General features: G+C 40.1%; 3 protein-coding genes, 1 long non-coding RNA gene and 1 pseudogene across 6 annotated transcripts in view; 1 reads left to right on the plus strand and 4 right to left on the minus strand.

The window, feature by feature from the left end:
* Positions 1–8,916: 8,916 nt before the first annotated feature.
* IGF2BP2 (insulin like growth factor 2 mRNA binding protein 2) lies at positions 8,917–167,684 on the minus strand. Of its 2 annotated transcripts, XM_047099320.1 has the most exons (16): positions 167,459–167,684; positions 165,816–165,876; positions 51,924–51,972; positions 50,771–50,822; positions 47,165–47,228; positions 44,884–45,156; positions 42,920–43,054; positions 33,582–33,704; positions 33,091–33,226; positions 30,658–30,786; positions 19,884–19,952; positions 18,916–19,032; positions 15,504–15,578; positions 13,975–14,106; positions 12,211–12,324; positions 8,917–10,575 (listed from the first exon to the last, which is right to left on the minus strand). In XM_047099320.1, exons 1-16 carry the CDS (start codon positions 167,634–167,636, stop codon positions 10,483–10,485), a joined length of 1,800 nt encoding a protein of 599 aa, XP_046955276.1. In that variant the 5' UTR covers positions 167,637–167,684; the 3' UTR covers positions 8,917–10,482. The 2 variants fall into 2 exon arrangements, with proteins under 2 accessions (XP_046955276.1, XP_046955277.1); XM_047099321.1 differs by lacking the exon at positions 30,658–30,786.
* Positions 15,027–19,738, plus strand: LOC124526359 (uncharacterized). The gene is made up of 2 exons (XR_006965652.1): positions 15,027–17,870; positions 17,988–19,738. It is a non-coding gene; the product is annotated as an uncharacterized LOC124526359 (long non-coding RNA).
* A 241-nt stretch (positions 167,685–167,925) lies between the features above and the next one.
* On the minus strand, positions 167,926–170,405 carry LOC124527203 (basic proline-rich protein-like). The gene is made up of 2 exons (XM_047100423.1): positions 170,316–170,405; positions 167,926–169,032 (listed from the first exon to the last, which is right to left on the minus strand). Exons 1-2 carry the CDS (start codon positions 170,403–170,405, stop codon positions 167,926–167,928), a joined length of 1,197 nt encoding a protein of 398 aa, XP_046956379.1.
* Positions 170,406–196,729: 26,324 nt separating this feature from the next.
* On the minus strand, positions 196,730–197,156 carry LOC124526125 (mitochondrial intermembrane space import and assembly protein 40-like; annotated as a pseudogene).
* Positions 197,157–275,932: 78,776 nt separating this feature from the next.
* Positions 275,933–288,358, minus strand: part of TRA2B (transformer 2 beta homolog) — a 19,477-nt gene continuing 7,051 nt past the window's right edge. Inside the window, exons 2-9 of one of the 2 annotated variants that reach the window (XM_047099255.1) lie at positions 283,654–283,787; positions 282,443–282,605; positions 281,617–281,805; positions 281,271–281,386; positions 280,055–280,138; positions 278,053–278,112; positions 277,413–277,483; positions 275,933–276,934 (exon numbers count right to left, since the gene is read on the minus strand). In XM_047099255.1, the coding sequence (XP_046955211.1) occupies positions 276,924–276,934; positions 277,413–277,483; positions 278,053–278,112; positions 280,055–280,138; positions 281,271–281,386; positions 281,617–281,805; positions 282,443–282,605; positions 283,654–283,787 (828 nt within the window). In that variant the 3' untranslated portion in view covers positions 275,933–276,923. Of the gene's footprint in view, positions 276,935–277,412; positions 277,487–278,052; positions 278,113–280,054; positions 280,139–281,270; positions 281,387–281,616; positions 281,806–282,442; positions 282,606–283,653; positions 283,788–288,358 lie in introns of both variants that reach the window. The other variant, XM_047099254.1, reaches the window with a different exon arrangement.

The raw sequence follows: 288,358 nt of genomic DNA on the forward strand, positions 1-288,358 counted from the left end.
GTTCTAATGAGGATATACAGTGGGCTGAATGGTGTTCCCCCAAATGATAGGCCCATATCCTAATCCTTGGAACCTATGAATATTACCTTCTGTGGCAAAAGATGACTAAGTTAAAGGACTTGAGAAAAGGAATTTATCTTGGATTATCTGGGTGGGTCCTAAGTGCAATCAGAGGGCTTATAAGAGATTGAGTTTTTTGTTTTTTGATTTTTGAATGTTTATTTTTGAGAGAGAGAACACAAGCAGGGGAGGGGCAGAGAGAGGGAGACACAGAATCTGAAGCAGGCTCCAGGCTCCGAGCTGTCAGCAAAGAGCCTGACGCAGGGCTCAAACTCACAAGAGATCATGACCTGAGCCGAAGTCAGATGCTTAACCAATTAAACTACCCAGGCGCCCCAAGAGACTGAGTTTTGAGACAGAAGAAGAGGAGGTATTAAAATGGGCCTAGGCAGTGTTTATATTTTACGCCCACTTTTGTGGGAAAAAATTGTTTACACATCTCTAAAACAAAATCTGGAAAAAGATACCAAGTGTTAATAATGGTGGTGTGGATAGGCTGTTAGTTTCTACTTTGTAAACCTGTTTTTGGAGTTTAAGGAAAAAAAAAGAGGCAATAAGACTACAGAAGCCTCTAGAGACTGAGGTGATGCTACCACAAGCCAAGGAAGCCTGGAGCCACCAAAGCTGGAAGAGCCTTCTACAGAACAATGCCCCGCTGACACCTAGCTTTTGGACTTCTGGCCCCAGAACTGTGAGAGAATAAATTTGTGGTAGTTACAGTGGTATCAGAAATCTAATGAAGGTTCCAGATAAGATGTATACATCGTCTTTGATTATGATAGCTCTTGAGACTCTTATTCAACAATAGTCTCCCTCCTTGTACTATTACTTATTACAGAAACTGGGTTTTCCTGTGGAAGATCCCACATTCCAGATTCGGCTTATAGCTCCTTGGTGGTGTTTGACAATTTCCTCCAAGCACTAGTATTTCATATAAACTGGTTAAGTTTAATCTAGAGGCCTGATTGGATTCGGGTTGAATTGGATAAGGACACTTCATCAGTGTCCTGTTGTACTGAATCTTGTGGCACAAAATGTCTGGTGCTTAGCGGTGCTAAGGTTGTGAGCTGTGAGGTCAGGCTGTAAGGGTTCCTATCCGTCTTTCTCGTCTTGGTTTTAAACTTAATTGACGACCCATTATTTCTTGAAGAGGCCCAAAACGGTACTTTTCAAATTCTATCATTGCCTCTGTGTTCACCGAATTCTTGAATTCTTCTGTAAAAGACACTTATTAACTATTTGGTTACCCTGAGATGCATTTCATACAGGAAAGAATGTATGTTTTGACTCATTATTACTCTTTGATGTTCAAATTGCCTTATTTTAGGTTTCCGTGTCCTTGTGACAGAATCCCACAAGCCTGATTGTGATGGCTTTCTTGCTTAACTGGTATGATAAAGGCTCATCTTACACATCTCCTGCTCCAGACCTGGAACTGGCCATTTATTGAAGGATTTTAGTGAGAAATGTTAGAGACCAGAATTTGGGCACTATTAATGCTGATTACTACTGGGTTAACTTGTGTTTCTAGGCCTTTACTTTTTCTTCAAAGGGAAAAAATGTTCTACTGATTTCCAATTCCAAGGTAAGAGTATCAGATTTTTCTTGATTTTATATTGTAATCTTGAAAATATTGGTTGCTAACAACATCAACATAATTGTTTTACCCCGTAGTATACTTAAATAATTTCAAAATATCAATACCAGCATAACAACTAACTAGGCCACTAAATACAGCTTAAGATTTCTTTGCAATTCTTTTATTTTTAGGCCATGTCTCACTAGAGATTCACGGTGAAAATACCCTCTTAAAATCACTTACTTTTTTCTTCCAGTAATTATGCCATCAACTTGATACACAGTTGGATTAATTCGTTCTTGGTGTTGAGAGATTGCTTTTTGCTTTGTTTTTTAATTATGTAAAACAAACATTAGTCCAAGAGCAAAACTATGTAAGATACATTCACAGTTTACTTGCTTCACCCCGTTCACTTTCCTTGTCGAGATAACTCGTAAGCTTTCTTTTAAGTAGGCCTCATGCCCAGCACAGAGCCCAACATGGGGCTTGAACTCATGACCCTGAGATCAAGATCTGAGCTGAGATCAAGAGTCAGATACTTAATTGACTGAGCCACCCAGGTGCCTTTAGATAACCTGTCATCTCTTAATCTTTGTTTTTTTGAAAATATAGCTAGACATATATGCATTCATAATTCTTTCCTTTTTTACACTAGTAAAAATACCATGTTAAAAATACTTATGCTTGGGGTGGTTAAGCGTCCAGTTCTTGATTTTGGCTCACAGTTCCCATGAGTTTGAGCCCCACAGCAGGCTCTGTGCTGACAGCACAGATCCTGCTTGGGATTCTCTCTCCCCCACCTCTCTCTGCCCTTCCCCTGCTAGCACGGTCTCTCACTCTCTCTCAAAACCAATAAAACATTAAAAAATAACCACATGCTTGATTTTTCAAAAAACTTCAATTTATTTTACAAAATAAGTTACCCCTCATTCTTCAGTTTTTTTATAGCTTCATAATAATCCATTGTTTCAGGAGGCTGTGCCTCATTACCAGTCCCCTCATGATGGATGTTTAGGCTATCAATCTTTTTTTGGTACAAATAATGCTGCAGTGCAGGTGCCTTGTGCATGTCACTTTCTGTTTTCGCTGACCTCTCTTTGGAATAGATTCCTAGAAGTGGAATTGCTGGGTCAAATACCTAGCATATGTAATTTGCCAAATTTCCCTTTTCAGGGATAGGTAGCATCGTGTGTGTCACCTTGTAGTCTTATCTACAAAGCCTCAGATATTTACTATTTACAGAAAAGGGTTGCCAACCCCCTTATTGCAATCCTTAAGGTCTGGCCAGCCAGCAGAGAGCCCATGGGGGGAGGTTGTGGAGGTAGTTTTCAATGGGCCAGGGTAGCAGTGGCCCGGATCTCGTGCTCAGTCATGTGTTCACACGGTCTGCCAGGGAAGGGCGACTAGGAGACAGTGGGGTTGGGTGCCTACGAAGAGGAAACCATGGATTTTGGTTCTGCAGCCAGCACCCTGTCACAATTATCAATTTTGTCCTGTTTATGACACTTTGACTCCCCCCCCCCCACACCCTTTCCCCATATACATATTTCATACATTTTTGGTCTTTGTTAACGTAAGTTTTGGGATTTTATTATTACTGTATTTTGCTGCCTCTTCAAGGGTAATGTTGATACTGAAATTGTTTTAAACTTAGTTATAATTGTAGATTTGCAACAATTTAAGCATTTCTAGTTTAATTGGTTTCGATGCTTTTAGTCTTTTTTAAACATGGGTTTTATTTGGCTTTAGTTGGAAACCTTTTCACATATTTTTAAAGACATAGGAATATTATCTGAGCCCCTGCAAACAGAACTTTTTTGAAGTTTTCACACTTGAAAGATGACTGGGTATTCAAATTCTCGAGTCACGGCCCTTTTTCTTCTCAAAACGTGCTTTCTGGCACTCTGTAGTGGAGCAGAGAGAGCTGAAACTAGCTTGATTTTTGCTTATTTTGTTTTGTAAATCATTCTTTTGGGGTCTGTATCCTATTAGAATTTTAGTACTATCCAAAAATATATGCCAGAATCTATCTAGGTCCAAATCTCTTTGTCTGGTTGTATAAAGATACTGCTTTGTTGCTGTAACAAAGATCATAAAATAGCAGTGGCTTAAAAACCAGTTTTCTCTCTCAGGTACCGATTTGAGCCTAAGCCCTCCAGTCTGATGTAGCAGCATCATAATGTCAAGAGCTTTCCTTCACACTTGGCTGCCACTTTGCATTTTAAGGTGGCCTTTCCTACTCCATCCCTGCTCTCACCTCCACATCTGCATTCTGCCCCACAGGAAGTGGGAAGTGGTGGGTACATCCTGGAGATGGCAGGTATGCATTGTTTTCTATCTTTTAAGAAAGTGGTTCCATGAAAACCAGACCATGGTATGCATTGAAGGTTGTACGTATAAGCTATACGGAACCACTATAGTTCTGTAGAGCTTATAATTGTCAGTTTCCCTTTGCTTTTTGTTTAGTTGGTTTCTGTTTTTGGTGCTCTTTTCATTATTTTTTATATTTAACCGATTGAGCCACCCAGGCACCCGATCATCTTGTTCGATATTTAACAAGAAGCCATGAGAAGAAACACTGATGGCTGGTAACCAGAAGGCTTTTTTTTTTTTTTTTTTTTAGTGTTTATTTTTTTTTTTAACGTTTATTTATTTTTGGGACACAGAGAGACAGAGCATGAACGGGGGAGGGGCAGAGAGAGAAGGAGACACAGAATCGGAAACAGGCTCCAGGCTCCGAGCCATCAGCCCAGAGCCTGACGCGGGGCTCGAACTCACAGACCGCGAGATCGTGACCTGGCTGAAGTCGGACGCTCAACCGACTGCGCCACCCAGGCGCCCCATAGTGTTTATTTTTGAGAGAGAGAAAGAGAGACAGAGTGTGATGGGGAGGAGCAGAGAGAGAGAGGGAGACACCGAATCCGAAGCAGGCTCCAGGCTCTGAACTGTCAGCCAAGCCTGATGCAGAGCTCAATCTCACGGTGAGATCATGACCTGGGCCGAAGTTGGATGCTTGACCAACTCAGGCACCCAGGCGCCCCATCAGAAGCCATTTTTTACTTGGAAGGACTTTGTTATGCTTAAACTTTTAAAGTGTATTTATTTTGAGAGACGAAGAGAGAGTGTGTGTGTAAGAGGGTGAGGGACAGAAAGCAGGAGAGAGAGAGAGAGAGAGAGAGAGAGAGAGAGAGAGAATCTGAAGCAGGGTCCACACTGGCAGCACAGAGCCCAACACAGGGTTTAACCCATGAACCATAAGATCATGACCTCTGAGCTGAAACCAAGAGTTGGATACTTAACCAACTGAGCCACCCAGGTGCCCCTAAACTTTTATTTTATATATAAGGAGACAGGTCTCCAAGGTTATACCGCTAGAGTACAGGCAAGCAGGGAGAAAATTTCTGGGCCGGAGCTTTCTCTGATGAAGCAGTGAGACCCCAGTAAAGGGAGCTATGGTAGGAGAGTCCCAGTCCCCCCCCTTCAGGACAGCCCTTGGTGACGCTGAGCTCTGCCCTGTCCTGCTCCCTCCACAGCCTCTTGCTGTTTCTTGAGCAAGGCCTCCCATGCCTACCACCAGTTCTGTGGCACTTGAAGGTGGATGATGCAGGGGCCGGTTGTATTTCTCCACAAGATGGTGTTGAAGAGCTGAGAGAAAGCAAGTCCTAGAGATGAGGCCTGGAGGAGCTGGGAGAAGGGAGGACCAGGCAGTTGTCTGCAGACAGTAGGAAGGTTGTTTTCAGGAAGGCAGAGCAGGCACTGTGTGTGGGTGGTCGCTGGGAGAGATTTCTGATCATGGAAGGAAGAGCTGTGAGGGGCCGAGCGAGGGCAGACCTGCCTGCCACCCCCTCCCCCCATGGTGCCTTCAGCTATTAGAGAGATTTGAGGATTTTCTATGACTCATGTTCTACATTAGTCAAGAGGACTGAGTGATCTCTAAGGTCCTTTGCCATGACTACTGTTCTGTGAATCCAGGGTTAAAGGATAGGTTTTACTGACTTCACAGAGGGTGACTGGAAGCAGTTTCGTAACTATGGGAGAAGCAGGGACATTCATGAGTCATAGAAGTCACTGAATCTTTCATATCGGAAACTGTTGAAATTACAGATAAACTGATAGGGATCAGACTGTTTAGTTTTTCATTCATAGTTTGATCACTAGAGGTTATTGGGGACAAATGAATATATTCTTCACTTTATGGTCAGCTGTATCTGAGATGAGAGGCAGTGCCCTAAAATGGAAACAAACCAAGTGCCTGGGGATGTATCACTGAATCACTGCTTTTACAAAAGACTACAGAGGGTACTGAGATCAAGGTAGAATATAATTTTGTTCTACGAGGTATCCTGCTCTTGCCTGCTGTTTCTGAGAGAGGAAGAGTTATTAAGAGCAATCCCGGCTTCTAGAAAGACAGTGACTCTGTGGCTGATGGGAGCTAGAATAGAAAATTAACCTGCATATGGGGAAAGTTTTAAATTCCGATTCAGCAGCACCTTAAGGGGAATGTAGAAAGGAAATAAAAGGCAGCAGTGACAACTGACTGGGGGATATGCTAATAGTATTACTAGACGCGTGTGCTTAGCAGACCAAAGAAACCTCCGGAGGCTTTAAGACAGACATCTGGATGCGCATACACCAGGCTAGGCTAGTCTCTCAAAATATACACTGTGGGCTTCTTTCATTAATTGCTAGCCTGGGCCCACCACTGTTGCCCGCATCTTTCCCCAGAGGTGTAGGAATAAGATGAGGCCCAATTCTTTTTCATACTCTTCGCGTCCTCATCCCACCAGTCTGCTGAGTCACTGAGTCGCTCACATCCTCACTTGGTACCAGGTTATTCCCTTAGAAGTCCGTGTTTTCTCCCCTCCTCACCTCTTGTCAGGATGCCTTCCTTCTGTCCTAGGCTAATCACTTCCTTTGATTCTTTGTCAAAACTCCTCCAAACTTTTCTTTGGGTTCTTCTTTTCCTGTTTTTAAGCTCCCCCTCCATGCCGGACCCCTCTGCTAATTTGCAACCAATCTCTGTCATCCTTTTCCAGAGCTCCATGCTGGAGGAAACAAGAACACCTAGAAGCCTAGTTAGAGGGAAATGTAACCAGGACAGAAGGGATGTTCAAGGCTACTCACCCAGTCTAGGGAGATGCTAGTACCTTCAAAACCACTATGGGTCATGGGTTTTAGAGGTTCGATTCAAGGCAATGGAGTGGGGGGAGCGCTTTTCACGTGCAGGCTAATGAAGAAACCCCTCTGTTATTGACTAAGTCTCCATTTAACAACTGTCCTTCATTTTGCATAAAATCATGCAATTAGGACTTTCTGGGATGTCAGGACATCTTGTCAAGACAGGAAGTCTGGCATTCAAAGAAATGGATACAAAGTTTGCAACAGTCTGAGCTCACGCCCATTTGGCGAGCATTTACTTCATTAGGGTCCAGTACATACCCGCAAAGCTGTTATTTACAGGAAGGTGGGACAGCATTTCATCCAGCACTGGGGTTCTCAGAAAATGGGTTGTGGGGAAAACGTTCCTGCTTCAGGCCAGCTGTCTCCTTCCCGTCTTCTGCCTCTCCATGTGACCTCCCCTTCATTTCTGTAACCCCAGGACAACTTCCGGGTGCTTTGTACAGGGGCAGGACAGGCATCACCTCAGGACTCCTTTCCCTGTCTTTCTCTCACGTGTTCGGGGATGACTGTGCAAACAGGCAGTTTAGGAACTAGAGTTAAAACTCAGATTGTGCCACCTGCAATTTTAAAGGCCAAGGAATGCAACCAGAGAAGTAGAGCTAAGAGTGCATTTTGGAGGTTCCTGTGTCTTCTCTCACCCTGATTTCTCATCTTGATGGAATGGTTACCAGGCCCGTGGGCCTATATTTAAAGCCCTTTAAATGTGCTGTTTCTCTGTTCATCTAAGAAAGACCCCTCAACCCAGGGCACAGCTTTCAGAAATAACCCTGTGGCTTCTCTCACACTGTCAACCTGTGGTTGATTTCTCCCTCTGAGAGGGCAATGGGCTGGAGTCCGAAATGGAGGAGGAGGGATGGTGGAGCCACAGGAATGGACAGTCTGTTCCTGCCTGTATGCGTGCCAGCCATAGCAGGGAGGGGATTAGCTGGCATCGTTGTGCCAGAAACTTTAAAAGTACAAACAGCATCACAGAAATTGGAATTCTGAGACAGTGAGGAATGGGGACAGGACATCAGTGAGGAACAAATTTTAAGTGATTCGAGAGCCCTCGAAGTTTGTTGCAAGGGGGACGTGGCTATTCTGCAGTCCCATCAGCTCCCCTCCACCTGTCCTTGCTGTGCCCTGATCACCCCCAAAAGCCTGACTGACCCCCACTGGCAGTCAAGTTTCACCGCAATTCCTAAGATTGCTTGGACTGCTAGCATCCATTTCTAGTAGACGCCACAGGTCTAGGAACGAAGGCTCATAAACGGAGCAGGGCCGTTGCCTCCAACCTTTTCACAACACGTTCATGTGTCCAGTACAGCGCACCCCCTGCCCTCCAATCCAACGTTACCCCTGCCTGTCTGATCTCCTGGAATACTTACAATTTAGGCTTCTGGGGAGGGATGACTACCTCTTCCCTTGAATTGTCAGCCATTTTATGCTCTTGCACTCCCCCACATAAAAATCAACTCCGTGCTGGCCAGGTTTACAGTTCCCTAAAGCTAGGGGCTGGCCTTACCTACCTTGACACGCAGCCAGTCCGTCCCTCCAGTTCCATGGCTGTCAACCTCTAGCATACACAGGAATCACCCAGAGGGCTTGCTGAAGCAGACCGAGGGGCCCCTCCGAATTCCTGATTCAAGGTGGACCCCAAGAATCTGCATTTCCAGCAAGTTCCCAGGTGATACTGATGTTGCCAGTTGGGGGCCACACTTTAAGCACCACTGACTTAGTTTAGCTTCTTCCAGAAAGTGCCCTGGAGAAGCCTGCCTCCTCAGTATGGCTGCCCATTCCCCTAAGTCCTTCAGAGCTGGAATTCTGCTGACACTTCGGGAGAGGCAATGCTTAGTAAAATAAGAGACCAAGACACCAGGATCTTGTTAGCTGGATATATTTCATTTTTTTTTTTGTTTGTTTGTTTTTGTTTTTTGTTTTTGTCACAGAACACTGTTTGCAGTAGAGGAAACTGGCATTGCAGTCTGGTGGTAAAATGGCTTGTTCACATAAACCAGTACATGTTCATCCTTTAGCGCAAAAAGCCCTAATGGCGCGTACCCTATTGAAATTCAGGACATCTCCAATATTTTCTCTCTCTGTTTTTCTTTGTCATCTTTTTTTTTTGTTTTTTTGTTTTTTAATAAACATTTTCAAGGTTTGTCCAAAAGAAGGCCATATAGGTTCTTGGCTAGCGGAAGACAATTCAGAACAGCTGTTGCACACTTGGACTGTCACCTTCTCCAGGCTGGCAGTTGATATCTTATTTTTTTTCCAACTCATTTTTATTAAAAAAATAAAAAAATGCTCCAACTATCAGTTTTACAAAATCTCTAAGGGAAACACAAGAGCAAGGTGCTGAGGTAAAAAACACCTGAGGTAGCTTTTTTTGTGTGTTTTTCTCGTTTAAAAAAATCTGTAAATTTAACGCCCTGGGCCAACGACCTCGTGTAAATTGCTATTTTCCTCCATTTTTTTTTTTTTTTAAAGAAAGAAATCATTTCGCTGAATATTGATGGCTTATACACCAAAATGTAAAAAGACAAAATACATTCTTTCTTTGTGGAATTTTTCTTTGTTTGGTTGGTTGGTTTGATGGGTTCCTGTTTTCTTCTTCCAAAATGCTAGGACAAGTACCATTGACTCTTGTTCTTTTGAGTAACCAAGTGTAAGTTGAGGCTGGTTTGTGTGTTTCGCTTTTGTTCCTTTTGTGTGATGTGATACTCAGAGCACTGCTTTGCCTGGGGGGGGGGGTGCGTAGATACTGGGAATTGAGAAAGAGGGATGAGGGAATTAAAAAGAATGGGGATGGAAAAGAAGGGGAGGGAGAGAAGGTAGGGGAGAGATAAACAGAGAGAGACAGAGAATTATATAGCAGTATGCAAAAAACCAGTTTAAAACCTGTGAAGCAAAGAGAAATGGGTGTGTGAGCTAGACAGGGATGAAGAGAGACAGAGTTTCCTCTTCAGAGAGACGGTATCCCTTCTGTTGACATACACAGGTGGTCCAGAACTGCTGTGAGTGTCCTTCCGAGATTCCCCTCGGGTGAATTTGTGTGGGTGGTCTCGAAGCTCCTTACTAAACCATTAGACCTCCCAAAGAACGACTTGATTCTTTAAAGTCTAGAAAAGCCTGCTTTCTCTTTAAAAAGAAAAAAAAAATTAATAATTGATTAAAACTTGGAGTTAGTTGAGTTATTTGATATATTATTTCTAAAATATATTAACGCTGCAGGCACCCTGTGTAACCCACAGGCCACATATCTTAACATCTTTTCCCTTCTAATATGTACACACATGTACAGAGACAATTTCCACAAAAAGAAAAGGGTGTGAATTTTGCTTTGCTTTGAACACGTTCACCTATGTTAGTTCAACTAAAAGGGATAGCGTTGTAGGAGGTAAGGAGAGATCCGAGTGGATGGTGCAGTGGATGGCTGGGAAGCCTGCAGAGGCCCTGGGGGAGGCAGGAGGCCGGGCAGGGACCCGGTCTGACCTCCCACCATCCTCCTGGCCCCTGGGATTCTCAGGGCCTCTGCAGAGTCCCCGGTGCCTCCGCAGACTTCTCATTCCTCAGGATGGTCTTTGGTTTGCTCCCGAGCTGGCTGGCTGTGTTTGGTCTCATTCTGTCAGGTGTTGGAAGGGCTACATTCATCCGTTGTTTTGCTGGTGCCTGTGGGAGCCTCACTTGCTGCGCTGTGAGGCGACTCCCTGAGGATATTTCTGCTCCTGCTGCTTCACCTGTTGTACAATTTCCCTGATCTTGCGCTGTGCAGTCTGCAGCAAGGGAGAGGAGGGGACAGGGGAGAAAAAGGAACCCGGTTCTGAGGACAAGCAGTGGGGGTCGGGGGGTGGGAGGGTGGGGTTGGGACTTGGGGAAAGGAAGTGGGAAGCTCAGAAAACTGTTGTCTACCCGCTGAGGCCCTCACTCCGGGGGCTTTTTCTGCCTAAAGTGGCAGGGTTCCCCCCACCCCTACTTCAAGGCAACTGGGTGTGGAATAAGGAGATGGGAGCCCAGAAGCTTCCAAGTGGCTGATGGACAGATAAGCCAAGCAGAGCCAGGGAACCAGTGAGGAGGGGGCCTCATGGAGGTCAGACAGCAATCCCCCTCCCACTATACACATGGCAGCTTTAACCCTTCCCTCCCCCCCACCCCCACCTTTCTGGAGTCACTAGGAAGAACATGAGTGTGATGCTGGGAAAGATGGACAAGAAATGGGACGAGGAAGAAGTGAGAAACTGGCCCAGACACTCTATCCTGCACTAGAGAAAACACGTGAGCCCAAACCTGACCCCTCACCCCACCCTAGTACTCCAGTGCAGGGAGAACCCTGAGGCTGCACGCCTGTGAGAACCTGGCAGTTAACACACATTCCCAGGGCACCTGAGGAGCTGGGACACGACGGCAGAAGAGGGAGGTGTGGCCGGGGCTCTGGCTGGAGGAAGGGGCACGGGAGAGCAGCTGAGACAAGTGCCTTGCCCACACAGGTCCCCTGGCATGGCTTTGGGAGAGCAAGTGGAGCGCTCAGACCAGGCTTCAGTGTAAGCTTTGACCGCCCTCACTGGTTTAGGGCAAGGACTGGGACTGCTCTATCCCCATACCCAAACAACAAAAAGCATCGAAAAGAGGGGCGCCTAGGTGGCTCAGTCTATTAAGCATCCGACTCTTACTTTCAGCTCAGGTCATGATCTCTTGGTTCATGGGTTCAAGCCCTTTGTTGGGCTCTGCGCCAGTGGTGTGGAGCCTGCTTGGGATTCCCTCTCTCTGCCCCTCCCCGCCCCCCACACATGGATTCTCTCTCTCTCTCAATAAATAAATGTATGTTATGTATATAATATGTATGTATATAAATGTATGTATATAAAGGCGTCAAAAATAACCAGGAGTACATGATGCCGAGTCATTGGTCCTTCTGAATGAAACAGAAGTGGCCCTGTGCTCTGACGGGGCATGTCATGGTGAGATGGAGAAGGACAGCAGAGAAATGAAGGTCTCCAGCAATGAGCATGTTTAACTCTTAACAGTAGAATTCTGGCACTCAAAGCCTGACTGGGGCACCCTGAGGCAGGGTCCTTGCCTCGTATGTAGTTCCCACCAGGGGAACGTGGTGACTGAAGCCTGAGGAGACGGCAGAGGAAGGGGAGACCTTATGCTTTAGCATTTCAGGGGGCTTGAGATGTGCTTGGCTTGACTTCAAAGTGCTAGCCTCTTCCTCAAGCTCCCCTAGAAGGCCTAGGGGAGAGCAGGGCTGAGAAGGTGTGGAACAATTTCCCCTGCCCTGTAGAGCCAGGTAGAGGTTCCATCTGTCGTGGGGTGTGGGTGCAGGGCACGGCCAACCCAACAGGCCACCAGTAGCGCTCAGAACTGAAAAGAGACTGGCACGAGAGACCAGACCCTCACAGCACAGGTACCTGGCTAGCAAAGAAGTGCCCGATAATTCTGACGATCACTTCCTCATTTTCATCCGGCGTTTGGTCACGAGGCACGATGACTTCTGCACTGGTTAAGTTCTGCAGTTCGTTCACCTGTGAAGGGAGAAAAGCGGGGTCAGGAGGCAGTGGGAGAGGGGCGTGCTGGAGGGCAAGGCAGCTAGAGGCTATTCTCCTTTCCTTCAGTCTAGAACATGTCCGGGGGCTTCCCAGTCCCTGATCACATGGGATCAATGGGAGGCCCAGGGAGGGTCCAGCCTCCGACTGCCTGGAGCTCCTTTTGGGGCTGAATTCTTATTCGGGAGTCTCCGCGGTGTGGTTCCTGCACATGCTCGCAGTGACCCAGGCTCTCCCAGCACCAAGGAAGGAAAATCACCAAAGTAAACTTTCCTTTCTAATCAGACCTTGCTCTGATGCCTGCTCTTCATTTTCATCCCTGCCTCCGAGTCCTACTTATGCTGCTTCAGCCGCTGGATTGTTACCTTTTCTCCCTGCCACTCCAGTTCCGTGCCGGTCACCTGCGGGAAGTGGCCAGCCCGTGCTGCTCTCCCTCACCTGCAGCCCACCTCCTGCACTCCAGTGCTCCTCCTCACCAGCCTCAACAAGCCAACACTGCCCGGGGTTCACCCCAGGCCCTGGCAGGGTGCTGAACACACAGGTGGGGTCTGCAAGGCCCGGTGGTGGACAGCTCACAGTCTCTGGGGGGCAGTGTTGGCTTGATGAACAGAATTCACTGACAGGTTCTAAAACGACCAAATAGGAGATCAAAGGGCTCAGGAGTCTAATCCCCCATGGGCCATTTGCTCTCTCTTGCCTAGGGCATCCCAAGCGGCCTGGAGCTGGTGTGTGCCCTCTGATACTGGTCACATTCCTGGATGTGGGGAGTAATCCGCAAACCATTCAACTTTCTTCTTTTGTATAAAGGTGACTCACTGTATGTAGAACTTGGCTTTGAGTCCTTAGTAAGAATTTCTGTGTAAAGAAAATAGCAGGCGTGTGCACGTGCACACACATACAACTCTAGAGATCCCTCAAATTCCTGCCACTCCACACTGTCACCTTGCTAGTGTGCATGGGCTCTCGGGGTCATATGCCCACCACGTAAGTCACGTTCTAGATCACTTCTGTGTCTGACAGAACTATCTGCTCATTCCTACAGGCTTCAGAATCGATCCTCTGACACTTTTCAAATTACTTTGTGTTGCTGCCACCTTCACGTTGAAAACCTTCATTGCTTTTTGTTTTTTGTTTTAAAGTATTTCCTTTTTTACCCACCACGCAGTTGCTAACCTAGCTCCCTTGTAACAGGTGGGCAGGTTTGGGAAAGAGCCAGAAGACAGAATCTGCAGGATGGAAAGTTTGAAAAGTGAGGGGAGAGTGTAGGACACCAGACCCTGCAGGCCTCTGAACGTGAATTTAGAGAAGATGACAGTCTGCTAAGTAGGTATACACTGGGTGGAGCTCTATTCCCTAGTGTTTTCCTGCTGTTCTGTGTGGGTTTAAAGGGGCCAGGAGGCAGCCTCCTCCTCTTCAGGGAGGACCTTCACTTCCCAGCATGTAGCTGAGATGTCCTATTTCTAGGCACAGAACCCTGGTGTTTTTGGTGGCCTGGCCCAGTACCACGGATTCGGGGCCCTCGGCTCTGGAAGAATGTCCTTCCAGAGCCAGTGGGGGTCTCAAGGCAATCGGGTCAGGCTGGGGCAGGGAATGGGCCCAGGAGATGAAGCCAGCTCAGAGCAAACTTACGGTTTTGCCGCCCTTGCCGATCACCCGGCCAGCTGTAGAAGAGGGCACTCTGATGTGCGCTTCCAGCTTCACCTCTTCTTTGGGGTTAAAGAAGTTTTCTTCCTTCAGTTTCCCAAAGATCCGCCCCTGGGCCTGAGAGAGCAAGGCGTGACCGCTTCGCCGTGCTGCTGCCAGAACCGGCCGGGGAGCCCAGGCCTGCACACCCCCAGCCCCGAATTCACTGGGGCCACCACGGGGGAGCTGTGTACCCTGCTTCCCTCCTTCAGAGACCTGGCTGTTCCTGCCACACTCAAGGAACGTACCTGACCGCTGCCTCTTGGAAGCTTGTGTGTGGGGCCGGGGGTGGTGGTGATGGGGCAGAACTAGGTCTTAGTTCCCTTATCCACAGCACCTACGAACGCCTGGCTGAACGAACCTGTCCAGGGGACTCTTAACTTCCTCCCATCATGGTATTTTTAGACCCCGGGTTACAAAAGGATGGAGGCGAGGTAGGTGGTGACTGGGGATGCTTTCTGATGTCTTAACTCCAGCCAGGGAAGCTGAGACATTACGGTTTAAGACAAAAAAACAAAAAAACTTTAACAATTGAGATATAATTCTTACAGCCTAAAATTCATCATTTTGAAGTATACAGTCCAGGAGTTTTCTGTGTATTCACTACATTAAGCAGCCAGTACCACTATTCAGGACATCTCCATCCCAGTCCCCCGGAGCAAAACTCCATACCTAGCAGGCAGTCCCCATTCGTCCCTTCCCCAGCCCCTACTTTCTGTCTCTGGATTTACCTTTGCTGGACATTTCATATAAAGGGACTCTCATAATATGCGGCCTTTTGTGTCTGTCTTCTTTCACTTCATGCAGTGTTTTCTAGGTTTATCCATGCTGTAGCATGCATCAGAATTTTGCTCCTTTTTGTGGCTGACTAATTTCCTACTGAGTGCATAGATCACATTTTGTTTATCCACTCATGAGCTGAAGGGCTATTCTTCTTAAATGTTTTCACATGTGTTAATGTTTTCTCAAATTTTCAGTATTTTTAATGATAAGGACTATACTTTTATAAATATGTTTCTTTTAGAAAACTCAATTTATAATTTTCCCAGGGGAGAAAAAAGGGCAAAAACAAAATGCATCCGACCAAACTCCCAACAAGCTACTGCTCTTTCCCCTTACACCCCATGGTTATGCCCCCACAGCTTGAAGGGTATAAAATACTAAAGGAGTCTGAGACACTTATCCTCAAAACTGTGGCTCAGGGGTCAGAGATAGCCCAGAGGAGTGTCATTTGAACTAGGCACTGACAATCTACATTTCCATGAGAGAGAAGGGAAGGAGTGCTCCAGGAAGCAGAGCTCCAGGGAACAACCTGGAGGTAGGCAAGACAGCATGAGTCTGAGACTAGTGAGCAGCAGCAGGAAGAAAAATCGAGGCTGGGCCTCGCAAAGCAGTCTTGAACATGCCTCTGAGATGGCCGCCACCTGCTAAAGGCCCTTAGCTACTGCAGGGCTGAGGTGGCCCCTGGCACTGACCTTGAACTGGGCTTCAGGTGGGCCGGTGATGATGACCATTCTTTCGCTGACATCTGGGCCTTCCGCCGGGGCAATCTGCAGTTTACAAGGCAAGAGGAAAATGCTGCTGCCGGGCTGTGGTCCCCAGTCCCCTCTCACATACTAGCAAGGGATTATGGTGTGGTTTCTGCCTTTGCAACTGCTGCTTTCACTCTGGGTCTTAGGAAGATACCACCATAGTGCCCAGTATCAAATTTGGGTCTTTGACCATCCAGGCAGACTTGGAAGCAGTGCAAGGAGTTCCTGCCCGTCCCTGCCCCGAGCACCTGCAATGACTGGCCTCCTTTTACCGAGCCAAGGGAGTCAAGAGCTCTAGGAGGAAGGAGGTGTAGGCTCAGCTAGCCCACCCAGGGCCCCGAGGGGGTAAGGGCTAAGTCCACAGAGGCACTACTGTGGAGCCAACTTGCAGGAAAGGTGCCCCTGGTTCTAGTTCTCAGCTCACAGAGGCAACTGGCTGCAAGGGAGAGTTGAGCTAGAGCATGAGTGGCCAGGACCAGCTCCTCCACGGCACAGGAACCAAGTGTGACAGCACCAGAGCAAGGATGAGGTCACCCTGGTCCCAGTGTCTGCTCTGCAAATCCCTCCCCTCCCCGGCCTCCATGTCCTCATCTGTGAAATTTGGAGGTGAAATCTGGCAAGCTCAATGCTGCCTTCTATTAGTGAGTCTATCTGCTCTATTTGTGATTCTGAGTTCTCTTGTAACACAACTCAATGACAAACCAAGCAAGCATGATTTTTGTTGTTGTTGTCGTTAGACTCATTTTATATTCTTTTCTGCATACCCTGCCTTATTCTGAAAATCATTAAGGTAGCTTTGAAAATGAAAACAGTGTAGCAAAACTAAAGTTAATTTAAAATGAGTTAAGGGTACACCATTTAGGAATGAGTCAAGCGTGAGGTTAGTACAACTGTCTGCCATTCACCAGCTAAGACCAGCAGTCCAAGAGCTACTCCTGTGCTCCTGCAGCTTTGGAATGACATTCCACCGGCAAACTCCCTCGAGAGCACCAGGAAGGAGAACCCTGTTTTATCACTGAAACAAACAGGACCTGGAGGGGAGGTGACTGCCGAGATCCCAGGGTGAGCAGGGGCGGGAGTAAGGCTCAGGAGATTTGTGTGGCATTCTGAAGCCTGCCGGATGCTCTGCAGGGCAGAGTGACGGGAGCCCAGCTGTTGTCTGTAACCAAGGCATCTTGGGGTGTTATCTTCCCGACCTCACCTCAACCCAGCTCCTGCCAGCACTCAGCCCCCACATATAAGTGTACAGCTCTCTCCCTGCCCTGGGAGCATCTCCCTGTGGCTGTGGTCTCTGAAGACAGGCAAAGCAGGAATGGAGGGTTCTTTAGAGTGAGATTATCCATTTTGCTTTAGAGAAAATGCTTTCAGTCCTGTTGAAAATAACAAAGCCAGGTCTGATTTTTAAAAGTAGAAAGCTTCTCTCACCAATACTTGGCTTCTGTGGTTTTCTCTCCTTTACTGCTATGGAGACAGGCAGGGATCGGGAAAGAAGGCAGCGGCTGGAGAAGCAGGATGTTGTGTGCAGCATAAAGGATGATGGGGTACTGCCAGCCTGCAGAGCCCGTTCTGTTCCCCTGGTCCTGCCCTGCTGTGTCTGCCCATCAGAGGCCATGAGTCAGGTGATACACCCCTGCTCAACCTTGCTGGGACATAGAAGGATGGTGGGGACGCCGTGGGGTGGAGCCCAAGGGATTGCCCTCTCTCTTAGTTTCCCGAAGGCCAGCTGGGAGTGACTCTGGTATAGCACTCAGGTTGCTGAGGTGGAAAAAACACTGGACCAGAGATCAGATCACCTGGTCAAATGTCGGCTCTTGTATTCTTTACCTTCGTGACCTTCAACACTCAGTGATACCCTCTGGGCCCTGTTCCTCACGGGCAACAGTAAGTGGGAAGCAAGTGCTCCGGCCAGTCCCAGTGGTGCTCAGCACACTACAGGGCAGCACAACCGATGAGGTCAGGGCCGGTCCTGCCACTTGTGTGCCTTGGCCTGGTCCCTGGGCCTCTCTAAGTCCCACTTTTCCCAGGGAAAAATAGAGGATTTCATGTCATAATCCCTTGAGCCCCTCTGAGTTGAAATCATCTCCTTCTGTCTCCTGCACGGTATCTCAGGCCACATGACTGGACACAGGGAAAGGCCCTTGGGGGCAGCCGGCCCAGTGGTCCTCCACGCTATACCTGTCCTGCCACGGCTGCCGGCATGTGGGCTGGGGTCTTAGCTGCAACAAGCCTGTTAGAAGCCATGGCCCCCCGTGTGCTGCGCTGCAGTCCGCCCGCACCTCAGGGCTCCCGCCTAGACTCTGCGCTTGGCAGGTAACAGAGCTGAGGCCTGAGACGGGAAATGATTTGCCCAAATAATACTCTTTGATGGTCTCGCTGCAATTCTTGTGCTGTACTACTCAGAATGTTTTGTTTTTGCTTTTTCTCCAGCACACTTGCTGTGGGAGAAATTCCAGCTCTTCTTGTGGAGAAAGCGCAAGCATTCTTTCTCTCCAAGTCATGAGACTTCTCGCTCGGAATTCCGGGTTGTCCCATGGTAGCAAATTATTTTACGTAACAACGGAAACTCTGTTTTCAAAAGAGTTTCATGAGGCTTGGGACGTGCTCAGCATTCTGCCTGTGAGTCAGAGCCGATAGCTGGGCTTGGAGCAGGACCAGGGTCGAATAATCCTTCCCTTTCAGCTTCTCGGGCGCTTCTTCACATGGCGCTCGAAGGGGCAGGATGTGGGTCTGTAACTACACTCACCACCATTTCCATAAATCAAGGGGCCTTCCTTCCTGAGCCACTCTGTGCAGTCCCAGGACTGCCTGTCCGGCTGTGATACCAGCTTTTGTTTACCTACACTTTTATCACTTTCCAAAGAGTTTTTCATCCAAACTACTTTCTTGAGAATTTGTGAAGCAGAGAGACTAATTAAAGCGTCAAAGCACTGATAACAGCGAAGTGAAAATGATGCTCTGCTGAAGTGCGCTCCCTTAGGTTGGGGAAAAAACCCTCAGCCTTTTTCTTTCCTCCCTCCCTCCCTTCCTCCCTTCCTTTCTTCCTTCCTTCCTTTTTTTTTTTTTTGCTTTATCTTCTTAAGAAGAAGACTATGGTAGCCCAAACAGGACTGGGTTGGCTTGTCTGTTACTAGAAATTTTTCTAATTCAGTTGTTAGTTGAGCAAGAAAGGAATGAGAGAGGTAAAGATGAGAGCAGATAGGATTAATCTTGGGGGCCAATTTGCCAGATCCTGTGGGAGTCTGTCCCCAGAAGGAGTCAGCGTTGCTCAGGACTAGCAGAAGGAACAAGGCACATGGGGTGGGAAGGTGGTGATGGAAGAAGGCGGGAAACAGGTGGCTGTGGAGAGCAGCTTTACCTTGATGGAGGCCCCAGCGAATCGAGCCAGCTGTTTAATGTGCGCCCCCTTCTTCCCAATGATGGCACCTACAGCCTGGGTCGGGATGAAGAGATTCACAATCTCCTGCTCTGGGTACTGGAAGGGCAGCACAAGACAAGACATCATTCCCACTGGGTTGTTCCATCAGGCACTCAGCAGGTACCTAGCATCTACGACGAGCCGTGTGCTGTGGGAGCCCTAATACCCAAGGAAATGGTCAAAATGGTGCATGGGATGCTCCTGCGGCCTAGTTGCTGCAGGTGTGAGGCCTAAGGAACAAACCTGGGCACAGGGAGCACTACATGACAATCGAAATGGGAACTCCTCTTGAGCAGCTCTGAATTTGCTGCATTCAGAAAGCTGTCTGTTCACAGGCTTTCTGTCATATGCAAATGTGATAGGTAGTGCTCGCTCCTGTGTCTTTATCCAAGAAATCAATACTGTTATTAAATATACCTGGCCTGAGGACAGGGTCCTGAGGCACTTTGTTAGAAGAACAGGAAACAACTCTGCACACCTTATAGCCATGACTGGTGGGATCTTCACCAGAGTGACATCAGGTTCGAAAGAAGGTAAGTAAACCTGCCGTGACCATGCCACATGGTGACAGCCCAAAGAGACCAGGGGTCGTTCCCATAGGGGTCTGTGGGAATGACATGACCCCATTTGTTCGAAGACCTTTAGAAATGCTCTTCTTTGCTAAACACTATCTCCTAATTTTATCTCTTGATCATTCGTATGTACCCATTTCCTGCCACCTGTGGATTTGTAAGCATTGGCAGGAGTGCTGACTGTTGGGGTAGTTTGGTGTCACTCACAGGAAGCCCTGGACACATAGGACCCAGCACTCATGCCAGGACGTTCACTGGTCAGTCCACCACAGCCTATGTGGTACCCGCCAAAGGAGAGGGAAAAGTGGCCGACGGGCTGAACCGAGGGGCACTTACGGAGTGGTGATGCGGGAACGGCCCAAACTGGTGAGGGGGGTACAAGCTGGAGAAGTATCCGGAGTGAGTCTGCAGCATGAAAGAAATAGTCGGTCAGCGGCTGCCTACAGGGACATTCTCCAAACTCAGGGAGGCAAGATTCCCGCACACAGCACAGGCTCTGCGTACCGTCACCTGGCTCCATCTGGCCCCTGGCAGCTCAGATCTCTGCTCCACTTCTCCCACCGCAGCACTGAATGCCTGGCTGAATGTTTATCACGGTTAAGCTGCACCATGCTTTAGGCCCCTGGGAACTTACCACCACGGGAGTAACTCTTTGAACCTGCCCTCCCTCAGACAGGCAGGCCCAGTGGCTTCTATTTTCTGGGAAGCCACGGACTGTGGATTAAAAGGCACAGAGACAGCAGGACAAAATCTAGAGTTATTCACGGCCAGCAAATGTGCTCCTGGGAAGCCAGGTCTGTGAGCTCCCTCAGAGAGTTTTGAAAGGAATGGAGAGATTGAGAATGGAGGGATTGAAAATGAGGCTGAGAGAGGAGTGATAATGAGTGAATAAATAGCATCATGTGTGAGTGTGAGGGAGGGCTGGGAGGGAATAGGAAGACAAATGTGAATAGAAAACAAAAGAGCTATTACAATAACATTTAAAAAGTAGCTGCTTTTGGGACACCTGGGTGGCTCAGTCGGTTAAGCAACTGACTCTCAATCTCAGGTTACGTCATGATCTCACGGTTTGTGTGTTCGAGCCCTACGTCGAGCTCCACGCTGACCGTGCAGAGACTGCTTGAGATTCTCTCTCTCTCCCTCTCTCTGCCCCTCCCCTGCTCTCTCTTTCAAAAATAAATAAACTTATGGGGTGCCTGGGTGGCTCAGTCGGTTAAGCACCTGACTTCAGCTCAGGTCATGATCTCATGGTTCGTGGGTTCGAGCCCCGTGTCGGGCTCTATGCTGACAGCTTGAAGGCTGGAGCCTGCTTCGGATTCTGTGTCTCCCTCTCTCTCTGCCCCTCCCCCACTCACACTCTGTCTCTGTCTCAAAAATAAATGTTAAAAAATTCAAAAAATAAAAAAATAAAAATAAATGAACTTTTAAAAAAAAGCTGCTTTTTGTTGAATATCTAATATACAAGGCACTGTGGTAGGTAATTTATTCACAAACTCTTCATCCTCATAACAGGCCTGCAAGACAGAAATAGGTCTGATATCATACATTTGTACAGGCAGTACACTGACAGAATCCGCAGTCTAGTTAACTGCACTTTGCATAAGGCCACATGAATGCTGGCACACCTGTTACAGGAAAGGAGGTGAATGGCTCAGAGCACCACAGGGTCAATGTCTGTGGACCCGCCCTGCAAGATGACCTCCTAGGCTTCTTACAGGGGTCTAGTGTTTGTCAGAGGGCCCTTGAACAAATCCCGTCGTGTTCTCAGTCTCCCAGATCTCCAGATGGACTTTGAGTTCCATATCACAACTTCATCTTATAACTCACTAGGGACCAAATGAAAGGGTTTCCCTTTCTGAGCTTGGAGAGTGGACTTCTGGCCTCGGGAAAGAGGAGACATGGACACTGCAGGAGGGGCTTCCCTAGGTGCCTAGGTGATCACAGGGCTGTGCTTAGGAACTATTGTGTAGATGCAAGCCTTTGCTCTCAGGTTTTGGAAGGAAGCTGTAGTGACACCTCACACCCACAAGAGGGTGCTATGAGACCAGCATTGCCTTGGCACCTTCCACTTCAGACTGGAAGCTGAGTGAAGAGGGCTTACCTGGTCCTGCTTCTTCCTTGAAGGGCATTCAGCTCCAGACCCTTCCTGCAGGTCCCTGTCCTGAGCCATGTAGAGTGAGGGGAGAATTTCTGTGGCTTTCTGCTCAAAGCTCTACCTTGGGGAAAGGATGCTTCCCCTTGCTCCCCCTCCATTTCCTCTTGCAGGACATCCTTTCTTTCAGGCCTCAGAGCAGCAATAATTCTTTTGAATTGTGACTTGCCTTTTCCTCCACAAACTCACATGAGACCAAGAATAGACCAGCCACAGTGTGACTCCTATTCTGGGTTTGAATACTCCCAACATAAACACTGTATCAAATTTAGACCTACCACTTGGGTTAGGAGAGAGAATTAGCTATAAAAGTATAAAAAGGACTAATTCCCCACTCCTCCTTGTGTTCACGAGCTACTACAGTGGGAAAACTTGTGTGTTCACGAGCTACTACAGTGGGAAAACTTGTGGGGAAAGAATCCCAAACTTGGCAGTCAGGAGCTCGTTTCTAGCAGAGGTGCTGGCTTTATGTACGTTAAGTTGGTTTTCGGAATCAGAATACTCATAAGACCGGAGTCTGAATCATCAGCTCCATACAAACTGGAATAATTTATTCAACTCTTCTGAGCCTCATCCACAAATGGATTAAAATATCATGTCTAGATCTAGAAAATAAAATATCTAGATCTTTTAGAAATTAGATCTTCTAATATGTTGTGAGGGTTCCTTCAATCGTTTGTTCATTCATTTATGAAAAAGATATCTGAGCACCTATCATATACAAAGCACTGTTCTAGGTGCTGGGGACACAGCTATTAAGACAGAAAAGGTCCCTGCTACCATGGGACTTACGTCCTATTGGGGAGACAGACAAGTATTGTGAAAGAAACAAACAGGACAACGTGAGGAAGCAAAGCTGTGGAGATTAGGGTTGGGATGCCAAATTTAGCTGGAACGGCCCAGGAAGACTCTCTGAGGAGGTGACCTCTGAGTTGGGCTCCATGGAGGAGAAGGAACTGCACACAAGGCACTGGGGAAGGAAACATTGTAAGCAAGATTCTTAGAGGTGCTGAGCTAGGACAGGGGTTGGCCTTTGGAAAAACAGAAAAGGGGCCGGTAGGGTAAAAGCTGCAAACGATGGGGGGGCAGGCAGTCTGAGATCACACAGGGCTTGTGGGCCTTGGTCTGAACTTGGATCTGACCCTATGAAGTACCATGGACGCCCCTGAAGGACGTTACGCGGCACTGAGTGGGGTCACAGGAGTGGAAGGATCTATCATTGGGTACTGTAGTGCTGAACTGTTAGTGTTAAAAGACTACTTACTTATTAACGAAATGTATGCTTAAAGCACACGATTTCCCAACCTTCTATGGATGGAGTCTACAATCTCAACTGGAGGAAGGTTTTCAAAACACGCTTCATCACAACTGTCAGAGAAATCACCCGCTGATGACTTGAATAAATGTTCTCTTTAATGGGAAAACAGGTTGCAGCCATCTGATGAACCAAGGGCCCAAGGAGGGGGAGGTCGGCAAGGAAGCCCACCCAACCCAACACAGCAGTTGGTCTCACTGTCCCAGTTTGACAGTCCCTAGTTATTTTACAAAGGAGAAGCTCTTTTATTTATTATTTTTAATTACTATTTTTTTAGACGCCTCCTTCCCCATGTATTGCTTCCACAGACCCTCCATCTGAAGGTTTAGAAGCCACCAGGAACCACATGAGCTCTTTTTGGTCTTAGGCTGCATCCCAGGATAAGAATTCCAATGCCAGAGAGACGAGGGGGCGGTGAAAAAGCTCCTTTATCTTTAAGAATTTAAGAAGCATTATGACACTAGCGAGTGGGGGAGGGGTGTTACAGTAAAGGTGACCCTGCCAAGTGTGTCCCCACCCCCTGCCAACAGAGGCTGCAAGGTGGGTGGTCATTATTATCCACCGGTTTGTGTTATACTCTCAGTTTGAGGGAAAATGGTGTCTGCTCTTCCTTTATGCTTCACTCTGCTGGGGGGGGGAGGGGTAGGTAGAGTAGTATATATCAAATGCATTAGTAAAAATTAAAAAAGCAATTATAAACAGTTGGACCTGCTTTTCCTGGAAGAACTGCAGAGTCTTTAGTCCCAAGCTGCTATGTATGACCATAATCATGATGTATGATTTAGGTGACAAACTGAAGCATGAAGAAATCACGGAGTGGGAAGAGTGAGGGCTGGGAAATGAGCAGTGGACAGAGCAAGTGTCAGGCATACAAATTTCAAATACTGAAACAGCTGTACTGTGAAGAAAGACTGATGCCACATTGCAAAGATGGTGGATGCTCTCCCTAGGAACCAGGAATGTGGGCATGGGCCTGGGGGGATGGAGTGGACTCGGCCAGAGGGGTCAGTGTCGTGGGCAGAGCCTCTCCAAGATTCAGAAGGTACACCATTCTACGCCAGCTTGTCAAAGGGCCTCTCCACAATGGCTGCTTATCCACCTCTATGTGTTCTCAAGGGACAACCTCAGGAGCTGAGGAAAACTAGAAACTGTTAAGTTAGCAAGAGGCAAAGCCAAGACTTGAGCACAGATCTGTATCTGACTCTGCAGCCCAAGATCTCAACTACTACCCCCAATGCTGCCCCACATGGAACATTCTGAATTCACTGGTTCAGGTGGGGCCCATGGCATGTTATGAAAAACCTCCCCTAAGGATTCCAATATGGCTTCTGTTGAGTTTATTTAAGTATACGAATGGACAATTAAAATTATTAGATGTGTATGAAGAGTCAGGAGCATGGAAGAAGGGAGCAAAGCCGAGCAAGGCAAACAAATGGCCCAAGTGAATTCATTCAGAAAACAGAACTTTTTAAAAAAATTTGATTTGACTTCATTCATCTGTAAGTATACTGCTATGAGAAAAGATCAATCAGAGACCTAGATTGATTTGGAAAGGAAAAACTCCACAAAGGCTGTATAAATAGCAGAAAAGACACTCCTAAAAAGTCCATCAGTGCATCAGAAGATTAACCCATGCAAAACAAAAAGAAGGAACTGGATATGAGAACGGAGAAGAGCTATAATCCATAAAGTGGGAATTTCAGAAGGACAAAATGAAATGGGGGGAGGGTGGGAGGGAGAACTAATACTAACATGAAGTACAGAAGCAAAAGATTTTCCTGAACCAAAGAAAAACGTGAATCTTCAGATCAAAGGGCAGAGACTCACATTTCTGAACTCAAGTGTAAAGGCAAAATACTAAAAAAAGGCAAAAACAAAACAAAACAAACAAACCAAAAAAACTCTTACAGACAGAAGGAAAAAAAAAAGCAATCTACAAAATAAATCAGGCTGGTAGCACATTTATCTGAAAAAAAAAATACTAAAAGTAATGTTTTCAGAGTTGTAGAGGAACTATTACTCTAGAAATTCTAGACACCCAGTTGAACTTTCATTCATGTGAAGGGAAAAGAAAAGAAGGGCATTTTCAGATCTAGAAAGGTTTAGAATTTATATTACATAAGTGTAATTGCTGAAAAAAGTTGTATAAGGAAGCATTCCTGACAAACAAACAAAAAAGCCCCCAAATAACTCAAAAAATGAGAGGATATGGAGCACAAGAAACCATCTGCAGTGGACAAAGTAACCAGTTACAGTTTAGCTAATTCTAAACCACAGGTTATGAGACTGTGTATTCATTAGGAAAAGAAGCCGAACAGTTTGGAATAAAATTCCAGATTATTTCTAGAGTGCTATGACCAAAATACATGAAATAAAACTTATTAGAATAAAAAATCTGACAAAACCATAATCATGGTGGGAGAAGAGCAAACTCCTCCCATAATAAGTCATACAGATAAAAATAATCAGATAGAGGATATGAGCCACCAATCAGAAGCTTGCTTTTATAGCTATAAACACAACTTTGAGCCCGTCAGAGAAGGTGCATCCTTCCAAATGCCCACGAATTAAAAAACTGACCATGCATGAGTAAGGTCACAAAAATCAGAAACGCTGCAATAACACTGTCTGAATACCAAGTATAGAAAAGAACTGCAAGATAACAAAAAAGAACCCATCAACTACTTAGAAATTAAAAACAAACAAAGCCCTGGCAAATGTGGTTAAGGAAAAAAAGAAAACACAAATATATGATGCTAGGAATTACAAAAGAGTAATACACAAGTTGGGAGACTTAAAAGGCAATAGTCCATTTTGTACAATGTTATGCCAACACATGTGAAAGCTAGATGAAACAAATACCTTTATGGACAAATAAAAACCAATAAAACCAAGTCAATAATTTATAATAAACTGAAAAGTTTATAAATGATTTTTCTCCAAAAGGTGGTAGGCCCAGATGTTTTATGGATAAAATCTTCAAGGAACAGAAAAGTTACATATTCTTTAATTTTCCCAAGCATATTAAAAGTTGGTCATCTCTCCAATTCATTCTTTTAGGAAAAAAAATAATCCTGCTGTTAAAGCTGTCGAAGAGAGTATACAACTACAGTAATTATAGCATAGACAAAGAGATGAATGGAGCAGAGTCCAGGAACATAACTAAGTGGGAATTTAGTGTATGAGACACCTGGAATTTCAAACTAAGTGATTAAATGGTACATTATTCAAGAAGTGATTTGGGGAAAACTGGCTATCCATCTGGGAAAAAAAAAAAAAAAAGATCTTTTTGTCAAAGTTTAAGTCAAGATAAATTCCCTATGAATTACAGATACAAATAACAATCCTCAAAATCCAACAATTAAAAATTATTATAAGAAAACATGGGAGAATACCTTTACAGTGTTGGATGGGACATGTTTTCTTTAGCATGACACCAAAGGCCAAAATACAAAACATCACTGATTTAACTACCTTACTTCTTAAAATTTCTACATGAATTCTGGTGAAGAGAAATCTGTGAGAATTTAAATTGCATATACCTTTTGATGCAATAATTCTAGTCTTAGATAATTTACTTTTGGATAATACACATTGCGCAAAGACTTATGAAAAAGAATATTCATTTTGACCCTACGTGTAGTAGAGAAAACCTGGAAACAATTCAAATGTCTAAAAATAGTGTGCTGGTTAGAAAAATTATAGTAAATTCATACAATAGTATACTATGTAGACATTAAAGAGAATTAGGTTTAATTGTGAAAAAATGCCCAAATAAGTGAAACAAAAACAAAACCCTTGTAATTCTGTGTGTATGACATGATTCCACTTATAGTTTTGAATAATATGATTGTATATATGCTTAGAAAACATTTTTGAAAAATGGAAACATAAAGGTGCTATACTTTGGGGGAGTGGTTATTGGGTAAAATTTGGGTAAGAGAAGGCAGGCCAAGGGACATGTTTATGATTTACTTCATACAACAGTTTGTCCAAAATATATTTAAAATTATTATGGCACAAGACACGACAAATAAAGCAAAGAGAAATAACAAGCTGGTGAAAAATACTTACAGTATGACAAGTGGATAATGGCCTTAATATGTAATTAGCTGTTACAAATCAGTAACAAAAAGACGGAAAATAAAGATGATGACAATAGCACTATTTTTACACAGAAATAATTATGTGCAGGTTTTAACTTACTCAAAAACCCTTACAACAACACCATGATATATACAATTACCACCCCCATCTTATCGACAGGGACACTGAGATGCAAAGAGGTTAAGGCATTTGTCCGAGGTTAAAAACAGCAAGTGATAGTAGAGAGATTCAAATGCAAGTGGTCTGGTTCCAGAACCTATACTGCCTTTCAAAAGACTGATGGGCGAAGGATATAGAAAGACAATTCATTAGAGGGGAAAAAATGGCCAGTAAAAACTGTTGAGCCTCATAATAACAAAAGAAAGGTATGAAGTATCAGACTGCAAGGGATAATCACATGGGTTATGAGAGTATCGGAGAAAAAATCTGTATCACACATTGGCGGGAGGGAAAAGTAGTATACATCCTCCATGTATTGAAATTTATGTATTATGTATCAACATTTACGTATTTTATAATTATATATCATGTAGAAAATTTATATATTCTTTGGCTCAGCAATTCTATTTCAAGGAATTTATTCTGAGGAAATAACTGGATAAAAGAGCCAACGTACAAGGATTTCCACAGCAGAGTGAATGCCTTTGAATATATATATTTTAGGTACATGTAGCATGTATTTAACATTTAGAAATTATATGTACACATACTCATATGTGCAAACACTGGTTATTTCTACATTGAGAAAAAACTTGCACTTTCTACATTTCTGTATTATTTCTTTTTTATTTTAAATTTATTTTAACATTTATTTATTTTTGAGAGACAGAGAGAGAGCATGAGCAGGAGAGGGGCAGAGAGGGGGAGACACAGAATCCAAAGCAGGCTCCAGGCTCTGAGCTGTCAGCACAGAGCCCGACGCGGGGCTCGAACTCACAAACCGCGAGATCATGACCTGAGCCAAAGTCGGACGCTTAACCGACTGAGCCACCCAGGCACCCCTGTATTATTTGCTTCTTAAATGCTATGTACATATTACTTTTATAATCAGAGAATAGTAAGTTTTCATACATACACATATGCTTTCAAAATTGAAGAGGTTAGAGACCAACCTTGGCACGTGTAAGCTCCATGTATAGAGGTACAGAGACTTCCTGACCTTTGGATCCCAAGAGCAAAAGTACTGGTGTTTTGTGATACATAAAAGGAAAGAAATACCCAAGGTTTCTGAAAATCTGAAAGCCTACATGACAAGAAAATAATAGAAGTATTTAAAACATGCCTATCGCTCCCACCCCACTCTGTCCTCAGGATGCCTGGGCCCATCAACCTGCAATGCACACTCTGCAGGTGTGGCTTTGGGGACCTGTCCTAGGTCCTGCACAGGTAGGCAGTGATGGCCACCTCCATTCCCTGGCTCTGCACTTCAACAGCCGCCCCAGGGAAGGAGAGTCACAGAAACTTGGGGCAACTATGTGCTGTGGTTAGAATCTAATCTTGATCTATGTGATCAAGATCAGAACCACATGGCTTTCAGCTTCATAAAGAAAGTAAAATCTATTTGACGAAGAACAGGAACTATGTATTTTATTTAGTAAAATGGTTATTGTATTGTTTTAGTGAAAATCTCAGATGAAAAGGAGCTTTCCAACTGGCAAACCTTATTTTCAAGTTTAGAAAAAATATCCTGCTATCACATGAGAGCTTCTCCCCTGGTTTTATTTCAAGGGTCTGTGAACTCTTTCTGGAAAGGGCCAAATATATAATTTAGGTTTCTAACTGCATCTACTCAACTAGACCATCATAGCAAAAAAAGCAAATAGACAATATATAAACAAAGGGTCATGGCTATATTCCAATAAAATTTTATTTACAGGGGTGCCTGGGTGGCTCAGTGGGTTGAGTGTCCGACTTTGGTTCGGCTCACAGTCTCACGGTTCATGAGTTCAAGACCTGCACTGGGCTCACTGCTGTCAGTGCAGAGCCTGCTTTGGATCCTCTGTCCCCCCTTCTCTCTGCCCCTACCCTGCTCATGTGTGTGCTCTCTCTCTCTCCAAAGTAAATAAAACATAAAAAAAATTTTTTTTTATTTACAAAAATAAGTGGTGGGGGAGTCTGGCCCTTGTGCCAAATCTCAGAGTAAGGGTTTGCTCACCCCCTCAGATTACCAATTTTAGAAGTGGCCTGTTTTAACATACCTTTCCCCCACTGTTTACCTCAAGTTCTGAGGTTATCTTCTGTAGGCAGTAGACACAGCCTTTCTCCTAAGAAAAGGAGATGTGTCTCAACACCACTGAAATGTCCCAAGCTTGGTCACTGTTAAATCTCACAGCAAAGACTAGGGGACAGGCACCTGTCATCACTCTTCTAAGTCCCTGGAGCAGACACATGACTGTCACAGCTGCCACAATCCTTCTTGTCACATCCCAGATCCCACTTATCCCGGCTCTCATCTCCACACACATGGCTCAATACTGGGCCCCATCCTTTAGTTTAAGAGAAAATGGATGTAACTGCAAAGAAATGTTATGAAGATTTAGAAATGGCTCAGAAGATCTGTACATAAACAAGACTGCAGAATGTGTACATTCTTGTGACTAAAAATGTGGGTGCCAGTTCATGTCTGTATATTCTTGGCAGAAGAGCACAGTGGTTTCAGCCTCTCTACAAATAATCCAAAGAGCTACTAGGAATGCTCACGCTGCAATGCCTACACTAGAGACCACCTCTCAAAAGAAAAGAGTGGCCAAGGTAGTGTTCATCAACCTAATTCTTCCCACTAAAAAGTATGAACGTTGGAGGAAAGAAAGTTTGCTTAAAAAAATAAGCAATATGTATACAGAAGAATTAGGAGTGAAAAAAAAAAAGCTGTCAAGTATCCTGAACCCCAATTTGATAATGTATTGATCTATAATGCTTGTAAATGGAAGCAACAATTAGAAAACTTCCGAACATTCACATTTCTTCTTTTGTTGTTAATTAGGACTCAGTAAATACTTATTGAGAACCTACTAAATGCCAGGCATTGTGCTGTTTAGAAACAAATATTGTGTATTATTTTCTTTTAAAAACTGTCTATTAATAAAATATGATGCATTTGAGTTGTAGACACAGGCAAGAAATATATGTAATATATATATGTGTGTGTATATATATATGTACATATATATATATTCAAGAGTCATCCAGGTACCCTATTATTTTAATAAATGAACAATACTCATGATTCTTATTTGAATTAAGAAATTCAAATTTCCTTTTTTATAATAGGCTTCTGGTTAGTGAATTTGCTACCACTGTACTTTCTTTCCTAGGTATGACATATACTATGTTTCAGAGCACGTATTTAGAGGATTTTTAATAATATTTATCTGTCCATTAGGAAGAAGTCCTAAGAAATGTTGGATTTATCCTACAATCACTTATGAGCACAGCCTCCAAATTAAAGCTTTAGCTCTGATTCAACATAGCAGAGTAACGCTGCTGCCTGGGGGTGCCCAGAACATGAGCAAACCTCTGGGTGCTGAGCTACTTACAGCGAAAGGGTGGTAAGGGGGAGCGGGGGGAGCTCCTCGGGGCCCTGTTGGTGGAGGCAGCACGGACAGTCCTGTTGAAAAGATGCCAAGTGCGCTGAGGTTCAACCCCGGGATCAGATTGGCTTGTTGCTGGGAACAGAAATGGAGAAAAAGATGAGGGGAGGAGACCAGAGAGGCCCAGCTTGCCTGAGTCAACCTCCATCTTTTGTCCGGTCTCCTAATCAGCTCTGCCCTGGCCTCACGGACCCCCTTGCTGCTGGGGTGGGCTCTCCAAACCTCAAGCTGACCTTCAAAGCTTCTCTGAGAGTGTCTACACATCTTAACACAGCCAACAACGCTCCTCTGGGGGACCCAGGCCACCATATCTTCTCTCCTGCTAACCACTCATCCCCACCCTGCCCAGTCCCACTCCTCTCTCCCCTCTGGGCCTCTGCACACATTATCCATCATGCAGGGAAACTGCTTCTCTTCCTCCTGACCTAAGTCCTACTTGCCATGTGGGTTTCACCTGAGCTTAGGTGTCTCCTCACTCCAAAGGTCTCCACTCCAGTGACCTTTCTGTGTGCCCCCACCAACATTCCTGTGTTTCCTTCAAATAATATTTGAAATCTCATCACATGGTATTTGACTTGCCTGTGTAGTTGCCCCTTCCCTTTTAGATCATACCTTCCTCATGGACAGAGACTATATTCCTCAGTGTTGTGTGCTCAGTGCCTGGTACATAGTAAGTACTCAATAAATACTTGTGGAATGAATATGTTTAAAAAATATTGAGTTAATATGTTTTTCCAACTCTATCCAGAGAAAGATCAGATCTTTCACTAGGATACTATAACACACGTAAACTCCATTCTCAGGTTCAGGATGGTTCACAACTTTGAATTTTTCACCATTTAGTTGCGAGTGTTGTGATTATCTCACTTGCTTACTTATTTCACATTTCAACATGGGGATGCTCACCTAGGCAGGGGGTGGGTATTAACTGCACACGGATGCAGTCATCTGGGCTGTGTCCACCCTGCCCCTTCATCTCCCTGAACACTAAGCAGTTCTCTAACATTTTCTGTTTTCTTATCTGTGACTAGGGTCACCCATTAACTTGCCTTCTTTTAGGATGTTTGGAATAGGAGAGCTGGGTTCTTTAACCTTTACCCCATTTGATATATAAGATCCAGTAATTTTGTTAATCATCTGTCAACGCGTGACTTTGGTACAGATATGAATGAATCTAAACGATACGCTAAGTGGAGATACTTAGAGCACCCAGACCCTTTTGTAGCTTTTCTGGATGACATCATATGATGTCAAGAGTCCAAAAGAAGACAGTGATGTCATCTGAGGATATTTCCACAGACAAATACACACAAACGGGGAGAAGGTGACAATGTGATCTTGTACTCATCATGTCCCATATGTGATGTGGGCTGCTAAGGGGGTGCTGGGGCGAGGAGGGGATAGTGTTCTGACCTGAGCAGGAGGGTCCTTAGAAAGAGGTGCACTGATGGCACTGGCTTTAGCCTATGTAACTCTTTGTCAACATTTACTCCTCTATGAAACATCACCAGGTCTGGGATTTGCTTCCAGGTCATTCAGGGAGGCTGGGAAAGCACATGGAGGCTTAGGTGAAACAAAGCAGGCCATGAGTTGATAACCGCTGAAGATGGACTATAGGCATATGATGACTTATTGCAGTATCCTTTCCTCTTTTATGTCAGAACATCATTATAATAAAAAACAGTGAAACAAATGACTCCTCTGAGTTGGGCTTGGGCTTTGCTGACAGACGAGATTTTTAAGATTTCTGAAGGTCAGACTGGTGTCTCCCCATTGTAAAGTGAGAATCAGTTAGCAGTAACAGGAAGGACAAGCCCAAATCCAGACGTCTGCCGGAACAATCAGGGACAGCCAAGGTGATTGACATTTCCCGGGTGATCCAGAAGTGCACATCAGTAAGACAGGGATGAAAATCAGAGTTTACTTTTGAAGCATTTTTAAATTTAAAAAGTAACAGGACAACATGACAGAAAGTTTGTAAAGTAGAAAAAAATCCCACTTTCCTAATATACCAGCTGTTTTTATTTTTGTAGGTAGCCTTCCATTTTGCTCCATACTATTTTACATAACTGTAACCCTAGTTAAATACACTTCTATCTTCTCTTTTTTTAATTAATATCGTAAGTAATTCGTCATTTTATAATCCTCAAAGTTAAGATTTTAATAGCTTCACACTATTCTGTCCAGTGCATTTATCATAATTTACTAGTTGGTTTCCTGCTTGTTTTAATGCTCTTGCCCCAGGAAGGCAGGAATAACTCTGCAGATCTATTCTAAGGCACTTCCTCACCAGCTGAATGACAACTATTCTTAGAGAGGCTTGTGTCCTGCCTGAAAACACATGTGAAAACCAGTAGAGAAGAAAGCATTGGCACTTACATTAACAGCCAGCATATCATTTTCAAAGGCCTCACGGAGCTTCTTCATAATCTCTACCTCTGCATTGGCACAGGCCTCGACTGTGCCCTTCACAGTGATGGTTCTTTCGGGGTTGTATATGCTCAAATCCTGCAAGCTGGCCACCGGGAAAAAAGAGAGATTTCCTTTTTTCAAAAGGAAAAATAAAATCCCAGAAGGATCACAAACAAGTCTTGGTGGAGGACGTGGGGAGAAAACTGGATTCCCTCACCACACACTGTCGTATCAAATACTTGCCATCTGATCTCTCGTCTTAGAGGTGACTTAGCTCATATCCATAGTAGAAAATGTCTGACTGTAACTATTTATGTATTTGTTTTGATGGTGTTAGATATATTTACATCATTTATAATTATGTTCCCATTTTAAGGAAAAGCAGATGAAGGAGTTGGGCATATCAAAATGCTCAAGTTCTCCATTTTGGGCACAATTAATCTGAATGGGTGGCTTACGATGAGATTGTTATCTTGGTCCCTGTCTCATGTTCAATTTTCTTCAAATTTCTGCCTTCTTTTCCAATAAGTCTTCCAACTAAGCCATTGTGGGCCAAGATCTTCAGAGGAATCTCTTCGGCTCTAAAAGAGACAAACAACAATTTAACACTTATGGTGGGCACATTGGTCGTCTCCTAAAAGCTATTAAACCACTTTTGTTCCCTTTACAAATGGGAGCCATTTTGTTTAGGTATCAAATGGTGATCCCAGAGTACATGAGTTCTGATTAACATAAGCCAAATCATAATAATTATATTCCCTTGTTGAGACTGATTGGAAGTGGGTGCCATGAGGCAAATCTAGCCAGGGAAGTAAGAGGAAAAGTCTGTTACAGGACTTTAGGAAGGTTTCCTTGCTCTTAAAAAACACAAGGAAGAACACCAGCCAGATGGCAGAGTAGGAAGCCACAGGTTCTCCTAACCCCACAGAGACATCAAGTTAACAACAGAGAGACTAGAACACCTCTGTGAGAATTCTAGAGATCAGCTGAGAAGCTATAGCACCTTGGCCACCAAGAAAGGATTCTAGCAAAAGGAGTAGTAAAATTTACAGCATTTGGTGTGCCTGTACATGCTCCTTCCTCTATGCAGCATAGCTAGGAGCAAATGGGAGGAAATATCTCTTATCAGGAATCCTCCCATGGGATGGAAACCAAAGACTTGACCATATATTCAACATATGTCTTATCTAGGAGCCACCAAGGGGTCGGTTTCTGTCTTGCTGCCTTGGAGCACTTAGGAGACTGGTGCTAGAGTTTTGGAAGGCACTGAAAACAGAGGTGAGCAGTATGTTAGAGCTGCAGTTCTACAGTCAGAAACCAGGGGAAGAAAGAGATGAGAAAAGGTTTGAGAATCCCTAAGACCATAAGCAGGGCTGGTAAGTGAAGGTCTTCCCCTGAATGAAACCAGTACACAAAGACTGAGAGATGGTTGTTTTTTCAAATGTTCAAATCCCAGCAAAATATTAAAGGACATACAAAGAAACTGGGAAACACGGCCTAATCAAAGGATCAAAATTTAACTCCAGAAAACAACCCTAAAGAAATGCAGATCTATGAGCTACCTGACAAAGAATTTATATAACTGTCAGAAAGACACTCAATGAGAACACAGACAGACAACTAAACAAAATCAGGAAAACTATGCATGAAAAAATTAGAATATCAACAAAGAAAAAAACTATAAAAACAAATAATGGAACTAAAAAATATAATAACCAAATCAAAAAAACTCATTAAAGAGGTTCAACAAGCAGACTTGACAGGCAGAAGAAAGACTGATCAAACTTGAAGACTGGTCATTTGAAATCAGGAAGTTAAAGGAGGAAAAAGAAAAAAGAATGAAAAAAGCCCCCCAAAAGCACAAAGAAAGGCTAAGGGACTTATGGGCCATGCTAACGGATACTCATGTGAATCCCAGGAGGAGGAAAGAAGGCAGAGAGCTCATTTGAAGATGGCAGAAAACTTTCCAAATCTCAGGAAAGAAATGGACACATAGATTCAAGAAGGTCAAAGAACTCTAACTGGGACAAAACCCAAGAGAACCACGCTGAGACATATTATAATTCAAGTGTCCAAAGTCAAAGAGAGAATCCTGAAAGCAGCAAGAGAAAAGTGATTAGTCACATACAAGGGAGTTTCCATAAGATTATTAGCAGTTTTCTCAACAGAAACTTTGCAAGACAGAAGGGAGTGGGATGATATATTCAAAATGCTTAAAGAAAAACACATCAACCAGGAATACTGTAACTGGCAAAAGCGTCCTTTGAAAATGAAGGAGAAATAAGACTTTCCCAGATAAACAAAAGCTAAGGGAGTTCATTATTATTACACTTGCTCTATAAGAAATGCTAAAAGGAGTCCTTTAATGGAAAAAAAGGACAGTAGACAGCAACACAAAGCCATATGAAAGTATCAGGTTCTCTAGTAAAAGTAAACACACAAATAGAATATAACCTGTACTATAAGAATTCTGATGCATAGAATTTAAATAACATTTCAAAAAAGATAAATCTGTTAGTGGGTATAAAATACATAAAGAGTAATATGTGACATCAATAATAAAGTGGGGGGATAGAGCTGTAAAAGAGCAGAGTTTTTTAATATTATTAAAGTTAAGTTGCTATCAGTTTAAAATAGAATGCTATAACTTTAAGATGTTTTATGTAATTGCAATGGTAACCAAATAGAAAATGTCTATAGGATATACACATAAAAGGAAATGAGAAGGGACTCAAAGTATAACTAAAAACACCCAAAAAGCAAAGAACAAAGAAAAAAACACACAAAAGAAAGCAGTAAGAGAGAAAATGAGGGACAGTAAAGCTATGAGACTTACAGACAACAAAATGGCAATAGTAAGTCTTTCTGATGAGTAATTACTTTAAATGTAAAATAATTAAACTTCCCAATCTAAAGACATGGATTGGCTGAATGGATTAAAAAAAAAAAAACCCAAAGAAACAGAATGAAAGGTTTCAAATCAACAACTTCAAGGAATTAGGAAGAGAATAAACTAAACCCAAAGCTAATTTAAGGATGGAAATGATAAAGATTAGAGCAAAGATAAGCAAAAGAGAGAGAGAGAAAAAAGGAGAAACCAAGAACTGTTCTGAAAAGGTCAACAAAACTGACAAACATTATCTAGATTAACTAAGAAAAGAAAGAACACTCAAATATCTAAAATCAGAAATGAAAGAGAAGACAGTGTAACTCATGTCACAGAAATAAAAATCATTACAAGAGAATATTATTTATAGTTGTATATCAACAAAATAGATAACCTAGAAGAAATGGATGTTCCCAGAAACACAAACCCTACTAAAACTGAACCTTGAATAGAAAATCTGAACAGATCAATAATGAGTAAGGAGACTGAATCGTAATTAAAAACCTCCCAACAGGGGCACCTGGGTGGCTCAGTCAGTTAGGCCTCTGACTTCAGCTTGGGTCATGATCTTGTGATTTGGGGGGTTTGGAGCCCCACATCAGGCTCTGTGCTGACAGCTCCAGAGCCTGGAGCCTGCTTCAGATTCTGTGTCTCCCTCTCTCTGCCCCTCCCCCGCTTGTGCTCTGTCTCTCTCTCAAAAAACAAACATTAAAAAAATAAAAAAATAAAAAAAAAAAAGAATTAACACCAATCCTTCTCCAACTCTTCCAAAAAACTGAAGAAGAGGGAACATTTCCAAACTGATTCTATGAGGCCAGCTTTACTCTAATACCAAAGCTAGACAAAGACATTTCAAGGAAAGAAAACTACAGGCCAATATCCCTGATGAACATTGATACAAAAGTCCTTAACAAAATACAAGTAAACAGAATCCAAAAGCATTACACCATAAAAGGATGATACATTATGACCAAGTAGGACATATTTCTGCAATGCAGGGTGGGTTCAATATATAAAAATCAATGTAATACACCACATTAATACAATGAAGGTCAAAAACCACATGATCATCTCACTTGACGTAGAAAAAGCATTTGACAAAAAATTAACACCCTTTCATGATAAAAACACGTAACAATCTAGGAATAGAAGGAAACTACCTTAACAAAGGCCATTTGTGAAAAGCCCACAGTGAATATCATATTCAATGCTGAAAGACTGCAAGCTTTCCTCTAAGATCAGGAATCAGAGAAGGATACTCACTTTCACCACTTGTATTCAACTTAGTATTGGAAGTGCTAGCTAGAGCAATTTGCTAAGAAAAAGAAATAAAAATTGAAATTGATTCAATTCCAAATTGAAAATCTAAAGACTCTGTTTGCAGATAATATAATCTTATGTAAAGAGAACTCTGAATTTCCAACAAAAGAAAACAAAACAAAACAAAAACTGTTAGAATAAACTCATTCAGCAAAGTTGCAGGATATAAAATCAACATACAAAAATCAATTGTGTTTCTATACACTAACAATGAACAACCTGAAAAGAAAATTAAGAAAATAATTTCATTTACAATAGTATCATAAAGAATAAAATACTTAGGAATAAACCTAACCAGGGAGGTAATATATTTATACACTGAAAACTATATAACACTGGTGAAAGAAAGTAGACAAAAATAAATGTAAAGACATCCTATGTTCGTGAATTGGAAGATTTAATATTGTTTAAATGTCCACACTACCCAAAGTGATCTACAGTTTCAGTGCAATCCCTTACCAAAATTCCAATGTAATTTTTTGCAGAAATATTCATTTGGAATTGCAAGGGACCCTGAACAGTCAAAACAATTTTGAAAAAGAAGAACAAAGTTGGAGAACTCACACTTCCTGATTTCAAAACATATTACAAGGCTACAGTATTTATTTATTTATTTATTTTATTATTTTTTTTTAATTTTTTTTTCAACGTTTATTTATTTTTGGGACAGAGAGAGACAGAGCATGAACGGGGGAGGGGCAGAGAGAGAGGGAGACACAGAATCGGAAACAGGCTCCAGGCTCTGAGCCATCAGCCCAGAGCCCGACGCGGGGCTCGAACTCACGGACCGCGAGATTGTGACCTGGCTGAAGTCGGACGCTTAACCGACTGCGCCACCCAGGCGCCCCACAAGGCTACAGTATTTAAAAGAGCATGGTAGTGGCATCAACACAGACAAATAGGGGTAACTGCATGACTCAGTCAGTTGAGTATCCAACTCTTGATTTCGGCTTGGGTCATGATTCCAGGGTCGTGCGATCGAGTCCCGTGTTGGGCTCTGCACTGAGTGTGGAGCCTGTTTGAGATTCTCTCTTTCTCTCCCTCTGCCCCTCTTCCTTGCTCATGTGCTTTCTCTCTCTCTACAATTAAATAAGACAGACAAAGAAATCAATAGAACAGAACCCAGAACCCAGAAATAAACCCTTGCATATATGATCAAATGATCTTTGATAAGGGTGCCAAGATAACACAGTGGGGAAAAGGACAAATGGTGCTGGGAAAGCAGGATATCCACATGAAAAAGAATGAAGCTACACCTTTATCTTACTCCATACACAAAAATTAACTCAAAATGGAATAAATGTAAATGTAAAACTATAATATTCCTAGAAGAAACACAGGAGAAAGCTTCATGACATTAGACTTAGCAACAGTTTCTTAGACATGAGACCACAAAAGCACAGGCAACAAACATCAAAATAGAAAAATCCAACATCAAATTTAAAAACTTTTGTGCATCAAAGGACACAATCAACAGAGTGAAAAGGCAACCTAGGGAAAAGAAGTAAATAGCTGCAAATCACATATCTGATAAGGGATTAAATCCAGAATATATTAAGAACTCCTACAACTCAACAACAAAAGAATCAAATGACCCATTTTGTTTATTTTCATAAAATTTTAAAGTGTATTTATTTATTTTGAGAGAGAATGAGATAGCATATGTTGGGGGGGGGGGGGGAAGGGGGAGACAGAATCCCAAGCAGGCTCTGAACTTCATCAAGAAGCCCTATGTAGGGCTCAAACTCACGAAACTGTTAGATCACAACCTGACCAAAACCAAGAGTTGGATGCTTAACTGACTGAGCCACCCAGGCACCCCCCTCAAATGACCCATTTTAAAAATGGGCAAAAGACTTGAACAGACATTCTCCAAAAATGTATACAAATGGCCAATAAGCATATGAAAAAATGCTCAATCTCACCAATCATCAGAGAAATGCAAGTAAAAACCAAAGAGATACTGTGAACACAAAATATTATTTCACACCCATTCTTTTGGCTACCATCCAAATAACAGAAAATAACAAGTACTGGTGAGGATATGGAGAAATTGAATCCCTTGTGCATTACTGGTATTATAAAATGATGTAATTGCTATGGAAAACAGTATGGAGGTTCCTCCAAAAATTAAAAATAGAACTACCATATGATCTAGCAATCTCACTTCTCAATTCAAAAGAATTGAAGGTAGGATTTTAAAGAGATATTTGCACACTCATGTTCATAACAGCACTATTCACAATAGCCAGAAGGTGAAAGCAACCCAAAGTCTACCCATGGATGAATAAATAAAAGTGATGTATGCATACAATGGAGTATTATTCAGCCTTAAAAAGGAAGAAAATCCTTTCGCATGCTACAACATGGATGAATCTTGAAGACATTGTGCTAAGTGAAATAAGCCAGTCACAAAAAGACAAATACTGCATGATTCCAGTTATATGTGGTCTCTAAAGTAGTCAAATTCATAGAAACAGAAAGTAAAATGGTAGTTACCAGAGGCTAGAGGGAGAGGGAAAAGGGGAGTTGTTCAATGGGTACAATTTCAGTTTTGCAAGATGAAAAAGTTCTGGAGATCCGTTTCACAATAATGTGAATATATAAAACATTACTGAACTGTACACTTACAAATGGTTAAGTGAAATAAATCAGAGAAAAACAAATACTGCATAATCTCATTTACATGTGGAATCTAAAACAAAACACAAGCTCATACGTACACAGAACAGATTAGTGGTTGCCAGAGGTAGGGGATGAGGGGTGGGCAAAATGAGTGAAGGGAGTCAAAAGTTACAAACTTCCAGTTATAAAATAAATAAGTCATGGGATATAATGTACAGCATGGTGATTATAGATAATACTGTATTGAATATTTCAAAGTTCCTAAGGGAGCAAATCTTAAAAGTTATCATCACAAGAAAAAAATTGTAAAATTATAATTATGTATGATGACACAGGTTAACTAGACTTATTGTGGTGATCATTTCACAATATATACAAATACTCAATAATTATGTTGGATAACTGAAATATAGTGTTATCTATCAATTATACCCCAATTAAAAAATGGTTAAGATGATAAATTTTATGTGTTTTTGAACCAAAAAATGTTCAAAACAGAAGGAACAAGGATGCCCTCTCTTTCAACTTTTGACTATTTTTTTTTTGTGGGGACACAAGGTCTGAAATTACTATAGCCATCCTGTCATCACCAAGGGAGCATCAGATACCTCTGAGGAAGATAAAGTAGAAAGAAAGGTTGTGGGTCTCTGAGTCCATGATTCAACTGACCCTGGAGCCACCCATCTTTGGACTTCTCATTATGTGACAGAACAATATTGTTTCTTAATTTCAAAGTCACTTGTTATGTTTTTTTTTGCTAGTTAGGACCAAAGGCATGTACCAGATGCATTGCTACTATCAACAGTAAAAAAGAAACTCCACCAGAAGGTATTCAGAGGGCAGGATTTTTGTTGGCTTTGTTCACTGGCACACAGAACAGTGCCGGCACATAGTAGATGCTCAACAAACACTTGATAAATGAATAAAAAGAAAATTTAGGATCCCTCTTCTACATCCTGTACCTCCTGCTCATCCCCCTCAGGGCTCAGCTTAAATGTCCTTATCCAGGGAGGTCTTCTCTGAAGCCCCCAAAATCTCCTCCTGTTCTCTGAAAACCCTGATTAGGTCTCAACTACAGGCAACCACCATCTATTCTCACACTTCTTGTGGCTGTACTTAATTACCTATAACTATCCATTTAGCAAATGGACTCTCCCACTGGACTGTAAGCTCCATGAAAGCAAGAACTGGGTCTTGCTTATGGTTACAGCCTCATCTCTGGGCACAGTGCTTACCACACTGTGGCACTCAAAAACATTAATTTCAAAGATGTTCCAACTCTATGTCGGCTCTACACAAAAACTTAAAAATCTAATTTATAACTCAGTCTTTTTGATTAATTAGAATATTCTAAGTTGCTTGTACAGAGGTTGAGGGACCAAAAAGGGTGCTATTTTTAAAAGTTTTCAATACCCTGGTTGGGGGAGGGGCTTATTCAAATTAAGCCATGGTATCTGGGGGGTTTCGAAAGCCCCAGAGTAAATAATTCATAAGTAGTAATTCCTATGTTAGAGTCCCTTATGAAATCCAAGAAGAGATTTGCAATGCTTTCCTTTTAAGGACTACTTCCATCTTCTTGGTTTTAAAACACTCTTATTTGAGATTACTGTATTTGCTAAATCAATTTTATACTTGATTCATCCCTCACTGCTTCTCTGTCAAACTACCCATAAATGGATTTTTGCCAAAATGACAGAACTTTTTTCGTTATGCTGTCTATTCCATTATCATTAATTCGTTTACAATACAAAGTCAATGGGTTTAGTAAGAACCATACCTGCCATTCAGATTGGTATGACACTCAGAAATCCTAAGAAGTATTTTGTAAAAAACAGAAAAGGAATGAAGGAGATGGAAGAAGAGTAGTTACTTGGATACCAGTTTCTATTACTTAAGGAAAATTTACACGAGTGCAACACGGCGGTAAAAACGTTTTCTGGAACAGTAACTGATGGGTTTTGATGACAAGGTACATTCCATACATACCTGCACGGTCCAGTATGACAGCCATTAGCCATGAATGTGACTGTTTAATTTTAATGAATTAAAATAAATATTCAGCTTTTCCATTGCACTAGCCACATTTCAAACACTCAGTAGCAACATGCAGCTACGGCTATCACATTGAACAGTGCAAATATACAGCATTTCTGTCATTGCACAACATTAGCACGGGTCTATATGTTTCTACAAACAGATGTTAGTAATGGGTGATGGAAGCATTCAGGTCACCGAAAGAAACATGTAAGTGGAGAAACAGCCATATTATAAACATAAAACATCTATTTCCTACTGTATCCTTCTTGGGAACAAATTTCTTTTTTTTTTTTTTTTAATTTTTTTAACGTTTTTTATTTATTTATTTATTTTTTAAAAAAATTTTTTTTTTTCAACGTTTATTTATTTTTGGGACAGAGAGAGACAGAGCATGAACAGGGGAGGGGCAGAGAGAGAGGGAGACACAGAATCGGAAACAGGCTCCAGGCTCTGAGCCATCAGCCCAGAGCCCGACGCGGGGCTCGAACTCACGGACTGCAAGATTGTGACCTGGCTGAAGTCGGATGCTTAACCGACTGCGCCACCCAGGCGCCCCCGTTTTTATTTATTTTTGAGACAGACAGAGAGAGAGAGACAGACAGAGAAAGACAGAGAGCATGAACAGGGGAGGGTCAGAGAAAGAGGGAGACACAGAATCTGAAACAGGCTCCAGGCTCTGAGCTGTCAGCACAGAGCCTGACGCGGGGCTCGAACCCACGGACCGCGAGATCATGACCTGAGCCGAAGTCGGACGCTTAACCAACTGAGCCACCCAGGCGCCCCGGGAACAAATTTCTTAAAAATAATCTGTCCTCTGGTCCCTTTAACTAAATAACAGAATTACAGCTTTTAAAAAATTTGTCTTAAAAGACTGAGAACTTACTCTTACTCTCTGTTAAGTGATCTGGGCGTTACATGCAAACTTACAATTTGGTCTCATCAGCCTCTTTCTGCATGATTTCAAGAATCATGCGGCAGGCTTCAGAGGTCCCCTCTGGGGTGGCATGGATGGTGACGGGCTTCTCTGCAGCCCCAGAGTTCTCCTTTCTATGGATGTCTACCCTGTAGGGAAAGAATCAGAAGCCATAATACAATGTCATCTGGGACAGGATCCTAGTCTTGAGAAAGCGTCGCACGGGCCAACGTACAGCAAAAGGACAGAGACCATGAAGTGTCATTAGCACGTTTGCAACCAATGCCATTCTTCAATAAGGTGGCAAGCAGTGCAGGAGGTCTTGTGCCAAACTTGAATACTTTGCAGTTTCATTTAGAAGGGAGTATTCCTTGCAGGAGTGCTGTGGGACAAAGGCACTGAGCCCACTTGGTAATGAAGCCAGTTTGGTAAATGAAGTATTTTGTGTAGTCTTTCAAATGATCATAGAAGCAAAGGGTAAAGGGAGTAGGGTAACGCTGCATGCTGGCATGGTGCCAGTCTCTGCACTGATTGTAGCTTTTAAAAGCCACATGTTAATCCAAATCCAAACACCAAATTCAAGCAAGCTTTGTATATTTGAGTGTGGATTAAAAACAGAGGCATGCCCTCTCTCTGCCTAAGTTTTTGGTTTCCTTGCCCCTGGCAGCCTGCCTTCTTCCAGGCTCTTAAAACTAATGGCTCAAAAGCTTGATGACTTTATCAGACTCCATGGGGTTGTTGTGGCCCTCCTTGTTTTTGTTGACTCTGAAAATCACATAATTGATCGTATCCCTTCTTATTTTGGCTGTTAGAAAGCCCAGATCCAAGTCTTTGACCTACTTGTAAAAAAAAAATGGGCACATACTTTGAGAACTAACGTGTTACACTTCTACTTAAACTTTTTGCATTTTTAAAGCCACTTTAAGAAATTTTTGGAACAAAAAGACATACAACTAAAAATTACTTTTGCAGTGAAGCAAACTTGCAGGGGAAGAAAGGGCTGATTTCAAAATAAATGGAACAGCAGACAGTACTTCCCCTTTCTACTAGGTCATCATTTCACTGCTGTGATCATGAACTTAGGACTCATACCTGTAAGTGTCCATTAGTTGGCAGTAACTCAGACACTTTGAAGAAAACAGTGTTTTTTCTCTTTCGGGTTACAAGATACTCAATGAATGACGTGAATAAAGTGCACTAGGCCGTGTAAGGAACTCATGTTCGCCAGTAACTTGGTGTTTTGCAATTTAAATGCTTTCATAGCAATTATTTCATTCAATCTGCCTGGCTGTCCTAATTCTAACAATAATCCTGGCTTAAAGAACAAGACATTAATGCTCGGAGAAGTTATTTTTTTCCCCAAGATTATACATTTAGTGGTAAATCTTGAACAGGGGTCTTTGCATCCTGTACTTTGTTACATCAGGCTGTGTTCTTAAGAACATACAAAAACCAACAAACCACTACAACTCCTACTACCAGTTCCATCTCCTTAGATGACTAAACAGAGGCTAATATACTTCATTTCTCACTCAATACAGCAGACTCACTTACTCCTTTTATGTAGCTATTTATGGGACCACCTAAGTGATCTCAAAGAATGACTACCATTCAGGGCTCCAGCTCAAGAGAGGAGGTAAGAACTAAGGTAACTGCTTTCTGGGATCCCACAAAGTTCAGCCCCATACCTCTGCTGTTTTAGAAACTGATATATTCACAAGCACTAGTAAGCTTATGAGAATAATTCTCTGCCGCTTTAAGAACCTTTAGTAATTCAGGGTATGACCTTTAGGCTATTGGCATGAAAGCAAGGTGAAGTCCCCAGCTTTGTTAGTCTGTTAGTAGTTCTGAGAAGCCACCATCCCATTTAGCACAGCCCCCCTGCTGATGCAAGCGATAGCCACCTAGGATGACTGGGGCCCACCAGCACTCAGGGGGCCTGTCAGAAGGAAGCAAAGGAAGCCCCGGAGGCACGTACCGGGACTGGGTCTGCTTAGTGATGTTCTTTATGGTCAAGCCCTCCTTTCCGATGATGGCACCAACAAACTGGGTGGGGACCAGGATCCGCAGCGGGAAATCAATCTGTCTGGCCTGAGAAGAGCCCCCAGGGGCGTGGCCTTGCTCCCGGGAAGAGTGGTCCCCACGCTGGGCTCGCTGTGGGGGCGAAGGGGAGCTCACCTCTTCATCCGGGATGTAGGAAATCTTGAAGGAGTAGTTCTCAAACTGATGCCCGCTTAGCTTCTCGATGGCTCTGAAACGCAGCAGCAGCAAGTGAGCCTTGTTAGACCCTGACGTCAAAGAAGACCCTCAAGGCCAGTGGACGGGGTCAATCAGTCTGCTTTCCTAGTTGCCTACGTGAGCAGCACTACTCCTTGAGGAGAACCTGGTGAGGAAGGCAGGTGCCTGCTTTGCTCCCTCAGAGCTGATAGTTAACAGTTAAATTATCACAAAATATAGGCCTGGTCAGACTTGATACACAACTATGCATTCTGCTTTTTTTCCACTGCCTGAGGCTGTATCCTCCTCATCAAAAACTCTTTGTAAGTACTAGTATAAAATTATGACTCACTTTTTTTCTCAGCTTGATCATAATACATATTTATCACTGAAAATTCAGAAATGGTTAAGTACAGATTAGAAAAAAATCCTAGTCCATCCTGTATCTTTTTCTTAAATATAATTATCATTTATAAACATGGATTAATATTACATATACTATTTTCTAATCTTTAAAAAAGAGTTAACACTCTAAACATTTTCCAAGTCACTAAATGTCCTGCAATTTAATTTTTACTGGCTGTTTAACACTATTGATTTATCATAGTTTTTGCAACTCATTCCCTATCGTTAGATATATATCTATATCCAATCTTTTATTATGTCATAATAAAATTTTTTATTTATCTATTATTAAGTGTCGTGGGCATTTTTGCAACTACAGCTGCACACAGGACAAATTCCTAGTGGAATTGCTGGGTCAGAAAGAATGCAGAATTCCAATATTATTAAGTACCCCTCAGTGTGCTTCTGTAAAGGTTTCAACACTTACTATCCCATAGCAGTTAAGACAGCATTTGTTTCTTGAGTCTTCAAAACTGGAGTATTATTTAAAATTATTTATCAATTTGATAGGGAATAAATGATATCCCACTATTGAATTTTTAAAATTATATAGGAAGTAGAACATTTTTTTCATAAGCTTTCTGGCAATATGTGAAAACAACAATGCTATACTACTATATTAATGTTTAGTGTTTGTGAATTTATTACAAAGCAGCACCTTTGAATTCAATAAAAGCAACAAAGTAATATCACCTATGGGAGGTCCTACCTAAGTGGCAGCTGGATACAAACTCTAAAGGTGAGTTCCTGGCATATATCTTGCTTATATGTGTGTGGCTAAAGTCAACAGCAAATGATCTATTGCCTTTTTCAATGCAAAATTAACTTCTTAAAGACTAGTGGTATGAGGATGGGTTAAATATGTCTTCATGTGTGCTGAAACCTTGAAAAATAAATAAAACTATAATTCTGGGATGTGGAACCAAGGTTATGCCATATGCATGAAACATGTGTGACCATAACTGTAGTTACAATGACCTGACAGGCATTTCACTTTAAGGACCTCCTACAAAAAGGAACTTGTTTTCTTGTATTTGTTTTAAAAACTCAATCCCATGTCCATTAATTGCCAACCTCAAAATTAACCATCATTGAAACAAGGTACTCATGCATGGGGACTAGGAAGTAAATGGAGGTTAGGAATGAGAACCCAAGCCAGGTGATCTTTGACTAACCACTCCCAGACAATTCCCCCTGTTGCTGATGTCATGGGGATGGGTCCCCTTTTTAATATTACACAGAGGAAAAATGGGTGTTTCATGATCTCTTCACCAAGTGTGGACAGAAATAGGCTTGTGCTTCTTCCTCATAGTGCATGGAGGAAGCTTCAGGTAAAAGCTCTGTGGTCAACAGGGACCAAGGACAGAATGTCACAGAGCTGGTGCCTCTATTCGTGACCATGTCCAGACACAGGTCCCACCTCAGTTTTGATGCCAAGGCTCAACATTTTTCACGATAAAGTCTCTGTACAACCAAAAAACAGCCATCCCATTATAAATGCCCAAAGCAACACTGACATGTCAAAGGCATGCACAGATGCCCTGAGGCTCCTCAGGCAGGTCAAAGGTAGGCATCTTTTTGGAATTCAAAGACAACCCTCCAAAAATTTAAAAGGAAAGAAGCCCAAATCCACTTACATTTTTGCTTCTTCTCTTGTTGCATATGTGACGTTGACAACAGCAGTTTCTGTGTCTGTGTTGACTAGGAAAGAAGCAAAAACTATACTGTCATAGAACAAAAAAGCTGTCACCCTCTGGCTCAATGTAAACAGACTAACTTTAGAGAAGAATGCACAAAAAACTCATCACCCTAACTCCACAGTATTTGAATCTCTATCTTTATTCATGTGCATTCATAAATAGTAATCAATTGTATATACATATCTGTAATCAACTGTATATACAGCTCAAAGCTGTATTTTCACTTATAATACCACTGCATGTGCATATGTATATGCTCATTATGTTTGTATTTTCCATTTCTAATGTCTACACAAAATTTTAGTAATTGTGCCATGATTTTTGACAAGCCATTCCTCAATTGTTGACAAATGAGTTATTCCCAATATTTGCTATTCTAAGTCGTGTTGCTAAAAATCAGCTTTACTGCAAATATCATTTGAATTGTGTTCTCTTCTGAATTACTTTTTTAGGCTAAATCATGAAGAAAAATAACTGGGTAATGGAACATAATGCTTCTTAATGCATATTCTCAGATTACTTTCCTAAAAGTTTATGTCAATTTATTGTACCACCATCAAGGTAGAAGTCTGTTATGTTTGCATTTATTTTTAAATTACTGGATATACATATAAAATAAGAAAGTATTTTAATTCTTCATTTATTCCCAAAGTAGAATTATTAATATTTTTGTTTCCCTTTGACTGAGCTCCATGACTCTGAGTTAAATTAGTAACTGTATAATAAATAAAGAAAAGTTGTAAGTCATTTGGTTGAAGGAGAGAACACAAACTCTAAGAGTGGCTAATATAAAACTCTTGTGAGCTGGCTTATCTTGGTTCGTAATTGCCTCTTCTTCCAAAATCATAAGTTAAAAATAAATTCAGAAGTCAAGAGAAAACTTTCTCAATCTAAGCCAGTAAACTTAAACCAAAAATTCTGTTTTTCCCCAAAACAAGTAGCTATGACTAAGTCAGATCCTCCCTTTAAAAATCACTTAAGCTATGGGGCACCTCAGTGGCTCAACTGGTTAAGTGTCTGACTCTGGCTCAGGTCATGATCCCAACGTTCACAAGTTCAAGCCCTGCATCGGGCTCTGTGCTGACAGCTCAGAGCCTGGAGCCTGTTTCAGAATCTGTGTCTCCCTCTCTCTCTGACCCTTCCCTGCTCGCTCTCTCTCTCTCAAAAATAAATAAAATACTAAAAATTTTTTTAAAAAATATTTAAGCTACTGGGAGACTTGGAGTTAACCATATTAAGTTAATGATAGAGTTAATTCAAGAAAACCATGATAAAGCTGCTTTCCAAGTAATAATAAAACCTTGTAGTATAGGGATTCCTAATTTGGATCCATGTTAGAGCTTCAGAAATTTTATAACCTCACACCACCACCACCACCACCATCACGAACACCTCCTCCTCCCCCCACCTCCACCACAACCAAAGATTCAAATGTGTGGATGGATGTATGAATTTTTCTGGTTTATAATCTCCATAAGACTCTCACAGAGGTTAAAGACCACAGTCAAAAATATTGTTTATTCAATAACTTCAAAACAGCTGCAACCTTCAAAGGGAAGGGATGCACAGTCTTCAGGAAAGAGGTGATATTGAGATTTACACGTCATAAATGCTGAGCCCAGCCCGGCTCTGCCCGGGAGTGTTCTTGCTGCCTCTCATTCACACTTACCCAGAGAAGTTCTCACAGTGCAAAACAGGGGATGAGTAGCCCACAACCGTCCTCTCTCAGTGCTGACACACAGAATGTACCAGAGGGTTCCTATTTGCTGCTTTCTAGTGCTCCAGATGAGGCTGTCGACTCCCAGAAAGGGAGAAAGGGATGGCTTTGAACCTCCTGAATAAATCTATCCACTAGGATTCTCAGATTCTCAGATTTTGTTCTCACTTCTTAGTCATATTCTGTTATTCAAAGACCTTTGTCTTCAGGAAATCAGACCGTTCTGTGATTCTGGAAAGAACTGAGCTCCATTCGAATAATTTATTTCGCTGGACATAAAAGCTCTAAAAAGTTTCTTAAAACTCTACTGAAAATATTTTCCTGCTGAATCAGGAATCACCTATGAAACAAAACAAAACAAAAGCCCAACACTTCTATCCTGTAGTTGTGAGGCGGCTGGAAACTGGATGGTCTCCAGGGCACAGGTGCACTAGGAGCTGTCACTGCCCCAGGGACCTGCAGTATTTCCTCCTCGCATGGCAGTGTCCTGAATTTATAAGATTGTCTTAGCTAGTAACTTTTACAGGCTCATGTCTGTGAGGCCATCTTGCCTACTACATCCAATCCTTATTAGAATGTCTTCTTCTCCATGTTGAGGGAAATAACAAGAACTGAGAAACAGAATCCTTGTAAATCATGTCTTCTTTCTGAGCTCTTTCCCTTCACCTTTGGGCATGGGCAGTCAGCAGCATGAAATTGAATAATAATATTTTTAATATTCATGGAGTGGAGAACAGCTGAATAATTACTACTTTAAAATGATTACTTTAATTATACTGGCAGATAGAACAGATTGCATATCAGACAATTGGTTCTCTGTGATTATTCATTCCCAAGTGAATCCTAACAATCCCTTGAGATTATATAGGACTCTGTTGCCTACAAATTTTTATACAGGTTCACTTTGGATGCCACAACTACTCAGTGATATAGAAGGGATAGAATTTATTCTCCCCATTTTATACATGTGGAAACTGAGTCAGTGAGGGTTAAGTGACTTTTCCCAGGGCTTCACAGTCAGTAAATAACTGCATTCACATTCTGCTTTTTAGGCAAAAAGAAAAAAATCTTTATCACATGTTACTGCTTGCCACATCAGGAGCTTGGAATCTACTTTTCGGGGACTCTTAAAGAGCTATGTGAGGTATCAATTTCTTTAAAAAGATAAACTTTTTAAAGAAAAACTTTTTACTGTTTAAAATCATAGCATTTCATGTTTTAGATGATACAAGCGAGAGCAGCAGAAAGAAGGGTATATATTTTCTGTGGATGTCCAACACTGATGTCCTAAGCCTGTGGCTCTCAAACTTGAGTACACACAAAAATCAGTTGGGGGTGCTTGTTTAAAATACAGATTCATCAACTCTTGCCCCAAAGAGTCTTACTTTGTCAGTTTATGGTGAACCCCAGGAATGTGCATTTTCATAAGCACTGTGGGAGATTCTGGTATAGGAGTCCTACTCCTTAAGAAACACTCAGTCTAAGACACTAGTGATCTGTTGTTCTTAGCCAGGAAAAGGAAAACTGTGACAGCATAAATTCAATTACTTCCAAGTGAATTAAGCTTACCCTAGCCTGACAGTGTTTGAGAGCACATTAACAGAATATATGTATATATATATACTTTATATATAAACCAAACCTGAAAGTCATATTCTTTGAAACAATAAATTTTATAGATATGGATAAAAAGATCTGAATATCTCTAACAGAGAAAGCTTGTTTCAAAAGAATTTGAATTTACTATTTGTCTTTGGAGTTGACCCAGCCTATAACAGATAACAATCCCACTCAAAATTCAATAGGCTAATTTGCTCACTTAATACCTTGTTCTACATTCTCCACTGTCCCATACTGAGCCAAAAGTCCATCCAGCACCTGGAAAAGAGAGATCCCATGTCAGAACAGGAAGATAAGATTGTATTCACACACACAAAAATAGTATAGTGATATCTCCCAGCAAATGAATGAAAACAAAACAAGGACAGTTACAGGAATAATCTAACTAAATTGATATTTCAGGTCTTCCATCAAAACAGTTAAAAATGAATAAATATATGGGACTTGCACGTGGTCATTAGCTCTCAAGTAATCTGTCCACTAAGGTGACACAGCAGAATTTCAGAGTCTTACTGTTAACAATCACATCCATCGTGATGGTTGGGGCACAATGCTTTAGGACAAGCAGAATAAAGGACAAGGTTTACTTGCCCTTCTTACAAGTTTTAACCATTCTTCCTTCTGTTTTTCTCTAGGGATCTCCTTATTTTACAAAGCAGTGGGATATATATTTTTTTTACTTTGAAATTTTCCATAATAAAGGATTTTTTTAAGTAATAAAAATGTCAGACAAAACATTCTATTTCCTTTAAGGCTGTTTTGATTTTGTTTGGGTTGGAAATAAACATTGGGGCAGTTTGTTTTTAAATAATGCAATGAGGCCACTCCTCACATTCTGTCTTCTTGAATTTTAAGGTAGCAATCTTATAAGAAGTTTTACAACTCTGAAACTATATCTTCACTATTACTCATAGCAACTCATTCACAATCAACAAAAAACCTACTCAAACTAACAATCTTCTATTTTTATTGTGTTTCCACTGATTTTATTTTTCCAAAATCATAATTTGGAAAGGTAAAAAGTCTTTTACAAAACCATGACCGAAAAATCACAAACCAGGTATACATTTTGTTTCATAGTTTGTCAGTGCTTGGTGCCTGAGAGGACAGAACAGGAGGGCTCAAAGCACACATCTTGCACAACAAAAGAGACGAACACAACCCTAAAGCTGTGACAGATCACATACATTAGGATACTGAAAAAGGAAGACAGAGCACGCAGGAGCTTTGTGGAGAGGTATGAGGACCTCTAATTCCCCAGGGAACTCACAGAGGGAGAGCGGTTTTGCAGACCTATTAAAAAGGAAGATGAGGATGGAGGGCAGGAAGACGGTAAACACACAGGTGACACTGGCTTACCTCCCACTGCAGGTGAGGAGGGATGTTTCGGATCTGAATTTTCCTGCTCCTGTAAAAATGAAAGCTCAGACTATAACACTTTCTCTAGGACACAGACTTCAGCAAATGACAAAATGTCTCAAGACCATAGTTTGAGTTCACTTTCTCACGTGTTTACTGAGGCATCGGCAAGAGATTCCAGCTGTGACTCATGAGCATCATGTTTTAAGGTTTTCAATTACTTTGGGGAAAAAAAGAATAAACCCAACAAGAGTGAATATGCTAAGTGAAACAGCTTAAATACACATGTGCCTTTTCAATTTCTTGCCAAAGCAGTTAGCACCTAAATTACCATACAGATTCTAATTATGGAATTTAGTACCTTCCTCCCCAAAATAGATGGTCCTGCAACTGACCCTACCCCAGTGGGTACTAAGGCTCAAATGTGACAGGTGAGGTCACATAAATAGTGGACTTAAATGAGGTCAGATTTAGTTCACCCTTTACCTAATAATGTATAACTTGCTTTCGAAAATTACTTTTATCTTTGAATAATACAGTAATAATTTAAAAATTAGAACACTATAAAAAGGTGTGCTAGAAAAAGTCTTACTCCCACCCACTCCCTTCCTTTACCAGAAATAAACACTTTTACTTATCACTTGTGTACTCTTCAGTTTCTTTATGCAAATAATAGCAAATGCAAATATAAATTCTTATTTCTCCCCCTCTCTTACAGAAATATTTACATATTCTACAAACTCTCTGTATGATTTTTTCACCTGAACAGTATAATCCTGGAGATCTTCCCATGCTGACAGAGCCTTCATTCTATTTTATATTATGTGGAGGTACCAAAGTGCATTCAACCCATCCCCCTTGGGCCTTCTTTCACCTTTTTAGTCAGAGGATTTTTCTGTTTTTCTGGGACATCCTGCTGGTCTGATAACTAAGTGATTTAGATTGTTTCTTGTTTTTAAGTAAACATTAAAATTACATAGGAAAAGGAAAGAAATGGAAGCATAAGAATTTTTCTATCTTTTAAGAATATGTCAGATCCTAGAAAGAAAACACAAATCAGCATTTAAATATTAGAGAGGTATATTTTAATAGAAGGACTTGACATCTGATTCCCCTAAATATCCATTTTGGGGCATTGTAAGAAAAGGGATGTAATGGCAAAAGTGTACCTGCCATTACTTTTTCTTTTTTTTCTGGTGTCAGAGGTACCAAATAGGAACTACACACAGCCACAAGTTTTTCCATGGCTTTAATCTGGGCAATAGCCCCAGAAAGAAATGTTAACAATTCATGCAGAGAGGAAAAGAAAGAGAGGTACACAGAGGAAACATGAAAACAAACAATCAAGTAAATCAGGGGCTCCGGTTTTCTCATGGTTTTTATTGAATGCAAAGGCGGGGCACTTCTATGTTCTAGATCCTACACAGTACTTTTAATTTTTAAAAAAATGAGAGTGCATTCATGCTTTACTACAGGGCAAGCCAGTCTACAGAACCTCTAATCTGGTATCAGGATAGGAAGGAGGAAGATGAACCAAGAACTAATTTCTACCTCTACGCTATGAAGTCCCTTTCCTGACACTGCCTTTGGCAATAGTTCACAATAAAACTGCTGACACTATCCCATGTAGTGGCTCAACGGAATGCTCCACAGAAGATGTCACAAGTCTATTTACAGAAAAGACATCAGAATTTGCAAGAAATTGAATACTTCTTTTAAATATAATTTATTGTCAAATTGGCTTACATACAAAACCCAGTGTTCATCCCAACAAGTGCCCTCCTCAATGTCCATCACCCATTTCCCCTCTCCCCCACTCCCCTTCAACCCTCAGTTTGTTCTCTGTATTTAAGAGTCTCTTATGGTTTGCCTCCCTCCCTCTCTGTAACTATTTTCCCCCCTTCCCCTCCCCCATGGACTTCTGTTAACTTTCTCAAGATCCACATGAGTGAAAACGTCTATCTGTCTTTCTCTGACTTATTTCATGTAGCATAATACCCTCCAGGTTTCATCCACGTTGCTGCAAATGGCAGGATTTCATTCTTTCTCATTGCCAAGTAGTATTCCATTGTATATATAAATCACATCTTCTTTATCCATTCGTCAGTTGATGGACATTTAGGCTCTTTCCATAATTTGGCTATTGTTGAAAAGTGCTGTTGTAAACACTGGGGTACATATGCCCCTATGCATCAGCACTCCTGTATCCCTTGGGTAAATTCCTAGCAGTGCTATTGCTGGGTCATAGGGTAATTCTATTTTTATTTTTTTGAAGAACCTCCACAGTGTTTTCCAGAGCAGCTGCACCAGTTTGCATTCCCACCAGCAGTGCAAGAGTGTTCCCGTTTCTCCACATCCTCGCCAGCATCCATAGTTTCCTAATTTGTTCATTTTAGCCACTCTGACGGGTGTGAGGTGGTATCTCAGTGTGTCTTTGATTTGTATTTCCCTAATGATGAGTGACGTTGTCCATCGTTTCATGTGTTTGTTGGCCATCTGGATGTCTTCTTTGGAAAAGTGTGTCTATTCATGTCTTGTGCCCATTTCTTCACTGGATTATTTGCTTTTCGGGTGTGGAGTTTGGGGAGTTCTTTATAGATTTTGGATGCTAGCCCTTTATCCGATATGTCATTCATAAATATCTTTAAGAAATTGAGTATTTCTAAAGAAAAATATTTTTTTAATCTCCAAATATAAACATCAACTCTAAATACTAACCAAGAATTTACTAGTATATAAGTCTTACTGGAAGAAACTCATTCACGAACACAAAGATTTGAAAAAAGACAACCATAGCATTGTTTGTGACGGCAAAGATGGCAAACAATCTAAATACTGACCAACAGGGAAATGAATAAATGAATCACAGGACAGCCACAAGATGGAACATTATACACCTTTTAAAAAGAATGAAGCAGGGGTGCCTGGCTGGCTCAGTCGGTAGAGCATCCAACTCTTGATCTCTGGGTCTTGAGTTCAAGCCTCATGTTGGGTGTACAGATTACTTAAAAAAAGGTCGACATATAGGCACGGTCATAAGGAACCATCCACTGCATGCCGTTGTAAGAAAAGAGCTAATTATAGATTAGGAAGATCTTGGTTTTTTTAATGTTTTTAATGTTTATTTTTGAGAGACAGTGTAAGCAGGGGAGGGGCAGAGAGAGAGGGGACAGAGGATCTGAAATATGTTCTGTGCTAACAGCAGAGAGCCTGATGTGGGGCTCAAACTCACGAACCTGTGAGATCATTATGTGAGCTGAAGTTGGACGCTTAACTGGCTGAACCACCCAGGTGCCCAAGGCAGATCATGTTTTTTAAGTGCACAAAACATACAACATGCTATTAAATGTGTGTGCTTGTAAACGCATAAAAAAAGGAAGGTACAGGCAGTTGGTGAAAGGGGACATATACTTTTAATTTTAGCTACTTCTGTCATTTGTTTTAAAAAACGAGAATGTACTCATGCCTTACTTGCTTTAAAAAATTAACAATTAAAACTCCTACTAAGTCTGCTTTAATGAATATACAAGATTTATTTTTGAAAAGTATACTAGAACCCACTAAATTTAAAAAAGGAAAGAACAAAAACCAAACACCTCACTTTTTCCATAACTAGGTTAGGTATTCTTGAAATCGTATTTAACAGAATATTAATTTATTTAGCAAACTCTGTTCCTAATGTATAAGCCATCAAACTCTGTCTGATCCAGATTACTGCAAATCCTAACTAACTGGGTCTGAAACAATAATGTTTCCCTGTAATTCCTCATGTAAAGAATGCACATCAGGCAATCAGTTCAGGAACTGGAATGTTCGTTAATCACGATTCCAGGAGAAATAATCCCTAAAAAAGCTAGTGTGGGGCATCTCTAATCTTAGGTCTGAATGGAAAGAAAGAAAAAGAACTGAGAACTGAAAAAGGAACTGGAGATCACTATAGGAGAACCAATTACACTGATCCTTAGGTAACTGGGAAGATTATCCTGAGCTATTATCTTTCAGGATCAGGAGTGGGCAGGACCTGTGAGTTCTGCTAACTTCCACAGCGTGATCTGGATGCTATCCTCCTTCTCAGGGGCCAGGGATGCTTGTCCCCCCTTCAGCCCCCGGGAGGGACTTCCACATGTCCTTCAAACCCCGCTCACATGTGCAGAGACTTCCAGGGCGTCTCCAGGCAGAACTGTCTCCTCTGCACTCTTCAGCTTTTATAACATCTCACTCTCTGCTGTAATTACTTTTCTGCTGGGGCTGTCATGTTCCCCCACCAACCTTCTGCTTGATGGTAATTTCCTCAAGGACAAGCTCTTTATTTACTAGTCTTCTGTCCAGCATGGGGCCAAGTGTCTAGTGTAAAAGCAGACCATGGCAACCCAGGGCTGGGAAAAGCACTCCTAATGCTGGCTGTAGCATGCCTATGATGTGGATCCCCCTGACCCCACCCCGGAAGGCCAACTGTTTATTTCTCCTGTGCCAGGTAGTCAAGAGAAGAGGGAAGGGTTCTTTACCCTCTTTCCCTTTTGAAATCCATAAAAGTATGCCCTGCTTTAAGAAGCCAAACATACACAATAACTCAGGAAAATTATTGGTTTTAAGAAAATAATTTTGTTTCTTAAAAAAAAAGGAATAATCTCACAGTTCCTTTATTTTAACAAAGAAATCAACCTTCCCTAAACACACATAATGATGTTTCTCATCTTCACTGCCCAGAAGCATTACAGCAGCTTCCTAGCTGGCCTGTCTTCCAGTACTGCACTCCTTCCTCTCCCAGCCAGCCCTCCTGGGCTGCCAGTGACTGACTGACTTTTTCTTTTTCTTTTTTTGACTGACTTTTTCTTTTTTTAAGTTTATTTATTTTTGAGAGACAGAGAAAGAGTGAGTAGGGGAGGAGCAGAGAGACAGGAAGAGAGAGAGAATCCCAAGCAGGCTCCACGCCATCAACACAGAGCCCGAGTGGGGCTCGAGCTCACAAACCACAAGATCATGACCTGAGCTGAAATCAAGAGTCAGATGCTTCACCGACTGAGCCACCCAGGTGTCCCTGTCAGTGACTTTCTAAAGCACAAATATGACTGGTTACTCTTGCCTTTTTTGACTCCCTGTCACCACATCCAAATTCCCTTTCACGACCCAGTTACTGTCTCCTTCCCCATCTCTTTATGTTGCCAAACTGCCCAAACTTTATGCACTTCTCCCTTCATCAAAAGTAGTATGTTACACCGGCAGTTTATATGCATGCTTTTGACGCCTTCAGTCTACCCTAAAAACAGGACTAGGGGTGCCTGGGTGGTGCAGTCGGTTAAGCGTCCGACTTCAGCCAGGTCACGATCTCGAGGTCCGTGAGTTCAAGCCCCGCATCAGGCTCTGGGCTGATGGCTCAGAGCCTGGAGCCTGTTTCCGATTCTGTGTCTCCCTCTCTCTCTGCCCCTCCCCCGTTCATGCTCTGTCTCTCTCTGTCCCAAAAAAATAAATAAACGTTGAAAAAAAAAAAAAAACAGGACTAAAGAATTTGCCTATGCTAGATATCTCAGTAAGTGGAATCATACAGTATTTGTCCTCTTGAGTTTGGCTTATGACAGTTCACGTAATGTTTTCAAGGTTCATCCACGTTGTAGCACGTATCAAAACTGTATTCTATGCACTGCTTTTTTTTTTTTTTAATTTTTTTTTTCAACGTTTATTTATTTTTGGGACAGAGAGAGACAGAGCATGAACGGGGGAGGGGCAGAGAGAGAGGGAGACACAGAATCGGAAACAGGCTCCAGGCTCTGAGCCATCAGCCCAGAGCCTGACGCGGGGCTCGAACTCACGGACCGCGAGATCGTGACCTGGCTGAAGTCGGACGCTTAACCGACTGCGCCACCCAGGCGCCCCTATGCACTGCTTTTTAAAGTTAACCTGTTAGTGTGGCCGCTTCAGCAGTACATACACTAAAGTTAATCTGTTAGGGTCTGTTTTGGTTTTTTTGTTTGTTTGTTTGTTTGAGAGGGAGGGAGGGAGAGAGAGAGAGAGAGAGAGGAGACAAGCAGGGCAAGGGCAGAAGGAAAGAGAGAATTTTAAACAGGCTCCATGCCCAGTGCGGAGCCTGAAGCAGGACTTGATCTCATGACCATGAGATCATGATCTGAGCCTAAGTCAAGAGTCAACCACTCACCCGACTGAGCTACCCAGGTGCCCCATCTGTTAAGGTCTTCTATTTATTTCCTTTTAACTTTTTTTTCACATGAAGGAATGTTTTGGATTTTTACCAATTTTAAGACAATCCACCCAGACTTTTATACTGGCTAAGTTAATTAGATCTAGATCAGTGGGTTGGGGGAAGAGGGAACAGATAGTTAGTATTTACTGGTACAGAGTTCCTGCTTGGGATGATGAAAAAGTTCTGAAAATAGTGGCGATGGTTATACAACACCATCAGTGTTCTTTTTTTTTTTTTTAATTTTTTTTAACGTTTATTTATTTTTGAGACAGAGAGAGACAGAGCATGAATGGGGGAGGGTCAGAGAGAGGGAGACACAGAATCTGAAACAGGCTCCAGGCTCTGAGCTGTCAGCACAGAGCCCGACGTGGGGCTCGAACTCCTGGACCATGAGATCATGACCCGAGCCGAAGTCGGCCGCTCAACCAATTGAGCCACCCAGGCGCCCCCAACACCATCAGTGTTCTTAATGCTGCCGAGCTGTACACTTAAAAATGGCTAAAAGAGCAAATTTTGTTATGTATTTTTTACCACCGTAAAAAAAGTACTATACAAAAAAAGAGCAATGCAAAGGAAACAATATGAAATCTTCTAGGAGACAACTAGTCTGGACTTGTCAAAATGTCAATGTCATAAAAAATCCAAACATTGCTCTAGATTAAAACAGAATAAAGAGATCCAAAAACCAAGGGGGGCAGGGGAACAAGAGTAAAGAGGGCAGTAAGGAGCACGGTTTTGACTTTTTTCTTTTTCATTTTAATCAAAAGCAGAGCAAGACCCATAGTCAAGCAGAGGATACCCTTTAATGTAGACAAACAGGGTCTTCCCTAGTGGCTTTGGGATTTAGGAATTTAGAATTTCCCACTCTCATAATTCAAGCAAGCACTTAGGATGAGAAAAGGAAAGAAGCTCGGCCTCTTTCCTTGGGGAACTTGGCTACTCTAATTCTATATTCTGGTTAATCAGTGATTGCAGTATACACGTACAGACTATCAAATCTTAACTACAAAACAAAATACACTTAACCCCAGCTCATCTAATTCTAACCGACCTGGTTCATGGTATATAGAGCTTTTCAACATCTAAGTGCCTCAGATACTTTTTATAAATGTTATTATCTTTGTAGTGTAGATGCCCAGAGGAAATAGAAAGTTCCAACTTGAGTGAATTTCAGATAAACTAGATGTCCAGTGTTATAAATTTCAATAGCCTGGCAGAAATTATTTTGTGTGGTAGAATTTGTAGCTTAAAAATAAGTGGCCAAGCATTTGGGAAATACAATCATATTTAATTGTCATGGAATTTCTGTGATTATGAAGAACCATTTTACCTCTATTTGGGGGGTAAAAAAAGTTTAACCATTTTACCTATATTGGGGGTAAAACACATGCTTGCATGTGCAGAGGATAATGGTATATGGTAATGAGCCACAAGTCTGATCAGCCACCTTGGGAACTCTAACCCAAGCCTTAACCATGATGGGGACTTGAGTGGAGAACAAAGTTAACACAAATGTGAGAACCCAGCTTATAAGATCTCAGGTTCCATTTGAAAATTAGGTCATCTAGAGACTAGAGAATCCCCAGGTAAACTGTGGACAAAAGAGGCAACATAGAAAGTAGAGTCCTATGAAAGAGTTCTGTGGGGTTCAATGAAGAATTCTACCTAACTAGGTCGGTCCCATCTGTTTCCATAGCCATTCTGGGTGCCATCAGATGACACACAGTCCTCACCTTGGAGGGAAATTAGAGCACCATGGATTACCTATGGAGTGGCAAGTATGCTAACCAACTCCAAGGACTGTGGGAGAGCTAAGACTAAACCCACTATGATTCTCCTGTTGCCCTCCCCCAGCATATAGTGCTATAGTCAGTATAGTGCTATACTGCACTCATTAGTATCCCATGCACTCATTAGTATGTGTTTAAACCTTAAACTTAGGACTTCTGGACAGTCTGTACAAGGATATTCTGTGCTAAGCTGAACTAGGACCTAGGGCTGCTCAGGGAAGCAAATGAATCACCAGAGATAGCCAAGTCCAATCCTCTACCCAACTGTCACTTAAATCCCCCTCTTTGTCTCTCTCTCTGTCTCTGTCTCTGTCTCTCTCTCTCTCTCACACACACACACACACACACACACACACACAGGCAGGGGACAGGGAATGATTAAAAAGTCAATTAAACAAATTGTTTAGTCACTTTGTTACAAAATTATTAAGAACAATTGCCTTTGCCTCTATGAGATCTAAAATAAATGTATTATAATAGTTATCAGAAAACGATGCTTTCAATATATAAACTGCTAAAACATGAAAAAAAAAGTTTAGGGATTTTTTAGCAAGAAAAATTATGTGATCAAAGTCTTTGTGAATATTAACAGTGTTATGGGCCAAATCATAAAAAGATTAAGTCAGGTATTATTGTGGTGACCTACTGCAAAGGGTTTTGAGCCAGAAGAACTGCAGTTATAAAGCTGACAACTTCCTTTCCTCTATAAACTCAAGTCCACAAAACCATAAATCCCCAAGCGGCCCCAACATACTCATGCTTCCTGACACTCAGAGGCAGGAGCTCATGAAAAGTCCACTGTCTGAACAGGACAAAAGTCAGTGAATATGGTAAGCAGTAGCCCAAGACTTTGTAACTCACTTAATCTCCTACACCCTCCTAACCAGTCTACTAGCTTATAGAAAGGCCTTGACTTTTTAAGAAGTTGCTAACACAATTCCAGATTTCCCTTTTGAGGAAAACACTGGGGATTCTTAATTGTTGCTGAAACAGGGAGAAGGGGAAAGAGAAGAGTGAATGGGATGATTTATGATGATTAGATGTTCATGAGAAGACTGGCCAGACTGCTATTCCTGGGCAAGATGGTGAAGTAATTCCCCCACTGGGAAGGGGTACAGTGAGTGTAATTTGCATTAAAAGATCATTAAGTTTCATTTCAATTGCAGGATTCTACAAATGCTCTGGAAATCGTAAGGTTAAAATAATCTCCTGTTAAAAGGAATCAGTATGGGGGACCTGGCTGGCTCCGTCAGTCAGTGGAACATGCAACTCTTGATCTTGAGGTTGTGGGTTTGTGCCCCATGTCGGGTGTAGAGATTACTTAAAAATCAAATCTTAAAAAAAAAAAAAAAAAAAAAAGGAATCAGCAGGATTTACTATGTACGCTGTAATGACCATATACTGTTCTAGTAAAGCAGACAACCAGATTTCTCAGAAATTCGATATTTTAGCTCTGTAAAAAGGAAGTCAAGGGGTGCCTGGGTGGCCTAGTTGGTTAAGTGTCTGAGACTCTTGGTTTAGGATCAGGTCATGATCTCATGGTTCATGAATTAGAGCCCTGCATCCGGCTATGCACTGACAGCACGGAGTCTGCTTGGGATTCTCTTTCCCTCTCTCTCTGCCCCTCCTGCTTTCTCTCAAAGTAAATAGATAAACTTAAAAAAAAAAAAAAGTCAATATCTAAAACTTTCTCTTTTTTGATTCATATTCACTTTTTGGCAAAGGGGCTCCTTTTACAGGAATGGTGGCAAAGAATAGAACAATTTGAACTAAAGAAAGAGAAAAAAAATCTAAATAATTATTTGGGGAGAAACTAATATTTTTCTTTGCCAAAAACTTCTTTAGGAAATTAAAATAAAATGAAAACAAAAACAACACAGGAAAATTGTGACCCACTCTTATCAAGGTTTGTGTACAATTTCCTACAGATAATACCATCTTTCCCATCTACCATCTCCCTCCTTAGTTCATTTTGTGACATGACAGAGAAAAAAAAATAGATTTAGCTCCAGTTTTACCAGAACTTCTCCATGTACTTCACTGAACACTATTTTATTTTATTTAGGGAAGTCTAATTAAGGTTCAGAGGTACACCGGAAACATTCATCACGGTATTTTTAGCAGGAAGCTATCCTCAAACCGCCACTATTACTTACCTTAGTGGATTCTAATAAGTGTCTCATTTAAGCCTTACCACTCCCTACATGAAGTACGCATTGCTATCCCCATTTTTCAGATAAGTAAACTGAGGAGTTGATGAGTGCCCTGTCTACATCTCACATAGGGAGTGATATTTTTGACTTGTGCTCTGCAAGTTTAAATCTTTGTTCCTAAAACATCACTTTGGAATTGTTGATTCACCAGTAACAAAATTTACACTTTATGTATATGTATGCATATGTGTATGTGTGTGTGTGTGTGTGTGTATAACACGTGTATATACACACACACATTTACACACACACACACATATATATATATATATATATGCACACACACACACACACACACAGCAATGAATTTCGGACAAGATATGCCTTTTCAGGCAAATTCTAGGAAAATGGGTCTTAGGATTGGACTTCTATCTAGCCTTTCCCATTCAGTGTCAACCTCGCTATAGACTCTGACCAAAAACACCTCCTCTAGGAAGGGTTATTTTGAAAACTTCACCAAAGCTGCTCACTCTTTGCTCCTCAAAAGAATTTACTTACATACAAACGCCTTTTAGAAAATGTAACAAAGGCACTACCTAGTAAACTCTTTCACCAGGTCAGCTGACTCCTGGTTGACAGTCAGGGTCTCTTGGCCCATGGCTGGGAGCCATACATACCTCTTTGTAAAGGCCTGAGGGTGGGACTAAGTATAGGAAAGATCTGCCTCATAGTTTTGCTTAGTAACATTAGCCAAATCCAGGGCTGTGCTGAACCTCGTGAGGCATGATAAAGCTTGAGAACCCTCTCCCAAATACAGATTGCTGTATGGAGAAAGGCGGAGTGGATCCCAGACAGGGAGACAAGGTCCTCAGAAGGCTAGAACATTTATGTGTGCCAGAGTACAAACATGAATTTGAATTCAGGAAGGTGAGATTTTGAGAGGGTAAGGCTGAATGTTTGTGAACTAAAACTCTGCACACCAACTTCCAGCTTTTCAAGATCTAAACAGAGTAAGGATTTTCCTTAATATTTTCATTCGGCTGTGATGGAGATTCCAGTTAACAAAACCAAACTGTGTTTCTACAGAAGTGATTACTCTTTACAAGGCCCTCAAACTCATTATCTGTAATTAAGACTAACCAGGGTAAAAACACATATTTACACATCATAATTTGAGCCAAGATAAATGATATACATAAACACGATGCAACACAAGTTATAATCTGAGTATATAAATGTTTGCCTTGTGTGGTGCATGGTAAACACAAAATCATCTTTGTAAAGGCAAAGGGAGCCACATGCTTCGTCACCCACAACTGTGACATCCTTCCAGCAACTCTTCAACCCATTTTCAATAACTGCTTTCGTTAGTTTTCCAAACAGCACACAAATCTGTCCCGCTCCTTCCTTCCTTCCTACCTGGTCCTTTTTCGTTTTTTCTCCCCTCCACAGCCAAAGCAACATCTGGAACGGAGCAGGTGCTTAGCAATCAGCAAATTCACCAGAAGCATTTGTTGCTGACAGCTGGCTTCTTTTTCCTGGCTCACTCCATCCCATATTCTAACTTCCAACTATAAGAGGAATATGTGCTTACTGAAGACACTGACTGGTCTTCAACCAAGCCACTTGGTTTTTTTTCCACTCCAGTTTATGCTCATCGACTCAATGCAATAGGCTGCTGACCGAAAAATATAGGACAAGATATTTCCTAACACAGTAGCCACTACATACATTTCCCGTGATTAGATGTAATGACTCACATAGAGGTGGTGTTTTTACCCTCAAGACAAGAAATGCGTCAGCATGCCTTGACTTACCGAAGAAACAGTTTCACAATTAACACAAAAATTCAAGCCAGAAGTTCTGAGTCCTCAAAGTCTGGGAATGAGTGATAAACCAACAACATTTTACTTCTGAAAAGAAGGAATTATTCCCAGCAGTTATAAAAGACTTTGATCATTTCATTATAGTCATGATGATGATTAAGAAAAATTAAATTCATCTCCACTATAGCCCTAAATCCCAATAAGCAGAGAAAGGCAGGAAAGGGTCAGCCAAGTCACATATTCCTCCCTCACAAAGGAATTCCCTCCCCCTGCCTTGCAAAGCAAGTAGGATTCACCATCTCACACAAGAGTAACATCTCACGGGGAGCCTGGGTGGCTCAGTTGGTAAAGTGTCTGCCTCCGGCTCGGGTCATGATCTCATAGTCTGTGAGTTCGAGCTCCACAAATGGCTCTCTGCTGTCAGCACAGAGCCTGCTTTGGTTCCTCTGTCCCCCTCTCTCTCTGCCCCTGCCCTGCTCACACACACTCTCTCTTAAAAATAAACTTAAAGGGGCGCCTGGGTGGCGCAGTCGGTTAAGCGTCCGACTTCAGCCAGGTCACGATCTCACGGTCCGTGAGTTCGAGCCCCGCGTCGGGCTCTGGGCTGATGGCTCAGAGCCTGGAGCCTGTTTCCGATTCTGTGTCTCCCTCTCTCTCTGCCCCTCCCCCGTTCATGCTCTGTCTCTCTCTGTCCCAAAAATAAATAAACGTTGAAAAATGTTTAAAAAAAAAAATTAAAAAAAAATAAACTTAAAAAAATATTTAAAAAAAAAAAAAAGAGTAACCTCTCACCTACACTGGGGGATGGGATGGTGTGAGCAATCCAAACCACCTCTATCCAATGTTCTGACAGGAGATTAAATAGACTAGACGACATCTTATCCAATTTTGGAGAACAGGGTAATTTCTAAGATTAAAGTTTTCCAAAGTCATTTAGCAAACGTTCACTGAACACCTGTTGTATGCCAAGCATTTGTCTTAGGTTCTGCATTATATTAGCAAACAACAACAACCAATATCCTCATGATGCTTAGGTTCTAGAGAGTAAAAAGGAGACAACACTGACCCCAGCAAGCCTTAGGACTTTCAACTTAATTTCAACGAAACAAGAAAGCACTTTAAAGCTGGTGCCTTGATCTAAAACAGTTAAGGAAAAAGGCTAATTCTGCTTTTTGCTAACTTAAATTTTTTAGGATTTAGCTACAAGTAACCAAGTATTTTTAAGCACCTATTTCTGCACAGTATTCTTCATTGCAGCTGTACCTGCAGTCCCCGTGGCACTGGACCCACTAAAGTTTTCTCTGCTATACAAAAGGATGCTCTGGAGAAGATAAAAAAGGTCATGGGAAAAGTTTGTATCAAAATTGGGAGAGAAGTAAGAAAACCAACTTTTCACACATGTCAATAAAAAGACAAACACAGTTCACAGGATACAAAGGAAAAAAAAATCAGTGACCAACTGGTATCTCATAAAGTACTGATGAAAAAAGAAAGGAAAATCACTAGCTCTTAAAATTACATGATTTGAATAGAATGCAATTTGCTTTTTAAATCCTCTAATAGTCAACTTTAACACATATGAATGAGGGGACCCTGGGTAGCTCAGGCGGTTGAGCATCTGACTTCAGCTCAGGTCATGATCTCACAGTCTGTGAGTTCGAGCACTGCATTGGGCTCTGTGCTGACAGCTCAGAGCCTGGAGCCTGCTTCGGATTCTGTGTCTTCCTTTCTCTCTGCCCCTCCCCTGTTCATGCTGTCTTTCTCTCTCTCTCTCAAAAATAAACATTAAAGAAAAAAAGAAAATGCAGAGCTTTAAAAAAAAAAAATAAAAACATATGAATGAACTAGGGAAAGAGTGTATAAATTGCTCTTATTTTAAAAAGGATTCATTTTGTGATCCCCTTACATCAATTCTGAAATGAAACAAATGAGCAGGGAGAAAACTTCAAATACACAAATCTGATTTATAACCAATTCTGAGAGGCTAGATTTTTGCACAGAGAACTTTTCCCAGGAGTGCTAACAGAAACGCAAGATTCGTGAACTGTATCCTTCCTCAACTATGCGCACCCTATCACTACCCCTGCACAGCCACAGCTTCTAGCCTGGTGGCCTGTACAGGAGTCGTTCCGTAAACTTAATGAATGAACGAATGAATGTGCATGACAGGGTTAACGTCTCTGGCACTTAAACACAGAACTCTTTCCAGCTGCTGATTCACTCTCTTCTGAGTTCCCTGTTTTACAAAGACTGTAAACAGAGCATCTGTCTCGGTTGGTTCCTGACTTTTCATCACTTCCTCTTAAGCCAGCACCATTGGCTGGGTGGGCCCCAGCAGGATCCATCAGTGGGAAGTGGCACAGAGGCTTCAACACCTGACTTGAATAAAGGTGAACAACCTACCTGACTCAGCAGGTGGCCGTAGGAGGTCCTGCGACCACAGCTTCAAATTCCTTTCCCCATTTCTTTCCCCTTCCCTGGATGCAGCCCAGCATTGCCCCCCACCCCACCCCCCACCCCAGGACCCTGCTTCTTCCTTTGCCTGGGGTCAGGTCCTCAGCAACAGGACTGGAGTAGGGAAGAGAGTTAAGTGAGTGCCCTCCCTTCCACTGTTCACAGAGTCCCAGTCTCCTTAGTGTTGTGATGAGCAACTGCCCTCCCCTCTTAATGTGTCCCTTGCCCCACCCCTAGGAATTATGAAAAAGCATTCTGTGAACTGCGTGCACACTATGAAGTGTGCACTGTGAGAGATGCACAACAGCCTCCAACATTCTCTCATTCCCAGCTTTGGTTCTGATGTGCCCAGGAGAGCTGGTTTTCCTAGGAAATGTCAATGAATCTGACTTCATCTGGTGAGTCACAACTATGTCACTAGCAGTGAGCCAGGACAGAAGCTACTGAAGTTACACAGAGTCACCTTAGGAGTCAGGCTAAAAAATCCATTTCAGGATAATTTTAGAAGCTGAGGAGTACAACTGGCAAACTAAGAGCACCCTGATTATTGTGTTTTGGTGAGAGCACTTTTGTTCCTGGGTAGAAAATACAAAACTTGTAGAATTCCTTAGAAACTTGTGGAAATGCAAACACTTTATATACTAATGTCTAGAAGCAAAAGGACCTGATTTCTTAGGGAAATATGATTTGAGAAAAAAATATAAATTTAAATATATTCCCTGGATTTTCTAACTCAGTCATTCTCCCCATCCCTAATAAAACATTCTGTTACCAGAGACTGCCATTATTGCAGCACAAGAGAGAAGCAGAGTGGAAGGTGCACCCAGCTGAGTTTGAATCCCACTCCCTTTCCGACACATTATCAGACAGATGTTGGACTAGTCCTTTAACCTCTCTGGTTAATGCCTCAGACATGAGACAGTTAGACAAGATAATAGACCAAATGCTTTTCCAAACTAAAATTCACTTCATTTTAGCAGCAAAACAAAACTGTCACAAAGAGAAGGTAAGAAACAGAAGAGATATCTCATGGATTTAAGCTACAAATGGAAATGGGGAAAAAAACCACAAACCAAACAATTCAGCAAAGCTTGCATTTTGTTTGGGCCACATTTAAAAAAAACTTTTTTTAATTTTTTTTTTTTTTTGAGAGAGAGAGAGAGAGAGAGAGAGAGAGAGACAGAGCACGAGTAGGGAGGGGCAGAAAGAGAGGGGAGACACAGAATCTGAAGGAGGCTCCAGGCTCTGAGCTGTCAGCACAGAGCCCAACGCAGGACTCAAACTCATGAACCGTGAGATCATGACCTGAGCCGAAGTTGGATGCTTAACCGACTGAGCCACCCAGGCACCCCTGTTTGCCATCACAATTTTTAACAAATCAATAAATAAGTTAGATGACAGAGTCTATAGTATGTCATTTTATTTATTTATTTGTTTGTCAGCGCACAGCCTGATGAGGGGCTCAGTCCCACGATCCTGGGATCGTGACCTGAGCTGAAATCAGGAGTTGGCAGGCTCAACCGACTAAGCCACCCAGGTGTCCCCAGAGTCCACAGTGTTTTATAACTGGATGGCTTGCGATCCCAAAAGAGGGGTTTTGACAGTACTTGTATCATAGCCTACCCCAACAGCCACAATTTACCCCATTTATTCCCTTTTCTACCTTATTACAGAAGTGTTATGTTCACACTTTCACTACGGTCAGCATTACTCTTGCACAATCTCTGGTATCTGGATTTTGAATGTGTGATGTTAGTTCATGATATTTACTAGGAATGGAGGGTATCGCACAGCTAAGTAGGAGCTTGCCCATTTCCTATAGGTGTATGTTGGTCTTGGCATGGGACTGTGAATGAGGAGACTATAATTGCTTCCAAGGAATTCCACTGATGTCAAAACCACCAGATCAAAGCCTGTATTTCCACTACACAGAAACAGAGTTCTGGCCCATAATTCAGATGTCGGTTAATTAGTATAGTAGTGATACTCTACTTGTTATTTCAACTTTGATCTAAATAGTTCTGAAAAGCCCACATTCATATTTTAATTTTTTTCAAGTTTATTTATTTATTTTGAGAGGGAAAGAGGGGCAGACAGAGAGGGAGACAGAGGATCCCAAGCAGGCTCCGTGCTATCAGCAAGCATGGAGCTAGACTCAGGGCTCGAACTCATGGAACCATGAGCCAAAACTAGGAGTTGAAACCTTAACCAATGGAGCCACCCAGGCACCCCCCACATTCATATTTTTAAAGCAACATGCTTTAACAGCAGGTGAGAGAAACTTAAGGCATCGCACATTTATTGGAAAAGCAGCCATGTTCAGCTTGATTTAATGCAGACACCAGTAGATAATTGTCCAAGGTTCTTCTAGAACAAGGGACTAGGAAACAGGTAAGTAAGAGAGACTTCAAAGGCAGGGTCTAGAGGGTGGGAGGGTGTGTGGGAACATCAGGAGGAAAAGTGTTTGTATTACAGAGTTCTTCCCGGTGACTTTTAAAGTGATTCTGCAGATTTCAGCAAATCTGAACACTTATACCTACCGCTCAACTGGTTTCTTTCAAACAAATGTACTTTTTAGAAACAAATACTACAGGGGTGCCTGGTGGCTCAGTCAGTTGAGTGCCTGACTCTTGATTTCAGCTCAGGTCATGATCCCAGGTTGTGGGATCAAGCCCTGTGTTGGGCTCCAAGCTGAATATGGAACCTGCTTAAGATTCTGTCTCCCTCTGCCCCTCTCCTTGGCTTGCACTCTCTCTCTCTCCCTCTAAAATAGTAGAGAGAGACAGAGACAGACAGAGAGACAGAGAGAGAGGGAGGGAGAAAGAAGGATGGAAGCAAGGAAGATATTCTACGCACAAAGTTCAGCAGATACCCAAGAGTATAGTAGAACAATTCTCCCTTCTGTACCTATTCTTCCACCCTCTTGTTCTTGATACCAATTTTTAAAAAATCATTCCAGAGTATTCTATATGTAAACAGATATGTACATATTCTTTTTTCCCCAAAATAAAAATGTTAGTGCTCTGTATACACTTTTTTTTCACTTGGAGACTGTTTCATACTAAAACACATAAAATTATATTATTCTTTTTTGATGACTGTAGAATAGTCAATTTTATGAAAGTACCATAATTAACTGGTCTCCTGACGGACATATAATGTTTCTATTCTTCTATTTCAAAACAAATAAACAAAAACAAAAACCTAAACGTTGTCATTAGTATCTATCTGGCCAGCTACTAATCTTGCATATGTGTGACTGTATCTTGGAAGATGAGCCCCTGGGAGTAGAATTACTGGGTCACGTAATGTTAAAATACAAATGCAGTGATGTTTCTTCACATATGTGAAAACACATTTATCATTTTTTTTTATTTCTGCCTATTCAGAGATGAAAAGTACTATCTTACCTGCATTTTAATTACTTATGAGGTCGATCGTTCTTTGTATGTTGAAGAACCTCCCTCACTTCACTGGGGAACTTGACAGAATTCTTCCTTTACTTCAGGATTCTAGAAGGTGACTTCTGGATTTGAGTAACCCCACTCATTTCAGTTACCTGACAAATACTTGCTGAGCATTTATGCTAGACATCAGACCGATGAAGAGCCAGTCCTCTACCATGAAGCACCAACAGTCTGGTTGGGAAGACCGCCACTCAAGAAGCCAGTGCGCTCTCAGCCACGCTGCTACAAGACAGGCCTGCGTCATGCTGGAGGGCGCCAGGGTGCTCAGACAGGCAGGAGGGGAACCCAGCAAGGGCCCCCAGAGGCACCTCAGCCAAGTCCTGAGCAGTAGGAGACAGAGTGGGCCACGTGAACAAAGGTAAGGGTTGGGAGTGTAAAGGGGTCTAGAAGCAAGGTCACAAGCAGAGAAAGGTCCAGAAACGCCTTCCTAGTCAAGGCAATGAGGTACACATAGGCACGGTGGCCAGGTCACATTGTTTGAGAGGAGCAAAGAATGCTTCCAAGGAAGGTCAAGAGAGCAGGCTGGAGATGCTGGCAGGAACTGTTTCCTGAGCTGAAACATGAAAATGATAAACCTTCCACCAAGACCCAGAAAAGAAACATCAGGCCCTTTGCAGGATTGGTGACCACCAGGTGAAACACTGGAGACACATAAACACAGCCATCAGCATTAACTTTCTTTTCAGAAGCTGTTGCTTTCTTTCTTCTTGCTGGTTTCCTTCCTCAGAGAAAAGAGCCTTGAGGCTCTGAAAATCTGGATATGAGCATTAATTATACCCTTTCTTGCGGCCGTGTGCACACCACCACTGGGGAAATCTGCTGACCCTTCCTCACTTCTCCTTGACATGGGGCTGCCAGGTATATTTAACCAACAAATTAAGTGCCACGAACTACCACTATAATACACTTCTCTGTTCCTAGCAGGTATTTACCATACCTATTGAGACTACAATAGATAAATCTATTAAAAATAGTAAGACTGTTTTATGTTTTAGGCTAGTGAAAGGTAGGATTAAATAACATGATTGATTAAAAAATTTCTTCAATATTTATTTTTGAGAAAGAGAGAGACGGAGTATGAGCTGGGGAGGGGCAGAGAGAGAGAGAGAGAGAGAGAGAGGATCAGAAGCAGGTTCCAGGCTCTGAGCTGTCAGCACAGAGCCTGATGCAGGGCTTGAACTCATGAACTGGGTGATAATGACCTGAACTGAAGTCGGACGCTCCACTGACTGAGCCACCCAGGTGCCCCTACAATTGATTTTTTTAAACAAACGCACTAGCACTTTTTTTTTTAATCCACATAAATAATGCCTCCATCAAAGTAATGCCCTTAGAAGACTATTTACTTATCGCAATAAGGATTCCTCTTCCCAACATATTTTTGGATTTTTTAAAATATTTTTTTAAATGTTTATTTTGTTTTGAGAGAGAGAGAGAGAGGATGCAACCAGGGGAAGGGCAGAGAGAGATGGAGAAACAAAACCCAAAGAAGGCTCTAGGCCCCTAGCTGTCAGCACAGAGCCCGACACTGGGCTCAAACCCACAAACCATGAATGACGTCGTGACCTGAGCTGAAGTTGGACGCTCAACTGCCTGAACCATCCAGGTGCACCTTGTTTTGGATTAATTGATATTTTCTTCAGCAGCTACCTAACAAACACTGATCTATGTTTGGTCTGTAGTGCAATCTTACAAATATGCTGGGTGCTGAAAATGGATATGCCTCTTTTCCTTTATCTTCCTCCTTCTATATTCAACAGAAACAAAACAAAACTCAGAGGTCTCTCCTTAACGCCTCTGCTAAACAGAACCAAATTCTGGAGAGTAGGCTGGCTTACTTTGCAGCCCTCCTTAGATGCCAGGACTGCTGGGCTGGCCACCACATCCATGTCACCAACCTATCCTCATAGGGGATTCAGCTCCTACCTTCCTTCAGGGAGGGTGTAGAGGAGCAGCACCAGGGAGCACACCCTTGGCTGTCTTGAGCTCCCTGATCTGGTTACGGAGGGTATTTACTCAGGGCCAGGCTGGTACATGGGGAAACCAACCTCATCGGAGTTGGCTGATCATCAGAATGAGGGCAGGGGACGTTCTTCATTTCCAGGTATCGTCTGGTTAACATTAGGTGCCAGCATTAAAATTTTACCTTAACTGGGGGGAGGCTGCCTATCCTGGCAAGGTCAGTGCTCCCAGCCCTTAGCTCTGCCTTCTTTGTTGCATTTATCTCCACCCGCTGTTTACATCTTTTCTGCCCAGCCAGACTCTGCTCCCTGTGATTTCCACACCTCATTACCCAGCACTTTCCATCCTCAAGGGATGACTATAAACAAATGAACAGGTATCAGAAGGAGCTGCCCTGTAAGCCCACGTAATTGGACCTCTCAATTCAACCCACGATGGGCGGGACAGGTCATTTGAACGTGAAGAGGCCACTCCATCTCTGACCACGTTCCTTGCAGCACTCTGATGGACAGAGAGCTCTGAAAGAAAGCTCATTCCCTGATGCCTTTAGACTCCAGTTTATCGGGAGGTCACAGGCAGAGTGGTGAGGCACCAGGACTGTTGAGCATGGGGTCACCACCCAGATATACGACTATGGCAGGCTACTTAATTTCTTGGGGCCAGATGGCCTCTTTCTATGAACCTCCTCTGTGTCAAGAATTCTCCAGTCCTGCCTGCTGTCTTCCCTCAAGAACACACAGATGTCTCTTCCTCCCATAGAAATCTGTACTAGAACTAAGTTGTCCAGGAAAGAGAAAAGAAAAGAAAAGAAAAGAAAAGAAAAGAAAAGAAAAGAAAAGAAAAGAAAAGAAAAGAAAAGAAAACCTTTGAAGGAAGAATTTCTATGCTGTGAGTGGTTTATCCTGAGAATAAGACTCAGAGAAGTCTTAGAAATCTTCATTCAATGACACAGATAGACAGACTTTAATCTGTGAGCCAAGAAAAATGGTTTGTAAAGGCTAGAAGAAAAGAACCCCATGGCTAAGAACTTGTAAAAACATCTGTAACAAACAAAAGTTCTAAAGGAAAGACTGTGAATCAGCAGGATCACAGGAGGTGGGGAGTGAGCTTTGAAATGGCAGAGAATTAACCGGCTTAAGGGCAAATGGTGCAGAATGGGACTGCGGGAGGCGACATACAAATCCTCCAGCACCCGCAGCCAGCAGAGGACAAGCAGACACAGTTTCATCCCAGGCCTGCACCAATGGGCATAGCTTCGTCTACCATACTAGTATTTTCCACACGGGCTACTGAGATCCATTAGAGTTTGTAAGGCCAAAGGCTCCGGCCTCGGGAGGTAGAGAGGGAAGCCAGAATGAACAGGAATTACATTTCCCATTCCCTTCACTGACACGTGTGCACAGGCTGTAAGTGCAAAGGGGTGGTGATGTAGACGAAAGACTCCTGTCCTACTCTCTGCCTTCCAGGAACGCAGTCCAGGAGGTGAGGAAGAGACCGGACACCAAAACCTATCATCCAAGGTACCACCAAGGATAAAACCAGTGCAGCACAGCCTGACGTGGGGCTCAAACTCACCAACGGTGAGATCGTGACCTGAGCTGAAATCAAGAGTCGGACACTTATCCAAGCCACCCAGGTGCCCCACAGCCATCTTGTTTAATTCTCACACAGGCCAGCGTGCTGGCAGGGAATGAAAGTAACTTGCCCAAGGTCCCTCAGCTGTGATGTGATGGGGCCGATTATAGAAATTTCCCAGATGAAACTGTAAGAACTGTACAAGACATTTTGAAGTCACAGGGTTCCAAGGACAACAGTGTCCATGGGAGGGACTGGCATTGTGGTGGGTATCCTATGAACACTAAGTGAGGTGCCTAAAAGAGCCCCACACTGCTGCTCAGCCTGGCCCTGTCATTATGTGGCTCCTATCTGCTGCATGTATGAAGGTGAAATAAGTATTAACTGCTTTCACTTTGCACTTGGGGAATCCAAGGTGAAGCCAGGAGTCTGAACATAGATCCAATGCCCAAGTCATTAGTCCCTTCATTCTGGTAGTATTTTTAGGTGGAACATGAGACCAATGGTTCCATGCAGTAACTGCAGGAGGTGAGCAAACCCAGAAATAAAAAACAACATATCACATTTGTCTTATTTTCTAATATTTCTTTGTACATCAAGGAAAAAGTCTGAGGCTGCAGCTGGACGGTTTTTAATACCTCTCCAATACTAATGCTCCTCTCTCTTTAAAAAAGCAGATGATGTCAGGTTCAGAACCTTTCAACAAGTAACAGTAGCTAGAATTTAGTGACATTTTATTCATAGTGTATTTTATTTTTTATGGTTACTTTTTATTTGTTGCAAATGGGGCTGATTTTCCATTTAGATAAATAATATAAAGTTTCTTTTATTTATTTATTTTTTTAATGTTTATTTATTTTTGGGACAGAGAGAGACAGAGCATGAACGGGGGAGGGGCAGAGAGAGAGGGAGACACAGAATCGGAAACAGGCTCCAGGCTCTGAGCCATCAGCCCAGAGCCCGACGCGGGGCTCGAACTCCCGGACCACGAGATCGTGACCTGGCTGAAGTCGGACGCTTAACCGACTGCGCCACCCAGGCGCCCCTATAAAGTTTCTTTTAAAAGTAAACTTACCTTAAGCTTTTTGTTTAAGTAAGCTCTACACCCAATGTGGGGTTTGAACTCATGACCCCCATATCAACAGTCACATGTTCTACAGACTGAACCAGCCAGGTACCCCTGAGCTTAGCCAGGTACCCCTAAGTTAAGGTTTTTAAAGGGGGGATCACTTTAAAGGAAAATAAAATAGTTAATATGCAGGTGGTGGAGATATGGCAGAAAACATTGATGGCTGAAATTTGGGAAATGTTACTCTACACCACACTAGCCCTCAGAATACAAGCCAGGAATCTGAACACAGATCTGATGTCCAAGTCACCAGTACTTTCATTTCGGTAGTACTGAAGTACTCTGGCTTCTCACCAGTTCTGAATTAGTACTCCTTCATGAGTAGATTAAATGAGACAAGTAATGTTCTCTAGAACTCTCAAGTCCGAGGCTGCAGGATTCCCAGCTGACATGTCCCAGACATGATCTCTTGCATGGGCTACAGGAAGGAACATCATGTATCCAGGCTGGCAAACAGTTACATGAACAAGTGTAAGAAGTGGATATTAACAAGTGTTTGACTAGAGTAAGGCCAGAAAGTTATGGCTGGTAAGCTACACCTAGCCCAAAGCCTATTTTTGTAAATAAAGTTTTACTGAAACTCCCATTTCTGTATGCCTTGTAAACATACTGTTTACACATATATTGCCACTACGATGGCAGCACTGAGTAGTTGTGATGGAGACCATGTGCCACAAAGCCCAATACATTTACTACCTAGCTCTTTACCCAAAAAAAATCCAAAACCAAACAAACAAAAAAACTGACCCTTGCACCCAGGAGGCCAGGTGTTGTATATTAGAGCCAAGGAAGAATGCTGAGTGTAGTTCAAGGGCCAAAGCAATAACCCTGCCAGAAATTAAGTCAGAAACTGCCCCCACCCCCCCCCACCCCCCACTGCAACTGGTAGATAGGTAAGAAGAAATCTAAATGGAAAACTGAAGCAGGAAGAGGGGAAGAGCAAACCCATGATTGAAACTTGAGAAGAAAGATGAACAAGGGGCAAGGTAACACCAGAGATAATGGTTTTGCATCTTTTGGTGTCAAGAACTTCCTTTGTTATGGGCTATTCTGGGCTTCCCAGACCTTCCCAATTTGCTGCCCTTTGCAGCTTAAAGGAGCCCCATCCTTGGGAAACCAGGCCCCCAGTCATGCCTTGCCAGGTGATATTCTGCGTGAACCAAGATAGGATTGTGATGGTCACACGTGAGGTTGGGTAGGGAGAAGAAATAACAGATTGCATTTAAGCAAGGGCCGACGGGTACACCCAATGAGAAGACAGGTGAACACTAGGCTGGGACAACTGCACAGGCCTTATCTTACTGGGTGAGGCGTTGCACTAATACAGCAGGCTATGGGAGATCGCTGCAGGCATTTGAGCTGGGCAGTAATCTGCAATTCCAGTTATTTGTGAGGCAGATAGTGGGGCATGACAAAGCTCAACAAGATGGGAAAATACCACCTATCTTTGGGTAACAATAATGTAAAAGCCAAAATGGACTGGGTTTGCTAGAATGACGATGTCTATCACTGGAGTGTGGGAATCTGCTGCCACCACAGGCTCAAGACACCAAGGCCACCTCTTCTTTCATGTGCCTCATCTCATTTGCATGGACATTTCTAGGAGTGAAACAGAAACAAGACAGTGATGACTCTGAAGTGACCAGGAATGTTGACTGGGGAGTAAAGGATGGATTGCAAATAAGTGGGCCTTGTTAAAGGCGACTTCAAATGAGAGAGGCAAGCTGTACTGGACCCAAGGGCCACTGACTGACACATAAACCCGGTGGGAAGGGCAGCAATTTGTAGTTCCACCATTTTCCGTGGTGTAAATACTGTAAGCACTGCTAATTTAAAGCCACTAACATGACATCACCAAGTGGAAGCTGGACAGGGATGCACCTGACTCCGCTGAGCAGAGCGAGCCTTCTCCAGCAAACCAGCAAGACACTCAGCACGTTGCCTACGTCAGCTCTTACCTAGATGATGTGAGAGGACACAGGGCACTCAGAGGTCATGCTGCTGAAGCTACTTCACCCACAGTTGTTGAGCCTGAGATCTTTCAGGGCACATTCTCCAAAGGTTTATGAAGAAGCTTGCTTTCAAATCTCAGAATAACTTCACTTTTCAGATAAGGAAACAGGCTCAGAGCTACAGAACTGCTCACGCTGGACTGTGTGGCAGGGCTGGGAACATGCTCTGCACGATCAGAAACAAATTCTGAAACCAAAAAGGGAGTACCTCTAGAGTGAGAAGATGGGCTACAAACAGGCCACATGCAAGTGCAGTTAATACAGAGCTGGCAAAGTACTCCACGGGTAGCCTGGCTAAAGAAAAGAAAGTTCATCGAGGACACCTAGAAGCTGTGTGTGTGTGTGTGTGTGTGTGTGTGTGTGTGTGTGCGCATATGTTAAGTGGGTAGATGTCACAAAGCGTTCTCAAGTGCCACTTCCTAAGTACTGTCAATAGAGCAAAACACTCCAGGGATCTTATTCGAAATAACAAAAAGTTAGTGTGTAAATTTTAACCAGGTAAACTCACATGTGAAAGGATAGGTTCATACTCTCTTCTTCTTCCAGGTGGGTTTTTTTCCTGTCTCTTCATTTTATTTTTATGGTTAAAACTTTGAATTTTGTTACCTGCTCATCTCAGCAAATGAACTATAGATTTTATTGGAAATCAATTCTTCCTCCAAAACCTGTACTTTACACTGGTTTCCTTCAGACTAATAAAATGCTGTTTATCAATCAAAACCTCAAGTATGTCTCTTAGGTACCTGTGCTCCTCCTCCCTTTCTGACCACCACTCCCTTCACCTTCATCTGAAAAGACAGGAACACCCACCTTGTGAGTTCCCTGTCATCAGGACCAACAGACCCTGGGGAAAATTCACCAAGTTAGCTTCCTTCCGGACTCTTCCTGCTTACAAAGAATGCTCCTCTGGCAAGTCAGGGCAGCCTTTGGGTCTGTCTGTGAGGCACTTTTCTTCTGGGTGGCAGATAATGCCTTCTATTTACCAACCACTCACTCACCACTAACCAGCCTCCTTGGCGGCCCTTAGGAACTTCCAGGTGGCGGTGTTTGTTTATCCCCATTCTGTAGGGGGCGAAACTGAGGCACAAGAAGGGCAAATCACTGTCAAGACATGCCACAGGAGCAAGATACAAGATAAGAGTAATTCAGCTTCGTGGGTTATTTTCAAAAACTGAAGAAGGGATTGTAACAAGAACCTCATACAGTACTGCCTTCCTTCACACTTCAACTGTGAAATGAAACTCTAATGAGGGGCAACCCTGACAAATTTATTAAGTTTTCAATTTTATGCCAATTCTGTGCTTTCTGGAGGAGGGAGAGCGAGCTTGGAAACAGGTGATATAGTGGGAGGGTGGAGACAGAAAAGTAAAGTAAGAGGCTTGTGAGATCCAGACTGGGATAATCAAGCTAAGAATGATCAGTTTGGTGGAGGCTCTACAAGAAGCTCCAGGAAATGACCCTCAGATGTACTCACACGTAAGCTCACTGGAAAATTATGTGGCCTCTTTACATCAGGGCTGGTGGGTGGAGAATTCAGGCCTGATGCTGTGTAATTATGTAAATTCAGCTGACCCCTGAACACCGCATGGATTAAGGGTGTTGACCCTCCACCTCACACAGTCAAAAACCTGCACATAATTTTTGGCCCACCAAAATTGTAACTACTAATAGCCTACTGTTGATTGGAAGCCTTACTGACAACATAAGCAGCTGATTAACACATATTTTGTATGTTCTATGTATTATATACTATAGTCTTATAATAAATTAAGATAGGGAAAAATATTAAGAAAATCTCAAGGAAGAGAAAGTACATTTACAATACAAAAAATGTGCATGTAAGCATTTAAGTGGGCCTGTGCAGATCAAACTGCATTGTTAAAAGATCAACTGTACGTGTGCACCCAACACACACATGCACGCAATACATGTGCATACACACACATACCGTAATCATACAGTAAATGGATAGTAATGTACATAGAATTATGTACATCTTATATATGTACATAATTGAGTCATAAGAACCTACTATGTTGGCATGCTTTCAAGACAAGACTTCATTATAAAACTGTTAGCCATAAAAACACTGTTTTTGTCTTTTTTCCAAAGGGATATGTCCTTTTGTCTTGCTTTGATAATTAAGAGTTAAAAATTGCTAAACGTTTCTTACTGGCTAACCTGGAGAGAAGACAATAAAACTCAATGGAGACTTGTAAGTTATGAGATTTAGGATCCATTGAGGTTTATGTGGGAAAGGAAAAGGGTTTATGGACTGTGGATGTGTTTATGATTCTCTCAAATCCAGTCAGCCACACTCCCCCACCAGGGGCACAATCAAAATTGTGCAAGTGGGGTGCCTGGGTGGCTCAGTCAGTTAAGTATCCGACTTCAGTTCAGGTCATGATCTCACTATCTGTGGGTTCAAGCCCCGTGTCGGGCTCTGTGCTGACAGTTCAGAGCCTGGAGCCTGCTTCGGATTCTGTGTCTTCCTCTCTTCCTGCCCCTCCCCCACTCGTGTTCTGTCTCTCTCTCTCTCTCTCTCTCTCTCTCTCTCTCTCAAAAATAAACAAACATTTTTAAAAAATTAAAAAAAAAAACAAAATTGTGCAAGTAACTAAATCCTATCCTTAGGAAATAATGATATTGGATCATATTTCCAATACTTAGAACTCACTACTTAGCTCCATGGTACTGTATAGATAGTCAAAAGCTTATCAGATAAAGTTATCTTCATAGAGTATTAAGGCTGGGAAGGTCCTTAGAGGAAACCCTTTCATCTCAAAGACTGCATCCCAGAGAAGTGATCTGTCTAAAGACACACAACAGTTTTGTAGATAAGAAGCCACAGCTTCTGAGTCTCAAGATCCTTGAAGCTTCTTCCCACCCCAATACCTCTGTCGGTAGCACCCACCTCGGTCAATCCATTAACAGACATGAGCAAGCGCTGGTGTTCCAGGCACGGCACCAACCACCCCAGGAGGATTTGAGTGTCTCTGATACGCTCAACTCTTAACAGGCACTGAGGGCTCCAAGATGAATGGCAGTTTCTTCCCTGCTGGAACTCCCAAGCTAGTAAGGGTCACATGGAACGAAACAACAGGTAAGTACAGAATGGAGGGGAAACCATTCTATAAGAATGTACAAGAAACTCTGGGAGCTCTGAGGAGTGGCCACAACCAGCCGTGAGTGAGAGGGGTAGAAACCTGAGCTGAACCTTGAAGAAAGAGTAGGCATCATCCAGGTAAAAAAAAAAAAAAAAAAAAAAAAAAAAAGTGGGGGAGGGGAGCAAAGGACATTTATCCTGCAGGGAAAACAGCAGGAGCAAGGTTGAGAGTAAACCCCAGGAAAGCAGGTTCAGGCTGGGCAAACCGAGGGAAGCCAGAGGAGCCAAATCCAGTGAGAAGCCAAACCTTGCAGAGACAAATCTCTAATTCTCAATGGGGCTGCAATGAGGATGAGGTCAAAGTGAACACACGGTAGGGGCAGGGAGGCCTAAATGGGCACCGGGACCAGGAAGGAATGAACAGATGGAGAGAACAGAAGAGAAAGCAAGCTTCCCAGAGAGCACATGAGTGGAACAGTTTGGCTGAGGCCTGAAAAGGCAGACACAGAGACAGTCACTGAGATCATTCCCTGGGCTCCCATCCACAGGGGCCAGTGCAGTCCAGGGACTAAGCTGGCCTGAACTATCAGCCAACAAGAGTCTTCCTTCCCTTGAGTTGAGAGCCTTGCAGGACTACAACTGGCCAAGTGGGGAGGTCAGTGTCTAAATTAAAACTAATTCCTAGTAAGCTTTTATAATGGCTGTCATTTTCCCCATCTCTTTCTGTACTTGGGCTTTTTCCCTGATAAGTGGAGACACCATGGAGGTTAAGACTGGAGTCAAAGGTTCTACATTCAAACCCTACCCAGCTATGTACTAATTGGATGACCCTTGACAAAGCTTCTTTAACCTCAGTTCTCTCATCTAGACTTTCAGAATTGTTAGATTAGGTGAGAATGCACACAGTGCATTCAACACAGTGCCTGGCACATGAGAAGTGCTCATGCATGGTAGAAACTCTCGTGTTCTGTTTAAAAGGTAAGCTGGGCCATAATTAAAAGCATCCCCATTAATTCAGGAGTCTTAACTTAAAGGCAGATTGTATTTTCCACGACGACAGCAACAAAACCATCCACATGTTCTTACGATGTGACTTGAATACTTCTTCCATTGAAAGATGGCGTTCTATGTTCCCTCCCTTGAATCCAGCAGGCCAGTGACCACAGCAAAAGTGACAGTATATGGTTTCTGAAGCTAGACCGTATCCTGCCTCTCTTATCAATGTTTGCTCTTGGAACCCAGTCACCATGCTGTGAGGAAGCACAAGCAACCACATGGAGAGACCAGTGTTCTGGATGACAGCTCCAGCTGAGGACCCAGCCAACAGCCAGCATCAAATCGCCCAACATGTGAGTAAGTAAGCCCTCAGATGTCAAGTCACACCCCAGCCTCTGAATCTTCCCATCAGAGGGCCCAGACATCACAGAGCAAAGACAAGCCAACCCGCTGTGTCCTTTTCAAATTCCTGACCCAGACAATTTGTGAGTCTAAAAAAATGGTGGCTGTTTTATGCCACTTAGTTTGGGTTTGTTACATAGCAACAGTTAATCACTACAGTTGCTTTAAGGCAATAGAAAGGTCTGAAAATCCTTTTCACCAGATGGCTAACCTGAATGCAGTGGACTGGCAATGGTGGTAGAGGGACCCAGTAGGGAACCAGTGATACAATATGGCATGTTTTATATGATGCAAGCCTGAACACTGGGGTGGGGAGGATGTTTACAGGGGACAGTTTAGATGTGGGGGCTGAGAAAAAGAGAGCGTAAATGACTCCAATGTTTGAATTAATGGTGGAGGCCATGACAGAATTAAGTTTGTCCAGAAGAGGGACTTATTTTTTTTTTCTGGTGGGTAGAAGAAAGTAAATTCCATTCTAAACATATTGAATCTGCATGATATACAGATAATCTAAGAAGTGTCAAGCAAGAAAAAAATTAAGACTAGAAGTGGAACACTGGTTTTGGTTAAAACCTTGCAAATGGATGAGACTACCTCTGAGATTATGCTGAGAAAAGGTTTTAACCTCAGCCTTTACTTAGATGAACAACAGGTGAGAGGGACCAGGTTTGGTAAGTCACAGAGGCAGAATCCTGAGGGTATAACATCACAAACAAGTTTTGGAAAAAGTGATCATTATTAGTGCCAGATACTGCCAAGAGGTCAAAGAGATAAAGTATTGAGAAAAAGGGACTGAAACCAAAAAGGAGACCAGGAAAGGACCACGGTCAATGGAGACCATCTCCACCCCTGACCTAAAGTGGAATCAGACATACAAACAGAAGAGTGAAATGGCACAAAGCCTGCTTAGTACATCAGTCTTTAGTATCCATTCAGATAGACAATTTCCTGTGAGTTTGGATGGTGAAAGGCATGTCTGTAAGGGTACAAAGTGGGCACAACAACACCTGCCACTAATCTACCTTACCAAGATAAGGGACAGATTAGACTCCTACGAAGTGCTTTGAGTTCTCTGGCATTGTAGTAGATGAGATACTCATCTTTCAGCCTTGAAGAGGAACAGTTCTTAGGATTTGTTGAACTCCACAACATTCCTGTGAGGTAGATATTATCATTGGATGAGGAAACAAAGGCCACACAGCAAGTCAAAAGCCAAGGCAAGATTAGAATGGGGCCTGCCTCCCGTGGGGGGGAAGGCCAGTTGGCTGGATTCCTTTTGTGTCAGTAATAGGTTCTTTGATCTGTAACACGGAAGAGGCTTGTTTCTGGGGAGGCGGTGAAAGTAGATTCGTTAATGACCATAAGGTTTTCTGAAACTCACCAAGGGTGATATGGAAAAAAAGGTGCAGCCACCCAGAGTCTAGAAACAATAAAAGACATTCCAGGAACAATGAGGATTCTAAGAACAGCCAGAGAGACAAGGCACTGGGGAAGAATCAGTGTGGGTGGCAATCAGGAGGGAACAGGCGACTGGGGACGGACTTTGGAGAGGTGGCTGTGTGCCAGCTGTCCCACACATGGCTTCCTTCTGCTTCTTCACTTTGGGCAGCTAGCATGAAAGTGGCTGGGATGAACTCAACAATAACGGGGCTACTTCCAGGCTGAGCTGGTGAACAAAAGGGCAGACCCTTGGAGCCAAGGGGTTCTGGATCAGAGCACCTCCGGGGTCCCCAGAAACAGTGAAGAAGACAGCTCATGGTTTTGTGAAATATTTACTGGAAATCCCTGGAGAAGAAGCCACATTATAATCCTTCCAGGACAGTATCAACCTTTTTCCAAAAACTCAATTTCTTAACAAAAGTGAAAAAAGCAATGATGACACTGAACGGTAGTTAGAGCCTTAATATAAATTACCAGTGGTGGAGTTGGAGATAAATGAAGATGGCATGGAGAAGGTCATAGGCATTTACTGAATACCTACCATCAGCTATCTCATTTAATATTTGCAACCCCCTCTGGTGGTAATGGCAGCCCCATTTCACAGAGATAAAACCGAGGCCTAGAAAGGTTCACCCCTTGCCCAAGGCCATACAGCTAGTTTACAAGAGAACCAGGATTTGAGTCCTGACATGCCTCATTGCAAAGCTCATGTTCTTTTCTGTGCATTGCACCGCCTACCTCCCAATAGTCACAAGTTCAACATTAGTCAGGTCTGAACTAATGAGTTTATTGTACCGCCCAGAGATGATTGTGCCTTGGACGGAACTGGAGAATGCACAGGGAGGGGCATTTACATTACATATGCCTGAACTATGTGTGCAACTCACGAAGGACAAAGACGTGATCAGGACCAATCCCAATGAATGGGAGGCATTCATCCCCTCCCCAGAGAGCTAGGTGTCCAATGGACCCCTCACTTCTCCTGGGGGTGGATTTTCTCATCTCCATCCCTTCATCAAGCACTGTTCTTCTCCATTCCCTCAGTCTTGACTCCGTTGGCAAGAGTGTTGAGTTAATTAGATAAACCAACCCCCTGCTAAATTGTTAGCTGATACATTATCCTCACTAGGATGTGGGTTTTAACTCAGTTAATAGTATTTTACCACCATAAGGGTACCAAAAACTAATTATAATGGTGGACATCTCAGGCATCGTGGAAGACTAACATAAGAGGCAGTTTCTGGGCAACTCAGCATTTCCTTAGATAATCAATCAACTAGGTAATAAAGTTTTATCATTACCTACTGATGGGTTAACTATTAAGCTGATTAGCTGATTTAATGAGGTAGGTACTATTATTACACCCATTTTACAGAGAGGAAACAGCCACACAGAGGTTCAATATCCTCCCAAAGTCACACAGCTAATCAGTAGCAGAAAGGCATTAAGCACAGGCAATCTAGACCTCATGCTCTTAACCACTACCCCCACATAGTTCTTGAAGTGTGATTTGCAGACCTTTGGGATCCCTGAGACTCAGCAGTTGCAAAAGGCTAAAACTATTTTCCTAATAATACCAAAATGTTGCCTTTTTCACTGTGTTGGCATTTGCACATATGGTGCAAAAGCATTCATAGGTACACCTGCTGAAACTTTAGCATGAATAAAGGCAATGGCACCAAAATGTACCAACAGTCATTGCATTCTCACTGTTCTGTATTCCCTAACAGAGCCCTTGATCCGCTGGTCAAAAATTACTAATTTTTAAAAATCCTGACCCTGGAGCACTGGTCTTCCAAAATATTGCATGCTCAAATGGAAAGGACACATAAAGCGCTTTTGCAGACCGAAGTAAGATGGGTATCTCAAGGAAAAGAACTTGTGTGACTGAGCTGTGAGCTGCAATAGCCACTTTCTTCACGGAATACCATTTCTATCTGAAAAAAAACAAAACAAAACAAAGCAAAACACGCCTGACAGGCAGCCACAGCTATTCAGAATTGAGAACTGCTCAGAACTGGGTACCTGACATGCTCTTGAAAATAAATGAAGGGGAACTGCTACTTCACAGAAGACAACTGACAGTATTCATGCTGCTTGCTAATAATGAGAATATGACCTTTCCAGCAAAAAGCGGGATTTGGGGAAACTTGTATTTTACCATCATAAGCTTGCAGCTTACCAACATTTAAAGAATCTGGGGCACCTGGGTGGCTCAGTCGGTTGGGCATCCGACTTTGGCTTGGGTCATGATCTCACTGTTCATGAGTTCGGGGCCCCCCATTAGGCTCCCATGCTGACAGCTCGGACCCTGGAGCCTGCTTTGGATCCTGTGTCTCCCTCTCTCTCTGCCCCTCCCCTGCTTGAACACTATCTCTGTCTCTCTCTCTCTCTCAAAAATAAATACAGATTAAAAAAAATAATAGAAAAAAGACTTCGGAGATGAGATTGGTCATGATACCGACGACTGTGAGTTTTTGATATTGTAAAATATAACATGTCAACATGTGGAAGATCTGAATAACCCAGTGAACCAATATTTTCTAACCAACTAAGGTATGATATTACAAATTTCTGCATTAGTAAAAGATTCTAATGTAACAGAATATTAAAGTTCATTGGTATGGTTTCAGATACTATATGGCAACTAACCTTAAAGAAAAAAATCAACTTTTGATGTAGTATCAAAGAAGAGTATCCACAATTATCTGAAAAGGCTTTTGAAAGACTCTTTCCAACTGTATATCTGGATGAGCCCAGATTTCTTCATGAATTTCAACCAAAATAATATATCAGACTGAAGGCAGAAGCAGATACGCAAATGTATATGCCTTCTCTTAGGCAAGGCATTAAGGAGATTTGCAAAAGCAAAGCCAATATTCTCCATTTTCTGGCCTTATAAAATATAGCTATTTTTAAGAAAGCATTATTTATATTAACATGTAATTGTTTTACTATTGTTATTTTTTTTAAGTTCATTTTTATTTATTTTGAGAAAGAGCAGGGGAGGGGCAGAAAGAGAAGGAGAGAATCCCAAGCGGGTTCCACACCGTCAGCATCAAGGCAGAGTCTGACGCAGGACTCAAACTCACAAACTGTGAGATCATGACCTGAGCCGAAATGAAGGGTCAGACGCTTAACCGATTGCACCACCCAGGCGCCCCCTATTGTTTTTAAGTGAATTGATACATATCTTCAAACTTTCTTAGTTTTAACTTCACGTATGGTGGATATCAAAAGTTCTTTGGAGTCCTCAATAATTTGTAGGAGCATAAAGTCCAGACACCAGAAGTTTGAAAACTGCTGCTGTACAGCATGGAACCTAGAAGAGAAGCCCAAAGAGCAGATGGTACAGCTGCATCATTTTCCAGGTGAGAGCATACATTAACTAGCCACCATGCATTTCACAGATTTCTCAGCTAGTAAGTTTCAAGGGCTCCATTTCTCATCAGGTTTTATGGCTTAATGACAATAAGTGTTGAAGATCATTCTCAACTCTTTGCAATTCCCAGAGAGTACACATTCTCTGTCTTGTTCCGAGAAACTCTTACTCTCCTTGAAGGAGACTTCTGGCACAGTACGTGCTCATCTCTTCCTTCCGCCTCCAAGCACCGTGTACGTCCCTTTTCTGCAGCACCAAGCATACGTGGCTATAATATTTGCTTACGTGGCTCACTGTTGGAAGTATAAGGCCTTGAAAGGTAGGATTTTGTCTTAAATCCAGCATTTTGCTCAGTACTTGGCACACAGAGTGAAACTCAAAAAAGATCTGTTCAATTAATGAAACTAATTAACTGCCCACCACGCACCAAGCAATCTTGTAGCGGCAACCTGACCTCTCCAGGGGGAGAGACTATCGGCTAGCCAAGAGTAACAGTGCAGGGCTACAGTTCTTCTCAGCATGTCACTCAACTGACACTTTGACTATCAAGTCTTTTATTAGATTGGTATGAATCTTGAAATTGTAAAACGGAGACCAAATTCAAGGCAGGCTTCCCCTGCGCCCTCCCCACACTACAAGGTCCCTCCCTGTAAGGACACTGGCCTCTATCTGTGATATCTGTGTACTAAGTCCTCTAAAACCAATGAAATGCCTTTAAAGAATCAGGTTTGAAGAAGAAATTTTTAGTAAAATGAAAAGCATATAAAGCCAATTAAAAAGCACTGCTGTAGTCTGAACTGCTACATGATCAGGGACTTTATAAGTCAATTAGAGAAAGATTTTTTTCCCCTAAATTTAATGTAAGCAATGTGTGGGAATAAAGGATGTTGAGTCAGATAATCCCCTGTGAGCATCACAGACAATACAATGTGCATAAGTTATGAAAAATTTTCACATAGCTCAGGATGTTACAGCTTCTTTCTGGAATGCTGCTACTGTCCTGTTAATCCCCACCCCCACCCCAACACACAATGTTCTCTTATCTTGTTGCTCAACCCACCCCTTCCCTTCCTTCCACTCACTATACCTTGTTCTGATGCCCCCTCCCTTTTTTTTGCCTCGGAACCGAGGGAGGATATAATAAAGCTGACAAGCACAATAAGACATTCACAACCTCCGTAGGTCCTGCCAAGGAATGTCATCTTATTTCCTTACTCCTACAGAATATGAACCTTGGAAATCACCTATTCTCACACCCTCATTTTACTAGCAAGGGAACGGAGAAAAATAATGGTGAGTGAGTGCAATGCCACACTTCTTAATTTATCTCTGTATATTCCAAGAAAACTGATGTCAAGGAAAATGGGATACCCACAGGTAAAAAAGGGAAAGGAACTGAGGAAAAGCTTAAGAAGATTGTCAGCATCCCTTCAAGACCATTTATTGAGTATCTACTATACGGTGGGTGCCAGAGGCCCTTGTTAGCACAAGCAGGCATAATATACTCTAACTATACACTAAAAATGTAACAGATAATAAATCAGAGCAAAAAAAAAAAAAGCAAATGCAAACAGACAATGGAAACCAAAATAAAATATAGTAGTCTAGGAAAATAAAAAAAAAAACAAAAAACACAGCAAGACTCTATGAATGGAACAGGAAAGAAATGGAGGAAAACATAACATTTATTCTGATTGGAGAAAAAAAATATAGTTATCTCTCACTTGCAAACAAAACTGAGAGAAGACAAACCAATTTATTCACACTGAAATTGAAGGATCTGTTTAGAAAGAGTGTGTATATTCGTTACTGGGAAAGGATTTCTGGTGACAAATTTTAAAGACTCCAATAGCAATATTCCAGTATTTTTCAGAAGGTTCCCTTCACCCCACACTTCACCACAAGAGGGTGCACACTTCCTTATTAATACAGTAGCCAAGAGAAACTTAAATTCCCACCTCTGCTCAAGCACCTCTTCTCCCGGACTTCTGAGCCTCAAGATAATGAGTATCTGCACAGTTATGCAGGTTAAACCCTTTTTGCATATATTATCTCATGTAATTCTAACAATAACTCTGTGAGGGTGGGTAGGGTGAAAATTACCAATCTTATTTTAAAGATGAGGAAACACACTCAGAGGTAAAGTGACTGGCCCAGGGGTAAAGACAGAGTAACAAGAGAGTCCAAATTCAAATTAATGTCTTCTCATTTCCAAATCCTATATGTATTTTCCTTTCCCTTTAAGAGCATAATCAAAACCCATACCTCAATCGTTCAACCCGTCCCTTCCATTTACTTTCAGCAAAGAATTATACACTGGGTAGATCTAGGAGACTATGCTCGCCTTTGCAGTGTTAAAGGTGTTTTTTTGTTTTGTTTTGTTTTGTTTTGTTTTGTTTTTTAAGTGTGTGTTAACACCTGGCAATTACTTTTATGGGTTTCCAATGAGGTGACAAGTGTGCTGACACTTGTCTACAGTGTTCTATGGCAGCATTAATGTGAACTAGAGTAATTTTAAGTGTTGCTTAGCACAGGGAAGTTAACTCAAAACTCAGATTTCTTGCACAGATCTTAGGAGATTCAGGCTAAAACGTTAACTCCAAAGGCCTTCTCTTGTGAGAGACAGCACAGTACAATGGTTAAGGTCTTGGCAGCCAGACGGCATGAGTTCAGATCCGGATTTTGCCACTTACCCTGTGACCCTGGCCAATCACTCAACTCCAGCGTGTCTCAGTCTCCCGCTGCAGAATGGAGAGAAGAGCTGCTCCTCCCTCACAGGGTACAGTGAAGACCCTAATACCACCCATCCATGAAAGAGCACACAGCAAGCTCTCAAGCCACAAAAGGCAGTCCTTATTCTAAAAGGACAGACAGAATTCTGAACCGCAGTGACTGCTCAAGAAAACAACTTAATGTGCTTTATGTCAAAACAGAACTGCATTTTATGACAATGTGTACATGTGAAAATATATTGAAATCCCTTAATAATCTATGTGCACAGCAAATTCTATCTTAAAGGATTCAGAGTATAAATATAAATTGCTAAGGAGTATATAGCTTTCCTACCTTGCTTACGACACTGTTTGTCTTATCTGTGGCTGATTTGATGCCAAGTCCTCAGTCAGGAAAGAAAAACTAAATGACAGAGTTCCCCTGGGAGGAGATAATAAGCTTTATGCAGCAGAGGGGAAGCTCCTTGCCCTAGAAACCTAAAGACCTGGCTTATAATCACAGCTCTGACACTACCCAGTGTCCCCCTGATCCTCACCCTTGAGCTCCTCGCTGGCTGTGAAGTGGGGCTGACTGAGTTTAAGTGAGTGAATAAACGGGAAGGAATAGTAGCATTGAAGAAGGCTGCAAGGGCAGAGAAAAGGGTAGTTTACCAACAACAAGCATACACTTGTTAACTCCAGTCCTAAATCAGTTCTGCCTGGCCAGGTTGCTGGGTCTGATTTCTAAGAATCTTCCCTCCCTCACAGGACGTTTTCTTAGTGTTATTGTTATAGGCCCCAAAGAGACTCCAGATTGCCATTCTCAGTCCTATTCAATTTTCTAGATCAAATTCACCACACCACTAAGGCTGGGTGCTCCTGCACCAGAAGCTTGAAGCTACATTGGCACCTTTTGATCTTTTGGTCTAAGATGGCACTGAGCCCAGCCTCAGGTGGACTCAGAGGTAGGGTGGCCCACTCTTGCAGGTCTCAGTCCCTTCCAGCTCCTTCCAAGGGCCCCCCACAGACCTCTGATCTTTTCCCATTCTAAATATCACCCTCCTCCTTTTAAGAGTGCCCTCTAAATTCTTGTTTAGTTTGGACATCTCTCTCGCATGACTCCTGTGGGTAGAGATAATTCTGTGGCTACATCCCAATGAATGGTGAATGTCTTTAAAAAAAATTTTTTTTTAAAGAAATATTTTTTTTTTATTTTTTTCAACGTTTATTTATTTTTGGGACAGAGAGAGACAGAGCATGAACGGGGGAGGCACAGAGACAGAGGGAGACACAGAATCGGAAGCAGGCTCCAGGCTATGAGCCATCAGCACAGAGCCTGACGCGGGGCTCGAACTCACCGACCGCGAGATCGTGACCTGGCTGAAGTCGGACGCTTAACCGACTGCGCCACCCAGGCGCCCCTAAAAAATTTTTTTTTAATATGTATTTATTTTTGAGAGAGAGACAGAGAGAGTGAGGGGTGGGGTCAGAGAGAGAGAGAGAGGAACAGGATCTGAAGCAGGCTCTGTGCTGACAGCAGTGAGCCCAACATGGGGCTCAACCTCACAAACTATGAGATCATGACTTGAGCTGAAGTCGGACGCTTAACCAATTGCACCACCCAGGCGCCCCTGAATGGTGAATACCTTTTACAGCTTCAGCCTCAGATTTTATTTCATGTCCCCATGGGTTCTGGTGCCTCTCCTGGGGACATGACTTCACACACGCAATATGTACAAGATCACTCCCTACCCATGCAATGTCAATGTCTTACTGCGTTCAAAGGAAAAGGACTGCAGTGCCTCCCAGGCTCTCTCAGAAGGTTTCTACTTGCTTCCCCAATGCGGCTGTTCATTTTCTAGTAAGGAGGCTCCTCTTGCACACAACCCGAAATGCCCAGCACGGGGCACCATGGAAGGAGGAAATCACTCAACTTCTGATGGCAGAGTTAAAACAGCTACACTCTTAGGGTTTCAATTTAGGCTTCATGGACAGTCAGCAAGGTTGGACTGCATGACGCCGGGGACGTGCCTGAGTTTGGCTTCTACAAGAGTGTAACAAGACTCTTTCTTTTGACCCTGATATGCAAAACTGTGCAATCAGAAACTGGGTGGCAAATCCATTCTAGGAAGTGCCATGATCTCAGTCATCAAAATTAGAACTAGAAAGCCCTCCCCAAATGTAGGCAGGAAAGCTCAGTCGTAAATGCCTCCTATATATGGGGCTTCTGATACTTCTCTTGGGATTCCAATTTACAAGTTAGCAAGTCTCTTCACGAAACAGCTTTTCTTGATGTTTAGCATTAATTTTTATTTCTTTCTATACACTGCTTTGATTGGTTCTAAATACATTTTTCTCTTTCCATGATGTTTACATCCTTCACATTCTTAGGGACTGTTATCATATCCCCTTTAATCATCCTTTGGCCAAGCTATACATATTTAGCTCCTTTCATCTCTCCTATGTCCTTCCTTCCAGCAGTGTTGGCTCCTCTTTAAATTCCTTCTAATCTGTCAACATCTTTCTGGAACTGATGCACACCCTCCCTTAATAAACATTCTAGGTACTCCCAGTTTGCTAAGAGTTTCCCGAAGACTCCTATAGTAAAAAGAATACTGAGCCAGGAGTCAGAAGTGATAGTTCTAATCCTGGCTCAGCTCTAAACCTCATTTGTCCCTTCTATAAAATGGGGGTGATACTTCTGACTTGCTTACGAGAAGATAAAATACAAAATCACTCTGCAGATTATACAGCACTGTGTGTGAAGAATGTGCACGTATTAGTTGTATCACTGTAAAGGCCTAAACAAAGAAAAATAAGATTGGAAACAAGTGTGTCAATTAATGGTTATTAAACCCAGTGGTGGTGTCAGGAGTAATGGTTACATTATTCTAAGGCTTTGACGCTTTTTATTTCAATGTATGGAATTACTCATTTATTTACTCACTGAAAGTATTTATTCAACTCTACTACATGCAAGGCAATGGGCTGGATGATACGGTGAACATAAAAGAAGGACTTTAAGAAGTTAATCATCATCACCTCAAGTTCTTAGGAACTCACCACATACGTGCAGTGGATCACATAATATCAGAAAGCTGTTGCTGCTGGACTTTAAAAATTATTTTCTTTATTGAAGTATAACTGACATATAACTGTTGTTCCTTTGATTATGCTTTAAAACACTGGATTATTATTTTAGAATCAAATTGTATGAAACAGAATTACTAGGTCAAAGGTTATGCCCATATTTAAGCCTCAAATTTACAAATAGTTTCCCAGAAAGGGTGTGTGCAAATTTATACCCTCATCATCAATGTATGAGTATCTCTTACTACACTATTGCCCATGTTGAGTATTATCTTTTTTTCTTATCTAATGGATTGCCTTTAGAAATTATAAATAAAAACAGGAGAAAATCTAAAATAAATTCATTTCTACCAACACAAAATATTCCCACCTGGTACCTATTTCGGTGTTGCCTTCTGGTAGTTGAATGTTCAACAGAAGCTTTGAGTGCTTATTACTTTCCAGGCAATATACTGGGGGTTAGACCACAAAGGTTACTCTGCCCTCATAGGGCTCGTAAATCCAATACAAAAGATAAACACCAATAATGGGAGAACACTGTGGAAAGTGCTCCTTCCTTGAGAAGTACATCTAATGTACAAAAGCAACGCAAAGAAGCGGCCCAGAGCAGTCAGGGAGGCTTCAAGGAAGTGGTGACATCCGAGTTGCATTTTGAAGGGTGAGCAGGTCATGACCAGAAAAGGAAGGAAAAAGGAGAGTAATCCAGGCACAGGAACCAGTTGCTGGTTTGTGCAGCTGCTATAATTCTCCCCATGAATATGTTTTATTACATAAAGTCTTAGCAACCCAGATTCAAGACTCATGGGTAGTTCTATTGTTATCGTTCATCTCTATCATTTGCAGTTGCATTTCTGTCCATGGAAAAGCAATCAGCAAATCTTCCTGCTGCTTCATTCACCAACTAAGGGTGCAAGGTTTCTCCTGCTTCCTTCACAGAGAACACTGTTGCACAAAAAATGAATAGGAAGTCATTCTGTTGAATATAATCTTTAAAAATTAGATTGCCAAGCTTTAAGAGGATATTTAATCCTTAATGACCCTTAGTTTCCTCATTCAAAAAAAAACAAACAAGCAGAGGGAAAAAATGAGAAAGAGAGAAAGAGAGAGAGTAAAAAACACACTGTTGATTACAGAGAACTGATGGTTACCGGAGGGGAGGTGAGAGGTTAAATAGGTGATGGGGATTAAGGAGGGCACTTGGGATGAGCACAGGGTGATGTACGGAAGTGGTGAATCACTACATTGTACACCTGAAACTAATACAACACTGTGTTAACTGGAATTTAAACAACAACAAAAGAAATAGTTTTCTCAATAAGGTAGGAGGGAATATAAATGAGATTAAAAGCTCCCTTCTACTCCTAAAAAAATGTGTCAATTGCATCTACACAAAACCCAGTTCAGAAATAATATAAAAATCTATTTTGGCATCATATCACTTTCAAATCATAAAAATATCCATAAAAGCTACCCTTTTACATGTTTTCACATGTCATTAGTGGCAAATATAAATACCCGTGTCTGAGATTTAACTGTTCTGAAAAACATACTTTTGCAGAACATGAATTTCTGTAGCACACTGTAAACTGGGGTTGAGGGGCAAATGCAACTGTACTAAGTCAAAAGCCTCTCATTTATTCCATAATTTTCAAAGCTGAAAACACCTCTCCAGGTCACTAATCCTCTGATGTTTAAAGTGCAGAGGATTTAAATAGAATTGGCAGAAAATCACATACAAAAGGGCCTCTCTGGTCTATAAATTATTAGAACATGGCTTTTGAATTACTTTGTCAATTATTTTCATTTAAATTTAAGCCCTTCAAATTGCACCCTATGGCTCAACTATCTTCCTAAAGGCTTTGTTATCAAAAGGCAAACAGACCTTCCCTCAATCTACATGACAGCCTGGCTTTCTCCTGTCTCCCTAGGAATCACCACCACCTGCCGGAATGCAGCTGGGCTTGGCTGGGAGCACACACTTAACATCTCTGACGCTGCATGCATGATGGGGACAGCTTCTCTGGCCCAGCCCGGGAGCTCTAGGGAAGGCTGACTCCAGAGCCCAGGTAAGCAACCACATGGAGCTTCAGTTTCTGTCCAGGCCCACAATGCAGCCCAGATCCTAGTGGAGGCTCAGACCATCTGCCACTGAGCCCAGGATTCAGAGATCAAACCTGTATTCAGATATGGGAAATTATCAGTTATCCGATCTTTATTAAAAGTAAAGATGCCACCAGGTTTTGTCTTTTTTCTTTTTTTTTTCTGTCATCAGTCATCAAAATGCAAAAAACACACAGAAAACCACAAGGTATATCTATCTCTTGGTTTATTTGTAAATTTAGAAGGACAGATGTCATACGAGGTGAAAAATAAAATATTTACCTATTTATTCATTCATCATTTAATTAAGCACCTACTATGTGCTAGACACTGTGCTGGGCTGAGGATACTGAAACGAACAGTTCACAACTTCTGTTCTCAAACACTCTGTTTCATACAGACAATACCATTTCCTCCTTTGTGCTTCATGTCTACCTGCTGGGTTTCCGGCAAAACCAGACCATATGTTAATCTGAAAATAATTATATTATTCGCCTTCTAACTTTACAGTCATTTGTAGTCTTTTTTTTCCCCAGTATATACTACTAAGCATAACAGTCAGAAGTGAATGCCCATTCTGTGTCAAATATCAAACTAACCCATTTTCTGTATATTATCAAGCAAAATCCTTTGATCTAAGCTACTCTATTATTGCCTCTTCATAAATGAGGGACCCACACTCAGAGCCATAGGTGACCTGCCCAAAGTTATATACCTCGTAAGAGAGAGCCAGGATGTCAACTAGGGTCTGTCCAACCAGAATTTGTGCTTGCTTTTTAAAATTTTTTAACGTTTATTCATTTTTGTGAGAGAGAGAGAGAGAGAGAGAGAGGGAGAGCACGAGCTGGGGAGAGGCAGAGAAAGAGGGAGACACGGAATCCGAAGCAGGCTCCAGATTCTTACAGTGCTGACAGCTCAGAGCCCAACGTGGGGCTCAAACTCGAGAGCCATGAGATCATCACCTGAGCAGGAGTCAGACGCTCAACTGACTGAGCCACCCAGGCGCCCCTAGAATTTGTGCTCTTAACAACCAGGCTTGTGGCCTCCACTTACTCAACAGACTATCAAGATTAGTTACAAATGTAAAGAATTTTTGAATATTTTCTGAGGCATCTTCTATCCAAGGCACAGGGGCAAAATACTCCAATAACGTCTCAGAGATAAGCTCAGAAAGTTACTGGTTTGCAAACATCTTACCAGTCCACCAACGATTTTATAAACCCAACAGTAACACGGGGAGAATACCCTGCTACCAGCAAAAGTATAATTTTGAAGCTGCTAGTTATAAATGCTGATTATTATTAACCTTCTTAAATTCTAAGAGCTTGGCCTTTTATACACAGCTTTCTTTCTTTCCTATTCAGAATCCCTGGGCTAACGTGTCTGACTGATAAACACATAATGAAAAATGAACTGGTATCAACAGCAAGTGTACCTTGTACTACGAATAACTGCTATTTATCTTTGTCAAAAAACCTAGAATTCACCACGAACAGAATTCTGGGCCCAACAGGATCACAGATAAGGAGGACTCAAAACCCAGAATAGAAAACCATGGGAAGGGTGAAACAAGAACCAGTCATTAGGATTACAAAAATAACAATAGTCAGGGCCAGCTTCCTGGGCATGGCGACCTGTACAGTCACTCAGGGCCCTGAACTCTAAAGGGCCTGTGCTTGGTTTAATGCTCTCCTGGCACTACACAGGAATTCTTAATAATTTTGTCTTTGAATCTGGGCTTTGTAAGTGAAGTCCAACAGGAGCAGGTGTGCAAGCAGAGGAGATACATGCAATGTTGCATATTGCCATATCTTGTCATTCCATTTGCATACAGCACTCATGACGTCCTATGAACACAGCATTCTAGTGGAGCCACCACATGTACGATTTCAGCCAGACTCAGAGCAAGTTCAAGGTAAGCATGCAATGTCTATGACTGAGTAAGTGGAGGTGCAGACCTAAGAAAGCATGCTTTCCATTGGCACCAGAGCTTGTTTTGAAGGTGGAAAGAAGGCAATACCATCCTAAGAAACATGAATGACCAAGGAACTCTATAATATCCTTTTTCACTCATTTTAGTTTCCCACGTTAGCTACTCCTTACACTGAAAATGATGTTTGATGTAAAAGAAAGGAAAAGATAGGGCACCCTTTATCAGTAAGCCAAAGGTAGTGTTGATAGAACATGCACATATTAAGTGAAATAAAAACAGCCAAGTAAGTTTGGTGCAGTATTTCCACTGTTCTAGTAAGAGCTATGTATGAGCTATGAAATAAAAATTTTATAATTTTGGTGATTCTGCATATGAATTAAATGCTCAGATTTGCATTTTAAACTCATATGTGGAATTTAAGAAACAAATGAACAAAGGGGGGAAAAGAGATAATCCAAAAAACAGACACTGAACTATAGAGAACAAACAGATGGCTACCAGAGGGGGGTAGGGTGGAGGATGGGGGAAATAGGTGGAGGGGATTAAGACTATACTTAATCATGATGAACACTGAGTATTGCACAGAACTGTTGAATTAATATAACTGTATGTTAGCTACACTGGAATTAAAATTTAAAACGTAATAAAAATAAAATAAATTGGCATCGTATTAAATAAAGGTAAACTCTAAAATTCATAATAATTAAAAATTTTTAATTTCTCTCTGAATTTTTTTTTAAGGTTTATTCATTTTTGGGAGACAGAGAGACAGAATGTGAGCAGGGGAGGAACAGAGAGAGAGGGAGACACAGAATCCTAAGCAGGCTTCAGGCTCTGAGCTGACAGCACAGAGCCCAACACAGGGCTCGAACCCACAAACCATGAGATCATGACCTGAACCAGAGTCGGACGCATAACCAACTGAGCCACCCAGGTGCCCCATAAAATCCTCTTATTTAGAATGACACTGAATAGCAAATAAAATACACTATGACAAGTCAAGAAAGAGACCATGGAAGAAAGGGAAAAGCTTTATATTTTAGCACCTTTAACAACACTTTTCCTGTGTTTTCGAAAAAAGGTCTTCCTATTTTCATTCTGCATGTGGCCCAACAAATTGCAGAGCAGTCTTGACAACAACAACAGATGAAGGGATTAAATTATGAGCGATTTCATTGCCTGTTTCCAATCAAACTTCAAATCAAGAGGTGAGAAACTAGATAATTCAATAATAAAGCAAAAAAAAAATAATGCTTGGAAGTCTGACTTTGGTGAAATCAACTAATACAGACACACACCCTTCTTCTACCATATGCAATAACCCAAAGAATCAAAAGAAAACCAAGGGTATCCAGTCTAAAATGAAGGAAAAAGGTTTTTACATCACAAATACCTCTCCTGGTGTCCAAGACTATGCAGCAGAACTTCCCTGTGAGGGAAGAAACACGCAGATAAGGACAAGTGGTATCACTGATACATTTTCAGTGCAAATCTCTGTATGACACAAGCAGCCTTAGACTTCAGCAATGACTTATTGCTCATGTGCACCTGTCCTATTTGGCACCTCAGAGGAGAGAGATGACTGCTTATGTGTGATGGATGTTTTAGGACTTAATAAGCATAAGCACTTTCACATACAGTCTTATTTTATTCCTCCCATAGCCATGTGAGGGCCTCCAGAAATGTAATTTTTAATAAAATTTTTATTATCAGTATTCCAATGATAAAAGTAATGCCGCTTTTAACATTCTTGACCTGGGTAGTGGTTACACAGGTATTCACTTTAGACTCATTCATTCACCATCATCTATGTGTTTTATGTACTTTTGTATACAAGTTTGCAACAAAAAGAACAAAAGGTAATAAATGTTCACTGCAGGAAATCTGAAAAGAAGGTTAAAAATCTCTCATATTCCCAAAGGAAACTATTAACAACTTGATGCTTTCCCTTCTTTGTTTTTATAAAACTGGAATCATGCTTTCCATTTCTCTCCCACATATCACATTTTTATACAGCATTAAAAATTCAATGTGGTATTTCTTAAAGATAAAATCTAGTTTATTAACCAATTCCCTATTGTTGGATATTCAGATTGTATCTAATTTCTTTCTCTCTCACGGACAAGTTAACAGCTCTTGGAGGTTGATGATCTTATTGTTTCTATGTACGGGGCCAGGACAGCCTGTAGTTCACTGGGTTTTTGTAGGCTTATTCCTTTCCATACACTGCTCTGCACTTCCTTTGATCACACAGGTTTTAACTTGACAAATCAAAGGGGGAAATCGTGAGAGACAATCTACCCCTGCCCCTTTCCCATGAATGCTCTCTCACCCTAAAAAAAAGGGCACAGTCCACCAAGTTCAGGGTTAAGATCAGGAAGGATGTGTTTCTGTGGTGCCCAGCCTGAGATAAAGGGCACTATCACTGTCCTTCTGAGATGTACTGCCCAGGTCCAAACAGTTACTTGGGAGGCCGGGGAGGGAGAATAAACTTTTCAAAGGTACAAGGTTCGCAGGGTTCGAGGTTAGTAGGGAGGTTCTATAAATATTTACTGAACAAAACTCTGCCTGTTAACTGGTGACACAGAGCAAGGTGTGGGTTTCCTTCCCGCCCCCGGAGGTGGCTGGGAGAGCTGGTCTGACAAACTAGTGGGAAATGCTGCCCAGCCAAGATGGAACCAAGAAATGCAAGAACGCCTAACATGATTCAGGAAATGAAATGAGCCCAACCATCTTCTGTCTGTCCTCTCCCCTGAACCCCCACAACTCCCACCCCTGGTCGCTGAAGCCGGAAACCATAGAGGAGAGGACACTCATAAACAAAACACTGGCCACAAAAATGAAAGCCTGGAGTAGCTGACCAAACAAATAGCTCTGGTTGCAATACACAGTTTAGCTGTTTCCTAACAGGTTGAAATATCACTGGCACCATTTTATACTGCAAATGCCACTGGGTGGCAATAAAAATCATGAGCTGTGGAAGGTTGTACATACAAAAAAAGTCCTAGCCTACCTCTGGTTTGGTGGGTGGTCTGAAAGTTCTCTTTTTGGCAAGGCCATGTCCGTTCCTTTACATTCCTTGCTAACTGAGGAGCCAAGAACCTAGGTCTGGGAAGATGACCTTCCTTCAGGTGGTACCACAACTAAACCACTCCAGACTTTAGAGAATCTACTCTATCATCTAAGGACCCCAGAGACAGTGATTCCAAAACCTACCTGAAAACACCAAAATGTTCAGCTACGGTTTGCTGGGAAAGCCACCCCTTTCTGCCCCTGAGTCAATACTAAGTTCGTCCCATTCTGAAACACAAGCCCGTTTTCCATATAATATAAAATACAGTGTATGTGGCATGACACATTTTGCCTGGGGACATCCTGAGTTAGTGGGGGGCATTCGATGGTATAGAAAGCCATCTTTCAGAGCTACTGGGGCCAGGACAGGGGCTTTAAGTGGCAAGTACTGCTCTGCCACGGAGCTGCTTCTCATGCGGGCAACTCTGCATCCCCCGGTTACAACAGTATTGATCTACTTGATGGTGATTAATTATCTTCCTGAGCAGCACTGGGGAGGCCAGCCAGGGTAGGATATAATTCAAAAGCTTTCCTAGCCTTACTAGTCTTTCCAGCACTGGACCCCTAGCTTAAACTGAATGTCTCCCTTCTGGATCAAAAAAGGCAGGTCTCACATGGGTATGAAGCATCATTGGATTTATATGCTTTGTGAGCCTCTAGGAGGAAGACTATATAGGAGTGGAACAGAAGTGGGGATAAAGCTAATAAGAACATATACCACGTTATGCACAATAACTATTTATAATTTTTATTTAGATTTCCATTAAAATTTTTTTTAATGTTTATTTACTTCTGAGAGAGAGACACACACAGAATATGAGCAGCAGAGTGTCAGAGAGGGAGGGAGACACAGAATCCAAAGCAGGCTCCAGGCTCTTAGCTGTCAGCACAGAGCCCGATGCAGGGCTTGAACCCACGAACAGTGAGATCAGACCTGAGCCGAAGTCGACGCTTAACCCACAGAGCCACCCAGGTGCCCCGCTTTAGATTTCCACTTAAATGATAATTTCTAGAGGGGCACCAGGCTGGCTCAGTCGGTTAAGCATCCGACTTCGGCTCAGGTCATGATCTCACAGTTCATGGGTTCGAGCCCCGCATCGGGCTCTGTGCTGACAGTTCAGAGCCTGGAGCCTGTTTCAGATTCTGTGTCTCCCTCTCTCTCTGCCCCTGCCCCACTCGTGCTCTGTCTCCCTCTGTCTTGAAAACAAATAAGCATTAAAAAAAAAAATTTAAATGATAGATTCTAGAGCTAAAGATTCCTATAGAAATTACCCAAAATATTTTATGGGAGAAGAGAAAATGCCCTAATGTCTGGAAGCAGGACAAAAAAAGGATCTCTTTGATGCTTCAAGTTGAAAAGTTGATCTGTAAAGATCTGGGTACCCAAAGGTGGCTGTGCTAAATTTGAGTGCGGGCTCTTTTTCATCCTGGACCTGCCTTCTTTCGGAAGGGTGACTGAGCACAAAGCAAAATAAAAAACAAAAGCAAAACCAGGTAAAACACAGAAATAAATCAGAGACACAGAAAACTCCAAAATAAATCATTTCCAAGTCACTAGCAGTTAAGGACAATTTACCCATGGAATTATCAATTATCTAGCAAGTACCAATGAAATTACTACATTTTAATTTTCTAGGATTCTTATGCTTTCAACATTAATTATCTGCTTATTTGTAGCTTCAGACATACAAAGTATAAACAAGTACACTTTTACTGCTCTGAAGAAATTTTGATTTTAAGATGTTAACATGTTTAAAGGCTCTGAAAACTAGTAATACTCTGAAATCACTTCTTTTTACTATCCTTATGTTTTGGTACAGACACCATCCCTGGGCTTGAAGATGGTCTTCAGTATTTATGGTCTAGGTGCTCTGTTCTTACAGGATTTAAAAAAATATATATGGACTGGGGCACCTGGGTGGCTCAGTCAGTTAAGCATCTCTTGATTTCAGCACAGGTCATGATCTCATGGCTCGTGGGAACGAACCCCGTGTGGGTCTCTGCGCTGACAGCAGGAGCCTGCTTGGGATTCTCTCTCTACCCCTCCCCCGCATGCACACCCTCTCTCTCAAAATAAATAAACAGTAAAAAAAATACATATAGGGGTGCCTGGGTGGCTCAGTCGGTTAAGCGTCCGATTTCAGCTCAGGTCATGATCTCACAGTTTGTGAGTTCAAGACCCACGCTGGACTCTGTGCTGACAGCTCAGAGCCTGGAGCCTGCTTTGGATTCTGTGTCTCCTCCTCTCTCGGGCCCTCCCATGCTCATGCTCTGTCTCTGTCTCTCAATAATAAATAAACGTTAAAAAAATACATATGGACAACTAGTTTCTTTAACAGGTTGAGAGTATCATAAACATAAATTATAAAAGTTTCCTTCCTATCACTTTTTTAAGCAGTCCTATTCAGCTTTCCCTCAGCACCAGCGAAAAAGTCAAAGGAAGGACTAATGGATTGGCATAATGGACACACCATCAGATATATGATGTACTGCCTACCTGTGCTCAGTGTATCAGTAAATAAGTACTTTGTGCCTTAACACCAGAAGCAGCAACTAGCAAACAGAAAAATACACCACAAAGCCTGTGGCCGTTACTATGGTGGAAAGTCAAACAGCAACATTTTCAAATATCAATCCCCCTGCCCCCAGCAATAGGTTATACAGAAGCTCTCTTCCAAGTTGTAGAATTTGTGTTATTTCTAAAAATTCCCAACCAGCAAATTCTAGGCCAGCAGTAGGAAGCGGTAGGGCATATTATGTAACAATCATTAGAGGTTGAATTCCCCAAGTCTTGGTTTAGAATATACCAACTGTCACCCCACCTAAGCCTACCCACACAGCCTCATGTCTGGCAACCCTGTTCCAGCAGGTCTGGCTATCCCCACACAATTTAAAAATCAGTCTGATAAATCACATTTTGAGAAACCTGTTCCCCAAGTTGTTGACACAAGTAGCACCAAAGTCATTGATAACCTCAGAAATTCCATAAGGTGCTTTTACCTCTCACCAGCCATCCAAATTATTTAAAAATATGTAGAGTAATTCAAGAATTTCTCCCTTTTCCTGCTTAGTTGTATTGAAAATGGTAATTTAACCTAAACATGTACATGCCAAGGCTGTGCTATAAATGATATAATTACCTTGTAGTTTATTTATTAGACTCCTGGCCTTAACATGTCAAGAGTGAAAAAAAAAAAAAAAAAAAAAAAACAAGAAGTGGGGGTCTTCATCTGAAGATTCAACTCAGAGATATTAGGACATATAATCAACTGATTAGACACTAATGATTATAATTTATGCTGGAGTCCATAGTGCAAACAAGTAACTAAGGTTGATACAAGAAGTGTAAACAATGAAATGAACAGGCAAATTGCTTTTCTGAATGGAGACTGGCCTCTTCCTCATGCAGTCTTTGTGACCATCTATCCTGGAATCTCTATGGTAACTCCCATGCCACTTCCTTCCAGGTGCATATTTAAAAACTCTGGAAACTAGTAATATTCTGGAATGCAAGGTGTTGCTGTTGCTGTTGTTGTTTTATGACCATCACTTCTTCCTCTGGGTAATTCTGAGAGAAGAGTTCAAGTTCTTTTATTAACCAGTGTGGAGAGGCTGGGGGGGGGGGGGGAATTAGGGCTTATAATCGGGCTTGGAATTAGCCAGGATATGATCTCTCACTGAAAGACAAAGGCACTATTACAATTAGCAAAGTTGCGGTGTGTTAAAAGGGTCCCTGACACCAAGCCAAGAACATGAATTAGCTTGGCTCAGGGAGAAAAGAGCCTGTTCCTGAGATAAATCAGGCATGTACGCATCTTCAACAAAAATTAAAAGTACACCAAAACCACACTGGCATTTTGGCTTTTATCCCTCTTGCTGATTTAATATGTGACTATAAACTCTTTAAAAGTGGGGCTATATCCTAGCTCAATTGTCTCAAACCAGCCTGCATCAGAATCTCTTGGAGGACTTAACATACATTTTGCAGGACCTAGCTCCAGAGTTTCTGGTACAACAGATCTGGGGTGAGGCCTAAAATCTGCATTTCCAACAAAATTCCCAGTTGATGGTGAGGGGACCACACTTTCAGAATCACTATCTTGGCTTCTACGTTCCATGGGGCGTATAAACATGAGAGGACACTTTTCTGTGGGGAACATTCCCTCAACAGCACCGGAAAGCTGCAAGGTGAAGGATCCTCCAGGAAATGCCCACATAGGCCCACACTCTGACACTGAGAATTTATTATCTGTTGATCTTTAATCTATGTATTATAAACCTCTCTGGATGACTGGGAGACCTTCCAAAGCAAAAGAGAGCAATTCCCTCAGCCTAGGAATCATCTCACCTGCAACAACATGCATTTTGTCCCCTATAAATTCTTAGAGTGAGATGGACTTGAATTCAAATCTTGACTCTTTTTCTTATCAAATGGTGAGCCCTTGGGTAAGGTATTTCATCTCTGAGCCACTGTTTCCTCATCTGTAAAATGCAACTCATAATAATACTTATAAATCACGGTATGGTTGTGAAAACTCAATGAAATAATAACACAGCTGACGTTTTACCAATGCACGGATTAGGCACGCTGACCCCCCCTGCCCCGCCACCACATGCAGTCAGAAATTCAGGTACAACTTTTGACTCCCCAAAAACTTGACTAGTAATAGCCTACTGTTGACTGGAAACCTTACTGATAACATAAACAGTTAGTTAATACATATTTTGTATATGAGTTCTATACTGTATTCTTATAATAAAGTAAGCCAAAAAAAGAAAATGTTAAAAATCATAAGGAAAATATGTTTACAATACCGTAGTACAAAAAAACTGCATAAGTGGACCCATGCAATTCAAACCCATGTTGTTCAAGGGTCAACTGTATATCCACAGCTCTTAGCCCAAGGTCTAACTCGTAGAAAACTCAGTAAGGGTTGATGCTATTATGCCTACTCCTTGCTGAAGATTTCTAGGAATTCTCACATTTGTAATCCAGGATCTTTTCCTCCACTGACGACTCCCACCTACCCAGACTGCAACAAGATGCCAAGATGGGAAAGAGCATCTCGTGAGAAAACATCATTACCAGTCTCCTTGGATCTCCTGTCCTCCTGCCATCCTTGTACCTCTGCTCCAATCCAGACCCTCCATATATGCTAATGTATGAGATCTCCCTGGGCTACTTTCACCTAACTCTTCCAGGCATCCTCTATTCTGTCAACACTGTTCAAAACACCATCTTTCTGAAAAAAGGGAAGAAGGGTGTGGGCCATTATTAATTCAGTCATCCGAAGATAAGCAAACCATCACACCACCTGAAAGCATGCCATTTCCTTTGAAATTTATGTAATTCAGTGCACATTCCATACTTTTAAAAAATGTTTCAGTTTTATAACATTTTTATTAGAAAAGTGATAAATATAGAAATTAGAAAATTAAGACCACTAGTGATTCTATCACAAGAAAACCACTGCTAATAGTCTGATGAATGTTACTACAGTTGTGTACGTGTTTATGAAAATGGGATCGGGGCGCCTGGGTGGCGCAGTTGGTTAAGCGTCCGACTTCAGCCAGGTCACGATCTCGCGGTCCGTGAGTTCGAGCCCCGCGTCGGGCTCTGGGCTGAAGGCTCAGAGCCTGGAGCCTGTTTCCGATTCTGTGTCTCCCTCTCTCTCTGCCCCTCGCCCGTTCATGCTCTGTCTCTCTCTGTCCCAAAAATAAATAAACGTTGAAAAAAAAAAAAAAGAAAATGGGACCATACAATTTCTGTTCTGCAATCTTTTCCACGTAGTATATTGTACAGGTCCTTAAATATTCTTCTACAACATTAATTTTAATGGCTGCAAAGGATTTCATGGCATGGTTTGGCAACAACCTATTTAACCCTTCGGAACCTTTTCTCTCACATATGCTGCTCTGTACATTTAGGACCCAGCAGAATAAATATTGTATTTACTCTTATTGCTCTCCATCACTGAGCCATGTGTAAGAATAGAACTGTTGGGGGGCACCTGGATGGCTCAGTCGGTAAGCGTCCAACTTTGGCTCAGGTCATGATCTCGCGGTTCATGAGTTCGAGCCTGGAGTCAGCAGTTCAGAGCCTGGAGCCTGCTTTGGATTCTGTGTCTCCCTCTCTCTCTGCTCCTCCCCCACTCACACTCTGTCTCTCTCTCAAAAATAAACAAACATTAAAAAAAAATAAAAAGAATAGAACTGTTGGATTGATAAAGCTAAAAAAACTATTAACTAATGAACTTGTGGACTGATGTTCTTCAATCAGAGAAAAACGTGAATTCATAAAGAACACTTCTATTTGTTTCTATATATTCTAATATTGGAGAGCAGGTAGTCACAAACTTTTATACTCCAATGTAGGTGGAACATTTTTTCCTCACTTTTGTTTTAATGAGAAATTTCATTTTGTCAATGAAATTAAATCAGAATATACTTTACATACATCCCTCAGGGTCTAAAGAGAATAAGAGCATTTTTGTTTTAAGTTTGTTTATTTTGAGAGAGAGAGGGAAACAAGCGTGAGTGGGGGAGGGGCAGAGAGAAAGGGGGAGAGAGAGAATCCCAAGCAGGCTCTGCGCGGAGCCTGACACAGGGCTTGAACTCACGAACTACGAGATCATGACCTGAGCTGAAACCAAGAGTCAGATGCTTAACTGACTGAGCCACCCAGGCACCCCAAGAAGAAGAGCATTTAAAACATTTTTTTAATAAAAAAGAGAAAGAATGAAGACTTATGAAAGTTATTTACTATGCTTCAGTTCCGTATTCACTACAGGGATAATGCAGAGTGGTTGGGGAGAGACAAATCGAAGTCTTAACGCTGCACATTTTAATTAATTGATGTTGTTAAAGAATCAAAGACTCCATGTGAAGAAAAATCCAACTCTTCCTGTTTATGCTGTACCTATCAAAAACACTCTCGTAAAACTTGATGATCCTGAGCACAGGAATCATTGCAACACAACATTCTTCTCAGGAAGCACGTACAGGCATGGCCTCCACATCCACAACGGATATCACTTCAAGCACCTACAGGGATGCACTATGCTTGACAGGGGCCTTTTGCCCCCTCCACCCGGCCCCTCCAAGTCTCATTTCTCACTAATTGCTTCAAAGCATACGTCTTCCTTCCCATTTTGGGAGGACCAATATTACTAGGAAAGATGCAAAAAACATTATATCTATTATCTAATAGAATCACTTCAAATATCCCTTATTTATAAATAATTTATCACTTCTGGTAACAAGTCATCCCTGGGGGACCCACGGATCTGCCATCCTGCCATGCCTAGATATGGCAACTGCCCAGTCCAAAGACACCAGCAGGGCACAGTTATCCTCTCCTACTACTAAGCAAATGCTTACTTCTGGTGTCCCAGTGCCTCGAATTTAAAACTTTATTTCCTCAAACCCACCTCCCTCTTCTGATTTCCATGTTACACTTAATAAAACAGTACCATCGCCCTTCTCCCAAGATCCCTGGTTCAGCATCACTGGACCATCTCTGATTATTCTTCTTCCTAGCCTTCTCTAGACTCACATATCCAGTCACTACTCACCAAGCACTGTTTCTTCTCTCTTCACAATAACTCTTTCATCTGTCTCTTTCTTTCAGCTTCTTCTGTCAATATCCTAGTTCAGGTCTTTATTACCCAAACACCTAAATGTAACTGTAGCTTCGTAACTGGCCTCCCCACCCATCAGTCCATTCCATCCGTGGCCATCTGTTTTGATCGTATCTTTCCACTGATCAGAAATTCAGATAGCTACAGAATAAAATCTGAATGTCTTCATCCAATACTAAAGATACTCCAGGGTTCCAGTGATATCTCTGGCCCAGCAAAACTGGTATCTTCTCTTTCTGGGCACATTTGTATATGCACTCCTGTTTTTCCAGAGTACTCGTTGACAATGTCTCCTGGAATTAGAATATCCTTCCCACTTTCCCACCCCTCTCCTCTTCCTTAAATTGTATCCATATTTAAATGTCCAGCTAAAATCCAACTTCTTCTACAAAGCCATCAAAAAAGCTACTAATCTTTCTCCTCTGCACTTTCATTTAAAAAATATCACATTCTAATGATGTGCCAGGCACTAAGCTGGTTGCTGAGTATGAGAAGATGAAAAAAACCACACAGATATGGTTCCCGTGTTCATATTTTTCTCTCTCTGTGAGTCACATTTGCACCAATTGGGTGTAAACCTTTGAGAGGCTGTATCTCACACATTTTTTTCCTTAATCCTTCAGCACTCCTAGCATAGTGCCAGGCATGTGGCAAATGGTCAGTAAATGTTCATTGATTGATTTTTGATTAGTCCTTATAGAGCCAATCTATTCACCCACACACACCCTGACCTGCCTGTGACAGAAGCTATTTATGCATCCAAGCTAACTGGCTCATATCTGAAGAGACGAACCTTCAGTAACACTATGCTCCAAAACCAACTAGGCTAACTGGCCACCTCCCCCAAGAACAATAGTTTTCCTTCCCACAGAAAATGTGAGTAGTTTGCCTTAGGCGCTGAGACCACTTTGGGAAACCCTGATGCAGCAGCAGAAGGCACACTTCTGAATGGCAACAGAAGACAGTACGGTGGGTTGGCCTTCGTATGTCTAGGCATGGGTTTGGTCAGAGATTCCCGGCATTCATGTAATGCCTTCAATATTTCTTATAGACTCCTAACCATTTCATCTCATATAAATTTAGGAGATATGCAAAAGCGCTGTCCAACATCCAGAATACGAATCAATTCAGCAAATATTTACCAAACACCAAGAGGAGGGAACTCACTTTATAGAACAGAGTATGGGCTTTGAAAGTAAGAAAACCTGGGTTGATTCCTAGATGTAGCACTAACCAGTGGTGTGGAAAGACATCTGACCTTGCTTAGCTTTGATTTCCCTTTCTGGAAAACAAGGAGAGGGCCACCAACCTCACAAGGCTGTTTTGAGGATTAAATGAGGTAGTGCATGCAAAGAACTTGGCACAGGTATCCATTCAGGAGATGGGAAGTTGTTGCTACAGTTGGAGGAGAAGAATAGCAAGCAGCAGAGGTGTTCACAGTGCCGGGCACTGCGCTTCATTAGCATTGCTGCCAATTAGCACTGCCAACAAGACAAGTTCGAGGGAAAACCTGGCTTAGACAACTAAGATGGACAGATATAAAACTATCTTAGGCCTTGGAACTCTGTCATTCAAGTCCAAGTCATGTAGAGATTCAGACGTTTCAATGACGTCACAAGCGATATTATCCCTAACTATTATGAAGCAAAACACTCATCTCCAACTACAGTGACATCACAGTCGCCTGGCACCTTCAACAATTCAAACCGCTTTGGGGAATACAGGTCAGTGGTAGAACATTTGCCTGTACTTCAAAGCACTTCCATTTATTTTACCTTTAGTTAAATATAGCTTGTAAACTACCAGAAAGCCAGTGTTGTTCCCAAGCCCAAAGCTGGTTCTTTAGAGAAGCTAATGAGGGAATCCAAAACCAGTATAAGAATTCAGCTCCCATGGAAGCCACTGTAAAGAGGACACACCTAGCATACAGTAGACAAATGTTTGTGGAACATAAAAACGAGTTTCAGTACATGTACAATGAACCCTGTACACCCAGTCTAATGTAACACCTGGGATATCAATGTAATAAATGTTTCTCTAACAATTCCAATCTTTAGAATCACAGAAGGAAATATAAATGGCCAGCTTCAATCTCTCCTGAGAACAAAAAGTATCTGAAAAAATTACTACAAGAGAAGCTGGCATTCACTTGCAATCATGTGCCACTTTCAACATGACCCTGTTTTTTCCAGTCTTAGGGGGTGTGGGCATGGTTTTAGTTGCATGGGTTTCAAGTTCATAGAGGAGGTCAAAGATAAATGCTATTCTCTTAGCTCCCCTCCCAAGAAGATATTAAATTTGAGTACGTTAGCACTCAAATTCCACAGAAAAGCAGGGAGAAAAGGGAGTCAAGGAGACCTAAAGGGCAAAACTACCCTTAAGAGATACAAGTGTTCCCTTCTGCCTTTCTGAAGAGCAGCAACTATTCCTTCCACAGCCCATGCAGCACTATCTGAGAAGCACAGGGAAGGTTGAAAAAGCTGCGGATGACCTTACTAGAATTTCATGGTTACTTCCATGTGTGACCTAGAGCCAGCACCCAGGCTTCCAATCTCTCAGAAGTCACCCATAAATCAGCAAATGAGGCAGGTGCTGCAAACAGCATAATTTCTCATGAGCAAGAAACCCGGCTATGTTGTTAGATTTTTCTGTATTTAACAGAGAATGATAAAATCGGTCTCAACATTTTACTGTGAAAATTTTCAAACTCACACACAAGTTGAGAGATAGTATAAAGGACCCAGCCTGGACAGTTATCAATATATGACCAACCTTGTTTCATCTATACTCTGTCCACAGGATCATTTTCAAGCTGAACCCTGATATCCCAGCATCTATTTAGAAATACTTCAGTATGCATCTCTCGAAGACTTTTAACAACTCACCACCATGCCATTATCATGTACTAACAATGAAGAGTATATAATCCCTTTATATTATTATGTCACCAGTGTTCAAATATGTCCCAATTGTCTCATAACCTAATAGTTTTTTTTTTACAGTTAGTCAAAAGTGGCTCAGTCGGTTAAGTGTCTGACTTCAGCTTGGGTCATAATTTCATGGTTCGTGAGTTCAAGCCCTGCATCAGGCTCTCTGCTGTCAGCACACAGCCCACTTCCGATCCTGTCTCCCCTTCTCTCTCTGGCCCTCCCCCGCTTGTTCTCTCTTTCTCTCTCAGAATAAATAAACTTAAAGTTTACGGTTAGTCAAACACTGAATGTTCACAATGGAAAGAAATTTAGAGATGCGGCACAGTCTGATTTCTACCCAATAGACCCAAACCTCCTTAAAGCAGAGACGCTGTCCCTTAGAAGTGTGCATCTTGTAGAAGATGTGAATCTTGGACTCATGAGCTGATTTTCCTCCTGTTATTTTACTTTTATAATTGCAATGTTCAACTTTTTAGAAATAATAGCTTTATTAAGATATAATTCACATACCATAAAATTCATCCATGTAAAGGGATTTTTAGTGCACCCACTAGGTTATGCAACATTACCACTATCTAACTTTGGAACACTTTCACTGCCCCCAAAAGAAACCCCAGTACCCATCAGCAGTCATGCCCCACTCTCCCTTCTCTAGCCCCTGGAAACTACCAATCTGCTTTCTGTCTCTGTGGATTTTGCCTTTTCTGCGCATTCTTACTTTACTCTCACACTATTTTAAAATTGTTTAGGTGTTTGCTCACCCATCCCCCAACCAAGGCAGGAACTATCATCCTTGGAGGGTATTTGGGGTACCTGACATTCATTATGGCAGCAAGATGGCCCCGTAAGGGGCTCCCCCTCCCGCCTAGTTTGGGAGCGAAAAATCAGCCATTTCTTTTTGCTTTCCTATTAGAAAGTTCAGAGTTGAATTTGCAGCCCAACTTTTATAACCATGTAGCATGTTGTCATATACATTTCTCTGACCAAACTCTCCCTCTGTCTTCACTTGAGTATACTACCTTAATTTTCCTTTTGTTTTCTTCATTTGTTTTTTTTGCTTATATTTCAAGAATTTCTGTATTTATGTTTAATACTTTTTTGGAACAAGATTTGAATGCATAAAATTTTTCTCCAGACATTTTGGTACTATCCTACCATACCTTAAAAGCCTAGGAAAATTTCTCCTGTATGGCCATAATTATTTCCTTTTGATGATGCATACTTAGGCTGGCATTCCCAAAAATATGGTCCTAGGATGAATGCATAAAAGGTGACTTGAGTGAGAATATGTTCAGTTTATTCCTGTACTCGCAAAGAAGAGGTGTATGCATACAGCAAGAATCTGTGAAGGAAAAGTTGGGTGATTCAATGGTTTAAAGAACTAAACATGACAGAGGTGATGGTCAGAGGAAATAAAGAAAAAGAAGGAAGGAGACATGGCAGGTATCACTCTGGGCCGCTGAGCTGGTGTCTCAATAACTGACTCCTGCATTTACTGGGAAGGATGTGTGTATGTGAATTTCAGGGTAAGAACTGCACCTTTACTGATAGAGGTGTGACGTATTCATCCCTGTTCCAAGTGCTGGCATATTTTACTTAGTGGTATTGGCTGTTCTGCTTTTGCCAAAAGAAAAATATCCTGTACCACGCAGCATTAAAACCCAGGCTTTCTCAAGGAAAAGTTTCATGGAAGGACCTCACGGACAGAACACAGTAATCCTTCCCTTGATAGAGTTCAACAAAACTCTCCCCGCACCCAGGAATGCAATGATTAATCAACTAATTTCAACTCAAGTTTTGTTTATATGTTCCAACTATAAACATTAATTGAAATATTTCCATTGCAACAAAATCACTTTGGTTTGGATTTAAACACTACTGTATGACAACAGGCAAACATGTTTCAGAACATGAAAGTACAACTCAGGAAAATAACATTTCCTCTATTAAATCCAAGGGGGCACACAGTGGAAAGTGTTATTCTAGGGTGTGTGGCTACTTGACAGCTGGAGCAAGGGACTGAGGTCTCCTTTTCCACGTGATAAACTGCAGTAGATATTCCACCATGCTTTGTGGTTTTAGAAAAGCTTGAAGAAAAATTCACTTGGCGGTCTCTGTTTTATTTTATTGGGGGGCAGGCAGTGTTAGGCTTTAATACGTGAAAGAAAAGACACAAAAGTGGGAAAAATCATAACTGAGAGTAAACATGATTTTGATAGTTTTTGAATAGGGGCCAAATCCTTGGAAGAACCTCTGATATAATAGAGGTAAACATGATAACATAACCTGGATGAGCTGTATTCTATTTCAGTTAATGCTCTAGAAGAAAGCAGCATTTGGAAGGTGAGGGGGAAGTCTGGGTAAAATGAAATGCATAAAGGCTATTATGTATTTTTTTTTAGTTTGTTTATTTATTTTTGACAGGGAGACAGAGAATCCCAAGGTGGCTCCACGCTGCCAGCACAGAGCCCAACATGGGGCTTCAACCCACAAACCGTGAGACCATGATTTGAGCCGAAATCAAGAGTTGGACACTTAACCAAATGAGCCACCTAGGCACCCCAAGGCTATTATCTTAATAAAAGCTAACAGATGAATTTTATCCAAGTGCTTTCAAGTACACAGAGCACAGAATGATCTGCACCAGCTCTTCTTACCATCACCAGAGCTCTCCCATCGTCAAGATGACCACCTCCTGGTTTCTCTAACAATGTCACAGCAAGACGTTTACTTTTTTTTTTTTAAAAGGAAGATTTCTCTGCCTTGACTGTGCTTCTCAATCACTGATGCACACTAGAATCACCTGGACAGCTTTCTCAAACAGCTAAGCCCCCTCCTCCACCACCCAAGACTCTAACTGAATAGCCCAGGATTCAGCCTAGGCACGGATATTTTAAAAAACTCCCCAATGATTCCAATGTGGGCCAGGGTTGAGGTCAATAGTCTATACAGATGCCTCAAGTAAGTGTTTCCTTCCTTCAAAGATGAATCTCCTTCATGCAATGTACCCAAATGGTCCTAACTCCGTAGGACCCTAGTCATTTAACAATTCCAGATACACCTCCAATATTATGGTTTTTGTATTTTTCCTGTGACTATTTATGAATATATTCAGCATCATATTCATAATGTAACCATTTTGTCTGTGTTTGTTACCACGCCTTGTGCTGAACCTACATGCTTGTGATATCACTCTCATATGATTTATTAGATGATTTGAGACTGTTTATTATGTGAAAATCACTGTGCTCAAAGCCTGTGGAGGTTGTAAAGATGAAAAATCACTCTTGTAGCTATACTTACAGTCAAGGAACTTCAAATCCTGAATGGATGTAAGACAGGTAAGAATAACAGCACAAGTTAGCACATGAAGTCTGCAACAGACATCTAAGAGGTGCTAGACCATTCTTAGCTACAGAGCTCAAAAATATTTCTCAAAGACATATATCAAAATGTTAACAGAGTGCATCTGTAGGAAGTGGGATTAAGGATTTTGTTATTTGTATATTTCTATTTCCATCACTTCTCGGCCTCTTGGCCAAGATCAAGTGTATTTTTCTATTTCCAAGTCTTTTACAAGGAGCACATGATAAAAATACTCTCTAAAGAAGTTGAAATCAGTTTGAAGAATGGAAAATTGACAGGTAGGGAGGAACACAAGCAAAGACAAGCACCAAATGTACTTGCCAACATGAGTAGCTCTGTTTTACTGTAACCTGGAAGGTGGGACCAAGAAAGAGAGAAGGAGGAAATGCTGGACAGACTGGAGCAGTATTGCAAAGGCCTTCAATGCTGGGTGGGGAGTTTTATGATCAGCAACTGGGAGCCACTAAAGGTTTTTAAATGGTACTTTTTAATCACCACAAAATTGTTTTCTCAAAAAACACATATATTTTTTGTGAAAATAATTGGAAAAGACTAAAAATCATAAAGTAAATAAAAGTTATCACAAGAAGCTCATCACAAGGAGAAAGCCATTATTAATGTGTTTGGCACATTCCCTTCCAGCCTCTTCTCTAGTGTATAGTTACAGAACATTGTTGAGCAGGAGTGTGACATCACTAGGGCTATGCTTTAGGAAGGTCGACTACAAGACGGTCTAAGTACAAAGTAGACTCTCTGGGTCTGGAGGTAGCTGGCAGAGGCTTTCGCATACATGTTTCGTTCACAGCTTCTCCTGCTTATGTTTCTGCACCTGTGCAAGTAAGGAGAGCGTTGGCTACTTAGGGCAGACCCACAAATATATCCTAAGGGGCAAGTGGCACCTGAAGGGGAAACCCAAAACCAAAGCCTATATAAGCACTCCTACCTTCAGCAAAGCTGAAAGGCCCTGGCAAGAGTGGAAAGACTTATCTGCAAAGCGCCAGTAGGTTTCTAGGAAGGGAAGTCTCTCCAGAAGGGGCCTCGTTTCATAGGACTAGAGAATGCTTTCCTAGAGACCATCCCCACCACGCAGGATTCCCAGTACAGAAATGCCTAAAAATAGGCAATTACCACATCTAGTATGTGATAATTATATTACAATGAACTGATTCATGGTATGAGAGCTAGTGCCTATTAATCGGAAATCATATTGACTCTAAGATCCCAGCCTTAAGAAGAAGAGGTTGACCTGTGTCAAAATTCACTGACAGGCCTTACTTGCCAAGTCAGCTCTCCCAGCACTCAGCCTTGCCCCCTACTCAGAGACAATGGGGCTCTGTGCAGGAGCAGAGGCCAAAGACTGGAAGGAAATTTGCATGCCTCTTCTACCCCCATGAGGTGTTTATTATTTTGCTTCCAAATAGGCTGAGTCCAATGTTTTATTCCTCCCCTTTCTTCCCTTTGCTAATTTTAACTCAATTTCAAATTAATATTTTTCAAGAGATAACTTACTTAATCCCCCAGCCCCTCCTACCCCTGTTTATGACTTAGGAATGAACGTAAGCACAAAACATCTTGTGATGGCCTCAAAATAGAAAGCAGGTTTAAAGTTTTATTTTTCTGTCCCAAAGCTGCCAAAGCTCTGGCGTGTTTTAACTTCTGCTCTACACACTGTTTTCTCCTTCCCTCCCTTCCATCCAGCTATATTTAGTAAAGCCCAAATAAAAGGGATACAGGCAAAGCAAAATTAAATATAGTTTCTTTGAATCAGTAAATCCCACAGTTAGTCTATATGGCAGCAGCTAAGAAAGTGAAGCTCATATGAACACACATATACTCATTAGATGCACTGCCCTTCTCCAAAGGTGGCCTCTACCCTCTCATGCTTCACCACGTGGCAGTACAACCAGGAAGGCAAGCACGTCTTCTCCCCACCTAAATCTCCGACTGCCCCTTTCCCTTCTTGCTCCCACGTCTCCCCACCCCCCACCTTCACTGCCACCCCCATGTCTCTGCTTTCTACTTCTAGATTTCAATATAGCTACACCACCCTCAACTCTCTGCCTCCACCTAGAAGGAAAAGAGAAAAACTGAAAAAGGTACATTTAAATGAAAGGAAGCACAGAGAAGTACTTAGGTGACCAACTCTAAACCAAGCTAGTTCAGAAGCATGCCACCGAAACTGCTCTACAGGGTCTTTTTTTTTTTTTTTTTTTTTTTTTTTTTTTTTTTTTTACCTTAGTTGATTTATTTAAAACTGATCGTGGGCTTCTGTTGACTGAAGGAACTTCTTTAGGACTTAAGGACCACGGAGGGAAACATTCTGGTTCTGGTTTTCCAATAAGGATAATGATACTACAAAGACTAATAAAATAAGACTTTGGGGGAAAACTTCTTCTCCAAATACAGAACATTCTAGAAGAAGGAATGGGGGCATGAACTGTGGGCATGGAAGGGGAATGGCACCAAATGTGACTTTAGCATTTTCCCTAAAACAAGTCCCTGATTGCTCATCCCTTTCCCAAAACAAAGGCACAGAAAAAGATAAGAGAGAAAATGTGGAGGTCCTAAGAACTTAATGGCTGGGTAGCAAACTCAACTTTCACCGAATATTCTCACCTCAATGTACCCCCGTCTCCAAACATGCCAACTAAATTAACTTAATTCTACTATCAAAGAGGCAGCTACTATCAAGTCCTATCTAGACAGCAATGAAGACAGCACACTCTTCGTTTAGACGGTATCAGAAAAAGCCACAAATTTATCTGCTAACTACAATAAGGCAAAATAACTCTACGTTTTAAAGTATTTTCAGTATGACGTTCTGAAACAGGAGTCAGCAAAGTATGGACCATAGGCCACCAAGCCACCTGTTTTTGTACAGTCTGCAATCTAAGAATGTTTTTCACTTTTTAAAAATGGTTGAAAGAAATCAAAGGAAGAATACTATTCCACAACAAGTGAAAATTACATGAAATTCAAATTTCAGTGTCCATAAATAACATTTTATTGGAACACAACCACACTCATTCACTTACATATTGTCTACGGCTCCTTTTGTAAAGCTAAGTAGGTAAGAAAGAGACTATATGGCCTGCAAAGACTATCTGGCCCTTTACATAAAAAGTTTGCCAACCCCTGGTCCAGAGACATATCTGGGGTGTGAAAAAATACCTTTCATTTATTTCATACTTTATAGTTTTTCCAGGTACATTCACACTTGTTACTCTTATTTTACCTTTACTCCAAGACTGAGCTGGATAAGCAGAAATTATTATCCCCTCGGAAGAGATGGGAACACACAGGTTTGAAATGGATTTGCCCCAGGTCATTTTGCTGCTAAGTGGCTAGAGTTAGACTCCAATTTTCTGACCTACATCCAGAGGTGTTCACATTACACAACTAGTCCTCTTGGATGTCTTCCAACAGCGGCTGCCAAAAGTCTTTTAAACATTCTCTCCATATTTGATAGTTCACCATAGCGTAAAATCCCTCCTCCCTAAAATAGGATCCCAAACACCACACCCCCAACCCCTCTTTTTGCTTGAGCAGAGACACACAAATGTGGACTCAGTGGTTTCCCATCTTGGCAGAGACAGCTCTGGCGGAAGCTTCCTGATGGTAGCAAAGGCAGCAGCTCCCCTGGCCGGCCAGTTCTGTGGAATTCCTGGAAGCTCAACGCAGAGTCTGTTTCTTCAGTCAGCCCAACCATCTCGTGCTCTATCTATATATCTTAATAAATTCTCTTCTACTCGATCAAGCTGCTCTGGGTTCTGTTCTCCAGAATGAAGATCAGAGATGAATACAACTTAAGAAATCTTTATGATACGATAGTGGTTCCTAAAAGCCTCGCCACTTTCCAAAATACAATCCTGTTTTCATAAGATATTATCAGATGTTATTCTTAAAAGAAGACTCTGTAATTAGATAAATAATATTGGGAAGCACCAAGTTAAATAGATTTCTTTACTACATGACTTCTCAGAGCCTTAACATGCATGTGTGCTTCATAAATCTTCAAAAAGGAGCAAGTATGCAACATTTAAAAAATTTATTGGACCACTGAACAATTTTTTAATTTCTCATTAACTTAGTAATACATTTTTGGAAATACTGATCACCAGTATTTGAATGTTTATAGAAAAAAATGTTTACAGTTTTAAAATATTTTTTAAAAGAAGGCTGTAGAAAGAGGAATCCAATTCTGGAGTGTGGTACAATGAAAAAATACTTTCATAGATTGCTGGAGGGATATATATTAGTACAACCTTTTTGGAAAGCAATTTAGCAATAATTAGCAGGTGTCCTAATACTTATGATTTTTGACTCATTAATTCCACTTCTAGAAATTTATCTTAAAAAAGACAATCTGAAATGTGGGCAAATGTTAGATCCTCAGTTCTTATGATACCTTTGTCAGTCTATGAAAAAGAAAAACAATACACTCTGACTTGAGAAAAACACAAAGAAGGGCTACACTTCATCTTTCCAATCAGGTGATAGAGAAAGGACCTCCTTATGATGCAGGGAAAAGAGAAAAAGGTGCTTCTATATTCTTAGTAGCATTAGGGCACTATATAAACGTTTATTCAGCTCTTTACCTTCTGCATTAAAAGGAACAAGGAAAGTTGAAAACTTTCCCAAGAATATCTCCATTAATGTAAGCATCCTAGTCCAGACACAGCGCATCTCCATAAATGAAGCAGGGAGAAGAAACCTAGGTGATGTAGATAATGTAGTAAGAGGTGCTATGATCCTAAGCTCCTCTAAAGGCTGATGACAAACCACAAAACTATGGGACAGGTGGTTTACTCTAGGATTCAGGTCAAGTTGGTGAAGACCATGACAAAGAGCTATATGCTAAATATTTATTTTTTAAAGTTAAGTATTTTTTAAAAGATCATTTCATATTGGGGCACCTGGGTGGCTCAGCTGATTAAGTATCCAACTCTTGATTTTGGCTCAGGTCATAATCTCACGGTTTTGTGAGTTCAAGTCCCACATTAGGCTCTGCACACTGACCTCATGGAGGCTGCTTGGGATTCTCTCTCTCCCTCTCTCTCTGCCTCTCCACCGCTCATGCTCTGTCTTTCTCAAAACAAATACATAAACTTAAAAAAAAAAGATCATTTCATATTACTTACATACAGTTATTTATTGTATTCTGTACATTTATTGTATTTTGTATTTATTATATATATTTAACATATATAAAGAATTAATAGAAATTTTAAGTGGAAGACTCAAGGGAGGAGCTTCAAATTCAGCTATTTGCAGGTTGAGATCATGTGACTAAGGCAGCACTGCCCTCTAGTGGTGGAGCATCACACTTTCACTTTGAGGCTTTTGAGAGATCGATCAATAAGTATCTTTAAAAGGTTGAAGCCACAAAAACAAAGTTATGGAGACATGGCAAACATTACTAAGAACCTGTAACTCTTAAATGGTAAAGCCATGATCAAACAAGGGTATTCAGTTTTAAGGCCATTCCTTGATTTGCTCTCAAGTCCATTTTACAGACAGAGAAACCACAGCCTCAAAGATTAGAAATGATTTCATCTCAGTCACAAAACCACATGAACCAAGAGGACTATGTCTCTGCCATGCTTACTATCTATTAGGCAAAAACCACAAAATAAGGATGAATGAACCATCTTTTCATATTTTATCTCTAACAAAGTGGTAACTGCCTATAGCAGCAGCCACTATATATTTTTTTTCCACAATTCAGCTGTTGTAGACTACAGGCCCACACAAACCAGGCAAAGTCCAGCTACCCCCGGAAGAGAAACAACTCCCTTCTCCACATCCCTCAATAAGTAGAATAGGAAGACTGTCTCCCTCTTCAGCTCAAATGCCAAGAAAATCCATGTCTCATAAGAAGGGATGTGGTAGGTGGGTGTATAATTGACATCAGAAAATGAAGTCTACATCTTTGGTCTGCAGGAACACAACCACAGAGTAGGATTCAGGACTGGTCAAGTATGACTGGCCAAACCTAGGGAACACGTCTAGTGATTTACCAGAAACTCTCTAGTTCTCTCGGGGAAATGGGATGTGGCAGGATAAGCAAAACCAGAGAACAGAGACCATCATATTGGTGACAGCAGTAGCAGTGGCTTCTATTTGTAGATTTTTTTTTTTTTTACACATTTAACAGTACTTTGGCAAATATTTCATTTGCTCCTTTGGTTACGATCCTATAGAGAAAGTACCTGTATTCCAACATTATAAATTAGGAAAAGAAGACTCTGAGAAGTTTAAATGGTTTGTTTGCATATCCTGGCGAGTTAGCGGACTCTCAAGACTCACCCTGAGGTCTACTGCATTTCCCACAGTATCTGTGACACCCAAGTGGGAAGTGGCTTAATTAGCAGCAACTATACATTATGGGAGGAGAGAAGGAACTCCCATAGGCAGTCACAGAGCAACTGAGAAGGACTGGTAGCAAATGACATGGTGGAAAGACATTTCAAAATCCAAGCAACAGCTGCAGAAATTAAAAAGCAAGAAGCCTGAGACCATTTAGAATAGGGAAAAACAGGTCTACAAAACTTGAAAAGAGCCTTAGGTAATCAATGTATTACAGTTAAAATATGTTCATTATTAAGAAGTAGGAAAGTGAGAAATTCATGTTAGAAAGACTACTACCCAAAACTACTAAAACACTTGCTCAAGGAGGTAAACTTTGCAAAACCTTCTGGATAACTTAGGTTCTCTTCTCAGCAATTTCAATCTTTTTCTCTGCTTCCTATGTTCTTGTTTTCCCTATTTACCTACAGCTTTAGTAAGCAGTCTTGAACTTGGGAGTTTTTAAGCCTTTTTTTTTTTAGAGAGAGCGAGCGAGCGAGCAAGGGAGGGGCAGAGGGCAAGACAGAGAATCTTAAGCAGGCTCCACGCTCAGTGTGGGAGTGAGGGGTGGGGGACAACATGGGGCCCGACACGGGGCTTGATCTCACAGCCATAAGATCATGACTTAAGCCCAAATCAAGTCAGACACTTGACTGACTAGGCCACCCAAGCGCCCCACAAACTTGGGAGTTTTTAAGACAGTACACTTCAAATCCTATCAGCTTGCATTGCAAGACTCATCCTTGGTAATGAAAGAAAGCAACAGAACTGGAAAAATAGAAATCCTCTAATAGACACATTTTTGAGACTCTCAGTAGTGCACTACTCCCCACACTCTCAAGAACTGCCTCTTCATCTCAGGAATGGGCTCTTAGAGGCTATGTTTATGTCCTGGAACCCTGTCTCTGGGTCCATATCTGATTGATCTGGAGTAGACATCTGTCCCAAAGATGGCCTATCAGAAACATCCCTGCAGCAATTCATTTTGCTTAAACCAGCTTAATTCTGTTTCTACCAGAGAACCAAAAGGTTCTAAGTCATAGATTTTATGTATTTATTTTCTGCTTCCCTAAAATGTTTGCTCTTCAAGGGTAGAGATTTTTATGTTTTGTTCATTCACAAGTTATATCACAAGTGCCCACACAATGCCTGTCCAATAGGAGATACTCAAAAATGTTTGCTAAATAACGAAAATTGTGAGCCTTAGTTTTCCCCATTAGTAAGTTTTATTCAGTGTATACATTCCATTTGCGGAAGGAAGAAGGCCCAGCCCCTGCAGAGTTTGGTCTTTACCATGCTTGCACACGGTATCTGAAAGATTTCAAATTCACCCTTTTGCAAGTATCTGTTCCCTGTGATTCTGTGAAAGATTCTCCTCTTCCCTTTAAGGATAAGTACTTTAGTACTACGTCTGTTGTATACAGTGCACTGTACTATTATCATCACAATAAGATAATCCCTACATTTCCCTTTCTTTCCTTCTCTTTTATCCTTCCAAATACCTGCTCTCAATAATGTCACTGGCCAGGCCATCTATTAACAAATGGGCAGAAGACCTTGTTCCTGCTTCACAACTTCCAGAATTTAAATAATGCCAGCGAGGGAACAAGGAGGTGCTTGGGGGAGCCCTGCTGACTCTGTTACCGTTTCAATCAGATTCTCAAAAACTGCGAATCATGTGATTGCCACCCGGTAGGCCAAACCATGTCAATACACCTGTAAATCCCTTGACTGAGGTGGGGAGCATGCAAACTGCAAAAAGACAGCTGGCCAAATCTTTACACCTCCTAGATACAGACCCAGCTCCTATAACTGAGCCATTTAACTGCTCTGTGTGCTGATTAGTAAAACAGATCAGTCCCATTTCTGTATATCGTTAAGAAGGAACAATCACTATTGTAACACCCGGACTATAAAACTTAAATGTTTGGCTAAGATAAAATGATCTATTAGATTTGTAAGTAATTTAAAAAGCAGAAGTGCTAAAGAAACATAAATTGCTCCTATATAAAGTTCAAGTCCAGATTATACATTCAAATGGAAACATAAGAAAAAGGTTAAGATTTTAAGTAGAAAATTTTCCAAATATATAGCTTTAAAATGTAGTGTTTAATGTCTAAAATCAATTAGTTAAAAACAACAACAACAACAGACTTTAGGTAAGTTTAAATTCCCAACATAAAAACCAAGTCCACGAAATCAAAGAGGGGCTTATTTATACAGCAGAAAGAAACATCATCACAAATGGATAAATGATCAACTGACCTTATCCCTACAATTTCTTACAATTCCTTTTATCATTTCATTTTCATGCCACATTCTCTTTCTTGTTTTAATTTCTTTTTTTTTTTTAATTTTTTTTTTCAACGTTTATTTATTTTTGGGACAGACAGAGACAGAGCATGAACGGGGGAGGAGCAGAGAGAGAGGGAGACACAGAATCAGAAACAGGCTCCAGGCTCTGAGCCATCAGCCCAGAGCCTGACGCGGGGCTCGAACTCCGGGACTGCGAGATCGTGACCTGGCTGAAGTCGGACGCTTAACCGACTGCGCCACCCAGGCGCCCCTTGTTTTAATTTCTTAATGTAACTCCTTAGGCTTAAATAATTTTTTTTCACATCATGGCAATGCATTAGCTCAATCGTAATTCCTTGCAGTCTGAGTACTCTAAAAAACAAGTGCTCTGGAAGCCCTTTGTCATACTTGTAACGTGTCGAGCACACTTGCGTAAGTGATCTGACAAAGGCAAATACTCGTCCAGCTCCATTCACTATCTCAGACTTCTCACTTGTGGCCCTCCCTTCCAGGAAGTCCTGACTTTGATGATTAAGGGGAGAAACAAATCTCTTTTGATACACTGGGGTGAGGGCAGCCTGCCACTCTCCACCTCTCCTTAATACAGTGCTGAACACAGTTTTCTGGAGGAGCTCCAGAACGTGTGCTTTCTAGAAAAGCAAAGAATTGTGGCAGCAGCCTTATTCCAATCCACACAGCTGAGGAGAGTGAAGAGTCCAGAATAGAAGGGAGTGAAGCGAAGAACCTGTTATATAGGGCTCACATGGCATCAGTGACATTCACTAGGTTTCCAATATCCTCTTGTTTTCCTATACTGCAAAATCACACACTAATAGAAGTGACTTCAAAAAGTAACTACTGGGTGAAGTCCTGCCTTCTCACAGATAAGGTCTCATAGACAACATATGTGATGGTCAAGAGGGAACCCAGGTTCAAATCTTGACTCCACCACTTATGTCTGGGTAAGCTCTGACAAGTTACTTAACTCTGTGTCTCAGTTTCCTTATTTGTAAAATAAGGCTAGCTTAATTTCTAACCACAAAGGATTGTGCGTTTGGAAGAGTATCTGGCATGTGAGAGCTCAATAAATAATGGTAGTAATAGCTGTTGATGTGACTACTATTACTAGTGTTGTTTCCTAAAAGAGTTCCAAGAATGTAATGCCTTCATTCAGCAAACATTTTAATGAGCACTTACCATATGTGTCATCCATACAGTACTAAACACAAGAGGTACAGACTCAAAAGCCACAATCCAGACCCTCAAACAGCATCCAATCAAATGCCAGAATGTGTTGCAGAGCAGTAAGATCTACAATAGAGATGTGTACAGGATCTTGAGAAGCAAGAAGCTTGAAGAAGTCCGAGAAAGAGAGATGAGCCAAGTCTAAAAAGGCAGACTGGAGTGCATCAAAGGACAAGGAAAGAGAAGGTCATTCTGGGCAAGACTGGGGAACAGCAAAACGTAAGACTAATAAGCTTAGCAAAGCCAAGTGTATGAAAGGCCTAAGTAACTTGAACCTCAGCCTGAAGAGAAATGCAGACCTTTGACTTCAGGACATAGGATGGGCTGGAATGGGGAAACAAAACAGGAAGGAGACTGAGTGTTCATTACTATAATAATGAAAACCCCAAAGGGTCTTACAGAAAGGATGGAGAAGGGCGAACAGGCCCAAAAATTGTGCAGAAGTGAAAGTCACAGGTCTTAGATGCTGATTAGATGTAGTGGATTATAGAATGTAAAAAGTAAAAAGTGAGCACAGGTCACTGACTGTAGCAACGAGGTGAATGGTGGTGCCACTGGAATCCAGGCACAGGGCGTTTTGGGGAGAGGATGCTTCGTTTTTGGAGATGAGGGCTTCATTTGGAACATGCTGAGCTGAGGTACCTGTGGGATATTCAGATGGAGCCATCTGGTAAGAGGGAAGTCAGAAATATGGACGTGTATCTGTAAATTCAGGTGAGGGTGGAGATGAAGCCATCACTGCTCGGGGTGCAAAGCCACAGTGAGAGAAAGGGGGTGGAAGTGAGCAAGATGGGTCCATTAAGGACCAGGGAGTAAAAGAGAGTGGATACCCCAGACACCAACATTTTCTCAGAACTAGGACACTATTTTCATCCTCATCAGTCTTGTCAATAACAACTCTTTCAAACATTCCAATGTTCTTTATTCATATACCATCTGTTTCACAAATATTTGAGGCAGCTTATGGTAAAGACATACAATAAAACAGAAATAAAAATGAAACAAATACATCAGAGCTACAAAATATGGAATCAGATTAGGAAATGAAGGCAGAGGCCGGCTGGAGGAGAAAGGAGGATTAGAATACAATTATGCAGGCCAAGAGCGACTAGAGAGTGGCTACTGCAAAGGTGCAAGTTCGGCTCTGAGCTTCCTAGTTGTTCAAGTAAAAAGACAGCAATCACCTCTGTAAGATGAAACTATACTCTTCCTTACGATTAAGCCATTTGCCCAAGATCACCCAGTTAAAAGACAAACGGCTCCTTCTACTCTACCGAACGGCTTCAATATGCAAGTTCCCTTCAGCATAACTGGATTTCCATTATCAGAATGGAACGGCGGGAAGAAACCGGACTAGGAATCCGGAGGCTTAGTTCTTCCGCTAACTGCGAACCCACAGCAGATCAATGAAATTCTTTGAGCCTTGTTTTCTCAACTACAAAACAAGTGCTTTCACTGAGTTACAGTCAACCAACCACAGACAGCCTTTGTGTTATCATTCTCTAATCCAGCACACCTGACAGACATTGCTAATAATGAATCATAAGAGTTTTTTTTTCCTGCTGAATCCTGAGAAGACCTCAGAATCCTGCCAACAGTGTTCCAAATAACCACCAGTCAACCAGCACACGCACATTCTGACCCTTGAGGCTCTCAAAGTATCTCCAGAGCTATCATGCTATCACACGCACACACTACCATGCTGTGATCGTGGTATCTGTCATATTTCGCGGCATCCTCTCTGAATGAGGAAGGCATCCTCTCTGAATAGTGAAGGGGGAATCTGACTGCAGCTGCTAAGGTAGGTAGATACAGAACAAAGTTCTTTTTGCACTTATTTTTAACATAAAATACTTTCAAATCATCTACCAGAGGAAATCTAGGAAAAGCATAACAGCATGTACCAAGCTGAAAATTCTTAGGCGCAGCTCAGTTTTCAAAGGATCTTTCTTTTGTTTTAAAGTTTATATTATGAACATCTCTACAAAATGCTCTGCACAAAAGTAGAGACGACAGTACAAGGAACCTATATGTACCCATCACCCAGTTTCAACAACCGTCAACATTTTACTATACATGTTCACAGGGCTTTAAGATCTAGACCTCTAGGGCCAGGGCTTAAATACTCTGGCAAAACAGAGCCTCCTCTGGACACATCTCATGTCCACATGTCAAGGCACAGACATACACGCCCATAAAAACTGTAACTTTCGGCAATACAGAGAAACAAGCTGGAGTGAGATCTGTTCTCTAAATTCCTGCTGCTCTAAGTGTGGTCCCTGATCGGCAGTGTCTGTATTCCCTGGGAGCTTTTAAATCATGAAGTATCGTGGGCCCCATTTCAAACTACATCATAATCTGAATTGTAACAAAACCCCCAGGTAATCAGTCTGCATATTAAATTTAAGAAGCGCTGCTCTACTCTAGACCACCATCACTATACTCTGCAAATCTTTAACTATTTAAGTGGCTCAGAGGAGGTGGGCCAAAAACTGAAGTGTGAAAAATAGTGTTCATTTTACCTGGAAGGGCCATTTGCCATTAACTAGTCGAATTTTAGAATATATAGCTTATAACACAGCAATTCTACTTCTCGATACCTACCCTAAAGAACACATGAAGAATTTACATAGATGCTTCAATAGGATATTACAAACATGTGTAGACAGCATGGTCTGGATCTGGAAACAACCTAGCTGTCCATCAGTAGACAAATGGTGAAACAAACCAGTACAGAACAGGACACAGAGAGGTTAAAATGAATGAGCCAGATCATGGAAAGTTCTCCTGGACATGTTGTTGGGTGAAAAAAGCAAGTTGCAGGATGTTCCACTTAGTGTAACAACACTTGTTTAAAACAAAAGAAAAACAGATGCTTCATTATGTATTTTCTCTGGATACATATATGCATGTGTAAAGAAAGAGAAAAGGTATGGAAGGGCAGATACCAAAAGGAAAGAGTGATTATACTTGGGAAGGGATGAAGGGGATTAAGAGTAGGGGTGGGGAGTTGAAGGGGCATCTATTTGCTTTTCTGTGGAAAGGAGAATGCATTCATGTACCTCTTGTAGGACAATATTTTTTAAGTAGCTATACAGCTTCTTATACCAAGTGAGTTTATCTAGAGAAAATATGATCAAGGTAAGGCTATAGATGGATAGGAAGTTTAAAGACCTTTGACAAACTGAAGATACTTAGAAATTAGTTTTGTTTGCATATATGGTGGACCATTTTTGTTTGTTTTCTTCAATACATGCATTCAGCTGGTACTGGGCATATTTTGCACTATTTAAAAATATCTTCAAGCATAAAATACCTAGGAATAAATCTAACCAAAGATGTAAAGGATCTGTATGCTGAAAACTATAGAAAGCTTATGAAGGTAATTGAAGAAGATTTAAAGAAATGGAAAGACATTCCCTGCTCATGGATTGGAAAAATAAATATTGTCAAAATGTCAATACTACCCAAAGCTATCTACACATTCAATGCAATCCCAATCAAAATTGCACCAGCATTCTTCTCGAAATTAGAACAAGCAATCCTAAAATTCATATGGAACCACAAAAGGCCCCGAATAGCCAAAGGAATTTTGAAGAAGAAGACCAAAGCAGGAGGCATCACAATCCCAGACTTTAGCCTCTACTACAAAGCTGTCATCATCAAGACAGCATGGTATTGGCACAAAAACAGACACACAGACCAATGGAATAGAATAGAAACCCCAGAACTAGACCCACAAACGTATGGCCAACTCATCTTTGACAAAGCAGGAAAGAACATCCAATGGAAAAAAGACAGTCTCTTTAACAAATGGTGCTGGGAGAACTGGACAGCAACATGCAGAAGGTTGAAACTAGACCACTTTCTCACACCATTTACAAAAATAAACTCAAAATGGATAAAGGACCTAAATGTGAGACAGGAAACCATCAAAACCTTAGAGGAGAAAGCAGGAAAAGACCTCTCTGACCTCAGCCGTAGCAATCTCTTACTCGACACATCCCCAAAGGCAAGGGAATTAAAAGCAAAAGTGAATTACTGGGACCTTATGAAGATAAAAAGCTTCTGCACAGCCAAGGAAACAACCAACAAAACTAAAAGGCAACCAACGGAATGGGAAAAGATATTTGCAAATGACATATCGGACAAAGGGCTAGTATCTAAAATCTATAAAGAGCTCACCAAACTCCACACCCGAAAAACAAATAACCCAGTGAAGAAATGGGCAGAAAACATGAATAGACACTTCTCCAAAGAAGACATCCAGATGGCCAACAGGCACATGAAAAGATGTTCAGCGTCGCTCCTTATCAGGGAAATACAAATCAAAACCACACTCAGGTATCACCTCACGCCAGTCAGAGTGGCCAAAATGAACAAATCAGGAGACTATAGATGCTGGAGAGGATGTGGAGAAACGGGAACCCTCTTGCACTGTTGGTGGGAATGCAAATTGGTGCAGCCGCTCTGGAAAGCAGTGTGGAGGTTCCTCAGAAAATTAAAAATAGACCTACCCTATGACCCAGCAATAGCACTGCTAGGAATTTACCCAAGGGATACAGGAGTACTGATGCATAGGGGCACTTGTACCCCAATGTTCATAGCAGCACTCTCAACAATAGCCAAATTATGGAAAGAGCCTAAATGTCCATCAACTGATGAATGGATAAAGAAATTGTGGTTTATATACACAATGGAATACTACGTGGCAATGAGAAAAAATGAAATATGGCCTTTTGTAGCAACGTGGATGGAACTGGAGAGTGTGATGCTAAGTGAAATAAGCCATACAGAGAAAGACAGATACCATATGGTTTCACTCTTATGTGGATCCTGAGAAACTTAACAGGAACCCATGGGGGAGGAGAAGGAAAAAAAAAAAAAAAAAAAAAAAGGACGTTAGAGTGGGAGAGAGCCAAAGCATAAGAGACTGTTAAAAACTGAGAACAAACTGAGGGTTGATGGGGGGTGGGAGGGAGGGGCGGGTGGGTGATGGGTATTGAGGAGGGCACCTTTTGGGATGAGCACTGGGTGTTGTATGGAAACCAATTTGTCAATAAATTTCATATATAAAAAAAAAAATCTTCAAAAGTGGTATTTGTTTTTCTGTGTATTTTTGTATTCCCTTCATTTGTCTATGAGCTACCTGAGAATAAATTACCTATGTGATTGCTTTTATTGCTACATATTCCCAGTTTCTAGGTTCAACAGATGATGGTGCACATTAGATAAATGGGTAACTCACCAGCCTCTGTATAACAGTAATAGCTAAAAAGAAACTCCTAAGGGGTAGAACACATACTGTCTTCAATTTATAGCTGAAGAAACAGGCTTAGAAAGGTTGGGTGGTATGCCCAAGGACCCTTTAGCTAGTAAGTGGCAAAGCCAGGCCTTGGCTCTCACGTGTGATTCCAAGTCCTCTGCCCTTCAATTACACTACACTGGTCATCTTGCCATACTTAAATATGGTTCTTACCCCCATTTTCTGGAAGTTTTTAGATAGCTTCAGACTGGAAACTCTCAGCTTATTAGAGAACTGATATTGGAGAAATCTTAAAATAGTATGTACACTTTGGGGATCTCATACCTAATTATTTTTAGTTTCTTTTCTTTTCCAATACCTTACCTTGAACAACCCAAGGAGACTGAGGAAAATAATACCACCACCTTACTCCAGTCATAGATTTAAAAAAAAAAAAAAAAAGTTGAATTCTGGCTAGTCTGAGTTATTAAAAATGCATCTGCTCTAATTTATATAGAAAAAAATAGGAAAGTAGATAGATACCATGTACCCAACTCCCAGCTTTAACAATTATCAAAGCCCATTAGAAAATCCTAGTGGCGATGCAAATGGTGAAGGGGGTAGGGGACTAGTTGTTTTGCCCTTCATAAAGGAAAGGGGGCGCCTTGGTGGCTCAGTCAGTTAAGCAGCCAACTCTTGTTTTCGGTTCAGGCCATGAACTCATGGTTCATGGGTTGGAGCCCCACATCAGGCTCTGCGCTGACAGTGTGGAGCCTGCTTGGGATTCATTCATTCATTCATTCATTCTCTCTCTCTCTCTCTCTCTCTCTCTGCCCCTCCCCTGCATGTTCTCTTTCTCAAAATAAATTAATTAATTAAAAAACAAAGGAAAGTGACAAGATATCTGAAAACTTCTCATGTGAAATGTTCTCAATTGGGAGGTTTTGTGAAGTTAAAATAATTTTTTTTAAGTTTAGAGTTAACAAGGTTAAAAGCTCACACTGGACTTTGGATATCAAGATAATACAACTGACTTCTTGATCCTCTTAAGCACTGGGACTACAGAGAATACTCTGGACACACATGCATGCCTCTATTTATAGCAGCAAGCACCATGTCTTATGGGAAAAGCTCCTAAACCATTTAAAAATCAAACTATTTTAGGCACCTCACAACTTTCTAAGAATTTTGTTTGTTTGTTTTAACATTGTTCCCAAAAGTTGGATCATAAATTGCATGTATGTATGTGCGTGCGTGTGTGTGTGTGCGTGCGTGCTTTTGGGAAATGTACAAAATGAGGTTAGTGGGTTTGAAACATTCAAGGCTCTATGAAGAGCTCTAACCAGGACTGCATTCGTGGGATAAGGTCCTGGGAGTTCATAGTGTGACTAAGAAATGAATTAACTGTCTTATAAAAAAGATTTTTTTTAGAATCGGGCAGAATATATAGATTGCTAAAAACATGAATCATGTACGGCTCATTTCAAATATTAGGCACATTTCACATAACCATTTAAAACATATATGTACTGACTCTGGGATCTTACTAAATTTAAACCCTGACTCAGTAGAGTAAGACAAGTCATTCCTTCTTCTTTTAGGGAGAGAAGAGTGGAAGAGATTGCCCCAACAGAGAAGACTGCTAAAAACACCCTCTATGTGCCAGGAACTTCATGTGCCAGGAACTTTTTGATGATGTAGAGAATTATTAACCTTCCCCCTCTTTCTTTTGAATGAGTAAAAACTGGTTGAAGACCAACCTGCTTAGGAACACAGCTAATTTCCAACGTTGGTCTATCTGACTCCAAAACCTACCGCCTTTCCTCTCCACCATAGTGACACTCAACTAGACCAGTGGCACCATATGTTTGCTTCAGATAGTCTGGAAATAAGTTTTGCACACCATCTCTGCTTGGCATTCATCTTTTGACCATGGCTTTATTCAATGTAGCATGTTGAAAAAAAAATTTTTAATATTTGTTTATTTTTGAGACACAGAGACAGAGTGTGATTGGGGGAGGGGCAGGGAGAGAGGGAGACATAGACTCTGAAGCAGGTTCCAGGCTCTGAACTGTCAGCACAGAACCTGATGCGGGACTCAAACCCACAAACCATGAGATCATGACCTGAGCCTGAGTCAGACGGTCAACCGACTGAGCCATCCAGGCGCCCCTCCAATGTAGCATGTTTTAAAAGTTCACATTCATTTATATTGAAAATTATATTATCACACACTCATTTTGAAAAAGAAGCCTTTCCACTACACCATGGCACTTACAAGGTAGTCATCAAACAATGGTTATTCCTAGTAATTTCAGTCCATCCCCAGAAACTCAGAATGTAAATCAATGGGCACGGCTACACTGATCTTGTCTGAAAATAGCTCCATGACTAACTGTGTCGACACAGTAACTAGAATATGTAAACGTGCAAGCCTCATGGGTTGCAAGACTTTCATAGAGGGAAGTCTCCATGAAGGTAGACCAGGACCTCAGGCTGAGGGCTTGGGAGGTGGAAGTCACTGGTTTTCCAGCCTGGTCACCAAATAACACTCACTTGAGATTTTTACCAAAAGTCTTGTTTTAAATCCTATCTTAAGGAACACATATGAAGAAGTTATGCAGTAGGGATTAACCACCTGTCAGCTGGGGGCCTTGTGTTATCAAGTTACAGGCTAGATTCAATTAGTAGTTGTAATTAATTACATAATTTTTAGTTCAAGTTTAATTCCACTAAAATGTCACAGTGAAACTAGGCCATTTAAGGTTTATAGAAAAGGATAATTGTAAGATTGGAGGTTATCATACATTTGATTCAAATTTGAGACATGTGAAATACTTGCAAACCAACAATGGACCCATGAACAGTAATACAAGTAAGTGTGCCCCTCACATATATAGGTTTCTGAACATTTGGACTCTTACTGAAAAGAGATTGTTGCCTCTACTCTGAGAAGGCCTAATTCCACCCTGGCCCTCAGCAAGAATAGTGGTGGGCCTCTTGGGGCTGCATGGAGCTCTGCAGAGGTGCAGAAGGACTTCAGGTGACGGGGAGCCCCAGGGCCACTGGGACTGCCACGGTCACCAGAGTTCTCATCTTTGAGAGCAGGACAAAGGGTTCCCAGAGACTCCACTCCAGCAGCTGATTACAAACTCTGGGACATAAACCAAGGAGACCCAAAGAGGGCTATCACTTTGTCATTCTAACCATAGGCCACTGCCTCTGCAGCTAGTTCTTGGTTTTTATCATTTTATGTGACAACACTTCAACTTCCAAGATCTGACTGGCCCAAGTGGCTAATGCCCAATCAATAGCCTAACTATGCTTCTCCATCTATAATGTAAGACTTCCCAGGGATTCATTAAATAATGGGCTCAGGATATGGATGAATGTTAATTCTTCTGGAATATTAATTCCCTATGAAGTTTTATAATGTTTTTTGATATTTTTATATGAAAGCAGATACATATATGGTAGACACATAGAAATGTTAAAAAGAATATGTACTAGGAGACAAGTTTTTTTTTTTTTTTTAATTTATTTTTGGGACAGAGAGAGACAGAGCATGAACAGGGGAGGGGCAGAGAGAGAGGGAGACACAGAATCAGAAACAGGCTCCAGGCTCTGAGCCATCAGCCCAGAGCCCGACGCGGGGCTCGAACTCACAGACCGCGAGATCGTGACCTGGCTGAAGTCGGACGCTTTAACCGACTGCGCCACCCAGGCGCCCCAAGGAGACAAGTTTTATGTTCATAAAGGTCTTCTTGGTAGATAGCTCCTGATTCCCAAGGGAAACATTAGTAGAGCTATTTGAGTAATGGCCTGTTGGGTCTTGTAGGCTGTTCCCTCAGAGACTCAGGCTGGAATGGAAGGTCCCCCTCTCCAGACACCACTTCCAGCTCCCAACCCAGATGGGGCATGAAGCCTTGGTTCTGCCTTTTTCGGTACCATTCATCACACCACACTCTTCAGTCAGCCACAGAGCTGGGCACTACTACATTAGCATTTGTTATACCATCAAAACTTTCTCTGTGCAATGACTGCTGTTTGAACAATGCCCTGCTGTTCATCATCCTCAAACTCTATTGACAGAGGCGGAAAGACCAACTGGTCCTGGGGACCCAAGTGAGACAGGTAGAACTGTATCTACAGGAATGCAACCTGCTAGTAGAAACAACCCCAGGATACCATGAAGCATGTACAGAAATATCACCAGGATAGTCAGTACCAGAAACACACTCACCAATCACCTGCCATGTCCTAGGCTCTCGGGATACAGAGATACCTAAGACAGTCTCTGCCTGTGAGGCAAGATCAGGATCACTTAAGTTCCTGACATTTCAGTGGCCTGCTATCAAAATCCGTATATTCTAAGTCCGACTTAATTTTTTCAGGTAAAATAATGATATATCTGTGTTTTCTTTTCAACTTAGAGTTGATGTAACTGTTACAGAGAGATATAAGGTTAGAGGTCTTTACACCTACACTCATTTTATTGCGTAAAAAACAAATCTAAGAAAAAATAAGAATAAAAATGCTATTTTAGTAAGCAAGAACCATCTGTTATATCAGAAAGATTAATCATTTGACTAACTTATTTAAGGTTAAAAAGAACTTAAAAATTTCTAGTGCTATACAGTTTGCTATGAAAGCAACTTCTAGACAGAATGGATCACTGAGCTAGATCAGAGGCTTCATTCACTCAACTATGCTACAACGAATTTAACAGATCAAAGAAAATATTCTAGATCTGCTGTTAAATGCTGGTATATTCAGAGACTAAAAGAGACGCATGTCTTTCTTTCCAGAATTCAGTCTTGGGCAGTGTTTCTAAAACTTTTTATCATTATCACTCCCCTCACAAGCCTAACCACCTAACTAGACATTTGTTCTAATCACCCCAGCCCCTCTCCCCAAGAAATTTTAATACCAGAGGTACACTATATATCTGTTTACATACTGTGGTTCTTTGGAAGGCCGCAAATCCTTATAATATCTAACATTTCTTATCCTTCAAGAACCAATTTCATTCCCTTGGGGCAACATGGCCCCACTAAGAATTCATGGTCTAGGGTAAAGGTTCATATAACCTCCATAAGATACGTGGAAGAGTATGTACACATACACACTCATTTTTAATCAGATTCATAAAGAACCCCATGATAAAATATATACATACATTAAATCTAGAACAGCTTCTGTTCTATAAAGGACCAGATAGTAAATATTTTAGGTTTTGTGGGCTACATATTCTGTGGCATATTCTTCTTATTTTGTTTTTGCTTTGTTTTTACAACCCTTTAGAAATATAAAAAAACCTTTCTTAGCTCAAGGACCCTACCAAAACAGGCTGCTGGCCAAACATGGCCTGTGGGCTGGAGTTTGCTGACTCCTGATCTAGAGGGATAACAGCTAACATTTCTTGAGATCTTACCATTTATAAAAAAGTAACTATTTGTAGAATGGTGGTTGCCAGGGCTGAGTGGAGAGGGGAATGAGGAGTTAGTGTTTAATGGGTATAGAGTTTCAGTTTTGCAGGATGAAAGAGTTCTGGAGATAGATGGTGGTGACGGTTGCATAATAATATGAATGTACTTAATGCCACTGAACTGTATAGTTAAAAACGGTTAAAACTGTAAATTTTATACTATGTGCATTTTACCACAATAAAAAAATATTAAAAAAAGTAACTTTAACTTTCACTTAACACTCACCAAGAAGCCATAAAGAAACAGATATCTTCATTTTACAGCTGAGGAATGTGAGGCTAGAAGAGATTTAGCAACTTGCCTGAATTACCAAATCAGCAAGCAGAGCGCTCAGATTTGAGTCCTAGTCTGTCAGTTTCAAAGACTGAGCTCTTAGTCATTCTCACCACCAAGACCTCTTTTTATTTATTTTCTCCAACAGACACCATACCTCAAAAGATTTTATCTGCTAAACAAACATCATTCTCTAATAATTTGTTTGGCTTCTTAAACAATTACTCAAAGATACATATTGACAATCAGAGCTTCAGTTCTGTTCCTGGGTCGGCCCATTCTTTTTTTTTAAGGTTTATTTTATTTGAGAGAGAGAGAGAGAGACAGAGAGACAGAGAGACAGTGTGAATGGGGGATTGGCAGAGAGAGGGAGAGACAGAATCTCAAGCAGGCTCCACGTCACCAGCACAGAGCCTGATGCAGGGCTCGAACTCACAACACTGAGATCATGACTTCAGCCAAAACCAAGAATCGGAAGCTTAACCGACTGAGCCACCCAGGCGCCCTTGGGTCAGCCCACTCTTAAAAGATAAGTTCTTGGGGCGCCTGGGTGGCGCAGTCGGTTAAGCGTCCGACTTCAGCCAGGTCACGATCTCGCGGTCCGGGAGTTCGAGCCCCGCGTCGGGCTCTGGGCTGATGGCTCAGAGCCTGGAGCCTGTTTCCGACTCTGTGTCTCCCTCTCTCTCTGCGCCTCCCCCGTTCATGCTCTGTCTCTCTCTGTCCCAAAAATAAATAAACGTTGAAAAAAAAAAATTAAAAAAAAAAAAAAAAGATAAGTTCTAACCTGGTATGATTTCAGCCAAATACCAAAGAAATTTGGCATCCTTAGTTAGCCTGTCAAGATTTTTCTTAAGGTAAAAAAAATAAATACATAAATATTTTTCTTTAGGTAAATATAAGGGGGGGGGGCGGCGCCTGGGGGCTGCCTGGGGGGCTCAGCCGGTTAAGCGTCCGGCTTCAGCTCAGGTCATGATCTCGCAGTTTGTGGGTTCGAGCCCCGTGTCGGGCTCTGTGCTGACAGCTCGGAGCCTGGAGCCTACTTCTGATTCTGTGTCTCCCTCTCTCTCTCTCTCTGCCCACCCCACTTGTACTCTGTCTCTTTCTCTCTCAAAAATAAATAAAATATTGAAAGAAAAAATTTACTGTCACGAGGGCAAGGACCTTTATCTGTTTTATATCACTATCCTCAGTTCCCAGAATAGGGCCTACATTTGTAAGTACCCACCCTCTCTTATCTCTGGGTCTTTTGTGTTTTGGAGACCCCATAATATATGTGAAACTATTAAAGGCAGATGGAATCTAGTATCTCTTTCACCACTCAAGTTTTATGATTCTATGCCTCCATATACGGTAAAACCTTGGATTGCAAGTAAGTTGTTCTGCATATGTTCCACAAGATGAGTAAACATTTCTAATAAATTTTAACCTGATAAATGAGCGATGTGTTGCAATAAGAGTGGTATGAGATGCTGAATGCCACATGATCACAACTGAGCCAATGGTTCTTGAAATTCGCTTTGATATATGAGTGCTTTGGACTACAAGCACGTTTCTGGAATAAATTATACTCGCAAACCAAGGTTTTACTACTTACTCCAGTGGTGTTCATTTAGTCAAATCAACCATAATTCTCAAGAACACACTATAGCACAGAGTGCTAGTCTGTGCTCTTGTGAAAAAACAGAGTAAAATCAAAGAGGAACCACAGGTTAGTTGGGTGTAAAGTCCATAACCTCACAAAAACAACAACAGCAAAATACTTTAAATGATTTTCAATGAATTAGAGAAACAATCTTACTAGTTGTTTGAACTAGGTCCTATATGGACTAAAAAAGCAAGAAACCGCTCTGGCTGTTTTTAACAATTCCCTCAGGGCAATGTCTGTGTGACCTCCCTGGGTGTGGGATACAAGCCAAGCCTATCATATATCTCATCCCTTTGGCTGTACAAACTGTCACAGGCACATGACCTAGGCCAGGCCAATCAGAATTCTTCACTGAGATTTTTCAAACTTAAACTGTAGAGAACACAAGCTGTTTTCTCCCAGATCACAGGCTTTAAAACATCCACAGGTTGACACTGAATGTGGCACCACCTTCCATGTAAAGAAAGCCCATCTGAGGTAAGAGAAAAATGATGACACTAACAGATAGGCAGAGACAAAAGGTGGTAAGAAAGAGGGAAGGAGCCAGAGACCTACAGCTGTGTTCAAGTCCCTCATTCTGAAGGTCCTTAAGACCCATGTCATGCCAGCTCATTTTGCAAGGTGGCTAAGTAAGCAAAAAAATCCTCCCTTTTGCTTAAGCTAGATGAAGTGAGTTTCTGTTCCTTGCGACCAAGAACCTTAATAGATGGGCTGAGGAGGCTAACTGACCTGAGGATAAAGTTCTCCATCACAGGGAAAGTAGGCTAAAGGTGACAGCTCTTCAGCTCAACCTGGATGGTTCCTCATCCTTCCTCCACCTCAAGTTTTTATCTGAGAAACTAGGTTAAACCTCTTTGCTACCAGGTGTGCTTGAATCCCTTACATAGGCCGATTTGACAGGAGGTACTGTTTACCCACATTTGTCTTAGAAAGAAGCTCCCCAAAAATCCACAAACAATTATTTTTATCGTGAAAGCCCCTTTACATTTAATAAAGCATTTACTCACAGAAACAAGTGTGAAGAAGTGACTGGGCTTCAGGCTGTACGTAATAAAGAGCTTTAAGGGAACTGTAAGAATGTAATCTCCTCAAACAGCTCATGTAAATTTACTAATCTATGGAAAGAAATCTTGCATCACAGAGAGAATATCAAGAAAAAATTTCACTTTCTTTGAACCCAGGCACCAGCCTAATCACCCTTTATCTTGCTGGTTTTATATTATGATTTTCTTAACTTTCTTTTTCATGATTTTTTTTTACCCGTATGAAACGGATGAAGCTATTCACATTAAATCCGCTCAGTTTTACCTAAGATTGGGGAACTATGAATAGAAATAATATGCAACTGAATTAGTCACCAGGCGCAAGGAAAACTGATAGCTTGCCTTAATAGAAAACTCAAAGAATTAATAATTTACTAGCAGAATATTTGAAAAAGTTTATTTTTTAATATTGCAGATTACAACTTTAAGACTTTATTTAAAAAGAAAGTAAATGGGCATTACTCTGTAACCAAACAAAATGTAAAAACAGACTGCCCACATCACATCTTTCATTAGTTTATTTTCAAGGACAATTCTAAATAATTGTAAAAGTCACTTTTTCATCACTGATATTTAAGAAAAGAGATTTTGGGGGCATCTGGGTGGTTCAGTCACTTAAGCGTACGACTCTTGGTTTCGGCTCAGGTCATGATCTCACAGCTTCGTGAGCTCAAGCCCTTCATCAGGCTCTGCACTGGCAGCGTGAAGCCTGCTTGGGATTCTCTCTCTTTCACTCTCTCTTTGCCTCTCCCCTGCTTGTGCTATGTCTCTCTCAAAAATAAATAAATACACTTAAAAAAAGAAAAGTGGGGAGACTGGGTGTCTCAGTCGGTTAAGCATCCGACTTCAGCTCAGGTCACAATCCAGCGGTTCGTGAGTTCGAGCCTGTGTCAGACTCTGCTGACAGCTCAGAGCCTGGAGCCTACCTCAGATTCTGTGTCTCCCTCTCTCTGCCTCTCCACCTCTCTCTCTCTCAAAAATAAACATTAAAAAAAAAGGAGAAGAAAAGAGATTTTGCCATCAGACACACAGGCTAATTCAAAGCCAGTCCCTGTATTTTTTAAATAGCCATTTATGTATTTCCAGTAACCGTCCCACCCAACCCAGTGAATGCCTTCCTGATGATGGCCCTTCTTTCCCCCCACCAGACTATAAGCTCCAAGAGAGCAGGCAATGGAACCATACTGGTCCACTGCCATGTTTTTAGAGCCTAGTAGTGCCTGGTGACCAACAAATGTTTGCTGAGTAAGTAAATAAAGGGATCAGTGAATAAACCCACTCCATGTTCTACTTCTCGTGCTGACAAGTTCTAGATAAGAAAGTTCTTGAGAAACTGATGAGGATGAAAATAGAAAATGTAAATGTTTTTCTTCCTTAAATTTAACCTAATTCAGCAAGCATTGGGTAGCATGTCCTCTGTGCCAGGCACCAAACTAGGAGCTAGAGACACACAGATAAAGATGACAGAGACCCTACCCCTAACGTGCACATCAGAATGGGCTGACATCAGCTGGAGGCCCAGCTTTCATAGGACCTAGCAGCTCACCAGGAGGTTCATCCTAGGTAGGACTGTAAAAGTGGGAAGAGGGAGAGAAGGCCATGGAAAACTTAATAGAATGGTGATTTGTAAACACACCTAAGTATCCTAAGTAGCCATTAAGAGCTCACAGTATCATATAACCAATTATTCCCATAATACTGCTTCTTCAGAGAAATATGTTCTAAAAAAATTTTTAACAGGGAGGCTATATAGTTCCAGGAACAGGCCCTCAAAATTCCCAATTTCTCTTCTCTCCTCCTCTGAAGCTTTGCTCCAGAAACAAAGGGCATCTTTGACAATGGGGGTCTCCTACGGTGGGAAAATATGAGAAGGAAAGATGGGGGTGCGTGTGATATTCCTATATATATGGACTATTTGAGTATTTGAAGATGGGAGTGGCTATACCTTTAAGTTTGAACTTCATTAAACTCAGATGCATCTTCTCATACTGAATTCCACTTTAGTAAAGATATTACTATTATTGCCAACAGCTTAAATGCATGATCATAGACAAATCACTCATCAAATCATAGCGAATCCTGTTAAAAAGCAGATCATTATTTTATTGGTTTCAAACACCATCAAATTATGACCACTCCAAACACTGATTTACAGAATAGAAGTCTAAGTAATTCTGGAATTGAGAATCTGCCCTTTTCTTCCAATACCGAAAGTAAAGAGAGAGAGAGAGAGAGACAGAGAGAGAGAGACAGAGACAGAGACCGAGATTACATATACATTCATTTAGCATAGATGTTATCAAAGACGTAAACAGTGATTCTCTATAAAACTGCAAGCTCCTTCACCTATTCATCAAATTCATCCATGGAACACAAATTATTTGTCAGATACCACATTAGCCTTAAGAAAAAATACTGGGGAGTGGGGGGGGGGAGGGAGGAACACACAAAGGGGACACAACCTCAACTAGTAATATCAAATAGCATTCTTTCTATTTCTCTTGACTTGTTAGAGTCTATATGAATGACTAATGAGTGGAATAGGAAGGGAAGATAAATTCCAAGTCCTATGCTATAATAAATTACAGTGTTAGAGGAGAAGTTAAAAATAGATGGAATAAGAGTCACTATTACTTAGAAATACACAGGTGCAAACAAAATGAGAAGAGTATCTGGTCACACCATAAGCATTCCTAAAAGACACCATAAATAGACTTATGAAGAACTACCAGCATTAGTAGACTCCTAGGATAGCTCTGAACTACCTGAGACCCTCTCCTAAGCAGCCTACAGCACTTGCTCCTCTATTCTATAGAGGAATAGAATATTCTATTGTCCTAAGATACAAGGGCATGGAAGAATAGTTCTGCTTTTTGGTCACAGCTATCACAAACATGGCTCACCAGTCACAGATTATTCACATCTCAGCCTTATGGGGATAAAAATTAAAAACAGAAACTAGTTAGTGATTCTATTACTGCCTTCTTGAATTGGAATAATCTTTCAGTTCTACATTATCAAATAGCATGGTTACATGTCTTCCTATATTAGAAAGTGTCATATAGCAGAAAGACTACACAGGCTCTGCAATCAGACAGAAGTTCAGATCTAAGGTCTGTCACCTTTCTTGCTGGTGGCCTTGGGAGAGTGGCAATCCTCCTGAACCTCTCTATCTTCTCTTCTGAGGAATAAAGTTGCCACCATGACTCACAGTGCTATTGAGAGATGGGAGATAATCCATATAAACAACCAGCACAGTCAATGGCCTCTATTTTTCACGCCAGGCTGTCTGTACCTCTTCTCACCCAACATATCCACATGCTGCCCACACATGACACTCACAGTGTGCTAAAGGTAAGCTTCGGCCTGCCAATCAGCTTGTGTATGGTTAGTAAAAGCAAAGCTCTGCTAACATGAGTCTGCGTGAAACCTAAGAGGAAGGATTAACTTCATACAAAACTATATGCTCCAAACCCAAAAGAAACAACTTTTACATAACTGATACACTAGCCCAGGTAAGAGAGAACCCTTTTCCATTGATTAGTGAAAATAAAGACAACTTAGGAGGAATAGCTCTATCTTTGAAGGCAGAAACTATTTTTTTTTAATGTTTATTTATTTTGGGGAGAGAGCGAGAAAACGACAGCACACTCAGGTGAGGGGCGGGGGGGGGGGGGGGGACAGAGTACCCAAAGCAGGCTCTGCACTGTCAGCGCAGAGCCCGATGTGGGGCTCGAACCCATGAATCATGAGATCATGCCCTGAGCTGAAGTCAGACCCAGGTGCCCCCAGAAACTGATTTCTGATGCCACACTCTGTCAAAAGCATTGGGAGAAACAGCCCCTTTCTCTGGGCCTGGTATCAAAGCAGGTACATTAAAATACAGCTCTAGAATCTGACAACTCTGGAGTTTTGGTCCTGCCTCCGAGCAGCGTGGCAGGAAGGACAGATTACAAAGATTACTATATTTTCAAACATGCCTGAGTCAAGGGTTGGTCAGAACAAATCCTAGAGAACTGAGCTGCCCTCATTTCACAGATGTGTCTGGCTCCTAACCTTCACATGAGTAGTTGTTCCTAAAAAAGTATTTCTTTGCAAAGGACTTGTAGACTCACAGAATTCTAGAGCAGGCAGGAAGGTTGGACATGACCTAGCCGACAACCTCACTTTGATGACAAAGTGACAAAACTAATGGCCAAATGGGTAGGTCACAGAGCTGGTTAAAGACAGAACCAGAATTAGAGCCTAGACCAGCATTCCTTCCACCAGACTTTATCATCTCATTCAGCCAGTTAGTTCCCTTCCTTGTGTTTTTTTTTAAGTCTTTCAGAGTCTTGACTTTATTTGGAAGATCACATCTTTTTCTCCCCCAACATTTTTTTATTGTGACAAAATATACAGAACATAAAATTTACCATTTACACCATTAAAAAAAAAAAACTGAAGTAATCTCTATACCCCATGTGGGGCTTGAACTCATGACCCCAAGATCAAGAGTCAAATGTTCTTTTGATTGAGCCCACCAGGCGCTCTGTAAAACATTTTTAAGTATATATAGTTCAACAGTATTAAATACAGTGGTAGTCTGGCGTATCCATGACCACCATCCATCTACAGGAATTTTTCATCTTCCTCAACTGAAACTCTAAACAGTTACTAAACAGTAACTCCCCATTCTCCCCTTTCCCCCAGCCCCTGGCAACTACCATTCTCCTTTGTCTCCCTGAACATGAATACGCTGGGCGCCTCACAAGTGGAATCATACAGTATTTTATTTTTTGTGTCTGGCTTATTTCACCTAGCATAATATCTTCAAGGTTCAATTATGTTATAGCATGTGTCAGAATTTCCTTCCTCTTTAAGGCTGAAAAATGTTCCATTGCATGTATATACCACATCTTGTTTATCCATTCATCTGTCAATGGACTTTGTTTTTTAAGAGAGAGAGAGAAAGCAAGCTGGAGAGGGGGCAGAAGGAGAGAAAGGGAGGGAGGGAGGAAGGGAGATAAAGAGAGAGAGAGAATCTTAAGCAGGCTCCACTCTCAGCCTGACACAGGGCTTGATCTCATGACCCTGTGATCATGACCTGAGCAGAAATCAAGAGTCAGATGCTCAACCAACTGAGCCACCCAGGCGCCCCTGTCAATATAAGCTGCTCTCACATTTTGGCTATTGTGAATAATGCTGCTATTAACATAGGTATACAAATAACTGTTCAAGTTCTTGCTTTTAATTATTTTGGGTAAATACCCAGAAACAGAATTGCTGGATCATATGGTATACCAGTGCTATTCTGAAATGCATCTCAAAGGAAACAAAAGAAACTAAATCATCTTGGTTGATGAATTCTTCAAGAAAATGAAAAATACTGTTTTGTTCCTGAACTTAGCTTTACTTAAAAACATATTTTTCCCATTCTGTGATGATGCATAGGGGCATGTGTACCCCAATGTTTATAGCAGTGCTTTCAATAATAGCCAAATTATGGAAAGAGCCTAAATGTCCATCAACTGATGAATGGATAAAGAAGATGTGGTTTACATATTCAATGGAATACTACTTGGCAATGAGAAAGAATGAAATCATGCCATTTGCAGCAATGTAGATGGAGCTGGAAGGTATTATGCTGAGTGAAATAAGTCAGTCAGAGGACACATACCACATGTTTTCACTCATATGTGGATTTTGAGAAACTGAACAGAAGACCATGGGGGAAGGGAAGGGAAAAAAACGGATACAGAGAGGGAAGGAGGCAAACCACAAGAGACTACTAAATACAGACAACAAACTAAAGGTGGATGGGAGGGTGGGGGAGAGGGAAGATGGGTGATGGACATTGAGAAGGGCACTTGTTGGGATGAGCACTGGGTGTTGTATGTAAGCCAATTTTACAATAAATTATATTCATTAAAAAAAACAAATTTTGTGAGAACTCATTTAAAGGCTGTGTGAGGTAGAAGAAAAAGCATCGCAATGACAATGAGGAGAATGACTTTGTATTAATGTCCAGTGTAACATTTTTTTTTTTTTTTACCTCTCTGGGCATTAAGGAGAGACAGTAGGAGAGAGCGGTCTAGGTAATCCCTAAGGTCTATGGATTCTGTGGGTTCTAGGAATCTATGGAAAAACTTGGAGAAGTACTATGTTCCTTCATCATTTTTTACTTTCCTTTACTTCTGTTTGAATAAGCAGCATATTAAAAATTAAAGAACTGTTTCTAGTTAAAGAACTTAATGTATTCTTGAAACAAGAGTCCAAGGGCAAGGAGAACACTTGAGCTAGAAAAAAAAATCATTGAGACTAATATAACAGGCAATAATCTTCCCTAGCAGTACATTGGATAATTGCTTTAGAATTTTCTAGAGCATAGTACCTGTATACTGAGACACTGTGGATTCATTTAAGTCACTATGAATTTGTGGTTATTTTATAGTAGTTGATATCAATGCACACCACTGAGCTCAGAATCAACAGGGAATACCTGCCATGAAAAGTTTGAAACAACAGTTTGGTCCAAACAACACTTTAGTTACTGAGCAACAGACAGTCACCAAGATCCCTAACTGACAATGCGCTCAGGTCAACATGCAGACCTGGCTACAAGTATGACAACACACTCAAACTCCAGCCATTCCTGGGCCTTTCCAAGACCCAAGCCATGGATGTTATTATTGTCTTTCTCAGGAAGGATTTGCACCTTGTTTTCGCTAGCTTCCCAGAACTCTATCTGCTTGAGTACCCATCAGGAAGCAGGCTTTCTACTCCAGGGTCAAGAGCGGCATGATACAGACAGAATTCCTCATCTGTTTCCCCAGTCAATATTTCAACTACTTAAAGTAACTTTTATGGAAAGCTTCCCTTGCTGGGGACAATTACTTATATTAACCTATTCAATCCTTACAATTCTGGGAGTAAGGTGTGTTCTTGCTCACATTACAGGAAAAAAGAGGGAAGCTCAGAGAGGTGTTCTATCAAGAGCCACACAAGGGGCACCTAGTGACTCAGTCGGTTGGGCATCCGACTTCAGCTTAGGCCACGATCTCGCGGTTTGAGTTTGAGCCCTATGTTGGGCTCTGTGCTGACGCAGCTTCGAGCCTGCTTCAGATTCTATGTCTCCCTCTCTCTCTTCCTCTCCCCTCCCCCTCCCCGTCTCTCAAAAACAAATGTTAAAAAAAAAAAAAAGTCACACAGGTGCTAAGGAGCACAGCCAGATTGAACTGGGTGTTCAGGCCCCAAGTCCAGGGATCCTTCCACCACACCATTCCCCCATACTCTCACCTCCCAATGCCAACTGGACCACCCTGAAGAGAATATCTGAAGTCTCTCCCTCAAAAAGCAGGCCTTAACAACTGAACAACTTATGGCTTTTCAGTCAAATGTGAAGTGTACTGATCATTTCTTCTCTTACCTTTATTTTGGCTGAGAGGCAGAACTTTGAAGGAACTAAGGCCAAGAGGAGAAATCTTAGATCAGTCCTTTCGTTAAGAAGAGCTTTTCAGGGATAGAAACACCCACATTAACTACCTCCACCAACAGCAGACGGTGATTGGATCCCAGTATTTTTATCCACCCTCAAGCTTACTCCTGATCAGTCTACTGGTAGAAAAGGCATCCATCCAAGACTTCCTTGGACATTTTTAGAGACCTAGCCTATGTGAATCTTTCCTCTCCAAATTCTAAGAGTGCATACAAATAGTGTTAATAAATATTTATTACATAATAGATTCAGGAAACTGTGTTTACCACAACCACATGCATTTTTCTATGGCCCTGAGACATGTGGGGCAATCCTAGGTTGCACACCACATTTATGATGATTTTATTGGACCTGGAGCATAATATTATGATTTTAAATGACCACAGAGGTTTATAATTATTGTATCATTGATTTTATGATATATTATTGGTCCCATCTATGATTTATTTGATGCCAAGGCCTTGATCAGGAAGTTAACACCCAAATATGACATTATTCCTGTGGGAAAATACCACTGGCATAAAAACACTTGCTTTTTTATTAAGGCAGTGACATGAAAAGTAGGGACTGCTTGCTCAATGAGACCCTGATAAGCAAAATATAAATGTAAATTTTTCTTTAGGTGAAAGAAGAATTACTTTGGATTTATTTTTTAAGTTTATTATTATTTTTTAGTAATTTCTACACCCAGTGTGGGGCTCGAACTCACAACCCCAAGATCAAGAGTCACATGCTCTTCCAACTGAGCCAGCCAGGTGCCCTGGATTTATTTTTTAAGAGAGCTGCAGAGGATAATGTGGAATAAGTTCCAAATTTCTGTCCCACCCCTACATCACTGGTTCTCAACTCTAGCTGGACCTCAGAATCACCTGGGGGCACTTAAAAAATAGGTATGTTAGGCCTACCCAGGCCAAATAAATCAGAATTTCTGGAGATGAGCTCAGGGACTTCATTTTTCAAATAAAGCTCCCCAAGCAGTTATAATACGGATCCAGGGTTCAGAACAATTGACCTATACCAGTGGCTCTTAAACTCAGTGCATCGGAATCACGTAAAGGCCTTGTTAAAACACAGATTGTTGGACCCACCTAGGAATTTCTGATTCAGGAGGCCTGGGCTATGGTGGAAAATCTGCATTTCTACCAAGTTCCAGGTGATACTGATGGTCAAAAGACCACACAAAAGGACTGCCTTAAAGTTTCTCTAGCTGAACAATATTCTAAATTAATTTTATTCTAAATTAATTTGATGATTAATATATTAGACCACTCCTCCATACGGTGAGATCTAAGATTTTAGAAAGGCTTTCAACAGTGCAAGCCAAAGAAAGGATTTTCTGCTTAATCATCAGTTACCACAGATAACTTAGTTTATCAGAATGTACCATTCCCTAAGCATTTGAGTTACTAAAGTTAAACCAGGTTAAAAATCGGACAATTCACTTCTATCATTAGCAAGCACCAGCTATGTGATGGCTGGGCACACACCGTGAGTAAGTCATTATTTCCTAGAGCAGTGAGGAGACTATCAGACAGGCCTGCTGTGCACACAGGTAACTACGCTGTCAGGCTGGTGACGGCTGAGGAAATAGTGAGAACCTGAGAGGAACATTTCAGAAGGAGCTGGGGGATCTTTACACAGAGAGGACCTTACACCTGTATCTTCAAGGGGATCGCCCAGTTGCCAGTTTTCCACTGCCCAAACAAATTTAACAATAGCAGTGCAGTGTACTTCCTGCCCCACGAGGGTGCACCTGGACTTTGTCCCTGGGCATTAGAGGTGTGATCAGGAACTACAGGCTAATTTTACTACCAGCCTGAAGGCAGATTCTATGGTTTATCTACCTTTGTACTTTTTACAACAATAATTGCCTAACACACAATGCCTCACACATAAGTGTGGATGAATACCTGGGAGTAAGTGATGAAAAAATGTAATCTGAAAGGGAAACCTAACGCACCCAGGGATGCATACAGGTGGGGTGGGGAAGGTGGGGGTAGGTTCAATTTCAGGTTGAGAGTCTTGCTCTCTTCCAAACTTAACACACCACAGACATCTGAGAAGTATTCTTGACTAACCAGAAATATGGTAACCCGTTAAGCTGGTACAGGGATAGTAAGGGCGAAAAGCAGCAGTTTCCTCGTGGTTTGCTTCTGTGAATTTGGAAAGAGTAAGACTCCTCCAAACCTAGCTCATTAATGTGGAGACTGAGGGCTGGCTTCTTCTGCATCCTATATACTGTGCCCTGCACTCTGGCTAAACACACAGTAGGTGCTCAAGTAACGCTCTTCTGAGTTGAAATAACTTGAATTCCTTACTGAGTCTCAAAAACGTTTTTTAAATTATTGGGACATTATGTGACATTCACCTGAGGTATTGAGAGCTGGCAGGCAGTGAATTTCAAAACCAAATGCAACATCACCAACTAGGTATGGAATCCCTCTTACCCACCAGCCAGATTGAAGCACTATCAACAAAGCTTAGGTCTCTAAAGACCCCCGACAGAGAAAATATCCAGAAGTAAAAGCTTTTCTCAAGATGAAAACACCCACAAACACTTTTTCATTGCTAGAAGAACTGAAATGAGTGTAGAAGTTAAACACCGGAAGTACCCTTTGGAGTGTTGATGTAGTAGGGGTTAGGAGACCACAGGCTCTATACCTCCCACTAGAACACAACTCCCAGGCAGCCTCTTCTACTTAACAGCTGAATATTGAAGGTTATCATCCTATCTCTAAAAATGTAGCTTGCTAGGCTCAATCTTAGAAGTTACCCACAGTATTTCCTTCAAAACTAAAATGTATTTAAATTTTACCTGTAAAGGTAGTACAGAATCAAATGTCAAATGATCAAATATTAATACAGCCCCCAGGGGCACCTGAGTGGCTCAGTCGATTAGGCTCCATCCAACTCTTGATTTTGGCTCAGGTCATCATCTCACAGTTCAGTTCATGGGATCCAGCCAGCACCCCCCCACCCCCACCCTCCCCACCGCCCCGTTCTGGCTCTGTGCTAAAACTGAGGAGCCTGCCTGGGATTCTCCACCCCCCTCCCTCCCTTCCTCCCTCTCTCACTCTCTGCCCCTCCTCCAGCTTGAATGTATGTGTGCACACTTTCTCTCAAAATAAATTTTAAAAAAAATTAAAAAGAATAAAATAGCCCCCAAACTAAAGTTCTATTGGATACTTTAAACAGCCCCCAAATTAGGGGCACCTGGGTGACTCAGTTAAGCGTCCGACTTTAGCTCAGGTCATGATCTCAATGTTTGTGGGTTCCAGCCCCACATCGGGCTCTGCACTGACAGCTCAGAGCCCGGAGCCTGCTTCAGATTCTGTGTCTCCCTCGCTCTCTGCCCCTCCCCCACTCACTCTGTCTCTCTCAAAAATGAATAAATGTTAAAATTTTTTTTAATATTAAAAAAGCCCCCAAATTAAAGTTCTATTGGGTTATTAGATTCTTCTTGATGAATATTAACCAAATAAAAGTACTGAAAGAAAGAGGTATTTCCATTTTATTAAAGTGTAATTACTCTGATCAAAATTACCTTCACTTTCTGGCAATTAAGTGACACAGGACTGCCATGATTTAAATTGAACTCTCTTCTGAATGGATGGATTTTTTAACCGCTTTTTGTCATGTGAAAATTACAAAGGCATCATCCTAAATTCTTCTAGAACAGGATAATACTCAGATATTAAATTATTTGCATCTCAAGGGCACTGGAAACCTACAAAAAACTGAGATTATATTATAACCCACTGAAGAGTGAAATGTCATGAATTCTAATTGTTATAGCACAAAACTGGAATCTACTCTACCTTTTTCTTAAAAAGAGGGGAAGGGGTGCTTATTCAACCAAAGAATCAATACAAACAAGATCATAAGAGGGAAATTTAAAGTACTCAAGAGTATAAGCTATTTAAACACATTTCAGAAGTATTTACATATAACTGATATGATGAATAGAAATCATTTTTTATATTCAATAAAAAGGTCTGATAGGACTGCTCTTTAGCAAAATTTTGTTAGTTTACTCAGGTTGCAATACTTAATTGAAGATAATATAAATTTTTAAAAAATCTGCCCATTCAGACATTTGATGAATTATCATTGATCTTCCCTAACCTGCATCAATGAAGCTTCAATGTATTTAATTCAAACCATAAACTCAGGTTGAGAATTGAACAGCAATTCAGAAAAATTGATACTTCTGTTTTCAGAGAGGACCCGATGCATCTGATGATGAAAAATGCCCAACAACATTCATTCTACATTATGTGGTCCCTAGGCTGTTAGACACAATAGTGAATGTCTGAGGGTCAGATAACAACTGAATTAGCCCAGAAGCACTTCTGAAAAACCAGGACATGTAAGTCTCCAAAAAACACACAACCATACACAAGGGCCACTACACATACCCAGGGACATTCAGAAGAATGATGTCCTAACTGGAACTATATGGACAGCTCTTATGTTGAGGTGTTTTGCAGGTAGAGACACCCACATGGCTCTGTGAGGAGCCAGGCTCCATCACGTGACCAAGCAGGAAATATTCTCTTTTACCTGCAATTCTGCTTTTCTAAGACTTGGAAAACAAACCAACTGGAGAGGTAATTTGAGGAGGAATAACTGAGATTATATGAGATCCAAGCAGGTCATCTGAGGCACTTCAGCCCCCTAGATGGCTTCTGACTGTTTCCCTCCTCCCTCTTCCCCGGGCTAGGATTGTAACAAGAGGATAAGTCACTGAGGAAGAATAAGAAAAAATACGCTTCTTTGGGCAAATATCTACTGGCACTTAAATATTACAAAAATAATAAAAAAGGTGTAGAGTTACATATCACATTGGTCCTCTGAGCTCCCAGAATTGTTCATGCTCACCTTTAACCTCCTAACTCTTGAAGATGACAAAAATCTGAAATAAATCTTAAACTTGGTCCTTCCACTGAAGCAGTTGGGGGGGGGGGTCCTCTCTAAAATCTCTGGAGAAAAAAAATTTTTTAATGTAATCATCTGATTGTTTTGTGAAAAAAAAATACATCAAGATTTTAAAATAAGGAGGGGTCAAGAACCCACTCAGGGACAATCCTCTCTCAAAAAGGATAACTCAGAATAAACTTTGTTTAACTAGAATATACAGTGTGTAAAAAATTCAGTATTTACCCCAAAGGTTTTTTTTTTTTTTTTAACAACATAAAAAGTATCTATCTTTCCTAGAGAGCAGTAACTCCTAAAGGACCCTAACACTCCATAAACCTCCGTCTACACAAATTTAGAAGGAAAGAACCAAAATAACTCCTCACTCCACACTATCATGTTATCAGGACCTTTAGGAGAAAAGGTTAAATGGGTTATGGGAATACGCAATGCAAGTAAAGTAAGCACCAAGATTCAATGAAAATTTAAAGATGGGCCTATTAAAATACCATATTTGACTGAAGTCATAGGACATTCTACAGGCAATGTTGATAGGATTGCATGAGTTTAGCAAGACACTGCTACAGAGTGAACCCTTCAGCACCAACATGGATATGACTAACACCAAAAACTGTATCAAATTTCCTCAAGAGATAAATGTATAATAAAGGTAGATACCAAAGATCTGAAGGCCTGATGTTCTGCATTTTTAGTGGGGGAGAGAATTGGCCTTGTCTGGTATCAAAGTGACCACTGCATTTTGTCTCAGAAAGATTTACTCAGATTTGGTGTGGTAAATAGCATATTTCTTAGAAAACCAATGATTTTAAAGAAGGGTAAATATATTTTCCTCTTGTAGACTATGGCTAACCACAGTATGGCACAATTTTGGAGAAATCAGACCTCACCCATTACAAAAATAGCAAAAAGGCTATTTTACTGCTGGCAGAAAAGTAGCTAACATCTTTATTGATACAAGAACAGGGTTTTCAACTTTTCAATTAAACATTAAAAAACTCAGCTCTTTCAGATAAATCTGAAAGGAAAAAATTGAGTTGCGTTTTATAAAAGAGAAAGTAACTCACTCTTTAGGGGAGAGAAAAGAAAGAGTCAAAAAGGCCGGTGGGGGGGTGGGGAACACTTCGGGTTGAATGTTAAATATACGATCCCGTCTAAGTAATGTGAACAGTCTGGGCCTCAGATCCCTAATCTGTGAAATAAGGACAGTAGTGTCTTCCTCACCCTAGAAGGTGTTGAGAAAAATTAAATAAGAATTATAAAAGGATTCAGTAATCCACAATTGTTATTACTGGTGTTTTATAAGGAATTCATTTTATTCCAAAAGGGGCTGAGTATTAACAGAAGGAGATTATTCTCCTCAGTATATGCCCCAAACTAAGCAAGTCTCTCTTTGATTTGTTGACTTTTCCTGATTGACTTAGTTAAATCCTAGATGCTCCCCCCAATGATTCCCACCTCTCGGTATTCTCTTTTTGAGTAACTCCTTCTCACTGAGCGTGGGGTAGACTAGTGTCTCATGTCTGACAAACAAAATAAGGCAGAAGTGCTGATGTGCAACTCACTGATTAGGTGGTACAAGGCAGTGTGGGGTCAGCTCTCTTGGGTTACTCTTGCTGCCATGCTGTGAGCAGACCTCAGGAGAGGCCCATGTTGTGAAGAGCTGAAAGCTCTAGCCAACAGCCACAGAGAAACTGAGGCCTTTCAACAACCACATGAGCGGGCTTGATAGCAACCTCATGAAGGATGCTGAGCTAGAACCACCCAGCTAAACTGCTGCCATATTCCTGACCCTCAGAAAATGTGAGAGATAATAAATGTTTGCTGCTTTAAATTGCTAAGTTTTGGAGTAATCGGTATGCATCAATAGATTACTAATACAGAACATCTGACAGTATCTTGTTTTGCAATTAACATTTAAGATCATTCATTTCCTTGGGTATGAATTATCTCAGCTATTGGTAAATTCTGCCATTTTTTGCACTTGTCTATTTTTTCCCACAACAACTTCAGATACTGTCTGCTTAACTTGATCATCTTTGAGTTACTACATAAAAACACAACTTAACTTGCTTGTATCTTCCTACTATCTTGAAATAAGAGGACTGCTATTTCTGTGTTTTGGTTTGTTTTTGTTTCTTAAAAAATATACATAGATTTTTCTTCTATTATTCCGGGCAGTTTTTTTTTTTTTTTTAAGTAGGTTTCACACCCAACACGGGGCTTGAACTCACGACTCCAAGATCCAGACCCAAGACGAGATCAACAGTCAGACACTTAACCGACTGAGCCACCAGGCACCCCTCCCAGCAGATTTTTAATGTAATTTAGGTTGGAGAAAGAAATACCTAGAGAGGAAGTTGTATTTTTGTGTAATCACACTGAGTCTAATAATACTAAGATTAACCCACCCTTACTTAATTTTTTTAAAAAGACTGATTTGCAAAACTTATTCTGGTTACACCAAATCTAAAGTTCTGCTTTCCAATACTCATTTTGCAGTCCTGTACAACTGTTCTTTGCAGCATACCTCATGTTTTTTTTTTAATTATTTTTTTAATGTTTATTTATTTTTGAGACAGAGAGAGACAGAGCATGAACGGGGGAGGGTCAGAGAGAGAGGGAGACACAGAATCCGAAGCACGCTCCAGGCTCCGAGCTGTCAGCACAGAGCCTGATGCGGGGCTCGAACTCACGGACCGTGAGATCATGACCTGAGCCAAAGTCGGACGCTCAACCAACTGAGCCACCCAGGCTCCCCACATACCTCATGTTTTAAAGGGCCTTTGTACCTAAAATGCCCATGAAGATTTCATTCCACTTAAGCCAAAGATTCAGTACAAAGACTGAAAAACCCATTCACAAGAGTAAAAACTTTGAACTGCTATTTCTCCCTGCCCTCAATTTGAAAATAAAAAGAAGAAATAAAAGCAAATTATTAATGATACATTATGGCTTTAATTTTTAAAACTTGAAAGATATTTAATGAGCAGCTCATTCCACTTTTCAAGGCATTCAAGCTGCAGCAGTGGAATTAAAAAATAAGACAAGAGCAAGATCTCATGGAACTTCAAAATGGTAAGGTTCAAAAGACCAGTCCAAAAAACAGAGTTGGCTATTTTAATGGAACCGATGACCATTCGATCCTTTACAAATGAAGGAAGCCAAATGAAATCCTGAATTCCCAGACACCTACATGTCACTCTATTGTGCCTTACCACAGATGAACTGAGAACTCACATTCTCCAAGACATGTACTTACCTCACCATTATAGTGACTGCTAATGAGCTATTTCATTCATGTAAGTTTTAGAATAAAAAGACACATTTTTAAAATGCTAATCCAGGGGCGCCTGGGTGGCGCAGTCGGTTAAGCGTCCGACTTCAGCCAGGTCACGATCTCGCGGTCCGTGAGTTCGAGCCCCGCGTCAGGCTCTGGGCTGATGGCTCAGAGCCTGGAGCCTGTTTCCGATTCTGTGTCTCCCTCTCTCTCTGCCCCTCACCCGTTCATGTTCTGTCTCTCTCTGTCCCCAAAAAAATAAATAAACGTTGAAAAAAAAAATTTAAAAAAAAATGCTAATCCAACTGTCCTAGCAGCTTTTTTGTTTTGTGGTGGTTTTGTCTGTTTTTTGGCTTTTTTTGGTAAGGTCCCTTAGGTAACTGGTAGTTTTCATTTACTGTGGCCTTAATGAGTATTTACTGCACCCCGGACCTAGAAGCAGCATCCATATGGCTTTCAATTTCGTCAACTTAAATACAAGAAAGTGCAAGAGTAACTAAAACATTTTTCAAAATATTTAAAAGCCCTACTTTTCAGCACTGAATTTTCCTGCCAAGTACACTCTATGCTTTAAAACTACCTGCCTTATCCTAGATGTTCACTTGCAGGCAGAACTCAAGTTCTTACTTAAAAAAATGTTTGCCAGACATATGAGAATCATATTTTCTTAAAAAGTGGTTTAAAACATTACCTACAGTTGGCCCAGTGTTTAACTGGAGAGTGTATAATTGAAACTTATGTGGAAATATGTTCCTCCAATTATAGGAAAACGGGGACTAATTTTTTCTCATGAACAGGCATTATGAAATAGCATATACGTTAAACTAAGATTGTCACATATTCAGCATACATACATTCTAAATTTACAAAAGGATTTCAGGGGTGCCTGAGTGGTTCAGTTGGTTGAGCGCCTGACTTCGGCTCAGGTTGTGATCTCACGGTTCATGGGTTCGAGCCCTGTGACCTACTGACAGCTCGGAGCCTGAAGCCTGCTTCGGATTCTGTGTCTCTCTCTCTCTCTCTGCCCCTCCCCTGCTAGTGCTGTCTCTCTCTTTCTCTCAAAAATGAACATTAAAAAAAAAAAAAAAGGATTTCAGATGATTTACTATAACAGAAACACAATAAATTATTACATAAAATTAAAAGTATAAGGTACTTTATTTTTTTATTTAAAAAAATTTTTTTAACGTTTATTTATTTTTGAGACAGAGAGAGACAGAGCATGAACGGGGGAGGGTCAAAGAGAGAGGGAGACACAGAATCTGAAACAAGCTCCAGGCTCTGAGCGGTCAGCACAGAGCCCAACGCGGGGCTCAAACTCACGGACCGCGAGATCATGACCCGAGCCGAAGTCAGACGCTTAACCGACTGAGCCACCCAGGCGCCCCAAAAGTATAAGGTACTTTATAATGGAAAAAAATTATTCCAGAAAACTAACTAGACTAAGGATGGTTGCTGCAAATGAGCTCCCAAAGAGCTATCATCATCATTAGATAAGACATACAAGTTTAACCAGTTTATGAAGAGAAGAACTTTTCCCTCTCACTCCCAGACAAGCCTTAAGGGTAGGAGATACTAAACATAATGGAGAGAGTCTTCAACAGTATTTTACAGAAGTTGCAGATTTTCATGGGCAGAGGCTGCAAACCAGCAAGCCATGGGCCAGATTCAACCCACAAGTTATCATCTTTTTGACCCTCACAGTATCTACAAAAATGTTTGAATTGTTGCCAATATTTAAGATAAGAACTCTGACTTCCAGCTTCTTTTGAAAAACCAGGTTTGAGAACACTGGCCTTACATTTCCACATGGTAGTAGCTGGCTGAAGCCCACTGAAGAGATAGCCATCCTGTACTTCATAGAAACCGCTCCCCTCACCACCCCTTATATCACCTGCCAGTATTTGAGTGTGGATCCCGGTAAATATATGGTGGTTTCTTGTAACAGTCTTACAACAAAACTTGGATATATGATGTGACATCAGCAATCTTCGAAGACCAGTTTTCAGGAAGCTGGAACAATGGAGTACAGTGCAAAGAGCAGAGCTCAGAGGGGAAAGCCTCCATGTGCATGTCTGTCTGTCTGTCTGTCTCTCACACTCACTCTCTCTCTCCCTCTCTCAGCATGAAAACCATCTAGGAGGCTCTTTAAATAACACAGAAAGCAAAGTCCAAGGACTTTAAGGACTGCCCCCAAGAGTCCTTGACCACAGGTTAAGAAATCACTGAGAGAATAATATATATTGTTTGAAGTAACATCCTGTTTTTGAACAAGACTCATGCATGCAGAACTGATACTGTGCAAGGATGTATTAGAGTATAATGGTTTATGTCCTTTCTGACTTCTTAGGAGTCCATTCGAACCAGTCAAAAATATTTTGAAGATCACTGCTTCATACCGAGAACCACACCATATACCTTGCTTGATACCATATCAAGTAGGAATGCTTTCTTGAAGAAGAGGCAGGTGGGCCAACCTGCTTCGACCTCCTGAAGCAAAAACTTGTTGTTAATGAGTGAGTGGGTCCCATGTTACTAGACCCATCACTCAACAAAGTCAGTTGACGCTAATGGCTCTGTTGAGAACCAGAGTGCAATCATTGGCCAAGGAGCTCCCTAGAAAGTTCCTGACGGGCAAACATTCTGTGCTATTGATTGTAGAAAAATCCAAAGATTTAGTAGTCTGGCATGCAGTTGGCAAAACAAACATTTGTTACTAAAGCAAAAGTGACAGGCCATTCCACAGAAAGTAGATTCAGAAGTAGCAAAGGCAGGGTCTAAACTTTCCTCAAGAAAGAGCTTTGGATCTTCGGGAATGCCTGAACAAGGAATGGATTCAAGGCCCAAAACTATATACTATATGACAGATAACTTTCAAACTATTTCTCAAAGTGGCAAATCCCTTTTCTGAACCCAATTCTAGACTGAACTCCAATATATAAAACAGCAATGAATGTAGCTGTGTTCTGATTGAAAGGTAGTTAAGAAGCCAGGGTCTCCCAGGAACATTGTCCACTCCTTCCTTCTCATAAATTTGACATCTCCTCAGAATCCTAAGGCTTTGTGGAACATACTGTTAAAAGTACTGCCATAAGGAATAAAAGCACTTTGGCTTGGAAATTTTTAAGGCTGTAGTGTTAACATCTTCACCATAATCATTACATTTGAACTCAAGCCACAAATTTTCAATATCAAAATTGTTGTTTTGAAATCATTATTGAAACAGACATGCACAGCAAACCATTAATACAAAAATCAATGAGCCAAAGAGCTAACTCTTCCTTGGCAAATCTCCTAAGACGTAAAAAGAATTGTATTAGAACCAACCACCTGTTCCCAGTCTTTTAGAACCCTTAAAACAAAACGCTGGTTTCACTTACCTACTTCATAAAATTAAATCCCTACCTTCTTTATTTAAAATAATTGAATAACCAGCACTTTTGTCATCTCAAACTTTTTGTGAATAAAAAAACGAATGTAAGTTTTTAAAAATATTAAGGGGCAAACAAATAAAAAGAATATTCACCAACTAGTATTTCAGTTGAGGAGTATCTACTCCTCAGAGGGAGACTAAATCCTACGTTTCTGAGCTTAAAACTTGGTTTCTAAAGATCCTTGATTTTATCATCTTTAGCAGCAGCACAACTCAGAGTTTTCAAAAGCTTATTTTAAAAATTCAGTGTCCTTTATTCAAAGACATTACTATTAGTGTGAAGAGAAAGGAGGAAGGAGTACAGTTAGATCTAGGAGAAGGGCCAGATTATTTATGCATCCACAAATTTTTTTTCTATCCTTCAACAGTATTCAAAAAATAAAAAACAACAAAGAAGGTTTCCCTTTATTTTTTTTAATGTTTATTTATTTGAGAGAGAGAGAGAGAGAGAGAGATACACAGTGTGAGCGGGGAAGGGACAGAGAGAGAGGGAGACACAGAATCCAAAGCAGGCTCCAGGCTCTGAGCTGTTATTGCAGAGCTCGATGTGGGGTTCAAACCCATGAACCATGAGATCACAGTCTGAGCCGAAGTTGGATGCCCAACCAATTGAGCCACGCAGGCACCCCAAGATGTTTTCCCTTTACAAAGAATAAATACAATTGCACTTCAGTGGGGCGGGAAAGTAGCCCAAACTTTCAACACTGGGAAATTCCTTCCCAAACTTTCAACTCCTCACAAAAAGCCAACATTTGACCCCCACTACCACTGAGGAATGTGTGTGTGGGGTGTGTGTGTGTGTGTGTGTGTCTGTCTGTCTGCCTGCCTGCCTGCCTCCTGCACTTTCCGGGTAAGTGTATGCCACAGAACCCATACATTCCAACACATTGAGCAAGCGCACACATGCCTTCCTGGCTTCCCCAAACCCAGCCACCTAGGGGGCACTCAGCTGGAGGCAGGCCTACAAACCAAGCACCTTCCAGCCCTGCCCAGCCATCCTCACAGAAATGCAAAGAGGAAGGAGAATGAGAGAGAGAGAGGAAGTGGCCAGTACAGGGCCTCATAGAAAGAAATGCAAAACCTTCTGTGGGGCAAGCCAGCCACATACTCCTAGAGTTTTTAAATGTCAAAGAAAAGAACAAATTGCGTGAGATTTCCAGTCCTGCTGTCACCGCTGGAATCATTTACTGTCTTGTACACACTATCAGTGAGTACCAGTCTTTCCCCATGCTCTGGAATTAGAGAATGAACAAGCTACACGACACTGTTCACTCAGTCACCTGTGTTCCTATGGCTGCCTATCTCCTGTCCTCCTTCCTTTCCTCCCTCCTTTCTTTCTTTCTTTCTTTCTAACTGAAGAGGTTAAAGTGCATTTTTTTTCAGTGTTAAACTGTCTAATCTTCTATCTCCTACTCTCTCAAAGATGCACATTTTACTCCAAAATCTTATCCACACAATGACAAGGAAAACATTCATTTCTCAAATATGCATTGTTAAAATCACAAAGATCAGGAGGGACTCAAGTAAAAGGTCTCCATATAACACAGTTAGTTACAGCCTGTCCTCACATGAGCTTTTTCAAAGTATCTTCTATTTTGTGAATTGGCTTGAGGTTAACCTGTCCACAGAATCCCGGTTCAATTACATTTTTTTTTTTTTTTGGTGTGCTTTTTGAAGGCAAAGAGTAAAGAGAAGAGGTAGCAAGTTAATAGAAAGGTCTTCTCTGATAACATTTTAAGCTCTATTAGAGGTTCTTGACTGAGAAAACTCATTATTTTTATTTTTAATTATAATTAAGTTCGTAAAATTATGTTATCAAAAAATAACATCTATATCTAGATGCACAACTCTTGCATATCTATTTCATTGATAGTATGATTGTAACTTCCACCTTGTTTACCTAAAACAAAGTCACCAATGTACTGTATAGTAGGTTTCAGTATTGTATCAAAAAGAACATATAGATCTTCCTACTCCTTGTGCTTTCACTGTTTCCAGGTGTCAAAAAGGTTTAAAATTTTCTAATGTTAATAAGATGAATCATCTTATGAAAAGCAATTTGTGAGAATCCCCCATTTTCCTTCTCTAAGCCATTTTTATGTACAGATAAAAATGAAAGCATGCCAAACTTTGTGCAACATTCTAGGTCCTAGACAAAAAAGGCTGTATTTTTCAGGATTTAAAAAAATATACTTGAGCCAAAGGCATGAATACAGACCTCTCCCCACAATGCATACATTATGGCTTGTCTTTTTTTTACACTTCATTTTCAACCACAATGATTTTTTAAAACATCTATCTTTTATAATTACTAATGCCTCTACAGTAAGACTACTTCAGAAAGTGCCCTCCAATTACGACTAACACTTTCAGTTGTTTCTCAATTATATTAAATTAAATATATAGTGGACTTCAGCCTCTTATCTTCCTCAGCATATCTGTTGTATACATGTAGATTTTTTATTCTGCATTGGGAAAAATATACAAAGTTACCCTGTGACCTATGCAAAATTATCACAGCTCCTGCTGGAGGAGTAGTGCTGTTACTATGTTCCAATTAGGAGGCAGGAAAGGTAATAGGGCCACTGCTTCTTTGAAGCAAGCAGGTTTTGTCAGGTGAAAGGAGGGGCTGCTTTTGAGTCAGAAGCTTCACAGCCCTATCTGTAAAAGGGATGAGGTACAGATCTTCCCCGGCTGTGGTGAGGATAAAATAAGATACACATAAGGCCTGGTGTAGCACCTAAGACACGAGCTGCTTTTTATTTATTTTTTCAATATATGAAATTTATTGTCAGATTGGTTTCCATACAACACCTAGTGCTCATCCCAAAAGGTGCCCTCCTCAATACACATCACCCACCCTTCGAGCTGCTTTTTAACTACTAGTTACCTTCCTTTGCCCATTTTCCAAGTCAGAACTGCACAGAACATGCAACACCCTACCCCAGACTATACTAACTTAAAGAAATGGGGGGGGGGGGTTGAAAATAATCTTTTCACCTATTGTTTTCTTGATCATGCCTTCCTCCCTCCACCACCATATAAATATGATAGTACACAACAGTTAAAGGAAACAAGAGGATAAATACAGGAAAAGTTTACAATTAAGGGGAAATGGACTGTACCTAACATGCTTATTTAGTATATGTTTTTGAGTGATTATGTCATTAATGAGGAACTCTGAAAACCTCATGGATGCTGTCCTACTAATACTCATTCCATCCCCACGGAGAAGCCAAAGGCCAGATTCTGTACAGAAACTGAAGCAGAGAAACACCAAATCTAGGGAAAGATCTGACAGTTACCAGGAAAACAAACCAGAACACAGTCCTGACCTCCAGCAATGGGTTGGTTAAAACCTGGGAAGAACCCACCCAAGCAATTCCCTGAGCTAGACTTTCCTTTTCCACATGGCTTCTAGTCTTAACCAGGGCTACAGCTCACTGCCTAATGCGTGCGGCTCAAGATGTCGAGAGATACATCTTCCCTGGCAGTGTTCTATTTCTTAACACAGGAATGCAGCCACTGAAAAAAGCAATGTAACAACAACAACAACAATAAAATCCAACCCCATTTCTGTCTATGGGCAAGCATGGTGATAAAAGGAGGTAATGCTGCTGTTAATGTTTAAATTGACTGTTTCTAATTATTTTTTTCCTAAAAAAAAAAATAACAAAGTACAGATCATTCAGCATGATGTAAGAGTAAGATTGTTGCAAAGGGTCATTCACAAACAAATCTATTTTCAGTTATTTCCATTACTCTTGAATGGCACCTTTTGAACCATACAACACTTAGATTGACTTTTTTAATTTAAACAAGTGAAGAAAAAAAAGTCTCAGCACTGTGGACTGAGGATCAGAAGACCTGGGTTCTAGCCCTAGCTTTACTATTTAATGGGTATGTGTCCTCAGGCAAATTATTAAATTTCTCTGAAACTAAGTTTCCTCATCTGAAAAAGGGGATGATATTAATTGTCCCATCTTCTTCCCATTATTATTTGGAATAAATGAAATAATGTGAAGAGGCTGGGACATCATCAGTATTATATGAATATAAGATACAGGCACATAAAAAATATGTGTATCTCTCTGCGATAACAATAGCATTATTCACATATCAATGCATGGAATCATGAAACCACCTTTCTGAGCACATTTGAAACAAAAATTAAAAATCCAAGCTTCCCCCTAAGGCACACATTAATTATATGATAATGAGAAAAACTGAAAATACCATTCTCACTGCAATGGTCCCATACATATTTTCCTGGTCATTAGGTAACAACATTTCTTATGATATAGGTAAATATCAGAAAGTCTAAAATATGCATCAGAACTCTTTTCATTTATTGGACTTATTAAAACACCTCTTTAATGAAATGTTCTTGAGAGTAAACAATTCTAACTAATGTTCACATCTTCAGAATAAAGTATAGAACAGATAAATAGTAAGGAAATCCAGGAATAAATGAACAAAATGTATCTCAAAAATGCAAGCTTATTATGCAGTGAGAAATAGAGGCTTGGGAAGGAGACATGTATCTATTAAATGATGGGTTAGCTGGGTTAGCTTTTAGATTTGACTGCCTGCTATGAGTGCAAAAGCATCCATTTTCTCTGGTCTACTTAATCTTTACCTCCATATGCCACCAAACTTTACACCAAATTAAAGAAATAATTACTATATTCTCCCTCATCTTTAGAAGCCAAAGCACAACAGAATCTGAATTTTTCTATAAAAGAAAATAATTTTTCTTCACTATTTTATGGAAAGACCAAAGTACATGATCAAAACAGGAAAAGAAAAACCTTAAAAATAATGCTTTGAGCACTCTGCAATTTTGCTGCCCAAAATAGAACCCATAGAGTCCATGCCACCAAATGAAAATTATAACTTTGTAAGCATGAAGTTAAATTATAAAGTAAAAGATTTTAAAAAATATTTTAATGATGATAACTGGGAGGAAGCACTGTTATCTTTACTAGTAGGTGTTTGTTGTTTATTTGCTATTATGTTTTTCTTCAGTGATAGTGTTTTGAATGACTACCCAAAGTAATTGGACTTGAATTTCAGTGTAAAAAGGATAAACTTTGACTAATAAACTATTTGGGCATGTTTTGTTCAACAGAACTATCCCATCCTTCAAATTAAGAAGTCAATCATAACTTTTGAGACATGATGCTTTTGACTAAAAGTTTTAGGAAACTGGTTTAAAAAACTGGCTCAGCCAAGTCACACTACTCTGTTCTTCAACGCAGAAAAGAACAATGAAGACACGTTGGTGGCATTTAAGTGGAATTTTTAAAAATGTATTTTGAAACTTATAGTTCAACTTTTTTAAGTCTCCAAAGAAACCAGTCTAATACTATGCTTCTAATGAAATTGATTCCGTCAGAGTACTTGTTATGTAAAATAATCTGTCTTCCACAGTATAGAATTCCTAAGTGAAAATGCATATTCAAATCTTTAATTTTCTATCATTTATAAAAATGGCTCATAGATCATCAGAGCCTTCACAGAGTCACTGAGCTAACTAACTCTACTAGTGAGAAGGGATATCCAAGCAAAAGAAAGGAAGAATAGATTGTGCATTGGATGGTCCTCCCAGCAGCAAGCTCACTGAAGAAGCCACACAGGTACCTGAGCCCTGGCTTCCACAAGGTTAAGCACCTATAAGAGTCATGCATCACTCAAAGCAAATACTGATTCCCTTTGTCACAAAGTTCAAACACCTAGCAATTTTCATTTGCCCTGTCAAGACTGAAATCCAGAGCAATCGTTGCTCAGTTAAAGATTTCCTTCTCTTCCCTCCTGATACCATCTGTCTGAAACTACTGTCCCCCACAAAGCACACACGCACACAGACACCCATGTGCACACACCCCACTGAATCACAGAGATGACACACTTAGCTCAAATAATATCCTCTCACAACTGGCCAATTGCTCATCTACTTTTGAGAATTCCATTAGAAGACTTGGAAGAGTGATTCAGCGATAGACAGCAAATATTTAGAAAGCTGAGAAGTATCAAATATGTGTAAATAGTTCCTGTAGAAATCTGAGTTTCAATAAATGTGCCCAAGTTCCTATCCTTTTATGCACATTTCAACATCATTTACATACCCCCCCACTTGAAAAACTGGATCAACCTCCATAAAATAAAAACATTTACTCAAAATAGTGAAATGTTGATTTTGATATGCAATTAGTTCCAAACTGCCTAATGTCCTTTATAAAAACTCTTCTTAAAGAAAATACATTATATCATTACGTATAAAAAGTGCTACAAAATATTACTAATCTTCTCTCATCTTTATGTAATCTCAGGTTAAAATAATAAAAAATAAACCTTTGAGACCATCCCTTACTGGTCATCTTATACCCAGCTATAATTACAAGGAAATATTATTTTAAAAAACACAATTTGACAAATGCATCACATATCACCAAATCACCTTTTAGAATTAATGTTTATGTAGCCATTTAAAACTTTCATAAATTGCTACAATACAAATTTAAAATGGAGATGAATTTGACAAATTGGAAAATCAAGCAGTACATAAAAACTATTTTGATTTGTAGATTTCAGTGGCTTTTAATATTTAACTAAATAAGGTAAAAACATCAAATGACCAGTTTTTTAATATTTGTAAGCTTGAATTTTAAACCTACACTACCACCTGAATTATCAACTGTTTTTTTTATTGCTTCTATTTTAATTCTAATACTTATCTCTTAAAGGTTACAAAAATGTGTAATTGTTTATGGCATAGCCTAGAACCATATGAAAAAATTATCAGCCTTTTTTAAAATGGGAAATGTAATGTCCAACTCAAAGCCAAATTAAAGTTATCTTACAGTTTGACATGTATTTTATATTAATATACATTATATCCACACATGGAATCTATTTAATTAAATTCAGGCATCAATTTTTAATTCAACAAATTCTTTAAATAGAAGCCTACCATATAATTTTAACCTAAAAAAATCTTTTCAAAATTAAAAATTGATGCAGCAAAAGCCTTTGTTGCAGGAAGGGCTTGAGGTTGGATGGGTTTTTTTTTGTTTTTGTTTTTGTTTTTTTTCTTTTTGGTATTTAATTCAACTATACACAATGTAGTACATACAAGAAAAATACAATTGAGATACTGTTTTCTTTAACATTCCTATAGGAGACTGAATTCATTTGCATTGGAGACAACACAATTACTGATTTTTAACTCATGAAAGACAAATTCATAGCTTTTTCCTACACTATCTCATAGTATTCACACCATCTCAGTGAAAGCATGTCTATACCACTTGGTTACTTCCTAGCAGTGGGCAGAAATCACATTTTTGAAAGTTTTGTTTCTCACAGAATCATTCAACTTTAGTTACAAAGCACATTCAGGTTAGCGTATGTTCTCGCTCCAAACAATATACGTGATGTGGGTGCATGTGTGTGTATGTGTGTGTGTGTGTGTGCAAGTGTGTAGGTACATATACAGATATGTACATATATATTTTTTTCCAACTAAAAACTCAACAAGAAAAATGAAATTTCTGTCAAGGCATTTTCCACAACTTTTAACAGATTTTTAAAGCAATTTCCAGTTTCTTCCTCTTTAAGCAATCTTTGATTCATATACACTACCAAGAAATATGAATAGAGAAAAAAGATCCAAAGATTTTTATTCAGCAGAGCCTGAAACCAACTTAGAAAGTAAAAAATAGGTGGTGTGTCTATGATTTACATTACAATAATTCGCATCTAATAAGAATGAAACACATGTGCCAAAAAGAAAAAAAAAAAAAACAAGAGTTTTCTACTTCTGATGACCCCGAGAATATAATGGTTATATAGTCTGTCTACTATAATAGCACATATAAAATGATGCTAGAATGACATTTAACAAAAGACCCAATTGGTAAGCAAATGGCATGCCAATAATTTCATAACTTAAGATAAAAACATCTCCTCCCAAATTATCATTAGCTTTAAAAAGTCTATTTGGAATGTAAATACTAAAACTCATTCCTGAGAGCAGAAAGAAATCAGAACAATATAAAGAAAATGAGCACTCAGTTGTTGAATGATTTTTAAGTAAGCAAGCAATGAGGATGAATTGTTTTCTTCACATTTTCACTTCAACTAACACAAAAACCACATATAGAACTGACTTAACGCTGACAAATTTGCTTCTAACTTGTTAAATTTCATGGAAGTGCAACAAAGGAACACCAAAATAGTCACCATATAACATAAAAGCTTTGGTTTCAAATGTCACAGTACCCTGCTTTTTGAAAGCCAGCACCGTGGTAGTGCCCTGTACATGAGAACATACAGCTGCTTCATCCCAGGGGTCTGAGCTCAGTACACAACACCAGTCATTAGACATCTCTCCCTTAGCCTGCAGAACAAGTAACTAATTCCTGCATTTTAAACCAATAAAGTAAAGGGGGAAAAAAAAGAGTAAAGCCATCCAATCAGAAATGATGCAACCCTCTAAAACAGCAGCTTATGCATACATTTGGTATGTCAGACGTCTTCAGTGTAGTGAATCATACACAGCGCATTTTAATCTACCTCCTAGGTATTTTATATTGCCCACATGTTCAAAGAAATCTTGTACTAATAAGGCTGTTTAAGTCCTAGTTTGTTCTTTATTTAATTAATACTAAAAATTGGGGACATGCTTTTAATTCTGAACTCTTACATAAACACAACAAAATTAGTTAAATGACACTCTGGCTAACAGCAAATAACTCCTGCATTTTGAAAGAAAAAGTTTAGAAGAAGTATACTTGTGAGAAGTCTTAGGAGATGTTAGTAACTTTAGTATTTTACTTACATTGCAACATGAGATAATGCACTTCATAACATGAAATGAGACACCAACTCACCAAAGTTAAAATTCTAGTGATTTTTTTTTATTAATTATAACCCAAAAAAGGACTCAGAACAGCTATACAGCCAATAGAATTAGGCATTTATAGAATAATAGCCCTTCAAATGTTTTAGGTGGTTCTTTCAAACCTTGTTCAATATTTTCATCAAATTTTCAAGTGTTGTAAAAGATGAGTGATTTAAATTTCTTAATAAATACTTAATACATCAGAAAGCTTCAACTTGGATTTCTCAGGTAAAAAAAAAAAAGTACACACACACACACATATATAGAAGTATACAAATTTAGAATACTTAACTGAAAAACCAATCAGCTACACATTACATCTGTTCCTAGAGAGAAAAACTAGCTTTATATTTCATTTGAAACTGCAAATCATAACTTTTGCCTTTTTTTAAAGGCATAAGCTTTCTGATACGCCACAATCATTTGCAAAGAAGATATTCTGTTGCTTAGTTAAAATAAAAGTATCTGAAAATGAGCCCACAGTTTTTTAAAACCTCTTCAACAAAACATCTAAGTATTTATAAAATTATTATGGTTTGTTTTAGAATCTATTTTATCCTGGCAAAAATCAAGTAAGTGGTTGCACTGTTGAGTATCAGAAAATGTAAAGGTGGCAAATCAAAGACTTAAGAGTTTTCAGTCCAGCTACTTAATGACTAATGGTGAAGAAATGTATGTGAACGGGATATAAACTAAGTTACAACACATGGGAGAAGAAAAAAAAAATCTAGAATGAGTAATAAAGGGGCCCAATTTAAAGTCCACAATAAGCTTTAAACAAAGATGTTCTCCCTCATTCTCTCCTCACAGAGATATTTCTCTTGCAGGCAAATCACTGTGGAGAAATCCAACTTCCACAAAATTCTTTACTCCTTCATTAACAACAGTGCCCTTAAATGTAGCTACAGAACTCATAGAGATACTTGTTTAGCTTCAAACATATCTTAAAAGCAACAACAACAACAACAACAAAACGCTCAGAAGCAATATTCAGTAGTCTCAGGGACTAAAAAAGTCTGGCTTTTTAACTGCCACCCATTCCAAACAACCCACTTCTTTACAATGCTATGCAAAATACTGACCTCTTACTGAATTATTTTATTATTCAACATTAAGCTATCTAAAAAAGAAAACTAATTAATCGCGAAGTTTAGTTAAGCAATTTAGTTGACAAAGTAAATATTTACTCTTAACATCTCACAGGAAGTCTTGACAAGCATTTGTAGCCACTGTGCTGGGGGTAGGGGTGGGAGTGAGGGGGGTGGGAGGCAAGTTTTGATAAACAAGTTTAACGGTCCCAGCGAATTTCACACAGCTAGAGTTCGCCACCCCCCACCCCCCAATAAGGCACCAGATATTTTCCAAGTACAGTAAACACCTTATATAATGAAAGTAAAAAATCTAACTTTCTAAACTACGTTATCTCCACCAACAAAACAAACAAAAGCAGTTTTTTAACTATAAAAGCACATTTTTAAAAAACTGAGTGTACTGTGGTATTTATACGTTAAGCCCTATCACAAAATAACTAAGCAAAATATATTTACCTGAGCTTTTTAGAGACTGAGTAATCAACTTCCATGATTTTCCCATGCAACTCCACTTTACCTTTAAAACAGAAATTAAAGCACTCAGAACCTTCCTTAGATCAAACCGGCGGGGGTCTAGGAGGGGCACGCACAGAACTCCACGCTCGGGCTCCGCCTTCGGGCGCCCTCAAGGGGTCTCCTACCGGGCTCGAGCTGGGCAAACTTGGTTGCCAGTGGGAAGCAAGGTGGGCGCCCCGTGTCTCGGGACGAGGTGGGAAGGGCGCGAGCCCGGATCCGACCCCAGGTATAGCTGTGGGTGGCATTACCGGAAAAACAAATTTAATAAAGAGCGGCGCCAATTTGAAAGGATGAGCTCATTTGAAACTCAAGCTGCAGGGCTGGCGCGGCCCCGCTCCTCTCCCGGCCCCCACCTCTCCATTCCGCTAACCCGGGCCCCGAGGGCTCCGCTGCGCTCCCCTCCCTGACTTCTCCACCCGGTGGCCCGGAGAAGACGCACCGAAGCCCCCCACCCACCTCCCCCCACCCCGGAGCCGCAGCTGCGAGAGCCCAGTCCCGGCCGGCTCCAGGGTGTCACCTTGGCCTCGCCGCCGCCCCGCCCCCACCCCGCGCACCCGTGGGGAAGGGTCTTCCGCCGGGCCGGGGCTCGGGGGGCACAGGCTCCCGGCCTTGGGGCGAGCGCGGCTCCGAGCGGTGCGTGTGCGAGAGGGAGAGTTGGTGAGTGCGCGCGCGCGCGAGTGTGTGTGTGTCGCTCTCCGTCTCCCGTCTGGGCTCCAGCGCTCTCGCGGGCCCCCCGGTCGCCTCTTTCCCGGTTCTCAGCCCGGGCCCCCACCGAGTTGAGACAGGGCACCTCGTAAAAAGGTGCTTCTGGCCGAGCGGGAGGCGGGGGGACAGGCGGCGGAAAGCCCCCAGCCCCGAGTTCTTCTCAATAAAATCGGACAAAAAATTCAGAGAAAAATAGGAGCGCTTGAGAGACGAGCGAGAGGGGACTAAGGTTCGGGAGAGGACCGAGAGAGATGTGCCGTCGTGCAGGGATTGGGTTGGGGGAGTCCCGAAACCTTGGAGGGGATCATCAGGGTGGCGCCGAGGGGGTGCCGAAAGTGGGGGACCGCGAGGCGAGGTGGGGAGGGGGCTCCAAAGGAGAGTGCGGCTCAGGGGACGCCAGAGGGCGAGAGGTCCCGGGCACGAGGCAAGGATAGGGGTAAGGTCCGGTCAAGAGAGAGAGAGATGCAGGATTGGAAGGGGGTCCCTGACAAAGGGGGTGACGCGAAGGTCAGGGAAGAGAGGGAACGGGGGTTCTCTGAGGATGGGGGTGGGGAAACTCTGGAGAGCAGCCCGGGAGCATAGGGAAGGAGGGGTGCCCCCAGAGAGCGAGCGAGCCCCAGACACCCTCGGAGCGGCACGGGGGTCGCCCCAGGGCTGCGGCTGGGAGGGCAAGGGGGGAATCCGGAGCGGTGGGGGGAGGGGAGCGGGCCGTCCCAGGAGCGGGCCGGCGGCGAGAGTTGAGGGTCTGGTGCGTGGAAGTGAGTGTGCGGGCGCGGGAGCCCCCGCCGGGCGCCGCCCGCCGGGCTCGGCCTCCCTCCGGGCGCCGTCCCGGCCTGAGCTGGGCGAGGCGGGGGGAGGGGGCAGCGGCGACTGCTCACCCGAGAGGGTCTCGATGGCGCGGATGGCCCAGTTCTGGTCGGGGTAGTCCACGAAGGCGTAGCCGGACTTGAGCAGGACCTGTCCCGCCAGGGGCAGCTTCCTGTCCCCGAAGAGCTGCCGGAGGTCGTCGGCGGTGACGGCGGGGCTCAGGTTCCCGATGTAAAGCTTGTTCATCATCCGTCTCTTCCCCGAGAGCCCGCGGCTCCCCCGGCCCGGTACCCGGCGCTCCTCGCCTCCTCCGCTGCCCTCGTCTCTCCTCCTCCTCCTCCGCCCCCCCTCCCCGCCCTCCGCCCGCCCGCCACCCACCCCCACCCTCAGCCTGGCTCCCCCCACCGCGGCCGGCCCGGCCCGCCCGGGGGCAGAGGCGGAGGCGGGGACTCGGCGCGGCTGCCTCCTCGGGGCAGAGTCCCGGGCCGGGCGGCGGCGCGCGGACAAAGCGCTCTCTCTGCCTCCCTCTCTCTCCCTCTCAAGGCGGTGGCGGGAGGAGGAGCAGCGGCGGGCGGCGGCAGCGCACCCCGCGTGTGTCTGTGTGAGAGTTTGTACGGGCGTGTGCGCAGCCGAGAGTGAGCGAGCGAGCGCCCCCTCCCCGCCCCGCGCAGCCGAGCCCCTCGCCCCCCGCGCGGCTACCCTGGCTTCTGCCGCCCGCCGGGCGGGCGGAAGCGGGTCGCGGCCCGGGGCTGGGGCTCCCGGGCGCCAGAAGCCCGGGCGGGCGCGGCGCGGAGGCCAGGCGTGCGGCGGGGCGGGGAAGGCGCGCCCCGGCCGCGGGTGGGAGTGCACGAGGGGGCGCGGGGGAGCGGCCGCCCGCTGCAGGCGTGGGAGGGAGAGGGGCCGTGAGAGAGCGTGGAGAGGGGTGTGCGCAAGGTGGACCGGATGTGAGAGTGCGGCTGCCAGGGCCCGCGGGAAGGTGTGTCTCGGAGGTGAGAGGCGAGGGCAGGCTGGGAGACAACAACTTTCGCGGCGAGTTGGCCGCGTCTGGCGCCCTGCGCGGTCCCGGGCGGAGCGCTCGCTCGGAGACCCGCTCCTCGCCCGGCTCTCCGGGGGGACCGGGCGGCGCGTGTGGTCGAGGGATCGCGGACGGGGGTCGGGACGCCTGGGGCCCGGGACTGTGCACCCTGGAGAAGTTGCCGCCAGCCCTGGGCCTCAGTTTCCCGGCCCGTTGGGGGAGACGGAAGGCCAGAGCGTAGTCACGTCCCCTCCGCCCGCACCCCGTGCGCCCGGAACCCCGCGGCGGGCGGCAGCCTGACGTTGGCAGCTGCTCTCTATTCTGGGAAGTGCCGAGGGCTTCCCGAACGGCCGCTGCGAAGCCAGGTGGCGGGTGGGGAGGCCAGCGGGGAGGGGGTAGGGGCTGCGGCCAGGAGGACGGACGCTTGCTGCTGGATTTCGAGGCCGGGTTCGGTCCCAGAGCAGGGGTGGTGGGAGGCGAGGGTGGCTGGAAGCGGAGGCGCTTGGGCTGTGTAGGAGTTCCCCAACCGCTGGGAAGGGCCCGGAGAGGAAAGAGGTCCTTCCAAGCGGAGGAAACAACGTGACCGACGGAAGAGGCAGGGTTGCGTTGATAGCAGCCCGAGCCGAGGGGCTAGGGAAGGAGCCAGAAGGGCTGGAGGCGGTTGGGAGTTCCTGGGCCCGGCTGGAAGTCTGGTGGTTAGAGCCTAGTCCCAGCCAGGAAATAAAATTCTGCAGGGAAGAAGAAAATTGGCAGGATTCAGTAGTGAAGAAAGGGCAGAAGATGATTCCAAGATCTGGACTTGTGGGGGCTTTAGTGGGGGTGATGGCTTGACGAGAGAAATAAGAGTTTTTGGGGACGTTGGGGGGGGTCTCTTGGTGAAAATGGAACAGCTTCAGATCTCTTGGCTGGGTTGTGATGTACTGTCTTTCCTAAGCTTTTCTGTTAACCAAGGGGTAGGAGGGAGCACGGCTTGTTTGTTTGTGTTGTTTGTTTGTTTGTCTTTTTAAAAGCATGTTTCCAGGCCCCTTTCTTTGAAGACTGACTGTGAGCCTGGAGTTTGTATTTTCCTTAAGTACTCCCAGGTAATTCTTGTTTGGGACGCCCTGGCAGGTGGAAGGCCTATAGGCTTAGAACTCAGACCTTCCTCCTTTCTGCCCCCAGCTGTGTGGCTTAGAACGTTCCAGCATCTGTGAGCCTAAGTTTCTTCATCAGTAGGAAGGAAGGAAGAAAGAAAGAAAGAAAAGAGAAGAAAACAACCAAATCTTGAAGGGCTGTTTTGAAGTCCATATGAAAGATAATTGAGTAGGGTGTTGAGACAGTGGCAACACATTTAATGCTTTTCTTAGGAGCTGATGAGCTTTAAAATATTTTCTTTTGGAGAGGGAGATCTCCTTAAATAATTCGTTGTCCAGAGGAGAAAGAATGGATACATTTTTACCTAGATATTGCAGTTATTTGAATTCTGGCTTTGCTCTCAAATATTCTCAAATTTCCTCTCTCTAAAAAAGGATTGGATTTTACTGCTCCTGGAGTGGGATAAACTGAGCGTAGATGCTTTCCTACCAAAATGTACTGGAGAATCATAAATGAAAACTGTGTGTATATAAACCTATGCAGACCAAGAGGTAATGATCTTCAGATTATTTACACAGATGCCCCTAATTGGTATTTATTTCCAATAATTCAAATTTGCATCTTCTAAGAGAAATGAGAGTGGCAGGGGTACTTAATCTTGCTCTTCTCTGAAAGGTTAGTAAAGCTTTTTTGTTGTGGAATATTTTCAGGCATATCAATTCCTTGGTCCTACGTTTGCAAAACCACAAACGTTTTAGCATGGATTCTGTAGCGGGCAGCAAGGATCTAAAGATTCTTAGCCAAGGTGGCTTCTGGTGAACTCTTTCAGCATGTTTCACCTGGTCACTTTGAAAATTGTTTCTGAGAAGTAACTGTTCACTGCTATACTTTGTGTCTTCTGTCATGCCAGCATTTTGTAAGGAGGACATGTTTCCACCATCCCTCTGATTTGTAGCACACACAGTTTCATATCCTAGAATGCAGATTTGCTCTTTCACATGGTAGAGAACAGGACAGCCTCAACTTGGAAAAGCAGAAATCCAGAAGTCATTGCCCCTGCCTGACAAAACTTTATTTTCTCCTGAGTTCCCCTAACTTATCCCCTCCTAGAGAGTTGAAATGGAGATGAATCTAGACTGAACTTAAGCCTAATAAGCCAAGATTTTTATGAATGTTTAACTGAGGTCAAAAATTTGGAGACATTTTTATATTAGGCATATTACTTTTAGGCATATTAACCTTTTCCTCAAGAATGTTGAAGGCAGTACAGAGCCTCGTGATTTTTCAGTGATTCCTTTGGGCAAGCTTGCAGTGGGGTAGCTGGGACAAGATTTCCTAATGTCACTCTGCAGGTAGGAGAACTGAGGTCCAGGAAAGTAAAATTTCTTCCTGGTCATACAGAGAGATTGAAACAGGACTGGAAAGCATATTTTAGCTAAACAGAGGCTGTGAAGTGTTAAGTCTTCATTTTGGACTTTTTTAAGTTTTTTTTTTTAATGATCTCTTCACCCAACATGGAGCTCGAACTCACAACCCCGAGATCAGGAGTCACATGTTCCACCTGCTGAGCCAGCCAGGCACCCCTTGGACTTTCATGACCAAAATATTTCTGTCTATGGACAGAGCACCTTCTGATAGCATCACTGTGGTCACCTTAACCTTCTGAATCTACAAAAACACACCAGAAATGTTTTTGCTCAACTAATGATGGTGGTCTGAACGGCCAATGGTGCTAGGTAATGCACGGAGTTGGGTGGGAAAATGAAGCCTGCTTGCCAGAAGGCTGGGGGGAAAGCAATATTTGTAGCCAATTCAGTATTTGGTGGCGTCAGCACCTGCTTGCTCATTGGGAATGATGTAGTGGTAGGGTAAGGTCTTTTAGCAGCTTTTCTTGAATTAGTAGAAGAAAAATTGTTTGACCTTATTTGAGTTAATTCACCTCTCTGAGTTTCAGATTCCTCATTTGTAAAATAGTCTAACCTACTACTTCATAAACTCCTGCTTCTCTGTATTTTTCATATTTTTTTCAAATACTGGGCTGTCTCAGCTCTACTTCATTGCACATCTCCTTTCTCTGGAATGTTTGTTCCCCTGGTAGACTGCCTCCTCCTTTGACTTGACCCCAGAATACACACGGCATTTCATACAGATAAGAAATATCTTGTCTAGTGGTGATCGTTGCGTGATGTTGTGAATATACTAAAAGCCATTGAAGTGTGGGTTTTAAATGTGAATTTTTGGTATGTGAATTGTCAATTTTTAAAAATTATATGAGGAAAAAGAAGTCTTCTATATGGTGAATTTCTAGAGAAATGAAATTTTGTTTTTGTTTTTGTTTTTTTTCATCCTTTGGCCAGTATCAAACCTTGCACATAATAGAAGTTCAGGTAATATTTATTGTATAAGCAATTTGCTTATACATCCTTCGAGATTTGCTCAAAGGATTAAATGAAGGCATATGAGATTGTACCTATCTTGTGCAATGCTTGCCATGTAGTGGGAGAGAATGTTCACTTTTCTCCCCTCATTGAATCCATTCATTTATTCATGCCATTACACACTGTTAGGCACTGAGAATACAGAAATGGATAAACATTGTCCTATCAAAGCATTTAGGATCAGTGGGGGGTGGGGGGAAAGGGGCAGAGGCAGATATATAAACACTTTATACAATGGCATTAGAGATGCCATAAAAGACTTTGAGCATAGAGGAAAGAGCATCTCGTTCAGTCTAGGGTCAGGGAGGGGATCGTCATGGAAGAACTGATATCAGAAATGGGTTTTGAAAGATAAGCAGGGATTTGCTAGGACAGGAGAAGGAGTCTGCATGCTAGGCAGAAGGAATAACAAATGCAAAAGCATAGAGACATAATAAAGCATCTGCTCCACACCTAAAATCAGATTCAAATGTTGACTCAGAAACAACTTTGAGAAAAAGAGAACAGAAAATAATGCCTCCCACCAAAACAACAACAACAAAAACAGTTTCCAAATTAAAGACCTAGTTCTTCAGATTGAAAGGGTTTAGTGAAAGCACAGCAAAAAGATCAGAGCCGGTCACCTGGCTGGCTCAGTTGGAAGAGCATGCAACTGTTGACCTTGGGGTCCCGAGTTTGACCCCATCCTGGGCATAGAGTTTACTTGGGAAAAAAAGACATTCAAGGATTCAGATATATCCTCATTTTGGGGGAAGCTACCAGAGAATAAGTGCCAGCCAAGCCATGGAAGAAGAAGATACAACATTTGGGAAATCTGGAATCCAACCCAGGAGATGATGAATAGAAGATCCAGAATGCCACCAATGCAGTTTTCCAAAGAGCAACCAACACAGATTGGAACAAGAGGATAGGTGGCTAAGTAAGAGAGGACCTCAAGGAACGAAAAGATGGAACTTCTGTATGAACACATAGTAATTGTTTCTAATAGGATGCCAAGCATGTTGGAGCATTTGGGGAAAAAAATCACAGGTATATGGAAAACTAGGCAGATGGAAAAGGAAATCATTAACTCTAGGAAAAACACATGGTCATAGAAGAAAGGAGCGATGGTCATAGGCTCAACAGTGAAAATATTTGTATAGTCATAATGTAAACACTGGTATATTATCCAAACTGCATAAAGAGAACCTACAAATTAGAAAAAGACAACTGTTAGAAAAATGGGAAAAAACATGAATTAACTAATTCACAGAAAATGAAACAAATGGACAATAAGCTCAACTTGAGAAATTGAGGAAATTAAAACTATTCACAAACATTAACTTGGCAAAAATTATGAAATTCTGAATACAGGGATTGGTGAAGATGTACAGCATCAGAAACTTCCATCCACTGCTGGTAAGAGTGTATGTTGGTATAATTCCTCTGAAGAACAGTTTGTCAATATCTAGTAGGACTGAAGACGTAGGCCCATAGCACTCCCTGGCAATTTCCCATTCTCCTAGATCGCCTTTACGTATCTCACCTCTCTCCACATCCTCTTCCCTCCAATTGCTCTTCATCCACCCTAGGTCTCAACTGATAACCTTGCTCTCTGTTTCACCAAGAAAATAGAAGCAATGAGAACACTTCAACAAATTTATCAGCCCACATACCTGCATCTGTGCCCGTAGACACTGCCTTCTCTCCTATTGCTGTGGACAACCATGCATGATCCAAAAAGGGAAAAAAACTGATGACTCCAGAGAAGATGAATAAACATGCACCCCCTTTGACCTATCAATTTCTCCTCTAAAGAAATTCTATATGTGCACAAATATATACGAAGTTCATTTTTGCATGAGGATTAGTGAAGAAATGGAACCCAGATCCGTCATCAAGAAAATGGATTTTTTTAAATTGTGGTATAATCATAAATTGAATATTTTACATCAGGTCAAAGAATGTGCATGTTCATTTTTTCTGGAATCCTTAGTTTTTCCCTCTCTTCTGGATGAAATCAATGTAATAGGCTACCTGTATCAATGTTAAATACCAAAATATATCTTGCCAAATGAAAAGTTATATTGTAGGAAGAAGTGTTTGTTATGAACCACTTATAAAGTCTGAAAGCATGCAAAACAATTCTATTGCTGATATGAACATATTTATATGGTGTAAATGTATGAAAACATGCATAGGAATGACAAACTTCAAATTTGGGATGATTACCTCTAGGAGGGAAAAAAAAATGAGTAGATGGCAAGGTATACATGGAATTTCCATTGTGACTGGGTTTTGTTTTCGTTTTGAAAGCTGGATGGCAGATAAATGGGTGCTCTTTTTTACCTCTTGAGTAGTAAAATTTTTATTACTCTCTGGCAGAGGATGATTCTTAAACCAGATTAAACATCATAATCACTAGAAAAACTTTAAACATACAGATTCCCAACACCTACCACTAGAACTCCTGAACCCAAAATTTCACAGATGGGGCCCAGGAATCTACATTTTTTAAAAACCAAAAGTTGTTTTAGTTTAAACATATATAAAAACTTGATATGTTTATGTATACACATATGTAAATTTTAAGCATACGTAACATATATATGTAATGTTGGACTTGCAGGAAGGTGGCAAAAATAGTACAGAGATGTCCTATGTACCGTTTACCCAGATTCCCCAGATGTCAACATTTTATCACATTTGTTTTATCCTCTTCTCTGAAACATTTGAGAGTAAACTGCAGACACAATGTCCCTTTATGCTTAAATACTTCAGTTTATATCTGCTTTAAAAAAGCAGTCTTTACATAACCCCATTATAATTGTTAAAAATAAACAGGAAATAAACAATACTATAATCTACAAACCTTATTCAGACTTCACCAATTGTGCCAATCATATTTGTTAGAGCAAAAGAAAATTCCAAATCATTTGTTACATTTCACTCTTTTGTCTATTTCCTTCATCTGGACAGTTCCTTAGTCCTTTGTTTTTCAAGACTTTCACATTACTGATTTTAAAAATCTTACTTATTTGTAATGCCCCTCAATTTGGGTTTGTCTGATGTTTCCTCATGGTTAGATTTTAGTTCTAGATTTCCTTGCAGGAATACCACAGAAGTGATTATTGTACGTTGTATCAGTAGGCTTAGGATACTGATCTGTCCCATTACTAACTTTGGTGATAAAATTTTGCTCATTTGCTGACAGTGGTGTGCACCAGGTTTCTCTATTATAAAGTTACTCTTGGGGAGATACTCTGTTATTCCTCATAATTTCAACCACTAGTTTTAGTATCTATTATTGATTCTTGCCTAGACGAATTAGTATTATGGTTGCCAAATGGTGATGCTAATTTCATCATTCCTTTTGTATTAGTTGGCTTTCTACTGAAAGGAAGAGGTTTCCCTTGTCCCCCATTTAATACATCAGTATGGATTCATATTTTATTCAAAGTGTTATAAACTTTTACTGTCGTTAAGTATTCTCAGATTGTCCTGCTTTTAGCTAGTAAGAACCCCTTCAAGCTGACTCGTGTAAACTTCTGACTTTGTTCCCAGTTTGTACTTTCTCTGCCTCAGTCCTATATAATCAGCTATTTACCTGGGGAGCCCTGGTGCTTCTTTAGCAGTGAACAGTATTTAGAAACAAAGATCTGCATGTTGGATATGCTCATTGCTTCTGGAATATTGTTGATTCTAGACCCTCTCAACCAAAAAGTCTAAGAGATTATGTAAATATACACACATGCAGATCTATGTATGCCTGTCTATACTGACCAATTTATTGCTATTTTAAAAATCATGTGTTCATACTGATACTTCTGATTCTAGTGAAACACTATAGGGTTCATTCTGTTCTCTCCCGCTTCATATTTGTAACTCTCAACGATGAGAAAACTGGCTCCCGTTATCCACAATATATTTACTTACTTGCTTCATTCTTAAATACATGGAATTGCTAACCAATGCCTTCATGAAAAAAAAAAGTCTATTAGCTGATTTCCTGTTATCTAATATTAGTTTAGAATTCTTTTGTGTTTAGTCTGAGAGTATACAGTCCAATTATAGTGTTCAGAAGTTACTTGTGTTTTATTTCCCCCTTCAGCGTAGGTTATTTTATTCATTTGAAATTTGGTTGGTTCATTTGTTTTGCACATTTTAGTTGCCCTCCCCATCATTGTTAATTTTCTTTTTCTTTTTTTCTTTGTTGTTGCTTTGAGTATATAAAACATTAACATGGTCCCACAACACAGAAGGTATAATTAGATGATTTTCATTATGTCTGTTCTACCCAACCCATTCCTACCCAGCCCCTGACAGTAACCAGTCTTTTTTTTTTTTTAATATTTAAAAAATATTAGTTTCGGGTATACAATATAGTGACTCAATTCTGTATATCATCTGGTGCTCCGCATAACAAGTGCACTCCTTAATCCCCTATCACCTGTTTAACCCTTCACCCACCCCCTACTGGTAACCATCAGATCTCTATAGTTAAGAGTCTTGTTTCTTGAGAAGAACCAATCTTAATACCTCTGGATTGTCTTTCCTGTGGCTTTTTTTTGCACAAATGAACATACACATGTATGGTTTTTTTATTCCCTTTTTTTCCCATAAAAAAGATTGCATACTGCAGATACTGGTTTGCACTTTGATTTCTTCACTTAATTTATCCTGGAAGTCACTCCATACGAGTTCATAGAGATCTCTCTCATTCTTTTTTATTTAATACCTGCTTAGTACTTGTATGCCATATATATGTGCATGTCAGTGGTTTCCAGTATTTTTTAATTTTACAAACATTGATGCTATGAATAATAACCTTTACATTTTTGTGTTGTTGGATGTTTATCTTCAAGGTAAATTCTTAGTGGGATTACTAGGTCAAAAAATGATATGCATATGAGTGTTTTAAACATATGTTGTGAAATTCCCCTCTATAAAGGTTATACCAATATGCATTCTCATCAGCAGTGTATAAAAGTGCCCATTCCCCTACAGCCTGCCAACAAGGTGTGTGATTATACCTTTTAATTTTTGCCAGTCTAATAGGTGAGAAATGGTATCTCAGTGTGGTTTTAATTTGTATTTCTCTTATTATGAGTGAGAAGGAACTTTTCATATGTTTTAAGAATCACCTTTATTTCCTTTTTGGGGGGCATATTTTCTGTTCATGTCTTTTGTCCATTCTTCTGTTCGGTTTTGACCTATGTTTCTCCTCAATTTTTTTCTTTTCTTTTTTTTATTTAATGTTTATTTTATTTTTGAGAGAAAGAGAGAGAGCCAGTGGGGTAGGGACAGAGAGAGAATCCCAAACAGACCCTGCACTGTCAACACAGAGCCTGATTCAGGGCTCAATCCCACAAACAGGGAGATCATGACCTGAGCTGAAATCAAGAGTCAGATGTCTAACTGAGCCACCCAGGTGCCCCTCTCCTCAATTTTTATGAGTTACTTAAATGTGAGAAATGGCAGCCCTTTATCTGTGATACATGTTGTAAACATTTTCTCCCAGATTCTTTGACTTTGTTGATGGTGTTTTTTCCCATGTACAATTTTTGCTTTTATGGAGCCTATCAATCTTTTCTTTCATTCCATTTGATTTTGAGTTATAGTTACAGAATTTTCTTCTATACCCAGGTTAAGAGGAATTCACTCGTTTTTTAAAATAAAATTTATGCGGCTTCATTTGTATATTCAGATCCATTTAGAATTTGTTCTTGTGTATGGTATGAGGTATGGATCTAATTTTACCCTTTTTTCCAAATAGCTAACTAGCTATTCCAGTACTATGTATTAAAAAACCCTTTTAGCTGGGTATTCCTTTTAGCTGGGTATTCTTAGATGCCAACTTTATCACATACTAGAGTTTCATAGATACTTGGTTCTTTGTCTGGATTTTCTTTTCTACTGGTCTGTTCATTTGCCCATACCACACTGTTTAGTTAGAAAGGCATTATAGTACGTTTTCATGTCCAGTGTACCTAATCCTCCTTGTGGCTTTTTCTTTTGTTTTGTTCTTTTGTTCATTTGTTTTTCTTTTTAAAAGTATTTTCCTGGGGCGCCTGGGTGGCTCAGTCAGTTGAGTGCCCAACTCTGGCTCAGGTCATGATCTCGTGGTTCAGGAGTTTGAGCCCTACATCAGGCCTTGTGCTGACAGCTCTGGAGTCTGGAGCCTGCTTCAGATTCTGTGTCCCCTTCTCTCTCTACCCCTCCCCTGCTCGCTTTCTCTCTCTCTCAAAAATGAGTAAACATTAAAAAAATTTTTTTTAAATAAAATAATGTTTTTAAGTATATTCCTGCTACTTTTGCATGCTTGTTTTTCTTTTTTCTTTTTTTTTTGTAATTATTACTTTTTATTTTAAGTAGGCTCCATGCCCAATGTAGGGCTTGAACTCACAACCCTAAGATTAACAGTCACATGCCCAACTGAACCAGCCAGCCCACCCCTGCATGTTTTTCTATTTGAAGTTTAGTACTAGCTTGTCAAGCTCCATAAAAAGTTGGTATTTTTTGAGATTGCATTGCGTTATAAATTAACTTAAGGATAACAGACGTCTTCTTGATGTTGAATCATCCTATCTAAGAACAGAAGCTGTCTTTTCATTCACCGGTCTCATCTAACAAAAGACCTTGCTTTCTAACTGTGTTGGAAAGAGGGAGATGTGGAAGGGTTAAGTGTCATTGACCTCAATGGGAAATCCATCTAATAGATAGATAATGGCCAAAATTGATAAATCAAGGAAGGATATAAGCAAATTAGTTCCAAATACATAGATAATTACCAAAGGTAAGAGCTATGAGAGTGAGAGTCCTTTCTCTTTTCCTTCCTTCCTGCCTTCCTGCCTTCCTTCCTTCCTTCCTTCCTTCCTTCCTGAGGCTTTTGGTACATGTGTTAGTTAGGATCCTGGTAAGAAACATGACACTCTCAAGTGATTGAAAGTCTGATAAAGCACTATTTATAAGTGTTGGGTGGGGTTAGGTGGTATAAACAAGGGCTGGTAAAGCTGCCCTGCTCAAGCAGCAACTGTGAGCTTAGCCTCAAGCATGATGGGAGGGAGGGACAATTTAATGGAATCAAGAGATTTGCAGGAGAGGCAGACTACCTAGTAGAAACCTCAGACTTGGGTAGAACATGGTCACTGCTCACTGCAGCTTGACAAGTTGGAAGCTGAGGGAATAAGTATCGTCTTACTCTTCTCCCACTCCTGCCTGTGCCCCCTAATGGCTGAACCAAAGCAGAAGGCAGAGTGCAAGGGATCCCATTAGTGCCATTTGTAAGAGGCAGCTTCCAGCACACAATAGGGCAAGGAAGTGTGAGGAGTGGATTTGGAGGGGCACATGGAAGCTATCCAAGCAGTGGTATGATGCATTTAAGTATATAGATGTACAGCATATAATAAAATGATAAAATAACAATAAAAAACAAAACAACTTTAGTCAATGAATCTGTGGTCTCAAGGAACATGAGTCAAGTAATTATAATAAAGGTGGAAAAGTGGTAAATGCCTGAAGAGATTGGGGATAGTCCTAGTGAGGGAATCTGGCAGATTTTCTGGAAGGGAGACAAACATTCAGTCCAAAACAGTCATGTCAGCAGAAACACCAGGAGCCTCTTGTTTTATAATTGGATGTTCATTATTGGTACAGTGGCCTTTCAAACTCAGCATGTAAGTAAACACCCTCTCCCTGCCTACAGGCCATGGAAGTTTAGTCTGTAATTCAGGGTTTCTTATTTATACTGTATTTGGCCTCCTTGGTATTCTACGCCTTCTCTATGTTCTCTGCCTCCTGTACACTCCTGCACTGTACACTGCTCCTTCGAGATAGGGAAACATTGTGGAAAGTGCTGAATTTAAAGTCAGTAGACCTAGAATTGAATTCCTTAACTTCCACTTACTAGCTGTGTGACCTTAATAAAGTTGTGTAGCCTCTCTGAGCCTCAATTCCATTTTGTAAAAGGAGAACAATACCTACCTATGGAACTACTATTTATCAAGTATCTGGCACCAGGCCTGTCACTCAGATGAGGATATTGCGGTCTTACTACACAGACTGTTTTGCTTTCCCTCTTCCTCCTGACGTTCTTGACTTTGAGCACCTTAGCATCACTACAATGGGAGTTTCTCTCCTGGCAACTATTTGAAACAGGAAAATTTCTAGACAAAGTTGGAAAGGATTTTAACAGTAACCTAGTCCATCTTCCCAGAGGATGCAGGAGATCCTGCCATAGGCTTTCTGATAGATGATTGTCCCAACTCTGCCCATACGAACTAGAAGCTCACCATGTCCTGGAGCTGCCTGTTACTGGAAGATTGGTTGATTGGAAGAAAGATTTTCCTTGAGTTGGGCTGAAATCAGTTTCCCAGCCAATTATAGACTCAAAGCCATTTAGAGCAAGATCTTCCAGCCCACTGGCTTATGTTATAAAGGAAGAATCCGAGACTTAGGGAGGTGAGGCAAGGCATTGTTCTTTGTGGAGCTACAAAGAACAGCTTCCTCCAGGCCTTTTAGTGTTATCAGTCATCATAGCCTCCACTTCTTTCAAATACCCCATCCTTCAATTTCCCCCACATGAACGAGGGTCTGTTCTTCACTCTATCACCCACCATTGCATATGCAATTCTGTGATGCCTAGAACTGAACCTGATTCTTACTGTGATCTGGCTTCAGCAGGGTGAAATGAGACTATCTGTGAGTCAGATCTGGGACAAGGGATGGCCATTAGACCTAGAAAGGCAAGAACTTGAGCTAAACAAAACCAGCAGGTAACCTATGGCAATAGGATTGGTTGCCATTATTCGTAACCCTCTTGGCTATGGCCCTCCTCACCGGACACTTACAATTTATCTTGTGTGTTTTTGGAACATCTGTGCCAGGTTAGAGATGGTGCTCAGCAATTTTTGTGAATATAGATTTAATTTTAACTTTTTCTCTAACAAATACACCTAAAAAGAAAGGGGGTTGGAAACAGGGGAACATGTCAAAGGAAGAAATAGACTTGTCCCCAAACCAGAGTTGTTAATTAGCAGTTTTGCCCAAATGAAGTATTTGACTTATACATGACTTTAAAATAAACCTAAGCAGGGGCGCCTGTTTGGCTCAGTGAGTTAAGCATCTGACTTCGGCTCAGGTCATGATCTCACAGTTCATGGGTTTGACCCCTGCATTGGGCTCTGTGCTGACAGCTCAGAGCCTGGAACCTGCTTCAGATTCTGTGTCTTCCTCTCTCTCTGCCCCTACCCTGCTCCTGCTGTCTCTCTCTGACTCCCAAAAATAAAGAAATAAATGTTAAAAATTTTTTTAAATATAAACATAAGCGGGGCGCCTGGGTGGCACAGTCGGTTGAGCATCCAACTCTTGATTTTGGGTCAGGTCATGATCCCACGGTCGTGGGATCAAGCCCTGAATTAGGCTCCATGCTGAGCATGAAAACTGCTTCGGATTCTTTCTCTCTCCCCCCTCGCTTGCTTACTCTCTCTAAAAAAAAAAAATAGAATAAACCTAAGCAAAATTTTTTTTTTAATTTTTTTTTCAACGCTTTTTATTTATTTTTGGGACAGAGAGAGACAGAGCATGAACGGGGGAGGGGCAGAGAGAGAGGGAGACACAGAATCGGAAACAGGCTCCAGGCTCTGAGCCATCAGCCCAGAGCCTGACGCGGGGCTCGAACTCACGGACCGCGAGATCGTGACCTGGCTGAAGTCGGACGCTTTACCGACTGCGCCACCCAGGCGCCCCTAAACCTAAGCAAAATTTCTAGAAGTCCAGCATTGTTGGCATTTTCTGGTAATGTTGATAGAGAAGACACAATATGGTACTGCCTGGTATAATTTTGTTTAAAGCCAGGGAAATTATCTCTGGTTCTCAGTGTTTCTGAGAAGAGGAAGGAGGAAGCATGGCTGGATGTATTACTGTATTCAACTGAATAATCCTCCATACCATGTTTCATAATTGGTTTTTGAGATTTTCTTTTCTAAATATTAAAACCCAATGATATTAGATACCATTGATATTAGAATGGGTAGACTAAATTCTAGTTTTTTTTTTAAATTTTTAAAAATGTTTCTATATTTTTGAGAGTGAGAGGGGAAGAGTACATGTATGTGCATGTGCAGGGAGGGACAGAGAGAGAGAGAGAGAGAGAGAGAGAGAGAGAGAATCCCAAGCGGGCTCTGTGCTGACCACAGAGAAGCCGAAGCTGGCTTGAACTCACCAAGTGTGAGATCATGACCTGAGCCGAATGCTTAACTGACTGAGCCACCCAGGCACCCCTCTAGGTTTTTTTTTTTTTTTTTAAGTTTATTTTGAGACAGAGAGAGAGAGAGCACAAGCAAGGGGAGAGGGAGAGGCAGAGGAGAGAGGGAATCCCAAGCAGGCTTTGCACCTGATGCAGAGTGCGATCTCACGACTCTAGGGATCATGACCTGAGCTACCCAGTTGCCCCTAAATTCTAGTTTTAATGGGAGGTATCTATTTTTTTTTATTTTTTTTAATGTTTATTGATTTTTTTTTAATTTTTTTTTTCAACGTTTATTTATTTTTGGGACAGAGAGAGACAGAGCATGAACGGGGGAGGGGCAGAGAGAGAGGGAGACACAGAATCGGAAGCAGGCTCCAGGCTCTGAGCCATCAGCCCAGAGCCCGACGCGGGGCTCGAACTCCCGGACCGCGAGATCGTGACCTGGCTGAAGTCGGACGCTTAACCGACTGCGCCACCCAGGCGCCCCTAATGTTTATTTATTTTTGAGACAGAGAGAGGCAGAGTATGAACGGGGGAGGGTCAGAGAGAGAGGGAGACACAGAATCTGAAACAGGCTCCAGGCTCTGAGCTGTCAGCACAGAGCCCGATGTGGGGCTTGAACTCATGGACCGTGCGATCATGACCTGAGCCGAAGTCGGACGCTTAACCGACTGAGCCACCCAGGCGCCCTGGGAGGTATCTATTTTTATATCCCAGGTAACTCGAGTTTTAAACATTTATTTTGAAACTTTTTCCCATTTTAGACAAATTGGATATATACCCTCCCGGGTAACTTAAAAAAAAAAAAAATCCTTCTTTATATGAAAGACATTTTTAGCAATCACCCCAGAAGTGATCTTCAGGAGCAAATGATCTGATTAGCTAATACCAGCAAAAAGAATAGCTAAGTACTATGCCAAAATGAAAATTGTTGTTTTTGTCAGAAGTTTAATATTGCTTATATGGATAGTTTTAAATAACACACATGCAGCTGCTTATAGGCAATTTTTTTATGGTTGTTGCTAAATTAAGAAGAACACCTAACATAGACCTATCAGCAGCCCTCACCAGGTCAGTGAAATAAACAAATCTCTAACCCCTACCTCTAAGGAAATGTATCCTGGGCTCGCCCTAGACTGAAAGACTAAATGTAAAAGTCAGGCAAGACACCAGTGAGCATCTTTTCACTGTGCTGCAGTCAGCGGAAGGAGGGTTTCTGCAACTTTATAAAATATCGATTTGCTTTTGGTTCAGTCCACTGACTATGCATTGTGGTTCTCTTTGATTGTTTTTTAAAAGAATAGTTTATTAAATCTTACTGTGGTCTTAAGTATTGTTTTTCTTACAAGCAAAACATTTTTTTCTGTGATAAGGCATCATCAAATTGATAATGGAAGTCAGCGGGAAATATGATTAAATTTCAAGACTAGCATTATGCCCAACTCTAAGCTTTTCATCTGGTCTGGCTGCCTTTTCAGAGAGAAGGGAAGAGGTTGAGGTACAAGTGGATGATTACTGTATCTACAAGCTTTATGATCGTATTCAACTTAGCAGTTGTCAGACTTTTTGAATCCAGCAGTAAAGAATTTTGAATTGTCCAACTCAGTTACTCCTGCCAGAAACAAAAGGCACAAAGATTGATGGCAGGGATGCTGCTTTTGATGAGAGATTGAAGCTCTTAGAGTACACTTACTAAACTCAGAAGCCAAACAGTGGCCACCATCACGTGATAAACATAAATTTGACATGGAAAAGACACAGCTTTAGAAACAGAAAACCTGGAGACTAGTCCTCACCACTTCACTCTTAGGAATTTGGGACAGTTCATTTAATCTGAGTCTTGGTTACCTGCAGAAGGCAGAGTGCTGACTCTAATCATCTTCTGGGAGTGTTCTTCAGCGGTAAGATCTATTAGCAGAATTCTTGGGAAAGTAGCTGTCTTAGTTTCAGGAAATACCATGATAAGCCCCTAGGGCGTAAGGGCTGGCTAGGGCTCAGGCAACCAAAAAGGGCCAGAAGGCTGCACTTACAGAAGCAGGAAATTAATTTTTCTTGGGGGTCAGGGTGAGGAGAAGGTGCTCCCTACAGGATGGGGGAATGAAGAGAGAGGAGGAGTTGGATATTGTGGGAATAAGGGCCCTGCATGCAGTAAAACCTGGGGAGAAACCAGTAGGGAATGATCAAAAGGACGTTTATAAACCAGACAGCCTGAAATGTCATTTTAAGTGCTTTGTGGCATAATGGGCAGTGTGACCCTTCCCCCAAACCCTCCATGTCTTCGTAAACTTAAACACACTAATGTTCTGTGAGAGTGGCAGCTTGCTGAAAGAGGAGCAGGGAACCATATGGACATGTTGGAGAACAGAGATGGTCTCAGAAGAACCAGAGCTGGGAGGAGAGGGGCTCTCCAAAATATATACCCTTGTGAATCAGCAGAAGGCTTAGTGGGGCTGTGGACCTTGGGTGGGCACAGTGGGGCCCCGGCCCACCTGATCTAGACATGAGCAGAGCCCAGCGAACCTTTGGATTGCCCTAATGATGTGGAATCTGCAGGCTGCGCTCCGAATACTACTACCGGCTTCATCTTCAGTGTTTTCCCTCTCCTCACATCAGTGTGAATTCCTCTGATCACCTCTGTGTACCAGTAATTTGATTAGAACATAAGGTGTTTTCCCGTTACATTATTTTCCCCTTCAGCATGTTTCTGAGCCCCCTCTGTTGTCCTGAAGTTATTTTCTAGCTGGACTTCATTTTGTTGTTTTGTTTCTTTTCCTCTTTTTCTTAGAAGTGTATTGACAGAGGTTCTGGTTTATTTCCTACTCCTCTCTTCCATTTGTCATTCAGATTTTTATATCCACAGATTTTATTGCTTCCAACTTCAGTTGTTAAAAGAAATTTATATTTAAATGTGCCACATTTGATTCTGTTCTGTGACAGTTTCACATTCTCACCCTAAGTGAAAATAATCCCTTTAGAGTTCCATCTTAAAGCACTAACAACACTATGTAAAGATTATGCTAGTGTGAAGAGTGAATTGGTATAACCTTTTTGTCAAGCAGTTTGGCAAAATAGTGCTTAACGAGAGCCTTCAAAATGTTTATACCCTTTGGTTCAGTGATCACACTTCTAGGAATCTTTCCACTGGAAATAATCAGAAATATGGTCAAAGAATTATGTATAATATGTTTATTGCAACATAATTTACTTGAGATAGGGACAGATTGGAAGCAACCCAAATGCCCAGCAAAAGGAAAATAAATTTACATCCATATGATCAAAATTATGCAGCAGTTAAAAACTATGCTTTTCCATGAACCTGGCAGGCAGTTTAAAATATGTGGATAACCATTCAGAGTATCCAGGATTTTCAGGAAGGAAAAGAGTGGCTTGGGTCCCTTTAGGAATTTAATTTCCTCCACTGACTATGAAAATCAGACCATCCTAAAGGTGGGAGTGCGGAACTGTAGCCCAGTTCCAGGAGTTCTGTCTTTGCAAGTCTGGGGGCCTTCAGAGTCCATATTTTTATGGAGGTTTCCATATGATTCTGTCATGAGCACAGCCTGAGACACACCCCCGCCCTCACCACTAGGACCTTAACTCTGATAAGAATTGGGGAGCGGAGCAGAAAAAAAAATCGTTCTTTCCCAACATTTTTACTGTCTGGGGAAATGCTATTTTGAAGTTAAAAAAATTTTAAATATATTGTATTATTACATATTTGTGGAGGAAATTAATATATGCATAGAAAAAATAAACATGCCAAAGTATTTATAGGGTTTAAATTAATAGAATCATGGTTCAGAGAAGTGAGGGTGTTTGCCCAAGTTCTCATCGGTAGCAAAATGCTGGAGTAAAGATTCAAACCCAAGTCTACCTGACTATAAAGTCCATGCTCTAACGTCTGCTGAATGTTCCTTAAATTAAAAAACCATGTGGAGGGGCACCTGGATGGCTCAGTCGGTTAAGCATCCAACTCTTGATTTCGGCTCAGGTCATGATCTCACAGTTTGTGGGATCGAGCCTTGCATCCAGCTCAGTGCTGACAGCCTGGAGCCTTCTTGGGATTCTCTTTCCCTCTTTCTCTGCCCCACTCCCCTCCTCTCTTTCTCAAAATAAATAAACTTTAAAAACAATTAAAAACCACGTGGAAGGGGTGCCTGGGTAGCTCAGTCAATTAAGCCTCTGACTTTTGCTCTTGGCTCAGGTAGTGATCTCACAGTTGGTGAGCATGGGCTCTGTGCCAACTGCATGGAGTCTGCTCAGGATTCTCGATCTCCCTCTATCTCAAAATAAACATTTTAAAAATGTGGAAAATAAATACAACTGTGATACCATAAGTGTGGTAGATTGAATTATTAGTCCCAATTACTCACTGCCCTGTAAGAGTGTTTTACATTCATACCCTTGTTGTGGCCTCATGATGGATAGAATGGATTCTATTTATTTTGATATGAGGCTTGACCAAGTGACTTGCTTTGGCCAGTGGGTTAAGGATGAAGTAATGCAAAGGAAGGCTTCAAATGGACTAGCACATTTGAGCCTTATTTCTTGTACTCCTGCCTTTTGCCATGAGAACAATCAAGCAACCTCTGGTCTAAAGGGAATGAGAAATACATGGAGCAAACATAGACTCAGGCTGCAGCATAAAGCTTAAATCCCAGATAATCTGAAGGTACACAGTTTTGTTTTTTTAATATTTTTTAATATTTATTTTTGAGAGAGACAGCGAGGAAGAGTCAGAGAAAGAGGGAGACAGGATTCAAAATGGGATCTGTGCTGACAGCAGACCCGATGCAGGACTCAAACTGACGAACCACGAAATCATGGCCTGAGCCGAAATCGGACGCTTAACTGACTGAGCCACCCAGGTGCCCTTGAAGATACTTAGTAAAAAATAAATGATTATAGTTTTAAGTTAGTTATGGATTGTTATATTTTATATAGAATTATTATGGCAGATGTGAATCATAAAGATGTTCGTGTTAAGCAATAAAACTGAATCTCTTGATATGGCAATACAAGTCCAAATTTGGTCATACAAATGTAAGGTCTACAAGTTCTTACCATCTGGGAAAGGGATAGCAAGGCCTTTTATTTCATGCAGACTGCCTCATTACTTGGTATGAGAGCTAGTCTCCAGTGAGGAGGGAAAAATTCACATAGAAATGCATGGCATTCTGAGAGAAAAGGAGCACAAACCTCAAATCTCTCAAGTTCTAGGGTAGGGAAAGTCAGTTGTTGTGGGCCAGGCCCAGAGTAAGGATGAACAGTAAGAAAAAGAGAAGAAATAAGCTGGTTTCCAGAGTTCATCAGGAAGTCCTTTTCTTTTAGGTCATGGGAATACATTCTGCTCATGAGGCCACAGCAAGTGTATGAATCTAAAGGATATAAGGTTCTAGGTTCAGTAGCCTTTGAGGTTGGAGTTGGAAGATCCTGAAACCAAGTCACTGTGGGCATCTTATGTGAGTTTTAGAGAACTGTGATTCAGTCTGTGAATCTTTAAGTCTAATCACTCGTCCCACATTTATGGTCCCTATTCACATTTTTTTAAACACTTCAATCAAAACAATAAAATAAATCTAAGAGAGTTTCTCTAAATGTTTAGTATTATTTAATAAGAAATATCTGAGCAAGCAAATTATAAAACATTTTATACCTTTTTTTTTTTCAAATCCCACTCCTGAAAATATATCACTTAAAAATTTTTTTTAATTTTTTTTTTTTGAGAGAGAGAGAGAGAGAGAGAGAGAGAGAGAGAGAGAGAAGGACCGTGAGTGGAAGAAGGGCAGAGAAGGAGACACAGAATCCAAAGCAGGCTCCAGGCTCTGAGCTGTCAGCACAGAGCCTGACGCAGTGCTCAAACCCATGAGGTGTGAGATCATGACCTGAGCCAAAGTTGGACACTTAACCAACTAAGCCACCCAGGCGCCCCATCCTGAAAATATATCCTAAGCATATGATTCAAAACAAGAGTACACCATTGGTTTTTTGGCTTAGTGGCTTCTGGCAGACTCAGTCTTCCCACACGCTACTATAAATTGGACAAAATACAAAAGCACAAAACCTGAGGACATTGGAGAGTAATCAAAAGGAAGCAGATTCTGGAAATACTCAGAGAAAGAATGTCGTAGAAAATTACCCACTTTTGGAGCTTTTTGCCTAAAGACAAGCCACAGTCAGCTCTGTCTGATCTGACTAAAACAGAACTCTTTCTGTCTTTCTGATCTAAAGCATCACAGGACAAAGTTCAGGGAAATCCCAGGTACTGGAAAGGGGAAGGTGGAATCTCAGAAAGGGGAGAGTCATGGAGAGAAGCCCCTAAATTCTGTGTATAAGCTATCCAAATCTCTGGTTGACCCCTGAACCACATATGCGTTGGAGATACTTGAGTTTAAGAAGAACTGAATTGACATTTGAGCTACCTTCCAAAAGGTAGAGTTTACAGCTTAAGTCCAAGAAAACTGCTAGTTGATTAAAAAATTCTTTGGAGAAGTATAGCAAAATCTGGAATTTCTACAACATAGCATTTATGAGATCCAAGATATATTTGAAGATACAGGAAAATGTGACCCATTCTCAAAAGAAAAGATAATCAGCAGAGACCAATGGTGAGAGGACTCAAATGTTGAAATTAGCAGATACAGATTTAAAAGTTACTATAACAACAACAACAAAAAGTTGTTATAACCATGTTCAAAGGAGTAAAGAAAAAATGTGCTCCTGATGAAGGAAAACATAAGGAGATGCATCCAGACTATAAAAAAAAGTACTAAGTGGAAATTCTAAAACTGAAGCATACAATATCTGAAATGAAAAATTAACTGGCTGAATTTAGCAGCAGGTTTTGGATGGCAGAGGAAAGATCCAGTGAACTTGAAATAATGCAATCTGAATAACAAAGAAAAAAGGTGGAAAAAGAAAGAAAAAGCCTGCAAGACTTGTGGGACAATATAAAAAATTCAGGATATGTGTTATCAAAGGAAAGTCAGAGTGAGGTTAAAAAAAAAAAAAAAAACTTTAGTAAATAATAGATAAAATTTTCCTGTATTTGGTAAGAGGTAGAATTTACCAATTAAAGTCAGTGAAATCCAGGCAGGGGAAATATAAAGAAACCATGCTTACAAACACTATAGGCAAACTGCTGAAAAATGATAAAGGGAAGAATCATGAAAACATTGCATGCAGAGGGACAATGCTTCAGTTAACTGCTGACTTTTAGTGAAAACATGGAGACAGTAAAACATTTTTTTTTTGTACCTTTTGATCACTCACCCTTTTGCCCGCCTTCCACCCTCTGCCTTTGGCAACCACCAATATTCTTTGCATCTGTGAGCTTGTGGGGTTTTTTTTGTTTTTAATTCCACGTAAGAGTGAGATCATGCAGTATTTTTCTTACTCTGTCTGACTCATTTCACTTAGCATAATGCCCTTAAGGTCTATCCATGTTATAGCAAACAGCATAGATGTAGATATAGATATAGATATAGATATAGATATCACATTTTTTGTATCCATCAATGGACATAGGTTACTTCCATATTTTGGTTATTGTAAATAATGCTGCAGTGAGCATAGAGGCGTAGATACATTTTGAGATAGTGTTTTCTTTTACTTCACATAAAAACCCAGTAGTGGAATTGCTAGGTCGTATGGTAGCTCTATTTTTAATTTTTTGAAGGGCCTCCACACTGTTTTCCATAATACGTGCACCAATTTACAGCCCCACCGATAGTACTCAAGGGTTACCTTTTCTCCATATCCTTGTCAACACTTGTTATTTCTTGGTTTTTTTTTGATAACAGTCATTATAACAGGTGTGATATATCTCATTGTGGTTTTGATTTACATTTCCCTCATGATTAGTGATACTGAGCACCTTTTCATGTACCTGTTGGCCATTTAATGTCTTCTTTGGAAAAATGTCTATTCAGTTCCTCCTTTATTTTTCCTCATCATAGTAAGTGTACTCTTTAATCCCCATCACATATTTCGGCCATCCCACCACCCATTTCCCATCTAGTAACTGTCAGTTTGTTCTCTACAGTTAAGAGTCTGTTTCTTGCTTTGTCTTTCTGGTTTTTTTTCCTTTGCTCATTTGTTTTCTTCATTGTACAGAAACTTTATTTTGATGTAGACCCAATAGTTTATTTTTGCTTTTATTTCCCTTGCCTCAGGAGACATATTTAGAAAAAATGTTGCTACGGCCAATGTCAAAGAAATTATTGTTTGTGCTCTCTTGAAGGGTTTTTATGGTTTCAGGTCTCACATTTAGGTCTTTAATCTATTTTGGGGTTATTTTTGTGTATTGTGAAAGAAAGTGGTTCAGTTTCATTCTTTTGCATGTAGCTGTCCAGTTTTCTCAATATGATTTGTTGAAGAGACTGTCTTTATCCCATGGTATATTCATTTCTCCTTTGTCGAAGACTAATTGACCATATAATTACGGGTTTATTTCTGGGCTTTCTATCCTATTCCATTGATCTATGTGTGGATTTTTGTGCCAGTACCATACTGTTTTAAGTACTGCTTTGTAATATAACTTGAAGTCTGAAATTGTGGTACCTCCTTTTTTGTTGTTTTTTTTTTTTTTCAAGATTGCTTTGCCTATTTGAGGTCATTTGTGGTTCCATACAAATTTTAGGATTGTTCTAGTTCTGTGAAAAATGATGTTGGTATTTTTATAGGGATTGCATTAAATCTGTAGATTGCTTTGGGTAATATAGACATTTTACTTTATTTTTAAAGATTATATTTTGAAGTGATCTCTACAGCCAATGTGGGGCTTGAACTTAAAACTCTGAGATCAAGAGTTGCATACTCCACTGAGTTAGCCAGGTGCCCAGGATAGTATCGACATTTTAACAATATTTGTTCTTTCAACCCATGAGCATTTCTTTGTATTGTCTTGAATTTCTTTCATCCATGTTTTATAGTTTTCAGGCTACGAGTCTTTTACCTCTTTGGTTGAGTTTATTCCTAGATATTTTATTGTTTTGGGTGCAATTGTAAATGTGATTGTTTTCCTTTTTTTAAAATTTTGGTTTTTTTTTTAATTTTTTTTTTTAACATTTATTTATTTTTGGGACAGAGAGAGACAGAGCATGAACGGGGGAGGGGCAGAGAGAGAGGGAGACACAGAATCAGAAACATGCTCCAGGCTCTGAGCCATCAGCCCAGAGCCTGACGCGGGGCTCGAACTCACGGACCGCAAGATCGTGACCTGGCTGAAGTCGGACGCTTAACCGACTGCGCCACCCAGGCGCCCCTAAAATTTTGTTTTAATGTTTATTTATTTTTGAGACAGAGAGAGAGCATGAGCGGGGGAGGGGCAGAGAGAGAGGGAGACACAGAATCCAAAGGTGGCTTCAGGCTCTGAGCTGTCAGCACAGAGCCCGACACGGGGCTCAAACTGGTCAACCACGAGATCATGACCTGAGCCAAAGTCGGAGGCTCAACTGACTGAGCCACTGAGCACTCCTGTGATTGTTTTCTTAATTTCACTTTCTGCTGCTTCATTATTAGTATATAGGAATGCAACAGATTTCTGTATATAGATTTTGTATCCTGTGACTTTACTGAATTCATTTATCAGTTCCAATAGTTTTTTGGTAGAGTATTTAGGATTTTCTATATATGGTATTATGTCATCTGCAAATAGTGAGAATCTTACTTCTTCCTTACCAGTCTGGATGCCTTTTTATTTCTTTGTGTTGTCTAATAGTTGTGGCTAGGACTTCCAGTACTGTGTTGAATAAAAGTGGTGAGAGTGGACATCTTTCTCTTGCTCCAAACATTAGGGGATAAGCTCTCAGTTTTTGAGTATGATGTTGGCTGTGTGTTTTTTTTTTTTTTAATTTTTTTTTTTCAACGTTTATTTTATTTTTGGGACAGAGAGAGACAGAGCATGAACGGGGGAGGGGCAGAGAGAGAGGGAGACACAGAATCGGAAACAGGCTCCAGGCTCTGAGCCATCAGCCCAGAGCCCGACGCGGGGCTCGAACTCACGGACCGCGAGATCGTGACCTGGCTGAAGTCGGACGCTTAACCGACTGCGCCACCCAGGCGCCCCTGTGTGTGTTTTTCACATAACGACTTTATTATCTTGAGTATGTTCCCTCTAAACCTACTTTGTTGAGAGTTTTTATCATGAATGGATGTTGTACTTTGTTGAATGCTTTTTCTGCATCTGTTGAAGTGATCATATGGCTTTTATCCTTTCTCTTACTGATGTGATGTGTTACCTTGATTGTTTTGCAAATGTTGAACCACTCTTACATCTCCAGGAATAAAGTCCCACTTGATCATGGTAAATTATTTTTTTAACATATTGTTAGATTCATATTGCTGATATTTTGTTGAGGATTTTTGCATCTATATTCATGAGAAATCTTGCCCTGTAGTTCTTTTTTTGTAGTTTTACTCTGCTTTTGGTATCAGGGTGATACTGGCCTCATACAATGAATTTAGAAGCTTTCCTTCTTCTATGTTTTGGAATCGTTTGAGAAAAGTAGGTATTTACTCTTCTTTAAATGTTGTAGAATTTATCTGTGTGGCTGTTTGATCCTGGACTTTTGTCTGTTGGGAAGTTTTTTGATTACTAATTCAGTTTCATTGCTGATAATTAGTCTGTTCAAATTTTCTATTTCTTCCTGCTTTAGTTTTGGTAAGTTATAGGTTTCTAGAAATTTATCCATTTCTTCTAAGTTGTCCAATTGCTGGCATGTAGGTTTTCATAACATTCTGCTGTAATTGTCTGTGTTATTAGTTGTTATTTCTCCTCTTTTTTTTTTTTTTAACATTTTTACTTATTTTTGAGAGATAGAGACAGCGCAAACCGGGGAGGGGCAGAGAGAGGAGACACAGAATCCGAAGCAGGATCCAGGCTTTTAGCTGTCAGCACAGAGCCTGACACGGGGCTTGAACCTACAAACCGTGAGATCATGACCTGAGCCAAAGCTGGACACCCAACCGACTGAGTCACCCAAGCACCCTTATTTCTCTTCTTTCATTAGTGATTTTATTTGGTCCTCTGCCTGTTTTTTTATTTAGTTTTGGAAGTTTTACTTTTTTATTGAAGTATAGTTGATACACATTGTTACATCAGTTTCAGGTATGCAGCATATTGATTCAAGTAGTCTATACATTATGTTGTACTCACCACAAGTGTAGCTTTCATCTGTCACCATACAACACTATTATAATATCATTGACTATATTACTTATGTTTTACCTTTTATCCCCATGACTTATTCCATAACTGGAAGCCTATATATCCCACTCCCCTTCACCCATTTTGCCCATTCCCACACGGTCTTTTTCATTCTTGCCTCCTGTGACATAAGTTAATTGATCACACAAGCATGGGTTTATTTCTGTGTTCTCTGTTTTGTTCTATTGATCTGTGTCTCTCTTTTTGTGTCAGCACTGTACTGTTTTGATTACTACAGCTTTGTAGTATATCTTGACATCTGGGAATGTGAAACCTCCAACTTATTATTAACAATATTCTTCCAGTCCATGAGCATGGAGTATCTTTCCATTTCTTATTGTTGTCTTCAGTTTCTTTCATCAGTATCTTAGAGTTTTCAGAGTTTTCACCTCCTCAGTTAAGGTTTTTCCTACAGATTTTATTCTTTTCAGTACAATTTTAAGTGAGATTGTTTTTTTAATTTTCCTTTCTGCTACTTCATTAGAAGTGTATAGAAATGCAACTGATTTTGATATTTTGTATCCTGCAACTTTACTGAATTCATTTATTCTAATAGGTTGTGTGTGTGTGTGTGTGTGTGTATGTGTGTGTGTGGTCTAAGGGTTTTCAACATATATCATGTCATTTGCAAATAGAGACAGTTTTACTTTTTCTTTACAATTTGGATGCATTTTGTTTCTTGTCTGATTGCTGTGGCTAGGACTTCTAGTACTATATTAAATAAAAGTTGGGAAAGTCAACACCTTTGCCTTCTTCCTGATCTTAGAAGAAAAACTCTCAGTTTTTCACCACTGAGTATGATATTAGTTGTGGCCTTTATTATGTTGAGATATGTTCCATCTAAACCCACTTTGTTGAGAGTTTTTATCATGCAGATGTTGAATTGTGTCTAGTGCTTTTTCTTCATCTATTGAGATGGTCATATGATTTTTATTTTTCATTTTATTGATGCAATGTATCATATTGATCTGTAAATATTGAACCATCCTTGCATCTCTGAAATAAATCCTACTTGATCATGGTAAATTATCCTTTTCATGTATTGTTGAATGTGATTTGCTAATACTTTGTTGAGGATTCTTATATCTATATTCATAGGGATATTGGCCTGTAGTTTCCTTTTATTGTAATGTCTTTGGTTTCGGTATCAGGGTAATGCTAGCCTCATAGAATGTATTTTGGGAGCTTTCTTTCATCTATTTTTTGGAATCCTTTGAGGAGAATAGATATTAGCTTTTCTTTAAATGTTTGCTGGAATTCATCTGTGAATCCATCTGGTCCTGGACTTTTGTTTGTTGGGAATGTTTTTATTACTGATTCAATTTCATTACTAGTAATTGGTCTGTTCAGATTTTCTCTTTCTTTTTGATTCAGTTTTGGAAGAATTGTATGTTTCTAGGAATTTGTCCATTTTTTTCTAGGTTGCCCAATTTGTTGGCATATTGTTTTTCATAGTGGTCTCTTATAGTCCTTTGTATTTCTGTAGTGTTGGTTATTATGTCTTCTTGTTCATTTATGATTTTATTTATTTGGGTCTTCCCTCTTTTTTTTCTTGATAAATCTGGCTAAAAGTTTATTCATTTTGTTTACCTTTTCAAAGAACTGGCTCTTGGTTTCATTGATCTTTTCTATTTTGTTAGTCTTTATTTCATTTATTTCTGCTCTAATCTTTTCCCCCCCTTCTACTAACCATGGATTTTGTTCATTTTTTTTCTAGTTCCTTTAGGTGTAAAGTTGGAGTATTTATCTGAGATTTTTCTTGTCTCTTGGAGTAGGCCTTTATCACCATAAATTTCTCTCTTAGAACAACTTTCACAGTGTTTCAAAGATTTTGGACCACTGTGTTTTCATTCTCATTCTCATTTGTCTCCATGAATTTTTTAAATTCCCTTCTGATTCTTCATTTACCCATTAGTTGTTTAGTAGCATGCTGGTTAGTCATCACATGTTTGTGTTTTTAAAATTTTTTTCCTATGATTGATTTCTAATTTCATATTGTTGTGGTTGGGAAAGATTCATGATATAATTTCAGTCTTCTTAAATTTACTGAGACTTGTTTTGTGGCCTAATGTGATCTATCCTGGAGAATGTTTTATGTACACTCGAAAAGAATGTGCATTCTGTTGTTTTTGGATGGAATGTTCTGTGTATATCTATAAAGTCCATCTGGTCTAATGTGTTGTTCAAAGATACTGTTTCTTCATTTTCTGCCTGTATGACCTATTCATTGATGTAGGTGGGATGTTAAACTTCCCTATTATTATTGTATTAGCATCAGTTTCTCCCTTTATGTTTATTAATGTTTGCTTTATGTATTTAGGTGTTCCCCTTTTGGGTGCATAGATATTTACAATTGTTATTCTGTTGTTGGATTGATCCCATTATTATGTAATGACATTCTTTGTCTCTTGATACAGTCTTTGTTTTAAAGTCTATTTTGTCAGATGTAAGTATTGCTACCTGGCTCTTTTTTTGATTCCTTTTACATGGAGTATCTTTTTTTATTCTTCACTTTTGGTCTATATGTGTCGTCACATCTGAAGTGAGTATTTCTCTCTCTTTTTTTTTTTTTATCATGTTTTCCTTTTAATTGACTACTTAATTCACATTGTTTCTTCTCTTGGCTGTTATTTTGGTAACAATTAGGTCCCCACCTCTCAAGAACATTGTTTCCCAGCAGGCTCACACAGAGCCATTGTGAACACAGGCCCCAAACTAGGGTTTTTGGAATAACAACAACAACAACAAAAATAGCCTTTCTTTTCACCTAGGAAGGGATTGTGAATCAGAGGGTCCAAAGCTCCAGTTTCCAAACACAGAAAACACTGGGAGTCGAGGTAAAAATGGAAACCAAAATGCATCAGAAATGAAATATAGTATTCCCTCATATATTCAAGGTCAGGATGGTTTTCGAGAAAGAAGTATCTGATCATTTGGCCTCTTGTATTAGGAATGGCCCCACTCCAGCATTTGTAAAGAAAGATGTTCTTGTTTCTATTTCACTTCCTAAAGGGGTATGAAATCTAATATAATCAGTAAGAATAAATCAGCTCACTCACAAGATACTCCCAGATAATGTGCTGATCATAGCACATTATTTCAAAGTGACAAAATTCAGGATAATCTGAGAAAAGAATTCAAAAGTGACAGCTACATTTGCTGATAGGTTTATGTGAGACACACATACATGTTTTTCCAGTGTATATGTCAAAAGACCAAGACCATCAAGATCATCAAAATAAGTTATTTTGTACATTATAATGCACAGAACAACAGAGGGAAGGACAGTTTCTCAGAGAATGACCAAAAGGCATTTTGCAAAAGGTTCATATAACTCCTAGGCAGAAGGACTGGAGCCCAGTGCCTTATGTCCTTTTATTAGTTTGACCCCTCCTCTTCTTTGGTTGCAGTGGCCTCAGTGGGAGCTGTCTCTTCTAAACGTTCTGCTGACTTTTCCTCTTCCTCCTCCACCTCCTCCTCATCCTCCTGGGAATAGAGGTTGGGTATTTCTGCATACATTCCTGCATGACCCAGAACTGGTCTACACAGTCTGACCCCTTGACATCCTCTGTGCTATGGTAGAAGCAGGAAAAGGCTGACTTGAACTGTTCCTCATAGGGGCCACTGGCCATTCCCCCAAGACATGGGCAGTTCCAATTAATGTCTCCATTTGGCAGGATCAATCCATGCTCTTCATACGGATCATTGGGGTCATCAGCCACCAGCTCTGCTTTGCTGGAGTTTAATGGTCTTCTTTGGTCACAAATATAATTAAATCCTTCCCTTCCTGCCAGCAGTAGGCCATGGTTTGCAGCTCAGGCACTCAGACCTCCCAGCAATAGTGGTGGGGGTAGCACAAGCAGAGGAGGGCTCACAGCTGTGACCTCTGAAATGAGTCTCTTGTAGGAAGCATATAGATTTTTGTTGTTTTTTTAATCCATTCCACCACCCCCATGTCTTTTGATTAGAGCATTTAGACCATTTATATTTAAAGTAATTATTGATAGGAATGTACTTATTGCCATTTTGTTACTTTCTGGTTGTTTTTATAGTTCTTTGTTCCTTCTTGCTCTCTTTTCTTGTGATTGATGGCTTTCTGTAGTATTATGCTTGCTTTTCTTTCTCCTTATCTTGTGTGTATCTGTTGTAGGTTTTGGGCTTGTGGTTGCCATGAGATCCATATATAACATTTTAAGTATATAGCAGTCTATATTATGTTGGTGGTCACTTAAGTTTTAACACATTCTAAAAGAACTGCTTTTTTACTCCCCTGTCCACCATGTCTTACTTATATGTTGTCATATTTTACATCTTTTTGTTCACAACTTCTTTATTTCTAATTATGGCCTTTTCTTTTCCACTGAAAGAACGCTTCTTGTTAGTGGTGATGAGCTTCTTTAAATTTGTTTGTCTGGAAAACTCTTTATCTATCCTTCAATTCTGAATGATAACTTTGCCAAGTAGAGTATTTTTGGTTGTAGATTTTTTTCTCTTTCAGTACTTTGAATATATCATGCCATTCCCTTTTGGCCTATCAAGTTTCTGCTGAAAAATTAGCTGATAGCCTTATGGGGTTTCCCTTGTATGTAACTTTTTCTCTTTTACTGTCTTTAAAATTCTCTTTATCCTTAACCTTTGATATTTTAATCATTATGTGTTATGGTGTTAACATCTTTGGGTTTATCTTGTTTGCAATTCTCTTTGCTTCCTGAACAAGGATTATTATTTCCTTCCTCAGGTTAGGGAACTTGTTAACTATTATTTCTTTAAATAAGTTTTCTGCTCCCCCCCGCCTCCTTGTGAGACCCCCTATAGTGCAAATATTTGTTCATTTGATGTTGTCCAACAGATAATTGTTTAAAGTTATTTCTTCCTTTTATTGTTCAATGTGGATGCTTTCCATTACCCTGTCTTCCAGATCTCTGGTCCATTAGCAATACGCTAATGTACTGTTGATTCCTTCTAGTGGGTTTTTCATTTCAATTATTGTATTCTTCAACCCTGATAGGTTCTTTTTTATGTTTTCTCTCTCTTTGTTGACGTTCTCACTGAGCTCTTCCACTCTTCTCTCTAGTTCAGTGAGCATCTTTATGATTATTACTTTAAACTCTTTATTCAGACATACTACTTTTCTCTGTTTTATTTAGTTCTTTTTCTGAGGTTTTTGTCTTGCTCTTTTGTTTGGAGCATATTCCTCTGTATCATTTTGCTTGACTTTCTGTTTGTTTCTATGAATTAGGTAGAATAGCTGCTTTTCCTAACTTGAAGGAAAGTGTCTCATTTTGCTTGATTTTCTTATGTTTGTTTCTGTGAATTAGGCAGAATAGCTGCTTTTCCTAAACTTGAAGGAATAGCTCGTTCTCCTAAATTTGAAGTATGGTCGTCCCCTTGTAGACTATGTATGCCTGGTGATTCTGGCTGTCTGTCTGGAGTCTTTGGGTGCTCCATGCTGAGGCTGCCCTAGTGGGAAGGCCAAGCTGATGTGGATATAGGCTGGGACAGTCCCAGGGCTCTCTGTGCAGAGGGTACCTTGGCAGGACAGCTGAAGCTGAAGTGGTGCAAGTCAGGAGGTCCTGAGGTTCTCCCTACAGAGGGCACCCTAGCAGGACAGCTAAGGCTGAAGTAGGTGTGGGCTGGTGCAGTCCCTTGGCTCTCTATGCAAAGGTTACTCTGGCAGGACAGCTAAAGCTAAAATGGGGGCAAGCCAGGGTGTCCTGAGGCTCTCCATGTGTGTGTGTGGGGGGGGTTCCCTGATGGGGTCGCTGGAGTCAAAGTAGGACATGGGCCAGGAGGTCCCAGGGTGCTTTATACAGAGGATGCCCTGGGAGGACAGCTGAAGCTGAAGTAGATACAAGTGAGGGCTTCCCAGGACTCTCTGCACAAAGGGTGCCCTGGTGGGGTGGCTGGAGCCTAGGCAGGAATCAGCCAGGGTTTTCAGAGCACTCTGTGCCAGGGGTGCCCTAGCAAGCCATCTGAAGTCAAAGTTGTATGGGCCTAGAGTGTTCTGAAGTGATTTGTGCCTGTGTCATTGTGTCACGATGGCGGTAGCGAAAGCTAACAGGAGGTATCCCAGTGTGCTGTATGCTGGGGTGGCCTCAGTGGGATGGCTGGGGTTAGTTTTGGCCAGGGACCCAGGACTCGCTGAGATGAGACGCTGGCTGGGATACCTGGACCCTGCTCCTGTCCATACTATCTAAGTGGAAAAGGGACACAACTGTGACATTAGCCATCCCTTCTGACCCTGAGAGAGTTCCAGCAGCTTTCCCATCACTTCGCAGGGTTCTAGGGCTGGATCTTTTATATTCTAGTTGTTTTTTTTCCCCACAGCTTTTTTTTTTTCTGTGCCCCAGAGCATCCAGGGCTGGTGTGAACTATAGGCCCAGTGCTCACTGAGGCAACAGGCATGCTATGGCACCTGCACAGTTCTCCATCTGTGCTATCATGGTGGAGGGGGAGCGTAAACTGTGGCATTCACCAGCACCTCTGACCTGGAGAGAGTTCCAGCAGCTTCCTTGCTGTTTTACAGGGTTCTAGGGCTTCCTTTATATTCTAGTTGCCTTTTTTTTTTAATTTGAGGGAGACAGCATGAGTGGGGGAGAGGAGCAGAGTTGAGAGAGAGAGAGAGAGAGAGAGAGAGAGAGAGAATCGCAAGCAGGCTCAATATTCAACACAGGGTCAAACATGGGGCTTGATCCCACAACACTGGGATCATGACCTGAGCTGAAATCAAGAGTCAGACATTCAACAGAATGAGCCACCCAGGCATCCCAGAAAAGCAGCAGTTTAAAAGGGCAACTAGGGGGTGTCATCCAGTTGAGCAACCAACTCAATTTCTGCTCAGGTCACAATCCCAGGGTCGTGGTATCGAGCCCTACGTTGGGCTCTACGCTGAGTGCGGAGCCTGCTTGAAATTCTAGCTCTCTCTCCCTCCACCTCTCTCCCCACTCACATAATTTTTCTCTCTCCAAAATAAAATAAAATAAAATAAAATAAAATAATAAATAATAAACTGCATCTTTTCATCCATGCCCCAGGGCAGATGAATCTGCTCATGTTCTCCCTATACTCTCCCTCCCCTCTGCAGTTCGTAGCATGATGGGGTGGGGGAAGTTCCCTTCCTTACCATGCTTTCATCACTTTTGCCTGTTCTCTGCATGGTCTCCATATCTTTTGTTGTACAGCAGTTGTTATTGAGTTGTATGAGTTTTTAACTATATTTTGGATAGTGACCCCTTATCAAAGATATGATTTGCAAATAGTTTCTCCTATTCTGTAGGTTGTCTTTCATTTTGTTGATCTTTACAGAAGCTTTTCAGTTTGATATAGTCCCACTTGTTTATTTTTTGCTTTGTTCCATTTGCTTTTAGTGTCAAATTGTAAAAATCACCACCAAGACCATTGTTAGTTTACCCCCATGTTTTCTTCTAGTTTTGTGTTTTCAGGTGTTATGTGTAATTAATCCATTTTAGTTGATTTTTGAATATGATGTAAAATAGGGGTTCAGTTTCACTGTTTTGCATGTGGCTGTCCAGGTTTTCCAACACCTTTTACTGAGGAGACTATCCTTTTCCCATTGTATATTCTTGGTGCCTTTGTGATAAATTAATTGATCATATATGTATAGATCTATTTCTGAGTCTCTTCTGTTCTACTATGTGTCTGTTTTTATGCCAATACCATACTGTTTTGATTACTACAGAGCTGTAATATAATTTGAAATCAGCAATGTGATGATTCAAGTTATGTTCTTCTTTCTTAAGATTGCCATGGCTATTCTGGGTCTTTTGTTGTCCCCTATAAACTTTAGGATTGTTTGTTCTATTTTTGTGAAAAGTACCATTGGAATTGCTTTGGATATTATGTACATTTTAAAAATGTTCTTGTAATCCATGAGCACATAATATCTTTCCATTTATTTGTGTCTTCAATTTCTTTCTTCAGTGTCTTATAGTTTTCAGTATGCTGAAATATAGATATGTATTTTTTCAGTTTTCACCTATTCATTATATTTATTTCTGGATATTTTATTCTTTTTGATCCAGCTGTAATTCAGATTTTTAAAATTCTCTTTCTGATAGAAGTGAAATGTATTTTTGTGTATTGATTTTATATTCTGCAACTTTGCTGAATCCACTTATTCTAACAGTTTTGGGTGGGATCTTTAGGGTTTTCTATATGTAGAATTATGTCATCTGCAAATAGGAAATTTTACTTCTTCCTTGCCAATTTAGATGACTTTTATTTCTTTTTCTTGCCTAATTGCTGTGGCTAGGACCTCCAGTACTATCTTGAATGAAAATGGTGAGAATGGACATCCTTGTTTTGTTCCTGATCTTACAGAAAGAGTTTTCAGTTTTCCACCATTGAGTAGATGTTAGCTGTGGGCTTGTTATATATGCCCTTTATTATGGTGAGGTATGTTCCCTGTATACTCACTTTGTTGAGAGGTTTTGTCATAAACAGATGTTGAATGTTGTCAAATGCTTTTTCTGCATCCGTTGAGATGATCATATGATTTTAACCTTTCATTTTGTTAGTGGTATATCATCACAGTGAATGATTTATGAATGTTGAATCATACTTGCACCCCAGGGATAAATCCCACTTGATTGTGGTGAATGATCTTTTTAATGTATTGTTGAATGTGATTTGCTGATTTTTTTTTGAGGATATTTGTTTGTATGTTCATCAGGGATACTGGCCTGTAGTTTCCTTTATTTGTAGTGTCTTTGACTGGTTTTGGTATCAGGGTAGTGCTAGCCTCATAGAATGTATTTGAGAGCTTTCTTTCATCTTCTATTTTTTGGAATCCTTTGAGGAGAATAGATATTATCTCTTCTTTAAATGTTTGGTAGAATTCATCTATGAATCTCTCTGGTCCTGGACTTTTGTTTGTTGGGGATTTTTTGATTACTGATTCAGTTTCATTACTATTAATTGGTCTGTTGAGATTTTCTTTCTTTCTGATTCACTTTTGGAAGATTGTATGTGTCTAGGAATTTATCCATTTCTTTTTGGTTATCCAATTCGTTGATGTATAGTTGCTCACAGTAACAACATTTTTTAAATGCTAGAGAATATTGTCAACCCAGAATTATATTCCCAGCAAAAATATCTTTCAACAATGCAAATAAAAAGATAGTTTTTGCACATTAAAAATCAGTTAATTTTTTTCCTGGGGCTCTCCAATAAGAAATGCTAAATGAAGTTTTCAGGCAAAAGGGAAATGATCCTAAGATGGAAGGAAGGAATGAAGAACATTCATCTTTAGGAAGGAATGAAGAACATAAAAATGGTAAATATCTAGATAAATATAGAAGACTATTTTCTCCCTTTTAATTGTTTAAAGATAAGACTGTTTAAAACAAAATTTAACAATTTTGTGGGATTTATAAGGTACACAGAAGCAATACAAATGGCAAGTGTTGCATAAAGGATGATGGGAGTGGGTAAGTAAATGGACCCATGTAGTTTTAAGGTTCTACCTTTTACATAAAGGGATACAATATAAACTCTAAATTAAGCTGCATATGTTAAGGATGCCTACTGTAAACCCTAGAACAGCACTGAACAATAATGCAGAGTATGTAGTGAAAAAATTAATAGGTTAAAAGTATTTAAATATTTAAAGGACAGAAAACATCAAACTGAAGGAATTAACAAAAAGCAGACCCTTCAGTGCCCCTAGGACAAAGTCCATGAGGCTTCCATGGCCTGGCTCCTGCCAACTTTTCTGGCCTCATCTCTCTGGCCCACTAAGCATTCCCCATATTAAGTTGTCTCTACTTCCCTCCATTCTCCCTCTCCTGTCTTCTTCCTCTCTTATCATCTCCTGCAAGGGACATCTTTCCCACAGTCCTTTCCCTTGGCTTTCTCTTCATTCTTCAGGTCTCAGCAAGGTGACACTTATTTCAGAAAGCCCTTCTGGGCCAGGTTTTCCTTTCTGTGTCATCCATTGCCACCCCCCCCACCCCCCGCCCCCCGCCACACACACACACACACACACACACACACACACACACACACACACCCTTCATCACTTCACTCACCTGGATTCTCTGAAATTTCTGGCTCATTATTCTGTGTCCCTAAACTGAACTTCACAAGGGCAGGGATATGTATGGCCTCTTCTGCTCACCATTCTGTGCCATGGCCTGCAAAGTGCTCAGCTCATAGTAAATATTCAGTAAACATTTGTCAAGTGACTAAAAGAGTGATTAAATGAATTAGTAGAGAAGGTGGATAGTGATTTTTCTGCCTAAGAGGGAGTCCCTATGCTGAGGAGGTACTGTCACAAAAAATAGCAGCAAGGGGAGCTGAGGGAAGAAGCCTGTCAGAAGCACTGAGGCAGTGCATGTTGGCATGAAAGATAACCAAGCTGAATCATTGAATAGAAAAAGCACAGGATGATATGAGTAGCATGCTGTCAGTTGTGTGATACAGGTATAGTCTACTTCCTGAAGGATGTACAAGAAATTTGTAATAGTGAGCTTCATTGTGGAGGAAGGAAAATATTTTCAATTTGTACAGTGTTCGTGTACTGCTATTTTAAGATAAATAAGATTTGAGGCACCTGGGTAGCTCAGTCAGTTAAGTGTCTGACTTCGACTCAGGTCATGATCTCATGGTTCATGAGTTTGAGCCCTGTGTCAGGCTCTCTGCTGACAACTCAGAGCCTGGAGCCTGCTTTGGATTCTGTGTCTCCCTCGCTCTTTGCCCCTCCCCCACTCATGCTTTGTCTCTCTCAAAAATAAACATTTAAAAAAATAAAAATAAATAAAATTAAAAACAAGTAGATTGTGAATGTAAAGACTTTATGTGTAGTGCTAGCCATAATTGGAATAAATAAAAACAACCTGCATGTCTGTATTAGGATTTTCCAGAGAAACAAAGCCAATAGTATGTATATGTGTATAAAAAGATTTATTATAAGGAATTGGCTCATGCAGTTATGGAGACTGGCCTAAGTCCTAAGATCTGCACAGTGACTTGACATGCTGGAGACTCAGGAAGAACTGATTTTAGTTTGAGTCTAAGGAAATAAAAAGCTGATGTCCTAATTCAAAAGTGGACAGACAGAAAGAATTTTCTTACTTAGGGTACAGTCAGCCTTTTTCTATGCAGTCCTTCAACAGATTAGAGGAGGCCCACCCACACTAGAAAGGGCAGTCTGCTTTACTTATTCTATCAATTGAAATGTTAATCTCATCTAAGCACATTAACATTCAGAATAATGTTTGACCAAATATTACCTGGGTATTCCATGGCTCAGTCAAGTTGACCCATAAAATTAACCATCCCAATGTCCTACAGTAGGGTAATAGAATATAACACAGGCCTTAAAGTGCTAATTGTAAAGGATAGGGAAAATGAGTATGGTAGGAAACTAAGTGGAAAAAAAAAAACCACGGAATACTGGATTGTACCTACAACTGCAACTGTGAAATATGTGCATGCATGGATAAAGAATAGAAGGGAATAGGAAGACATAGACGTAGCTTTTGTGTTAAGTTGCTGAGATTATGGAGAAGAGTTTTCCTTACATTTTTCCGTTAGTTTTTTAATAATATAATTTTTAAAATGTAAGAAACCAGAAATCCCAGATGTAAGATTGTATAGGAGGATGGAGTAGTAGTAAAAAAACAGTACCTGACACATTGTCTGTACTAAAATAACTATTGAATGAATGAGCAATAGTTACTGTCCTCAGCTGGCTTCCCCAGAAGCAGACCATGGGACAAAGATTTGAGTGCAAGTAATATATTTGGGAGGTGATCACTGGTAGGGCATAGAGAAGTGAGACTGGGAAGGGAAAGAAGCCAATACAGTGCTCTTTAATGAGAAGTATGACTGGTGACTATTGACTAACAATCCATTGGAGACCTCTGGGACAATATGTAGAATTGGCTTCGCTTTGTTTCACTCAGAGAACAAGAAAGAAGGAGTTTTAATCTAAAGACTCCCATTGGTTGAAAGGGCTGCTTCTGGGGGCATTAATTCCTTGGCATTTGTAGCCTACGCCAAGCTAGGGCTGATCGCACTTCTGTGGCTAGAGAAAGCCTGCAGGCAGTCACAGGTGCTGGAAGTGAGTAGCTGTTAGTTATATGGGAACAATGAGTGCTAAGGGCAGGGAGCGGGCACTGACAACATCTGCAAAAGTTACTGTCATTGAACACCTATGATTCGGGCACTTGGTGAACATTGTCTCTAATCCCCACCCCAGTTTTACAAGATGATTATTCTATGTTTCAAGTGAAGAAACTGAAGCTCAGAGAGGTTGTGACTTACTCAAAGTCATGCAGGGCAAAGTACTTGAACTATAAGCCTACTATGTTTTTCACTTCCTCCTGCTACCTCCCAGTAAATTCGGCACTGGAAACTTCCTAGATAAACTCAACAAAAATTTTTTAAAAATAGACAATAAAAACCAAAATGGTGACAGTTCAAAGTAGCAATTTAGTAAGATCCGCTTCAAAACAGCACACCTGTCTGCGTCCACCTGTGCAATCCATAAGGATTGAAATCTCTGACAGAAAGAGAAAGCACAAAAAAGAGGACATCTACCAGGGCAGAAGCAGCATTCCCAGCTAAGAATAAGGCCGGGGTCAATAAAGTTGTACTTACTACTTTCTGAGAGCTCAAAGAAGAAATCATGACTGCAGAAGGAAATTTATGGGTACTATTAGAAAAGCAAATCTGCCTTTGTTACTTTCTCCCTCTGAATCCTTCAGAGACTCCCAACTGCCTTCAGTATTCCCTCAGTAGAGCATACGAGTGATTCAAGATTTGGTCTCTGCCGACCTTTCTATGCTCATCTACCCCTCACTCACAACCATGTAACACCACCTGCAGTCCTCCCACTAGCCCAGCTCTGTCACACCCCAGACCACTTGTGAAGGCTGGTCCTATTACCCTGAATTTTCTTTTCTTCTCTTTTCCACCCAGCTAATTCCTACTCGCTATTCAAGGCTTAGTCACTATGTTTTTTACCGAAGTTTCTTAATCTTTAAAAAAAAACATACCCTTGGGGAGCCTGGCTGGAGCCCTGCTCATGTGCTCTCTCTCTCTCTCTCTCTCTCTCAAAAATAAATAAACGTTAAAAAAAAATTTTAAACCATACCCTTAGCGGATATATGTATGTGTATGTATGTCTTCATTTCATACCAGCCTTCCCCTGAGACTCTGATTATTCCTCTTTGAGAATTGCTGATATGCAGAATATATCCTCTACATCTGAATATCTATCATCTGGAGTGATTTTGTATTTACTTTATGTAGTCTTCCTTGTCAGAACCATACTTTTTCACTTCCTCATTTATCAAATAATGTTATAATATTGAATGCATTTTTTTGAGCCTTTGCCCTTCAATGCAAAGATTCCCCATCACCTTCCATACTCCTTCCTCGGACCCACACCAGATGGGAATTACTATTCTATGGGAAATTTCTCAAGATGTCAGCCTAAGCTAGGTGGCGCTTTCCTGTACACCGATTATCTTACATATACACCTTTATATTAACCCTTTCATGCTGTTGTGAATGTATGGATATAATTAGTAATTTTCCACTGAGTTCTTTTTTTTAAAGGGAATAAACATATTAAGTTTCCACCAAGTTCCAGGCACTGTCTTAGTTAAACGAGTAATCCTCAGGAGGAAAAAGAGGACAAGGGCCTATGTAATTTTTCAAGCAAGGTTCCAACTAGTTAGTGATGAAGCTGTGATTCTAGGTGCAGTTTGCCTGATATTAGAGTCTATGCTCATTCATTAAAGTGCATTTGTGCTTGAAGGAAAAGCTGTGTCTAAGCTCTGCATCTGTGTGCTCAGCACTGTGCCTGAAACAACCAGACCCATAATATTTTGGGGGTGAATAAATGAGCCAAAGACATCAAGCAAAGTAATACAAATCTGAATAGATATTACTGAACAAATAAGTGATGAATCCACACCAACCCAGAAACCTAAATCTCAGGGCATGTATACGAAAAGATGCAAAACAAACCCACATCAGAGGGAGAGGCCACAGTAAGAGCTCCAGTCGACAGACTCCACAGAGCCCAGCCTCAAGGCATCCCAGGTAGGCCACCAGACATATGAGTGAAGAAACCATTAGTCTCAATGAGGCCCCAGACATGTGGAGAAGAGATAAGCCCATTCTGCTGTGCCCTCCCTGGATTACTTACCCACAGAATGCTGTGCATAATAAAATGATTACAGTTTTACACCATCAAGTGTGGGGTGATCTGTCACATAGCAATAGAATAATCAGAAAAATATCCATTCATTCCTTTTCAAGATACCTCTTTGTCAGGTGTTTAAAATTTTTTTAAAAAGATAGAATTTTGTGAGTTGCAAATAGAAACTGAGAAATAACTTTTAGGAATCTATGATAAGAGTGACTTTAAGACCTGTCCTTGCGATGTTGGATAAGAAGAAATCTAAGAAAACTGAGTTATTGTGTAGTAAGTTTGACTTTTCTGTTTGAAGGCAGAAAGAAACCATGGCATGACTTACAAAATCACCCACATTCAGAATTTCTATCATATCCCTGACTTGTAAAGATCACAGTAAGAACAGTGGAAATCAAAAAGCACATACGTGGAGAATAAAAATAAAGATACAGAGACTCAAAAGAGTTAAGTGAATTTAAACATTAACAGAAGGGGAATTTTAATATTGTAGATATAACCCAGCCAAGGGCACAGTCCATTAGTAGGTCATGAAATCAAGTTAGTAGCTCTTGACCAGCTTTTTTATTTTTAAATTAAATATAATATACTATAACATAATGGAATAGAAAACATCAGGGGTGCCTGGGTGGTTCAGTCAGTTAAGCATCTGACTTCAGCTCAGGTCATGATCTCGTGGTTCAGGAGTTCAAGCCCCGTATTGGGCTCTGTGCTGACAGCTCAGAGCCTGGAGCCTGCTTCTGATTCTGTGTCTCCCTCTCTCTCTGCCCCTCCCCCACCTGCACTCTGTCTGTCTGTCTTTCTGTCTGTCTCTCTCTGTGCCCCTCACCTGCTCACACTCTATCTCTCTCAAAAAAACCAGAACATTAAAAAAAAATTTTTTTTAAAGAAAACACCAGAGTTTCATCATAAGGTTGCTTAGCAAAAATGCCATATTGCACCAATTGCAATGAATGGGGTTAGAGAGAGGGATGTGATGAATTCATGAGCTCGTTAGCACTGGGTCATTTGATCTTTTGTTCCATGGTATATTGTGATAAATTTGACTATGAAAATGGAAGGGTTAATGTTGTATAGTTGCAGCTAAGTTTGAAGCAAAGTTTAGTATGATTTTATTTGCTGTTGGCAGAATTATTGATACTTTCTAATGGATTTTAGATAAGAACTTTGTGTTTTTCAGAAAAGGCATTATTATCAATGCAATATATTTTGAGTTTGTAATGATTGTAGCATTTTAACTGAACTTGTACCAAATGCTTTAAAATTGATTATTTAAAGAATAAAATTTATTGTTTAAGAGTAAAAAATGATGAAGTGAAAAATAGAGGCATGTTCAAGTTTAACTGGTGAACATAATTGTTAATGGTCCAGCATTATGTGCAGCTCTATTAAGAATTACACTAGTGAGGGGCGCCTGGGTGGCTCAGTCGGTTAAGCGTCCGACTTCAGCTCGGGTCACGATCTCACGGTCCGTGAGTTCGAGCCCCGCGTCGGGCTCTGGGCTGATGATGGCCCAGAGCCTGGAGCCTGCTTCCGATTCTGTGTCTCCCTCTCTCTCTGACCCTCCCCCGTTCATGCTCTGCCTCTCTCTGTCTCAAAAATAAATCAACGTTAAAAAAAAAAAATTAAAAAAAAAAAAAAAGAATTACACTAGTGTTTCTGTAGATCATCCACATCATCAAAGTTGGAAGCTTAGCGTTGGTGAGAGACCAACACAGTTTCTAATGAGAGACAGATAGGGTTCCCAGCTTGTTCTTGCTCCCCCTGTCAGCCTCCCTGACTTCAGGCCCAGCACCAGATGCAGGGGTAACTGATTGACACTGACTGCTTACCCAACTAGTTCCCAATTATGTTGGGTATAAGTCTTATAATAAATCCTTTATATCACCGAAAGAGGTTCTTTCCTGATTGAACCCTATCCAATAGCTCTCCTCTGTTTCTTTTCTTTTTTTCCTAGCAATTCACTTATCCTGCAGAGTTTTCCATAGTCTGGATTTTGGATTTTGCTGATTGTGTCCCTGTAGTATTGCTTACCATGGTCCTCTGTCCAATTTATTTCCTGTGAATTGGTAATTAGATCTGCAGGCTTCATCAGATTGAGGTTCAGTTTTGGGGGTGGGAGGCAAGATATAAATAGGTGTATTTTTCTATCAGGAGGTATATAATGTCTCGTCGTCTCTTTATGTGATACTAGTAATCACTGACGATCAACACCAGGACCCATCATTTCATTATTATTTGCGAAATGGCAATTTTATCTCATTCTTCACTTATTTTTTTTAATGTTTTTATTTATTTTTGAGACAGAGACAGAGCATGAGCAGGGGAGGGGCAGAGAGAGAGAGGGAGACACAATCCAAAGCAAGCCCCAAGCTCTGAGCTGTCAGCACAGAGCCTGACACGACGCTCAAACTCACGGGCTGTGAAATCATGACCTAAGCCGAAGTCAGATGCCCAACCTCCTGAACCACCCAGGTGCCCCATCTCATTCTTCACTTATTATCTGCCATATTTATATAAACAGAAATTTCTCTTCAACTGTTTGTTTACCCTCAGGTACAGTTTGTATAGGAAAAACAAGATAAAATGCAAGATTTCAAAAGAATATTTTGATTCCCTACCATCTTCCAAAGGTGACTAATAAGTTTTGCTGTTGTTTTTTAAAGGATCGTTACAAATTCATGAACATATTTGAAGTATTTCAAATAATTCCATTCTTTTTTTTTTAATGTTTGTTTTTGAGAGAGTGCATTTGCGCAAGCAGGGGAAGGACAGAAGATCTAAAGTGGGCTCTGTGCTGACAACAGAAAGAACAATGCAGAGCTTGAACTCATGAACTGTGAGATCATGACCTGAGCGAAAGTTGGATGCTTAACCAACTGAGCCACCCAGGTGCCCCTTCTTTCTTTTTTTTTTTTTTTTTTAAGCAGGCTTGAGCTCACAACCCTGAGATCACAAGTCACATGCTCTACCCACTGAGCCAGCCAGGCATTCCCCACCCCCCGCCTCCAATTTATTATTCTTGTGGACATTTGGGCAACTGAGCAAATGTCCCATTTGGGGGCAATGGATGCCTCTTAAAATTGGTTCCTAGGTCATTTTAACGTAGCCTCCCTTGCTTTTCTTTTATTTCTTTTTAATGTTTATTTATTTTTGAGACAGAGAGAAAGAGAGCATGAACGGGGGGAGGGTCAGAGAGAGAGGGAGACACAGAATCTGAAGCAGGCTCCAGGCTCTGAGCTGTCAGCACAAAGCCCAATGCGGGGCTCGAACTCACAGACTGTGAGATCATGACCTGAGCTGAAGTTGGATACTTAACCGACTGAGCCACCCAGGCGCCCCAGGACCATAGGATTTTGGCTTAACCTCATCTATCTGAATCCAGTTCTCCTTTTTTTTCTCACACTGGAATACCAACATAATCACTTTTTTGCTTTATCCCGCATGCACACACACCAGTCTTAGGATAACAGTACTGACGCTAACACAAGCATTATGATTACCAAAAACAGTTTAACACTTTTTTCAGTTTTTTGTAAGGTATATCCCACCAAGAACACACAAAATAGAGTTTTAAACCCATTTGAAATAATTCATATTTCTGTGTTTATCCTGTTCATTCAATATAGAGTTAGGTTTATTTGTTTCATTTTACTTCTGATTTTTAGGGATTGCCTTTTAAAACCACACACCTTATAATTATGTAAAATGTTTACATGGTTCCATTATCAAATGTATCAAACAAGATATATTCAGAAAGTTTTAGTTTCTCTCCCTTTTTTCTTTAGCCTTTCCATCCCTCTAGCGTACCATGCACACTTGTTTTGGTTGCTTTTTTTCATTTACTAGTATGTCCAGAGTATCACTCTATAGTAGTGTATAAATGTAGTCCTCATTTATTTTTAACTCTGCGTGGTATTCCATTATATATATGTCTCATATATAGTTATTATCACCATTTCTTTCTAAAAGAATATTTGGGTTATTTCTTTTGTTATTATAAATAACCTGACCTTTAAAATTTTTTTGGTTTTTTTTTTTTTTTTGCAGAGAGTTTTTTTTTTTTTAATTTACATCCAAGTTACTTAGCATATAGTGCAACAATGATTTCAAGAGTAGATTCCTTAATGCCCCTTATTCATTCAGCCTCTTGCCCTCCCTGCAACCCTTCACCCAACCCTCTGTTTGTTCTCTATATTTAAGAGTCTCTTATGTTTTTGTCTCCCTCCCTGTTTTTATATTATTTTTGCTTCCCTTCCCTTATGTTCATCTGTTTTGTATCTTAGAGTCGTATGTGAGTGAAGTCATATATTTGTCTTTCTCTGACCAACTAATTTTGCTTAGCATAATACCCTCTAGTTCCATCCACATAGTTGCAAATGACAAGGTTTCATTGTTTTTGATTGCTGAGTAATACTCCATTGTATATATATACCACATTTTCTTTATCCATTCATCCATTGATTGTCATCTGGGCTCTTTCAAAACTGTGGATATTGTTGATAGTACTGCTATAAATATTGGGGTGCATGTACCCCTCCCAAACAGCACACCTGTATCCCTTGGATAAATACCTAGTAGTGCAATTGCTGGGTTGTAGGATAGTTCTATTTTTAATTTTTTGAGGAACCTCCATACCGTTTTTAGAGTGGCTGCACCAGCTTGCATTCCCACCAGCAGTGCAAAAGAGATCCTCTTTCTCCGCATCCTCGCCAACATCTGTTGTTGTCTGAGTTGTTAATGTTAGCCATTCTGACAGGTGTGAGATGGTATCTCATTGTGATGATGAGTGATGTTGAGCATTTTTTCATGTGTTGGTTGGCCATTTGGATGTCTTCTTTGGAGAAGTGTCTATTCATGTCTTTTGCCTATTTCTTCACTGGATGATTTGTTTTTTGGGTGTTGAGTTTGATAAGTTCTTTATAGATTTTGGATACTAACCCTTTATCTGATATGCTATTTGCAAATATCTTCTCCCATTCTGTCAGTTGCCTTTTAGTGTTGCTGATTGTTTCCTTCACTGTGCAGCAGATTTTTATTTTGATGAGGTTCCAATAGTTCATTTTTGCTTTTGTTTCCCTTGCCTCTGGAGACATGTTGAGTAAGAAGTTGCTGTGGCCAAGGTCAAAGAGGTTTTTGCCTGCTTTCTCCTCAAGGATTTTGACAGCTTCCTGTCTTATATTTAGGTCTTTCATCCATTTTGAGTTTATTTTTGTGTCTGGTGTAAGAAAGTGGTCCAGGTTCATTTTTCTGTATGTCACTGCCCAGTTTTCCCAGCACCATTTGCTGAAGAGACTCTCTTTTTTCCATTGGATATTCTTTCCTGCTTTGTCAAAGATTAGTTGGGGCATACGTTTATGAGTCTATTTCTGGGTTCTCTATTCTGTTCCATTTATCTGAGTGTCTGTTTTTGTGCCAGTACCATACTGTCTTGATGATTACAGTTTTGCAATATAGTTTGATGTCCAGGATTGTGATGCCTCCTGCTTTGGTTTTCTTTTTCAGGCTTGCTTTGGCTATTTGGGGTCTTTTCTGGTTCCATACAAATTTTAGGATTGTTTGTTCTAGCTCTGTGAAGAATGATGGTGTTATTTTGATAGGGATTGCTAAAAATATTTTATTCAGGGGTGACTGAGCATCCGACTCTATTTTGACTCAGGTCATGATTTCACGGTTTGTGAGTTTGAGTCCCATGTCGGGCTCTGTGCTGACAATGTGGAGCCTGCTTGAGATTCTCTCTTTCTCTCTCTGACTCTGCCCCTCCCCTGCTCTCACTCTCAAAATAAAATTTAAAAGTTAAAAAAATTTATTCAAATATTGGAGCTACCTGTAACCAGTTTGTTGATTGTCTTTAGGAAAAGTACTAAGCAGGTTGTATGAACTTAGAAACGAGATTCACATTTTCCAAATTGCAGTCTTTCCCAGGTTTTGTTTTTGTACTATTTATTTGGCGCGTTTCTATATTGTATTTTATTTAACACAAACTTTGTAGTACTTTTTCTTTATATTTTTTAAAGTTTATTTATTTATTTTGAGAGGGAGAAAGAGTGTGCATGCACACACAGGAGAGAGGCACAGAGAGAGCTCAATGCAGGGCTTGATTTCATAAACCATGAGATCAAGAGTCAGACACTTAACCAACTAAGTAACCCAGGTGCCCCTACCTTTTATTATACATAGCAGGAATATATATTTGTTTGTGAAATTTTTGCTTCTTATGTATATTTGTATTAGATCACAATGTGAAAATGTATTACTTACTCTGGTCACAGTCAAAAGGTGTACAATCAAAAGAGGATAGAATACCATAAGTATTGACAATTGAAGGTGTTTTTTGTTTTTTAATTCCTCAACCCCAGATTTCTTGAAGCTAGAGGCACCCACCTTCCCACTTCAAGAAGTATTCTCTGCTCTGGCTCCAGGCTTGATACCCTGATAGTCTTGTGCACTTCTCCTATCCCCTGCTCTGATGGCCTGGCTGTTGCAGCCTCTTGGCATCAGTATTATTGTCACCCATGTCATTTTGTCATCCTTGTAGCTGGTGAAGTGGAGGAAGTCCTTCTTTCACAAGGTTTAAAGCCTTATAAAGGGACAGTAAGACACCAGTCTTGCCTATTTGTTTCTTTCAGCATTCTGGGAGCTACAAGTCTCTTTATTAAACCATTCACCTCTCCTACCCTTAAAAATATTCTCTGCCAAAGGTATTCTTCACTAGCTACCACCATATCTTTCTCTTGCCCATCACAGACAAATTTCATTGTCTCTGCCTCTTTGCAACAGACCACTGCAGTTGTTTTGGTATCTACCATTCCATCTTAATGGCACTTGCCATGGCCACCAAAGACTTCACAGTTGGCAGACTCTATGCTTTTGAGTTGTCATCCCACTTGAATGCTCTCCGCAGCACTTGGCATTGTAACCACCCCTCTTCTTTGAACCTATCTCTTGCCTTGGCTTTCATAATAACATTCTCCTTCTCTGGCAATTCGATTCCAGTCTCTCTTTCACATGAGCTTTCCCCATTTAAAGCTTATCCTATTTTCCTTTCAAATGCAATAAGAATACATGCTCATTGAAACAAGTCAATAAACAGTTATATAAAGAAAAAGACAACTGTAGACTTTTCTGTATTCATAACTGAGCATTCTAAAACTACTAAAAATATTAATATTTTTAAAATTATTTATTTGGAGAGAGACAGTGTGAGTGGGGCAGGGGCAGAGAGAGAGGGAAAGTGAGAAAATCCCAAGCAGACTCCATGCTGCCAGCTCAGAATGTGACACGAGGCTCAAACCCACAAAACCCTGAGATCATGACCTGAGCCCAAACCAAGAGTCAGATGCTTAACCAACTGAGCCACCCAAGTGCCCCTAAAAATATTAATTTTTTTTTGAAAAAATATAAGACTTTGGGATTCCTGGGTGGTTCAGTTGGTTGGGTGTCCAACTTCAGCTTGGGTCATGATTTCACGGTTGATGAGTTCAAGCCCCAATTTGGGCTCTCTGCTGTCAGACAGAGCCTGCTTCAGATCCTCTGTCTCTCTTTCTCTCTTTGTCCCTGTCCACTAGTGTTCTCTCTCTCTCTCTCTTTCAAAAATAAACATTTTTTAAAAAGTTGTTAAAAGATTTAAGACTGATACAAGTTCAAATCAGCCCTGACTCTGTGATTTAAATGAAAGTATGTCTATATTATAGAGAAGACTGAAGACAAGCCAATTAGGAGGTTGTTGCAGATAAGAAGGGACATTGCCTTGTGCAGGCCAGTAGGAGAGATGGTGAACAGACCCATTCCTCTATATCTAGAAGACAGAGTCAGTAAGATTGAATGATTGATGGGATAGGGGGGTTGGGGAGAGAAAGAGTCAAGGTTGCTCTTTAGGTCTCCAGGTAAAACATGGAGGAGAATGAGGGTGACACAAACTGAAATACAGAGTGGGAGGAGGAGCTGATTTGGAGAAGAAGTGTATCATTTAGTTTGAACATGTTGAGCTTTAAATGCCAGCGAGATGTCCAAGGAAAGAAGTCTTATGGCTTCCTGGATATATGAACCTTTGTTGAGGATTCAGGGAAGGGAGTTAGTTATCTGCTTATTAAGACAATGAGATCCATGGTCACAGTTAAACTTGTGTCAGGAGACAGTGTATGGTGAGAAGAGAAAATGGCCCAGGATAGAACCCTGAAGGGCCTCACTTGTACACATGGACAGAAGGAAGAGAATCCTCCTAGAACGACCTATTGCCTTCTTGTCATCTTCTGCTTCTCTCAATCTTAACTATGTGGTTCTGACTGCTTATAATGGGCAAGAATGCACTGTGCTAAGTACTAAAGATATTAATACAAATTAATTATATTTAAAAATTTTTTTCAGGGCACCTGGGTGGCTCAGTCATTTATGTGTCTGACTTAGGCTCAGGTCATGATCTCATGGTTCATGAGTTCGAGCCCCACATAGGGCTTTCTGCTGTCAGTGCAGAGCCTGCTTTGGATCCTTTGTCCCCCTCTCTCTCTGCCCCTCCCTCACTTGTGCTCTCACTCTCTCTCAAAAATAAATATACATTAAAAAATTAAAAAACTGTCTTAAAAATTTTTTTTCTAATAGACCAGCAGAAGAAGATGACACGTCAATAGATAAGTATATGCGGAATTAGAGTTCTGAGCATTGGCTCATTGGATATATTAGACATGCTTTTTATTTTTTGTATTTCTGAAATTTTGAAATCTAGGGCCTTGCTGACCCTGGAGAGGCTGTTACTTTCAGAATTCCTAGAGATAGCAAAGGGTTTAGGGCAGTAGTCCAGTTCCCCTGGCTGTCCTGCAGCCTGTCCCCTTCACAAGAGACCAAGTGGTAGAATTGGTATCATCAGGAATCTAGTACCTCACTCACCTAATACTTAGATTCACTGTATTGGGTCAGTGGAGCCAGTTTCTGAGTACAGCATGGCGGAGTGTCTTCAAGGGCTGGGCAGAGCAGGAACGGTGAGAAGATAGGAGTAGACATGCCCTGAGGGGTCTATAAGAATCTGAAGGTTAATGTGACTGTGTATTATGGATTTAAGGGCTGGAATCTAGGGTCATAGTCCTTCAGGTAATCTGTAGTGTCTGGCCTATTTATAGAGTAGTCTTTGAGGTCCTCCAAGAGCTGAGACCACACAGTTAGGTTTCTGTCCATTCTAGCTTCCAGCAAGAAGCAAACACAATAGTGTAGTGGGCCATCACTCTTCTACCCACACATGGAGACTGCTCCTTGACAGTCAGTGGAACCACTGAACAAATTGATGCCAAAGTAGGTCTTGGGCAGTAGTGGGTCAGGTTTAGGAGGACGACTCAGTGTTCCTTACTCCCCACCAACTAGGAAACCAAAACTGTTGTTTCTCAGATTTCTCCACAAACCTGGTCTTTTGTTTTTGCAAATAGCCAGATCTTCAGGGGAAAGCAAAACAAAACACAACACAAAACCAGGCCATCTAGCAGAACCTCCAGTTAACTTTCTGACAGGGGAAGATGGGACATTTGTGAGAAAAGTGTCTCTAGCCAGCCTTCCACCTTCACCAGCCATACACAAGGTGCTGGGAGCTGAGTAGGACTGCTTTCTCCTCTAATACCCAACACATCCCTTTTGCCTAGGAAGTCCTTATTTTCCAAGAATTTTGCCTGATTCTTCTCCCTGTCAGATTCTTTTTTCTGTGTTGGGGGATTCAAGGTGGATTGTCTGGGGGGTGTTTGTGTGGCGGGGGGGGGGTGTCTTCCTGAATCTTAAAAAATATCTTGAGAGAAAAATAAAGGAAGAGAGCAAATAAAATGGATCTCCTATTAAAAATTATTTATGTAAAAGAACTGCTTATATTTCAAAAGATATGGAAAGATAAGCCATAACATTTTTTGAAAGATTATCTGTAGGAGGGAGGAATGGAGTGAAGAGGGGAGGAATAGAAGGTACAGTTGTTTGTGGATTTTACTTAACAGCTATGTAAACACTTTATATAATTATAAAACAAAATTAAGATTTAAAAACAGCCTCTTAAAAATTGAAAGCAAGGGGCACCTGGGTGGCTCAGTTAGTTATGTGTCTGCTGTCAGCTCAGGTCATGATCTCACGGTTTGTGAGTTTGAGCCCCATGTCGGGCTCTTGGCTGTCAGTGCAGAGCCCACTTCAGATCCTCTCTCTCTACCCCTGCCTTGCTCATACTCTCTCTCAAAAACAAATAAATAAACAAACTTTTTTTTTAAAAAATTAAAAGCAAAATAAATGAACTAAACTGTAAATCAAGTTAGTGGCAAAGACACTCAGAAGGGACCTATTTCAAGTGAGTGTAAAATAGTAATTTGATTGCTTATCCCAGTGGGATATACCCTAAGGATAAAATTACTTAAAGAATTTTAAACTGTTTGTGGCAATCATGTTATTCATATTAGTCTTGACATCATTATTCTGAGACTGTTGAATGTGTATTGTGGGATGAAGAAAATAAGTAATTATGTGATACTCTAGCATCATTCCCAGTGTCACTGAGAACCAGCATTCTCAACCTGGGGAAAAGAAAATACAAATATAAGATAGAAGTTAAGTATACACTCTGAGTTGGAAGTGTCATTATAAACTCATGATGAATGTATCTTAGGAAAAAGAAGTCCATTTCAAAGGCCTGAAACCAGTAAGTAAAAATGAGCATGCTGGGGAGTGCCTGGGTGGCTCAGTCTGTTAAGTGTCCGACTCTTGGTTTTGGCTCAGGTTGTGATCTCAAGGTTCATGAGTTCGAGCCCCGCATCAGGCTCTGTGCTGATAGCACTGAGCCTGCTTGGGATTCTCTCTCTCCCTCTCTCTCTACCCCTTCCCCTCTCATGCACTCTCTCTGTCTCAATAAATAAACTTTTGAAAAAATGAGCATGCTGGTAACCAAATTGTGATCATAAAATAGTTTTCCCACTAAAAGGAACTAGCATTCCTTGGAGAAATGGCTGATTCCATGTCTGGAGCAAGAAAGTTATCAAAGACTACTAAGGTCTTATCAAAAGAACTTAGAAGCCAACTTTAAGAGTCTTCCACTAGCCAAAGATGGGGCATTATATCAATTTGTTTAAGTCAACATTGTTCCTAATAATACTACAAATTAATTGATCACTGTTGGAAGATACAAATAAACAGTGTATCTTTTTGAGAACTGCTAAATAAGAAGAAATAATTATCATGTTCTATTTTTCCTTTATGAACTGTAAAGGAACCGGGTAACCAAATAGTAGATGACAGGATTTCTTTATAAAAGTATTCCAGCTAACAAATGAAAAAGTCATGATAGACTTTACATATCACCATTTGCAAGTCCTAATGAATTAGTGGATCTAGTTACTGATGTTCAATAGCTGCTAACATCACAAAAAGAGACAGACAGACATCATGTGCCTACTAATGAAGACCACAATACTACTCCATGAAGTTGTACCAAAAAAATTTGAACCTGTATGTGACCAGGCCTTTACATCCAATTTATGAGGAAATAACCAAATTTCCTGTTTTCATACAATTATCAATTTACAAGGAAAAAATCAGAGGATAGAGAAACATGTTAAATGTCACCATGGGCATTCAGTTAGCAAAATACAGATTGTGGGGAACTCTTCAGGAAAAATGAGCCATTTTATTAAAAGAACAGATTTCGAGGAAAAAAGAGAAATGGGGGAGGATCCTAGAGTGAAAGAATTAGGGTATAGGTGTGCCTGGGTGGTTTAGTCGGTTAAGCCTCCGACTTCAGCTCGGGTCATGATCTCACAGCTCATGTGTTTGAGACCCATGTTGGACTCTGTGCTGACAATTCAGAGCCCGGAGCCTGCTTCGGATTCTTTGTCTCCCTCTCTCTCTGCCTCTCCCCCACTTGCACTCTGTCTGTCTCTCTCAAAAATAAACATTAAAAAAAATTAAAAAGAAGGTATATACCAACAAATCACAATGTATAGATCTTTTTTTGATCATGATTCAAACAAATTGTAAAATGTAGACATAAATTTATAACATTTGAGACCATTGCAAACTAAACACTGAATATTTGATATTAAGAAATTGTTCTTTTTCTAGATATTGGTGGGGGGTTTTTTAGAATTAAAAAAAATTTTTTTAACATTTATTCATTTTTGAGAGACAGCGTGTGAGTGGGGAAGGGGCAGAGAGCAAGGGAGACAGAATCTGAAGCAGGCTCCTGGCTCTGAGCTAGCAGCACAGAGACTGACATGGGGCTCAGACTCACAAGGTGTGAGATCATGACCTGAGCCAAAGTCAGATGCTTAACCTACTGAGCCACCCAGGCTCCCCGATACTGGTTTTTACTTTAAAAAATATACCATTGTTTTTTCACAAATTTAAATCAAGCCTTAAAATTTAGTAAATGCATATTAAATAGTTATAAAATATTTGTGTTTTTTTAAAAATAATATGAAAAGAAGCAAGTAGATGGAAGAATAGATGACAGGCATGGCTATGAATTGACTATTTTGCTTATTTTAGAAAGCTCAAAAAATGCTTCTAAAAAATCTTCCTTTTTTTCATGTGGAAAGTTTTTCATAACACATTTTGTTGTATTTACTGAAATACATTTGACATATAACATTTGAAAATTTAAGGGGTACGATATGTGAATTTGACATTTATATATTATAGTATGGTTGCCACTGTAACAAAAATTAGCACCAGTATCACACTACATAATTATCCTTTCTTTTTAGTGATTGGAATTATTAAGTTCTGATCTCTTAGCAAGGTTGAACATTATAATACAATATTGTTGTCTATATTCACTATACTGTGTATTAGATCTCTAGGCTTTTTATTATTCACTGTAAGTTTCTACCCTTAAACCACATCTACCCTATCTCCCTTAGCCACCATACCTTGGTAACCACCATTTTGCTTCCTGTTTCTATGAGTTTGGCTTTTTTTCTTTTTATTAAAAAAAATTTTTTTATTCATTTATATTTTTTAGTAATCTCTGCACCTAACATGGGGCTCAAACCCACAATCCGAGATCAAGAGTTGTATGCTCTTCCACCTGAGCCAGCAAGGTGCCCCAAGTTTGGCTTTTGTAGATTCTACATATAAGTCATACCATACAATACTTATCTTTCTCTGACTTACCTCATTAGCATAATTTGCTCAAGGTTCACCTATATTGTTGCAAATGTCAGGGTTTCTTTTTCTTATGGCTGAATAATATTCCATTGTATATATACACTATATCTTCTTTATTCATCCCTTGATGGGCACTTAGATTGGTTCCATATATAGGCTGTTGTGAATAATGCTGCAGTAAATATGGGAGTGCATTTATCTGTTCAGTGCCGTTTTCATTTCCTTTAGGTATATACCCAAGAGTAGAATTGCCAGATATTTTTAATTTTTTGATTTTTAAAAAATTTTTATTTTTTTTATTTTTTTTATTTTTGGGACAGAGAGAGACAGAGCATGAACGGGGGAGGGGCAGAGAGAGAGGGAGACACAGAATCGGAAACAGGCTCCAGGCTCCGAGCCATCAGCCCAGAGCCCGACGCGGGGCTCGAACTCACGGACCGCGAGATCGTGACCTGGCTGAAGTCGGACGCTTAACCGACTGCGCCACCCAGGCGCCCCTGATTTTTAAAAATTTTTAAATTATTTTTAATTTTTGTGGGACTTCCATATGTTTCCTATAGTAGCTGAACCAATTTACATTCGCACCAACTGTGCACCCTTTTCTCCATATCCTCACCAACACTTATCTCTCGTCTTCTTGATGACAGCCATTCAAACAGGTATGAGATGATATCTCAAGGTGTTTTTATTTGCATTTTCTGAAGATCAGTGATGTTGAGCATCTTTTCATGTACCTTGGCCATTGGATATCTTCTTTAGAAAAATGTCTATTTAGTTCCTCTGCCCATTTTTAAATTGGATTTGTTGTTATTGAGTTGTAGGAGTTTTTATATATTTTGGATATTAAATACCTTATTCAATATGTGGGTTGCAAACCTCATTCAGTAGGTTGCCTTTTCATTTTGTTAATTGTTTATTTTTCCATACATAAGATGAGTTGATTATTGTTAAAGATAGTAATGAGCTCTTGGGATGGCATTATATTATTGTGTCTCCATTTATATAGATTTACACTTTCCCATTATAAAAAGTTAAAAGTAAAAAAGGAATTACCAACATTTTAAAATTCTACAGAGAGGTCAAATAAGATGTAAAGTAAGAAGACTCCATTCATTTTGGTCCTTGATGGCTTTTTCAGAGCAGTTTCAATGGAATGGTGAGGATAGAAGAGAGTTTGCAGCACGTTAAGAAGTCAGTGATTTATTGCCATTTGCAAGGACATAGATGGAGCTAGAGAGTATTATGCTAAGTGAAATAACTTAGAGAAAGACAAATACCATATAATTTCACTTATATGTGGAATTTAAGAAACAAAACAAAAGAACACGGGGAGGGAAAGAGACAAATCAAGAAACAGACTCTTACTCTTAAACACAGAGAACAAACTGAGGGCTGCTGGAGGGGTTGTGGGTGGGGGGATGAGCTAAATGGGTAAGGGGCATTAGGGAGGATACTTGTTGGAACGAGCACTGGATATTATACATAGGGAATGAATCACTGGAATCTACTGAAATCATTACAGCACTATATGCTAACTAACTTGGATGTGAATGAATGAATGAATGAATAAATGAATGGGAAAGAGAGAGGGAGGGAGGAAGAAAGGAAGGGAGGGAGGGAGGGAGGGACAGAGATTTAACTACTGATGAACAAACTGATGGCTACTGGAGGGGAGGTGTGGGAGATGGGCTCAATAGGAGATGGGTATTAAGGAAGGCCCTTGTGATGAGTGTTGTATGGAAGTGTTGAATCACTAAATTGTACACCTGAAACTAGTATTACACTGTATATTAACTAACTGGAATTTAAATAAAAACTTGGAAAAGTGGGTGATTTAGAATATTGTTATGCCTTGGAATTAGCAGAGCACTTATCTCTAAATTTATAGTTTCTAAATTTATAGTTCTAAATTTATAGTTCTGGAAAATTCCAAACCAAGAATAAAGGACAGAGTAATGAACCTCCATGTACCTGTTACCCATCTTCAATAATTATTAACATTTTTCCAGTGTTGTTTCCTTTGCATACCTCCACCATTTTTTGATGATCTAGTTTAAAGCAAATCCCAGATACCATTTAGTTTCACTTGTAAATAATCCAGTATTCTTTTACAATTGATAAGGACTTTTTTTCCAAATAACATGAAACCATTAGCACACCTAACAAAATTAAAAATAATACATGGAAGGATATCTTAACAAAATATAAAAAGCACAGATCACAGAGGAAGAGTTTATGTGTTTATTGACATTTAAGATTTAAAAACAGGTTGTTTTTTTTTTACTAAAGATCACCGCAAAAAAGAGACAGACTGAAAAAAGATAAATACATGTAAGAGTCAAAGGTTAAAGAACCACATCAAATCAATGAGAAAAAGACAAACATTCCAATAAAAAATGATTAAAGAATAACAATAACTTAGGAGGAAATCTAAAGTGTCAACAAACATGAAAAATACTCAGCCTCCCTAGTAATCAGGAAGAAGTAAATTAAAACCACAATGAAATACCATTTTACATTTTTTATATAGGCAAAATTTAATCTGATAAAACCATATGTTAGCAAAGATGTAGACAAATGGGAATTCTCAGGTCCTACTAGTGGGAGTGTAGATTGAACAGTTGTTGAAGAGAAATTTGGAAATCTCTACCGAACTTAAAAAATAGCATAAACCTAATGGCCCAGAAATTTCCTTCCTACATGTAAAGCCCATAAAAAACCTTGCATATTTGCATTAGAAAATATGTACAAGAATGTTTATTGCAGTATTGTTTGCAATAGAAAAAAAATGGGAACAACCTAAATGTCCAACAGGATAGATAAATAAATTCTGGTTTATTCATATAATGGAATACTAAACAGAAGTTAAAATATGTATCAACCTTGAGAAACATATGTTGAGTGAAGAACACAAAATGTAGGAAAAATATAAAGTATCACATCATTTATATAAAGGTTATAAATTATAAAATATTGGCATACATTTATGAATACATATGCAAAAAAAATAATAGTATATAAACATGTGTGGGAATGATTTCAGGATCCAGTTTCAGGATTCCAGTTACCTCTGTGAAAAAAGAAGTGTCAACAAGGTTCAACTCAGTCTGTAATATTTTAGTTTTTTTGAAGGCCCAAGATTAAAACCTGAAAAAAGATCTAAAAAGATTAAGAGCTAATTCAGGCACATGGATGTTTATTTTATTTTTTCCTCTATAATTTTCTTTATGTTTGAAATATTGTTAAAAGGGAATAACACAGTGTGTAGGGAGGTGAGGACATGGAAGCCATAAGAGTCTTGGCTCTGAAGTCAAGGAGAGAGGATAGCAGTCAGAAAAGGAAGAAGAGCCAAACTCCTAATGGAGCCACAAGTTTTGAAATGTTGACAGGTTAAAGGCCAAGCCATGCCTTTCATTTTTTATTATCCCCCTCTTGTTTGACAAATAATACTTGGCAAATAAGTAAGCAGTCTATGACTTTTGCTGAATGGATGAATGGAGTTAATAGCCAAATTGCTTCCAAAGAAACAGTTGGCACCAATGATATATTGTTGAACATTCTTTTTTAACAAGGTGGCTCAGAATTTCCTGAATAGATTCCTCTGGGACAATTGCTTCCCTCTTTAAAAAAGTCATATCCTTTAACTAAATGACGATTTCTGCTGTGCTTGCTAGCACTGATTACAATCTAGCATCCTTTCTTGATTAAAACCCTAACATAATTAGGTATCTGTGTGTTTTTTTCTCCCTAAAAACAGCATTATTGAGGTATAGTTTACAACTATAACAGTGAGCCATTTTAAGAGTCAATGACTTAGAAGAAATTGACTTAGAATAATTCAATGACTTAGAAGAAATTTATGGAATTGTACAACTATCACCACACTCCACTTTTAAGATATTTCCATGACATCAAAAAATAACTTCATGCCTATTTGTGGTTAATCTCTCCTCCCACCTCCAGCATATCATCCTCAACCCCAGGCTACCAGGCTTTCTGTTTCCATACATTTGCCTCTTCTGAACATTTCATATAAATGGAATCATATATAGTGTCTGTGTCTGGCTTCTTTCACTTAGCATGTTTTTGAGGTTCATCCATGTTAAAGGATGTATTAAAAATATATTCCTTTTTATTGCCAATTAGCATTTGATTATAGGGATATAGCATATTTTGTTTTTCCATTCGTCATGTGATGAATATTTAGGGAGCTTCTGGTTTGGAGTTATTATGAAGAATGCTGCTCGGAACAATTTGCACGCATGTGTTTTTGTGTATGGATATGTTTTCATTTCTCTTGGATAGGTTCCTATGAGTGGAATTGCTGGCTTGTATGGATTTTTTTTTTAACGTTTACTTATTTTTGAGAGAGAGAGGAAGAGGAAGAGGCGGGGGGGGGGGTTGAGGGGGCGGTGGACAGAGGATCCAAAGCAGGCTCTGCACTGACAGCAGAGTCTGACACAGACTCAAACTCACAAACCATGAGATCATGACCTCAGCCGAAGTCAGATGCTTAATTGACTGAGCCACCCAGGTGCCCCAGAAAGTTTTTTCTTTGTTTGTTTTGTTTTGTTTTACAGAATTGTTGAACTGTTTTCCAAAGTGGCTGTACCCCTTTACATTTCTACCAGAAATGGATTAGGGTTCTAGTTATTCCCCTTCCTCACCGACACTTGTTATTCTCTGTCTTTATTACAGACATTCTAGTGCATGTGAAGTGGTATCTCATTGTAGTTTTTTTTCACTGTAGTTTTAATTTGCATTTTCCTAATGACAAATGGCATGGACCATATTTCAAGTGCTTATTAGCCATTTGCCTATCTTTTTTGGTGAAATGTTTATTCAAGTTTTTTGCCCATTTTTAAAATTGAGAGTCTTTTTATTATTGAAATGTAAAAGCTCTTTATATGTTCTGGATACAAGTTATTTCTCAGATATATGATTTGCAAATATTTTCTCCTAGTCCGTGGCTTTTTTTTTTAAATTTTCTTAATGGTATCTTTTGATACAAAGTTACTAGAGGTATTTTAAATGCATACTGAGACAAAATTTCACAATATCAGTTAAAAATTCTTTAAATTTGGCTGTTTTATTTTTGTATAACTAGAAGTGTGGTATAAATAGCTTCTGTTTACAGTAGTAATAGAATTTTTTATTGACTTAGAGAGATTTAAAGAAAACAACACAACCCTAAGGGGATTAATAAAGGCAAACATGAATATAGAAATCTTGCTTGAAAAGGATCAATATAGTAAAGATGACACATTTTCAAAGTGAATATATAAATTCAATTCAGTAAGCATTTTTTTTTTTTCAACGTTTTTTTTTTTTTTTTTTTATTTATTTTTGGGACAGAGAGAGACAGAGCATGAACGGGGGAGGGGCAGAGAGAGAGGGAGACACAGAATCGGAAACAGGCTCCAGGCTCTGAGCCATCAGCCCAGAGCCCGACGCGGGGCTCGAACTCACGGACCGCGAGATCGTGACCTGGCTGAAGTCGGACGCTTAACCGACTGCGCCACCCAGGCGCCCCCAGTAAGCATTTTTTAGTAACTGTTATATATTAATCATATTCTATGCTGGAACAAAGTACAAATAAGGCAGCATAACCTTCTGTCTTAGGAAATATTCAAGTATTGAGACACTGGTGTCACTGTGTGGAAAAGAATTAGCTTGGATTCCTATCTTACATAATTTATTCTAATAAGCCCCATAGGAATCCTCAACTTATTCATCTGTTTTGGTTATCTATTACCGCATAACAAATCAGAACCGTAGCTTATTTGTAAATGCCCCGGGGTTATGTGAGATGTCCTTATAGAGTTATAAAAACTCCGAATATATTTGGTTAAGCCAGCCTAGTGTTAGGTTTTGGTTAGTTGCAACAAGAATCTTAGCCAATACACTGTTGAATTTGCTGAGACCTGATATTGGCCATGGCATGGCTCAGAGCACCATTTACACAGTGACCCTGTATAAATATTTAGAATAGTTTGGCTGTAACTCTCCCTTTCTGTTGCTTTTTTTTTTAAATAATAGTTTTATTGGGACATAATTGACATGCATACAGTTCACCCTTTTACACTGTACAATTAAGTGGTTTTTATTGTATTCACAAACTTGTGCAACCATAGCCACAGTCATTTTTAGAATATTTTTATCACCCCAGGAATAAACTCCATACTGTTTATCCATAACCCCCATTCCTTCCATCTCCCCCATCCCTAGGCAACCACTAATCTACTTCTGTCTTTATAGATTTGTCTATTTTGGACATTTGGAACCATATAAGCTGTGGTACTTTTTGTCTGTCTTCTTTCAGTTAAAGTACTGTTTTCTAGGTTCATCCATGTGTTGCTGTAGCATGCATCAGGACTTCATTCTTTTTTATTGTTGAATAATATTCCATTGTGAAGATATACCACATTTTCTTTATCCATTCCTCAGTTGATGGACATTTGGGTGTTTTTTATTTTTGGCTATTGTGAATAATGCTGCTATGAAACCTCATGTAAAAGATTTTATGTAGACATATATTTTTAATTATTTTGGATATACACATAAAAGTAGAAATGCTGGTTATCAAATTGGGCTCATCCTCCAGGTCATGCTTGCCTCTGTTTTTACTTCATATTCCTGGTTGTGGTAGCAGACCTCATCTTGCCCAAATTCTGACGTTGATCCATAACCTGTAGCCTTTTTTAGAGTTGCCATTATTTTCTCGTGTGTTTTGTATATTCACATTTTGTCTAACTAAGAAGATCATAAACCATTTATATTTATCCCCCAAACCTAGAGCCAAAATCAAAGTAAGGCCATTTATTGAGCAGTGATGGTAGACACTAATAGTGCACAAATGGGCGCTTAGTACTCGATGTGCATGATGTTGGTGAGATTATATTTGTAGGAAAGGAATAGGACATTCGGAGATTATTGACATTCTAAATATATTTAACCTTCTAGTCCATGAACATACCATGTTTTTTCTTTAGGTTGTCTTTGATTTCTTTCATTAGCATCTTGTAATGTTTCTGTTATGGATTTTTTTAAGCTTATTTATTTTGAGAAAGAGCATGCATGTGTGTGTGAGTGGGGGAGGGGCAGAGACAGAGGACGTGAAAGAACCTCAAGAAAGCTTCACACTATCAGTGTGGAGCCTGACATGGGGCTCAAACTCAAGAACAGTGAAATCATGACCTGGGCCAAAATCAAGAGTCAGATGCTTAACAAACTGAGGCACCCAGGTGCCCCACTGTTATCAATTTTTATTTTAATTCTGTTATGGTCAGAAAACATCTTTAGTATGACTTCAGCTCTTTTTAAGGTAGTTAATAGTCTTTTGAAGTTATATGTTCTTGTCAATTTTCTGTCTATTTTGTTTTATTGATAACTGAGAGTGTTGAAGCTCCAACTATAAGTGTGGATTTTCCCACATATTCTTTCAATCCTATCATTTTTTGCTTCTTTTATTTTGAAGCTCTGTTGTTAAGTATATACACCTTTAGGAATGTTACATCTTCTTGGTGAATCAACTCTTTTATCATTATGTAATATATCTCTTTATTCCTGGTAAATTTCTTTGCTGTGAAGTCTTTTTTGTCGGATAGTAATATAGGCATTCCAGCTTTCTTTTGTTTGTTTTCATGGTACACCTTTTTCCATCCTTTTACTTTTAACCCACCCCATATCATTTCACTTAAAGTAAGTTTCTAGTAGATAGAATATAGTTGGGTCTTCTTATTTTATTAAATCTAACAATCTTTGTCTTTTAATGAGTGTGTTTGACCATCTGCATATAGTATAATTACTGATATATTTTGATTTAGGTCTATTCTTCTACTTTGCATTTATGACTTCTGTTTTTCCATCTTTCCTTTCCTGCTTTTTCTTTGGATTATTTGATTTAAAAAAATTTTTTTAATGTTTATTTATTTTTGAGGGAGAGAGAGAGCATGAGCAGGGGAGGAACAGAGAGAGAGGGAGATACAGAATCTGAAGTAGGCTCCAGGCTCTGGGCTGTCAGCACAGAGCCTGACGCAGGGCTCGAAACCATGGACCATGAGATCATGAGCTGAGCTGAAGTTGGATGCCTAACTGACTGAGCCACCAGGTGCCCCTGATTTTTTTTTTTTAAGGATCCCATTTTAATTAAATTCATTGTTTTGCTTTGGTTTTGCCACATCTTTTTGTACAGTTCTTTTTTAGTAGTTACCCTAGGAATTACAATACATGCTTTATGTTAACAATAGTCTTAGAATTAATATTTACCCCTTTAAGCAGAATTGAGAAACCTTACCACCATATAAGTCTCTTACCCTCCTCGCTTTGTTGTAGTTTTCACATATAATACATTTATATATACGTTGAAAACCCTACCAGATGGTATTGTAATTTTTGCTTTCAACTATTGTACATGCTTTAAAAAAGAGAAGAAAGTAGTGTATTATATTTACCTAGACTTACCATTTCATTTGTTCTTCTCCCATTCCTGAAGTTTGAAATTTCCATCTAGTATCATTCCCCTTATGCCTAAAAAATTCCTTTAACATTTCTTTTAGAGAAAATCTGCTGGAAACTAATTCTCTTAGGTTTTTTTTTTTTTTTTTCACTAGTGAATGTGTTTATTTCACCTTGCTTCCTGAAGGACATTTTCATTGGATACAGAATTCTGGGTTGACAATTCTTTTCTTTCCACAGTGAAGTCTTTGTTCCAGTGCCTTCTGACCTCTGTGGCTTCTAAAAAGAAATATGAAGTTTTAAAAATAATTATTCTCCTGTATGTCATGGATTTTTTTTCCCCAGCAGCTTTCAAGATTTTAAATTTGTGTTTGGTTTTCAGTAGTTTGATTATAATGTGTCTGGGCATAGATTTCTTTGAGTTTAACCTTTTGGGGTTGGTGGAGGATTCTTGATTCTGTACATTTATGCTTTTCACCAAATTTGAGAAACTTTCAGCCATTATTTCCTCAATTTAACTTGTTTACAATACACCCTTTCTCCTCTCCTTCTGAGAGGAGAGTTCTGAGACTCCAGTGATGCAAATGTTAGATGTTTTTGTATTGTCCCATAGGTTTGCTGTGGCTCTTCATTTCCATTGCCCCCCCGTCCAGTGTTTTGTTTCTCTTTTTTTTTTTTTCAGATTGCCTAATTTCTAATGCTCAATCTTCAAGTTCATTGACACTTTTTCCCTGTTATCTTTGTTTTGATACTGAACCCATCTAATGAATTTTTAGTTTTGTTATTTTTCTGTTCTAAAATATCTGTCGCAATTGTTTGTTTATTTTATGGAAGTATAGTTGGCACAAAATGTTGCCCTTGTTTTAGGTGTATAAAATAGCGATTTGACAACTGTATATGTTATATTATGCTCACTACAAGTGTAGCTACCATCTGTCACCATACAATGCTATTACAACACCATTGACCATATTCTATATGTTGTACTTTTCATCCCCAGGACTTACTCATTCTGTAACTAGGAGCCTGTGCCTCCCCCCTCCTCTTTACCTTTTTTTGCCCATCCCTCCATGCCCCTCCCCTATGGGAACCATCAGTTTATTCTCTGTATTTATAGGTCTGTTTCTGCTTTGTTTTGTTTTTTAGATTCCACATATACATTAAATCATATGGTATTTGTCTTTGTCTGACTTATTTCACTTAGCATAATACTCTCTAGGTCCATCTGTATTGTTGCAAATGGCAAGATCTCATTCATTTTTTATGGCTGTGTAATATTCCATAATATATATATGTGTATACACACACACACACACATATATATATGTGTATATATATATATATATATATATATGTATATCCATTCATCTATCAATGGACACTTAGGTTGCTTCCATATCTTGGCTATTTGTAATACTGTAGAAAACATAGGGGTGCGTATATATTTTTGAAATAGTGTTTATATTTTTGGGGTGTAAATACCCAGTAAGTTCATTACTAGGTCATAAGGTATTTCTATTTTTAATTTTTGAGAAAGTCTGTACTGTTTTGCACAATGGTTGCACCAATTTATATTCCCATCAACAGTGCACAAGGGTTCTTCTTTCTCCACCTCCTCACCAACACTAGTTATGTCTTGTCTTTTTGATACCTGCCATTCTGAAGGGTGTAAAGTGGCATCTCATTGTGGTTTTAATTTGTATTTCTCTGATGATTAGTGATGTTGAGCCTCTTTTCATGTGTCTGTTGACCATCTGTATTATTTGGTTCATTTTTACAGCTTCTATTTCTCTGCTGAGAGTTTTCATCCATTTCAATAATGTTCACCCTACTTCTTGGAGTATGGTTACTTACAATAGTTGCTTGAAAGCATTTGTTCGATACTTATAATATCTGGGTCATCTCAGAGTTGGCTTCTGTTAGTTGTCTTTTCCCTGGCAAATTGTTGAGATTTTCCTGGCTCTTCTATGTTGAATAATTTTGAATAGTATCATAGACATTTTGAAAAATATGTTGTAAGATTGTGTCTTGTTTAAATCCTATGGAGAATTTTTACTTTTCAATTATTATTATTGTTGTTTATCAAGCAATCCACCTGGTCAGGTTCTGGCTGTAAGTTATAACTCACCTTCTATCATGTGAATGTAAGTTCATATTTTTTTGTGGTGCCATTTGATCCCTCACATGTAGCCACCCAGGTACCAGCCTGGTTCCTGAGCAGTAGTCTACCCGATAGTTCACTTCTCAAACCTTTGATATTCTTTTTTTTTCTTAACTTTTTAAAAAATGTTTATTTTTGAAGGAGTGTGAGCAGGGGAGGGCCAGAGAGAGAGGGGGACAGAGGATCTGTGCTGACAGCACCAAGCCCCATGCAGGGCTCGAATTCATGAACTGTGAGATCAAGACCTGAGCCAAAGTCAGACGCTCAACTGACTGAGCCACCCAGGTGACCCTCAAAGCCTTGCTATTCTATTTAAGGTCAGATCCATGCATCCACAGCTTGAGTATAAGCCAAGGAGTTCATTCAGAACTTTTGTTTAGCTCCCCCCTCTCCTCCCTGTCCACATTTTCCAGCTCTCAGGGAACCCTCTTTTTGGCACCCTGGCTATAAAGTTGATGCTTTATTCTTCTTGCTTTGCCATGGGCTTCCCATAGTTAGGTTTGCCTCTGGGGCCAAGAACTTGAGGGATATATAGAGAAAAAGCAACAGGAATTTCTGTACTCTCTCTCTTCAGACCACAGTTCCTCCAATCAGAGAGAGGTATTTCCTTATCTCAGATTTTAGGTGTCTACCTGACTCCCACTGCCTACACTAATTACCACCACAGGATTGCAACCAAGACTTGATTGCCTGAGGGTTTGGAAAAGAGAGAAAGAAAATGGAAGGATATTTTCTCCATGCCCTTTGACCTGTAGAAGTTGTAATTCCATTCCTTGATCCAGAAAGAGAGGGATTCTCTTGGTGCTCTCTATTTACACCTGATGCACAGTTCTGTGATTTGGGCTGCCTTTGAGTTCAGTAGATATAGGAGAAGAAAAATAAGGAAACTTATTGCTGAATTAGTAGTGCTTTGAGTCTTGGTTTTCTTCACCAATTTGTCTGCTTTTGTTCACTTTTCAGAGCCTTCAGTCACACCATGCATTCTCTCTGGGGTTGTTAGTTGCATTCAGTGGGAGAGCTGAGAGAGTGTACTTACTTCATCTTAACTAGATGCTTAACTTTATGGTTTCTTCTAGAAGCTTTATAACTTTATCTTTTTAAATTTATGTAATTCATCTTAAAATAATTTTTGTATCAAACAAGGTTAAAGTCAAGGTTCACTTTTTCCGTATATGTAACCAATTGTGTCAGCACCATTTGTTGAAAAGACTTTGTTTCTTCATTAAATTCCTTTGGTGCCTTGGTAAAAAACCAATTGACCAAAGAGTAGGTCTATTTTTAGTTATGTTCTCTCCTACTGACATATTTTTTTTATGTCAATGCCATATTACCAGTGATTACTGCAGCTTTGAAGTATATCTTGAAACCAGGAAGTATATATAAGTCCTCCAACTTTGTACTTTTTAATCAAGGTTGTATTGACTATTTTCAGTCATTTATATTTCTATATAAATTTAAGAATCAGGTTTTCAATTTCTAAAAGAAATCTTTCTTGTGGAGAATTGATATCTTACCTTGATTTTTTTCAATCCATGAACATATCTTCCCATTTATTTAAGCCTTCTTTGACTTTTCTCAGCAGTGTTTTGTAGATATTAGTGTAAAAATCTTGCACACTGTGAAGTTTTTTCCTAAATATTTTTAATGTCTTGGGTGCTATTGTAAATGATGTTTTTAAAATTTAATTTTCTTATTTTCATTGCTACTGTATAGAAATATGGTTGACTCTCAGGTATTAACCTTATTTTCTGAAATTTGCTAAATTTATTTATTAAATATAATAGCTTTTTGTAGATTCCTTAAGATTTTCTGTTAATACAATCATGTAACTTCTTAATAAAGACAGTTTTACTTCTTCCTTTCCAATATGTATGCTTTTCTTTCTTTCTTTTTCCTTTTTTATTGTGTTAGCTAGACTCTCCAATATAATGTTGAATAGAAATGATGTGAGTGCTATTGTTCAACACAGTATTGGAAGTACTAGCCTCAGCAATCAGACAACAAAATGAAATAAAAGGCATCCAGATTGGCAAAGAAGAAGTCAAACTTTCAGTGTTAGCAGATGACATGATACTCTGCATGGAAAACCCAAAAGACTCCACCAAAAAACTGCTAGAGCTGATACACGAATTCAGCAAAGTCGCAGGATATAAAATCAATGTATAGAAATTGGCTGCATTTTCATACACTAATAATGAAGCAACAGAAAGAGATGATCAATGAATCAATACCATTTACAATTGCACCAAAACCCATAAAATACCTAGAAATAAACCTAACCAAAAAGGTGAAAGATCTGTACGCTGAAAACTATCAAAAGCTTATGAAAGAAATTGAAGAAGACACAAAGAAGTGGGAAAACATTCCATGCTCATGGATTGGAAGAACAAATATTGTTAAAATGTTGATACTACTCAAAGCAATCTGTATATTCAGTGCAATTCCTGTCAAAATAACACCAGCATTCTTCATAGAGCTAGAACAAACAATCCTAAAATTTGTATGGAACCACAAAAGACTGAAAATAGTGAAAGTAATGTTGAAAAAGAAAACCAAAGCTGAAGGCATCACAATCCCAGATTTTAGCCTGTATTACAAAGCTGTAAGCATCAAGACAGTATGGTACTGGCACAAAAATAGACACATAGATCAGTGGAATAGAATAGAGAACCCAGAAATGGACCCACAAATATATGGCCAAGTAATGTTTGACAAAGCAGGAAAGAGTATCCAGTGGAAATAAGACAGTCTCTTTAGCAAGTGGTCCTGGGAGAACTGGACAGTAACATGCAGAAGAATGAACCTGGACCACTTTCTTACACCATATACAAAAATAAATTCAAAATGGATGAAAGACCTAAATGTGAGACAGGAAACCATCAAAATCCTGCAGGAGAAAACAGGTGGCAGCTCTTTCAACCTAGGCTGCAGCAACTTCTTGATGTGTCTCCGGAGGCAAGGGAAACAAAAGCAAAAATAAACTATTGGAACCTTATCAAAATAAAAAAGCTTCTGCACAGCAAAGGAAACAATTTACAAAACTAAAAGACAACCAAAGGAATGGGAGAAGATATTTGCAAATGACATATCGGATAAAGAGTTAGTATCCAAAATCTATAAAGAACTTACCAAACTCAACACACAAAAACAAATAATCCAGTGAAGAAATGGGCAGAAGACATGAATAGACACTCACCCAAAGAGGACATTCAGATGGCAAACAGATACATGAAAAGATGTTCAAAATTACTCATCATTAGAGAAATACAAATAAAAACCACAATGAGATACCACCTCACACTGGTCAGAATGGCTAAAATTAACAACTCAGGAAGCAATAGATGTTGGCAAGGATGTGGGGAATGAGGAACCCTTTTGCACTGTTGGTGGGAATTCAAACTGGTGTAGCCACTCTGGAAAACAGTATGGAGGTTCCTCAAAAAATTAAAAATAGAACTACCCTATGGCCCAGCAATTGCAGTGCTAGGAACTTATCCAAATAATTGTATCCCAGAGGATACAAAAATGCTGATTTGAAGACGCACATGCACCCCAGTGTTTATAGAAGCACTATCAATAATAGTCAAATTATGGAAAGAGCCCGAATGTCCACCAATTGATGAATGGATAAAGAAGATGTGGTACTTATATACAATGGAATACTACTAGGTGATGAAAAAGAATGAAATTTTGCCATTTGCAACTACGTGGATGGAACTGGAGGGTATTATATCAGAGAAAGACAGATATCATATGATTTCACTCATATGTGGAATTTGAGAAACTCAACAGATGACCTTAGGGGAAGGGAAGGAAAGATAAGCTAAAAACAGAGAGGGAGGCAAACCATGTGAGACTTAAATACGGAGAACAAACTGAGGGTTTCTGGAAGGGGAGGTGGGTTAAATGGGTGATGAGCATTAAGGAGGGCACTTTTTGGGGTGAGCACTGGGAGTCATATGTAAGAGATGAATTACTGGGTTCTACTCTTGAAGCCAAGACTACACTCTATGTTAACTAACTTGAATATAAATTTAAAAAAAAGAAAAAGGGCACCTGGGTGGTTCAGTTGGTTAAGTGTAAGGTCATGATCTCACAGTTTGTGGGTTTGAGCCCCGCTTTGGGCTCTGTGCTGACAGCTCTGAGCCTGGAACCTGCTTCTGATTCTGTGTCTCCCTCTCTCTATGCCCCTTCCCCACTTGTGTGTGCGTGCGCTCTCTCTCTCTTTGAAAAATAAACATTAAAAAAGTTTCTTAAAGGAAAAGAAAAAAGAAATGATGTGAGTGGACAACCTTGCCTTGATCTTGATGGTGGGAGAAAAATATATGGCCTTTAACCACTGAGTGTGGTCATACATGCCCTTTATGTGATTGAAGAATTATTTTCCTCTATTTCTAGTTTGTTGAGTTTTTGTCATGAACGAGTATTGAATTTTGTCAAATACCTTTGCTGCATCTATTGAGATGGTCATTAAGCTTTTCTTCCTTTTTCCCCTCTTTATGTGGCAAATAACATAAATTGGTTTTTGAATGATGATCCAAACTTAATATGCTTCAGAAAAATTGATTTAGTTGTAATGCAGCATACTTTTTACACATTGATGAATTAAATTTATCATCATTTTGGAATAGATCTTGTACTTACGTTCACAAGGAATATTTACTGTACAGTTTTCTTTTATTACAATATCTTCATCTGGTTTTGGTATGAGGGTGATGCTGTTATAAAATTAGCAGAGAAGTGTTCTATTCTCTATTTACTAAAAAAAAATTTTATTGTGTCTCTCCTAGATGTTTGATATAATTCACTAGTGGTGCTAACACTAACTAGGTCTGAAGTGGGTTTTTTTTTTTTTATGGAGAAACTTTAAATTACAAATTCATTTTTAAAAATAGTGTCTTTTAAAGAATTGGTCATCCAGGTAGTCAAATTGGTTGGCATACAGTTGTTGAAAACATTCTTTCATTAACCTTTCAATGTTTGTAGGCTCTGTAGTGATGTTTCCTCATTTACTTCTAATATTAATATGTATCCTCTCTTTTTTTCCTCTTGGTCAATGTAACTAGAGTTTAGCGATATTGCCACTCTTTACAAAAACCAAACTTTAATCTCATTTTTTCCCTTCTATTATCTGATTTTTGTTTCATTGATCTTAGCTCTTTAGTTTTTCCTTCCTTCTTTCCTTTTTCCTTTGGGTTTAGTTTGCTCATTTTTTTCTAACTTTTTTAATGTTTATTTTGAGAGAGAGCGAGAGAGAGCAAGTGAGCACACAAGCAAGCAAGGGAGGGCCAGAGAGAGGGGGAGAGAGAGAATCCCAAGCAGGTTCTGTGCACTGTCAGCACAGATCCCAATGTGGGGCTCAGTCTCACAAACAGTGAGATCATAACCTGAGCCAAAATCAAGAGTTAGATGTTTAACCAACTGAGCCACCCAAGTGCCCCTTTTTTTTTCTAACTTCTTAATCATGGAAGCTTAAATTATTGATTCTAATTCTTTGTTCTTTTTTAGTAGAAAACATTCAATTTAGAAATTTTCTCCTAATCACTGCTTTAGCTGAATCCTGAAAATTTTGATATGATATATCTTTATTATCATTGAATTTGCAATTTTCTAATTTCCCTTGCAGTTTCTTTATTGATCCATGGGTTAATTGAAGGATGCTGTTTAATTTCCAAATACTTGGAGATTTTCCAGATATCTGTTATTGAATTCTGTTTTTGTGAAATTGCATTCAGAGAACAAAGTCTATATCATTTCAACTTTTTTTTTAAAGTTTACCAATTTTGAGAGAGCACAAGAGAGAGGGAGAGGCAGAGAGAGAGTGAGAGAGAGAGAATTCCAAGCAGGTTCTGTGCTCACAACATGGAGCCCCTTTCAAGGCTTGAACACAGGTACAGTGAGGTCATGACCTGAGCAGATATCAAGAGTCCTACACCCAACTGACTGAGCTGCCCATGCATGCATTTCAACTTTTAAAATTTATTGTGTCTTATTCCTTGGCCCATTTGTGATAAATGTTTAATGTACACTTAAAAAGAATGTGTATTCTGCAGTCATTCAATATAGTATTCTATAGATGTCAAAAAGTTAAGTTAGTTTATGGTGTTGTTGAGGTCTTTTGTAGTCTTACTGATATTCTGATTTTTTCTATTAGTTCTTGACACAGAAGTGTTGACATCTTTAAGTATAATTATAAGTTTTTATTTCTTCTTTTTTGGTTCTGTAAGTTTTGTTTCATGTATTTTGAAACTCTTATTAAGTACATATGAATTATGATTCTGTATTTTCTTGTTGATATGATCCTTTCATCATTATAAAATGCCCCTCTTTATCTCTGGTAATCCTCTTGTCCTGAAGTCTGTTATCTGATATTAAGATTACCATTCCAGCTTTCATAAGAATAGGTGTTTGTGCCTGGCTGGCTCAGTTAGTGGAGCATGGGACTCTTGATCTCAGAGTTATAAGTTTAAATCTCACGTTGGGTGTAGAGATTAGTTAAAAATAAAAAATCATAAAAAAAAGAATAAGTGTTTGCATAAGATTATTAGTGTTTGTACAGCTTTTCATAAGATTGGTGTTTGTGTGGCATATCTTCTTTGTATCTTTATATTTTTAATCTCTCTTGGTCATTTATTTAATGGGAATCTCTTAAACAACATACACTTGATTCTTGCTTTTTTTTTGTTAATGTTTATTTATTTATTTATTTTTGGAAGAGATAGAGCATGAGCGGGGGAGGGACAGAGAGAGAGGGAGACACAGAATCTGAAGCAGGCTCCAGGCTCTGAGCTGTCACCAGAGAGCCCAATGCAAGTCTTGGACCCATGAACCATGAGATCATGACCTGAGCCGAAGTTGGATGCTCAACCAACTGAGCCACCCAGGTGCCCTGATTCTTGCTTTTTTAAAAAATCCATTTTGATAACCTCTCTTTTTAAATTAGAATATTAATCAATTACATTTAATGTAATTTTTGATATTACCAGTCTTAAATTACCATCTTGATACTTATTTTCTACTTTTTTCATTTGGTCTTTGCTTTTTTCCTCTTTCTTCCCTACCTACTTTTAGATTCTTTGTTTTCCAGTATCCAAGTTTATCTTTACTATTGGCTTATTAGCTATACATAGTCTTTGTTTTATATTTTTAGTCATTATTCTATGATTTACAATGTTCTTCTTTAACTTATAATACTCTACCTTCAAATATAAATTCATATATAATTTAAGAAAATTATAATAGTTCATTTTCATTTTCCTCCATCCTTTGTGTTGTTGTTTACAATCATTTTACTTCTACTTTCATCATAAACCCTGCAGTACATTGTTATCTTGTTTCTTCAAGTAGTTATCTTTCAAATGAATTAAGAAATGAATGAAACAGTCTTTTAGACTTAACCTTCATATTTACCAGTTCTAGTACTCTTTGTTCCTTATTCCTTCATTTATTAATTCATGTTTTCACCTGGCATCGTTTTCTTTCAGCCTGAGGAACCTATTTAAAATTTCTTATAGAGCACATCTACTGGCAATGAATTCTCTGAGCTTTATTTGGTGGAAATAGCTTTATTTCCTCTTCATTTTTTAAGGATTTTTTTTTTTTGCTTGATGTAGATGCTAGTTGGCAGGTTTTATTTGTTTATTTTTTTTACAACACTTTAAATGGCTGTTACACTGTACTCTGGCTTGCATTTTTTTTTTTTCTCTTCAGAAGCCAGGCATAATTCTTATCATTATTCCTCTGTGTAATGCATTTTTCCCCCTCAGGCTGCTTTTAAGATTCTTTTTTTGTGGGGCACCTGGGTGGCTCAGTTGGTTGAGCGTCTGACTTTGGCTGGGTCATGATCTCGCGGTTCATGAATTCCGCCCCGCGTAGGGCTCTGTGCTGACAGTTCGGAGCCTCGAGCCTGCTTCGGATTCTGTGTCTCCCTCTCTCTCTGCCCCTCCCCTGCTTGTTCTCTCTCTCTCTCTCTCTCTCTCTCTCTCTCTCTCAAAAATAAAAAAACATTTAAAAAATTTTCTTATTCTTTTTTTTCATTGGTTTCCAGAAATTTGATTATGATGGTTCTTCAGTGTGTTTTCATTAATTTTTATTCTTCTTAGAGTTCTTTGACCTTCTTAGGTCTGTGAGTTTTTATTTTGGAAACCTTGAAAAAAAAGGTTTGACCATTATTCAAGTTCCATATTGCAACAAATATTTTTCTGTCTCAGTTTCTCTTGCCTCTTCTTCTGGTCCTTGAATTTCTCATATAGTAGATCTCCTGATATATTGTCCAACAATTGATCCCTGAGACTTTGCTAACAATTTCTAGGCTTTGTTTTCCTCAATGTGCTTCAGTTTGGATTGTCTCTATGATATCTTTAAGTTCACTGATCTTTCTGTGTGTCTCTGTCTGCTTTTAAACCTACTCAATGGAATTTCTAATCCGTATATTTTATTTTTGATTCCTGGATTTTTATTTGATTCTTTGTCGTACTTTCCAATTTTCTATCAAGATTTCCTCATTGTTTTTTCATTCTGTTTATTTTTGCCTCAAAATGGTTGAACCTGTATATAATACTGTTTTTACAATTTTTTTAATTTGAGCATAGTTGGTAAACAATGTTACAGTAATTTCAGTACTTCACTTCTTTTTTTCCATCCCTCCACCCCTCTTCCCTCTGGCAACCACCAGTTTCTTCTCTATACTTATAAGTTCAATTCTGCTTTTTTGTTTGTTTTGTTTTTTAGATTCCACATTTAAGTTAAATTACATGGTATTTGTCTTTTTTTTGTTCTGACTTATTTCACTCAGTTTAATACCCTCTGGGTCCATCCATGTTGTTGCAAATGACAAGATCTCATCATTTTATGGCTGTGCAATATTCCATTGTGTATGTGTATGCCATTCTTCTTTATCCATTAATCTATCAATGGACACTTGGGTTGCTTCCTTATCTTGGCTGCTGTAAATAATACTGCAATAAACAAACAGAGATGCATACATCTTTTTGAGTCAGTGTTTTCGTTTGCTTTGGGTAAAAACTCAGTAATTTCATCATAGGGTATTTCTATTTTTAATTTTTTGAGGAACCTCTATACTGTTTTTCACAGTGGCTGTATCAATTTACATTTCCACCAACAGTGCACAGGGATTCCTTTCTATCTACATCCTTGTCAACACTTATTATTTCTTGTGTTTTTGTTTTTAACCATTCTGACAGGTGTAAGGCAATATCTCACTGTGGTTTTAATTTGCATTTCCCTGATGCTTAGTTATGTTCAGCACCTTTTCATGTGTTTATTGGCCAATTGTATGTCTTGCTTGGAAAAATGTCTATTTTTTTGAAGTTCATTTATTTATTTTTAAGTAACCTGTACATTCAACATGGGACTTGAACTCATGACCCCAAGATCAAGAGTCGCATGCTCTTCTGCCTGAGTCAAACAGGTGCCCTGGAAAAATGTCTATTTTAAAGCTTTTGTTGATAATAACATCATTTCCATCATCTGTGGGTATATTTATATTGATTAATTTTTGTCCCAGTTATGAATTATACTTTCCTGCTTTGTCTAGTAATTTTTTTTGTATATGCTGAGCATTATGAATGTACCTCAATGAGTACCTAGATTGAGATTTTGTTCTGTCATAGAGTTATTGACTTGGCAATTAGCTCAACCTCTTGAGACTTATTTTTAAGATTTGTTAGGGTGGATCTAGAGAAACATTTACTTTTGGTCTAGATTAGTTTTTCTCCTAACATGTGATCTATCTGAAGCCTCTACTGAGGTATCATCTTTGTAAAGTATTTTCACTCTGGCTAGTTTAAAGTTGAACATTTCCTACCCTGTATGATATTCCGTAGTTATTAGCTCACAGCCTTGTCTTGTACATACAGTTTAATATTTGGCCAGATTCAAGAGGGTCCATATGTACATGTCTGGAGTAGCTTCTTGGTACTGCTCCTTTATCTTTGTTACTTTGCCCACAAATTCCAGATAACTAAGTAGCCTCAGACTCTGCTTCCTATCTTGTTAAATCAAGGAGAATGCTGTGCTCTCTTTAGGTTAGCCTTCCTTAAACCACCATTCAGAAATTGACTCCAGACAGAAAGTCAGGGACTATGAGGCTCACCTCATTTTTTCCCCTCTCTCAAGGATCATGGTACTATATTACCTATTATGTAACATCTGAAAACAAGTTATTTCATGTATTTTATCCACTTTTATTGCTATAGTGGGAAGACTGGTTGAATATCAATTTCTCTCATGGCTAAAACCATAAGATTTTGCCTCTTGGCTGAATTTATATTCTTGATTTGGGGAGGTGATAGAAATGTTCTAAGTTACGATTTTAGTGGTTGATACATAACCATATACTTGTCAGAACACATTGACCCTTTGGTACACAATTGTGTACGAAAAATTGGTAAACTTTATTGTATGTAAATTATACCTCAATAACGCTCATAAAAAGGCTAAATAAAGACTTTTGAGATCAAGTGATGTTTTAGATTTTTCAGGCACACAAATAAGTGTAGAGAATAGTATAGGAAATGCCCTTATGGTTATCACTCAGATTACAAAATAAGATAATACAGATAGAACCAGAAGCTCCTGTGTATCCCTCCCTCCCTTGCAGAGTTAACCACTATGCTGAACTCTGTGTTTATTATCCTAATTCTTGTTTTTATCATCTTACTACATGGATATGTATCATCTTACTTTATATGTGTATATCTTGAAAAATATCTTGTTTTTCCTACTTTTAAATTTGACATAAATGTTTCATCCATCTAGCTATTTTTAAATGCTGTGATAATAAATAGGCATATGCACAAACATAATTATACTTTCATAACTTCTAGCCTTAGGTCTGAAGTTTATACTTGGGTCTGAAATACACAAAGTTTACCAGACTCTACATTTTGAAACAACTGCCATTCTTTCAGGAGAGAAAGCCGAGGAAATCACTACCATTTATTCCTCTGCCCAGAGTGGGGAGAAAAAAATTAGTGAACACTCACTCTTGGCAAGTGGCATGAAAGGCAATTTGCAATCCTGGCCATGTTCCAACAGCTGTAGTAAAGACTCATGTGCCCAGGGGTGACAAGGGGTTGGCTGCTCCCATTGCCCTGAGTCAGCAGGCCTGCTGGTGCCTGGTGTCAGCAGTTTCCGGTCAGAGAGTGACTTGCTGGACACCCTCCTACTTTCTGCTAAATGGAAGTAAGTGTCTCAGAAACTTTGATTCCAGCCCTCAGATCCAGGCTGGACCATTAACTCTGTAAATACTATTAATCCCTTAATAAGGGTCAGAAGTATCTGTAATTCCCTCCCCAAGTGACTCTATTTTATGAGGTCTAGCCCCCATGCACTACCCATTCTCCAAGGCACAGGCTCAAAAGGCATCTCCTTCCTCATACCAGGTCTGATTCCCCTAATTCAAAATGATGGCTGCTACTTTCAGCTTTTATCTGTCCCTCTTTTATCATTTTCTACATGTGCCGTATTTCTTTCAGTACCCGTCTTGTTTCCTCTATTAAAGCCGGACACCTACATATGCCAGTTTCTCTTTGTATCCTATCCATTCACTTGCCTCTGCCTCTTACCCTCACTCTCAGTGCCTAGTAAAAGATCTAATAACACAGTACCTGGTTATTGAGTAAATGAATGATTGACTGTAACAGATACTCCTATTTTGTTTCAGTTTATCATACCAAACTTAAAACAACAGAAACCCTTCGCTCACAAAACGACTCTGTTTACAGCATAACATTTGTATTCTCTAGTTTAATCTATAATTCCACACTTTTGGTTCATGTAACTCCTCAAGAGAAGCCAATCACTGCAATCACCAGCAAGACCACAGCTCCTAAACACAGCCAGATCCTCCAGAATAAGTTTTATTTTCTCATAACCTTTGCTTATTCTAAGTAGAGTTTCATTTTCTTTTTCATTGTTCTTTCTAGCTATAACAAGCCCCTCCTTTGTCCATTTCTTGATTTCCCAACAGGTCAGTTTTGATCACTAGCAGGGTGGTTAAATTTCCTGAAATGCCACACAGCTGAGCCAAAAATTCTCAACAGAAACAAGAGGGACATCAAACAGAAGAGCCTGTTTTCAAAGTTCCCAGACCACATGAAATTTGGAAGCATTAAATAACCTCTTTGTCGGTTAAGGAAAATTTTAATCAGGGAAAGTGATGAAAAGCATGTCTACATTAGCACACATGCACACATTACCACACATACACATGCACTCACTTTTGCATATTTACTTTTCTTTTTGCTTCAAGCCAAACACAATACATTTCTTTATCATTTGCTGAAATCTGTTTCTTCAGTTGGAATGTGTGGAATTCCCATTAATAAGTAAATAAGGGAGGAAGAGCATTGACTTGTTTATAATTTATTTTATGAAAGGTATTTTTGTTAAAATATTTTAAAAACCATATTTAATAAATAAAAATTCAGGAAACTCTATCCCTTTCTTCCTCTCTCAGTTCTTGTTCTCAGAGACAGCCACCCACACCCATTTTGCCTTTTTGTTCTAGTATTTCTTCTAGTATCTACCTCTATTTCTAAATATTATGCTTATATTGTTGTTTCTTTCTCAGTTTTAGACATTATCCATTTCTTGTTACAGAAGTTGAGATCTTAGCACCCTTTGCTTGTACATCCATCCTTTTCTTCTTCCCCATCCTCTCAGTATGCAGGCATATCACAATTTTCAGTATATTAATATGCAGTATTTACCTTACCATAATGATGTCAGTATTGTTCACCTCTGAGTCAAGTACTATAATATATTGTGAATGGCTTTTATATTGTCCTGTTTTTTTTTTCCAGCTTTACTGAGGCGTAACTGACAAACGTTGTATGTGTTTAAGATGCACTATATGATGTTTTGTTATATGTATTCATTGTAAAATGATTACCACAGTCAAGCTAATTTAGTATATTCAGCGCCTCATAAAGTTTACCTTTCTTTTGTGTGATGAAAACAACTGAGATTTATCCTCTTAGAAAATTTCAAGTATATAGTACATTAATATTAACTATAGTCATCGTGCTCTACGTTAGGTCTCCAGAACTTTTTAAAAAAATTTTTTTTAACGTTTATTTTTGAGACAGAGAGAGACAGAGCATGAACGGGGGAGGGGCAGAGAGAGAGGGAGACACAGAGTCTGAAGCAGGCTCCAGGCTCCGAGCCATCAGCCCAGAACCCGATGCGGGGCTCGAACTCACGGTCCGTGAGATTGTGACCTGAGTTGAAGTCGGACATTTAACTGACTGAGCCACCCAGGCGCCCCTCCAGAACTTTTTTTAAATTTAATTTTATTTATTTTGAGAGAGAGAGAGCACTAGCAGGGGAAGGGCAGAGAAAAAGGGAGAGAGAGAATCTCAAGCAGGCTCCATGCTGTCAGTGCAGAGCCCGGTGTGGGACTTCCTCTCACAAACCATGAGATCATTGACCTGAACTAAAATTGAGAGTTGGATGCTTAAGTGACTGAGCCACCCAGGCAATGCTCCAGAACTTATTCATCTTGTAAGTGAATGTTTGTACCCTTTGATCAGCATCTCCCCTTTCCCCCATCCCCAGCCCCTGGTAACCACCATTCCACTCTCCATTACTACATTACTATGAGCTTAACATTTTAAGATTCCACACAGGAATGATACCATGCGGTATGTCTTTTTGTGTCTAGCTTATTTCATTTAGCATAATGTCATTCAGGTTCGTCCATGTTGTCACAAATGGCAGGATTTCCTTCTTTCTCAAGGCTGAATCACATTCCATTATGGGATGCCTGGGTGGCTCAGTTGGTGAAGCATCTGACTCTTGATCTCATCTCAGGGTCATTCATGAGTTCAAGTTCCACATTGGGCTCCATGCTGGGTATGAGGCCTACTTAATATATCTGCCCCTTCCCTGCTGGTTCTTTCTCTCTCAAACTAAATAAATATACTTAAATATTTTAAATGTATATGTGTGTGTGTGTGTGTGTGTGTGTGTGTGTATACATGTATACACCACGTTTTAAAAAATCTTTCATGTGTTGGACATTTAGATTATTTCTGTATTTTGGCTACTATTAATAATGTTTCAGTGAACATGGAAGTGCAGATACCTCTTTGAGATAGTGATTTCATGTCCTTTGGATATATACCCAAAGATAGCATTGCTGGATCAGATGGTAGTTCTATTTTTACTTGTTTTGAGAAACTTTTATGCTGTTTTCCATAGTGGCTGCACCAATTTACATAATATTAACAGCAGTGTACAAGTGTTCCCTTTTCTCAACATCCTCACCAAAACTTGTTATTTCTGGACTTTTCCATAACAGCTCTCCTGACAGAAGAGAGGTGATATCTCATTGTGATTTGCATGCTGCTGCTGCTTAGTGTGATGTTAAGTATGTTTTCATATACGTATTGACCATTTAAACATCATCTTTGGAAAAAACACTTTTTCAGATCTTTTGCCCATTTTTTAATTGGGTTGTTTGACTTTTTTGCAATTAAGTTGTATGAGTTCTTTATATATTTTCATTATTAACCCCTTATTGGATATATAGTTTGCAAATATTTTAACCTATTCTGTAGATTGTCTTTTCATTTTGTTGATTGTTTCCTTTGCTATGCATAAACTTTTTAGTTTGATGTCTTCCCACTTGTTGATTTTTGCTTTTGTTGCTTGTGCTTTTGGTGTCAAATCGAAAAATCATTGCCAAGATCAATGTCATAAATCCTTCCACCCCCTACCCCCAGGAGTGATATGGTCTCAGGTCTTATGTTTAATTAAGCCTTTAATTCATTTTGAGTTGGTTTTGGTGTATGGTGTAAACTGAGGGTCCAATTTCATTTTTCTGTATGCGCATATCCAGTTTTCCCAGCACCATTTTTTGAAGAGACCATTCTTTCTCCGTTGTGCATTCTTGGCACTATTCTTAGTTGACTTGGTATTGTTGTGTATTCTTTTTTTTTTTTTTTTTCAACGTTTTTATTTATTTTTGGGACAGAGAGAGACAGAGCATGAACGGGGGAGGGGCAGAGAGAGAGGGAGACACAGAATCGGAAACAGGCTCCAGGCTCTGAGCCATCAGCCCAGAGCCCGACGCGGGGCTCGAACTCACGGACCGCGAGATCGTGACCTGGCTGAAGTCGGACGCTTAACCGACTGCGCCACCCAGGCGCCCCGGTATTGTTGTGTATTCTTGGCACCAAGATTAGTTGACTGTATATGTGTGGGCTTATTTCTGGACTCTTTGTTCTGTTCCATTGGCACATATTTCTGGTTTTATACCACTACCATATTGTTTTGGTTACTGTCATTTTGTAATATGTTTTAAATCAAGAAGAAGTATGATGCTTCCAGCTTTGTTCTTGGTCAAGATTGTTTTAGCTATTTGGGATCCTTTGTGGTTTCATATGAAGCTTAGGTTTTGTTTTTTCTATTTCAGTAGAAAATGCCATTAGAATCTTGGTGTAGAGATTGCTTGAAATCTGTCGACCACTTGGTAGTAATTTGGGTAGTATGGACATTTTAACAATATTAATTCTTTTGATCCATGAACACATGATATCTTTACGTTTGTGTCTTTTTCAATTTCTTTCATCACTGTGTTACAGTTTTCAGTATACAAAGCATTCATATCCCTGGATAAACTTGTTTTTTTAATGTTTTTTTATTAAATATAATTTATTGTCAAATTGGTTTCCATGCAACACCCAGTGCTCATCCCAACAGGTGCCCTCCTCAATGCCCATCACCCACTTTCCCCTCTCCCCCACCCCCATCAACCCTCAGTTCTCAGCATTTAAGAGTCTCTTATGGTTTGACAAACTTGTGTTTTTTTAATGTTTATTTATTTTTGAGAGAGACAGAGAGACAGAGTGCGAGCAGGAGAGGGACAGAGAGAGGGAGACACAGAATCCAAAGGAGTCTCTAGGCTCCAAGCTGTCAGCGCAGAGTCCCACATGGGGCTTGAACTCACAAACTGTGAGATTATGATCTGAGCCTAAGTCAGATGCTTAACCAGCTGAGCCACCCAGGCACCCCATGGATAAACTTGTTTTCAAGGATTTATTGATTTTTTTTTTCAACGTTTATTTATTTTTGGGACAGAGAGAGACAGAGCATGAACGGGGGAGGGGCAGAGAGAGAGGGAGACACAGAATCGGAAACAGGCTCCAGGCTCTGAGCCATCAGCCCAGAGCCTGACGCGGGGCTCGAACTCACGGACCGCGAGATCGTGACCTGGCTGAAGTCGGACGCTTAACCGACTGCGCCACCCAGGCGCCCCAAGGATTTATTGATTTTGATGCTATTATGAATAGGATGCTTTTCTTTTCTTTCTTTTTTTTTTTTTACATAGTTCCTTATTAGTGGATAGAAACACAACAGAGTTTTGTATGTTGATTTTATATCCTGCAACTTTACTGAATTCATTTATTAGTTGTAACACATTTTTGGTGAAGTCTTGAGAATTTTCTGTAGAATGCCACATCACCTGCAAACACTAGATGGTACACTTCTTCCTTTCTGATTTGGACACATTTATTTCTTTTTCTTGCCTAATTTTTTTGGTTAGGATGTCTAGTATATTAAATAGGAACAGAGAGAGTGGGTACCCTTGTCTTGCATTTTTGCATCTATTGAAATGATCATGATTTCTTTTGCTAGGGTTTCAAATGTGACTTTATTTTTTTAAATTTTTTTTAATGTTTATTTATTTTTGAGACAATGTGAGAGACAGAGTGCAAGCAGTGGAGGGGCAGACAGAGGGAGACACAGAATCCGAACTGGGCTCCAGGCTCTGAGCTATCAGCTCAGAGCCCAACGTGGGGCTCAAACTCACAAACCATGAGATCATAACCTGAGCCAAAGTCAGACACTCAACCAACTGAGCCACTCAGGTGCCCCCAAATTGTGACTTTAAAAAAATTAAGATATAATTGACACATAATATTGTGTGAATTTAAGATGTACAATGCATTGATTTGATACATTTATATATTGCAATGTGATAACCACCATAGCATTAGCTAATCTCTTTATCATGTCACATAATTATTTCTTTTTTGTGGTGAGAAGAATTAAGATCTGCTCTCTTAGAAACTTTGAAGTTTATGATACAGTATTGCTATCTATAATCACTATGCTATACATTAGCTCTCCAGAACTTATTTATCCAATAGTTGCAAGTTTGTACCCTTAAACAATATATCCCCAAGTTTCCCCAGCCTGCAACCCTGGTAACCACTGGTCTACTGTTTGTTTTTAAGAGTTTAGCTCTTTTAGATTCTACATATAAATGATACTATGCAATATTTGTATTTCTCTGATTTATCTCACTTAGCATAGTGTTTTCAAGTTTCATCCAGGTTGTTGCAAATGGCAGGATGTCTTTCTTTTTCATGGCTGAATAACATTCCATTGTATATTTTTACATGATATTCTCTTTATTCATTCATCTGTTGACAGAAGCTTAGGTTGTTTCCATATGTTGCACATTGTGAATACTGTTTTAATATACATGGGAGTGCATATATCGCTTTAATATCCTGTTTTGTTTCCTTTGGGTATATACCCAGAAGTAGGATTGCTGGATCAGGTGGTAGTTCTATTTTTAATTTTTTGAGAAAACTCCGTATTGTTTTCCATAGTGGCTAAACCAATTTACATTCCCACCAATAGTAAATGAGGGTTCCCTTTTCTCCACATCCTTGCCAGAATTTCTTATCTGTTATCTTCTTGATGATAGCCATTCCAACAGATATGAGATGATCTCTCACTGTGGTTTGCATTTCCCTGATGAATACTTGAACATCTTTTCATGTATAGTTGGCCTTTTAGATGTCTTCCTTTTGGGAAAATGTCTATTAATCCCTCCGTCTATTTTAAAATTAGATTTTTTTGTTTGTTATTGAGTTATAGGAGTTCTTTCTATATTTTGGATGTTATCCCCTTATCACATAGGTGGTTTCCACCTATCTTCCCCTACCACAATGTGCCTTTTCATTTTTTTATTGTTTCCTTTGCTGTGCAGAAGCTTTTTACTTTGATGTAGTCCCATTTGTTGATTTTTGCTTTTGTTGCTTGTACTTTTAGAGTAATATCCAAAAAATTATTGCCCAGACTAGTGTTTTCTTCTAGGAATTTCATGGTATCAGGTCTTATAGTTAAGTCTTTATTTTGAGTTAATTTGTTTCAGTGGTATAAGATTGAGTTCCAATCTTTCCAAGTTTTTGAATGTTAGCTATCCTGTTTTACCAGCATCATTTGTTGGAGAAGCTAACAATGGGTGTTCTTGTCAAATATCAATGAACCATATATGCTGGGGTTTATTCTGAGATCAAGACATGAGCTGAGATCAAGAGTTGAATGCTTAACCAACTGAGCCAACCAAGCGCCCCTAATTACTGTAGCTTTGTAGCATATTTTGAAATCAAGAAGTATGATACCCTCCACTTTGTTCTTTCTTATTGTTGCTTTGGCTATTTAAGTCTTTTATGGCTCCATACAAATTTGAGGATTGTTTTTTATATTTCTGTGAAAAATGCCATTGGAATTTTGGCAGAGATTGTGTTGAATCTATAGTTAGCTTCAGATAGTATATTTTATCAGTGTTAATTTTTCCAATTTGTGAACATGGGACATTTTTTCATTTATTTGTATCTTCTTCAGTTTCTTTCCTCAAGGTCTTGTAGTTTTCATTGTACTCATCTTTCAATTATTTGGTTAAATGTATTCCCAAGTATTTTATTTTCTTTTTGATGCTATTATGAATGAGACAGTTTTCCTATTTCTTTTCCAGATAGTTTATTGTTATTGTTAGTGTATAGAAATACAACTGATATTTATATGTTGATTTTATATCCTGCAACTTCACTGAATTCCTTGATTACTTCCAGTAGTTTTTTGGTTGAGTCTTTGGGATTTTTTTAAAATTTGTTTGTTTGTTTGTTTGTTTGTTTAAGTAATCTCTACACCTAATGTGGGGCTTGAACTCATGACTCTGAGACCCAACTGAGCCAGCCAGGGACCCCTAGGATTTCTGTACATAAAATCGTGTCATCTACAAATAACAGCACTTTTATGTTTTTGGTTTTTATTTAAATACCTTTTATTTCTTTTATTTGCCTAACTGTTCTGGCTAGGACTAACAATATGATGTTGAGTACAAGTGATGACAGTGGGCATCTTTGTTTTGTTCCTGATCTTAGAAGGGAAACTTTCAATTTTTCATTTTTTAGTGTAATATTAACTGTAGATTTGTTGTATGTGGCCTTTATTATGCTGAAGTATATTCCTTTTATACCCAATTTGTTCATTTTTTTATCATGAAAAGATGTTTCATCAAATGCCTTTTCTGCATTTATTGGATAGTTTTATGATTGTTTAAAATGTTTATTTTTGAGAGAGAAAGAGAGAGACAGAGAGCATGAGCAGGGGAGGGGCAGAGAGAGAGGGAGACAGAGAATCCAAAGCAGGCTCCAGGCTCTGAGCTGTCAACACAGAGCCCCAAGCAGGGCTCGAACTCGCAAACTGCAAGATCATGACCTGAGCCAAAGTCTGATGCCTAACTCACTGAGCCAGCCAGACACACCTGATAATCATATGATTTTTATCATTCATCCTATTACTATGGTGTATCATATTTATTGATGTGCATATGTTGAGCCATTTTTGCATCCCAGGGATAAATCTCATTTCATCATAGTGTATAATCATTTCAGTGTATTGTTGAATTCTGTTTGCTAATATTTTGTTGAGAATTTTTGCATCTCTATTCATTAGGAATATTTCCTGTAGTTTCCTTTTCTTCTAGTGTCCTTATCTGGCTTTGCTGTTAAAGTAATTGTGGCTTCATGAAGTCAGTTTGGCAGTGTTTCCTCCTCTTCAGTTTTTTGGAGGGGTTTGAGAAAGATTAACTTTAATTCTTTAAATGTTTGTTATAATTCACCAGTGAAACCATATGTTCCTGGGCTTTTCTTTTGGGGGGAGGTTTTTGTTTCCTGATCCAGTCTCTTTATTCATTATTGGTCTGTTCAGATTTTCTATTTTTTTTTTTTAATGTTTATTTATTTTTGAGACAGAGACAGACAGAGCATGAACAGGGGAGGGTCAGAGAGAGAAGGAGGCACAGAATCTGAAACAGGCTCCAGGCTCTGAGCTGTCAGCACAGAGCCCGACGCGGGGCTCGAACCCACGGAGTGTGAGATCATGACCCGAGCCGAAGTCGGCCGCCCAACCGACTGAGCCACCCAGGCGCCCCAGATTTTCTATTTATTCATGGTTCAGTCTTGGTAGGTTGTATGTTTCTAGGAATGTATTCATTTCTTCTAGGCTATCCAATTTGTTGGCCTAGTAGTTTCTTATCCTTTGGATTTATGTGGTATCAGTTGTAGTGTCTCATCTTTCATTTCTGATTTCATTTATTTAAGTCTTCACTCTCTTTTTTTTTTTCCCTTAGTCTAGGTAAAGGTTTGCCAATTTTATCTTTTCCAAAAGCCATCCTCTTGGTTTTATCAATCTTTTCTATTGTTTTTGTGGTCCCTATTTCATTTATTTCTGCTCTGGCCTTTGTTATTTCCTTCCTTTTGCTTACTTTGGGTTAGTTTGTTCTTCTTTTCTAATTCTTTGAGATGTAAAGTTACATTATATATTTGAGATGTTTCTTCTTTCTTAATGTAGGTGTTTATTACTAAAAATTCCATCTTAGAACTAATTTTTCTGCATCCCATATCCCATTTTGATATATTGTGTTTCCATTTTTGTTTTGAGATATTTTTTATTTTTTCTGTGATTTCTTATTTGACCACGGGCTGTTCAGGAGTGTGCTGTTTAATTTCTGCTTTAAAAAAAATTATTTTAGAGAGATAGTGTGTGAGTAGGGGAGAGGGGAAGAGGGAGAGATTTTTTTTTTTAATTTAGATTAAAGTTACTTAATATACAGTGTAGTTTGGTTTCAGAAGTAGAATTTAGTGATTCATCACTTACATATAATACCCAGTGCTACCCAACAAGTGCCCTCCTTAATACCCATCACTCATTTAACCCATTCCCCAGCCCACCTCCCTCTATCAACGCTGTTTGTTCTCTATTTTTAACAGCCTCTTATGGTTTGCCTCCCTCTGTGTTTTTACCTTATTTTATTTCTCCTTCCCTTCCCCTATGTTCATCTGTTTTGTTTCTTAAATTCCACATATGAGTGAAATCATATGATATTTGTCTTTCTCTGATTGAATTATTTCACTTAGCATAATATACTCTAGTTCCATTCAGGTTGTTACAAATGGCAAGATTTCATTCTTATTAATCACCCAGTAATATTCCATTGTATGTATATACCACATCTTCTTTATCCATTCATCAGTCAATGGACATTTGAGCTCTTCTCATAATTTGACTGTTGTTGATAGTGCTGCTATAAACGTTGGGGTACATGTGCTCCTTAAAATCAGCATTTTGGTATTCTCTAAAGAACTCTCTAAAAAATACCTAGTAGTGCAATTGCTGAGTTATAGAGTAGTTCTACTTTTAACCTTTTGAGGAACCTCCATACTGTTTTCCAAAGTGGCTGTACCAGTTTGCATTCTCCCCAACAGAGCAAAAGTGTTCCCCTTTCTTCACATCCTCCCAACATCTGTTGCTTCCTGAGTTGTTAATTCTAGCCATTTTGGCAGGTATAGGTGGTAGAGAGAGAATCTTAAGCAGGCTCCACGCTCAGCATGGAGCCCCGTGCGGGGCTCAATTCCCCGACCCTGGGATCATGACCTGAGCTAAAATCAAGAGTCAGATGCTCAGCCAACTGAGCCACTCAGGGGACCCTAATTTTTACATATTTTTAAAATGTTCACTTTTCCTCCAGTTACTGATTTTTAGTTTCATACCAGTTGTGTTTAGAAAGACACTTGATATGCATTTCAGTCTTTTAAAATTTGTCAAGACTTGGGGTGCCTGGCTAGCTCAGTTAGTAGAACATGCAACTCTCGAATCTCAGCATTGTAAGTTTGAGACCCACACTGAGTGTAGAGATTACTTAAAATCTTTAGGGGTACCTGGGTTGCTCAGTCAGTTGAGCATCCAACTCTTGGTTTCAGCTCAGGTCATGATCTCACAGTTCATGAGTTCAACCCCTGCGTTGGGCTCAGTGCTGCTGGTATGAAGCCTGCTTGGGATTCTTTCTGTCTCCCTCTCTCTGCCCCTTCCCTGCTCTCCCCCTCTTTTCTCAAAATAAACAAATAGACTTAAAATAAAAAAAATAAAATCTTCAAATAAATTAATAAATAAGTAAGCAAAATTTGTCAGGATGTGTTTTGTGTCCAGGGGGCCTAGGTGACTCAGTCAGTTAAGCATCTGACTCTTGATTTCAGCCTACATCATGATCTCATGGTTTCATGAGTTTGAGCCACACATAGGCTCTGCACTGACAGTGCTGAGCCTGCTTGAGATTCTCCAACTGTCTCTGCCCCTCTCTCTCTCCAACTGTCTCTGCCTCTCTCTCTCTCTCTCTCTCTCTCAAAATAAATAAATAAACTTAAAAAAAAAAGATTTGTTTTGTTTCCTAGCATATGATCTGTACTGGAGAATATTTCATGTGTACTTTAGAGGAATATATATTCTGGGGCACCTGGTGGCTCCGTTGGTTAAGTGTCCAACCTCAGCCCCAGTCATGATGTCACAGTTTGTGAGTTTGAGCCCTGTGTAGGACTCTGTGCTGACAGCTCAGAGCCTGGAGCCTGCTTCAGATTCTGTGTCTCCCTCTCTCTCTGCCCCTCCCCCACTTGTATTCCGTATCTCTCTCTCAAAAATAAACATAAAAAAAAAGGAAGAATATATATTCTGGTGCTATTGCATGGAATGTTCTGTTATATTCATTTGGTTTAAAGTATGGTTCAAGTCCAATGTTTCTTTATTGATTTTCTGTCTGGATGATCTATGCATTGTTAAACATAGATAATTGAACTCCCCTACTATTATTGTATTTATTCTCCCTTCAGTTCTATTAATATGTCCTTAATTTAGGTGCTCCGATGTTAGGTGCATATATATGCAATTGTTACATCCTATTGATGAATGGGTGAATGGCTTTCTTATCTCTTGCAAATTTTGGTTTTTATCATGAAGGTGAAAATCATTTTATCTTTTCATTTTCTAAGGTCTTCGTGTGCATATAATTAAACTTCCTCCAACTATTTGGGAAAATAACGAATCTGTTAAAACTCAATATTTTTCTGAATGTAAAAAACATAATTTCATTTTTCCTGTAGAGACTTCTCTCCAATGTAGACTTGGGCATCCCTAGACAGGGCACAACTGTCATACTGGGCTTCCCTTGGCTGCTTTTCTGGCTGGGATTCTCAGTCTCTTGGATCCCATTCCTTCTGCTTTCCTGAGTTATGCCTAATTTTGCCGAAGTACACCTTCTAGGAGAATCCTTAAAAATCCTGTAGGAAAAATGTATTTTTTAAAGAAGGAAAGTCTTTGCATGCTTGAATATATTTTTATTCAATCCTCATATTTAAGTTTGAGTATAGAATTTTAGGTTGAAAATAATTTTTCCTCAGAATAGTAAATGTATTTCTTCACTTTTTCTAGCATCCAGTGTCACTTTTGCAAAGACCCATGTTATTCTGATTCTGTTATCTGGTTGTTTGGGGTTTTTTGGCTTTTCAATTATTTTTTTTTTTTTTTTTTAAATTTTTTTAACGTTTTATTTATTTTTGAGACAGAGAGAGACAGAGCATGAACGGGGGAGGGGCAGAGAGAGAGGGAGACACAGAATCGGAAACAGGCTCCAGGCTCTGAGCCATCAGCCCAGAGCCCGACGCGGGGCTCGAACTCACGGACCGTGAGATCGTGACCTGGCTGAAGTCGGACGCTTAACCGACTGCGCCACCCAGGCGCCCCGGCTTTTCAATTATTTTTAAATAATCTCTACACCCAACATGGGTCAAACTCAAGACCCCACGATCAAAAGTCACATGCTCTGGCGGGGGGTGGGGGCGGGCAAACCATAAGAGACTTTTAAATACAGAGAACAAACTGAGGGTGGAAAGGAGTGGGGAAAATTGGTGATGGGCAATGAGGAGGGCACTTGTTGGGATGAGCACTGGGTGTTTTATGTAAGAGATGAATCATGGGAACCTACTCCCAAAGCCAAGAACACACCATATACACTGTATGTTAGCTAACTTGTCAATAAATTATTTTTAAAAGAAAAATCACGTGCTCTACCAATTAAGCAGTGAGGCACCCCTGTTATCTGGTTCATTGAATGAGACCTGTGTTTTCTCTATTTCTGTCTCTATCCCTTCCCCCTCTGCTTCTCTCCTTCCGTCTCCTGCCTCACTCCAAGCTTTTTATGATATTTTCTTTAGTATTCTTTAACTTTCATGACATGGATTTGTATGCGGGGTACTTAGCAGACATTTTCAATATAGAGAAGTATCTGTACTCGATCTTAAGCAATTTTCTCCCCTCCATATTCTTCGGTCTTTCTTTCTGCAAATTCTATTTTTCCCCATCTCCTAGAATGCTCTTAATTTCTTTTGCTCATACTTTCTACCTTTTGGTTTTTGTATTATACTTTCTGGGGATTTTCTTCATCTTTACCTTTCACCCTTTTTTTGAACTGTTTACTATTCCACCTGTCATGTTTTTTATATAAAATTTTTAAATTTTATTTATTTTGAGAGACAGAGAAAGAGTGCATGCGTGAGCAGGGGAGGGGCAGAGAGGGAGGGAGGGAGGGAGGGAGAGAGAGAGAGAGAGAGAGAGAGAGAGAGAGAGAGTCCCAAGCAGACTCCACACTGCCAGCGCTGAGCCTGACGTGAGGTTCAAGTCCACAAACCGTGAGATGGTGACCTGAGCTGAAATCTAGAGCTGGATGCTCAACCAGCTGAGCTACCCAAGTGCCCCCAACCCATCATGTTTTTAATTTTGAAGAGTTTTGTCTTGTTGTCTAATTGTTCTTGGTTTTAGGTATAATATTCTTATTCATATATGTAATACTTTAATACAACATTAACATGTTAAAGATAATTTTAAAGTATTTTCTTCTGTCCCCTGTGTGGTTCATCTTTTATGTAAATCCTCGCTTTTAGTTTAAATTTTTTCTTCTTAATGTTTGTTTATATTTGAGAGAGAGAGACAGAGTGTGAGTGGGGGAGGGTCAGAGAGAAAGGGAGACACAGAATCCAAAGCAGGCTCCAGATGCTGGAGCCCCTCCAGGTGCCCCTGATGCAGGGCTCAAACTCACAAACCGTGAGATCGTGACCTGAGCTAAAGTCAAGACGCTTACCAGACTGAGCCACCCAGGTGCCCCTAGTTTAACTTCTTAATTGAGGTATAACTTACTGAAATGTATATAGAATTTGATTATACAGCTTGACGAATTTTGCATATGAATACCCAGATCAAGATATAGAATATTCTAGTAACACAAAATCCTCCCTCATGATTCTTCCCAGGCAATATAACCCCCTAAGAAGTAATCACTCTTTTGATTTCTATCAACAACAGTTTGTTTTATTTGTTCTGGAACCTCTTCATATCAATAGAATCATCCAGTATGTGCTCCTCTGTGTCTGGGTTATTTCATTCAACAACATTAAGCCTGTTTGAATCATCCACATAATCAATGTAGTAGTTGTTAATTTTTTTTATTGCTGTATAGTATTCCAAGTATTCCATTGTATAACCAGTATGGTTTATTTTTGTATAACTATATTAGTTTATTTATTAACTCTTGAAAGGCTTTTGAGTTGTTTCCAGTTTGGGTCTATTATGAATAAATCTATGAATATTCCTGTACATTTTTTTAAAAGTAGGTTTAATGCCCAGTGTAGAGCCCAATGTGGACCCTAACCTCACAACCCTGAGATCAAGATCTGAGCTGAGATCAAGAGTCAGATGCTTCACCAACTGAGCCACCCAGGCATCCCTCTTGTACATGTTTATTATATATGTGCTGCCGAAGCGAGCACTATGTTTATTATAGATGTAAGCATACAGTTCTTAGAGGTATATGTTCAGGAGTGAAATTCTTAGGTCATCAGGTTTAAAAATATTTAGCTTTAAAATACATTGCCAAATAGTTTTTCAAAGTGGCTGTACCAATGTAAACTTCTGCCTGCAATATATGAAAGTTCCAGTTGTTCTACATACTCATCAACACTTGTTAATGTCAACTTAAAAATGTTAGGAATTCTAGGGGCGCCTGGGTGACTCAGTCAGTTAAGCATCTGACTTCAGCTCAGGTCATGATCTCGCAGTTTGTGAGTTTGAGCCCCACGTCAAGCTCTGTGCTGACAGCTCAGAGCCTGGAGCCTGCTTCAGATTCTGCATCTCCCTTTCTCTGCCCCTCCCCCGCTCATGCTCTGTCTCTCTCTCTCTCTCAAATATAAATAACCATTAAAAAATTTTTTTTAAAAAGTTAGGAATTCTTGTGGGTATATAGTAATATTTCATTGAAGCTTTAATATGAATTTCCCTGCTAAGCTTATTAGCTATTTGCATATCTTTTTTTGTTACATGAAATTTCTGTTCAAGGTTTTGTCCATTTTTTAGAAAATTGTGTTGTATATTATCTATTCTGAGTAATAAATTGCCTCAAGACATACTGGCTTAAAACCCCAGTGAACATTTATTATCTTGGTTTCTGTGGGTCAGGAATTCTGGAGTAGCTTAGATGGATGCTTCTGGCTAGGGTTTCTTAGAAGTTGCGGTCAAGAGGTTAACTAGGACTGGGCACCTAGGTGGCACAGTCAGTTGAGCATCCAACTTCGATTCAGGTCATGATCTCATGGTTCATGAGTTTGAGCCCTACATTGGGCTCACTGCTGTCAGTGCAGAGCCCACTTCAGATCCTCTGTCCCCCTCTCTCTTTGCCCCTCCCCCACTCATGCGCTCGCTGTCTCTCTCTCTCTCTCTCTCTCAAAAATAAACATTTTTTAAAAAGCCAAAGAGGTTAACTAGGGCTGCAGTCATCTCCAGGCTTGAGTAGGTATGGAGGATCCACTTCCAAGATGGCTTACTTACATGGCTGGCAAGTTGGTGCTGGCGGTTGGCAGGAGACCACAGTTCCTTGGCATGTGGACTCTTCATGGCATGGCTTGAATTTTCTCACAACATTGTTGCTGACCTTGCCCAGAGCAAGTGACCCAGGTGAGAGCAAGGCAGAAGCTTCCATGTCTTTTTTGACCTATCATTTGAGGCTACATTTTGTCATGTCTGTAACACTCCTGCTTGCAGCATTCTTTCTAGTTCAATATGGAAGAGGACAAACTAAACAAGGGTGTTTTGCTTCCTGATGCAAAGACCAAAGGGAACTGTTTGGGGAGCTGGCTTCCACAGGTTGTCTGCCCTTTCTACATATTCTGGTTAGAAGTTCTCTATCAGATGTGGCAACTCTGTCACAGTGACTTGCCTTTTCACTCTCTTAATACTGCCTTTTGGTGACTAGAATTTAACAGTTTTATTAAGATAAAATCTGTCCACTTAAATTGCAATTCAATACCTTTAGTATATTCACAAAGTTATACAGCCATCACCACAATCAGTTTTAGAATTTTTTTCATCATCCTCAAAGGACACCTATTACCAGATTCCTTCTGCAAACTCCCAGCCCTAGACAACCACTGATCTACTTTTTCTGTATATAAAATTGTCTGTCCTGCATATTTCATGTAAATTAAATCGTACAACATATGTTCTTTTTTTGACTGGCTTATTTCACTTAGCAAAATGTATAGTAAGTTTATACATATGTAGCATATGATAGTATTTTATTCTTTTTTATTGTCAAAAATATTCTGTTATATGAACAATAATATCACATTTATCCATTCAAGAGTTGAAGGGTCATTTGGGTTGTTGGATAGTGCTACTATCAACATTCATGTATAAGTTTTTGTATAAATCTATGTTTTCGGTTACCTTGGGTAAATAGAAGTGGAATTGTTGGGTTTTGTATAACTCTATCTTTTTATTTTAAGACCTTATTTTTTAAATGTTTATTTATATACTTTGAGACAGAGATAGAGAGATCATAAATGGGGCAGGGGCAGAGAGGGAGGAGAATCCCAAGCAGGCTCCACGCTGTCAGCCCAGAGCCTGATGCAGGGCTTGAACACACAAATCATAAGATCATGCATGACCTGAGCTGAAATCAAGAGTGGAATGCTCAACCTACTGAGCCATCCAGGTGCCCCAAGACCTTCTTCTTCTTCTTCTTTTTTTTTTAAGAGCAGTTTTAGGTTCACAGCAAAATCGAGAGGAAAGTACCAAGATTTCCTATATACACGATGTCTTCACACATGCATAGCCTCTCCCATTATTAACATCCCTTACCTACCAGAGTAGTATATTTGTTACAATTGATAAATCTACATTGAGACATTATTATCACCCAAAGTCCTTAGTTTACATTAGGGTTCACTGTTGGTCTTATACACTCTGTAGGTTTAGAAAAATGTATAAAGTCATGTATTCATTATCTGTCATATAGCATACTTCCTCTGGCCTAAAACTCCTCTGTACTCAGCCTATTCATCCCTCTCCCCCATCCCCAAACCCTGACAATCACTGACATTTTTACTGTCTCCACAGTTTACCTTTCCCAGAATGTCATATAGTTGACATAGTGCAGTATCTAGCCTTTTCAAATTGGCTTCTTTCACTTAGAAATATCCATTTAAGTTTCTTTCATACCTTTTCAAGGCTTGATACCTTGGCTATTTTAGTGCTAAGTAATATTCCATTTTCTGCATGTACCCTGGTTTATCCATTCACCCAATGAGGAACATCTTGGTTGATTCTAAGTTTTGGCAATTATGAATAAAGCTGCCATAAACATCTGTGTGCAGGCTTTTGTATGGACATAAGTTTTCACCTTCTTTGGATAAAGACCAAGGATTGTGATTGCTAGATCATATGGTAAGAATATGTCTACTTTTCTAAGAAGCTGCCAAACTGTTTTACAAAGTGGCTGTTCCATTTTTCATTATCACCAGCAGTGAAGGATACTTTCTGTTGCTTCACATTCTCATCAGTTTTTGATATTGTCAGTGTTCTGGATTTTGCACAGTCTAATAGGTAATCTCATTTTTGTTTCGATTTGCATATCCTGATGACATATGATGTGGAAATCTTTTCATATGCCTTTTTTTCATACACCCACTTACCTGCTGTTTATCTCTTTGGTGAAAGTGTCTGCTGAAGTCTTTGGCTCATGTTTTAATTGGGTTGTTAATTTTTGTATTGCTGAGTTTTACTAGTTCTTTGCAGGGGTACTTGGCTGGTTCAGTCGGCTGAGCGTCTGACTCTTGGTTTCGGGTCAGGTCATGATCTCATGGTTCTTGAGTGTGAGCCCTGCATTGGGCTCTGCGCTGACAGCGCTGGGCTTGCTAGGACTTTCCCTCTCCCTCTCCTTGCCCTCGCTCTCTCTCTTTCTCTCTAAAAATAAATAAATAATTTTTAAAAAGGAGTTCTTTGTATACTTTGAATAGCAATCCTTTATCATATGTCTTTTACAAATATTTTCTCCCAGTCTGTAGCTTGTCTTCTCATTCTCTTGACATTGTCTTTAATCAAGTAGAAGCTTTTAAATATAATGAAATCTACCTTATCAGTTAGTTTTGTCATGGATTGCTCCTGGGGTGTTAATTCTAAATAATCATCACCATATCTAAGATCATCTAGATTTTCTCCTATGTTATCTTCTAGGGGTTTTATAGTTTTGTATTCTATTTTTATTTTTTTATTTTATTTTTTAAATTTACATCCAAAGTAGTTAGCATATAGTGCAACAATGATTTCAGGAGTAGATTCTTTAATGCCCTATACCCATGTAGCCTGTTCCCCCTCCCACAATCCCTCCAATAACCTTGTTTGTTCTCCATATTTAAGAGTCTTTTATGTTTTGTCCCCCACCCTGTTTTACTTCCCTTATGTTCATCTGTTCTGTGTCTTAAAGTCCTCATACGAGTGAAGTCATGATATTTGTCTTTCTCTGACTAATTTCGCTTAGCATAATACCCTCTAGTTCCATCCACATAGTTGCAAATGGCAAGATTTCATTCTTTTTGATTGCCAAGTAATACTCCATTGTGTGTGTGTATCTATATCTATGTCTATATCTCTCTCTATATATCTATATCTATGTATCTATATATATGGATATATATGGAAATTTACATATTTTATCCATTCATCCATCGATGGACATTGGGCTCTTTCTATATTTTGGCTATTGTTGATAGTGCTGCTATAAACATCGGGGTGCATGTGTCCCTTCGAAATAGCATACTTGTATCCCTTGGATAAATAAGTAGTAGTGCAATTGCTGGGTTGTAGGTAGATCTATTTTTAATTTTTTGAGGAAACTCCATGCTGTTTTCCAGAGTGGCTGCATCAGCTTGCATTCCCACCAACAATACTAAAGAGATCCTCTTTCTCCGCATCCTCGCCAACATCTGTTGCTGCCTGAGTTGTTAATGTTAGCCATTCTGACAGGTGTGAGGTGGTATCTCATTGTGGTTTTGATTTGTGTTTCTGATGATGAGTGATGTTGAGCATTTTTTCATGTGTCGGCCATCTGAATGTCTTCTTTGGAGAAGTGTCTATTCATGTCTTTTGCCCATTTCTTCACTGGATTATTTGTTTTTTTGGGTGTTGTTTGATAAGTTCTTTATAGATTTTGGATACTAACCCTTTATCTGATACGTCATTTGCAAATATCTTCTCCCATTCTGTTGGTTGCCTTTTAATTTTGCTGATTGTTTCCTTCACTGTGCAGAAGATTTTTATTTTGATGAGGTTCCAATAGTTCATTTTTACTTTTGTTTCCCTTGCCTCTGGAGACATGTTGAGTAAGAAGTTGCTGTGGCCAAGGTCAAAGAGGTTTTTGCCTGCTTTCTCCTCAAGGATTTTGATGGCTTCCTGTCTTATATTTAGGTCTTTCACCCATTTTGAGTTAATTTTTGTGTATGGTGTAAGAAAGAGATCCAGGTTCATTCTTCTCCATGTCGCTGTCCAGTTTTCCCAGCACCACTTGCTGAAGAGACTGTCTTATTCCATTGGATATTCTTTCCTGCTTTGTCAAAGATTAGTTGGCCGTATGTTTGTGGGTCCATTTCTGGGTTCTCTATTCTGTTCCATTGTTCTGAGTGTCTGTTCTTGTGCCAGTATCATACTGTCTTAATGATTACAGCTTTGTAGTATAGCTTGAAGTCTGGGATTGTGATGCCACCTGCTTTGGTTTTCTTTTTCAGGATTGCTTAGGCTATTCCGGATCTTTTCTGGTTCCATACAAATTTTAGGATTATTTGTTCTAGCTCTTTGAAGAATGCTGGTGTTATTTTGATAGGGATTGCATTGAATATGTTGATTGCTTTGGGTGGGTATCGACATTTTAACAATATTTGTTCTTATCCAGGATCATGGAATCTTTTTCCATTTTTTGGTGTCTTCTTCAATTTCTTTCATAAACTTTCTGTAGTTTTCAGTGTATAGATTTTTCACGTCTTTGGTGAGATTAATTCCCAGGTGTTTTATGGTTTTTGGTGCAATTGTAAATGGCATCGATTCTTTGATTTCTCTTTCTGTTGCTTCATTGTTGGTGTATAGGAATGCAACCGATTTCTGTGCGTTGATTTTATATCCTACAACTTTGTTGAATTCATGAATCAGTTCTAGCAGTTTTTTGGTGGAATCTTTAGGGTTTTCCATATAGAGTATCATGTCATCTGTGAAGAGTGAAAGTTTGACATCCTCCTGGACTATTTGGATGCCTTTTATTTCTTTGTGTTGTCTGATTGCTGAGGCTAAGACTTCCAATACTATGTCGAATAACAGTGGCGAGAGTGGACATCCCTGTCTTGTTCCTGACCTTAGGGGGAAAGCTCTCAGTTTTTCCCTATTGAGGATGATATTGGCGTTGGGTCTTTCATATATGGTTTTTATGATCTCAAGGTATGATCCGTCTATCCCTATGTTCTTGAGCGTTTTTATCAAGAAAGATGCTGTTATTTTGTCAAATGCTTTCTCTGCAACTATTTTTTTTTAACGTTTATTTATTTTTGGGACAGAGAGAGACAGAGCATGAACGGGGGAGGGGCAGAGAGAGAGGGAGACACAGAATCGGAAACAGGCTCCAGGCTCCGAGCCATCAGCCCAGAGCCTGACGCGGGGCTCGAACTCACGGACTGCGAGATCGTGACCTGGCTGAAGTCGGACGCTTAACCGACTGCGCCACCCAGGCGCCCCTCTCTGCAACTATTGAGAGGATCATTTGGTTCTTGTCCTTTTATTGACGTGATGAATCACATTGATTGTTTTGCGGATATTGAACCAGCCTTGCGTCTCAGGTATAAATCCCTCTTGGTCGTGGTGAATAATTTTGTTAATGTATTGTTGGCTAATATCTTGTTGAGGACTTTTGCATCCATGTTCATCAGGGAAATTTGTCTATAGTTCTCTTTTTTAGTGGGGTCTCTGGTTTTGGAATCAAGGTAATGCTGGCTTCATAGAAAGAGTTTGGAAGTTTTCCTTCCATTTCTATTTTTTGGAACAGCTTCAAGAGACTAGGTGTTAACTCTTCCTTAAATGTTTGGTAGAATTCCTCTGGAAAGTCATCTGACCCTGGATTCTTGTTTTTTGGGAGATTTTTTATTACTAATTCGATTTCCTTACTGGTTATGCGTCTGTTCAAATCTATTTCTTCCTGTTTTGGTTTTGGTAGTGTATGTTTCTAGGAATTTGTCCATTTCTTCCAGATTGCCCATTTTGTTGGCATATAATTGCTCATAATATTCTCTTATTATTGTTTTTATTTCTACTATATTAGTTGTGATCTCTCCTCTTTCATTCTTGATTTTATTTATTTGGGTCCTTTCCTTTTTCTTTTTGATCAAACTGGCTAGTGGTTTGTCAACTTTGTTAATTCTTTCAAAGAACCAGCTTCTGGTTTCATTGATCTGTTCTACTGTTTTTTTTGGTTTCAATAGCATTAATTTCGGCTCTAATCTTTGTTATTTCCTGTCTTCTGCTGGTTTGGGGTTTTATTTGCTGTTCTTTTTCCAGCTCTTTAAGGCGTAAGGTTAGGTTGTGTATCTGAGATCTTTCTTCCTTCTTTAGGAAGGCCTGGATTGCTATATAATTTACTCTTATGAGTGCCTTTGCTGCGTCCCAGAGGTTTTGGATTGTGGTGTTATCATTTTCATTGGCTTCCATATACTTTTTAATTTCCTCTTTAACTTCTTGGTTAGCCCATTCATTCTTTAGTAGGATGTTCTTCAGTCTCCAAGTATTTGTTACCTTTCCAAATTTTTTCGTGTGGTTGATTTCGAGTTTCATAGTGTTGTGGTCTGAAAATATGCATGATATGATCTCGATCTTTTTGTATTTGTTGAGGGCTGATTTGTGTCCCAGTATGTGATCTTTTCTGAAGAACATTCCATGTGCATAGGAGAAGAATGTATAATCCACTGCTTTAGGATGAAATGTTCTGAATATATCTGTTAGGTCCGTCTGGTCCAGTGTGTCATCCAAAGTCATTATTTCCTTGTTGATTTTGTTTAGATGATCTGTCCATTGCTGTAAGTGGGGTGTTGAAGTCCCCTACTCTTACGGTATTATTATCAATGAGTTTCTTTTATTGAGTTATATATTTGGGTGCTTCCACAATTCGAGCATAAATATTTACAATTGTTAAGTTTTCTTGGTGGATAGACCCCTTGTGATAGAATGCCCTTCTGCATCTCTTAATACAGACTTTATTAAAGTCTAGATTGTCTGATATAAGTATGGCTACTCCAGCTTTCTTTTGTTGACCATTAGCATGATAGATGGTTCTCCATCCGCTTACTTTCAATCTGAAAGTGTCTTTAGGTCTAAAGTGGGTCTTTTGTAAACAGCATATAGATAGATCTTATTTTCTTATCCATTCTGTTACCCTATGTCTTTTGATTGGAGCATTGAGTCCATTGACGTTTAGAGTGAGTACTGAAAGATATGAATTTATTGCCATTATGTTGCTTGTAGAGTTGAAGTTTCTGGTGGTGTTTTCTGGTCCTTTCTAGTCTTTGTTGCTTTCGGTATGTATGTATGTATGTATGTATGTATGTATGTATGTTTTCATCTTTTCTCCCTTCAGAGAGTCTCCCTTAAAATTTCTTGCAGGCCTGGTTTAGTGGTCACAAACTCCTTTAAGTTTTGTTTGGGAAACTTTTTTTATCTCTCCATTTTGAATGGCAGCCTTGCTGGATAAAGAATTCTTGGCTGCATATTTTTCTGATTCAGCACATTGAATATATCCTGCCACTCTTTTCTGTCCTGCCAAGTTTCTGTGGATAGGTCTGCTGCAAATCTGATCTGTCTTCCCTTGTAGGTTAAGGACTTTTTTCCCTGTTGCTTTCATGATTCTCTCCTTGCCTGAGTATTTTGTGAATTTGACTACAATATGCCTTGTTGATGGTCGGGTTTTGTTGAATCTAATGGGAGTCCTCTGTGCTTCCTGGATTTTGATGTCTGTGTCTTTCCCCAGGTTAGGAAAGTTTTCTGCTATGATTTGCTCACATAACCCTTCTACCCCTATTTCTCTCTTTTCCTCTTCTGGGACCCCTAAGATTCTGATGTTGTTCCTTTTTAATGAGTCACTGATTTCTCTAATTCTTATATCGTGCTCTTTTGCCTTCATCTCCCTCTTTTTTTTCTACTTCATTATCCTCTGTAAGTTTGTCCTCTATATCGCTGATTCTCTGTTCTGCCTCATCCATCCTTGCCATTGCGGCATCCATTCGTGTTTGCAGCTCAGTTATAGAATTTTTTATTTCATCCTGACTAGTCTTTACTTCTTTTATCTCCACCAACTTGAGCATTTCTTAAGCTCAGAGGTTCTTTCCTCAGCTATGTCCTATGAATAAGTTCATTAAAGAAATTCATTTCTGTTGGTGTTTTTGATCTCTAGCATTTTTTCCTTAAAAAAAATTCTTTTTTAATTTTTAAAAATTTACATCCAAGTGCAATAATGACTTCAGGAGTAGAATCCAGTGACTCAGCCCCTACATATAACACCCAGTGCTCATCCCAACAAGTGTCTCCCTTAATGCCCCTTGCCCATTTAGCCCATCCCCCACCCACAACCCCTCCAGCAACCCTCACTTTGTTCTCTATATTTAAGAGTCTCATGTTTTGTCCCACTTCCTGTTTTTATATTATTTTTGCTTGCTTTCCCTTATGTATGTTTTTTATCTTAAACTCCACATATGAGTGAAGTCATATATTTGTCTTTTCCTGACTAATTTCACTTAGCAGAATACTCTAGTTCCATCCATGTTGTTACAAATGGCAAGATTTCATTCCTTTTGATTGCCGAGTAATACTCCATTGTGTATATATACCACATCTTTATTCATTCATCTGTGAATGGACATTTCGGTCTTTTCTATAATTTGGCTATTTAATGCCAATAACGCTGCTATAAACATTGGGGTGCATGTGCACCTTTGAAACAGCACAGCTATATCCTTTGGATTAATACCTAGTAGTGCAATTGCTGGGTAATAGGGCAGTTGTTTTTTGAGGAAACTCCATACTGTTTTCCAGAGTGACTGCACCAGTTTGCATTCCCACCAGCAGTGCAAAGGGGTTCCTCTTTCTTTGCATCCTTGTTAACTTCTGTTGTTGCCTGAGTTAATTTTAGCCATTCTGACTGGTGTGAGGTTGTATCTCACTGCTTTTTAAAATAATTTTAACTTTTAAATTTTTTTTTATTTTTTTAAATTTACACCTAAATTAGCATAAAGTGCAGCAAAGATTTCAGGAGTAGATTCCTTTGTGCCCCTTACCCATTTAGCCCATCCCCCTTCTGTAACCCTGTTTGTTCTCCATATTTATGAGTCTCTTCTGTTTTGTCCCCCTCCCTGTTTTTATATTATTTTTGTTTCCCTTCCCTTATGTTCATCTGTTTTGTTTCTTAAAGTCCTCATATGAGTGAAGTCACATGATTTTTGTCTTTCTCTAATTTCACTTAGCATAATACCCTCCAGTTCCATCCACGTAGTTGCAAATGGCAAGATTTCATTCTTTTTGATTGCCGAGTAATACTGCATTATATATATATACCACACCCTCTTTATCCATTCATCCATTGATGGACATTTTGGCTCTTTCCATACTTTGGCTATTCTTGATAGTGATGTTATAAACATGGGGGTGCATGTGTCCCTTCAAAACAGCACACCTGTATCCCTAGGATAAATGCCTAGTAGTGCAACTGCTGGGTCGTAGGGTAGTTCTATTTTGTTTTTTGAGGAACCTCCATACTGTTTTCCAGAGTGGCTGCACCAACTTGCATTACATCACTGTGGTTTTGATTTGTATTTCCCTGATGAGTGATGTTGAGCATCTTTTATGTGTCTGTTAGCCATCTGGATGTCTTTTTGGAAAAGTGTCTCTTCATGTCCTATGCCCATTTCTTTACTGGATTATGTTTTTTTTTTTGGGTGTTGACTTTGCTAAGTTGTTTATTTTTGGATACTAGCCCTTTATCTGATACGTGATTTGCAAATATCTTCTCCCATTCTGTCATTTGCCTTTTAGTTTTGTTGTTTCCTTTGCTGTTCAGAAGCTTTGAGTCTTGATGAGGTCGCAATAGTTGTTTTGCTTGTTTCCTTTGCCTTGCCTATCTTGTGTTTAGGTCTTTCATCCATTTTGAGTTTATTTTTGTGTATGGTATAAGAAAGTGCTCCAGGTTCAATCTTCTGCATGTCGCTGTCCAGTTTTCCCAACACCATTTGCTGAAAAGACTGTCTTTATTTCATTACATATTCTTTTCTGCTTTGAAATATTAGTTGGCCATACATCTGTCGGTCCAGTTCTGGGTTCTCTACTCTGTTCCATCGATCTAAGTGTCTGTTTTTGTGCCAGTACCATACTGTCTTGATGATTACAGCTTTGTATTACAGCTTGAAGTACAGGATTGTGATGCCTCCAGCTTTGGTTTTCTTTTTCAGGCTTGCTTTAGCTATTTGGGGTCTTTCCTGGTTCCATACAGATTTTAGGATTGTTTGTTCTGGCTCTGTGAAGAATCTAGCATTTCTTTTTGATTCTTAGACGTTCCGTCTCTCTTTACATTGCCTATCTCTTCCTATATGCGATCTATTTTGTCCATTATAGCTCTTAGTATATTAATCATAATTGTTTTAGTTCAATCTGTTCATTCTACATACCTGCCATATCTGAATCTGGTTCTAATGCTTACTATCTCTTTAAACTGTGCATTTGGCCTTGTAATTTTTCCTTGATAGACATGATGTACTGGGTAAAAGGATTGCTGTAGGCCTTTAGTAATTTGGTGGCAAGATGCGGGTGGAGGAAAAGTGGTCTCTAGTCCTGTGACCAGGTTTCAGTCTTTTAGCATGTCTGTGCCTCTGCACCGTAAGTTTCACAAATGCTTGTGTCCCCATTCCCCACAAGCCTCTCCCCCACTACCTGAGACCCTTTAGGGTGGGCTAGGATGGTTAGAGGGGGCTGGAGTTGGGTTATTTCCCTTACCCAGGTCATTACGCTCTGATAAAACCCCAGCAGGTTAAGGTCTGGTTAGTTTTTCCTGGGGGCAAACCTTGTTAAGAAGTACCGAATGCTCTGGCAAACTTCATAGTGGTTTCTTTTCCCCTCCCCACTGACAGAAGCACAAAGGGACTTCTAACATTCACTGTGAAAAAACTAGTTGAGCGTTTGGAGGCAAAAGTCAACAGAACTGTGAGGATTCCCCTATGGTCCGGTCCCCTTAAGAGTTTTTGAATCTTAGACTTTGTTTGCATCAAGCCTCCGGCAATCCAGCACTTACAGTCTAGGGTTTCCTACCCTGACACTGGCTCTTTTGGAGATTTCTACTTGTGGGCTTCTCCATCTAAGTTGTGATTCTCTGTATCTGCTTGCCTGTTCTCAATTTTGGGAGCAGTGGTTTGCCCTGTGACCTTACCTCTTAAGGGATCTAAAATAGGCTAATTTTTCAGTTTGTTCAGCTTTTTACTTGTTAGGATGGAGTGGTGGCTTCCAAGCTCCTGTATACCTGGTCTGGAAACCCTAAGTCCTTTGATAACTTTTCATTCAAATAACACACAGACTAAAGCAGAGAATTTTCGTAATAACACAAACACTGTTGCAATTCTCTTTATATTATTTAATGAGATGATGTTCTTTGGTGGAGGGAGAAGATAGTATTTGATTATGAGTCCATTAACATTTTGGATTTAATAGAAAATATATCCACTACATTGAGATAATAATTTAAACAAGATAATCCTTGGGGTGCCTGGGTGGCTGAGTCAGTTGAGCAGCCAACTCTTGATTTTGGCTCAGGCCATGCTCCCAAGGTCCTGGGATTGAGCCCTGCATGGGGCTCTCTGCAGGGAGCATGGTGCCTGCTTTTAAGATTCTCTGTCACTCTGCCCATCTCCCCTGCTAGTGTTCTAAAAAACAAGTAAACATCATCAAGAAGACCATAGGCCTTTACTGCTTGGGAAAATTAAGTTAATTGCAAAGGCCAAGCAGGTGGTAAGCAAAATAAGCATTAGGAAGTAATAGTTTCAAGCCGAAGTACCATTGTGAGGCACCCAGTTTCAAGAGGTCTCCATCTTACCTTATTTTTCTCTCCTCTTCCCAAGTGGCTTGGCTCCATGTTACTAGAACTGAGGAAGTTTCGGCTTCTAGTATTCAAAAGACAGTTGCAAGATGAGGTTGGAGACCTGGTTGGTTAGGGGGTTGGCTAAATAATGTTCTTGCAGGCTTCTAAGAGTTTGGATTTATGTCTAAATGCAACAGGAAGCCATTAAAGGATTTTCTTTCATTATTTTTTTTCTTTTTACATCAGACAGGCAATGTACTGAGTTCGTAACAAGGTTTGAGAGAGGAGCATGTCTCAAAGTAAAGGAGTGTTATGATCTGATTTACATTTATATTTTAAGATCTTCACTGCTAAGTGAAGAATGGATTAGATTAGAAGGGCCAGGAATGAAGACTAGAGATGGCTACCAATTAGGTGTCACAATGGAGTATTATCAGTGAAAATTCTTGGCTGTAAAAAATAGAAAATGATGCCAGTTGAATTAAGCAGAAAAGGTTATATATATATTTCTATATATAGAAATTTATTATTATTATATATTATATATAATATAATAATATATATATATATTTAAATAAGACCATTTGGTAGTTTGTGGACTCTGCAGGGAGAGGGGAGAACCAAACCAGTCTTGGAAGGAAGTTTAACAGCCAAAGTTAGACCATTTAGTTAAGTGTGGTCACCACCACTGCAAAACCCTGGTCACTACAGCTTGCCCCACTGCTGACAGACAAGCAGTCTGGCTATTAAAGCTAGAAGCACCTCACCCCCAGCTTCACTCCTCCTCCTCCTTCCTACCTCTGTGAGGAACTCCTACCCACTTGAATAGATTTTCTAGTGTCCCTACTTCTTGGGGCTATTGGTTACTGATTTGAAATTTGGATACACCTGATTGACCAAGCCTAGGTCACACACACAGGCTTTAGAATCAAGAGGCTGGGGTAAAGAGTATCTAGGATTTTCTCCATCTTTGGTGTTAGGTAGGCCTCCAGCAAAACTCACTGGGGAGTATCTGACAGGTCTGCACACTAGGAAGGTGAGAAAATGACATTCAGTACCAGCAGTGGGAAACCTGGTACTGATTTTACTGACCCTTCTCTGTGTCTATGCTCTTTGCCATGTAATCTGTGATCTCCCCAACTAACTACAAGTAGTGTATTTCCTCACCCTGTGTTTCTCTTTTTTCCCTTGGCCACGTGACTTGCTTTTACCTATGGAATGTTAATAGACAAGCAGAAGCTTGAAATGTACTTGGGCAATTGAGTGTTTCTGCCACCATGATAAAAGAACATGTGCTGGCCTGACCACTCTTCCAAGGAGGCTGAGACATGGAGAGCAGACCCACACACCTGCAGTGTAAAGTCAACTGGTCTGCCAGTGCAGTCTAGGTTAAGACACCACCTGTCCTGCAGATGCGAGCCTAGTTGACATCAGCAGCTAAATACTTACTGTATGCCTCTGAGTTTTTATGAGTTGACCAATTTCCCTTGGAAGTATCTGGAGGAGCTCTATAAGGTTGAAAAGGTTGGCAAATAAAAAAGCTTTAATTATGGGAACAAGAAATGTTAGAGATTGTGGGTTAAGAGACCTGTCTGTACTAAAGTCTGCTGAGTGACCATTCAGCCTCCATATGTATGGATGGTTTTCAAAATTCTCATTTATATGGTTCTATGGCTTATAAAGCACTTTTGCAAACATGATCATTAACCCCCGAGTACTGTGGTCATTTGACCCAAGTCTTGCCCAGGGCCCCTCCACTAGGATTTCAATAGCACCCCAAGTCTATCTAACAGTTCTTCCATTTTATAATGAAAATCACCTCTGCATATGCTGGCCCTTCCAAATGGAGAGCTGATTTTATTCATTACACATTGCTTGGCACTCCATAGTTGAGCTTTTGTGAACATCTCACTCTTCCAGTGAACACCTAATGTTTCCCCATGCCATCACAAGTAAAAGCCAAATTTTCCTCATTGTCTACAAAAATCATTAATTGATATGGCTCTTTGCTTATCCATGTGATCTTATTCCTTTTTTTATCCACACTGGCCTCCCTGGTGTTAGATTTGAACAAGCCAAGGAACTTACTAGTCCACCAATATTCCTTCCCCAAACATCCATGACTTTCATCTCTCTACTCAAATGTCATATTAAATGTGGTCTTCCCTGACCTTTATAAAACTGAACACATAAACTGAATAGAAGGTTAAAAAAGACGGCACCTGTGATCACTGCTTAGGGCTCTAAACTCATTCTAGCCCAACAATCCTTTTCCTACGAAACGCCAAGATTTAGGGTGTTAATTCCATCATCACATCTCACAGTGGGGAATTAAGCAGCAACGAATGGAATGAATAATGGAAGACCCTTGTGCTCTATTCCCAATGTCACTTGTCCTTGGAGGCAGTGAAAGAATTAAAAAGGCACAAAGGACTCTTTTCCTCTCCAAGTTATTCACATTGGAGCCGAGTTGGATTATTACCGGCAAGACAGGCTCTTGGAAGTTAAGTGATGTTTAGCCTACATGAATAGATACTCAAATTTGATAATTTGATAAAGCATTTGCTTTATTACTAACCCTCCTATTCCGTTACTACAAAGCAAGCAGTCACCCACAAACTGTTTTAGACCAACACAGTCGAGATACACACTACTCTTAGGTCTCACTGGGAAAACTGCTGTTCATCAGAGTCACCTGAGTGGGTCTTGAATATTAGTCTGATTCTGGTATAGAACTGAGGGAGCCACCTCTACAAACCAGGCTCAGTAGGATGGGGAGGTGATGGGTACCTGTGGGCTAAAATTAGTTATCAGCAAGCTTTTCTTAGAAGAGCTCAGTAATTATTTGTAAATTTTGTGGGTCATGTAGTCTGTCACAATTACTTGATGCTGCTATTAAAATAGGAAGGCAGTCCTATACGATGCATAAATGAATGGTCAACGCTGTAAAAACTAGAAATAGGACACTGGCCGGATTTAGTCCAGAGGTGGTGTAGCTTGCCTACCTTTAGGAATTCAAAAACTGTTAAGATGCACGCATAGGAAGATTGCTTCAAAAATGTTCACTGTAATAATAAAACCTTTTTAAATTTCAGGTACAAAGTGCCTAATTAGCATGCGTGTTTAAAACCACCACTTAACATGCTCATGTCTCCACACTGGCAGAATTGAGTAAGTGACAGAAAATCATGTCTGCATTCTCTATTTCCAGAGCAACTACTCCTCTGCAATCCTGAGACAGGTATGACTTTTATTATGCAGTCCTAAATGGCTTCCATTTGGCCTTTATCCCAAAGAGGATCCCTCCTAGTAAATCCCCACAAAAACAAACAGAATCCTATTCCTCACCTAGCTGCAAGCCCGTTTTGACTTTTGATCACAGTAGTGTCTATCCTTGGTTCCCAAGTAGTTTAACTGCAAACCAGTATCCAATATTTCTGGTAAGTTTGGTTTTTTTCCAGTACAGTGTACAAAAGATTGTACAACCCCTTGGCCAACTGAGAAGGTTCATATGCACAGGTGGTTATTTCAGATTTCTGGCCTCTTCTTCAAAGAGTTTAGTGTCTTACCTAAGACCTCAGTCTGTTGTCTGAAGCAAAACTGCTAGTGTGCATACTCTTATAGCAAACAATCTCTGTAAAATTTGTCAAATCCTGATACTGTAAATAAAATCCTGGGTGAAAATTTTTTTCCTAGTCTAATTCATGGTTTCTCCCCTTGAGCCTTTGCAGAGTTGAAATACTCAGCAGGAAATGAAGGTTGAGAATTGTTAGTTTAATCCTGAAGCATACTCAAAAAATGTTTATTTTGAGAGAGATAGAACGTGAGCGGGGGAAGGGCAGAGACCGTGAGGGAGACACAGAATCCAAAGCAGGCTCCAGGCTTAGAAATGTCAGCACAGAGCCTGATGCAGGGCTTGAACTCACAAATGGCAAGATCCTGACCTGGGCCAAAGTTGGGAGGCTTAATTGAGAAGCCCAGGCACCCCCTGAGGCATACTTTCCTTATGTAAGGGAATCAACTTAACATTTTGGAGGGCTTGGAGGTTCTCAAAGGCCTCCAAATAAACACAACAAAACCCAAAAACTTATGCCAATTGTTGGGATCTGACTTACTTCCTGAGTAATGCTTGCTTTCACAAGACCCTAGCAGGATTATGAACTTTAACTGTTTTAATTCAGCAGTCCTCCAAATTGACTTTACATTTGGTTTCAATCATCTCAAGCCTACAGCTGTAAACAATATATTATTAGTACTGGCATATAAAAACCTGGGTTATTTTTGCTTAAAGGCAAGAATTTCAAGACACTGACTTATCCTATCCCTAAATTATCCAATGTCTCTCCTATGGTTCTAGATTTGGTCTTTAAATTGGTGTATGGCAACAGTTAACCCAAAGGACTGACCAGATGACCACCATCACAGCACATGATGAACAGATGTGTTTTGTATCCCAGAATACAAAAGGAATCTCCACTCTTCAGCCCATCAAACCTGGTAAGTTCTAAATTTTCAAGTTCTGCTGCCTGCTGGTAGCAATTTATTATAGTCAAAATGCTTCCAGATCCAAAGGTCCAACTGATCATGTTTAAAAAAACACCTTATTGGCAGGATAATGGGTGGTTTAGATGAATTAATTGCAAGGCAACACCTTCTCGGATGCATCAATTAGGCCTGGTTGCATTCCAAAGTTGCTCTAGACCTGGGGCTAGAGAGCTGGGAAACCTTTTTATTTCTTACCCCACATTCTGTAACAAGAGGTAAGAGTACAAGACTTAAGAGTTTGAGTAGGGCAGCTCAGTCAGTGAGCCCTGCACTAGATACCCACTATTCTCACACCGTTTTGGTGCTGGCCTACCTACCCTTCCACCTAGGAAGACAGCTGGAAGTGGTACTATGCATGTTCCTTCATATACATTCTATCACTACAAAACTATATAATCCAACCCTTTCTGGACCACATTCTACATCTCAGGGACCAACTGTTAGTCTAAAACTGGTTGAGAATAGATTTGAAACAATGTAGGAGGTATAAAGTCAGTGCCAGATGCTTATGAGAAACACAAGCATGAAGGGTGCTTTGGTGGCTCAGTTGGTAGCATCCGACTTCAGCTCAGGGTCATGATCTTGTGGGGTTCGTGAGTTTAAGCCCCACACTGGGCTCTGTGCTGTCAGCTAAGAGGCTGGAGCTTGCTTCAGATTTTGTGTCTCCCTCTCTCTCTGCCCCTTCCCTGCTCACACACTGTCCTCTCTCTCAAAAAAAAAAACAAAAAACAAAAAAACCCACCAACAAAAAAACCCCACAAACATGCAGGAGTAATATTCTATGCATTTGACAGTTTCCAAAGTATGAGAGAGGCATGCAGGTGTGACAGCACCCTGTGTAACAAATTAAGGCCTGCAAATACTGCCTGTGCACATTAGCTATAGTTTTTAAGCAGGCTCCATGCCCAACATGGAGCTTGAACTTACAACCCTGAGATTGAGTCACATGTTCTACCAACTGAGCCAGCCAGGCACCCTTATCACCATTACCAGTATCTTGAATCATCTGGTTACCCCAGCTGGCAGCAGAATGGCATCATGACTGAGTACAGACTGAGGATTGCAATCTGCCCACATTCAGTTCTTGGCATTGCCATTTTAATAGCTGTTAAGTTCTATCTGATGACTGCTACAGACTAAAGGAACTGATATATGTAAAGTGCTTTACAAAGTATCTGGGACATACTAATTTCAATAAATTACCTGTAACAATTTCCCTTGAATTTGTCACCCTCAGGGTAAGTATGGAGACTAGACTAATATAAACACCATCCAAATGAAGATGACCACCCATGTACCTACTCTCCTCTTAAACTGGTTTCCCAGGAAATGTACAACTATTAAAAAAAAAAACACCAAAAAATCAAAAAAACAGTGAAGAATACATTTTAGCCCAAAGGATACTGTACAAGGGACTAAAAATAATTCTTTAAAAAAACCCTCTATAAGTAACAAGGTTAAAATAAAATGTTTTCTGTAAACTGAGTTGTACCAGCCTTTTACTCTTTTCATTTGCATTTATTTAAACACAGTTCTCAAAACATTTGAGTGAAATTGGACTTCCTTTGGTAAGCAAAGGACCTGAAAATAATATTTAAAAAATGAACAGGCAGTCTTCAGTTCATCCACAACACAGGTGTAGTGTTCCCTTCTCTTTTCCAGAACTCTGAAGCACTCAGTTTTTTCCATAGTCTAAAAGCTAGAAGAACAAGAGTACATTTGTGGTGGAATGTATTGTCACTTGCTGATAACTAGTTGAAATACCATTATCCCCTTGTAACAGCTTTAAGAAATAGCCTTTTAAAGGCATACATTATGTACCTCTTTTCTTATTCCCTGCTTTATATAATACAGATTACATAAAGGCTGACAAATCCACATTTATATAAGCATTAAGCATTTGCTGTATTGAAAGTTCCTTAGTTCTAATACTAGCAGTACAGGGTTACAGAGCATAATTTTTAACACTTAGTTGCAGGTATATTAAGTATAGTATGTTTCATGGATTGGAGGAAAATGGGTATTTTTGTCTTGAAATTTGCTACTGACAACCTAATCTGAACAGTTCTGCTAAGCATTAATGTTAGAAAGAAAAGTAAAAACCAAACTTTATTGTTGCTTTTTACCATATGGTAGCATTTTACACACAGGCTTCGATCTTCAGAATACCCTGGATTCAGTAGAAAAACCTTTTAAATGAAGTTTTGTACAATAGAAACTTCTCAGCAGTCAAAATTTAGACTGTAAAAAAATACATGCAAAACATACTTTTCTGAAAACACTTAACTTTGAACAAAGCACCGAACTACACAAATGCAGAATGAAAACAGCATTTCAACTCCACCAAAAGTAGTCATCATAAAAGGTGTAAAAGTCACCTAACTTCACTAGGCACTGTTCACTTTTTAAACAGGAGACAATAAAAATATTGTCCACAAACAATATCCCAACTCTAGGGTAAATTTCAGAAAGTCTTCAACTTCATGCTTTAATAGCGACCTAGAAAGAAATAATAGTGTTTCAGTAATGAAGTACATTTATCAAACATATTTTAATGTTGAGACTTTTAGACTATTCTACCATTAGAAAATTCTATGCACCAGATTCTCTACAGGGAAACTAGAGAAAGACCCCTTTCACACAAGGGTTACATTAGAAATCAAAGAACAAATGTTAAACAATAGAAATAGCTGGGAAGTCTAACTCAAGAGCTAAGGTTTTAAAGTCACTCAAATTTTCCTCGCTATACAAAACTTGCAAGCACTCCTAGAAAGAAAAGCTACAAATGGTGACGAGAATATATGTTTATATTTCAATTAGTAACAAGAATGAGAGATTCCAAGGATTGTTTGCATATACTTTCTTGAACCCTCACACAACTGAGGGGCAGTAGAAACTATAAATACAGATAAAACTACTTGAATTAACCCATTATCTGCTGCGGTTTGATAAACAAAAAATCAAGTTAAATACTTACGAGGTGAGTATGATCGAGACCTAGAACGTGATCTGTATCCTCCACGACTATAGTAAGGAGAAGGTGACCGCCTTCTGTAAACAAATGTCAAGACCGTCTAAGACTCACTCCACAAAGACTAGATGACATATACAACTTTCAACAGTCATGGTATTTCAAAGTCCGTTTTAGTCCTGATTAATAAAACCACTATTCCTAACCACACCATCATGAACCAACACCCAAATAAATTTTACTAGTACTTCAAAGTGGTTTTGTTTTGTCAAAGACAGAGTGACTTGAATATTCACTTGCTTATCCTGAGATGGTCATTAAAAGCTAACAAAACCTCAACAGTACAAGAAGATACAGTAATAAAGAGAGATGAAAGATACTATGGACCCTTGTAAGTGACCTTAAGCTCTCAATAAGGTACAAAAAGGTACCACTGAGTTCATTACCTAGTGTAAGCCTAATTCACATCTGTAAACACACACATGGAGTCATATACAGTCACTGGTTTCAGTTACAGTATTTTTGTATTTCATACAATCTAATTTGTGTGACGCAACTTATAATTAACCATCAAAATACTTGTAACTAAATCTTTTATGTGAGCCATCTTACTGTTGTGTAGATTTAAAATCCTCTCCTGCCATACCTGTAAATCTGATCCCTGTCTTGAGCAGCTCTCCATCCTCCTCCTCCTCCACCTCCTCCTCTGTGAAGGCAGAAAAGTAACACATACGCATTTTTTAAGTTTTAAAAACAATGTATTACTAATGTAGTAAAGTTAGAACTCCCACAGAGAAGTAAAAGGTAGTTTTCTGGAAGTAATTAAGGGGCTACATTTGCCACCCTTCTAACAAACTAACATAGAGCTCTCTCTGGTGGCTAAACTGAGTATCGGAACAAACAACATTTCTAAAGTAAATGCTCATCTGAATAAAAAATCAAACCTAAGACCTTAATCTTCCCATCCTCTGCAATCTCTTAAAGTCCCATATAATTGGGCGCCTAGGTGGCCGAGTCAGTTAAGCATTGGACTTTGGCTCAGGTGATGACCTCATTTTGTGGGTTCAAGCCCCGTGTCTGGTACTGCACTGACAATGTGGAGCATGCTTGAGACTCTCTCTGCCCCTCCTTGCCTTGCGCTCTCTCTCAAAATAAACTAAAAATATGTTCTTTCCAAAAGAGATTTTGCCAGGGATAAAATGCCGGACAATTGCACGCTTTAGGACTCACTTCCACATTCAACTTCTTTAAATATTCCAAACAGCATACAAAAAAGACATTTACATCTCAATACCACACCCCAAAATAAGGTTAAGGAATCATGGTTAACTGTTGTGGTCAATACTTACTGCACAATTTCCATTTTCACAAGCAATACAGGGTCTAAATTACCTGGTGCTGCTAAACCGAAGAATTTTACTTCATTTTTGTCCTCAAAAGTATTCTCAGTATGATAGGTATTTCCCTAACCCCCTAAAAAAAGTCACCAATATTTAATAATAAACTCCAGGGGGGTTCCTGTGTGGCTCAGTCAGTTATGCATGTGATTCCCTGATCTTAGCTCAGGTTGGGATCTCACTGTTCCTGGGATCAAGCCCCACACTGGACTCTGGGCTGACAGTGCAGAGCCTGCTTGGGATTTTCTTTCTGCCTCTCCTCTCCTTGTGCTCACTCACTCTCAAACTTAAAAACAAAACCCATCACCACCTATCTAGGGGTGGCTCAGTCAGTTAAGCATCTTGGTTTCCACTAAGGTCATCATGATCTCACAGTTTTTGAGTTGGAGCTCTGCGTCAGGCTCCACACTATCAGAGAATCCCTCTTCTACCTCTCCCCAGTTTGTGCAGGCTCTCTCAAAATAAATAAAACTTACACACACACACCAACCATTGTTACACTATTGTCCTTCAGTAGTTACTTCTTTGGATTCTTCTAAGACTTAGTTTTCCCTGTCTCCCTAGTGCATCACACATTATAGACACCAAAAAAACCAAACAAAAAACAAAAAACAAAAAAAAAACAAAAACCCAAAGAAAAAAACCACTTTCTAAAGCAGTAACTTTAAAAATGTAGCATATGGGGGCGCCTGGGTGGCTCAGTCGGTTAAAGCATCCGACTTCGGCTCAGGTCATGATCTTATGGTTCGTGAGTTCGAGCCCCGCATCGGGCTCTGTGCTGACAGCTCAGAGCCTGGAGCCTGCTTCGGATTCTGTGTTTCCCTCTCTCTCTGCCCCTCCCCTGTTCATGCTCTGTCTCAAAAATAAATAAAACATTAAAAAAAATTTTAAAAAAAATGTAGCATATGGAACTTGTCTTAAAAACAAAACAAGTACACAAAAGTGGAAAACCTAAACTATGGTCTAAAATTTTGATTCTATTGTCATGTTCAAACCAGGGATTTCTGTTGGTTTACAACTTGACGTTTAAAAAGAAATATACATGTTAAGTTAAATTAACAAGACACGTAACCTTAAAATCTAGTTTAAACTCTAGTTCTAGATTTCTTAGTATAAAAAGTGATTTTATCAAAGACTAAAATTTACATATAGTGCTGCCTTAAATTATGTTGCAACTGATTCAGGAGAGGAGAGACTACGTATTTCCTTCAAAATTTTAACAACTTAAACCTCGTATTGTGGTAAACTTACCTGTATGATCTGCTATAGTAGTCTCGGTCATCATAGCCTCGATCATATCCTCGGTCATAGTAATCCCGACGGCGTGAACTTCCACTATGAATAAATGATATAGCTTCATAAAACACCATGTGGTCTTATCTTCGTACATATGACTTTCATTGTTTAAACTGTTCAGACAATAGCAGCAGCATGGCTTATTTGGGTCTTGTGAGCCACACAGCTGAGCTCTAAGGACATAACTGGGCAAATGCTTCGAGTTATAACCTCTTTACTCTCGTCTATTGGGCAAAAATGAAGGTATCTACTCATTCCCTAATTATTAATTCACAGACAGGCCTTTTCTAACAGAGAAGTTAACTAGGCAAGTAGCATTATTCCTGTTTAAATTTTCACGGATATTGGATAAACACTGTCCTTTCTCTGCCCTTACAATATACATAAATATATTTTAAAAATCTTTTGATTAAGAAATACACATTCTGCTAACTTGCTTCCAACTAAAAGTCATTTGCTAATAAAGCCCATATATTTCCCTAGAGGAAGGGAAAGTAAAATCATTATTTGGAGAATGTGATTTGAGGGGGAAATTTAAAATAAATAAAAGGGGGGGGGGAGACCAACAGAGATTTTTGTCAATTTAAACACCGAGGAGGACAAGAGAGAAGCAGCCTATCATAGTCCAATGCATAAACTGAAGTCCCCTGTTTTCCACTGTTTAACAAAGCTAAAAAATGCACTTGAGTAGGATTTGTTCCATACCTGACTTTACATAGAATACTTAAGATTTCCTTATGGGAAAAATGGTCTAATCAAGAACATTAATTACCAAGCAAAGCCAGATATATGGCATTTCTGTATGATATGGTGGGATGTCCTCTCTCAGTCTGCAGCACAAACACAATGTTCCCACTGAATATGTTCTATTGAGTACACTTTTAGCTAGTTAAAACAAAACACAACACACAAGATGGGGTGCCTGGGTGACTCAGTTAAGCATATGCTGATTTTGGCTCAGGTCATGATTTCACCATTTGTGGGGCAGGCTCTGTGCTGACAGCATGGAGGCTGCTTGGGATTCTCTCTCCCCCCACTCTCTCAAGATATAAACTTAAAAACACAGGGAAAATGATTTATACTGTGTCAGGACTGGATGAAATGCCAAAGATTCCCCCCAGTACATGTAGTTGTTAGAGGAAACGAACTCAGCTATCAATCTTAAACTTACTAGGTAGGTCTTCCCATGTAAATTCCTGGTGTTGGGGTATGTGGTCTTTTTGTTATAGAGAAATCAACTCTGATCCTACGTCCATCAAGCTCCATTCCATTGGCACGCTCCTTTGCCTTCGAAAGATATATTGAAAGTTATTATATACACCCTGGACAAAACCACAAACTGTCTAATAACAGTTAAGATATACTTTTATGAATACTTAGAAATAAGATTTATAAAGAACTATAAATATACCCTATTTACAATGTAAAAGCAAAAATTATCCTTATTCAAGTTCATTGGTAGTTGGAAGTTAACAACAGGACTTATTTTACAAGGATACAGGTAAATTTTTACTTACTTCCTTGGCATCATCTACATTTTCAAAATACACAAAGGCAAATCCTCTTGACCGTCTAGACTGCTGGTCATATACAATAGACACATCTGCAATGGGGCCATATTTTGAGAACACTTCTCTTAGATCTCTTTCTGTAGTGTACAAGCTCAATCCAAACACTCCAAGACAACAGTTGGGATCAGGATTTGCCTAGAAATGGAAAGATGAATTTTAAACTTTAAAACTTATCATAAACCGAAGCTAAGAAATGTCACCAACAGTGAAAGTAGGGAATAAGTAATTGAAATTAATAACTAGTATATTATAGCAATAGCCACAAGCATTAAGAATGGGCAGAAAAAGACTCCAAAAATAACTTCAACCTCAGAATTAAACAAGGGGGGACGGGAACAGTGACTTCTACTTGTGACTACCAAACTGGCAGTTCTGTGAGGGCATATTAAAGGGCAAGTAGCCCAAGGGAGTCACCTAAGATTTATTCTACACATAAGAATAATTAAAATAGCATTATCTCTATAAGCCAGAGGAAAAAAAAAGTCAGGGAAGATAAGCCTTAGTACCCGAAATAAACTCACCTAAAATTAAATGGAATAACCAAGAGAGTGTTTTGATGAGGTGAGTTACACTGTCCCAGTATTTTGCTTACATGTGACTGACAGCCCTAACATAGAAAATACCTTTTAAAAAGACATTACTCAGAACACAAGGAGACCTCTAAGGAACTCATGTGTTCACTGCTAAAAGTCCAGGGTCAAATATAATCAGTTCTGATTTCAAAACAGAAGAGACAAAGTCCACTGCTTTAACAACAATTTTGTCATCTTACCCGATTCCCAACATGACGCCTGCGAGTAGACATGGGAGAGTGACTGTGGCTATGCCGTCTTCGATAATCTCGACTATAAGACCTGCTACGGGATCGTCTATGGGAGCGGGACCGAGATCTTGATCTTGTGTAATGCCTTCGTGAACTTCTTCTGGATCTAGACCTGTTAAGACAAAGGTTTCAAGAGTATAACTAATTAGCTGACAATAAGATACAGTTTCCAATTCTTCTAATAATCTATTCTAGGGTTAAAGTCCGAAAGGCGAAACATAATCCAGACATGTGATCAAGACTTTTCTGCTGTATCTACAGTCATCTCCACTCTACTAGGAAGAGCTCCAAAACCACTACTTGCTCTCTTCCATTTCTTAAAATAATTAAGATAAAGGAGATCAAAATTACATACTCAAGATTAACACACTCAAAAAAAACCCTTGATAATCATAAAACTTGCAGCACTTCACACTAGCTTAATTTGTGCCCACCTCCCCCCTCAGAATACCACCCTGTTTTTTTTCAGCTTCTCCCACTTATGCCCACCATTCACTTAAGATAAAATCACCATCACCGTAAGTTTTCTCCAGCAGTGTTTTAAAACCAATCAATTGCTCCTAACTGGAGTGATCATATAAACTGTCATCTAAACCAGACAGGACACATTGTAAGAGAGAAAAGAGGTGCAGTTAATTATGCCTGACAATAGGCATAAACTGGGGCTGTCCTGGGCAAACAAGGATGTATAGCCTACTCTTGACCAACATTAAAAAAAAAAAAAAAAGTGCACTGTGTTAAGGTATTATTTTTTTATACACATGTATATAATATTAGACTACACCTACTTATCAAGAATTAGTTATGAAAGCCAATGTCCTGCAGTCTGTCATACTTAAACTCCTAGTGAATCCTCACAATTCTCAAGAACTAGTATTACTAACTTGCCTTTTAAAGATAAGGAAGCTAAGGTGGAAAAAGGTTAAGTAATCTGCCCAAGCCAGAAAAAATAGAGGTAAGATTTGAACCCTATCGCCAAAAGCCCAGGTTCTTAACCACTTAGTCTTCTATCCCAGAACTTATGATTAAGTTCATTACTAGTACCAATATTAAATAAGCCAACAAATGATCCAACCCTCTCTATCTTCCTAATTTACAAAGCACACACCAATTTCAAAGCTAAGAGTAACAGAAGAAAATCCCAAGACAGTCTTTCTTACCTAGATTCAGATCTGGACCTGGACTTTGATCTGGAACGCCTGGAATCTTCCTTGGAGCGAGACCTTGCAGGGGTATGCCTTGCAGATTTCCCAGATCCATGAGCACTTCCACTTCTGGAAGCAGAACGGGATTCCTACACGTAGATGTCAAAAGTTTAATTTGTATACTTTCTGGGCAACTTTAAAAACAAATAAGCTGCTGTGAGATAAATGGTGAGGGAAAGCAATCCCCTTCCAAGATAAGAAAACATAGGTAAGGGCAGGAACTGAATATACCTCATATATTTACATTGCTCCAACTGACATAAGCCAATTTATTTGAACTTCCACCTTTCCTGGAGCAGGGATAAGAATTAACTGACCCCACTCTCCTCAGAAAGGGGTGCCAAAGCCAAGCAGTTAAGGGAACTGTCCAAGGATTGTGTTTTGGGATTGTTACTCCATAAAGACTAGGGTAAGAAAGAATCTTATTAACTATGACACCTATATCTTATACCTATTTTCAATCAAGTTGCCATCAATAAAACAAAACCCTATGAAAATCATAAAACTTACTTTAAAATGCTTTTGATTTTTTTCAGAAGACCTCACTTCAAGTTATATTTATTGAGTGGGAAAAGAGGCAAGGACGATCAGTTTCAAGTCCTAGCAAAAGGTAGAAACCTAGTAGAAAGGACCAGCTTGAAGGATACTAGACCCTAATTCCACCTAACCATGGTAGGATGCCCTTAAGAAGCTCAAATAAAGCAACCAGATGGAGCCACAGCTGAAAAGGCAGTGAACTGTGCAGAAGGAAGAGTAGACAGTGCCAGAGATCTACAGCCTCCTCAGCTAAATGGAGATGAACCATGGCAAACTGATGGGGATTAGGGAGTAAGTAGCTAGGAAAGTTAACAGATTAAATCAGGGGCTCCTATCTAGGCTAAGGAAGGGAGAGTTCAGAATTGTATGTGAAAAAACCAAAGTCTAAGTAAGTATATACTGTATAGCCATAGTGTTCCCAATCAAAACTAGACTAGCTGATAGTTAAGTGACACAGTAAGGAAGATCTCTAAAGAAACCAGCAAAGAGAATGGATAAAAAGGGTTGACTAGCTCATCAACGAGCAAAAGCACAGCCACTTATCAGTATAAAAAGCATACATTTAAAGTAACTGAACCAAGGAGATGTTCTGCCAACGCACCAAAACAGACAAAAAAACCCAGTGGATTCAGAGGAGAGAGAACAAAGCCACTCCGTCTGATGGCTAACTAAGGTATCAGCAGCTAGCAAGACAACCCTCATTTTAGGTTATCCAATTTAATGCAAATTAAAAGGCATAAAGTCTGGTGAGTCTTTCCACCCAAGACAGAGCAGAAATGGCCAGATTCAAGAGGACCCAACATTACTATAGGGGTAATAATCTATGTCAAAGCTACTGGATAAAAATGATCACAGGAGACCTCCCTGTGTGGTAGACTTTCAGAATATTCTGGCCATTCTTGAAAGGATAGAATAGGATTATTTTAAATTACAGTTCATCAAACCTTTTTGGAATATAGAACATATTCCACATATGTGGTCTACAGCATAATGGGAAAAAATTTATATGCAATACAGAAGAAACTGAGTTTGAAGTTTCGAACAGGAAAGAGAGTAACTCTGCCAGTAAAAGGAGTTCTGGTCGTTAGGCCTGAAACAACTCTAGAAACTTCCCCAGTAAGATTTTAGTCATTATAAAACATGGAAGGGACATGGAATGTGACAGCCTCCTCTCCTTCCCCTGGAGTGACTATTAAGAGATTCAAGGAAAAAGAGGATACTGTTATTAATGAGAACAGCTGCCTTTAACAAGGAATGGTTAAAGGGTGCACTGCATCTTAGGGGACCCCAATTAATCTCTTGGGGTTCTCCGGCAGAGAGACATTTAATACTCTGCACAGAGACATTTAAAAGCACACTCCACCTCCCTCCTCTTCTTGGACAATGTTCTCAAAAATAATGGTGTGGTTTCTGACATCTTTACCACAGGCAAAAACTAACCTAGAAGCAAAGAGATAAATTGAGACCCCCTAAATTAACTGTCTTTGTTTATCTCAATGCTAGAAAAATTACTTCATGGAATGATTATATAGCTTTTCGTGGAAACCAAAAGAAAACAATTTACCCTGGAAAGGAGAGCAGAGTGCTCAAATAACTCACAGTAACAGTTAAAAGATTATCAATCAAGTAGTTAAATCCATCAGCCTAGGAATCAAAGTACAAAGGAAAAAAGGGTAGAAAGTCAAGATCTCTTAAGCCTCTGGCTTCATTAAGCAGAAAAGCCTTATTCTAACCTGCATTACCAGTCCGTCCACTGAGAGAAGAGACAGCACTTTTAGCCTAGGTCATAAGCCTTATGAAGCTTCTCATGAATTTCTAGTAATCTCTAGGGTCAAAGATACAGTATTTACGAAATTATGAGCTTTTTCTCTCAACCTCTAAAATTAACTATCTGCAGACATATTTTGTAAGCAATCGTTTCTTAGATCAGGAATAGGGGAAACACCAGCCAGAATGCAAAAATTTCCCCTTCTACACATTTGGTTAGGCTAACACCTAAATAATGCCTCCTCCTCCCTTTTCTGGTCAGGAATATTTCTTAAAGAATTTAAACCCCTTTATGGTTATGTTAGCCATTAGCTATTTTGGAAATACACGTTCAAGGAAATTTAGCTCGAGAAAAAAAAAAAATGAGACCTAAAATTATTAGCCAAATCTAAAAACAAAGTTAACTTTAAACCTTAATCCACAGGCAAATCTGCAAACCCAGCTGGGAAAACCTCCACACAAGGAAAACTTGAAGTCCACTCTTAGGGCTAAAAAGTTTTATGTGTCAGCACATTAAAACCGTACCAAAAACACTTCTCTGGACATCAATACCTCAAGAAAAAGGATCATGAACTTACAATTAGCATAAATAACAAAGCCAAAAAATTCCCTGAATTTCTGCTCAGGGAATCATTTCTATAGACTGGATCTTAGTCATATTCTAATATACAACTTAAAGGGAACATGTCACAAAAACTAACTCAGCCTTTCAACAAAATACCTTTTTCTGCATCTTCCTATTCTGAGCATGACAGTATCTTAGAAAAACCTTTTGAAAGAGATGAAGGAAACCAAAAGATCTGGAACCATCAAATCATTAGGTTTCTCCTGTATTAGAAACTGGATGCAGTAAATTAGATTTTGAACAGTGGCTCTTAGAGGCATACAGTAAACCTACACAGCATTTAAAAATACAAGTCCCTAAACTAGAGCTTATTCTAATAACTCTGGAGTTCATCTTCTACATTTGTTAAAAGCACCATACATGTTTATAATGCTAACTAAGTCTCATTGATTTACTCAATTTCAGAAATTTTAGGCTTCCTACCTACTGATTTCTCTTGGTGAAAGTATCTTCGTGGAACCTTGTTTCTCTAGTTTTCTCTGCTCCACCTGCCCCAGGACAAGAGGCCTGTCTCCCTCTTACTTCCCCAATAGGCAGAGCAGGGCTGAGAGGAGGCACTGTCAGACTCAAAGATGCCTTGGTCAAGGGGGGTGGGGTGGGAAGAGAAGAAAACCCTGAATGGATGCAATGGTCTATGGGCATCAGCGTTTATTTTTGCCATACATCTATCCAAGCTTAGGCCATATAATCAAATTCCAAAGTGCTTTCTTTCCATTTAGAGGATTAATAGGTTTTTCCTCTTTTAGACCCCAAGGGCCTTTCAGGAATTCATGGACTTGAACAGAAAGTATCAATTCACCTCTTTTTTTTTTTTTTAACCTCAGCTCTCTGCCTAATCTGTAAGTAATTCAGAGCGCAAAATTAACGTTATTAGTTTATACGTGGCAAAATTTACAAACTAGTAATTGGGGCAAAGCAAATGCTGGAAACTACTATGAATTGAGAATAATTTTCTTCTCCTTGCAAGGCAGAAATAATTATAAAAAGCACAAATTTCATATTGACAACTGGCCCTAAAATGCTAGAAGATAGATCCTTTTAGATACGTAATTTAAACCACTTTTTCCAAGAGCTAGAAGACCTGACAACTCTGTTTTTTTAGGTTGTCTTCATTTCAGGAAGAAGTGATACCCTTGGCTTTCCCAACAGAGAACAACTACTGGTTAGCTACCTCTGGGTATTATTTTGACAGTTCACTTGTCCTATCCAACAGAAAGTAACATTTCGCTAACCATCGTATTCTTTTATTCAACTAAAACAAAACACGCGGAAGGGGAAAGGACAGACCTTTAGGGTTTATTTTTCACAGTAAGTGGTCGGAGTGAGGAACCAAAACTAAGTTACTTTATAATCTATACCTCCCACGTCATTGTAACAGTTGAATTTTAACAGCAGCAAATGAGAAAAAGGGAATAGAGCAGTTTTCTGAACAACTACAACTATTGCCACTTTGAGTTAGAGATCCTGTTCACTTATGTGACCCACCTCATTGTAAGGGAAGCTAATATATTTTCAGCAGTAATCCTAGTCATTCAACTGGAACAGGCATTAAACAGAAGAAAAGAATCATCCTTGTGAATTTAGAACCTGCATCTTAAAGTTAGGGCCTAATTGGTCATAGGTTTCCCCTATGCCATCTAGAAAGAATTTTCATAAATGCCAAAAGGAACTATCCTCTTCACTGGTTTGCTTCTATAACCATCCTGGTGACATTCTTTGGGAAAACTACGA

This window comes from Lynx rufus, unplaced genomic scaffold (assembly GCF_022079265.1).
Source record: "Lynx rufus isolate CCGP_SWC_20201006 ecotype Redwood Valley unplaced genomic scaffold, mLynRuf1.p SCAF_5, whole genome shotgun sequence".
Classification (NCBI taxonomy): domain Eukaryota; kingdom Metazoa; phylum Chordata; class Mammalia; order Carnivora; family Felidae; genus Lynx; species Lynx rufus.

What these genes read in the sequence shown, in the direction of transcription:
- IGF2BP2 (XM_047099320.1), bottom strand. Translation starts at nt 167,636, where the DNA reads ATGATGAACAAGCTTTACATCGGGAACCTGAGCCCCGCCGTCACCGCC. An exon ending in CACCTGAAGCCCAGTTCAAG is followed by an intron (nt 14,107 to 15,503) that starts GTCAGTGCCAGG and finishes TTGCTCTCTCAG; the next exon opens with GCCCAGGGGCGGATCTTTGG. An exon ending in GGCACTTCTTTGCTAGCCAG is followed by an intron (nt 10,576 to 12,210) that starts GTACCTGTGCTG and finishes CCCTTGCTGCAG; the next exon opens with ACTGCACAGCGCAAGATCAG.
- LOC124527203 (XM_047100423.1), bottom strand. Translation starts at nt 170,405, where the DNA reads ATGTCCTCCTTACAAAATGCTGGCATGACAGAAGACACAAAGTATAGC. An exon ending in ACAATTTTCAAAGTGACCAG is followed by an intron (nt 169,033 to 170,315) that starts GTGAAACATGCT and finishes CTCCTTCCCTAG; the next exon opens with CCCCTCGGCTCGGGCTGCTA.